General features: G+C 46.5%; 5 protein-coding genes, 1 long non-coding RNA gene and 1 other non-coding gene across 17 annotated transcripts; 4 read left to right on the top strand and 3 right to left on the bottom strand.

The window, feature by feature from the left end:
- The first annotated feature begins 6,972 nt into the window (after window positions 1–6,972).
- NINJ2 (ninjurin 2) lies at window positions 6,973–8,696 on the top strand. 2 transcript variants are annotated; one of them, XM_057557648.1, is made up of 3 exons: window positions 6,973–7,189; window positions 7,723–7,903; window positions 8,382–8,696. In XM_057557648.1, the coding sequence occupies exons 1-2, from the start codon at window positions 7,036–7,038 to the stop codon at window positions 7,887–7,889; spliced, it is 321 nt and encodes a 106-aa protein (XP_057413631.1). In that variant the 5' UTR covers window positions 6,973–7,035; the 3' UTR covers window positions 7,890–7,903; window positions 8,382–8,696. The 2 variants fall into 2 exon arrangements, with proteins under 2 accessions (XP_057413631.1, XP_007170312.1); XM_007170250.3 differs by having other exon boundaries at window positions 6,992–7,189; window positions 7,723–7,907.
- A 1,159-nt stretch (window positions 8,697–9,855) lies between these two features.
- Window positions 9,856–101,272, bottom strand: B4GALNT3 (beta-1,4-N-acetyl-galactosaminyltransferase 3). Of its 3 annotated transcripts, none has more exons than XM_057557645.1 (20): window positions 100,963–101,272; window positions 32,851–32,954; window positions 31,828–31,905; window positions 25,068–25,163; window positions 24,576–24,666; window positions 24,105–24,205; window positions 23,609–23,676; window positions 22,481–22,559; window positions 22,296–22,362; window positions 20,610–20,753; window positions 19,659–19,768; window positions 18,867–18,967; window positions 18,582–18,643; window positions 17,219–18,020; window positions 15,953–16,272; window positions 15,080–15,233; window positions 14,790–14,862; window positions 14,274–14,427; window positions 13,607–13,733; window positions 9,856–11,906 (listed from the first exon to the last, which is right to left on the bottom strand). In XM_057557645.1, the coding sequence occupies exons 1-20, from the start codon at window positions 101,129–101,131 to the stop codon at window positions 11,798–11,800; spliced, it is 3,009 nt and encodes a 1,002-aa protein (XP_057413628.1). In that variant the 5' UTR covers window positions 101,132–101,272; the 3' UTR covers window positions 9,856–11,797. The 3 variants fall into 3 exon arrangements, with proteins under 3 accessions (XP_057413628.1, XP_057413629.1, XP_057413630.1); XM_057557646.1 differs by having other exon boundaries at window positions 17,219–18,017; XM_057557647.1 differs by lacking the exon at window positions 9,856–11,906 and adding an exon at window positions 13,141–13,341.
- Window positions 101,273–114,307: 13,035 nt separating this feature from the next.
- CCDC77 (coiled-coil domain containing 77) lies at window positions 114,308–143,032 on the bottom strand. Of its 2 annotated transcripts, XM_007170249.2 has the most exons (12): window positions 142,974–143,032; window positions 139,562–139,614; window positions 137,703–137,946; window positions 134,543–134,685; window positions 127,204–127,300; window positions 126,227–126,299; window positions 124,271–124,362; window positions 123,186–123,334; window positions 119,609–119,825; window positions 118,241–118,366; window positions 117,990–118,142; window positions 114,308–117,103 (listed from the first exon to the last, which is right to left on the bottom strand). In XM_007170249.2, the coding sequence occupies exons 2-12, from the start codon at window positions 139,597–139,599 to the stop codon at window positions 116,957–116,959; spliced, it is 1,479 nt and encodes a 492-aa protein (XP_007170311.2). In that variant the 5' UTR covers window positions 139,600–139,614; window positions 142,974–143,032; the 3' UTR covers window positions 114,308–116,956. The 2 variants fall into 2 exon arrangements, with proteins under 2 accessions (XP_007170311.2, XP_057413104.1); XM_057557121.1 differs by lacking the exon at window positions 139,562–139,614 and having other exon boundaries at window positions 142,974–143,014.
- Window positions 143,033–149,134: 6,102 nt separating this feature from the next.
- On the top strand, window positions 149,135–237,180 carry KDM5A (lysine demethylase 5A). 2 transcript variants are annotated; one of them, XM_007170244.3, is made up of 28 exons: window positions 149,135–149,700; window positions 152,182–152,259; window positions 153,362–153,484; window positions 162,087–162,257; window positions 164,223–164,357; window positions 170,660–170,765; window positions 171,930–172,021; window positions 172,630–172,788; window positions 174,226–174,345; window positions 175,049–175,207; window positions 180,449–180,630; window positions 182,084–182,246; window positions 183,342–183,461; window positions 186,563–186,757; window positions 193,142–193,323; window positions 193,709–193,833; window positions 194,281–194,431; window positions 195,741–195,855; window positions 197,774–198,129; window positions 201,713–201,851; window positions 204,493–204,672; window positions 206,231–206,392; window positions 208,061–208,612; window positions 208,982–209,125; window positions 215,867–216,026; window positions 216,906–217,126; window positions 219,002–219,412; window positions 227,279–237,180. In XM_007170244.3, the coding sequence occupies exons 1-28, from the start codon at window positions 149,536–149,538 to the stop codon at window positions 227,483–227,485; spliced, it is 5,073 nt and encodes a 1,690-aa protein (XP_007170306.2). In that variant the 5' UTR covers window positions 149,135–149,535; the 3' UTR covers window positions 227,486–237,180. The 2 variants fall into 2 exon arrangements, with proteins under 2 accessions (XP_007170306.2, XP_028019327.2); XM_028163526.2 differs by lacking the exon at window positions 227,279–237,180 and adding an exon at window positions 219,529–222,507.
- Window positions 192,258–192,330, top strand: TRNAE-CUC (transfer RNA glutamic acid (anticodon CUC)). Its single transcript has one exon. It is a non-coding gene; the product is annotated as a tRNA-Glu (tRNA).
- A 14,400-nt stretch (window positions 237,181–251,580) lies between the features above and the next one.
- LOC103010430 (sodium- and chloride-dependent GABA transporter 2) lies at window positions 251,581–284,685 on the top strand. Of its 6 annotated transcripts, none has more exons than XM_057557214.1 (16): window positions 251,581–251,651; window positions 254,149–254,355; window positions 264,198–264,332; window positions 267,232–267,372; window positions 270,918–271,002; window positions 271,581–271,713; window positions 272,562–272,696; window positions 278,632–278,735; window positions 280,076–280,143; window positions 281,243–281,355; window positions 281,648–281,785; window positions 281,939–282,115; window positions 282,475–282,577; window positions 283,058–283,158; window positions 283,979–284,149; window positions 284,451–284,685. In XM_057557214.1, the coding sequence occupies exons 2-16, from the start codon at window positions 254,154–254,156 to the stop codon at window positions 284,556–284,558; spliced, it is 1,914 nt and encodes a 637-aa protein (XP_057413197.1). In that variant the 5' UTR covers window positions 251,581–251,651; window positions 254,149–254,153; the 3' UTR covers window positions 284,559–284,685. The 6 variants fall into 6 exon arrangements, with proteins under 6 accessions (XP_057413197.1, XP_057413196.1, XP_057413195.1 ...); XM_057557213.1 differs by lacking the exon at window positions 280,076–280,143 and adding an exon at window positions 279,557–279,681 and having other exon boundaries at window positions 284,006–284,149; XM_057557212.1 differs by lacking the exon at window positions 280,076–280,143 and adding an exon at window positions 279,557–279,681.
- On the bottom strand, window positions 268,726–271,688 carry LOC103010245 (uncharacterized). The gene is made up of 3 exons (XR_449998.2): window positions 271,401–271,688; window positions 269,764–269,950; window positions 268,726–269,216 (listed from the first exon to the last, which is right to left on the bottom strand). It is a non-coding gene; the product is annotated as an uncharacterized LOC103010245 (long non-coding RNA).
- Window positions 284,686–285,639: the final 954 nt, after the last annotated feature.

The following is a 285,639-nucleotide window of genomic DNA, read 5'->3' as shown; positions in this document are numbered from 1 at the left end:
CAAAGCGCCGGATGGATCTGGAAGCCCCAGAGCAATGTGCTAATTCGGAAAGAACTCGTTTTCCAATTCTATGGAAGTTTCTATGTGGCAAATCCACAATTAACTTTGGACCCTGACCCAGACGGCTGACAAGGTGACCTCTCGCAGGGGAGGTGGAAAATGCTGCCTAAGAAAAAGGAAGCAGGCCCCACGGGGTTCCTATCACAGCCCCCGCGCCTCCCCGCCCCTGCCTGCCCACTCTGCTCCCGCGTGTCCACAGCCCCCTTTTGTCAGACAGAAAGCCTGTCACCTCTGGACTCACAGGGGGATCAAAATCCCTGGGGCCCCTGGCCAGGCCGGGCTGCCCCAGGGCCCACGCAGTGTCGTGGGCCCCCTGGAGGATGAGGAGGCGCTGCACACCTTCCCAGGGTGGCCTCGGCAGGGCCTGAGCCCTGAGCGCCGGCTGCAACCGCGTGCACCTGGGGCAGGGCTGGCGCCTCGCGAGACTGCGCCCAGGGCTCAGAGGACATTTCTGGGCCAGTTTGGTGTTATGACGGGAACAGCACGCAGACACACCACCCGCGGTGTATCAGAGCCTGTTGACGTTTAAGGGACCCACTGCTCTTGGCACAGGAACACTGCAGGCTGAGTGCCTCAGGGGTCCGGGCCTTGGCAGGCTTTGGCCTGAAGACCAGCGGCAGCAGCCGGCCTGAGTCACTGGTTCCCTGAGGCAGGATACCCGGGGAAATGGGCTATCCCTGGACCAGGGGCACAGATTCACTGTCCAAACAGCACGCCCCTCACCCAGCGGTCCTTGGGCCTAAAATCCCACCCTCAGAGATCCATTCTTTGGTCTTTTTCAAAAAAACTCTTTGAAGTAACTCTTTCACATAAAATATTCAATGCTGTGATCGTTTACTGTGCATTTAATGTGGGCAAATCACTGAGCCTGGCGCTGTGGAGACCCAGGAATATGGAAGATGGATTCCCCACAGGAAAGCAGGTGGCCGGAGGGGCCACCTGGAGGGCTCCGAACACAGCCCAGGGTCTAGACGGGAGGGCCGGCCTCCCAAGGGGCACGGGGAAGAAAGGCCTTTAGCCCTGGAGGGAGCAGGGGCAGGTGGAAGGCCGGGGTGTGTTCAGGGAACAGTCAGTCATGTGGTGCGGCCCAGTAAGGAGGCGGAGCCCTTGGCCCCTCCAGGGAGGGCTGCGGAGCGGGACACCGGCTGGAGACGCAGGTGGAAGCCGGCCGGGGGGGCTCTGCACAGCAGAGACCTTGGGGACCCAGTGTAGGGGGGCTTGTCTGAGAATTTCCCTCCCTGAGAGATGGGCCTGGAGCAGCTTGAAGGGGAGCATCCCCCAGGTGGGCGAGGAGACAGGTTCCCGGATGGGTAGAGAAGGGTTTCAAAGACCAGGGGTGCTGCTGAGAAGACAAACCTTCGGAATGTGGGCCGGGTCGGGCTGAGTCAGCACCCAGGACTTAAATGCCTCCAGGCCCACAGGTGGGAGTGTGGTCCTGAGTAGGAGAGCTTTCTCTCTCACCTCATCCTTGTTCTAAGGCTGCACAGCTTTCAAAGCACATTCACCCACATTACCTCACTGATCTTTTTAACGGCACTTTGGGCTAAACAGGGCATATTATTCCCATTTCACACATGGAGAAGCTAAGGCCTAGGTGAGGTGAAGTTATAAATTCTGCTTTATATAAACCATTGGCCTTTTGGGGTGCATATTCGTTTCTGTTTTATTTATTTATTTATTTATTATTTATTTGTAGATAGTTCAAACATTTACATGAGTCAAAATTCAAAATGTCCGGATGAAAGTTTCTCTGTCAACCCTATTCTTCCAGCTGCCAGGATCACCTCTTACCAGTTTGAACTCAAGCCTTTTGACTATGGGTGTAGGGCCCTTTCTGCCGCAGTGGGGCAGGGGCCCAGGACACAGGCCCCCTGTAGATTCAGGAAAGCCCAACATAAGTGCCACCCCAGGAGGGGTGTTATACCTCCTCTGAGCAAGTGTCCATTTGGTCTTCTTTCATCTGAGGCCACATAAGTCTATCTTTAGAGCCTAAACTCCTTGGAGGCAGGGAGTCTATCTTCAACTTCTGGGAGGTCACAGAGTAGGGGTTCAAGTTAGAGGCTCTGGCATATAGAGAACTGGGATAAAGACTGTGCTGTGGGACAAGTTACTTAGGCTCTCTGAGCCTCTGTTTTTTCAACTACGATAAGGATGCCCTCATCAACTTCGCAGGGCTGTGTGGGGACTGGATAAGATGACTTATGTCCCGTGTTTAGCCGTGTGTCAGGCGCAAAGTCTGTAATCTGTAAGTGGGAACTGCCATCATTCCCAGTGTTCTGCGGCCCGCGTGTGTCTGCAGTATGACAGACCTGGGCACCCTCTCACACTTAATCCTGACAGAGAATTGGGGATCTCAGGCACCTCATCAAAGGCAAATCGGCACAGTAGGTCACTCAAATTCATGTATCTGAACCAATCGCTCGCTCTTCCTGGGCTGGGATCTGCCCTTCCCTTTTGTGAAACCAGTCCTCCAAAGGCCGGCTCTTCACTGTCTCCTTTCAGGTGGCTTTTCTGAGTAGTCGGGCATTTTGACAGAGGGGACGACAGCCCACGGCTCCTCTGGGCCTATTTTGTCTAATGCCCTGAGTTTGAGCTGATACACGGGGAAGCTGCCATATGGCTTTTCTCAGGGCTGACAGGAATGACTCACTGGAGGGTCACCCCTGCCCTGGAGCTGCCGAGGGCAAGTGAGTCATGGCCTCTGCCTCTCGGAAGCCATGTCCTCGGCCCCTGAGACTCCAGGCAGAAGAGGGGGCTTCCCCGCTCCTAGATCACTCTGGGTTGGAAGGGAGCCAAGAAATCATTTATCCCACCTCCCTCATCTCGCAGATAAGAAAGGGAACCTGGTGATGAGAACAGGCACACAGCCAGCTTGTTGCAGGAGCAGGATTTGTACCTGCCATGACCTCTGTGGTTCCCTCTGGGCTGCTGTAGATCCCCACCTCTGGGCCTTCCAACCACAGCGCCCTCACTCCCGCCTCGGGCTCCAGGTCCTAAACACTCTGAGCAGTGGATCCCGTGGCTTTTTGGTAGGACAGTTACTTACCCCTTTGGAAGAACATCCCTGGAATCTTGTTTCCAAGAAAGGGCAGAATGATCTGTTGGAGCTGGTGTTCCCATGGACCTTAGGGTCAATAAACAATATAAAATTGTGTTTATTTTTCTGTTAAAAGAGGCATTCCTTTCCTATCCAACTCAAGTTTTGTCAAGAAACAAAAATATAGGCCAGCAAGGATTAAGGGATAAATAATTGTCTGGCAGAACAATGGAGCAATCCATGACTTCAAGGGATGGAATCCACACCAGCCTTGGGAGCTGGGACTTGGCAAGCAAGCCAGAGCCAGAGCCCGGGAACAGGGAAGTCTGAGCGGGATGGAGGGCAGGGCGAGGAAAAGGGAGGGAAACGGCTGTGCTGGGGCAAGGCCAGGCGGGGGGAGGACTCGGGGGACCCGGGGAGGGGTCTGTGGTGTCATCTCACCCCAGCTCCAAACCCAGGTCCTCTTGCCGCCCAGAACCCCGGAGCCCGGACTTCCTATCAGCAGGGCCCTGCCTAGGCGCTCAGCTGCCGCGGGTGGGCAGGTTGAGGGGCACGCGCATCTCCAGCAGGGGCTCGTCTCAGGCTTAGCGCTGTCCTGGAGGAACAGTGCAGGGCGGGGGTGGGGGCCTGAGACAGACACAGAGGGTCAGGGGTCACGGCAAGACGCACTTCAGACGGGAAGAGTCCGAGGCTCGGAGTTCTCTTTGCTTTGGGGAGGCGCCCGCTCACTCGGCCTCCAGAAAGGGATCTCCCCGGTTTGTGGATGTGGAAACTGAGGCCCAAAGTGGGAGGCCCAGAGTCGGGGGTCCCGGCCGCCAGCCCCCGGCTCGCGCCCGGAGGAGCCAGACGACGACAGGGGCCAGGGGAGGCCCGCGCCCACCGCGCCCGCGCGCTCCGCAGACCCCCGGGCGCAAGGGGCGGACCCCGTGGAGCCGCCGGTAGTCCCGGGTGGGAAGGGGCCGGGCCGGGCCGGGCGGGGAGGGCGCGGGCGGAGGAACTGAAGTGACTCAGGCCGGTGCTCAGGCCGGGCCTTTGTTCCCGGGACGCCGGCCTTAAAGGGCCAGCGCCCGAGGCAGGAGCGCGCCCGGCGGCCTCCCCCCGCCCCCGCCCCCGCCCCCGCCCCCACTCCTCCTGGGGTCGCTCCTGGGCTCCGGGCTGTCGGCAGAAAGGGGGGCGACCTGCAGGATTCAGGGGTTCATCCAATCGAATCCTCAGGCCATAAAGGAGGGCCCTCAGGTCATTTTAATCATCCCTCTGCCTCAGGGCAGGGCTGCACCTAAAGTGGCTCAGAGGGATTAAGAAAACCCTTTTCCTGCTTTTTAAAGATACTACCACGGGGCGATCCCTTTCTAGGCAGCGTCTCCCAGGGTCTCCCAGCCATCTGTCGTCTAACCAAGTCCCCACCCTGCAAGGTGACCCACCCACGCAGTCCCCAATATCAGGACTGGATCATTTGAACCCTCATTTGACACGCTTGGTGGGTTTTAGGCCGGCCTGTGCAGACCTGTGAACAGGCTCCCGTCCCGGGCCTCCACGGGGTCCAGGTTTCACACCAGTCCTGTCCTGTCAGTGGATCCCTCGCCACTCCACCCCGCAACGCCGCGCAGCTGGTACCAAAGTTGCTCCTCCGGACCCTGAGCGCCACCACGTGGACACGGGAGAACGGTGCCCTGGGGGACTTAGAGGGGCCCCTGAGAGCTTCCCGCCACCACTCTCAGTTATAAAGTAGCCCCAACTGGCACAAATCAAAATAAAAGCAGGCCCTAAATTAAAGAGGAGAGGATGAGGCCTGCCCCCTCCTGTGCTCCTGGGAACCCACATCCTCTGTGAAGCGATGGCCCTGAGATCACTTAACAACCAAAGCCCATCAGGTCTATTAAAACCTAGGAACAGCCGTCTTTGCTGAGGCTCTGGAAGACCTGATGCCCACCCCTGCTACCCCTGCCTGCACGCACTATCTGCTTGATGCTCAAAAACAAAACAAAACAAAACGAAACACCACTAGAGGTTGGGATTTATGGTTTTGCCCACTGTTCATATGCAACTTTTCGGAGAAGGGGTTCTCTCCCTGAAGCTTTCTTAGTAATTTCACAGTTTATCAGGTCTTGGACTTAGAGCCAGGTTTGGAAGGAGGAGAAAGTGCAAAGCTCGTCGCTATGGGCAAACTGGAGGGTAGTGGGGGGAACGGGGGCAAAGAAGTCCCAGCTCACAGCTGTGCCTGGCAGAGGCCTCTGCATCGTGGAGAGAGCCGGGGGCTGCCCCATGGACTCTCTCTCTTTGTGAGGGCATTTTATACCCAGAACAAACATTTACCAGGTAAGGTAGGACCACAGGTTGTAGCCTCAGGGCCGACAGGGACTGTGTGGGCTTTGTGGGGTATTGGCCTTGGGATCCGTGGCCCTAACCAACCAGTCCAGCCATCTCCAGACAAGCCCAGCATCCAAAAGGGGCAACCAGAACCCTCTGAGACCTGCCCCATCCAATCACCTGTGCACCCGCCCGCTCAACAGACATCCCATCCAGGCTGTAACATCTCCGAGACCTCCTTTCCTCTCCTTTCTCACCCCCATTCTGCTTCATTTCCTTGACAGCCTGACCCTAAATCAAGACCATAACCTTTCAATGGGTCTCCCTGTCTCTGGGCCCTCATGAGCCGATGCATCCCAAGCGCCATACTAAATGAATCTCCCTAAAACCTACCCAGGTTCTCTTGAGTGACTGCAGGGTTGCCTGCACCATCCAGTGTGAATTTCTTTTTTTTTTTTTTTTTAATTTTATTGCATTTTTATTTATTAATTAATTTATTTATTTTTAAATTTTTTTATATTTATTTTTGGCTGTGTTGGGTCTTCGTTTCTGTGCGAGGGCTTTCTCTAGTTGCGGCAAGTGGGGGCCACTCTTCATCGCGGTGCGCGGGCCTCTCACTGTCACGGCCTCTCTCGTTGCGGAGCATAGGCTCCAGACGCGCAGGCTCAGTAGTTGTGGCGCACGGGCCTAGTTGCTCCGCGGCATGTGGGATCTTCCCAGACCAGGGCTCGAACCCGTGTCCCCTGCATTGGCAGGCAGATTCTCAACCACGGCGCCACCAGGGAAGCCCCAGTGTGAATTTCTTGGTCCAGCGCAGAGGCCCACACCACAGGCACTGCGTTGTGACTCTCTTTTAGAGTGAGCGACTTCTCCAGAAGAAGAGCTTCGTTTTAATATTTCAAAATCAAATCAAATGTAAATTATGCTTCAATAAATTCTCACCAAAAAGTAATACAAAAACAAACGAAGAGCTTTTGGCCAGTATGTTTTGCTGTGTGCGTGCGTGTGGGCACATAGACGTGTGCCCGAGCAGGGCTGCGACTCCAGGGCTCCCCGCGAGGGCCGAGTGGGACCCACAGGCAGCTCCTGTTCCACTTGTGAAGCTCTGCACCCCGCCTCGGGGCCGCATCGTTCTGGAAGAAGAGGTGCCTTCTCCTTCTCCAGCCAGGCCTCAGAGCTGAGACGCTTTCCTCTCCGAGGAAAAGAGCCGCCCAAGGCCAGGCCTGGCCCAGGTAAAATGGTGAATAAAATGAGGACTGCTCGTTTACAAGCAGCCCAGGCTCCTCCTCCCTTTCGAGGTGTGAAGGTGTGAGGCAGAGTGACCCTCCATGAAATAGAAATTACAACACAGCATCATTTCCAAGTTTAAATGCACGTAAGGGTTTTCTAGTCCACCTCTTTATTCTTTCAGACCACAGCACCGAGAAGGGGGTTACCTGCCCTTGTTTCCCACCTGGTGAGGGGAGACCTTTAAAACCCCACTCCTCTTCCCAGCCTCTCAACCACTTTCCTTGCGGAGCCTCCCAGGTAAGCCTGTGTTTTGTCCCCTACAGCCTGGGAACGCCAGCCCCAGGAGGAGCCCGCCCATCAACCTGAACCACTATGCCACCAAGAAGAGTGTGGCAGAGAGCATGCTGGACGTGGCCCTCTTTGTGTCTAACGCCACGCAGCTAAAAGTGGTGCTGGAGCAGGGGCCGTCCTCTCTTCACTACACCACCCTCGTCACCCTCATCAGCATTTCTCTGCTCCTGCAGGTGGTCATTGGAATCCTCCTCATGGTCATTGGTGAGGAGCCCAGGCCTGGAGTTGGCCTCGGGGTGGGGGGGGTGCCCCCCCGGTGGGAAGAAAAGCCCCAAGTGCCTCCCTGTCACACCCTGCATTTGCACGGGCCACCTTCTCAGCCATAACCTGCTGTAAGCCCTGTGCACCTTCAACTGCCCAAGTAACAACCACACAGTGCGGACAGGCACCCTGTCCCACCTCCTGGTATCCCATCTAGTGGCCACTCCATAATACCTGCTGAATGACTATGCTCACTAACTCATAGCAGCGTTCCTTTGAGCCTCTTGTGGGAGCGTGCATCCCTACTCTTAGAAGACCCAGTATAACTTCCCAAATCCCAGCTCTATTGAGTACCACATGGATACCCCACACTGGTCAGTGGGGGAGAAAGCATCTCAGCACAATGGCTGCCACCTCCCTTGATCTCTGAGGGACCAGACTTTCTCTGGACTCTAGCGGCTGTGGTGGGGGAAGCTCCAGGCTGTGGCCACCGCCCCCCACCCAGACCCTTACCTGCCACTCCCCCTTCTCCACAGCTCGACTGAACCTCAACGAGGTAGAAAAGCAGTGGCGACTAAACCAGCTCAACAATGCAGCCACCATCTTGGTCTTCATCACCGTCATCATCAACGTCTTCATCACGGCCTTCGGGGCACATAAGACTGGGTTCCTGGCTGCCAGGACCTCAAGGACCCCTCTCTGAACACAGCCTAGAAGGCAGGTGAGGGAGGATGGGAGGTCCCCAGGTGGCCCTTCTCACCTCTGGGGGTTTGGGCTGAGAGAGAGCCTTGCCAAGCAAAAGGGGAAGAATATAGACCTGGGGCAGGGACGGGCTCTTGGAGAAGAGCTTGGCTTGGGACTCACCAAGGTCCCCTTGTGCTCTCTCTTCTTAGGCTGGGCTTCTCTCCAGCCTGGGCTGGGTGGAGGCTGTGGTTAGTGGGGGGAAGAGGGAGATGTGGGTTTTCTCCTTGGCACTGTCCAGGAGCCCGTACAGCTCCAATCGTGGTCCACGGGCCAGCAGCGCCAACAAAAGCACTGGGAACTGGCCGGCAGCGCAGAGCCTCAAGCCCCGCTTCAGATTCAGATCTGAACCCGCACCTGCGTCCTGAGAAGGCTGCCAGGGCAATCGTGGGACACTTAAGCCTGAGGCACTGGTCTGACCTGCCCTCCTCACCATCCCTCTGCTTCCCTGCAGGTTCTGGGCCGGCCACTGCTTCCTCCTCTCTCCCCCGCTGATCTGCCAGGCTGGTGGGCACAGTCCGCAGCCCCTGGGAGAGCTCCTGGAAGGGCAACATAGATGCCCTTGCTTCCTACCCTCGGCCCCGGAACAAAGATGGGCCCTTTTACCAGCTTAAGTGAACTCATCTCGGTCTGGTGCCCTGAGCTCGGACTCGGGTACCACCCACCTTCCTCCTGGCAGCATCTCCTGTACCTCAGGCATGCCTACCAAAGGCTGGGCCTGCCCAGCTTAAGGACTCTGGTTCTGACCCCACCCCATTCCTCCGCTCTGCTCCAGGCCTGTTTTCCCTTTCTGTGGGATGGAATGATTTCTCTCTATAAAGGTTTCTGCAAATCCACTGTGAGTCAGTCTTTATGTCTTCAGCTGGGGAGGCTCGAGCACCCGGGCTGCTCTCTCCATCTGTGTCCTAGAAACGGCTCAAAGGAGCAACCCCAAGCCTGGAGGGAGAAGAGGCTTTTAAGTCATTCCCTCTCCTCCGGGTCCTGCTGAGTCAAACTTCCTGGCCCGAGTGCCTTGGGCTAATTACCAACTGCTGCATCAGTGGCAGACGAGTCATTTCTGGATTGGTGTGTGTACACATGATGCTTTTTGAGACCCTACTATAGGCTGCCCCAGCTTTCACAGCAGCACCTCCTCTTGGGCATGAGTTTAAGGAATAAAAACTAATTTTGATCTCTGCCTAGACCAAATATGACTAGGACAGTACCTTTGTACCTGTAAAGCAGCAACAGGGCACCCCCAGCTCAAACAGAAATGACTTTAGATTGTCTGCTCTCTTATTTTATTTTTATTTATTTATTTTAACATTTTATTTATTTATTTGGCTGCGTCGGGTCTTAGTTGCGGCACGCAGGATCTTCGTTGCGGTGCGCGGGCTTCTCTAGTTGCGGCGTGCGGGCTGCTCTCTAGTTGTGGCACGCGGGCTCCAGAGCCCGTGGGCTCAGTAGTTGCAGCACGCGGGCTTAGTTGCCCCGTGGCATGTGGGATCTTAGTTCCCTGACCAGGGATCGAACCCGCGTCCCCTGCGTTGCAAGGTGGATTCTTAACCACTGGACCACCCAGGAAGTCCCTATCTGCCCTGTTACAATAAGCCACACCTCAGTTTCTCTCCACTGTTTATCCAACCATCCTGTGTCCACCATCCTTTCTCAACTGAAACCACCAACCTCCACGAATCTACTGCTCAGAAAATGCTCCTCAGGCAGGAACCAGGTGCGCCCCTTCGAGTAAACCACAGCCCAGGGAGGGCTGACCCCCGCCCCCCAGGCGGTGAAGGGTGGAGGGTGGTGTGGAGGGCCCCTGGCACGTCCGTCAGAGGCCTGACAGCTGCAGGACGGCGACGCGAACCCTGGGCCCACCCCTCTCCCACCCTGATGGGCAAGAGGAAAACACAAGAGCGTTTTGTTTTCTGAGAAGATGCTGTATTCAATGCTTTCCCTCCCCCCACCCTACACATTTCCCTACAGAGTAGGGGCTGTGCCAGGCCCTCTCCATTAAGGCAGGCGGTGTGGAGGTAACAAACATCAAACACAAGGCACTGGCTGGGGCAGAGGGGGTGATGCATCAGGCAGGGGAGGCTGGGTGGGCTCCTGTCATCAGGAGGGGTGAAGCGGGAGGGCTGTCTGGGTAGATTCGGGCCTTGCAGGGCGATGCCCAGGGATGAGAGTGGCCCCAGAAAGAAACGTGGCACCCCAGCCAGCCAACTGCAGCTCTCACCTACTCCCTACAGCCCTTTCCCAAGGCACGGAGCCTGAGCAAGGACCATAAAAAGCCACAGCCTCAGGGCAGATATGGCCTCCGTAAACCACAATCTATGAATTGAAAAGTCTGTGTCCTTCCTGATTTCTTAAGAGGGAGGCAGGGATTCTCTTCAACCTCCAGAAGGTTGGCTCCACTCTCCCATATGCCAAGTTCATGCTCTTGGTGAATGCAGGGCCCACCAAGTAGACCCTGCAGCTCCACGTACTGTGACTTGGACTCTGCCACAGCACCGAGCCTGGGCCCAGCTGAGTGGCCCCCTGGGCCCAGCTGCACCTCCCCCTACGCCCTTCCTCACAGACACTGGGCTTCGAGATGCAGTGTCCGATGCACCGTTGGTGAATCAGAGTAGCGGCAGAGGCAGCAGCAGTAGAAAAATCCCCAGCCACGAAGGCGTCTGGGATCATTAGTGCAAGATACGTGCGTGATCGTAGGTGACAGAGAGGGTGCCCCAGACTACGAAGGTCAAGGGCTGTGTTCCCTGAAACGGCTTCACTTTTCATCCTCCGGCCCTGCTCCCTTCCATGTGAGGAAGTAGTTCAGAGCGACGCCCTCGCCTCCCCAGACCTTCCCCCACACCGTCCCTGTTCCCTAGTTCAGAGTGTCTTCCTCCTGTCTTCCCCACCGGGCTGGCCTGGGGCCCTCTCTGCAGGAGGGAGCTGGGCTGTGAGCACTCAAGCTTCCCACTTCCCTGCTCATCCCTTCCCGCTGGATCCCATCCCTCCTCTCATCCTCTCCCGGCTCTGCTTCACATGGTCCCCAAGGCCCAGCTCACAGGCCGCTGGGACAGAAAGGGGCTTCTCGTCCCTGCCTTCCCCACCTTGCCCATGATACACGGCCTATTCACCCAACACCAGGGAGCCAGGAGCCCCCTGTCCATCGGTTCCCCGGCTCCCAGCCCCCCGTGGCACCGGGAAGAGGAGGCCAGTCTGGAGTTAGTGCCACCTGGAGGGTAAGGTTAATGCCCTAATCGGTGGCCAGCTGTCGGGTGGCCACCTGGGAGAGATATGCGTGTCCTGGAGCCGCGTGCCTGCGGGAGAGCTGAGAACGGCTCCACGTGAGGCCGGCTCCTGGGTTACAAATCAGCTGTTGGTCAAGGACCGAGGGACGCACCTGTGGGTCTGAGGTATGCGGGGCCCCCCCTAAATGCACGACTCTGCCCCCTCACAGTCAGTGCTGGATCTGGACAGTTACAGTTTTGGTTTTCTGTTAAAAAAATAAAAACCCCAATAAAATACGTCCAATAGGAGAGCTTCCCAGTCCACGGCCACTGCCCCCTGAGGAGCCCGGGGTGGACGCTGGAAGGCACCTCCCGGTCAGGGTGGTGTCGCCCAGGCAGGGCTTTCCTTCCTCAAGCCAGTTCCGCCGCCCTTCCCGGGAGCTGTCCCGTCTCCTTCCCATCTCCTGGCCCCGGACGCCCAGAGGTGGGGAGAGGCCTTGGCCTCCTCCCATGGAGGACGGCTGCCGGCGCAGGGGGTGTCGGCTCGGAGGCCCCTCGGGCCCAGCGCGGCCCCTGCTCCCCTCCCTCTCCCCCTCCGGCAGCAAGCGGGCACTGGCCAGGCCACCGCGGTGCAGGGGCCGGAAGCGGTGGGTCCAGCGGGCCACCCCCGGGGTTATGGCGTCTTCATCTGGCGGCGGTTCCACATGCCTCGCTTGGAATGGAAGTGATGGAAGAAATTCCGGAGGGAGAGACGCTCCACTTCCAGGCCTGCTTGGAGGATCCTGGGTGGGAAGGGATGGGATGAGTGACAGATGCACAGAGGCGGGGGTGGGGAGGGGGGCCCCCGAGGAGCCTTCCTTCCACGTCTCCGCCAGGCCCTGTCCCTGTCACCCTCTGGCTACTCCCCACGGGGCAGGGGAGCGGGTGGGGCGTGCAAAGAGAGCCAAAGGGCCTGGGCTGGAAGCCTAGCTCCGGACCTATGAGGCACGGCATCTTTCAGAGCCTCTACCTCTAGAAAGGATAACGATGGGCTGGGTACGGCGAGGGTGAGGTGAGGACCAGTGATGATGGAGGCGGGGGTCGGGGGTGGAGTGTGGAGGACACAGAGAAGACCTCTCCCATCCCTCCCCGCCCCCTTTCCACATGCATGGCCTGTCGGGAGGCCTGTGCTTCCAGCGGGTGGAAATAACTGGCATTTGGAGCCATTTCTCTCTCCTCGGGCTTCAGAGGAGGCAGGCAGGTCCAGAACTGGTCGAGGTCTGCCTCTTCGCAGCGGTGGAGGGAACACCAGCCCAGGCTTCTGTCCACCTTGGGGTCTGACTGACAGAGCTTTACGGGAGCTGCGTTATCTAATACAAGCTCCCTCACCCTCCCTCCTTTGCACCTTAAATTCCCTCAGTATTGTCACCTTCCCTCCTGCCTGCTCTCTAGGGAAAAAACAAGCAGACCGGGTTGTTAAGCCTCCAACAGTCATAGCTGTGAGATTTGGGGCAAGTTGTTAACTTCTCCTCAAGGCTCAGTTTTCTCATCTGGAGAACGGAGACAATCACACCTACCTCACAGAGGTCTGGGGAGGAATAAAGGAGGTGATGGATATAAATCACCTGCCAAGTACAGGTGCCCAGTGACTGGTGGGTGAGGAAGTGCCCTGTCTCTCAGGAAGAAGAGCGTCTCTTCCCTGTCAAGGTCTCCTCTCCCCTGGAGCCCCTGACCTTGCCTGTCCGCCTCCTCTGGGCACTGTTCCAGCAATTACACCCTTTCTCTCTTGGATTTTTCCCCTCTCCCTCCTTTGCCCCCCACCCTCCCCTCCCCCCACCCCCCGCCTTAAGCTCAAATCCCAAGGGATCATCCGCCTTCCCTCCCCTTTTCTTGGCAATAAATTCTGGAAGGAGGAATCTCAGACTAAGCCTCCACTTCCTCACCACCCACATGCTCTGAAATCCCCTCACCCTGGGGTCCCACCAGCCTGCTCTCTGCTGCCACCCCTCTTCCCACCCACTCCCTGCCGCGGCTGGTCCTGCCTCTTCTTTACATACCACAGACCCTGTCCTCCTCCCCCCAACTCCCTTCTACCAGGGACCCAGAACCTCCTGGATACCTGCTGCCCTTTAATGGTCCACACTGGCTCTTTTCCTGACCCTCTGCCGGGTCTCTTATCCACCGCCACAAGCTCAGCCTCCTCCCCAGCCGTGTTCTCCCGAGTGGGCAGGTGGGAGCCTTGCCGAGAACAGTACCATTCGCATCCACACAGCTCGGAGTGTGTGTTCTTCCCCCTGACAGTCTGCCAGGCACCCACCACACCCACCCTGTGACACAGGCAAAGGCAGCATTCCCGCCAATAGATCCAGCCTCAGCGAGGGAAGGAATGTGACCCCCAAGAGGCGGTGCTGGGCCCGGGGGCCGGGGGGGGGGGGGATCTAGCCCTGCCCCCGTCCCCGGGCCCCTCCCCCAGGCCTCTCAGGTGCCCTGGCTCCCCGCTCACCTGTCCAACAGCTCCCAGTCCTCCCCACCCCAGCGGTCTCGGAACTCCTTGGTGTTCATGCCCCCGATCCTGTCCAGGTCTGACTTGTAGATGCCGAGCAGCCCAAATCCATTCACCTCCCAGTAGCCTGTGGACAGACAAGCCCCAGATGAGCTGAACCAGAGCCAGGAGGACAGAGAAGGCTGAGGCTGAAAACTCTCATCTGAACGAGCCCCTTGCCTATTTGGGGGGGAAGCCCCCCAAGCTAAGGTTCCGGGTCCAGGGAAGGCAGCAGTCCTACCAGGGAGGGACCAAGGGCCGGCGACAGCCCTACAGGAGGCTCTGCCGGCAGCAGCCCCCGAGGGCACAGCCTCGCGCTGCTCCCTCTCCAGGTGGGGAATCTTCCTCCCATCTCTGTATCCTCACACAGCGCACCGTCTGGCACATAGTAAGTGCTTAATAAAGGTCTGATGAACAAAAGAAGGGGAAGATGAGGCGGGAAATGTTCATCGCTGCTGCGTCAGCTCAGCCCTGGGGGCACTTCTCTGTGGTCTGTCCAGCGGAGCAGAGGAGCGGGAGGGGAGGGCGGGGGAGGGGTGCTGCCATTGTAGAGATGACTGTTTCCAGCTCTGGGTTAAGAAGCAAGGCAGAGGCCTCGCCTACCCTCCCCAGCCCAGGACAGGCTCACCCTCGGGCCACTGGGGGGTGGCGCCGCAGTGCAGCCTCATGACCATGGGCGCGAAGGCCATCTTGCCCTGCACGCAGTGCTTCCGGATGGCATCGATGATTCCAGCTGGGAAGTGGATGTGGAGGTCACAGAGGAAGATGATACTGTGCGGGTCCTGCGGACAGAGGTGGGAGGGTCAGCAGCCCCTACAGACCACGGCGAGGAGCCCAGGCCACTCTCTAGGACAACCCTCAGGCTCTTTCCCATTTCAGTGACTGACAAACTTGCGTGAAGCAAACTGTTGGATGGGTTTCCACGGTACTGGGCATCAGGGCACAGTTCTCACCGTCAGAGAGGGAATCCCGACTCCTCCCTGACCTTTCACGGACTCCGAGGACCCCGCACAAATGCTCCCACCCCGGTACCAGCCCTGCGGCGCAGCAGAGAGGACCCCGTGTCCTCGTCCCTTCCTCCCCGAGGAGCTGGCCGTCTGTGCGTCTCTTCAGCAGCCTTAGTCACGTCTCTCAGGCCGCTTACCTTCACCAGGTCCACGCCAGCCTGAAGCCCGGCTGAGCGTTCGAAGTTCCCACCTAGCTTCAGGTACTGGTAGCTGCGGGGAGAACAGAGAGGGGCTGAGCCTCAGGGCCCGGCTGTGGCAGTCCCAGGTGGAAGCTGGCAGGCGGAGAAGAGGTGACGCGTGCTCCTGGGATGGGACTACAGGCAGGCGGGTGCGTCCTCTGGGGAAAGCTAGAGGCTGGGAGTCAGGGAAGCTGGCGGGACCTCAGGAAGAGCTGGCTCAGGCTGTGCCCGGCCGAGAACACCCTCACCTGGGCAGCCTGGACCTTCTCAGGGCCACCTCGACGTCCATGTCCTCGCTGCTGTAGTCGGTGATGATGATGTTGAAGTGCGGGTCGCCGGTGACACCGAACAGGGTCTCCATGTCTCTGATGAACTGCTGCACCCAGCGCGCCTGGTTCTTTACTGCCCGGTGGGGCAGGTGGGGCGGGCAGGGAGAAAGAAGCAGAGGTAATGCAAAAGAGGGCACCTCCACTCCCGGTTCCTGCGTGCTCAGGAGTCCCATCAGACTTTTGTTGAGGGTAATGCGGCTACGGGAAAGGTCAGCAGAGCAGCGGGGGACGGAGGGCAGAGGGAGAGCTCACCGTTACAGGGGCCTCTACACTCCCCTCCCCGCACAGCCTCCCAGGGAGGGCTCTGCGGGAAGGCCTGGGGCTGGGGCTTGTTATCAGCTTGTCATGGTTACCCCTCCTGGGCTCTCACACTCAAACCCTCTAGCTGTCCATCTTACGGTCATCCTTCACGTTCTGTCCAACCCTACGGTTACACTCCTGGGACGGGCTCCCCTCTCTTGTTATAGAAGCCAGCCAGCCCGCTCTCCCTGTCTCACTGCCCCAGGCCAGCTGTAAAGCCCAGGACAGCAGCCCCGACTGATTTTCACATCCAACCCTGAATGCTGGTTCAGTAAGAAGAGACACTGGCCTATGAGTCAGCGCCCTTCCCAGCTCCAGCCCTGACTGCCCACATGACCTCAGACTAGTTACTTTTCTCCTGTGAGCCCCAGTTTCCCAAAGTGGCCTCTCCCGCAAGTTCTTGTGAAATCACATCGGGGAGCAGAGAACGGGTGCTCGTGATCACGTGAGGCCCCTGCTCCGTGGACAGCGCCCAGGCAGCAGGAGGCTCACCCGGCACAATGAAGTGGACCACGGCGTGGTGGTTCCAGGAGAAGCCCTGGGGCCAGCACAGCTTGGGCTCCGGGGCCCGGGCACTCAGGACATGTCTCTGGCGGTTGTGTGGACTCCACACCAGGCCTTGCAGGTTCCGGGCCTCGGCCTCTTCCCCACCAGCGGCATCGACGCCCTGCCTGCCACGCGTGGACACGAACTCCGAGAGCCGCACCAGGTGCTGGCCTCGTTCCAGCAGCTCAAGCTCCAGCAGGTAGCGGCCCCCACGGAGATGGTCCTGACGCTTCTCCACGTTCACGATGCGCCGCAGCTGGTACCTCCTGGCGGAAAGGGTGCGGGGCTTGGGTCACTCTTCCCGCACGTGGGAGCAAGGCCAGTCGTCAGGAGACCTCGGTCTTTGCCCAGCTTTGCTGTTGGCTAACATGCTCGCACGATGCTTACCCGCTCCAGTGAGCACTGCTGCCATCTTTAAAAACGCACCTATTGGGCTTCCCTGGTGGTGCAGTGGTTAAGAATCCACCTGCCAGTGCAGGGGACACGGGTTCAAGCCCTGGTCTGGGAGGATCCCACATGCCGCGGAACAACCAAGCCCGTGGGCCACAACTACTAAGCCCGTGAGCCACAACTACTGAGCCTGTGAGCCACAACTACTGAAGTCCGCACGCCTAGAGCCCGTGCTCCACAACAAGAGAAGCCACCGCAATGAGTAGCCCACGCACCGCAACGAAGAGTAGCCCCCGCTCGCCGCAACTAGAGAAAGCCCACGCAACAACAAAGACCTAATGCAGCCAAAAATAAAATTAATTAATTAAAAAAATAAATAAATTGAAAAAAAATAAAAGCGATGAAAATGTTCTGGAATCACACGGCAGTGGTGGCTGCACAGCATCCTGAACACACTTAAAAACCGCTGACCTGTACATGGTGAACTGAATGGTACGTGCCTTTCATCTCAATCAGAAGAATGATGGTGGGTTGAATGAATGAATGAAAGAACAAAGCACTCATCCATGCCTTCTGCCCCCGCCCTTCTAGCCCACATCTAGGTCTCAAGGTGTCTTTTTAGCCCCCGTTTTGCCTGTCCCATCTCTTTACCAGCTCCCTCCCTGACAGCCTTCCCAGTGTTCAACCCGTGTCCTGGGCCAGGCCCCAGGGACCTCAGACCTTGCCTGATGGTGGGACCGAGACCCGAAAGGCACTCATCCTCCCAGGCGCCTGCGGCCAGGGCCACCCCCCTGCCCAGCCCACGAGAGCCCTTTACCTTACCCACGGCTGCGCTGGTTAAGCTTCTTCAAGAAGACCCGCGTGACCTCGAGCGCCTCCTGCTCGGGAAGCAGCAGGTTGCCAGACGTGTTACAGCTCAGGTCAATCCAGTCGGTCCGCAGGGCTTGCAAGTCGAGGTTGCCGGCACTGAAGGTCTGGTCCCAGTTCACCACCGGGTCGAACATGGACAGGTATTCCAACACCTCACTCACATCCTCCTCCTCCTCTTCCTCCCCCTCGTCCTCTCCCTCCGCTCGTCCCTCCTGGCCGGCGGCTGCTGCCAGCACCTCCTCCTCCTCCTTAGGCCAGCCCCTCCTGGGGTCCAGAGGCTCAGTCCTGTCACCCCTTCTCTGCTTTGCAATGTACGACTCAACTTGATTCAGCCACTGGGACTGCCCCAGTGTCTTCCCGGGGCTGCCACCCGTGGGTCTGGGCCTCTTCACTGGAGGCGGGTGCCCTGCTTGGTGTCCCGGGGACCACTTGTCAGGATGCCGTGGGACCTGGTGGGACTCGGGGTTGGGCTTCCTGGCCTTCTTCTCTGCTGGCCGGGCCGGGATGGCGCTGGTCCTCGCTGGGAAGGAGGCTGTGGAGTTCTGCGTGGGAGAGGGCACCACCAGGCCCTCCTGGGGCCGAGCCAGAAGTCTCCGCAGGCTTCGGAGGCGGCGGTTGGTGGCGTCCTGCCCGGGGGCCGTCGGGGGCCCTTGCTTCCCCTCTGGTGTCCTGGTGTTCTGGCCATCAGGGGCACGGGTGTCCTCTGCCGCTTCTCTGTACTGGGATTCTTCTAGAAGGCCTTCCTCAGAACCTGCTGTCAACAACAACCATCCCTCGCATGGGGTTTCAACCTCTCCCCAACAAGATCCACAAGACGGCTGAGGACCGGTGGGTGAGCCAGTGGGGGTCCCTGGCGGGGCCTGCACTGGGCCCGGGATGAGTTACTCAACCTCAGCTAAAGCCAGGGTCTCCATCTTCCATAGGGTTGTTGTCAAGAGTGAGTGACACGAAGGACAGAAAGCACTAGCCGGGGCCTGGCACATGCAGGGACCCAGCAGATAGCCCCACTTAGTCCCCAGTACTGCAAGGAGAGAGGCCACAGGAAGACGGTGCTTCTGCAGAGCAGAGCTTCCCTAATGATGGGCCGGGGTAGCGAGGCCCTCGGGCAGTTCAGGTAGCGTCCCCCAGGGCCCTACGTCCTCTACACGCGCCTTGGAAAGGAAGAGGGGGAGAAGGGCTCCTCCCCCCACCCTTGGGGCTGGGGGGAAGGGCTGTGGGGTTTGCATTCTAAGCTCCTGCGGGGAGAAGGGGTGGCTGGCACAGTCCGGACTGTCACCCTCCGGCCTGGCCTGGAAGCTCGGCTGTCGCTCTGTACCTGGCTGCTCTGGCCCCTGCTTCGGAGGCTGGTCAATCTTGATGTAGTCCTGAAAGTTGAGCCTGCAGGAGTGAGGGAGGCTGGCATGGGCACCCTGCAGGCCATGGCGGGGGTGGGAGGGGCGGCCTGAGGTCACGCCCAGCCGGTGGTGCAGGGGGGAGGTTGCGTGTGTGCACATGTGCTTGTGTGAAGCACCCAGGAAGCGCCAAGGCTTCTTGGTGGGGGGTCTCCGTGGCCCTTCTGGTCCAGGCAGCTCTCCCGGCTCCTGCCCCATCAGCGTCTCACCTGTCCTGGTAGTAGGAGTTTTCCTGGTAGAAGCACTTATTGTGGGTCTCCATGTGGCTCAGGCGGGTGTAGTCATTGGGGTAAACGAAGGACAGGTGAACCTGGAGGTGGAGAGCAGGGCTGCTGTGGACGCAGTATCTGGATTCCACCCTTGACGTGCCCTCCTCTGGGCTCTGGACGACGTGCCCGAGTCAAGCTCCCCGTGTGCACGTCCCCGTCTCCTGCCCTGGCTCGTTCTCCGCAGCTGCAGCCGAGGCCACCCGCCCCCGCCCCCACCCCTCCTGCGGCCTTTCCCTCTCCCGCCACCTCCCACAGTCCCGAGACAACCCCTGTTACTCCCTGCGCTGTCTTTTGCCCCCTTTCAACATAGCTCGAGGCCTCGGCCACCAAAAGCCTTCTCAGCCCTGCCCCACAGCTGCCCCCAGCCTCTCCCGCGGTCACCTCTGGACCCGGGGGCGCAGCGGGGTCCTGCCCCTGGGGCTTCCGTGCGGGCTAGGGGTTCTCTAAAGCGGAGCTTCACCTCCCCAGCGCCTTGTCTATAAGTTTAATAAATACCGCCACCCTCGGGGCGGAGGGTGGGAGGCCTCAGCCAGCCCACCCCGCACGGCTCCGGGCTCCGCAGGGCAGCCCATCCGGGCCAGGCACGGCGAAATGCCGGTTCTCTGGGCCCCGGGAGGCATCCCGCCCGCTGGCGTGTGGTGTGGGGAGGAGGAGGGGCCAGCCTCTGCAGTCCCGGCCACGGGCAGCGAGCCCCCTCCCACGCCTGTCCCCGCCGCCCGGCCCGAGACTTACAAACCGGAGTCCCTGGTAGCGCTGCAGACGAAGCCCGTCCACCAGGTAGCTGGGCTTGTAGGGACAGTCGGGCAGGACGCGGCGGAGCTGGGACTTGGGGATCAGGGGCACTGGGGCAGAAGGAGGCGGGGTGAGGTTGGGTGAGGGAGCCTGAAACAGGCCGGCTCACAGCCACAAAGCCTACCGGCTGCGGGGCGAGGGCTGGATCTGCGGCCCCGAGCCCACACATTTCTGTATTCACTCGTGGCAGCGTCCAGCCCAGCGGCTGAGGCCACCAAGCGGAGGCTGCCACCACTCTTGAGGGTGGGAGTGGATTCCAGGGGCAGCTGGAGGCAGACAGCTCGCACGCGGCGCCTGATTCGAGGCACAGGACAGTGCTGGGATCGCTGTACAGGGCCGGGATCGCTGTACAGGGCCGGGATCGCTGTACAGGGCTGGGATCGCTGTACAGGGCCAGTCTCAAAACAGGTTTAGAAACTCCCAGTGAGGCCACGAAGCCTCCCCCTAGTGAAGTGCCGGTAACTGAGTTCCCTTCCGGTTGCCATGGCGGGGTGGGGGGACAGGGCTGGAAGGGGACACTTTGTCCTCTTTTAAAATGTAAACACTCCGGACAGCTTAAGACTCCTACACCTTAGTGGGGACGTACTTCTCTCACTGGACAGCAAGAGCTAGAATCCAATAAGAAACCGATACATGTGATTGCAGAGAGCACACCTGGGTTCTGGCTCTATTTCTTGTCCCGTAATGTTTGCTCTGTAATGATTTGTACAATTGCAAAGTTGTACACCTATATTTTCGTACCTTTCTGTATGCATGGTACATTTCATACAAGTAAAAGAAAAGAGTCTCTGATTTGGGGATATTGCACTAGCACAGAAGCCTCCTCCCCGACATCCGTGGACCTGGCAGCGCGTCCCCTGGCGGGAGGTCAAGTCCGCGGTGAGGTCGTACCTCGATAGAGGGTGTCCCGAGGGTCGGGCCGCAGCATGTCGGCCGGGGGCTGCTCATCGCTGGGAAGAGGGTCTGGGGAGCCTGCGTGGCTGGCCGCCGTCTGCGGGATGTGGCCCACCTCATCCATCCTCAGGAAGGTCTCATCTGGGCCCAGGCAGGAAAGAACAGAGGGCAGCTGTGACTCCCAGAGAAAGTCAGCCCAGAAGCCAGGCCCCTGCCTCCTGGAGGGGCCAGGAAGGGGCCGACTCAAGGCTTCCGTATCCCCAGGCTGGTACAGTATGGGATGCGCTCAGTCCCGCTTCCCCCCAGCCCTGCCTCCACAACTTGTGGTCTGGACCCCTTGGACCCCCTCCACCAGCCCCAGGGCCAGCACACACCACAGTTTTGTGTGAGCTGGAAAAAGTCACCTCTTCCTCAAAATGTTTTAACTGCTATCTGCTGGAAATTCATCATTAGAAGTCTGTTTATTTAACAAACACGTGAAGGGCACTTACTAAATAATAAGCCAGGCGCTGATCCAAGCATCTTACAAATATCAACCCATTTAATCCTCAGAGCTGCTGTGGCTTATGTACTATTATCATCATTCCTACTTTACAGACAAGGAACTTGGGCAAAGGGAAGCAAAGTCATGTGCCTGAGATCACACAAAGCTGAGTGAACCCAGGCTGTGTGTCTCAGCCTCTCCAGCAGACAAGCCCACGCCCACCAAGCAGGGAGCCCCTAGGCTTCCAGCACCGGCTCCTCACCTCCCTCTGGGGGCCTGGTGTTCAAGACTACTTGTCCCCTATCTGACCAGCCCCGGGGGCTGGCTGCTTGTCTTTGCTCTCTGCCTCCTGAGATCATCTGCCTTGGCCCCAGATAAGAGCTCGGTTACCTCTGGCCCATCTCACTGGTTTCTTTTCTGAATTTGCCTCGGGCTTCCTTTTTCTTGGTTCACACTCAATCTATGGATTCCAATCTCCCTCCTTCTTCTGGCACCAACTGGCCCTTCTGCCCTGACCTCCTGCTTCGGTCACCGGCAGCCTCCCCCGACCCCTCTTGCCCCTTCCTCACTGCCGCCCTCTCCTGTGAACCAGACCTTCCGTTCCGCCCTCCATCCTGCCCTCCGCGCATACACTCTTCCCACCGTCTCCCGGTCTCCTCCAGACCCACCTTCCCTTCCTCGCCAGGGCTTCTGCTCTGCCCATTCCTCCTATACCTGGGCCCACACGGCCCACCTGCCGGTGGCGACTTCTCAGTGGGGCCTCCAGGCAGGGGGAAATCATAAGCAACAAGTATGCTCGGGGAGTCCACTGACTGCAGCCTGAGAGAGGTGAGAACGCTTTCTCTCCTCTGGCCACGGCCGTGCGAGAACCATGGCGGCTCATCTGCAAAACAGGGACTGGCCTCCCTCAGAGGCTTTTCATCTGGAGTGAGCGTCTTGGTCTCTGGATGACCTTGAAATCATACAGACGACACTGTGTGGAGGCGGACGGGCGTTTTTCTGGGGCGAGGGCTCGGAGAGGTTCCGGAAGGTGCTCACAGGTCACGGACCCCCCGGGAGCTAAGGATCTCTGACCGTAGCGCCCCTTCAGGCTCTTCTCCTTGGTCCGGACCCTCCACACCTCGTTCCAAGCACCCCTCCCGCCCCCCCCCAAGCCAGCCCCACTTTGGCCTGTCCCCAGGCTGGAGCAGGACACTCACTTGTGAAGAGGGACAGGGAAGCAGAGTCAATGATGCTGAACTTGGCCCCGGGGTCATTCCGTCGCCACTGGGAGAGGAGAGAGGGTGGACGTGGCAGGTTGGAGGTGGCTGATTTGGAACAGGGCTCAAGGGCCTGGGCAGAGGGGCGGCCAGGCACAGAGGCAGAGGGGACCTCGGGGGCTCACCGCGACTTCCACGTGGTCGGTGCCCTGGTCGTTCTGCTTGTGTAGCACCTCGAAGTAGTACCTGCGGGCAGCTGACAGGCTGGCAGGAGAGGGCAGGGAACAGCGGGCTGTCTCCCAGGCCCCCACGCCGCCTGAGCCCGCTCCCAGCGCCGTACACGCCCCATCCCTCCCTCCCTGCTCCTGGTCTCAGGGACCTGCTGGCGAGCGTCTGGGTCAGAACCCCCATCACCACTTACTGACAGGGCGGCCTCAGTCTTCCCTCCCGTGAGATGGGATAACAGCACTAACCTCCCAGGATACTCAGCTCTCTGTTAACCCTCAGAGAGCTGTTCCTATGTGGAGGCACGGTGTTAAGTGCTTTATACACATGAACTCACGTAATCCCTGTCTGCAGATAAGAACCCTGAGGCGCAGAAAATTTGGGTAATTTGCCCAAAGTCCCCAGGTAATAAGGGGCGCAGTTGGGGTTTGGACCCAGGCAGTCTGGCTTCAGAGCCCTCATCCTCGGCTGCTGTGCCGAGTCACACGGGAAGTGGTGACCTCGGGGGCTGGCACAGCCAGTGCTCTGTGCAAGCCGTACTGCCTCACTACCACCAACACCAGCACTGGCACCTTCAAGCCAACACGTGTTCTCGCCAGTGTGTGCGGGCCACCAGGTGGCGCTCTGGGGCTGGGATAGTTCCCATCCCAGCCACTCCAGGCCTTCCCTCCAGCCTGCCCAGGGGCCCCCCGCCATTCGGAACTTTCTGCAGCTCAGAAAGAGCAGCGGCGGTCCAGCTGTGGACCCTGCAGGGATGGAGAAAACGGGCAAGCAAGGGCGGGGAGAAAGGAGACCCATTCTGTTTTCCAGTCCTGCATGCTACTGAACAGCTGTGTGACCCTCATTAAGTCACAGCCCTCTCTGGGCCTCAGTTCCTCATCTGTAAAGTGAGGAAGGATGGGCCAGATGGTCTCTAATCAAAGACTTGGTTTACCTGAACGCACATGGCCCTGGCTCGCTGAACCTCTGTGATGGGGCGGCGGTGGGGGGGGTAGCTCCCCCCGGGCCCGGGCCCCGGCCCTAAGCTAGCCTCTCGGCACCTGACGGAGGCTGGGGTTTCTGCCGCTGTCACCACGCTCCATACTCACCTCACTGGCTTGGACATTTGACTCTGAAATTTCCCGAACTCTCCAGGGGCAGTCCACTCTTTTCCAGTCTGGAGGTGTGAGGAGCAAGGGGAGAGAAGGGCAGACGCAAAGGCAAAGTATGGAGGGTGGGAGATGGTGAGTGAGGAGACACAGGCAGAAGGAGAGAGGAGGAAAGTGGGAGGTGGGAGGGGACGCGGGACCACTTGGGAAGTAACTCCCCTTCCTCGCACGCCCCTCCCCCAGCAGCCGGCGCCCACCGCGTGAATCCTCAGCATCAGGACCAGAGCACCCAGGACAGGTGTGGCCCAGTCCTGAGTCTTCCCGGGGTCTGTTCCCGGCCACACCCAGTCCATCCCTCTGTAAGATGGGAGGCAACAGGGGAGAACGCTGCTTCTCATGCCTCTTCCCTGGCTGTCACACCAGAGTGTCCTGATGGAGGCAGGTGACCTGGCTCCTGGGGGCGGTGGGAGGGCCCATGGGGCCGTGGGGACCCTACCTTGCCGACGCTGGCCAGCAGCTGCAGGCCTGAGACCTGGTCGTCACGGCTCAGCCAGAATTCTGCGTTATCGTCGGCAGCGATGGCAAACTGGATCTCCCCTGGGCATGGGGGCAGTTTCCAGGTGAGAGCAGGACGGGCCTCCACATAGCGGGCGCTCATGTCTCAGGCTAAATTCTCTTTGGGGGCTTGCTGCTGGGCTCCCCTCTTTGTAAAGTGGGGGTCTCTACACCCTGGGAGACCCCGTGGAGATGGAGACTTACAGGGAGGGGCAAGCTAGTTCCAGACCCTTCAAATCAGGGCGTGAAGTGGCCGCCTGGGGGCCTGCGTGAGGCCTCACCACGTCCAAACTCCCCCCCTCCCCCGAGGGTGGGCTAACAGGGTCCAGCTGACCCAGGGCAGGCAATGTGCTCCGGGCACCCTGAGAACTCGGGCAGGAAGGGGAGGAGCGGGATCCGGGCCTGGCCTCACCGTCGGTGAAGGGGTGCAGGTAGCCAAAGATGCGGAGGCCATAGTTGGTCCACTTGGGGGACACGGCCAGCTTCCTCAGGGTTGTGCGGACCTGTGCCAGGAAACCAGAGGGAAATCATCACCCAGAAGAGGGAAGAGGGAAATGAAGAGGCTGGCCTGCTCAGGGCTGGTGGGAGGATGAGGAGGGAGTGAGGCAGGCGGGACTCGGGAGGCAGGCAAGCCTCCCGCTCCCACTTGCTTCTTTATCCAGGTGACCGGGAACAGTGCACAGCCCCACAACTGCATGTGGAGGCCTCCCAGGTAAACTATATTGCCAAGGAATCCCTAGGAAGGGAACAAGGGAGACACTGTGGGCGTTAGAAGAGGGTCCACGGGATAAAGGAAAGGAAAAGAACCAGAAAAAAAGCAAGGGAAGATGAGGAACACAGAAGCCAGGTGCAGGGGTGAGAGCCAGGAGCGGGGCAGGAGGGGAGCGGGGGCGGAGGCACTCACGTGCGGGTACAGGGGGAAGTGGAGATCCCTCCGCAGCTGCCGCACGGAGCTGCCGCACCAGTCTTCAAACACGTGCAGGTTGACGCGGCCCCGGAACTGCACGGGGCAGGGACAGCGTGTGAGCGTGAGATGGGGCCGGCCTGCAGCCCCGGCCCGAGCGCTCCTCCCGGTTGAAGGTCCTGGTCCACGCCAGGCCCGTTCCCATCCTCGGCACCCACGGCTGCCTGGGGAACCTCATCCCCGTGGCCTGGCCCTGAGGCCTGGGGCTGTCTTTCTGTCCTTGCACGTGTCCACACGCCCACATGCATGTACACGCACATACACACACTCCCGGCTCTTTCCATGCAGGAAGTGGGCTGGTCTGCATCCCCCAGGCAGGGGGAGTAACAGCCAGGACAGAATGGCAGGAGGGAGGCGCCAGGCTGGGGTTTCAGCCGGACCCGCTCTCCCTCCCCTACCGCCTCGTAAGAGGACGCCCGCACAGCTGTCTGGGTGAAACCTAATCCACCCGTGGTCTTCGTGCTACTGGCTGCCCTCGTGGGGAAGCAGCTGGCAAAGCTGCAAGAGGTCTGGGGGCCCCATCGGCAGAAGGGCTCTGATGGCTCTCCTGGGAGCTCAAAGCCTCATGCTGCCCAGGCCTCTGCCGGGATGCCCACCAGGTGCCTGGGCCTTTGGGGAAGCCCTGGGAAGGCAGGAGCAAGGAGGTACCTGCCTCCCCTCCTCGGCTGTGGGGCCGGTGGGCACGGGACTGAGATTGGAGGCCTGGAGCACAGGGCCCCCTTTGGAGGGGAGGGGAGAGCAAGGGCAGCAGCCGGGACCCTGAGTGGGTGGAAGGGTGGGGAGTTGGAGAAGGGAGGGGGTGGGGATAGGGTCCCAAATTATCCTGACAAAGGGCTTCAGATCACCCCATCTCAGCCCTTCCCCACTCCCCGCACCCCTCCCCAGCTTAATCTCCAGGTTGCGGGAGGTGGGCCCCAATCAGGCCACACAAATGGGCCCTGCCCTTCCCGCCGTCAGATATCAAAATCCGAGCCACCCTTAAGGAAGACAGAGGAGGAAGGGACACCCAGACTGGAAGCCCAGATAGAAGGGCTTCAGCAAGAGACCCGCAGGGAGGGATGACGGGGGAGAGAAGGGGCCGGGGAGAGCCCCCTGACAGGACCGTCCCCTCCCCAAGCAGAGAGCCCGTCACCCCGTGCCCTCAGCAACTTGGCTCTTCCCGGGACCGCGGGTAGCAGCCGTAGCTCCCCAGGATATGAGTGGGGGGCTGGGACGGGTGGGAGAGAGAATGTGGGCTGGGTAGGTGGGGGGCAGGCTAGGGCTTCTTGGAACGAAAGAATGGGGACATTGTGCTACTTCTGGGGAAATTCCTAAGTCCCGTTTACAAGACTCAGCTGTCTCCTCCAGGCCGCCTCCTCCATGCCCCTCCCGGGAGACTCTGAGTCCACAGCAAACTGGGGGGGCATGCCCCCAGAAGTCTGCTGTGCTCAGCCAGGAGGCCAGAGGCTACAAGGGCTTGGGCAGGGAAGGAGGAAGGAGCTGGGCTAGCCCCCCCACCTGCCCCTCAGGGCCCTGCTTATATAGCAGCGGAGCCTGAGATGCTGCGGGAAACCCAGGCAGGGGGAGGACTATTCACATCCCCGGGGGCTAGGCCCTGACTCAGCACAGAGCCACCCCTCCAGCCATGCTCCACCTGCCCTCAGGCTGTGGGAGGGGATGGACACCATCCCCAAGGGACCAGTGGGCACCTTCTTCCTCCCCAGGCCCTGACTGGTGACCCCCCCCCAGGGCTTGTGTCCCTCCAAGCTTTGGAGACTTTGTGTCGGGCAGGGACGTGGGACTCCTGCTTGTCGGCACTGCCCTCTGTCCCCTCTCTCCACTGTCCAGCAGAGCTAAGGCCCAGGGAAGAGCACTGGTTACTCCCATGCCCAGAACACGTCCATGGCCAAAGACGGATTGGAAACCTCCGCCTACAAGCAGTGGAGAAAATACCTGTTGAACCCTCTCATTTTATTTTATTTTATTTTTTATTTCTTTCTGTTTTTTGGCCACGCCACACGGCATGCGGGATCTTAGTTCCCTGACCAGGGATCGAACCCGCGCCCCCTGCAGTGGAAGCTCGGAGTCCTAACCACTGGACCACCAGAGAAGTCCCCTGAACCCTCTCATTTTAGAGGTGAGAATATTGAGGCTCAGAGAGGTAAACTGAGCCCCTGAGGACACACAGCAATGAACCCTCTGGAAGTGGGAGGGCTTCTGGGGGTGCGGATGCAGCCTGGTGGGTCCTCACCCACCACGTCCACTGCCCTCCACCCACCACAGGGTCTCTGCCAGGCCTCGCTGGGCTCACAGAGCCTCCCACCCGGATGGAGGCATCTCCCACCACTGACTCCTCCCACTGCCTGTAGAACTGTCTTTCTAAAGACAGATCTGATCACCCACTCTGCCGCTTCACACCTCCTAGGGTTCCCAGAGGCTTCTGGACAAAACCTCACCCTGCCTTCCCAGCCTCACCTCACCCAACTCCCGGTCATACCTACACCCCAGCGCACACACGTCTCTGTGCCTTTGCAGATGCTGTTTCCTGCTTGGAAGGCCCTTTCCTTTCTTCCCCACCCGGCAAACTCCAGCTCACCCTTCAAGGTTCTTTTCAAATCTCTCTCCCTAGGCTTCTGCAACTTCCCCAGGCAGAGTTCCAGCTCCCTCCTGTGGGTTCCCTGCACATCTTAATGATCTGAGTGAACAAATGCTTGGAGAAGCTAAGTCTGGAACCATATGTTCCTTCATTTATTCTATAAGCACCAAGTGCCTGCTTTGTACCAGTGATGATGCAAAGATGAAAAGGGGTCCTCAGAGGAGAGAGACATGCAGACAAACGAGCCACCTGTGCCCGGGCTACTGCAGAGGCTGAGATGCAGAGGGCACGAAGGCGGGGCGGCCAGGTCCACCTCCAGGAGGGGTGAGCAGCCCAGCACACCTGGCTGGACCACGTGACTTCCACCCAGCAGGACAATGAGGTCACCAGTTCCTACACACCGGACTCCTGTTCAGAGTTTCTAGCACCCGAGCTACTATTTTTTCTTTTTTCATAAATTTATTTACTTATTTATTTTTGGCTGTGTTGGGTCTTCATTGCTGCACACGGGCTTTCTCTAGTCGCGGTAAGCGGGGGCTGCTCATTGTGGTGGCTTCTCGTGTTGTGGAGCACGGGCTCTAGGCGCCACGGGCTTCAGTAGTTGTGGCACGTGGGCTCAGTAGTTGTGGCTTGCGGGCCCTAGAGCGCAGGCTCAGTAGTTGTGGCTCACGGGCCCAGTTGCTCCGCGGCATGTGGGATCTTCCCAGATCAGGGCTCGAACACGTGTCCCCTGCATTGGCAGGCAGATTCTCAACCACTGCGTCACCAGGGAAGCCCACCCGAGCTACTCGATTCCTGTTCACACCTGCCCCTTGAGTGAGCTCCCACTTGGAAACCAGGGGGTCCCGGCTCCAAGAGGATAAGAGGTGGCTCTAGATTTGGAGGACAGGGCCCGAGGCCCATCTGGTGAAATTCTGATGGAGGGAATTATCCCCATTGGAACAGATGGTTTGTAATTGAACTGTGGTGTCACTTGCGTCTCCCCACGGTGACGTGTATGATGGTGGTGGTTCAGGGCCCTGAATAAAGGGCAGCCTGATCTGCACCGAAACCCGTACACAAACGCTCACGGCAGATTTATTCCCAAGAGCCGAAAGCAGAAACAACCCAAATACCCATCTATTGAGGATAATAAAATGTGGTCCATCCACACAGTGGAAGATTATTCAGCAAAAAAGTGAACAAAGTTCTGATATACATGCTGCCACATGGATGGGCCTCGAAAACTTAATGCCAAGTGAGAGAAGCCAGACACAAAAGGCCACACAGAGTACGATTCCCTTTATATGAAGTGTCCAGAACAGGCAGGTCTAGAGAGACAGAGTAGATTGGTGCTTGCTGGGGGCTGGGGGCTAGGGGGTAGTGAAGGGGTGATGGCTAACAGGTGAGGGGTTTCCTTAGTGGTGAGGAAAATGTTCTAAATTGAAAGTGATGGATGCACAACTCTATGAATATACTAAAAGCTACTGAATTGTACACATTAAATGGGTGAATTATATGGTATATGAACTATATCTCAATAAAACTGTTTGAGAAAAAAGCAGGGGGAGTCTGAGAAGGGGAATCAGGGTCCCAGCCCTCCTCTCAGGAGAGAGACGCCACCTCACCAAGCCCGCATGACGTCACCCACAGACTCTGACTTGCTTTGATCTGATTCTGCATTCCCCGAATTTCTTTCTTATAATTATGTTGGTTTTCTGGGGGGAGCGCCCTGAGCAGCAGACAGTGTCTGGTCAGTGGACCGTATACTGACTGGTAAGTGAATAAACTGGCATTGAGGTTTGTTAATTAGTGGGGTTTGCTAGTCAGTGTCTTATGATCTGGGCTGACAGGGACAAGTTTTTGAGAGCGGTTACCCCATGAAGCCCAGCCCACCAGCCGTCCACTCCCGGTCTGATAGGCAGTGGACTGACTAAGCCTGCTTTGCTTGAGAGCGACTGCTGGCCTTGGAGACCCTGAGCTGTCGGCCAAGGGCTGGGGCGGGGAGACGGTCAGGGGAGAGACCACGGTCAGCCTTCCCGTGTTCTGTCCCTGCTCACCCGCAGGGCAGGGCTGCAGTAGCTACGCCACCTTGGGGGAGTGACTGAGTCAACCCCTCTGGAGCCATCGCCAGGAAAGGGGCAACAACAGTGCAACCTGACAGCCCTGACAGCTAGTAGATGTTCAGTAAGTGACATGTGCCCTTCACCTGAGCACTTCCTGCTGAAACCGTGTGTCAAAAGGCAGGAGACAGGTAAGGAGAGGGGAACCGAGGTCCCCACGACGGGCTGGAGGAGGGGGCACCACCGCAGCTGGGAGACGGCATATGCTAGTTATTTAAACATGCACGGCCTAATTATCCTTGCTGGTAAGATAAGGAGACTGGATCAGTGATTCCCTGAAGATCCATGAAGATTGAATGAGGATTTTATACGCCACTTTTTTTTTTTTCTTTTGGCCATGCCGCGTGGCTTGTGGAATCTTAGTTCCCCGACCAGGGATTGAACCCCGGGCCTCGGCAGTGAGGGCCCAGAGTCCTAACCACTGGACCGCCAGGGAATTCCCTATAAGCCACTTTTAATAATAAAAGGACAAAGTCAGTGGAAATCAGGCATTTACCACCAAAAGGCTAAACACACTTACTAAAAGATCAACTATTTCTTTAAAAAGTCAATCCTATTTTAATCACTATTTACTATTTGTCACTGCTTTCATGGAGATATATACGTATATATCTCCATCCTTGATTGGCGAAAAAAGGTAAGAAAACTAATGATTAATAAATGCAGAATATTATGTAGTTATAATCTTTCAAAATAATTGGTTCATTAAGAAAAATGATCCAGGGACTTCCCTGGCGGTCCAGTGGTTAGGACTCCGCGTTTCCACGGCAGGGGGCACGGGTTTGATTCCTGGGGAACTAAGATCCCGAGAGCAGAGGCCAAAAATAAATAAATAAATAATCCAACTGTCCTCAAAGGACAGAAGGTTGGATCGCTGGACCAATGGTTTGCACAATGCCATCTCCAGGTGGGGCGGGGCAGGGCCTAATTACCTGATGATATCACCTGGTACAGGTGTGCCGGTGTTGTAATCCATCCTCTCTCAGGGTTTAAACAGAGGCAATTTCATGGTGTAGGTAACCTACCATCATATTTTGTATGACACCGCATCCTTCACGCCCGCCCCACGGCAAATGGGTGGAGTGGAAATAAAATCACCCAGGCGGAAGAGGTCAACCTGTGACAGGTGTGGACGAGATGACGGGCTGGCTGACAGCACCCAGCCAAGAAAGGCTTGGACGAGTTGTACGATACAAAACCTAAATTTGAAATGTTCACCCCCAAAGCACCACGCTGCTCTGGAGTCTCCACACAAGCTTTTACTCAAGGTGATCTTGCTCATGTGATTAACCTCCTGAGCCTCTGCTTCTTCACCGAAAGAAAAAGAATCTGTCAAATCCTATGTACACAAAAGGTATGATGATGCTTATGACAACTTTCATTCACACCTTTAACTGCTTCCTATAAAAAGTTTTCTAAAGCGGAGTTTCCTCGTATATGTCCCTTAGAACACTGGTTTCATAGAATATTAATGGTTCATGGGAAACGGTAGTTCAGGAGGCAAATAAGTTTGGTACGTGCTGAGCTAAACCAAGTCAACGGATGACCGCAGAACTCAGAGCCTTTCATGTGCTAATGTGTATTTCCAGGGAGTGGATGTCTATAGATCTGAAACCGTATTTAACAGTGGATTCCCTTCTGCCTGGAATATCTTATGAGACTTAATGGTCCATAAAAGACAGTTTGGGAAGCTGAATTTTATAACTGGGGATTAACATGGACATGAAAGTCCTGTAGCTTTCTTGAGCTTTGCTTTTCTCACCCATAAAATGAGGATATTGTATTATCCTATAGGGTCATAAAGCTGACAGGAGATTATGCACAAAGCCTGGCACCCAGTAGGCCCAGGCTCTGCAAATGTTAGAGCTTCTCTAAAGGAAGAAAATTCAATGAGCCTGGAACCCTTTAATTTTTTTCTTCAAATTAGATGAAAATTTTCAATAACAACCACTAGAAGAAAATTTTCTGTAGCCTCTGGAATTACCTATAAACACTGTTTTTTAACCCTCTCCAAGAGCCTCACCTCTGACAGCCAGGGGACCGGCTTATTCCACTTCAGGTAGCTGCTGTCCCCCCGGCCACCTCTCGCGGAGTCTTGGTCCTGGCCGAGCAGAGGAGAATGAACTTGGTGGGAATATTAGGGTGACAACAGGATTGGGGTCCCTTGAAAGTGCCTGTGGAAGCAGAGGGTCAGGAGACCCAGCCCTGCTGTCGGAGGCTTATCAACTTACGGACACTCCCCTTTCTGGCTCACACTATATCCCTCAGGAATATATCTCCAATGTATGCCCCTGAGGTGCTTCTCCTTTCCTGACTTTTCTCAGTCTTCCCATATGGAAAAATTTTTTCTAATTAGACCAGGCTCTCCTGAGGGCAGGAACCTTGCCTCCCTCTTCTGTGACTCATCTGTCCTAACAAGTGGGAGCCCCCTTGGGGGAGACACCCCAACTCCTCCCTACCCTGCAGGTCCATGGGTTCAGTTTGGCTCTGGTCCGGCCTTGGAGATCCATGTCTGTTCTACGCTCAGAGGCTCAACCTTAGGGCTCCAGGCTGAACTGGACCTCAAGTTCCCTAATCCCCACCCAGAGCAGCTTCTAGGGACCATCAGCCCAAGAAACACCACAGGGAAAATGCTCCATTACAAACCTGCCCCCCAGCTATTTGCAGGGAGGGGCCGTCTCTACCACATCATCTCTGACTCCTAGCAGCAAGCACCTGGGACTGTCACTAAAGTACCAGCCCAGTCCTCATTCCGGCAAGAGGCGAGAGGTGCTGGTCCGGCTCAGGCTGCTGATGGAGGCCACATGCCTGGACGGCTCAGACTTGGGCATCTTGAACTATGTGACAAGGCTTTGGGGAAGGCAGGATGGACGTCTCTACCCACGAAGCTGGGAGAGCCCGTGAGGCCAGCCTGCCATCCAGGGACTCCTGCTCTGCCCTGCCCTAACACAGGACGTGAGGACGCCCTGAAGGCTCTGCGGGCAGGGGAAGCCGAGGACCCACGTTAACGCACCAGCAGGGAGGACGGGCCGACCCTGCCACGTACCTTGAGGCCCAGCCTCTGGGGACGGTAGAACTGGAGATTTGGATCCACAGCCGGAATGTTCCTGCTGGCCAGAGCCTTGGCCAGTTCTCTCCAGCTGCCATACCCTGAGGAAGGGAAAGAAGAAGAGAGGAACAAGGTCAGCACGACCTGAAGCCCTCATAAATCTGCGAGATTCAGGGCATAACAACAGAGGTAATCGTGTACCTTCTGTGGCTCCTGAGCCCTCGTCACGGGGTGGGTATGAAGTGGGGTGGAGTGGAGGGGGACAGTCACAACCTCGGCCAAGGTCAACACGGCAGAGAGCGAGGGCATGAGCTCATCTCTTGTTAGGACTCGCTGTCCTTCCTAATTCAGAGGAGGAACCAGGCCAGGTGAACCCGGAGCTTTGTCCTGCCATGTGACCACCACAGGCTGCCTGTCGAGGCCAATATCGCCCAAAAGCCACTGGGTGCATGGCGGCCGAGCTGAGCTTTCCCCTCACAACCTCCCTGCCTCCGAGCCAGGGAGCCGGCGGGGTATCTGACGGGGGGCCCTCCCCCTGCCCACCGTTAGTCGCTGGGCTGCTGGATGGACCCAGAGCTGGGGGCGCCAGGAGACCGTGGGTCAGGACTTGGCGTTTGCCTGTCAGAATTATAAACAGCTGGAGATATGAGATTTGAGGTCCAGCTCCTCCTAGATGCATCTAGAGGCTGTGTGTGACGGCTGACATCTGTGCCCTGAGGCCCTGGAGCCGGTCAGCTTTCACACACCTGGGAAGGTAACAGCCAAATCACGGTGAGAATGAGGGAGATGCGCGTGCATTCACGGCCACGCAAAAGGGCAAGGAGCCGCCGAGGGTTCGGGGGGGAGAATCAGAGCTCAGTGGTCAGCACCGCTGTCCACTGGGGGCCGGGGCTGCCCACAGGTCAGGGGGACGCTCGGGCAGGATGGAGACTTTGTGGAACCATAAGGCAGAATCACAGGCCACCAAGAGCTGGGAGGGGCCTTCAAGACCACCTAGTCTTCATTTCAGGTGAGGAAATGGAAGCCCAGCTATCTGGAGTCACTTAGCAAACACAGCTGACCCCCTTGTCCACAGGGGATACACTCAAGACCCCCAGTGGATGCCTGAAAACACACATAGCACCGAACCCCATATATACGATGTTTTTTCCTATACATACTTATGATTAAGTTTAATTTACAAATTAGGCACCGTGAGAGATTAATAATGTTAACTGAAAATCAAATAGAACAGTTGTAACAATATATTGTAATAAAAGTTATGTGAATGAGTCTCTCTCAAAATATTTTATTGTACACATTGAATGCCTCTGCCATCTTAATGGAGCACTTATCATTCACTGTGGCTGTAGCTTTTGCAGTTTGAGGTGTGACAGCAAAACCACCGAAAACTTCTTTTCCCTTCTTCACAATTTCACAAAGAAAAGACTCGCTCGTGCCGTAGATCTTAGCAACCTTAGCCTACGGTTTTTTTTCTTTCTTTAAGTTTCACCTTTTCACTTAAAAGAAGCACCTTATGGCTTTCCTTTGGCAAATGCGAATTTCCAGCATCACTGCCGTTGCACCGTGGGGACAGTATTGAGTAAAATAAGGGTCACTTGAACACAAGCACTGCGATGCCAGGACAGTCCATCTGGTAACCGAGACAGCTACTAAATGACGAACGGTGGGAGGGGCTGGAGAAAGGGGGTGACTCACTTCCTGGGCAAGATGGAGCAGGACAGCGTGAGATTTCATCATGCCGATCAGAACGGTACCCACTTGAAAGCTTATGAATTGTTTACTTCTAGAATTTCCCATTTAGTATTTTCAGACCCTGGTTGACCTTGGGTAACAGGAACCACTGAAAGCAAAATCACGGATCAGGTGGGACCACTGTAGTGACAAAGCTAAGGCTAGAACCCAAGAGTTCAGATGGAACCCACTGGGCTGCAAAAGCGCAGAAAGCTCTCCAACAGCTTCATCGAGATGCTCCCAGGACACTGCCGTGGGCGCTGCCCGGGAGTTAGACGGGCACCACCGGCTACCGTGAGCCAAGAGATGCCTGGAAGCAGAAGCATCCTAGGAGCCCCAGGCGGGCACCAGTAGAGGCACAGCCAGCCAACCAGACACAGAGGAAAGAGCACAGCCCACAGATACGGGCCACAGAAGGTGGACATCAGCACTTTGCCGCAGTGTGTGTGTGTGAATACCTCCAGGAAGGGGGGTGGAATGTGGGGCGCGGCGGGGGAGCTTTTCTTACCCAGTTACATGCTGGGTGCTCCACAGGGTTTACTCAGCACCTCGCAGGCGTGATCCCATCTGGGCCAGGTCTGATTACCCCCACTTCACAGATGGGGAAAGAGAAGCCCAGGGCTGAAGGTCACAGAGTCCGCTGTCTCGAAGCCGGCATCGGAACAGAGAGCCTCTCTGCCTCACCAGCCAGCGTTTCCTCTTCCCGCCTACATTTTCTCCTGTGGATGCTGTTTGGTGTGGACTTGGAGGAGACCCGGGGTCAGAGGTGTCCGCTGGGGATCTGTGCCCCTGGGTTTCTGCGCAGACATTGACCGTCCACTCATGTTATGTTTATCGGGACTTCCGCAGGTTTATCCTGCTGCCATCAAGGTCTCTGCTGTTTCCATGGCTGGCCAGCTGGCAGGCAGAAACAGGTCAGACTAGTTCGACACAGAGAGATGTTCTGGGGAAGCAGGATCCCTGAGCCAGTGCGGTGACGTGAGGGTGAGGGAGGGAGGGAGGGAGACAGAAAGAGAAAGAATGTCCCCAGACCCAGCCCTACCTTCCTGCCTGGTGTTCCTGCGCTAAGCTGGCTAAGACACTGCTAACAAAGGAGTCCCATCCCTGCCCAGGCCCCGGGGGCTGTGGATTAGTAGCTGGAGGCTCGGGGGCCTGGGGGACAAGTGAGTCGCACTGTGGGAGGGGAGGGGAGGCGCTGCCTTGCTTCTGCCTCAGAACGACTGGGTCACCTCTTCCTTGACTTTGCTCTGTGGCTGAAAACGACCTACTTGTAGACAAGGCTGTGAGGATATAACCCTAAAAATGCAATTTGCCGCATCCGAGGGAGTTCCGGCGTGTCTCCCAGGCATGTTCTTTCCCACACACTAGTTTTCAGTGCCAGCCAAATTCTTTGACTCCTGGAAGGTGAGACAAGTCACCCCAAGGTCAGTGGACTCTCCCCATGGTCTTCACCATTCCAGGTGAGACAAGTCACCCCAAGGTCAGTGGACTCTCCCCATGGTCTTCACCATGCCGTGTCCTCGCATTTACTGGGAAGTGACAAGGAACACTCTCTCCTGGACCAAACTTTGGAAGGGCTCCTCTGAGCACTCTTTTCGACTAGGCCGTGGTCCTTGGGCCCTGTCCTTGGCCTGCCCAGCCCAGCTTTTAGGAAGAATCCTGTTAACTCTGTTTACCCTCCACCCTTGATACCTGAACCCAATCAGGTAGCCAGGATGCTGCTAGGCCAGGTTAGCAAGAACCCCCCCACCCTGATGTCTCCTCCTGCTAATTCTCCATCCACTGACCCCTCACGCTACTTGTGGGCTGTAAATCCCTGGCTGCCTTTGGAACTGAGCTCAGCTCTATACCTCAGTCTCCTTCCCACACTGTGATAGTACTGAATTAAACCTGTCCATCACCTTTAACTTGTGCCTGGCTCTATTTCTCTTTAAAAGAGGGTAACAGGTGGCTCTCCCAGTAAACAAGGACAAATCCACAGAAGGGAGGGGAGGTCAGTGGTTAAACCTAACCGGGCCCTGCCCAGGTCACAGGTTCGTCTAGATGGCTTTGAAATTACTTGGAGCAAGACAGTCAACAGCCCAGCCTTTAGCGATTCAAGGAGCAGGAAACGCCCTTGGCAGACCTCACAGTGTGGAAAAGACAAGAAGGCTTGGAGTCAGGAAGCTCTCCGTGGATGGCCACCATTATAAACGGTAACTGCTTGAGCAAGTAACTGAACCTCTCTGGTCTTCTGTCTCTGGCTGGTGGAGATAAGACCCCTGCCCCTGCCGTGAGGATTAAATACTGTGCGTGTCAGACACAACTAGCACCCCGTCCCCCATCAATGTCTGAGTTCAGGGTTTTGGACTTGGGCGTCAGAAGATGTGAGTCCCAGGGCCTCGAGAGTTTTATAAAAACCGGAAACGGCCAGTCGCCACCTCTCTCCTCTGTGCAGAGAAGCAAGAGGGCCATGGGCAGCAGCGACTCAGTGGTGGGGGAAACAGACAGCACTTCCTCTCTGCTGCCCGGCTGTTCTCTGCACCCCTCCCATCACCCACCTATCCCCCAACCCCGTTAATATTCACTGAGTGCACAGCAGGCGTCAGGCACGGTGTGGAGCTTTTCCGCTGTGTTAACCCTGCCAGAGGTACCCTGGCCCCGCTTAGCCCCCTGGGGGAACCAGGAGCTAAAGAATGTGCTGATTTAACTCTTGACACTTGTCACCTGCCCTCGGGTAAGTGAACTCCTGCTCCTGGACAGAGCACCAGCTGCCAGGGCCCCTTTCTCCTGCAACAGGTGTCACATTTGTGCCAGGAGACAGACGCCCCGATCTCAGGTGACAGATAAAGCACCACTATGGGCCTCACATTCTGCCCTCACAAAGCTGGGCTATCAAATTCACCATCAGCCGGAACTCTGCCAACATCTCTCCTCTGTGCAATGTGGACTCTTCAAAGGCCTGGAGAGCATCTCTTTGGCTCTTCAGTGAAAATACAGCATAAGCACAGCCCTTGGTGCTTTTTTTTTTTTTCAGATGATACTTTTTTAAAATATTTATTTATTTTATTTTTGGCTGCGTTGGGTCTTCATTGCTGTGCGGGCTTTTCTCTAGTTGCGGCGAGCGAGGGCTACTCTTTGTTGCAGTGCACGGGCTTCTCATTGCTGTGGCTTCTCTTGTTGTGGAGCACAGGCTCTAGGCACATGGGCTTCAGTAGTTGTGGCATGCGGGCTCAGTAGTTGTGGCATGTGGGCTCAGTAGTTGTGGCTCGCAGGCTCTAGAGCGCAGACTCAGTAGTTGTGTCGCGTGGGCTCAGCAGCTGTGGCTCGTGGGCTCTAGAGTGCAGGCTCAGTAGTTGTGGTGCATAGGCTTAGTTGCTCCGCAGCATGTGGGATCTTCCCAGAGCAGGGCTCGAACCCGTGTCCCCTGCATTGGCAGGTGGACTCTTAACCACTGCGCCACCAGGGAAGTCCCCCTTGGTGCTTTTTTTTTAAAAAAAACTCTCACCTACATTATTTCCCTGCATCCTCACCAACTCCCTGGGAACTGTTGTCATCTTCTTTAGAGATGAGGAAACAGAGAAGTGAAGTCACACAGTGAATAAGATAATCCACGCTAAGGACTTAGTGCTTGGAACACAACAAGCAATTAACACACTGCAGCTCATCAGTTTACGATCGGTCACAGCATTGCAGATGTGAAACTGGCATTAGTTTCTCCTGATCGCTGGTCTGATTCTCTCGCTGATGTGTCACGTGGTCCACAGGGACATTCACACAAGGGGGAAAGGCAGCCCCTGGCTGCTCAGACAGGTTTTGGATAGATTGTGAAGTTGCAGCTGAGGGACTGGACATGGGGAGAGGAATCAAGAATGATTCAGGATTTCTGCCCTGGCCGTTGGAAGGCTGGAGTTGCGCTTACTGAGATGGGGAGGACGGGTGTCAGAGGAGAGGCAGGGCTGAGAGGAATGCCCAAGAGAGAAGTGGAAGCATGGCGGGGAGGGGGTGCAATGAACGTGGTGTTTCTGAAGCTCCATCTCCAGCTCGGGCAGGGCTCTGCTGGAAAGGGCTCCCACCTGCCCTAAGATGCACTTTGCAAGAGGGGAAGGCCTGCACCCTCAAGGGCTGTAGGAAGGTGGGGTTCAAGGACAAGCCAGGAGGGCTGGTCCCACAGGCTCCATAGGTGTAAAGGACTCAAAGATCTGGGGTGAATGCAGACGATTTGCTAAGAAGCTCAGCGTCTGTAGAGAGAAAAGGTGGTGAACCCCAGAGGAGCTGAGCAGAGACAGAGCCCTTGCCCCACTAGAGAACAGCAGCTTGTCCAGGGAACAGGAGGTCATGACACCCGGGCACGGCTCCACAAAGGCCAGGAACCAGCACGGAGTCCTGGGATGAAAAAGCAAGGCTCTGACCTTGGAGTGCACCCGAGGGCCAGTCATGTGGGCTCCGCAGAGCAAAGCTGCCGTGGCTAGACGCCAGCAGGGCCTGGACGCCACCAGAAACCCGAGGTGGCACAGTCAGGGATGAAGCCAGGAACTGTCACCTGGGAGAGAGTCCCTAAGGCAAACCACAATCTCTGACAGCAAAGACACGGCCTTTCTTTTCCAGCCGTGACACCCCAGAGAATGTGATGCAAGAGGAACTATTATTAATGTAACCTTAACATTTACGTGTCGGGCATATACCTATATTTATAGTAAATGAAATATAGATGATTTTATTTAGTACAACAACCCTATAGGAAAATAAGGCTTAGAGGATAAAAATCTCACTGAAAGTCCCAGAGATAGTAAGTGACAGAAGATTTGAACCCTGTGTCCTGAATTCCACGCCTCTCTACGGAACAGACTTGAGAACCTGGTCCAGCTCTGCCACCTCCTCATCAACTGGCGTCAGGCACACCTTAGTCACCGGCCCATCCCTCCCCAATTACCTCCTACTCACCCGCCCATACCCCACCCCGACACCCCACTGACTAGCTCCCCACTCCCTCTAACGCCAATAACACCAATAACACCTCCCCATATAAGCCAAATAAGAGCAAGAGGGTGCATGGAGACCCAAACACCCCCAATCAGCTGGAACACTGGGCAGAAAGCACCTGCAAGTGGGCCTGCTGCCCTCGCCCCAGTCTCGGAGCCTCTTCTTTCTCAACACGAGGGTGAACCACGCAGCCACGGGTCTGGAGCAGGGTGGGCCCCAAGGAGGGTCCTAAGTGTGGGTCCAGCTCCATCTCACGCTCCCTCGTAGCACAGGTACAGGGCGGAGGGTATGCAGGGTGGGAGACCGGTGGGGTCCCGAGGTCTCCCCAGCCACTCTTCGATTTGATGAGCAGAAATACGGAAAGGGCCCCGATGAGCCTCTCCCCTAGCCTCTCTCCTAGGCTCAGAGCAAAATAGCCAGCCACCCCCAGCTCCCTGCCGAGCCCACCCTGAGCTGCCATGGGGCTGGGGCCCCAGCAGGGCAGGCCGGGGCTCGCCAGCAAGACGCAAGGGGCCGTGCCCACCGCCCTGCCGGCTGCCAACCGAGGGGGCCCAAAGGGGGGCGTCGGAGCTGTGCCAGAGACGTGCTTGTGCACTTCAGCCCCGCTGCTTGTGTCCTGCTCACCTGGACATCCAGATCTGAGCATGAGACTTGAAGGGGGTGGGTGAGGCCTGCGCCCAGCCCCGCTCTGTAACTTCCCACCCCCCGAGCCGTGGATCGACCCGCAGAGGCCCCCGAAGGTCTGGCCAGGCCCCAAGGCACCTCCAGGATATCGTCATCATCACCATCATCGTGACAAAGAACAAAACAAACCCCACAACCTTTCAGGCCCCATGTACTCATCCGGGTCATGACAGGACAGTCAGAGCCACAAACACAGTTCCGTCCATGGGGAATTTTGACGAAGACCCCGGATGAAATGGGATGGTTTCAGGAAGATCTAGAGGTAACAGGGTCCAGGATTTCTAAAATTGGTCCATGCCCACTGAAGAGGTGCTTTAATCCTCGGGTGGACCTGGGCAAGGACCCCATGGGTCAGACTCTCTTGTCCAGTCATCCCGCTGCACTGGGACACAGACAAGCTTCTGAACGTGGAGGAGCAGTGGGGCGATCCTCTCCCCTCCTGGAGTCTTTCAAAGAGGAAGTTCAGTGGCGGTCAAGGGTAAGCAATGGCAGGCTGGGAAGAGTGAATGCATGAATCAATGAACCAACCAATCCCCAGGCACTTATTGAGCGCCTGCTGTATACTCAGAGCTCTGCTAACTGCTGCAATGGGGAGAAAGGTACAAAAGGAGACATTCAGCTCCATCCACTCCTGGCACACCTGGGGTGGGCATCGTGGTGAATGAAGGGATCCACGTGACTGTGGCCTCGTGCATGTGCTCTGGACCCACGCCGCGCCCCATGCAGGGCACGCACAAGCCATTCCTGCTTTAGGCAACAGACAGCCGCACCTCAGGCCGCTGAGCTCACCAGATGCTGATGGTGTGATGCTGTGATGATTTTCCAGACTTGCAGGAACCTCAAAGTGCTCTTCAAACATTTTCTGGGACCAGAGAACTGGTCTCCAAGATCCCAGAGTTCCAGAGAAGCAACACAGAGAGAAGAAAACCCTGGTTCCGGAAGACGGCCCTGGAGTCATCCCAGCAGAAGGGTCACCAGGACCCACCGGAAGACCTGGCGCAGCCCACAGAAGCTCGGGGGTTTGCAGCCACGGCGGACAATGGCCCAGCAGCCAGTCACAGCCCATGCTCTGGCTCCCGCTCCTTTCCAGGCGGAAGGACGGAGAAGTGGAGGCCCGAGATCCCAGAACTCTCCTTCCCGACTGGATGGAGGTGGGAGGGGTACTTTCCATAGTTAAAGTTCTCGAAGGACTGTCAGGGACAGAAGGTGTCATAGGAAGAAAGAGAGGGAACCAGAAGGCAAAACTGAACGCTGGAAAAAAGACTGGGGGAGGGGGGAGTGGAGATTCCACTGGGAATGTGCCTTTAAAAAAGAAGAGAGAGGGACTTCCCTGGTTGCGCAGTGGTTAAGAATCCACCTGCCAATGCAGGGGACACGGATTCGAGCCCTGGTCCAGGAAGATCCCACATGCCACAGGACAACTAAGCCCATGAGCCACAACTACTGAGCCCGCGAGCTGCAACTACTGAGACTGTGCGCCTAGAGCCCGTGCTCCGCAGCAAAAGAGGCCACCACAATGAGAAGCCCACGCACCGCAACGAAGAGTGGACCCCGCTCGGTGCAACTAGAGAAAAGCCCGGGTGCAGCAACAAAGACCCAACACAGCCAAAAATAAATAAATAAAATTATATTTAAAAATTTAAAAAATAAAAAAGAAGAGAGCGTCACCCAGCCAACTAACGAGAGACACGGGAGGGGAGAAGTGGGAAACATGAGACAGCAAAGTTAACTACGAAGACCGTGGGGAGACCACAGTGAAATGCCAGAGGGGACCGGGAAGGGTAGCAGCACTGCTTACAAATCCCCCATCCACCCATTAACCCGCCCCACCCAGCAGCAGCCTGGTACCCTGTGCACGTAACAGGGTGACCGTCACAGCTAACACATGTGCACTTGCCCAGGCCTGTGTGTGCTAAGCACCGGACAGGCACTGTCTCGTTTAATCTTCATACAATCCTTTCAGGATGGTGTTAATATTCTTCCTATTTTACAGGTGAGCAAACTGAGGCCCTGGGCAGTTCGGAGAGTACAATCTGCTCAAGACCTCAGAACCCTTAGAAAACAGAGCTGGCATTCTCAAACCCAGGGCACCTGACTGATTTCTCGCCAGGGAAGTCCCATCATCTGACTCTTTTAAAACAAAAAAATATTTCTTAACAGGTATCTAATACAGACCCTTTTGTTTGTTGAGTGAGGAAACAATGGAATCCAAAGGAAGCAGGAAGAGAGAGGCACCCCGAGGCCAAGAGAGTTTTCTAGGGCCACACAGGGACTAGGTTTGGAACCTAGAGCCACCAACCTCCAGGCCTCTCTCCCCTGATGTCTCCGCTGAGAACAATGTACTCTTTCAAGCTGAACCCTTCTCTCTTCTCCATCAGCCTTGAGAACAAGGAAGATGAAGGATCTGATCTGAAGGCTGCCAGCCTCTAGCTGGTGAGGTCTGACGGAGCTGACGTGCCAAAGCCAAGCTGAGGTTGTCGTAACCTGTCCCGGGGAAGGAGGGCCAAGCGTGAGACCGGGAGGCATGCCCGGTAGTAGCTCTGGTCTCCAGCCGAGGACCTGGGCGCTGCGTTCCTCCAGAATATCACACTAGCAGAAGCTCAAAGGCGAGACCACACCTAGGATGGAGGCCGGCGTCCTGTGTTAGCCCCCAGCCCTGAGTCAGCAGCATCCCACCACGACCCCTCCATCCAATGCCTTCATGTCCAAGCTCTCTCTTATATTTTCATCCCAATCCTAGAGTCATGTCCATTTTTTTTTTTTTTAAGATTTAATGATTGATTGATTGATTGATTGCTATGTTGGGTCTTCGTTTCTGTGCGAGGGCTTTCTCTAGTTGAGGCAAGCGGGGGCCACTCTTCATCGCGGTGCGCGGGCCTCTCACTATCGCGGCCTCTCTTGTTGCGGAGCACAGGCTCCAGGCGCGCAGGCGCAGTAGTTGTGGCTCACGGGCCTAGTTGCTCCGCGGCATGTGGGATCTTCCCAGACCAGGGCTTGAACCCGTGTCCCCTGCATTAGCAGGCAGATTCTCAACCACTGCGCCACCAGGGAAGCCCGAGTCATGTCCATTTTGCTGATGGGGATACAGAGACCCACAGATAAGTGAACAGACTTGTCTACCGTCAAAGGGGAGTCAGGGTTAAGACCGTGCTCACTCGTGGCTGCTGGGTTCAGTGGGCTACAGGGAGCCTTGGCTGGGGAAGGATCCTGCTGAACTCAGTCTAGGAGAGGGTTGAGCGTTAGCACCGTGCTGGCAGGAACTAGGTCTCGTCATTATATTCACACTGTGTAAATCAGCTGGAATTGGAACCACCATTCTACTTCCTGTCTCTATGAATCTGACCACTAGACACCTCAGATAAGTAGAATCATGCAATATTTGGCCTTTGGGTCTGGCTTCTTTCACTTAATGTTTTCAAGGTTCATCCGTGTGGTAGCATGTGTCAGAATTTCCTTCCTTTTCCAGCCGAACCATATCCCGTCATATGGATGGACCACATTGTGTTTCTCCGTTCATCTGTCGATGGACACTTGGGTTGTTTCTACCTTTGGCTACTGTGAATAACACTGCTGTGAACATGGGTGGGCAAGTGTCTGTTCGAATCCCTGCATTCTCTTTTTCTGGGAAGGTGCTCTCTTTTAAACTGCTAAAAACTTTGTCCATTCTTCCAGAGGTAGGCCAAGGGGGGCCAGGCTGCTGCGCTCTCATGGCAGAGACAAGGTGGGAAACCTCGTGTCCGCCTGAGGATGCAGGAAGTCTGTGGACCGTGGGTGGGAGCAGGGTGGAGCCTCCCAGCCAACAAGTTAAGAGGGAGAGCAGAACTTCCGAGGGTGCCCACGGCGGGGCCCTCCGCATGGACAGCAACATCCTAGCCCACTAGCCTCTGTGGAAATGAGCAGTTTCAACACATCCCAGCTTCTGAGAGAGGCTAAGTTACCTGGGCCCCTAGAACTCCAGCCCAGTGCCAACACGGGTCCACAAACTGGGGGCTACCCATCCTCAAGGAGACAGGTACAGGAGCTTAGAGTAAACGTTGGGAACCTGTGGATGCAAGCTGACATTTCTGTTAACACCAACATAGGACAGTGCAGTGTGGACCACTTTGGATGTCTCGAACTCCCACAGTGAGTCGTGAGGGCTGCAAGCTGCTTACTGGTAACGCGTAGTGAGACCACACCTGTGACAGGGTGGGAGCCAAAATCAAGAAGTAGAAAAACTGGCCCTTCGCTCAAGATAGTTTGTTCAGTTAGCATCAGGGGCCTGCCTGCCTGTCTCCCTTTCTTTCCCTCTCCTCCTTCCTAATTTGGACGAAAGGCAATTTGGGGAAAGACTACAGCGTGGCTCACAGAATCAGCCAGAAGCACATAACCAGGCTCCAGCAAGGCCAAGGACCAGGGCAGTGATGGAGACCTCACCAGACGGCCAATGATGCTCCAAGTATCTGTGTGTCTCTACTCAGAATACAGATTCCCAGGAAAGAGTCCGAGTGGCCTCAGCTTGGGCTGGGTGTCCCTCTGGTGGTGAAGGGGGGCGTGCAGTGGGCAGTGGGGTTGAGACCCCTGCAGCTCCTCTAGAAGAGCAGGTGGAGGGAGGGAGACTGCTCCCTCCCTCCATGTGAAAATCATGGGGATTTTCTGAATCTTCCATGCGAAAATAGCTGAACTCAATAATTGACCATTATTCCTAAAACAAAAGTGGGACTTGTCTGAGAGTCCTATTTTTTAAGCAGGGGCACATAAAATGCAGATATAGCTGAAAGTATGAAAGACACAGACACACAGAGTTGGTTCTATAATACTTAAAAGACTTTACAGAATAGGGGGAAGATGGGAGAGTTGATTATCTAGAATATCCTCAGGAAAAGTAAATTCCAGACTCACACAGACACACAATGTTCAAAACACAGTTCTTGGGAAGAGAGGTAAAACCATCATCTGTCAGAGCCTTTGAAAGTAACACTTCATCAATTCATTTTAACCTTGGTTAAAAAAAAAAAAAATGGGGGCTTCCCTGGTGGCGCAGTGGTTGAGAATCTGCCTGCCAATGCAGGGGACACGGGTTCGAGCCCTGGTCTGGGAAAATCCCACATGCCGCGGAGCAACTAGACCCGTGAGCCACAATCACTGAGCCTGCGCGTCTGGAGCCTGTGCTCCGCAACAAGAGAGGCCGCGATAGTGAGAGGCCCGCACACCGCGATGAAGAGTGGCCCCCGCTTGCTGCAACTAGAGAAAGCCCTTGCACAGAAACGAAGACCCAACACAGCCAAAAATAAATTAATTAATTAATTAATTAAAAAAAAAAGAGTTCATGGTTAAAGCAGGAGATATTTAAAGAAATAATTATAAAAAAAAAATGTAAGCACTGCAGTCGAGGGGAGCTTAGTAATCATCACTGCAGCCCCCTACATTCTACATAAAGAAAACTGATGGCGTGAAGACCGAGGTCACTGTCTGAGGTCACAAAGCAAGTGAGAGGCAGAACCGGCACTGGAACCCAGGTCTCCTCTCTTCCAGATCAGGATCTTCCGTCCAGACCGCAGGACTAAGCTGGTTGTCCCCTGTGATGAGCCTGGCGCGTGATGTACAGCAGGCTCGGGGGCGGTGACAGGACTTTGTGGTCTCTGATCCTGAGACTGAGTGTGGCCCCTGCTGAGGAAAGGGCCATGGTCTAAAGCAGCCTGCAGAACACGTTTCTCCGGGTATCTGAGAGCTTGCTCGTTCGGGTCCAGACCAGTTCTCCATGTAGAAGCTGTGAGTGTATAGAGGCAGCCCTCAGAGCCCTTCAGAGGCAGAGCCGTGCCACGTGCACCTCCGACCCCTTCAGCCACAGCTTTAAGTATGAAGATGCTCGGTTTCCTTTGCGACGAGATGGTGGAGGAGAAGGACTCCACCGAGCTCACCTCCTCTCACGAAAACACCAAAATCACAACTAGCTGCTGAACAACCATCGGCAAAACAGACTGGAACCTACCAAAAAAGATGTTCTATATCCGAAAACAAAGAAGCCACAATGACATGGCAGGAGGGGCACTTTCACAATATAATCAAATCCCATACCCGCCGGGTGGGAGACCCACAAACTGGAAACTTCCGTTTAAAATACTCAACTCCATTAAAGCAATATCTGCATTTAAAATAAGCTTGGTATGGGACTTCCCTGGTGGTGCAGTGGGTAAGACTCTGCGCTCCCAATGCAGGGGGGCCCAGGTTCGATTCCTGGTCAGGGAACTAGATCCCGCATGCCGCAACTAAGAGTTCGCATGCCACAACTAAGGAGCCCGCGTGCCACAACAAAGAGTCCACATGCCTCAACTAAGGAGCCCGCATGCTGCAACAAAGATCCCTCATGCCACAACTAAGACCCAGTGCAGCCAAATAAATAAATAAATATTTTAAAAATTTTAAAATAAATAAGATAAAATAAGCTTGGTATATTATAATGCATAACACTCAAATGTTTACTCAAGCTTACTTCTGTATGGAATGTTTTCCAGTACAGTAAGCCCCCTACATACGAACGAGATCCATTCCGAGAGCACGTTCCTAAGTCCAACAGAGTTAGCCTAGGTACCCAATTAACACAATCAGCTATATAGTACTGTACTGTGATAGGTTTATAACACTCTTCACACAAGTAATACATAAAAAACAAACACAGAAAATAAAGAAAACATTTTTAATCTTACGGTACAGTACCTTGAAAAGTACAGTAGCACCAGTACAACAGCTGGCACACAGGGGCTGGCATCGAGTGAACAGGCAGGAAGAGTTACTGACGGAAGGAGGGGGAGGAGGTGGGAGGTGGTAGAGCTGAAGGGTCGTCAGCAATAGGAGACGGAGGAAGCTGCAATTTCACTCACGCCTGACACTGATGGCACAGGTTCTGGGCTGGAAATAAAGATACTGTACTACCGTACTCTATACACTACTGTACAGTAAAGTACACAAAAGCACAACCACTTGTAGGGGATGCACACACGTGACAATGTACGCCAGACACGTGAACGAACTTACGTGATTGGACATGCGAACGCATGTTTGCATCTTTGACAGTTCACAACTTGAAGGTGCGTATGTAGGGGACTTACTGTATGTGATCTAAAAAGTGGCTATAGTAAAGTTCAAAAGAAAGCTACTTTAAGGAACAAATCCAACTGTACCAGATACGCTTGCAAATAAACTTATGGCATTAAAAAAATGAAGATGTTCAACGAACGACTAATGATTTCATTGAAATAACTTTCATTGTTTTTACCACAGTTTGTCCTCTAAGCACCTTTATTAAAAAATATTTAATCCACGTATACAGAAATATCCACAAGCACATTAAATACTCCTTTGCCAGGTTATCTATCAACATTCTACATGGAAGGAAAAAAATACCCTTTTCTCTGGGTTAATGACCACTTTTTAAAATAAACAAACAAAGGTAAGTATAGTTGAGAATAGGGAGGAATTTAGACTTGGTGGGAAAGGAGCCAGGCAGGAGCAGCGATGGTCAGCTTGGTTGATGTGATGTCTGTTTTCTACCTTCACAAATAAGACTCTGCTCATTGGACTACAGCGTAGTTGTTAAAATATCTACGTTAGTGCCAATGCTACTGAGCTAAATACCATAAGAGAGTCTCTACCAGGCTATTCTTAGCTTCACAAATGCAATGAGGACTTCCCTGGCAGCCCAATAGTTAGGACTCTGTGCTTCCACTGCAGGGGGCACAGGTTCGATCCCTGATCGGGCAACTAAGATCCCACATACCGTGCGGCACAGCCAAAAAAAAAACCACAAACACGCACACAAATGCAATGAAACATTGCCCTCTAGGATGGCTGATTAAACTATTAGTATATGGTCTTTATATTCCAAACAGTCAAACACCAGCTCTAGGTCTATAGAGAAAAGGGCAATAAATAGGAGAGTGAAAATTTGATGAAGTCAACTGGTTATTTGATGTGTCAGTGACCACATTTTCTGAACCCAAAGTCCGGCTATGTGGTCTGACCAAGGCAATAGCATGTCTGCAACAGTTCATCTTTCCTGGAAACCCAGGCCAAACAGTCACATTGTTTATTTGACACTAAATTATCGGTTTCACAGATCGCCATTGTCTTAGCCTCACCAAATTTGCTAAACTCACTGGTGAAATGACCAGACAGGACTGATCTATACAACTCGATCTAGCCTATCTATAGCTGGGTTAACAGGAATCTGGCCAAAGATGCACAAATAGCTCGAGAGGATAAAGTTCATTCCAAGACCCTGTACCCCACGCTGTGCCCTCGCACCGCCCCCCCCGCCCCTCACCATTTCCCCAGCACTCTCCTCCCCCTGAGGCACAGGCCATGCTGGACAGAGGGACAGCCGGCCCAAACCATACAAGAGGGGGCAGCACAGAATCACTGCGAGGCCAGGTATGTTTTGAAATTCCCCCACATCAAGGACACGTGGAGGGGTAGAAAGCCAACGATGTCTAAGTGGCTCCCCCGGCAAATCAAAAAAAAAGACTTTCAGGGTAAACGTCCCCAGAATGGCCACGAGCACTACGGAAGGTGAGGTGAGCCTCCACTCTACCCGCTTTTTGCTGAGGATACTGAGCTAAGAAGCATGGTCACCCAACCCGAATCCGTGTGCCCGATGCGTCTTAAAGAACCTCAGCGAACCAACAAATCAAGGTCCAGCAGGAACCAAAGAGGAACTCAAGGACTCGTGCCCGAAATCGGACAGACGGACGGCGCTGATCCTTCCCAAAATAGGAGAAAGTGAAAGAGAGAGCTTTGGAGAAGGAGCCAGGCCCACAAGCACGCTCCAAAGACGCAGAGGCGGGGCTCACGACCACCGAGCCACGCGCTGCGATCAACCTTTTGAGATCGCAACCTTTTGGTCCGAGCAACTCTCGTTTTACCTGTGTGATACCTAAATGGTTTCTGGGGTACTTGTGAAGACAAGTGAGGCACTGAGAACTTAGATTATTTTTTGGCCTCCTGAGCATAAACTTTGATATTTAATGACCCGTGATAGCGGTCGGTATCCTAGTAATCCAGAAGACCCTTGGGGATCTATTAACTGTTTAGCATTCCCAGGTCTTAGGGGAATATGTTTTCCGTCTTTCAAAGAGCCTGTTGTAGGCAATTTGAAGAGTAAGATGCAAATATTCCCCAGAGTGGGCAGAGCACTGCGCTAGGTTTCCCCAGAGCTTACCAGCACACAAAAACAGATGCAGGCTTTGCACAAAGAAGGCACAGTCTCTTATTTATTTTGAAGTGGCTTCTTGGATCAGCTTCTTAGAGTTGCGAGGGCTGCACTAAATGGTTCATAGTGGGAAGGAAGCTCAAAAAAAAAGAGACCTGTGGAATTAAAGCAGAAGCTGCAGGCAGTCAATTAGCTGGATTTATTGAGCATCTAGTACGTACATGTAGCCGCTCTGCCCGGCTCTGCGTGAAGAGCCAGTTTGGGAGCCAGGAAGATCTGGAATCGAGCCCCAGCCCTGTCACTTCCAGCGGTGTGAGCTTTGGCAAGTTCCTTAACCTCTCAGGGCCTCAGCTGAGTCAGCTCGCCACCACCACTCCCCCTTTCCCTTAGGAAGATTAATTAGGTCCTTGAATGAATTAAACCAACATTTGCTCCCTGCAGACGGGGTAACAGGCAGCTGCCTCAGCATCACGGTACCAGCTGCTATTTACCGATTGTTTACCCCGTCCAGCATTATTCAGTCATTAATTTCCAACATACACTAACTCTGTAAGGTAAACATTTCTCTCCCCATTCTCCCAGTAATAAAACTGAGGTTTAAAGAGTCTACATGGGACTTCCCTGGTGGCGCAGTGGTTAAGAATCTGCCTGCCAATGCAGGGGACACGGGTTCGAGCCCTGGTCCGGGAAGATCTCACGTGCCGTGAGCAACTAAGCCCGTGTGCCACAACTACTGAGCCTGTGCTCTAGAGCCCGCGAGCCACAACTACTGAGCCCATGTGCCACAACTACTGAAGCCCACGCGCCTAGAGCCCGTGCTCCGCAACAAGAGAAGCCACTGCAGTGAGAAGCCCACACACCGCAACGAAGAGTAGCTCCTGCTCGCCACAACTAGAGAAAGCCCGTGCGCAGCAATGAAGACCCAACACAGCCAAAAATAATAAACAAATAAAATAAATAAATAAATAAAAATAAAACTTTATAAAGAGTCTACATGATTTACTCAAGATCCCATAAGTGGCCAAACTGGGATTCAAACTAGACCCGTCTGGCTCCAAAGTTCACAGTCTTCCCACCGCTGCCGGGTCGACCCTCCCAGCAGCCCGGCGACGCCGGTGCTCTGGAGCCGTGGCCGGGGGGAAACGGAGGCAAAGGACCGAGCCCAGGTGGGAAGGAGGAGCCTCAGCCAGCGCTGCTAACGCACAGGGGGCTCCGCTTCCACACACAGGTCTGAGGCCTCCTGTGCTTCCACGACACAAGTCTGCTTCACACACGCAGGGCGCAGCGAGGCCCCTGGAGTTCAGAAGGGAGGATCCTGGTGGTCCGGGAAGACCTCGTGGTGAAGGAGGTCCAGGGCAGGTGCTCTGGGAAGCGGGTGGAGTTGCTGGGCCTGGGAATGGAAGTAAGTCACCGCCCTTAAGGAGTCATGGTTTTTACAGGGCGACCTAGGTTGTTTCCAATCTCCGAGCCCCACCCAGGCACCCACCTTGGTTCCCCACGTGAAACACAGAAGTCTTTACCAAGATGAAAGTAAAAGATGAACACCACCCTCCCCCAGTGTCAGAGCGCAGAGGTTCACCAGGAGAAAGCGATGACCCCTGCAAGCCCCACTTCCCTCCCTCCGGGCCACCGCTCAGTTCTCTTGCTAATAATGCCCCTCATTACGCCCACCTTCACAGCTGGATAACCCACCCTGGGGCTCAGTCTGGACTATCCTCTTTCCTGTCTATGCCCCCACTCTCTGGTCCTTGGGAATCCCGTCTGCACGTGGATGACTTCCCTAGCTGCCCCCTGCCCGCCCCCGGAAATCCACGTCTGTATCTCTGATTTACGAACCCACTCCCCCGCCTGGAGATCTGGGAGGCATCTCAGACTCAACAGGCCTGAAACCAAACTCTTGATTTTTCTTGCCAAACGTGCTTGCTCCCCATCCTCCCCATTTTAGTAACGGCAGCTCCAGCCTTCCAACTGCCCGGGTCAGAAATCTTTGAATCATTCTTGATTCCTCTCCCCACATACAATCCATCAGCAGGTCCAGTCATCTGTGCCTTCAAAAGCTACCCAAAGTCTCACTTCTTCCGACACCTCTACTTCCCCCACCTCGTCCCGGCCACCATCTCTCGTCTGGTCCCTGTGCCTCCACCCTCACCCCCTACAGTTCAGCAGCCAGAGTGACCCCACCAAAATGTAGGCCACGTCAACCTCCTGCTCAAACGCTCCAGTTCCTTCCCAGCTCACTCCGAATACAATCCAAGGTCCTTTGGATCCTATGAGTGAGGCTTACTGGGGGCAGACCCAGGTTATACTGTTTGTCTTGGCAGTCTTATTATCAGCACCCACTTGCACTATCAAAAGTGTCCCACAGAATGTAAACTGGTGCAGCCACTATGGAGAACGGTATGGAGGTTCCTCAAAAAACTAAAAATAGAGCTGCCATATGATCCTGCAATCCTACTCTTGGGCATATATCCAGACAAAACTATAATTCGAAAAGATACACACACCCCAATGTTCACAGCAGCACTATTTACAGTAGTCAAGACATGGAAACAACCTAAGTGCCCATCGACAGAGGGATGGATAAAGAAGATGTGGTACATATATACAATGGAATATGACTCAGCCATAAAAAAGAATGAAATAATGCCATTTGCAGCAACATGGATGGACCTAGAGATGATCACACTAAGTGAAGTAAGTCAGAGACAAATATCATACAATATCACTTATATGTGGAATCTAAAATATGACCCAAATGAACTTATCTATGAAACAGAAACAGACTCACAGACATAGAGAGCAGACTTGTGGTTGCCAAGGGGGAGGGGGGTGGGGGAGGGCTGGACTGGGAGTCTGGGATTGGCAGATGCAAACGATTATATAGAGAATGGATAAACAACAAGGTCTTACTGTAGAGCCCAGGGAACTGTATTCAGTATCCCGGGATAAACCATCATGGAAAAGAATATGAAAAAGAATGTATATGTATGTATAACTGAATCACCTTGCTGTACAGCAGAAATTAACACAACATTGTAAATCAACTCTACTTCAATAAAATAAATTTTTTTAAAAAGTGTCCCACAGACGATAGGGTCACTCGACTGAAGATGCCTCTCGTGTTAAATCTCTGCCCCGATCTCCTCTCCCGTCCCCTTATCACCGTTCCGCTCCAGCTGTCCTGGTTTCCTTGCTGTTCCTCCCATCACCAGGCATGCAGTACCTCAGGGTCTTCGCACCCCCAGACATGGACACGGCTGTTTCTCTCTTCCCTGGTCATCCCATCTACAACAGTTCTCTCTGCCCCCAGTTACCACCCTCTCTTACCCTGCGTTATTTTTCTTTGTGTTTTTTTTTGGCCGTGCCACGCGGCTGGCAGGATCTTAGTTCCCCGACCAGGGATCGAACCCGCAACCCCTAGAGTGGAAGTGCGGAGCCTTTACCACTGGACCGTCAGGGAAGTCCCCGTTACTTTTCTTAATAGCACTTATTACCACTTGACATGTTATGCGTGTGTGTGTATAAAATCTATCTTCTCCCCATACCTATTTTGCTTATTATGCCTAGCACATAGTAGGCACTTGTTGAGGAAATGATGTCACTGTTAAGAGTATCCATCCAGCTCCACACAATGGTTAAAAGGAAGAGCTGCAGAGTCAGATGCCATGGTATCTAGCTACATGATCTCAGTCTCTAAAGCCTTGGTTTCCTTCTCTAAAGCAATGATATTAGTAGGATTTACACCTTACGGGGTTACTGGTTATAAGGATCAAATGAGAGTGGCATATAGTAAGTGCTCCATAATACTGGAGATAATAATAGAAAAAACAAGGGTTAAAACATTTAGCATTTAATATGTGCCAGGCAGTGTACTAAACATTTTATAAATATTATCTCATTTAATTCTCATAGAAACCCTTTGAGGTAGGTACTGCCATTATCTCCATTTTACAGATGAGGAAACTGAAATTCAAAGAGGTTAAGTAACTTTCCCAAAACCACACAGCTTGTAAGTGGCAGAGCCGGGATTTGATCCCAAGGTCTCTGGTTCCAGCATCTGTTCTTACCCACTCTTCTGCTTTGATTACAAACTCTTCCTATGTGTGGTTCCTTTTGTTTTCTAAAAATTCCAAGTGTTCACCACAACCGGTGAACTACAGAGAGACACAGTTGGCCCTTGAACCACATGGGTTTGAGGTGTGTGGGTCCACTTAGATTAGATTTTTGTCCATAGTAAATACAGTACTAGTACTACTGTAATAATAATAATAATAGTTCAACAGTATTACATGATCTGCAGTTTGCTGAATCTGTGGACATGGAGCTGCAGATACAGAGGAACCACAGAGATGGAGGAACCGCTGATACAGAGGATTGACTATAAGTAATACTCAGATTTTCGACTGTATGGGGAGTCATCACCGTAAGCCCTACCTCGTTCAAGGGTCAATTGCATATTATTTTTAAGTATCTCTGCTCCTTCTCTCTCTCCTCACCACAACTAATGGTAACAGTCAGGCCAACTTCCATACCTTTGCACTTGTTTACACACTAACAGAATTCTTAACTTTTTTTGTTTTAAAAGATATATTCATATTACACATATATTACTCTGGAACTTGCTTTCCTCACTCACATTGTGGACATTTCTCTAGGTTAAAACATAATCCATTTTTTAAAAATAGCTGCAATAACATTTCATGGTATGGCTATAGCACAAGTTAGCAGACTGTTTTCCTATTGACAGACATTCACTTGTTTCCAAACGATGCTTCCAGCTTGTGTGGCTGCTACGATTTCTGCAATCAAGTTTCAAAGTGAGACGTCGAGGTACAATATTTTTTTTTTTTTAAAGGATTTTCTTATTTATTTATTTATTTATTTTATTTATTTATTTATTTTTGGCTGTGTTGGGTCTTCGGTTCGTGCGAGGGCTTTCTCCAGTTGCGGCAAGCGGGGGCCACTCTTCATCGCGGTGCGGGGACCGCTCTTCATCGCGGTGCGCGGGCCTTTCTCTATCGCGGCCCCTCTCGTCGCGGGGCACAGGCTCCAGACGCGCAGGCTCAGCAATTGTGGCTCACGGGCCCAGCTGCTCCGTGGCATGTGGGATCTTCCCAGACCAGGGCTCGAACCCGTGTCCCCTGCATTAGCAGGCAGATTCTCAACCACTGCGCCACCAGGGAAGCCCACAATATATTTTTTAAATTTTAGTAATTGACATATTACTTTTCAAAATGGTTTGAAAACAATCCATGTTGTCACCAGCGTGATTTAAAAGCGTCTGTTTCCAGGCAACTTCATCAGCACCACATGTTCGTCTTTAAAATTTTTGCCAATCTGATGGAAGTATGTGTTTTTTAAAACACAGATGGACTTATACTATACATATTATCCTGCAACTTGCCTTTTTTTTTCCCTCAACGATAGTAGCATGGACATCTTTTCAATTGTTGTAAACATTGCTGTTTATCTCATACAATTCACCTCTGTGTCCTGGAGCACATTTCTTTCCCACCTGGGACAGCTGATCTATGAGCAAAGACGCTGACCTACTTTAATTGGCAAGAGAAGGTAGAAATTATATTAAAACAAGTACAGAATCACTTCACACCCAGTGGGATAGTGGTCATCAAAAAGACAGAAAAGAACAAGTGCTGGTGAGGAGGTGGAAGAAATGGAAACCCTCATATACTGCTGGGGAGAATGCAAAACGGGGTGGCCACTTCGGAAGACAGTCTGGCAGTTCCTCAAAAGGTTAAACGGAGATACCATGATTCTACTCCTTGGTGTACACCCAGGAGAAACAAAAACATCACAGCACTATTGATAATAGCTGAAAAGTGGAAACCACCCAAATGTCCATCAGTGATGAACGACTAACAAAATGCAGTAGTGTATCCACACTATGGAATTATTATTCAGCCATAAAAAGACATGAAATGCTGATCCAGGCTACAAAACGGATGAGCCTCGAATGATGCCAAGTAAAAGCCAGCAAAAAGGGCCACGTATTGTACGATCCCATTCACGTGAAAGTCCACAAGAGGCCAATCCATAGAGACAGAAGGTAGATGAGAGATCGCCAGTGCTCTGGGCGAAGGGAATAGGGAGTGACTACTGTGCAGTACTGGGTTTCTTTTGAAAATGATGAAAATTTTCTGGAATTAGATAGTGGTGAGGGTTGCACAACCTCGTGAATATACTGAAACCACTGAATTGTATACTTTAGTGAGCAAATACACCCACACGGCCTCTACTTCTCTTTCCACCAAACACCTGAGGCTCCCCAGTCCCCACGCCTTCCCGAGCACCTCCACCTCCAGTTCAGTGATCCTCATCCCTAGAGAGCTGGCAACAGGTTTCTTTTCAAAGCTGCCCGGTAGGGTTTGTCGATAGCACTGCACCCCCCACCCTGTTCAGACCCAACCCCCTCTACTTTGTACCCAGATCGTTTATTTATTAAACCAATTAGATTAAATGACTCACGCTGCACCCTTGGGCAGGAGGCGGGTAAACAGCTCACAAGAGTCTGACTTGTACTGGAAAGGGCCTGCTTCCCTTTCAGCCCAGACTCTCTTTACCAGGCCCCCCCCCATCCCCCCAGCAAAGCGTTTCTCAGGTGGCAGGAGGATGCCTGAGATGGGGGAGCGGTTTGCTGCCCCTGCCCACTGTGCTTTCTCACCCCCTAGGATGCCCACACAGATCCCTCAAAGAGCTGACAAAAAGAGCCTTATCTCTACTGCTTGCAAAACCAGCAGGCCACCAACCAGCTCAGTATCCGGGCAAATGCGCATAGAATTCCTGGTTCTCCCAAAACCTGTCCTTGTGCAAAACGGCCAGGAGGGTATCTAGCACCCTTTGCTGCCACCCCTTAGCCCCACACAGGGCACCTCGCTGCCCCATCTTCGGGTGCTCCATCCCTGTCAAGATGTGCTTGGCTTGGGTGCCGTGGAGAGGCCCTGCAGCGTACTGGCTGAAGCAGGCGGAGCTCCTCACTCATCTTACCTAAAAACAAGGGCCAGGGTCTGGATTATTTCTCCAGGCTCTGAGACCCGTGACTGTTCAGTTCCATGAACACTGACTGAGTTCACCGGGTCCTGGAGGGGACAACTGTCACAAGGTCTCCATCCCCGGGGAAGACAGCGGGGGATGGGAGGGCTGACTCCCAAGGACACACTCTCAGGACAGTGCAGGGGCTCCCTGGGAGTGTGGACAAGAGGGCCCCGGGTCCCCTTTGCTCCCTGCTTCCACACCCCACCCCGCACACGGTGGAGGCCGCAGTTAGAACCACCCTGATCTGCTCTCAGCATCTCCTTCCAAGCACTACCTCGGAGGCATCCCCCCCGTGACAGCTTGGAGCCCGGGAGGGAGGTGTGACTTGAGTCAAATCCTGTCCTGGAGTGGAACCACATCCTCTCCTGCCAACCCCCCCATCCAGGAACTTCCGCCTTTGTATATTTATAAGACTCTCTTAAAATAGGTCCCAGCAAACAGGAGCAGAGACCTGATTTGGGTTGATGAAAGCAGCATTTGGGAGGGTAAAGACTCCTGGGAGCAAAGCTGCTATTTTTCCTCCTATTCCGCATCTGGGTTCCAGCACCATCCAAATCCCCCAGGAGGGCTCCCCTCCCCCATTCAGTGCTGCCTCCCAGGCTTCTCCTACCCTGGGAACCTCCCGTCTCCTGTCCTCTCCGTGCAGAGTTTCTTAAAACACAGCGGTCCCCGGCCACCCTCTAATGCTCATTTATTGTTAAGCAGTTGCATTTTGCAAAGTACTTCTAGGCTGTCAGCCTTTTGCTCAACAAGCCCATCCACCCACCTAAATGGGGTCTGAGTTTTAGAAGGAGGGGACGCAAGGATCAAGGGAAGGTCAGTAGGTACAGATGTCTGTCCTCGGTCCCCGTCGGCCTCAGGACAACTTGTCCATCATCTGTGAGGGGCTGGAAAGCAGGTGGTGATGAGAAAGGCAGCGTCCTGGGAGCGTGTTGCCCTCAGACACCGGCTGGGGCCTGGCAGAGACTCCCGGTCGGGTGAGAAAAACCAGTACGGTCTCCACCTTTCCCAGTGGAGCCTGGCACCTCTGCCTGGCGTCGGTTACACACTGTCTGGTCAGCCTCCCTGGGCTGCAAGGGAGGAAAGGACGTCAGCCCCCCTGTTCCTTTCTGAGAAAGGACTTATTCTATTTTTCAGTGTGGGAAGCCTGCTGGGGGCTTTGTGGAAGGAGACAGAGGGTTGTCTCTTTCTTCCCTTACTCTGGTTTGTCTAAGTCCCAAGGCGGAGAAGGTCAGGCCTAAAAGGAGTCTGTTCGTAATCCCTGGCCGGGGGAAGAAGGGCCCTGGAGCTCTGCAATAGGGGCCTGTGTAAAGGAGAGGTCAGAGGTCAGAGGAAAAAGGCCAGGGCTGAGGCAGTGGACATGGGGCTTGGGATGGTGGGGAGGGTTTAAGGCAGGTGAGACGCTATGGTGTTCCAAGGGACAACTACAGAGAACAAATCTGGATTAAAGAGGTGAAATATAAAAATAAGATGCTGGGCTTCCCTGATGGCGCAGTGCTTAAGAATCCACCTGCCAATGCAGGGGACGTAGGTTCGAGCCCTGGTCCGGGAAGATCCCACATGTCACGGAGCAACTAAGCTCATGCGCCACAACTACTGAGCCTGTGCTCTAGAGCCCGCAAGCCACAACTACTGAGCCCATGCGCCACAACTACTGATCCCGCGTGCCTAGAGCCCATGCTCTGCAACAAGAGAAGCCACCACAATGAGAAGCCTGCACACTGCAACGAAGACCCAATGCAGCCAAAAATAAAAATAAATAAATGAAATAAAATAAAATAAAAGATAGCTTTTAAGTAGAAGGAAAGAGATGGAAATAAAAATAGAGGAGAGTCAAAATTGGAAACCTGTGCTATATTCCACTGTCCTGTGATAGGAAGGGCACTGGGGCAGGGGTCAGGAGGCCAGGGTTTTGTCCTTGTTCTCTCACTAGCTTTGGGAACTCTCTGACCCTCGGTTTTCTTCCCTATCAAATGATGACATTTAAGGATATTCCAAATGTCACCTTCTGTGATTTGATGATAAACACACATAAATGAAAACTGCATGTTGCTGGCAGATCCATCATGGGTCCTCTTTAAATATTAAAGACCCCCCCCCAATACATTTAAAATATTTCAGTCCCTAAAAAAAAATTCTGAACTGTACAGAATTTTTCAGGGACAAGTCTACAGGTACACTGTACCTATGCAGTTTTAGAGGTTAAAAAAATGAGAGAGAAATTGGGTTACAGTCTGATTTATAAGAAGAGTGTTGGCTGATGCTTAACTGCCTCAAATCTATGCAAATGAAAGAAGACAAAAAAGATGGGTGGAGTTGCAAATGGCAGTCCTCCCGCTTGTCCCCAAACTAGGGCTCTTCATGGGAGAGGGCTGGAAATCCTTGGCGGGCTCCGCAGAGCTTTGTTTCCAGCTCCCCACGCACCGCCCCCAACTCCTATCAACTCCGGATGCCCAGGAGATTTGAGAGGCAGACTTATTCAGAGCCCTATCTCCCTGCAGATAGCAATCCTGGGCCTGGTTAACGTGAAACGAGGGTCTTCACTCGACAATGGAGTGTGGCGGGGAGGCAGTATCACATCCAGTGGGAACATTCCGAAAATGGGACGAGAAAGCGTGAGAAAGGCCAGAAATCGCAAAAGCGCAACCCAAGGATGGGGGCAAGTTTCTCCCCTTGGCAAATTTCAGCAAGAGCCAGTTCTTAATCGATTTGGGGTTTATCCAAAGAAACTCTCCAATCCAAAAAGGATGGGGGTGGGGAGACAGTGTAGATGTGCCTTCCTTTCCCTGGCTGGGCTCTCAGGGTTGGAAAGGACACTGGTACCACTGCCAGTTCCTGGGGGGGGGGGGGGGGCAGTCAGCACGGTGGTCACCCATCCCTGTCTTTACCCTTTCACTTGATGTTAATTTATTCCAGGAAGAGAGTCAAAGCCGAGGTACCAGATAACTAGCTAATTCACCGCTTACACAGTGTAGAAGTCTGCTAAACCCTGTGGTGAATACAAAGGGAAAAGATGAGTCTTTTACAAAAGCACCAACAGATATAAATTAATATAGTGCAAACTAGTAAGTATTAAGCTGATGGTTAACTGGCTCAAATCTTAAACTAGTACGTATTGAACTATATTAATTAACATAGTACAAACTGATTAGTGGGCATGGAATAATGGAGTGATTAGAACTGCATGGAGATAACCTCGGAAGTGGTAAATCTGTGCAAGCCCAGCCTAGGCCCTCCTGCCACGACCGTGGCAGCCCTGGCACTCAGGGCAGATAGAACTTTGGATCTAGAAATCAGACCTAGATTTCATCCTGGTTCTGCCACTCAGCCATGCTGCCACTCTTCAGTGGTGGGCCATTTTCTGTTTTAGCTTGTGTCAAAGAATAACAACCCCTGCCCTTTCCAGAATGCTACAAGAATCAATAAAAAAAAAAAAAAAGCAAACAAAAAAACCATTGTATATATAATTAGTGCTCTGAAGTCCACTGAACGAAAAAGCACCAAGATCAATTCAAACAAGTTCTGTTTGTTAGTTTCCAATATGAAATAAAAGAGATTTCAAAGGCAAACCGAATGTAACAGTGGTCTTTGTTATGAGGTCTACACTTCCTTCTGGCCTGAGCTTGTCAGCATGCATGATAATTCGATCAATGACCCACTGCCTGGCACAAAAAGGGAGACAGACCAGCGTGGCTGGACACCAGTTCTGCCCACAGTGTCACTCACTTCACCCTTATCTCAACAGGGCACCCAGACCCCTCTCTCTCTCCCCTCCCATGATTTTATAACTGTGACTGGACAACCCCTTTAATCCCCTCCTTCTCCCTATAAAACTCACCGCCTTCTGGTAGCTTTAGGATTTCAGATATTACAGTCCCAAGGCCCATCTTCCGTCTGTACTCCTGGTTTTCCTCAGCTCCTTTCCTTCCCAACTCATCCCTTCCTCTCTAATTGCCTTTCTTCAGCTTTCCTTCTTTCCCTGGAGTAGCACAGGAGACCGGCCCCTGATTTCTGAGTTAGGGGTTCCAAAGGAAGGAGGGAGAGGTATGAGGACAGTGCTGTGGGCAGTGAAGACACGGTTTTATCCTGTTATCTTTGGCTGATGGGCAGCAGGTTAATTTTTTTTTTTTAAGATTTTTTGGTGTGGACCATTTTTAAAGTCTTTATTGAATTTGTTACAATATTACTTCTGTTTTATATTTTGGTTTTCTGGCCACGAGGCATGTGGGATCTTAGCTCCCCAACCTGGGATCAAACCGCACCCCCTGCATTGGAAGGTGAAGTCTTAACCACTGGACCACCAGCAAAGTCCCAGCAGCAGGTTAATCTTACTGTACCTTCTCTCTATAACCAACTCTGCATATTAGCAGTGGGAGGGGGTTGGTTGATACTAAAATCTCGGGGTCAAAGGGCTTCTTGCTCAGCTTTAGGCTGTGTGGCACTTGATAATACAAGGCAGGCTTAGCTGTCACCTTGGCCAAGCATCCTAGGCTACAAAGAAATGGGCCACATTTAACATTCCTTGATCCGTGGCCCAGAGGGGGGCTGGCAGAGCCCCCAGGCAAAGTGTCAGAGAAAGGGACCCGACTCAGCAGTGGGCCATGGAGTCATACAGACCTGTGTTTGACTCCTGGCTTTGCCATTTAGTTGGTAAACATCTTTGGACAAATTCTGACCCTCCCTGAGCTGTGGTCTTTTCAGCTGAAAACTGGAGCTCACGAGCTCCAAGAGAATGGAACTGAAAGAAAACCTCACGTGGAATCGCTGAGCTGGGCAGTGTGTTTTGAGTTGAGGACCACCACCCATCAGTGGTCCATGAAATCAACTTAGTGGGACACAAACAGTATCTTTAAAAAAAAAAATGAAAGGAAAGCATCACAGTCACCCCCCGAGCTGAAGGAAGTATTGTGTTGTTAAATTGTTCCAGTTACATCTATAACGGTAAGTGTGTGTTTGCACTGGCAATGCAAAGTGCACTTTTTTGTGGATCATGGTAAAAAAGTTTGAGTCCCTGACCCAGAAGGACCAGCTAAGATCTGGGGAAGAGTTAGCAGGTGATGTCACACACGTCCCCTACATGGAATACCCTGTCTGAATCTATAAACATTGGCCTGACATTCGTTCATTCTTCTCAAACAACCCGGCCCCATCACCACACATGCTCCCCTGCGCTCCCTTGCCCTCCCCCAACACTGGGCCTTTGGCTCAGCCTCAGCATCTGTATTCCGACCCACTGTCTGGGGCTTGCCTACACCTCCCCAGTCCAACCATAAGCTCCCCAAGGGCAGCTGGCAGCTTCATATCCCTTTCTCAATAGCTGGCAGCAGAGGCCCTGCACGGGGTGGGGAGAGGGGCATTCAGCAGCAGGGGAGCAGGTCCAGGTTTGTGAAGGGAGAAGGACAACTGGGTCCCTTCAGAATTCAATTCAACAGGATTCTTACTGAAGGCTCATGCCGTGCCAGGCACCGTGCTGGTACCATCACTAGCATCGTATTTAACTTGAAAAGAACGTGAATTATTATTCCAGTTTTAAGGGTGAAGAAATTGAGGTTCACCCAACAAGGAAGCAGCAGAGATTTGAATGCTAGTCCAATTTTCTTATTATTCACGCATTCGTTCATTCATTTATTCTTTCAAAGGATATCTAACAAATGCCGACCATACGCTAGGCATTGTGCCCAGCACTGAAGACACAGATAAAGATGAACAGTCCCTGACCTCAAATAAGAGCTAACAGACACTTAAATATGTGAATTTGGTAAATGCTTAGAGAAGGGGAAGGGCAGAGCGGGCTGGATTTGAGACATGTTCCATGATTATACGGGAGAGGTGGGAGGACTAGTGATTTTTATATTTTACTTAAATTCAAGTCTACAATGTTGGATTTTTTTCTTTCTTCTTTTTTTTTCTTTTTAAACAACGGGCATGCATTATTTGTATAATTTTAACAAAAGGACACAGGTGGTCAGCGGCGTCGGATGCTGCCGGGGCTGGCGGGATGAGGCCTGGAGAAGTGGGGTCTGCCGGACCCCGCGTGGGGGGGACCTGCCCGGATAATCAGGGCTTGTCTGCGTGGTAGACGGTGAAAAAGGGGGGGCAGGGCTGCTGGGGGTGGTGGGGGAGGACAGAAGCCGACTTCGGACAATCTTTCATCTGACAAGCCCCAAGTTCCTTAAAGACATGAATTCAGGGCTCCACACAGCAAGGAGGGTTAGCAGCGATCAGAAATCTGAGACACAGACAGGAGAAACGCTTTGTGCAAGAGCCGCGGAGGATTTGACCCCCGATGGCAGCGATGTTGGGGGCTCCCGGGAAAGGTGGGCTTGTGGGGCGGGGGGGGGGGGCCGTGTGAGCTGCAGGGGGGCGTGTGAGCTGCTGGGGGGCCGTGTGAGCTGCAGGGGGGCGTGTGAGCTGCTGGGGGGCATGTGAGCTGCTGGGGGGCATGTGAACTGCAGGGGGGCAGGGGGGGCATGTGAGCTGCAGGGGGGGCGTGTGAGCTGCAGGCACAGCCCTGGTGGAGGGGGGAGGTACAGCTGGGACGTGGGATCATGGGGTGCGGCCCTGGGTAGGTGGAGGACAGGGGTGCAGGAGAGAGAAGAGGTGGGCCAGGCCGCGGCACCCAGATCTCAACCTGGGCAACGCCAGGAATAGCGGGTGCAAACCCTAAACGGCCTCGGCCTCCCGCTTGCCTCTGTTGAGCCACTGCACCTGCCCAAGAGTTGCTACTTGGGAACTTTTTTAAACAGAAAGGAAAGATGTCACCTGTCCTGAAAGGATGGGAAGAGCTGCCACACTGTCCGCTTCGGTGCTGAGCACCTCCCCACCTCTTCCCCACCTTCCCAGACTTCAACGTCTCCTTCCCTGGCCTGTCGTGTCGTGGCCTCTCTTCCTGAGGCTTTTCTGTCCCTTCCTCTCCCTCCTCCCACTGGTCTCTCCTCCCTCCTCTGACCTCTCTGCACCTGTGTCTCCACCCCACGTCCCCTGTACCACCTTCCACGTCCTGATGGTCCTGATCATTGGGACTAACTCGACACTGGGAGCAGACCCAGCAAGGCTGTGACGATGGCTTCCGTCGGAGGAGGCCCAGCCCCGGGCAGGCGAAGGGCCCCGGCAACAGCTGCTGTAGGCAGAGCCCCGCCAAGAGCTCAGGGGTGCTGGGGCCGCTGTCGACAGGTGGCCTGCACAGGCGGCCAACTGGGCCCATGCCCTAAGGGAGGTGACGGCGAAACCACCCATAAACAAGTTCATCTGCCTGGACCGGATCTCCCCTCCCGGAAGGACACCCAATCCTCACCTTGCGTGTCTGGTTTATCCTGAAGCCCAAGAGGCTCGGGCCCCTTCTCCCCTTGGCCTTTGCTCTCAGCCTTAGGGGAGGCCTAGGCCCCTCCCGGGGGGTGGGACAAGATGTGTGACAGAGGCAGCAACACGGGGTGGGGGGCCGGGGAGGCCCCACCCCAGCCGGCTGAGACGTTCCTTCTGGTTCACATCTGCCCGCTGGCCAGTCCTCACACCCCACCCGGCGTGCGTCTGCACCCACACAGGGCCTGCTTCCTTGACTTAAGTCACCTGCTTGGACCTTAACTTGTTGATACCCCACACCCGAGCTAAACGTACAAAGGTCAGAATGACCACAGCCAGGTAGGCGACTCCCATGATGCCACCCCCAACCAGCTCAAGCTTCCTGAAGGGGGAAACCAGTCCCTAGAAGCCTCCCCAGGCCTCTAAAAGAGGTCTGTCCGCAGATTTTACATTGTTGGGCTCTCTGGGCTCTGACCCAGATCACCCCCACCAGATTTTCCATCTTCCGGCCACACCAAAGCTCCAATGCCAGGTCCCTAGATTCGCCAACTTGCCATTTAATTGGATTTCCCAATTCCACTGTCGAAGAGATACCATCATTGAGATTCTTTTCAGGGCAGGCCGATGCCCCCTTGGCTGTCCAGCTCCTGGAAGGAGCCTTTTTAAGGATGGACTTGGGAACATCCAGGAAGACAAAGTTATAAATGTTGCCTCATCAACACAAACTCTTCGACTCTGGTGTTCTGGGTATTCTTTCCCTCAGTTTGTTGTTGTAATCAGGAAATTTTCTTCTCTTATAGGTACCAACCCAGCCATACCTGCCTCTCCCCCCTACTCCGACCTATGATCCCACACATGCGGGAATCCTCGCCTCCTGAGAGCTTATCAAAAACCAACAACATGGGTGTGGATCCAGAAAGAGAAAAAGAAAAAAAACCCCCAAACCAAGGAATGGATCAAGAACCAACTAAAATCAGGAAGTCAGTGTTAGATGGGCCCACAGATGCAGCTATTAAAATTCATCGTGGGTCTGAGAGCATCCCTCCAGCGCATAGTACAGGGCACTGGTTTGAAGCATCCAAAGCCAGCAGAGTGTGGCCTTGTAGTGACCTGCAGTCTTTAGTGTCCAGTTTTGGGTGGCAAGTGGACTTGGGTGGAAACGGGGGTGTGGGAGCTGGGATGGCGAGGCAGCATCTCGTTCGTTCAAAACCACCTCTCAGCATAAGAGGCATAAAGGTCAACCTCACGATACTCATCAGAAGCAGAATCAATCGGGAAGAGGGAGAAACAATCTCTCTTCGGGTCAACTGCAGGGCACTGCTAAGGTATCAATGAGCCCAGGAGCAAACACACAGGACTTGGCAAGTGGCCAGGGCGGGGGAGGGGCATAAGGCTAGAGGAGTAGAAGCAGGTCTGTTTATTGTTTAGTCACTGCTCTGGAAATCTGGGATGGGCGTCCAAGTTGGGGGGGTGGTGGTGCAGGGGAGGGCAGGGACTAAGAAACCCAGTGGGCATTGTACCCAGGAGGGGTCTTAAGGATCTCAGTGACTGCAAACAGGCTAGGAGGTGCTTCGGGCAGGAAATCCAAACACCCTGGAGGATGGCTGTCCTACTGCACAAGAGAGGAGCAACAAGGAGATGGCAAGCTGGCCTCACCAAGGACAGGATGTCTACATCCTGGCGTGGAGACGAGGTGAAGGTGGAAGGATGGAGACGGGGAGGCCAAGCATGGCGCAAAGTGCTCAGAGAGAATGAACAAAGGCCGTTCCTCAGGAAGAAGAGTTACCATGTGACCCAGCAATTCCACTCCTAGGTGTACGCCCAGAAGACTTGAAAACAGGTGTCAAAACAAATATTTGTGCACCAGTGTTTAGCACTATTCACAATAGCCAAAGGTGGAAGCAACCCAAATGTCCATCAACGGATGAATGGATACACAAAATGTGGTCTGTTCTGCAAAATGGAATATTATTCAGCCAGAGAAAGGAACAAAGTACTAATAACCCGCTACAGTACAGTATAGATGAATCTTAAAACTGTTATGCTAAGTGAAGGAAGCCAGTCATAAAAGGTCACATACTCTATGAATTCGTTTATACAAAGTATCCAGAATAGGTAAATCCATAGAGACAGAAAGCAGATTAGAGGTTGGCAGGGTTGGGGCTAAGAGGAATGGAGAGTGACTGCCTGAAGGGTACGGAATCTCCTTTGGGGGTGATGAAAACATCTTGGAACAGGGCAGAGGTGATGGTCGCACAACACTGCGGATGTACTAAATGCCACTGAACTGTACATTTTAAAAGGTCAGTGTTGGGCTTCCCTGGTGGCGCAGTGGTTAAGAATCCGCCTGCCAATGCAGGGGACACGGGTTCGATCCCTGGTCCAGGAAGATCCCACATGCCGCGGAGCAACTGGGCCCGTGTGCCACAGCTGCTGAGCCTGCGCTCTAGAGCCTGCAAGCCACAACTGCTGAAGCTCGCACGCCTGGAGCCCATGCTACGCAACAAGAGAAGCCACCGCAATGAGAAGCCCGTGTACCGCAGCGAAGAGTAACCCCTGCTTGCTGCAACTAGAGAAAGCCCACGCGCAGCAACAAAGACCCAACTCAGCCAAAAATAAATTTAAAAAAAAAAAAAAAAAGGTCAGTGTAACATGTATTTCCCTTCAATTGGAAAAAAAAAAAAGAAAGGACTTCCCTGCTGGTCCAGTGGTACAGAATCCATTTTCCAATGCAGGGGACGCGGGTTTGATCCCTGGTTGGGGAACTGGGATCCCACGTGCCACAGGGCAACTAAGCCCACGCAGCACAACTACTGAGTTCGTGTGCCTCAACTAGAGAGCCCGCGTGCTGCAAACTACAGAGGCCATGCGCCCTGGAGCCTGCACACCACAACTGGAGAGAGAAAACCCGCACGCCACAACTAAAGAGAAGCCCACGTACCACAACAAAGAGCCCACGTGCCACAACGAAAGATCCCGCACGCCTCAAGGAAGACCCTGCGTGCCGAAACTAAGACCCCGATGCAGCCAAAAAAATAAAAGAAGAAGAAGAAGAAGAATGAATATAGTCAGTAAGGGACAAGGCTGAGAGACGCCAAAAGAGAAAACAGGAACTAGAGGTGGGCAAGGGACTGAGTTACCATCACTTGCTCTCTGGCTCCACTGCTCTCAGCCTTGTCTCTGCCATAATCCTTGACAGGTGACATGGCATGGTACATCCTTGGGCATAGCTGGGGCTCTTCGCAGCTCTCAAGGAGCTAACGAATTTCAACCTTTTCTCCACGCCTCAAGAAAGCGTATTGGAATACAAGTGAGGGAAGAGGACGCGAAAGCGCTTTTATTTTATAGATACATATATGAACACAAACTATATACTACCAGTAAAGTATAACAATGTATACATACTTTTAAAATATAAATCATCCATGAGCATTGATATTCTTGTAATTCTGCTCTTCGTAACCGCCTGGCCCCTGCTTCCATCATTTCATGGGGATACAATTTGGGAGATTAGGATTGACATAAATACACTACCATGTGTAAAATAGACAGCTAGGGGAACCTGCCGTATAGCACAGGGAGCTCAGCTTGGTGCTCTGTGATGACCTAGATGGGTGGGATGGTGGGGGGTGGGAGGGAGGTCCAAGGGGGAGGGGATATGTGTATACATGCAGCTGATTCACTTCATTGTACAGCAGAAACTAACACAACATTGTAGACCAATTTTACTCCAATAAAAAAAAATAAAGAAAAAAGAAAGCTACCTAAGGGCAAGACGTAACCCTGCACTGCTCCAGCATAGTCAGGACTACCGTTAACCTATCTGGTACCTTGGTGCCCTTCCTCTCGGCACGCAACTTGGTAAGTGGAGCTTATGCTAGATATTGTCCCCGCACACTCCCCAGAAGGGGAGCATCTGTGCAGTATACAACCTGCACAACTGTACACACAAGCCCTGAGCACAGGCTGGAAATATAATGGATACCTCCTAAGTGCTGAAAATAGGAAGCAAACTTAGACATCATCACATCTCACCTATGGCCTATTTGAGGTCTAGGCGACCCTTCAGTTTCTTATTTCAGATGGTGCATTTGGGGAAGGGTGCACTGGTCAACTGAGTGAAGGCTTACAATGAAAGTCAAAGTGACAAACGGGAAAGAGAAAGTCCCAAGAATTTCAGAGGAAATGAGGACTCTCAAAGAGGGCAACTGGAAAGCCTCCCCCAGTTAAACTAAGCCAAAAGCATTTGAGAAGAGCAGTATATTGAGGTAGCTGGGAGCATGGATTCTGAAGTCAGATAGACCTGGATTGAAATCCTGACTCTGTTACAGTTGGCCTGTGCTAAACTTTCTGAGCCTCGGTTTACTTATCTGTAAAAGAAAAATAATACTTACTTTGAAAGGGGGTTTTTAAGATTTAAATGAGGGGAGGGGCAAGATGGGGGTAGGAGATTAAGAGGTACAAACTAGTATGTATAAAATAAATAAGTTACAAGGGTGTATAGTACAACACAGGGAATATAGCTAATATTTTATAATAACTATAAATGGAGTATAACCTTTAAAAATTGTGAATCACTAGGTTGTACACCTGAAGCATATAATATTGTACATTAACCATACCTCAATTTTTGAAAAAGGCCTTAGACATCAAGAGACAAAAGACTGAACAGTGGAAAAAAAAAAATTTAAATGAGCTATTGCACAGAAAGTGCTCCACAAATACCGGTTATTACTAATCCTCCAGCACCTGTTTATGCCAGAGTCTGAAGCTAACAAACTGTAGGTCTCCCTTTACACCCCCAGATTTCCTAACTCCTAACCAAAGGAGCCAGGTGGGGACTCTCACAGTATTTCCCAAAATAACACGTGACATCTGATCCTAAATCCTGTAAATGCTCTGGCTAATGACTCTCGGTTACCAAGGAAAAGACACCCCAGGGAATTTCCCGGCGGTCCAGTGGTTAGGACTCCACGCTTCCACTGCAGGGGGCACGGGTTTGATCCCTGGTCGGGGAACTAAGATCCTGCATCATCAGACAGGCAGCCTGCCTCCCACTCTCCCATCGCTGCCCTTGGGGCCCTGTGTGCTCCAGCTTTGGTGCTCGTGCCACTTGCTCATCGCCACGGCTGGTGACCAGGGGCCGATCGGTGGGTCTTCCTTCATCCCTGTCCTAACGCCTCAGCTTCCAGTACTCCTCACGGGTCTCTGAGACAAGGAAAGCCATATCCCTCTGGAAATTCTCCCAAGCCATACAAGTTACACCTGCATGTTAAGCTGGTCCCTTCCAATCCTGCAGGGCTGCTACAGAATGGGGAGGAGGGAGAAGAAACTCAGAGCCCAAGGACTCACCTGCTGGCCTCCTGGCTCCTAAATTCAGGGTAGGGCTAAGTGAGCAGAGTTCAGCTTAAGTAAAGGGCCACTGGCTTTCCCTGCTGGTGGCGTGGATAAGAACTTGCCTGCCAGTGCAGGGGACATGCCAAATGTTATAAGGATGTACACCAACTGTAATGCTTATACCTTAGTAGTGAGAGTATAAAATGATAGATACTATGAAAACAGTTTAGCAGTTTCTTACAAAAATTAAACATATACCTACCCTATGACCCAGAAATTCTACTTATATACCCAAAAGAAATAAAAGTATATGTCTACACAAAGTCTTGCATAAGAAAGTTTATAGTAGTTTTATTTACAATAGCCCAAACTGGAAAGAACCCAAATCCCCATCAAGAGAAGAATGGATAGGGGCTTCCCTGGTGGCACAGTGGTTAAGAATCTGCCTGCCAATGCAGGGGACACGGGTTCGAGCCCTGGTCTGGGAGGATCCCACATGCCACGGAGCAACTAGGCCCGTGAGCCACAACTACTGAGCCTGCGCGTCTGGAGCCTGTGCTCCGCAAAGGGAGAGGCCGCGACACTGAGAGGCCCGCGCACCGCGATGAGGAGTGGCCCCCGCTCACCGTAACTGGAGAAAGCCCTCACACAGAAAGGAAGACCCAACACAGCCAAAAATAAAATATAATAAATTAAAAAAAAAAGAAGAATGGATAAACAAATTGTGGTTTAGCCAAAATTAGGAATACTACTCATCAATTAAAAAAAAAACAAAAAACTGCTGCAAACAACGACATGGACAAATCTCAAAACCACTTCTAGTGAAAGTACCAGACACGAGCCCATTACTGCACAATTCCATTCACACACAGATCTTCCTCGACTTATGACGGGGTCATGTCCCAATAAACCCATCATAAGTTGAAAACATCATAAATCGAAAATGCATTTAATACACCTAACCTACCAACCATCACAGCTTAACCCCGCCTACCTTAAACATGCTCAGAACACATATCAGCTTACAGTCGGTCAAAATCACCTCACACAAAGCCTATTTTATAATAAAGTGTTGAATATCTCATGTAATTTATTGGGTACTGTACTGAAAGTGAAAAACAGAACAGCTGTCTGGGTGCTACAGGATGGTTCTAAGTGTATCAGTCGTTCACCCTTCATGACTGCAGAGCTGCCTAGGAGCTGTGCTGCTGCTGCCCAGCATCTCGAGACAGGATCAGATCACGTATTACTACTGCTGCAAAAGATCAAAATTCAAAATGCAAAGTACAGTTTTGGGGTTTTTTTGGCCATGCCCCGAGGCTTGCGGAATCTTAGTTCCCCAACCTGGGCCCCTGGTAGTGAGAGCGTGGTGTCCTAACCACTGGACGGCCAGGGAATTCCTCAAAGTACAGTTTCTACTGAATGCCTATTGCATTTGTACCATCATAAAGTCGAAAAATCATTAAGTCAAACCATCATAATTCAGGGAACATCTGAATGAAGTTCAAGAACAGGCAAAGCGAATCTATTAGAGAAATCAGAACAGTGGTTGCCCAGGAGGAGCTGATTGAAGAGGGGCTTTATCCCCTGCCCTAAAACTCCTCCGCACTCCACTGACTCATGTCTCCCCTATGCCCTAACCCCAGACAGTCGCTGATCTTTTTACTGTCTCCACAATTTCACCTTTTCCAGGACGTCAAATAGTTGGAATCATGCAGCATGTGGCCTTTTCAGACTGGCTTCTTTCATTTAATAATCCACATTTAAGGTTTCTCCATGTCTTCATGGCTTTGACAGCTCAATCCTTCTTAGTGCACTGCCTGGATGTACCAGTTTATTGAACCATTCACTTCCTGAAGGACATTTTTTTTTAACATCTTTATTGGAGTATAATTGCTTTACAATGGTGTGTTAGTTTCTGCTGTATAACAAAGTGAATCAGCTATACATAAACATACATCCCCATATCCCCTCCCTCTTGCGTCTCCCTCCCACCCACCCTATCTCACCCCTCTAGGTGGTCACACTAGCTATCTATTTTACATTTGGTAGTGTATATGTGTCCACGCCACTCTTTCCCTTCGTCCCAGCTTACCCTTCCCCCTCCCCGTGTCCTCAAGTCCATTCTCTACGTCTGCGTCTTTATTCCTGTGAAGGACATCTTGGTTGCTTCCAAGTTTTGGTAATTATGATTACAGCTGTTATAACATCTGTGTGCAGGTTTTGGTGTGCACACAACCCTTTGGGTAAATACCAAGGAGCATGATTGCTGGAGTAGATGGTAAGAGTATGTTTAGTTTTGTAAGAAACAGCCAAACTGTCTTCCAAGTGGCTGTACCGTTTTGCATTCCCACCAGCAATGAATGAGAGTTTCCGTTGCTCCACATCCTCACCAGCATTTGGTGTTCTCAGTGTTTTTGATTTTGGCCATTCTTACAGGTGTGTAGTGATATCTCACTGTTGTTTTAACTTGCAATTCCCTAATATCATATGATGTTCAACATTTGCTTACTTGTCATCTGGATATCTTCTTTGATGAGGTATCTTTTTGGGTCTTTTGCCCATTTTTAAAAATCAGGCTATTCTTTTTCTTATTGTTGACTTTAAGAGTTCTTTGTATATTTTGGATAACAGTCCAGTATCACATGTGTCTTTTGCAAATATTTCTCCCAGTCTGTTGCTTGTGTTCCCATTCTACTGACACTGATTTTTGCAGAGTAGAAGATTTTAACTGCAATGAAGTCCAGTTTACCAATTATTTCTTTCATGGATTGTGCCTTTGGTGTTGTATCTGAAGTCCTTGTTATACCTAACATGAGATGGTTTTCTCCTGTTAACTTCCAGGAGTTTTATAGTTTTGTGTTTTAGACCTTGTAATCCATTTTGAGCTGATTTTTGTGAAATGTGTTTGAGCTGATTTTTGTGAAATGTGCAAGGTCCGCCCTAGATTCATTTTTTCGCATGTGGACGTCCAGTTGTTCCAGCACCATTCATTGAAAAGACTATCTTTGCTCCATTTTACTGCCTTTGCTCCTTTGTCAAAGATCAGTTGACTAAATGTGGGTCTGTTTCTGGGCTCTCTATTCCATTCTGTTGACCTACTTGGCTTTTCTTTTTTTTTGGTCAATACCACATTGCCTTGATTACTACTGTAGAGTTATAGTAAGTCTTGAAGTTGAGTGGTATCAGTCCTCCAATTTTGTTCCTCTCCTTCAACAGTGAGTTGGTTATTATGGGTCTTTTGCCTCACCATATAAACTTTATTTTTATTTTTTATTTTTTTTTATTAAGGTATGTACATTGCTCTTTTATTTATTTATTTTTATTTATGGCTGTGTTGGGTCTTCGTTTCTGTGCGAGGGCTTTCTCTATTTGCGGCAAGTGGGGGCCACTCTTCATCGCGGTGCACGGGCCTCTCACTATCGCGGCCTCTCCGGTTGCGGAGCACAGGCTCCAGATGCACAGGCTCAGTAATTGTGGCTCACGGGCCCAGTTGCTCCGCGGCATGTGGGATCTTCCCAGACCAGGGCTCGAACCCGTGTGCCCTGCATTGGCAGGCGGAGTCTCAACCACTGCGCCACCAGGGAAGCCCCCATATAAACTTTAGATCAGACTGTCAATATCCATAAAATAACTTGCTGAGTTTTTGGCTGGGAGTGCATTGAATCTATATATCAAGTTGGGAAGAACTGACATCTTGACAATATTAAGTCTTCCTATCTATGAACTTAGAATAGCTTTCCATTTATTTAATTCTTCTTTGATATCTTTCATAAGAGGTTTATAGTTTTCCTCATAACTTTTGTACATATTTTATTAGACACCTAAGTATTTCATGGGGGGGTGGTTCTAATGTAAGTGATAATGTGTTTTTAATTTCAAATTCCTTGTTCATTACTGGCGTGTGGGAAAGAAACTAACTTTTGCATACTAATCTTGTATCCTGCAACCTTGCTACACTTGCTTATTAGTTCCAGGAATTTGGGGGGGGGGGTTTGGAGGGTTTTTTGTTGATTCTTTCAGATTTTCTGCATAGATGATATCATCTGTGAACAAAGGAGGTTTTTTTTTTTAATTTTATTTATTTATTTATTTATTTATTTATGGCTGCGTTGGGTCTTCGTTTCTGTGCGAGGGCTTTCTCTAGTTGCGGCAAGTGGGGGCCACTCTTCATCACGGTGTGCGGGCCTCTCACTATCACGGCCTCTCTTGTTGCGGAGCGCAGGCTCCAGACGCTCAGGCTCAGTAATTGTGGCTCACAGGCCTAGTTGCTCCACGGCATGTGGGATCTTCCCAGACCAGGGCTCGAACCCCTGTCCCCTGCATTGGCAGGTGGATTCTCAACCACTGCGCCACCAGGGAAGCCCGGTGGTTTTGTTTCTTCCTTCCCAATCTGTGTACTTTTATTTCCTTTTCTTGTCTTATTGCATTATCTAGGACTTCCAGTATAATGAAAAACAGTGGTAAGAGGGGACATTCTTGCCTTGTTTCTAAACTTGACAAAAGCTTTGAGCTTCTTACCATTAAGTACAATATTAGCTGCAAGTGTTTTTGTAGATGTTCTTTGTCAAGTTGAGGAAGTTCACCTCTATTCCTAGTTTGCTGAGACTTTTTATCATGAATAGATGTTGGATTTTGTCAAATGTTTTTTCTGTATGTATCCATATGATCATGTGATTTTTCTTCTTTAGCCTGTTGATATGATGGATAACATTAATTGATTTTTGAATACTGAACCAGCCTTGCATACCTGGGATAAATTCCACTTGACTATGGTGTATAATTATTTTTATACATTGTGGATTCAGTTTGCTAATATTTTTTAAGACGTTTATTTTATTTATTTATTTTTAAATAAATTAATTTAATTTATTTATTATTTTAGTCTGTGCGTGGCCCTTCTCTAGTTGCAGCGAGCAGGGGCTACTCTTCGTTGAGGTGTGCGGGCTTCTCACTGCAGTGGCTTCTCTTGTTGCGGAGCACAGTCTCTAGGCGCACAGGCTTCCACAGCTGTGGTGTGCAGGCTTCAGTAGTTGTGGCTCACGGGCTCTAGAGCGCAGGCTCAGTAGTTGTGGCGCACGGGCTTAGTTGCTCCGCGGCATGTGGGATCTTCCCGGACCAGGGCTCAAACCCGTGTCCCCTGCATTGGCAGGTGGATTCTTAACCACTGCACCACCAGGGAAGCCCCAAGTTGCTAATATTTTGTTGAGGATTTTTGCAGCTATGTTCATGAGAGAAAATGGTCTGCAGTTTTCTTTTCTTGTAATTTTCTCCCCCTGGTTTTAGTATTAGGGTAATGCTGTCCTCATAGAATGAACTGTAAGTTAAGTTGACCCTTGAACACCACTAGTTTGAGTTTTGTGGATCCACTTATACACGGATATTTTTCAATAGTAAACACTACAGTACCACATAATCTGTGGTTGGTTGAATCCATGGATGCAGAGGAACCATAAATACTAAGGGCCAACTATAAATTATACGCCAACTAACCCCTGCATTGTTCAAGGGTCAACTGTATTCCCTCTGCTTTTATCCTCTGAAAGAGACTGTTGAGAACTGGTATACTTTCTTCATTAAATGTTTAGTAGAATTCACCAGTAAGCCCACTAGAGTTTTGTGCTTTCTGTTTTGGAAGGTTATTAATCATTTATTGAATTTGTTTAATAGATATACACCTATTCAGATTGTCCATTTCTTCCTATGTAAGTTTTAGCAGACTGGATCTCTCAAAGAATTGGTCTAGTTCACCTAGGTTATTAAATTTGTAGGCAGAGGGCTGTTCATAATATTCCTTTATCATCTTCTTAGTGTCCATGGATCTACAGTGATGTCCCCTCTTTCATTTCTGATACTAGTAATTTGTGTCTTCTCTCTTTTTTTCTTAGCTTGGCTACAGGCTTATCAACTTTATTGATCTTTCCAAAGAACCACCAGCTCTTGGTTTTATAGATTATCTCTACTGATTTCCTATTTTCAATTTCACTTATAGTTCTGATCTAATCTTTAAAATTTCTTTCCTTGCTTACTTTGGAGTTAATTTGCTCTTCTTTTTCTAGCATTCTAGGGTGGAAGCTTATTGATTTTAGATCTTTCTTCTTTTCTAATATATACATTAAAACAATGCTATAAATTTCCCTCTAAGCACTGCTTTCACTGTATCCCACAAATTTTAATAAGCGGTATTTTCTCTTTCATTTAGTTCAAAATATTTTTGAAATTTCTTCTTTGACTCATTATTTAGAAGTATGTTGTTTAATCTCCAAGTATTTGAAGTTTTCCAGCAATCTTTTTGTTATTTCTAGTTTAATTCCATTGCAGTCCAAAAGCAGACACTGTATGATTTCTACTCTTTTAAATTTGTTAAAGTGTGCTTTATGGCCCAGAAAGTGATCTTGGTGAATATTCAGTGTGAGCTTAAGAAGAATGTGTAATATCGTGTTGTTGGGTAAAGCAGTCTATAAAAGTCAATTATACCCAGTCAATTGATGATGCTGTTGAGTTAACTATGTCCTTATGGATCAGTCCACTTCTGATAGAGGGGTATTACAGTCTCCAACTATCTTAGTGGATTCATCTATTTCTCCTTGCAATTCCATCATTTTTTGCCTCACATATTCTGATGCTTTGCTATTAGTCACATACACATTAAGGATTGTTATGTCTTCCTGTTGTATTAGTACCTAATGCCCCTCTTTATCCCTGATAACTTTCTTTGCTCTGAAATCTGCTCTGTCTGAAATATAGCTATTCCTGCTTTCTTTTGATTAATGTTAGCATGGTATATCTTTCTCCATTCTTTTACTTTTAATCTATATGTATCTTTATACTTAAAGTTGGTTTCCTGTAGACAATGTAGGTTGCATCTTATTTTTGGATCCATGTGACAATCTGTCTTTTAACTGGTGTGTTTAGACCCACTGATGTTTAAAGCATACATATAAGCATACATAATCAAATACATTGTTGCTATTATTATTTTGAACAACTGTTATTTGTGAAACATAAAAGTTTTTTTTATTTTACTTTCATGTATTCATTCTCCAAAGCTCTTCCTTTCTTTATATAGATGAGTTTCTCACCTATATAGTTTTCCTTCCCTCTGAAGAACTTCTTTTAACATTTCTTGCAAAGCAGGTGTACTGGCAATAAATTCCTCCAATTTTTGTTTGTCTGAGAAAGTATTTCTCTTTCACTTGTGAAGGATAATTTCACAGGGTACAGAGTTCTAGGTTGGTGTTTTTTTCTCTCAACACTTTAGATACTTCACTGCACTCTCTTCTTGCTTGCATGGTTTCTGAGATGTCAGATGTAATTCTTATCTTTGCTCCTCTATAAGTGAGGCGTTCCACCCACCCCCCAACTTCTTTCAGGATGTTTTTCTTTATCTTTGATATTCTGAAGTTTGAATATGATTGGGGAGAGGGGATTTATCCTGCTTGGTATTCTCTGAGCTTCCTGCATCTGTAGTTTGATGTTTGACATTAATTTGGGGAAATTCTCAGTCATTATTGCTTCAAATATTTCTTCTGTTCCTTTCTCTCTTTCTTCTCCTCTGGTATTCCCATTACACACGTTACGCACTTTGTATTGATAGTCGTCCTGCTGTTCTTGGATAGTCCATCCTGTTCTGTTTTGTTTTGTTTTGCTCAGTCTTTTTTCTCTTTCCTTTTCAGTTTTGGAAGTTTCTATCATCACATGCTCAAGCTCAGAGATTCTTTCCTTGGCATGTCCAGTCTACTCATGAGCCCATCAAAGGCATCCTTCATCTCTGTTACAGCGGTTTTGATCTCCAGCATTTCCTTTTCATTCTTTCTTAGAATTTTGATCTTTCTCCTTACATCATCCATCTGCTTTTGCATGGTCTACTTTCCCCATTAAAGCTCTTAGCATATTAATCATAGATTTTTTAATTCCTGGTCTAATACAGGATGGCTAGAATGGCCTGGAGTTGGGTATTTCCCTTCCCCCAGGTAAGTCAGGCTCTGGTAAAATACCTTCTCCTTAGGGCAGACCTTGTTAAGAAGAACAGAGTGCTCTGGCACATTTCAAAGTGGTCCTTTCCCCTTTCCCTGTCGGAAGCGTATGGGTATTTTCCTCCAGTGTTCACTGTAGGTGAACGAGGACCTGGTAGAGCTCCAGGAAGTAAAAACACAGAAGTGTAACCTCCCACCCCCATGACTGGGCACCCCTGAAGTTTTGGGGGTTTTTTAATTTCTTTTATTGAGATTTAATTGACATAAAGTGTACAACATGTTGATTTCATACATTTATATGTTGCAATATGATTACCACCTTAGTGTTTGCTAACAGCTCTATCACGTCACATATTTGTGGTGGGAACAATTATGATCAAGTCTCTTAGCAACTTGGAAGTTTATAATTCAGTATTGTTGACCATAATCACTATGCTATGCGATAGCTCTCCCCCCTGAAGTTTTCAACTCTCAGACTTGTCCACACTGAGCCTCCAGCAATTTGTCAGTTACAGCTTAGGTTTTCCTACCCTGGCACTGGTTCCTATGGAGGTTTCTGCTCCACTATGTTTTGTTTTTAAATTAACTATATTTGAGTATAATTTATATACAATAAAATGTATCCATTTTAAGTAAACAGTTGCATGAGTGCTGACAAACATATATGCCTGTATAACCTCCACCCCTTTGTCTGGATTATTCAGCTTCCTCGATGGTCTAGCATGCAGCTGGGGCTGAGAACCACTGCTCTGTCATTCTCTGTGGCCAGCCAAGGGCTTGGGACTCCCAACTCTGAGGTTATTCACTTATTTCTGGGTCTTGGTTTCTTCACATGTCTTGCTCCTGGATGGAACCTCTGTGAGCACCACCCACCACAAGAGTACCTATTTGCTGATTCCTAATATTATAGAATCAGGCTCAAAGGGGACACAAAATTTACTTAAATGGTCACCTCAGCTATCTCTCACGTATCTGTTGAGCCTGTAGCCATTCCCCATAGCTGGCTCCTCCCTCCGCATCTCTCGATTTTAGCCACCCTTGGACTGTAAGGACCTCTTTTCTCTCCCTGCCCATCTTGCCTGGGGAATGCAGCCACCTCTGCTCCCATCAGGGCGTGAGGAAGAGCCTGGCCTGGCCCTCTGTCTTCATCGTCCCTCACCTCCATTTCTCTAAGTTCTCCGCATCATTTAAGTCCCAGTTCAAATCCCACCTCCACCACAAAGCCTTCCTCCCCCAGCTAGATTTTCTCTCTCTTACCTGTACCAGGCACTTGAGCACATAATCATGCTCCAGGTTCCCTTAGCACTCACCTTGCACTAGTTATTTCAAACAATCAAATTCCATTAAACAAATATGGAATCAGCTGAGGGCCTTCTTTGAAGAAGGCATAATGCTAGGTTCTGGGCAATACCAGAACTAAGACCCAAAACAGACATGGTTCCTGCCCTCACATGACCGACTCTAAACAAAAGTAATAAGCTTTACCCAAGGTGAGGGAGTTTCTGGGCGCTGGGGAGAACAAATCAAGGGGATGTACTATTTCTGATGTACACATCTGTCTGTGCAAGAACACCATAGCTCCTGCAATACCAACAGGGTGGGGTTCACACTTCTCTGTACTTGCTGCAGCTCTCACACACCGAATTATCAAATGTTCATTGGCTGGACCTGAACTCACAGAACAGGTACTGTTGGACAGGTATGGGGTCATTACAGGGGGTAATTTAGCATCCTCCAACACCAAGCTTTTTTTTTTTTTTCATGTTCTCCTCTTTCCTTTCCTGCTCACCGTCTTTCCTTCCCTGTTCCTTGTCCCATTTCCAGGCTTCCCTGGCCTAATCCTGGACCAGCCTGGGGCCCAGGGGCATCCTGGTCATTGCTCAGCTGTGTACTCCCTTCCTCTTCATCACCCTTTATTTCTTAGCTCATCCCATGCAGAGAGAAACCGCAGCCCTAAACTAAGGTGGTCTACCTTGGCTACTCGTTAGAATCACCTGGAAAGCTGATGCTTAGCCCTCACCCACCCCTCAACCTAACTGATTGACTTGAGGTGAGGTCTTGGTAAGGATAGTCCTTCAAGTTCCCCAGGTGATTCAAATGTGCAGCCAGATTGAGAACCACTGGGACAGACTAAGGATTTCAAAGCCTTCCCCTTCTCAGCTGAGGGGGATGGTGCCTCCCCAGAGATAACCACAGAACTTGGCGTGGGCCAACAGAACAGTATCGCTCACGCTGGGGGTGGGCTAAGGACAGGGCTTTGTATCTCTAGCATCTCAGCTCTGGAATGGATGTCAATGGTAAAGTTGAAGCCAGCTCCCCTGGAGAAGGCAGGGAGAAGAGAGTTTTATTAACAGAGGAATGCTGAGAGCAAGAAGGCAGACTGCCTGGTGCTCTCGGTGGGGCGGAGGGAAGATCAGAGGAGGTGCGGCCTGAGAAGTAGCTGGCACAGCATTATTTCTCAATAAGTGTCAGCTTTCACACTGATACAGTGCTTTTATATTCAAATTATTTGCACAGGAAAGAACACCAAGTAAAATGAGTTCCATTTATCAGATTGGGAAGTAGAAGTTTAGAGAGATTAAGTAACCTTCCTGCCTTTGCATCCTCCACCCGACCCCATAGGCCAACTGACTGTGAAATCAATCCATGTAATGTCTAGGATGTCCGCACTCAAACGTGTCTGCAAAGATGACTCGTGGGGCTTCCCTGGTGGCGTAGTGGTTAAGAATCCGCCTGCCAATGCAGGGGACACGGGTTCGAGCCCTGGTCCAGGAAGATCCCACATGCCGCGGAGCAACTAAGCCCGTGCACCACAACTACTGAGCCTGCGCTCTACAGCCCGCGAGCCACAACTACTGAGCCTGCGCTCTAGAGCCCGCGAGCCACAACTACTGAGCCCACGTGCCACAACTACTGAAGCCCGCGCGCCTAGAGCGCGTGCTCCGCAACAAGAGAAGCCACTGCAATGAGAAGCCCGCGCACCGCAACCAAGAGTAGCCCCTGCTCACGGCAACTAGAGAAAGCCCGCGCGCAGCAGCGAAGACCCAACTCAGCCAAAAATAAATAAATAAATAAATTTATCAAAAAAAAAAAAAAAAAAAGAATAACACCTGTGTGCCCATCAGTCTGACTAAGAAGTAGACATAATCAATTCCTTTGAAGCCCCTTGTGCCTCTGTCCAATCTCATTCCCATCTCTCTCCCCCAAAATAACCACCTTCCTGAACTGTTTCCTTGATCTTTTTTTTGAAGGTCAAAATCTTTAATTTTTGCCAATATGATGGTGGGAAAAACGGTATCTTTTTGTTGTTGTTGTTTTTTCCTTGATTTTCTTTTCACCAAAAACAGATTGAGTCCCAGCAACTATTTTTCATCTTTGTATCCCCAGAATATTGAACTTTACAGTATTCAATAAATATTGGATAAATGAAGAAATGTCCTAGCAGAACTAGAACCAGAACTGTTTTTTTTTAATTCTCATCTGCTTAACCTTGGGCAAGCTTCTCTAGTCCTCAGTCTCCTCATCTGTAAAAGGTGAGGACAGGTTCCATGCTCCCTGGGTCCCCTTCCAGCACAAGTCTACAATTAACCCAGGAGCTGTCTCCTGGGGCTGGGACTTGGCATGCTGGAGAATGATGTCACAGCCTCCAACAGGTGTGTCCTGACCCACTTGTGGGCTTCACGTAGGTGACACAGGTGCCAGTACCAACCCCTTGAGTTCCCGGGGCAGCAGAACCCTAGGGCTGGCTGTTTCCAACCACAAATATGCTTATCTCTTTACCTCCATATGTGATGCAAATATCTTCTTCCGTCATTTTTGATGTGTGCCAAGAGGAAAAAGGTTGAGAAAAACGATATTAGACTTAGCTTGGTGGTGAGCGGGAGGCTGGATTTAGCCCATAAACCCAGGACAGTCTGGGGATTCTCTCTCTTCTCCATGTTGCCCCAGCTGCCCCACGATGGAGGTGCCCTATCAGTAGTTTCCGGGGTATAGAGCCACCTAGAAAGAGACGGAGGACTGAAATATCTTAATGCAAGAAGGGGAAAGGAAGACTTGGAGAAAGCGGTGGCTTCAAGGTCCCACCCCCTGTGCAGAGGAACCCTTGTCCCCCCAGGCCATCCCTGCAGCTGGGACAGAGGCAGGAATGTGTTCCCGAGAGCAGACCTGGAGGGCCGGGCCCCGGGCTCCCGGCGGGCAGCCCAGCCCCGCTGCCAGGCGGCCACAGCTGTTGGCAGGGAGTCCCCAGGTCTAAAATTAGCCTCCTGCTCTCCACCCAGGCAGCTCCACGCTCCCTCTGCCAGATGGGCCCTGCGGTGAGGTAATGGGCGCCTGGGAGCCTCAGGACAGCAAGGGGGCAGGGACCACAGCACAGAGCGAGCCCCGCTCCCCCAGCAGGGTCAGCCTCGGGCGGGGGACCGGGAACAGGAGCAGCAGGGGCATGTGTGTGTGGCAGCTCAGCTTCTCCTCCGCGTCTGCACCTCTGGGTACACCCTGTCCTGTTCTGAGCTCGAGGCCCAGCAAGGAAAGCAACACACACTCTCCTGAGAGCTTAAATGTGCCAGGGCCTCAATCGGCCACCACGGCCTTGTGGGGTCAGGATCATCATTCCCATCACACAGAGACCATGGGGACGGCTCGCCGAGTCAGCTGACCTGAGCCGGGGACCCTGGGAGGGAGGAGAATCCAGAAGTGCCCGCCCCCTTCTTTGGGAGGGGCATCTCCTCCGGGAGGGGCACCTTTTGAGGCAGAGCCCGAGCCCGTGGCTCCCTGACCCCCACCTCCAAGCCCCCCGGCTTCTGACGGTCTGGTCAGGAAGCCTGTGGCTGGAGCTGCGAAAATAAGAGGCCAATCCCGGGCAGCAGGCCTGCCTCTGAGGGCTGAGCACACAGAGGGCTGCCCAGGGGCAGGGAGGGACGGCGGGGAGGCTCGGGGCGGGGGGTGGGGGGGCTGCTCAGAAATGCAGAGGAGTAAGAGGGCTACAAGGAAGACGACCGTGGTCACCAGGGGCTGTGAAATGCCTGCAAGGTCACTGAGCCTCTCCAGCCAAAGGCTTCCGAGACCATCGCCCCGAAGACCATTACCCAGGGCTCATCCAGCCTCACCCCTCCCTCACCGACCCCACCTGGGGAGCCTATCCTCCTACTCCCAGGTGAGTGGGAGAGAATGCGGGAGGGGAAGGTGGGGGATGGCCACTGTCTCGCCAGTAAGAGCTGGACCCAGTGCCCACCTCCCACTTCTGCCTGCCTGGGAAGGCAGGGTCACACGGCTAGGAAGGGAGTAGAGACGGGCTCTGAATCCGGCACCTTCTCACTTCCAATCTTCCTCCAGCCACCTCCAGCTCAGAATCCTCAGTGCTGATGCAAACACCGCTTCCTCTGGGAACAAGGTCAGAGCCAGAGAGCACCTCAAGGACCAAGGAGCGGAGCCTGCTCCATTTGCAAATAAGGAAACTGAGGCCCACAGGGCAGAACTGACTTGCTCAAAGTCACAGAGCCAGTTCAGATCAGAACCAAGACTGGAACCCGGGTCCCCTGACTCCAGCCCAGGGTCCTTTCCCCTAACACTGCGCTGAAAAGAAAGCCCAGATGCTCTGGTTCTGTAACATGGCTTCTCCTCTCCCCCTTCTGCTAGGACAGGCCTCAGTCGATCATCCAGCTCACCAGTGACCTCCTGCTGCTTGGCCAAGCACGCCAGGCCTCCCTTCGGGACCTCTCACCCGCACCTGACACCACTGCTCGTCTCTTCCTTAGCAGCACAACTCCTCCTCCACGTTTCCTTCACGGCTCATTCTGTCTCCCTCACTGGCCGGCTGTGGACAGCCAAAGGCCCCCGGAGGTGCAGCCCCTTCTGCTGAAGACCAGATTCCACATCCCACTCCCCCATTCCACCTCTGACAGCCCAGGGAACATCCATCAGCTGGTGGAGGGGAGGGCTCTGGGCAGGACAGGACAGTGACACCCTTGAGGCACAGCCGTGAACCCAAAGGCCCTGAGCAGGAGCTGAGCTGCCCAGGGGAGAGTCTGGACCACAGACTACAGCCCGCTGAGCTCCTGAGCCGTCCGCATCTCTCTCCTCTTCTGAGAGTCGCAACCCTCCAGTGGGTCTCACGGGTCTGTCTATGCCGGCACCTCTTGCCTGCCCTCTCTAATAAAGGAGCAGCCCTATCTGCTGTCTTCCCCGTGAATTCCAGGGTTCAGCACGCAAATGGTCCCCCACCCATAGGCTTTGGCCGAGGACACCCTCCCAGACAGGTGGAAATGACTAATCTTCCTTCAGGAAAAGGGGCAGCAGCAGCCTCTAATCCCAAAGTATGCCTGCAGCCTGACTGGCTCCAAGTTCCCGGGAAGAAGGTTCCACGTGAAACAAGGGCCACTGTTCTCCCCAGGCGTCCCTGCGTCCCTCACGTGACTGGTTCATGAAAGCCCTGCCAGCTGGGGAAAGTGCTCACCGCCCTGGGAGTTTCCAAACCTTCTCAGAGACATAAAGGAGCAGAAAAGTATAGAAAAACAACTCCTTCTTGAGAATTTTTTTTTCTTGGTTTTAGAAGAAACAACATTGGGTTTTTTTTCTGCCTTTCAGGCTTCCCGACATCTAAATATACCAAGCGTAATCATTTATTGTACAAACCAAGTTATGTACAATGTATGTTTATCTTGCTAAACTAAGAGAAAACTACTTTGGATCTGTAAGGGGTGCCAAAAATATTTCATAGTTGTTTCCCTAAAAATATTACAGTATATTTTCATTTCCCAGAAATCAAACCCCCCCTAATTTTTATATCAACAAGTACCTTGGGCAGTTTATGCCCATTTCTTTTTCTCAAAGTGGTAAATATCAACTTCCAATTTAATAGCTCCTGCTTCTGTAAATGTTTCCCTGCAACAGACAGGTGGTATTTCCTAAGTAATATAATTAAAGCTTCACTATTGTAGAATGTTACTTATGCAAATATTTTTCCAATTTTCATGCATCAGAGCAAAGTTGAATTCTTATTCAACATGCTAAATCAAGCTTTAATATTATTTTTTCCACCTCCTCTCTGAACTCTTCCAAACACGTTCTGAACCCACTTATTGCTGTCTACCTGCAATTTTTCTTCAATTTGTCATCCATTTCATCTTTTACCCCCAAAAAGAATTGCCAGTTACAGACTTCCATAATCCTAATACTAGGATTATGAAAACATCAGCCCTCATCCACTTGTATCCTTCTACAGAGAAGAAAGAAGATAACATTTTTCAAAATTTGTTACATATTTTCCTACCAAAGGGTTTCATGATTCACGTGCTCCTGGATTCTTCTGATTTAAAATCAACTTTGTCAGGCTTCCCTGGTGGCCCAGTAGTTAAGAATCTGCCTGCCAATGCAGGGGACACAGGTTCGGGCCCTGGTCCGGGAAGATCCCACATGCCGCGGAGCAGCTAAGCCTGTGCACCACAACTACTGAGCCTGCGCTCTAGAGTCCGCGAGCCACAACTACTGAGCCCAGGTGCCGCAACTACTGAAGCCTGCGCGCCTAGAGCCCGTGCTCTGCAACAAGAGAAGCCACCACAATGAGAAGCCCACGCACCACAACAAAGAGTAGCCCCCGCTCGCCACAACTAGAGAAAGCCCACGTGCAGCAACAAAGACCCAACGCAGCCAAAATAAATTAAATAAATAAATAAATTTATTTTTTAAAAAAATCAACTTTGTCGCAGTGAACATTGTGGTACATGTCTCTTTTTGAATTATGGCTTTCTCAGGGTATGTGCCTAGTAGTGGGATTGCTGGGTCGTATGGTAGTTCTATTTTTAGTTGTGTAAGGAACCTCCATACTGTTTTCCATAGTGGTTGTAAGCAATTATACTCCAATAAAGATCTATTAAATAAATAAATAAATAAATAAGAAAATAAAATCAACTTTGTCTATTCCTATTCCCCATCCCTCCTCAACTCAGGGAGGTAAGATAGGAAATCATAACTCCACGTGCTTTTTTTTTTTTTTTTTTAAGGTCTATGCTTCTTTAGCAGAATGGGCTCTGTTTTGAGGATGGGATGGTGCAAGGGACAAAGGGACCTGCTGGATGAGGACTGTCACGTCTTGGCTGCCCTTTGCAATATGAGAATTCAACGTCAACAAGAACTTCCTTGCAGGTGACCTTCAGCCATCAGTGCACTATCAATGCAGAGTGTCGCTGGAGAAATTTCAGAGAACCCACAGATCAGCCCAACAGCAGCTGAGTTGGACACATGATCCACCCCCAGCTAAATGGCAATAACTTCAGCTAGGTAACTGGCAAGATAAATAGATCTGAGAACCAGTCATATGCATACTTAGTACACATCAGGGAAAAAGGACCACATGAAACTCAGACATTAAAAGGAAGCTTCTCAGCAAACAAAAAGGGATGGTGAGAGCACTGCATGGGCACTGGGAGTTCTGGGCCCAGCACTGCTTCCTGGGCAAGTGCTGAAAACACTCTCGGCCTTAAATCCTTCACTGGTAAAATCAGAAGGCTGGGCAAACATTGCACTTCAAGAGGCAACTCCAGTCAACTTGTAATGACAGCCTGGTGAGCTGTGTTGAGAAAAATTCTGAGTCTGCAACTGGGCTCAGGAAGAGAATTTCATGTTCTACTGGAGATGCCTGCCACTGACCCGGAATAAGAAATGCAGGTATTTTCCATCTCAGAATTTTAAAATCTCTGTGCTCCATCCCTATCCTCGGATTCTTTATGATATGTGAGAGAAAGCACCCAAAAACCAATCAAAAGAGAGACAAAGGGGCTTTACAAGCTGCTTAAGTGATAATAATAATAGCTAACATTTATTAAACAGTATGTACCAGGAACCGTTCTAAGTACTTTATATGTGTTACTTCACTTAATTGTCATGATAAAACCCAGTGAGGTAGGTACTACTATTAATATTTCCATTTTATAGATAAGGAACCAGGACACATTGATGCTCAGTCACCTGCTCACAGATTTAAACTCAGGTAGTCTGACTTCAGAGACGTGCTCAGTCATACGCTAGGAAGGAAGGGAGGGAGGGAGGGAAGGAAGGAAGGGAGGGAGAGAAGAGAGGGAGGGAGGGAGAAAGGGAAGAGTAAAGACACCGGCAGGCGGCATGGAGGACACCACAGCAACCTCAGAAGTTAAGGCAGGAGGGCTGGCAGTGTCCACACAGGGGAAATGCAGGCCCAATGAAGCCTGTGCAGGCTGAATTCTAAGCTAACCACCTGCCCCATCCCAGGACTCCATCAGTGCTCGTTGTGTGTGTGTGGGGGGGGGGGGCGGTGAACCAAACTGCCATGACCGGACACTTGGGAGCCACCTTTGGCTTCTCTGACAACCTAAGCTGGAGTTCACAAGACCAAACCAGCCGGAGGAGGCATCAAAGAAAATATCAGCTGTGAGTTTCAGATAGTTCAACAGACGTTCCAGAAAGGGTGAGGTCAGCTGGCACAGAAACAACGAGGAAGGCTTCAGGAAAGGGATGAGGCTGACAGGACGGGCAGGGGCATGAACGGCAGGCAGAAGGATATCGTGAGCCTGCAGAGCAGCAGTGAAGAGTTCGAGGAAGACCAGCCCGAGGGACAGGAGACCCCAGCTCCGGTTCCCCATGGTGAGAAGCGACCGTGACGCTACTGCTCTCCGGACAGTCACTCCCGGAGTTTATACACGCTCTTCTGCATCTCCTAGCAGCCGGACTGCTTCCTGGCTCTTTGTCCCCCTCTCCACCACCGCAACTAGAGTAGAGGGATTTAATTGGGAGGATGTCCCCAAGTCAACCAAACTCTGAGAATTTACCATGTGCAGGTATCGGGCAAGGCACTCAGGCAGAGTTCTCAACTAGGGATCCACGGAGGGTTGTCAGGGGCCTGTGCACCTCCCCAGAATATTATGCAAAATATGAGGGGGGAGGCAAATTTCTGGGGAGAGGGTCGCCAGTTTCCTCATCAGATTCTTACAACTGTACACAAGCCACAAAAGGTTAAAAATCTCTGCACCAGGGAGACCAAGGGGAAAGTGCCCAGGTCCGGCACTCAAGAGATGCAATCTCGTGGGGGAAGACAAACAGAAGTAACTCAGGCAAGGCAGCCTCTGATAAGTACCCTAACGGAGTACAAAAAAGCAGAGTGAGGGAGGGGGGCAGAGGTTCATTCCAACGGGGATGCCCATAGGATGTGCTCCCCACACCCCAGTTTTGGAATCCAAGTTTGCAATAAAGGAAAAACAGACATTACAGTTAAGTCCCCTACATATGAACCCTCAAGTTGCGAAATTTCAAAGATACAAACGTGCAGTCCATCAACGTCTGGCATGAGTGAAATTGCAGCTTGCCCTCCATCTCCTATTGCTGACGATCCTTCAGCTCTACCATCTTCCACCTCCTCTCCCTCCTCCAGTCAGTAACTCTTCCTGCCTGTTCACTCGATGCCAGCCCCCGTGTGCCAGCTGTTGTGCTGGACTACTGTATCTTTCAAGGGAATGTACTGTAAGATTAAAAATGTTTTAATTTTGGGGTTTATTTGTTTTTATGTATTAGTTGTGTGAAAAGTACTATAAACCTATCACAGTACAGCACTATATAGCCAATTGTGTTAGTTGGGTACCTAGGCTAACTTTGTTGGATTTACGAACAAATCGGACTTACGGAACTCGTTCGTTTGTAGAGGACTTACTGTATTACTTCTCCCCAAGCCTAGACAGAGCCCCTGGCCAGCGCCCCTGGCTCAGGTACTCCCAGCAGCAAAGCCAGAGTCTGAGGCCAACCCTATCCCACCAGAAGGAGGGGGAAGGAGGACACTCTTCCAGGACTATGGGACGTGGCAGGAAGATACTCTTCCTGAAAACGAGTGCTGACCCTGGTCCACCCGTCCCCCCTCTGCCAGCTCCCATCCTCTGAATTCCTGGGGTGCTTGTGGCACTGACCCTCAGGAGCCCCCCACTCTCCCGGCCTCAATTCTCCCACCCTCCGTCCAAACACTTTGTGCCATCACCTGTTTCATTCTCTCCCAAGACCTCACCGCCATCTGAAATTCTCATCTCTTTGTTGAAGCGTTCATTACCTGTCTTGTCCTCATGAAATGTAAGCTCCATGACAGCAAAGCCCTGAAATGTCTGGTTCCCTTCTCCATCCCTAATACCTACAACACTGCCTAGCACGTACGCACACTCACTACATATTTGGTGAATGAGTGAGTGTCTGTCTCCTGTCCCTTTGTATGTATTCTCTTGAAGGACCAGCATGGCATCCAGGTCCCAGAGGAAAGTGTAAGAAGAAACAGAGGCACTTTCTTCCCCAGAGACCACTTCTGAGCTACTGGGTGTGCAAGGCGGCCCTTAATTTAAATGATCACGGCAGAGCGTAGCCAGAGGACCAGGTGTGAAACCCAGAACTTTAGTATCCTATCACCTTCTGCACCAACAATACTGCCAAAGTGTCACGTGTTTCTTTGACAGGTCTCAGCTTTCCTGTCACCCTCCTCAGCTAGGCACTCATCGTCCACACCTTAGGTCACTGCAGTGACCACCTAGGTGGCCTCTGTTGCCAAACCATCCTACGAACCTCCAGCAGCTTCATCTGCCAATAATCACTGTTCCTAGGACATAAAAGGTGTCCATGGACTTCCCTGCTGGTCCAGTGGTAAAGAATCTGCCTTCCAGTGCAGGGGATGTGGGCTCGATCCCTGGTCGGGGAACTAAGATCCCACATGCCGCAGAGCCACTAAGCCCACCTGCCACAACTACTGAGCTCGCGCGCCTCACGAGAGAGCCCGCGTGCCGCAAACTACAGAGCCCACACTCTCTGGAGCCCGTGCGCCACAAGAGAGAAGCCCAGGTGCTGCAACGAAGACCCCGCGAGCTGCAACTAAAGACCCGACACAGCCAAAAAATAATAATAAATTTTAAAATAAATAAAGAAAGAACTGCTTTAAAAAAAAAGAAAAAAGAAAAAAAGGTGTCCAGTAAGTGTCTGAAGAATTAAAGCATGAATCCGTGGATGAAAATAAGAAACACTGCCTTCATCATATCAAATCCCTGCTTTCAAAAATCTGTGTTGCAATACAACAAACTAGTGAATGTAACAAAAAAGAAATAGACTCCCAGATAAAGAGAACAACCTAGTGGCTACCTGTTGGGAGAGGGAAGGGGGGAGGGGCAATAAAGGGGTAGGAAGTTAACAGATACAAACTACTATGTATAATATAAATCAGCTACAATGATATATAGTACAACATGGGGAATACAGTCAATATTTTATAATAACTATGAATGGAGTATAGCCTTTAAGAATTGTAAATCACAGCAGACTCACAGACTTCGAGAACAGACTTAAGGTACCGGGGGGAAAAGGTGGGGCGGAGGGATAGTTAGGAAGTTTGGGATTGACATGTACACACGGCTATATTTAAAATGGATAACCAACAGGGACCTACTGTATAGCACAGGGAACTCTGCTCAATATTCTGTAGCAACCTAACTGGGGAAAGAACTGGAAAAAGAACAGATACATGTATATGTATAACTGAATCACTGTTGTACACCTGAAACTAATACAACATTGTTAAATCAACTATACTCCAATATGAAATAAAAAGTTTAAAAAATTGTGAATCATTATATTGTACACCTGTAACTTATATAATATTGTACATCAACTGTACTTCAATTAAAAAAAAGAAATTAAAAAAATTCTATATTGCTCTCTACCAAGTCCAAACGCCCAGCACCCTGGCACTGAAGACTCTGCAATCACGTCACAAACAACCACCCTTCCAGTTTCATCTCCTTCACACTGTGGGAGCCTCTGCCCTCAGGATCTGAGTTCCCTAAACTTTTAGTTAGCTTATGCTAGACACCCCCTCCAATGGAAATAGCCACCTTTGCTTAGACACACACACACACACACACACACACACACACACCAATAACAACAGACTCTTGGAGCTGGAGGAGGTCTTAAAAATTCAAGCCATAATATGTATATGTATAGCTGATTCATTTTATTATAAAGCAGAAACTAACACACCATTGTAAAGCAATTACACTCCAATAAAGATGTTAAAAAAATAAATAAAAAATAAAAAATAAAAATAAAAAACTTCAAGCCAGAGCTTTTCCTTTGGGGAAATACAGCAGAACACTAAGAAATGCTGCATAAAATTTGACAAACTTCTTATTTACATAGCTAAGGGCTCCATAAAGTAAGGGCAATCTCCAGGGGCCAAAAAATGAAGATGTGAACATTGGTGCAGCTCTAGATAACATACTAGGCAAAATTAATTTTAGAGTATTAAAAACAGAACAATTTTTAAGAAGGAACCAAATCTGAAGTAGAACCAAGTAAAACTTACAGATATGAAAAATACAGTCTTTGAATCAAAAGAAAAAATGGGGTAGATGCCTCTGTCTCAATGTCCCTCCCTAATTTTCTACCCCTTCTTTGTGCCTATGCAGCTTGCCTGCCTTCTGTTGCTGGAAGTTGTTCACCTGAGATGTGCTCTCAGCCTCTCCCTTTTCCCAGCCCTCTGCTCAGCTGAAATAAAGAAGAACCAGGAACTGAGAATTCACCCCGACACTCTGTGCCTGGCTCCTGGGGAAGCCTCCCAAGTCCTCACCGCACCCCCCCTGCCCCGAATCTTTGGCTAAGAAGTGGTGGTGAGAGGTCCAGAGATCAGCTGGCGGGCGAGGGGGCTGTGCATGTGCACAGGCCTGCACACATCCATTTGGACCCTGGTTGGCAGGAAGGGTGGAAAGGAGAGGATCAGGGGATTTGTAAGAAGATCTCAGCAGAGAGGCCTTTAATCTTTGAAGCAACTGCTTGAATGGAGGCCACATTGTCAGGGATGACCTTGGAGGCCAAATAGCCAGAAGCTCTGGGATAACTGCCACCCCTCCGCCAGGCAACTGAGTCTTGAAAGACCGGAGCCCAAAGTCCAAATATGGACTGGCCCCTTGGCCCCTTTGTGACACGGTAGTGGCTCCAAACCAGACCCGGAAACAAGCATCCCATTGAATGGAAGCCTGCGAAACTGAAGCCCTCAAAAGAAACAGGACCTGTGCAAGCACCCTCGACAAGTCAGCTTCAGAGCTTGGATTAAAACAGAGATAAAGCCCAGTGTTCCTGCCTCTGAGTCCCGGAAGTCCTCCGAGCACACTCAGGGACACGCAGTAGAGCGACAGGCTACGTTGCCCAACTGCTGAACTTTGGTGCCCTGGCCCGTCGCCAAATGGCTCTCATTCTCCACAAAACCCTTGACTTCTAACCCACCCCTCCCCATCAGTGCAGATCTGTGTCTGGGGTGCAGACAGAAAGACGGAGGATGGAAAAGAGACTGGTGGCAGAATGTGCGTGTGGTGGCAGGTGCGGGAGTGGATGGCCTGGAGACGGCGGAGGGACCGGGCACAGCTGTGTCATGGGCCAAGAAGCTGGAGAGACAGTGGCAAGAGGGCCGGCTGAGGAATACATCTCCATACTCCTGCCTGCCAGCCTTTTTCCTACCAGATTGTAAACTCTGAAGGGGAAGAGATGGGAGCCAACTCTCTCCTCGCTCCCGACATGTGCTAGGCTTATGTTCAGTCTAACTGGGCACTTCACATGTGCAAGGCTGGCTAAATCTTATCGAACAAATCATAAGAAAAGCTCCACAGGGAGGTCATATAACCCCATTACCCAGATGAAGCATCCGAGGCTTGAAAAGGAATAAGTACTTTATACAAAGTCCTGCAGCTGGTGAGAAATAAAGCTTGGATTTGAACCCTGCCCTGTCTTTAAATTCCATAAGTTTTTCCAGGAGTCATCAATGCTTTTTATCCCAATCAGTCCCTCACAAAAAAGTAAATGCTCCATAAACATTTTACTTAAGTTTTAAACTAAATCACCTCTGCAGCCATTCAAGATTTGCAAAATAAAAAAGAATTGAAAACTACACATTACTCAATTTCCTGGGCATTTATATAGGCGTACCTTGCTTTACTGCACTTCGCAGATATTGGATTTTTTTTTTTTTAATTCAAACAGAAAGTCACAAAAATTATAATTATCCTCATCACATGGTTCACTCAGTCCCATGTGATTAATTTTTTTTTCATCTTGATCTTTTGTTAGCACTTTTATGAATTCATCAGTTTTCCATTAGAGTTCTGAAAATGCTTATTCATTCAGTTCAGCAGTATAGTCAGTTACCAGAAACCTGTGCTTGTCAGAGACTTTTCCATGAATTCCTTGAAGGTGAAACCCTTTTATAGGAACATATTTGCAAAAGCATCAGAGTACACCCAGAACTGTCTATAAATGACAAAAGACTTAAAAATGACCATGGCTAAAGATTTGATGAAAGTTCATAATAATGCAATTGACAAGGAAATTTAATTATTTCTGATACACATTTTAAAATAATAACTAGAATTATGACTTATTATACCAGAACATGTAAGATTTTTAGGAATTTCCTGTAATGTCTGAAACATTTATATTAACATATTTCCATACAAATAACCCAAAGAAAGTTTAGTATTAGTTTCTCTTTTAATTTTTTAATTTAATTTTATTTATTTTTTTATACAGCAGGTTCTTCTTAGTCATCAATTTTATACACATCAGTGTATACATGTCAATCCTAATCGCCCAATTCAGATACTGGGTTTTCTACAAACTGAAGGTTTGTGGCAACCCTGCGTTGAGTGTCAAGCAAGTCTATCGGCACCATTTTTCCAACAGCCTTTGCTCAGTTCGTGTCTCTGTGTCACATTTTGGTAATTCCCACAGTATTTCAAATTTTTTCATTATTATTCTCTTTGTTATGGTGATCTGTGATCCGTGATCGCTGATGTTACTTACTTTTTTTAATGATGTTGCTATTACAAAAAGATTATGACGCACTGAAGGCTCAGATGATGGTTAGCATTTTTTTAACCAATAAATTATTTTTTCCCCGAATTCGACCAATAAAGTATTTTTGAATGAAGGTATGTAGATTTTTTTTTTAGACATAATGCTACTGCACACTCAACTGACTACAGTATAGTGTAAACATAACTGTTATATGCACTGGGAAACCAAAACATTTGTGTGACCCTCTTGCAATATTCACTTTATTGTGGAGGTCTGGAACTGAACCCACAGTATCTCCCAGGTCTGCCTCTATAAAATCCATGGTTTGTCTGGAATATCGTTTCCCTATTCCCACCCCCACCTTTCCTTCTCCTTTTCCCACCTTGGGCCCTCTTCCCAGGTCTTGGTTCCATAAAGCGCAATTCCACCTGCAATGGCTTATGGGATCTTAGTTCCCCGACCAGGGATCGAACCTGGGCCCTGGCAGTGAAAGCGCCGAGTCCTAACCAGGGAATTCCCCAAAAACACAGTTTAAAAGAAGAGAAGAAACGGGTAGGAGGCAGATAACACCTCTTCCCCTGGCCTGTTTTCTCATCTGTTAGTAAAGGGGCTGGACGGCTGATGTTTGTGACCTTCTGCATCCAGAAGCCACAGCTCTTCACGCTCCTGGTGCCCCCACAGGCCTGGGGAGGTTAGAAGCCCAAAGGACAAACTTGAGGTTCCTGGTCTTCCTGGCCAGTCCCCTCGGTTGTTTTATTAGTATTGTAAGGGGTGCCCCAAGCTTTATTAAATTCTCCTTACATTCACGTCATTGTTTCCAATGACAGTGGCTCAGGCCCCAGCATGTCAGTAAATTCCAAGCTTTTGATGTCCGCGTCACACATAAGGAGGTGAGAATTTATTTTTGAATGTCATTCAATTTTTCAATCCCTAAATAAACTAAAAACAAAAAAATCAGGAAAATAATAATTCATGTTTTGGGGGGTTTTTAATCTAGAATTCTTTCCAGAATCCAGCATCTGGTTATCACAGCTATTATACTTTATTTTTTCTTTTCAAGAATCTCTAGATCAGAGTAGTGGATTACAGGTGACTGTCAGTTTCTTCTTCATACTTTTATATATACCATAGCACTTTTATTGATTTCTTTATGCCTTGATTTGGTCCAGAAAAAGTTAAAGCGGCAAGTACCACAGAATATAAGATGACATAAACTAATAGTAGTTGTGGGAAAAAAAGAAAAAGATAGAGGAATAAAATTGGTACCAAAGTGGAAATCATAAAATCTTTTACACTTTTTTCCAAATGAACCAAAAAATGAATTCTAAAGCTTTCTAGTAACCAACACAAATGGAGAAACCTGAGTGGTTATATAATTTACATGGCCAATAAAAATGAAAACAAACGGATTGCTCAAGAGAGCAGAGCTAGTTCTAATATCAAGATCAGAAGAAATGTTCTCATCACAAGAAAAAAAATTGTAATTATGTGTGATGATGGATGTTAACTAAACTTATTGTGGTGATCATTTTGCAGTGTATACATATATCACATCATTATGTTGTACACTTTAATATGTCAATTATATCTCTAAAACTGGAAAAAACAAAAAAAGACCAGAAGAAACATTTCTGGAAGGTTCTCAAACACAGGATAAGCAATGACTTTCAATCCCATCCTTGGAGAATTTCACAGGGCTATATCTCATAGCACTTAGGTCCTGGGTCTTGCCCCTCCTTAAGTTATTGGATCAGTTGTACTAGGTGCCTAACGCACAAAAAGGTAATTTTATAGGGGTTAATGTGGTCCAGATACACAGCCATTATCTGGCATAATGAACATGTGTTGTTTCATAATCATAAATAAATATTATTTTAAAATAAATCACATACTGTGTGATTCCATTTCCATAAAGTATAAAAATAGACTGTATTAATCTATGTTTATGGTAGTGACAGAAATCGCTGGTACCATTCTGTTTCTTCATCGGGGTGTTCGTTACAAGGGTATGCTCAGTTTGTGGGGATTCATCAAGCTGTACCCTTACATGTGCACTTTTCTGTACATATAACATACTCCCATGGGAATTCCTGGTGGTCCAGTGGTTAGGATTCTGGGCTTTCAATGCCAGGGGCCCAGGTTCGATCCCTAGTCAGGGAAGTAAGATCCCACAAGCCACGTGGGGCGGCCAAAAAAAAAAAACCAAACCAAACAAGAAAACCCAACAAACAAAAAAAGGTACTTCCATGAAAAGTAAAACAAAACAAAACAAAAAAAACAGGGACCACATGGACAATTTGTATGCTTATTTTCTAAAAGAGTTGGTCAATGGTATAAAAATTTTAAAGTTTAGCATAAGAAGTAAATTACATACTAAAATGTCACAGAGATTAAAAAAAATATTCATTTTTGCTCATCTCATGGATACTTCTAACACTGAAAGCAGTGCTTGTTGGAACCTAAGAGTCTGTAAAAATTTAATCTATCCGTCATGCTTTGCTCAAATGTATAACATATTCAGCCCAGTACCCTTTATATATACCCCATCCAAACTACTCTCACCCCTTCCAGTAGTACTTTTTATATCAGGTAACATAGAAATCTATTAATTGTGGATCACAAGGTCAAAGGAGGGTTGTCTGAAAGCTCAGAACGTATGCTTGGCCTAGCTGAGACTTCATCATCCTCAGATAGAAGGAAGGTGCTCGTGGAAATTAAAAGGATAGGATCTGAGAGCGGTGGAACCCGGTAGAGAAGCAGACAGTCAGCGGCCAACTCCAAGAACAGCCTCCAGGCCCCCTTCCAAAGCAAACTCTGCTCTGGCGGCTGCTCTGCTCTGCTCCATAAAGCCCAGGCCAGGCTCCGGGGCCTGGAAAACTACTGCAGTGCGCCACCAGCCACTCCTAAAGCCAGCACAGAAGTGGCTGCTTCAAAGGCCTCGTGCTGCAAAGCAGTCAGAACCGTGCGGGGCATCTGGACACCTCCCAGGACAGGGGCGGCCGGCAGCCCAATCACTACCGAGCAGGAGATCGGGGCCTCAGCCCACACGAGGGTCCCTGGATGACAGCAGGATAGCAGGGCTGGCTGTGCTGCTGGGATTCTGCGGCCACGTCAGAAAGGACTAGAGAGACCAGGAAAGGAGAGGCCAAGGCTGGGCGAGGGCCCCTGTCCTCACACCCTGTGGTCCTGGTGCAGACGGCGCTGGTCCAAAGGAAACACACTTTTAATAGGAAAAGCATTGATGGCTTAATTCTTATCCTTTGCATTTGTGTTTAAAGGCTATTGCTGTTTATATGTATTATGGTACGAGGAACAAGAATTCCTAGGTTCTGTTCTTGGATCCATCACTGATAAGCAAAGTTATCTGCCAGTGGAAAATATCAGGTGCTTGGAAATTCAGAGCTTACCATCCATAACCAGGAGGTATTTGAGTGCCTAGTATTTGCCCTGAATTGAATACTGACTTGAAGTTCCATGCAGCAGCAGCCGGGTGGCCAGAGTGGCAGCATAAAGAGAGGTAAGTAGGACAGAGGAGAAGGAGCCAGAGGCTCCATGGGAAAGAGGGGCAGCCCAGCCAGGGCGACATGCGACAGGGTCCCGGGCCCAAGGGGCCCACGAAGCAGCTGTGCTTCCCTCCACACTTGCCTCTGCTCTGAGGCTCAGCTCTAAGCCACAGCCTTCCCGCTCTGCCCACACATCTGTCTCATCTGTTTTTCCCTCTCTCCTGGCCTGCGTCTCAGATTACTGTTCTGCCCTGAGTTACCTCTGTCACTGGAGGGTTTGTCTCCCTTCCAAATCAGAATGTCTGTGGTGACCCTGGGAGCCGCAGGGCCCGCCTGACATCTGTGGCTGTGCCAACTCAGCCCACTCAGAGTCACTCAGGAATCGCAGGGGCCAGCCGGACAGATGTGTTATAGGTTTCACACTTGGAAACACCTTGGCGTTTAGCAGGTACACTGGACACTTAAATGGGAACATTGCAGACCCAGCCTTGTGAGATGTGGAAAGAGGCTGGTGTGCACCACCACTCGGCCCTGGCTCTGTGCCCAGCTGTGATCGCTTGGTTCCAGCACCAAGTTGGTCTCAGCAGCAGGTCAATTATAGAGCAAAGAACCTAGAAACCATTTTAGTCCAGACCTCTGCCCTCAGGCAGGACGTAGCTAATCCAGTCTGAACAAATGGGTATAACTCGTTACAAGCTGCCAGGACGGGGTCTTTAACTTCCAATAATAGTCTGTGCCCGGGGTTGCTTTCAGCCAGTATATACCAGTACACCTGTGCCAGTTCTCAAAATACTGGAACACTTATGAACGTGTTGGTATATAGTGACTGCCCCAGGCCCTCTGAATGTCCCACTAGAGCCCTGACCTGTCCTCAGGAGAACTCCATGACCCAGCAGCTAAAGACTAATGCCAGCCACAGCAAGGAACCTTCCACCCCATCCCAGCACCACCATCCATACCAAAGTACAGTATGGTTAAACAGTTTTTCTACTTCCCTACCCATTCTACAACACTACCTTATTCTAAAACTTCCGACTGCTTTCTCTTATCTACTGAATAAATGCCACCCTTTAAGGTTGTTATTCCAAGTCTTTCATACTATGCACCATCCCCTATCCTCCTTCACACCCTCTGTTTCACCAAACCCAGATGCTCAACATTTCCAAACACTAACTTTTCCTTGACTATTGGTCTTGGCTTCTGCTGCTCTCTCTGCCTGGAATAGCTTTCTCTTTCTGCGTCCGCTAAAGTCTTACCAACTCCTCAAGATCTCCTGAAATGTCACCACTTCCATGAAATATTAGTTGAAAGAGCTGTGTCCCACTTCCAGAAGTGTCACAGCAACGTGCAGGTTCTACCTCTGTAAAACTGAACGGTTGTCTCCTATTACGATTATTCTCATATACGCACCTGAACTCCCCTCCTAGAGGGAAAGCTGTGAGAGGCAGAAACCGTAACAGAATCATCACCACATCTAAGTGACCGAGCACAATGCCCTGCTCGAGCTATGTGCTAAACAAATATTTGTTTAAATGAGTGAGTAGGAAGCCCGCGCGCCTAGAGCCCGTGCTCCGCAGCAAGAGAAGCCACCACAATGAGAAGCCCGCGCACCGCAACTAGAGAAAGCCCGCACGCAGCAACAAAGACCCAACGCAGCCAAAAATAAATAAATGAATAAATTTATAATAAATAATAATAAATAAATAAATAAGTGCGTGAGTGAGTAAACAGCTCTCATTCTTTTGTCCAAGGGACCCATTCTTCTATCCGTGAACAGTTTCGGTGGCTTCTCCCTGAAGTTACTCCAAACGTGGTTGTATCTTTTTCTACAGATGGAGCCCAAATTGCATATCACCCGTCTCAAACTACGGGGTTATTCCATAAGAAGCAGGAAGCACGCTCCCTGTCATTACTTGACCACCCTGGAGTTTGTAACTACCAGCTCTCCATACACTTCTCCCAGCACCAGATCAGGGCGGCAGTCACACAGGGACAGGCAAATGAAAGGTTCTTGGTAACGGAGGCTGGCCTTACAGATGACAGGAAGGCTGGTGGTGGAGTGAGCTGGCAGGGGCTGCTAGAGAGAGGCAGGGTGGCTTGCTGGGAAGCAGAGCCAAGCTGGGGCTCTGGTTGCTGCTGTATGCCAGGGTGTTTGGGAGGGAAGGCTAGCAACCCTCTTCTTACCGCTCTGCTTTCTAATCCCTCCTTCCCCACTCTCCCTCCAGAGGAATGGCTGGGACTAAGACCTATAAGACAAGACAGGACTTTGATGCATGATGTCTGAGCTTCTTAAAAACAAAGGATGGGGGACCAGGAGCCAGAAAGCACAGCCACTGTCTAAATCTCATTCCAAAAGGAAATCAAGGAAAGAGTAGAATACGATGGGACAGCCCGGCATGACAAGCCACCCTGACAGCAGGTGGGCTTCAGGGTTCTAGGAAGCTGAGAAGAGGATACGAGGGATCCATCAGTGCCCAGGCTTGGACCCCCGTTAAAAACAACAGTTAGGGAAACGGAAAGTCAATTCTGGACTAGGAAGCTGAGAACATTCTTCTGGAGAAGGGTCAGTTTGGAAAAGGAAACAAAGAATAAGGAAACCCAGTCAGAAAGTGAAGATTCATCTAGAAGGGAAAAGAAACTGACCCAGGAATTGATGGCTAAGGATGAGACAGCCAACAGGAGACAGAGGTTGGGAGCCAGGTGTGAGATGATAAACTGCTTCCGGTCTCTGAGGAGAAAGCTCACTTGGGGTAAAGGAAAAGTATGTGTTGGGGGGTGAGGGAGGCGGATGGGAGGCCATTCATTTCAGGGTCACAAAGCAACTGCTTTGCTCTCTGGGTTTGTTTTTTTTTTTTGGTCATGCCGCAGCATGCGGGATCTTAGTTCCCTGACCACGAATGGAACCCGTGCCCCCTGCAGTGGAAACGTGGGGTCCTAACCACTGGACCGCCAGGGAAGTCCCTCCTCTCTGGTTTTAATCTGTGCAGAGGAGTCCACTGGCTACCAGGTTAACAAGATGGTGGCCAAGGAGGAGAGAAGGGAGATCCCTCCCAGGGCCTCCCATCCACCCACACTCCACCTGGGCTCATCCACGTGGGACCCTCTGAGTGGCCATGGTATGGAAGAGTAGATACACTCTGTCTTTCAGAGGAGCGAGCAAGGCTTGGGCAGCTGAGGGAAGGCAGATTGGTCTTCAGAAGGAAGAACTCTCCTACTTGAGACCTGTGGACCTGACTTGGGAAGACCCTTCCTCGTGGTGTGCTGGGCTCCCTGACCCTGGAAATGCTCAGGCGGGGAGATCACACAATCGTAGTGTCCACATTGAAAGGGACCAACTCCCTCCTTCTACCTGAGAAGCTGCCATCTGCGCCTGGATTTCCCAACTAGTTAGCGTCAGAACCAGGAATGGAAGCCCAGTCTCCTAACACACAGCCAGAAATATTTCAGCAGCCACAGAGTGAGAGGTTCTGCCATAAATACCCATCTCTGTCCTGAACCAGCTCAACTACTGACCCTAGTAATTCCCTGTCTTTGGCCACAAGAGGAGGCAAAGCACCACACCCAGCCCCGGGCAGAACAGCTGACACAAGAACTTAGAGCATCTTCTCACCAGAGTTTCATCAGTCGTCCCTTAGGTTTCCTGAAAGGGGGAATGTTTATAATTCCATACGTTGTCTGGAATTATAAGCCTCCACCCTTCAGGCTTGGGAAGGGCACCTAGTAGTTCTGGGAGTTTCTCTTTTTTCCAACCATTGCAGCGACCTTTTACACAGTGCCTGACACTTGGGAGGTTTTACTTCACTCCGTCAGTAGTAAACTGAAAATCACCTCGGACAGGCATGCCTGTTGAAGTAAAAAGAGAAAGAGAGGATCCCCTCCGTTTTCCTAGGAGGAAACTGAGGCACAGAAAACTTAAGTGGCTCTGGCTCCGTGGAAAAAGAGAAGCAGGAATCTACCCACTGCCCGGTCCACTGAGCTGCCCTGAGCAGGGTCGGGGGGTTCAGCTCATTCCGCAGGGTTCCCGAGGGGGGCTGCAGACAACCCGGTGGGGGGCGGGGGTGGCCAGGACCAGGAGAGGGGACCGCTCAAGGGAGGTGGGAGACTTGGAGGAAGAGGAAGGGGCTGGGAGGGGAGTGGCCTGTGGGAAGAGGGGGAGGCGAGTGGCTCACGGCGGTATCGTTAAAATAAAGGACCCCCCCACCCCGAAAACGCCGCAGGGGAGCAAACGGAGCGACCCACGGAGAAGGCGGGTAGCAAAGTTTGGGCCGCGCAGACCGGAGCGAGCGGCCTGGTGGAGGCGGCCGAGGGCGCCCCAGACACGGACCTCAGCCCGCGTGGACGCGTTTCTCTGGCACCGGGTCTGCGAGCCCAGCGCGGCCATGGGTGGCCCCGAGGCTCCCCCGGCTTCCCTCCCGCGGGGCGCCCGGCACCTGGACACCCAGCGAGGTGGTGACCGGGTCTGAGATGGGGGGCGGGTCCCCCCGACGCGGGAGCCGCCGGCCCTGCCCCCTCCCTGCTGCGCGCCTGCCGCGGCCCCGGCGCTACTCACTCCGGTTCAGGGGGTTCCCGCCGACCTGGGCCGACGCCGTCAGTTCCAGATAAAGAGTCCAGAGCCCCACGGACACCACGGCGAGCAGCAGCAGCAGCCGGAAGCGCCTCCGCAGCAGCTTGACCGGGCGCAGGAGCAGCAGCAGCCGCGCGGCCCGGGGGCCCCCCATGGCGCTGCGCCCCCGGCCCGGCCCCAGCGTCTCTCAGCGCCGCGCCCCGGCCGCCCGCCCCGGCCGCCCCGCCGCGGGGCGCCGGCTCATGCTCCTCCTGAGGCCCCGCCGGCTCCTGCCCACACCCGGACGCGTGCTCGCTGCCGGCCGCCCCGCCACTCCTCACTCGCCGCTCGCTCTCGGGCTGCCCACGAGGAGGCTACCCAGGTGCGCCGCCCCGCCCCGCGCCGCGCCCCGCCCCCTCCCGCGCCGACCGCGCCGCCCGCGCCGCCCGCGCCGCCCGCGCCTCCGCCCGCCGCCCACCTGCCCCGCCCCCGGCCCGGCCCCGCCCCCGCGGCACAGGTGGGCCCCGCCCCCGAGCGGGGCCGGGAAGGCGACGGCCGCTCGGGCCTCGCTGGTCACTCCCCGGCGCCTCCGCCAGCCGGGGGTGCGTGGGGCAGGTATGATCTGCACTCTGCTCCCCGAGCACGAGTGAGGTCGAAGCTTTGTAGACGCGGGGCGCGGGGCGGGGATAGTGTTGGGGAGGCTGCGGCTTGGGGCGTTTCGTGGCCCGCAGCGACCCTACTCCTGCCTTAGAGTAGACATCGGAGCTGGGGAGCCGTGGCGCCTCAATTCAGCCGCGGTCTCCTCTCCCAACCACATCTCCAAGAGACCCTGGGAAAGTTATACGGCCCCCAGGGTGAACCCAAGTAGTTGCTCCCAGACGAGGATGACAGAGCCTGGGGGGAGAATGGATGTTGGAGGGTTCTGAGGAAAAATTACAAATCAGAAAAGAAACCAACAAAACGACAACAACAAAAACACAAACTCACTCCTAGAGTTAAAAAAGTTCATCAAGATATTCTGAATTCCAGTTCTCTGCCTTCAGGCAGGTAAAACATTATTATCTGATTTAAATGAGAGAATTAAGGTCCAGAGGAGCAGAGTGGACTGCCTAAGGTCGTTCATGGGGGAACACTGCAGTTTTCTTTTTTGCTTTTTCTCCTGGAGACAATGCTCAGGAGACTATGGAGAAAGCAGGGGGTCAAAAGCATTCCTGGACATTTTAAAGCCAAATGAACAACATGCAAATACTGTTGAAACACAGCCGTTCACATAACTGAGTGGTTTCCCCTTCCCTCTGCTACCACTGTAGCTGGATGTCCAACCATCCCATAGGCCCTACTGGACTCTTGGAACTTTTCTAATTAGCCCCCCAACTCCAGGCTCCCCACCTGCCACCCCCCCATCTTCTCCACTACCACCAGATCGTCTTTGTAAAATCCTCTACGCATCCATACACCTGCTCGAAAATGTGCTTACTGATTAAGGTGCAAACTGTAAATCTGGCATTCAAGGCCTTCCGAAACCTTTTCCAACTTTACATGGCCATGTGAAAGCTGCTCCAGCTAAAATGAGTTTATTCACCACCTCCAACACATTTTCCTTTCCAGTTGGTCCAGTTGGTCAGGTCTGACCCCTCCTCCAAGGTCCATTTCAGGTCCATGAAGCTTTCTTGGACCCGCCCAGTGCTGAGCAACCCCATCCTCCTTGGAGCTTTAGCACAACTGGCAGCCTGATGTGTACCCACCCACTGGTAGGTGCACACTCACTTTGAGTTTGAGTATAGTCTCCCAACTTCCCTGTAAGGCTTCAAAAGTGAGAACTGAAAAACAAATATCGTATATTAATGCATATATGTGGAATGTAGAGAAATGGCATAAATGATCTTATTTGCAAAGCAGAAATAGAGACAGACGTAGAGAACAAACAAACAAACGTATGGATACCAAGGGGGACGTCGGGCGGGGGGGTGGGGGATGAATTGGGAGATTGGGATTGACCTATATACACTATTGATACTATGTATAAAATAGATAACTAATGAGAACTGACTGTATAGCACAGGAAGCTCTACTCAATGCTCTGTGGTGACCTAAATGGGAAGGAAATCCAAAAAAAGAGGGGATATACGTGTACGAATAGGTGATTCACTTTGTTGTACAGTAGAAACTAACACAACATTATAAAGCAACTCTACTCCAATAAAAATTAATTAAAAAAAAAAGGGGGAGAACTGTGCATCCTCAGGATGCAGCACAGCGTCTGTTTGTCACTTGGTACCCTTTGAGGAGGGAGGTAGCCCCAGGATGGAATATCCCCCAGAATTCTCAGTGTAGTTCTTCAGCAAAAGGTGAATCTGAAGGACAATTCTCTACTAATAGCCCCAGGGAAATGACTCTGTGAAGGTCCAAACCACAGCTGTGTGCACTTCCCACCCCTTCTTTCTCTCCAAAAGACCAAGACAGGAGCGGCCAGAGGGTACAAGCTTGGCCAAGGCAGGTGGGAGGTGACCAGGGCCCCTGCACGTGGAGTCTCTCTCTCTCATTGGGGGCAACCACCCTGGATGTTAGGCTGAATCACTTTCAGGACTTTGTATGAAAATTGGTGGCAGCCCCATGATTCTCTCCTTAAAGACTGTCCCTCTGGGGAGAAGTATGCAACCACTTCAATCGACCAGACCCTTGAAGTGTTTATTATGTGGGAACTGGGAGAGATATAAAACATGGAGCACGCCATCTAGTCGAGGAAAAAGATATTCCACTAAAAAAGAAAAGTGACACTTTAAAGGTAGAGTTTCTGGTCCAAATAGTGAATTCCAAAGAAATTCAGAAAAGGAAAGAGATCAGTCTGCACCTCTCAGTTCTGTGCCCTCCTTTTCTCACTCCTCCTCTGTTCTTATACCTTGAACAGATGGTTACTTTCCTGCTTATGGTGAGAGGGCACAGGGGTGGGGAAGGGTGAGGAGGCCAGGAGACTCCTGGGACTCTCCCTCCCTCTTCTGTTCTCTTTCCTGCTGTGGTTGCCTCACATCAGACCCTGATTTCAGACCACTTGCTCCGAATCCCTTTTCGACTCCCAGTGACATCCCAGCAGGGAAGGATCTGGACTTTGAGACCCAAATTCCTTTCTCAGTCAGTTGAGCTTGCTGTCATCCTCCCTCAGATCCAGAGGTATTTGTGGTGACAATTTTTGGTGGCATAATATTGCCACCGAGGTCTGCTCATCGTCGTGTCAATTTAACTGGATGCTCACTGGTTCTTCTGATGATTTTCTCCATCCTTTCACTCTCCCACTTCAGCCCTGGCACCTGCCCTGAATGGCCCAGGGCCATATCACACAAACTGTACCTGAAAGGAGAAAATAAGTTCCAGCATGTCACCTGTAGTATTGATGGGACAGACTCTGTCTTTGGCTTGGCAAGGATGTCAGAGTCCAGCCAAACCACAAAGGTTCTTCTCCCAAATTACAGAGGCTTTCTAAGAGAAGTCAACCTAAGCTTTCTAAAATGGGCCGAGGCTAGCACAGGGAGCAGAAAATTCTGATTTGTAAAAGGGAGGGGTGTCCAGTGACCTGTAGGTATGTTAGCAGCACTCTTGTATCCAGAGCAGTTCTTACTCTAGACTATAGGGATGTCAGAATATACTAAATTCCGTAACCCCAGCGCTACCCTTCCCCTTTCCTAAAACCTGATGTATACGTTATAAGGCAGCACCTTTGCGGAATTCCCTGGTAGTCCAGTGGTTAGGACTCTGCGCTCTCACTGCGGAGGGCCTGGGTTCGATCCCTGGTCGAGGAACTAAGATCCCACAAGCCATGTGGCGTGGCCAAAAGAATAATAATGATTGTAATGCAGCACCTTTGAGCTTACAGCACGTGTGTTTTATTTCTCACCATCACAGGAGACTAACAGGGGAGATATTCTCCATTTTACAGACAGACTTCACAAGTAAGCTTCGGTTTCTTGAAGGTGACCTGCACCAAGTTCACATGACCAGTAAGTGGTGATGGAATCAGGACTGAAACCAGATCTTATGCCTCTGGCGCTCTTCCCATTGCACCCAGAGAGTCCTCCCTCTCCCGCCCCACCCTCCATATTGCTTTCTACCCACACAGACCCTCACCCTCCTCTTCTCTTTTCCTACGGGAGCTTCCCTGCTATTCAAATGTATTTCATGGAGATACCTTGGTTGGAAATTCCAATGATAAATCAGTGAGGAACTCTGGGTCATCAGTAAGCCAGTGTCTTCGACTGAGACACAGAGGCCTGAGATCCTTTGAGAGAAATCCTGAGAAAGAAATGAACAGTGCTGAAGTGATCCCCAAGGGCCACAGTCAACTCATGTAACTCATCCATACCCAAAGCTGTAGGTTTCTCTGATTCCATTTTACACGTAGGAAATGGGCTCAGAGACGATAAATAACTTACTCAAGGCTATGTAGGTAACCCTGTCTCACATGGGACTCAAACTCAGGCTTGCGAAGTTCAGACCTGGTACTTTCTTGGTTTCTCCCTTTGCACATATTGCTACCCTGGAGAAATATATTCACCCTGGAAACTGTGAGCTCCCTCTCAGCACGTCCGTAACCCGCTCGGCCACATCATCATTCTTCTCGTCCTCTCCTCCCCACCCTCATCCATGCTGCCTGGGCGGCTCTTTACTAAAGATGTCTTTTTTTCCTGTCCCTTTCTTCCACGAGTCCATCTTTCACAAATCTTTCTGCAGAGTTTGCTACTGCAGAGGTCAACCCCAGGAAAAGGTGGAGACCCTCACTGAATGCTTCTTATTGGCTACTTCTCCTGATTTCCAATGCAGTTGAGCCCTTCTGTCTGGCTGATAGAAAGAATTGTATGAGCCCGGGCCAAGCCCCTAGCCTTAGCTCCACCATCTGTGGTCCTAAATCATTTTGCATACTGGACTGGGAAACAGATGAATATTTACCATCCCTGTAGAAGGATCTGTGCAAGACTACATCACAGAGAGTCAAGGGAACCAGAGGAAGAGGGCAGAGATGTTGTGCTGAAGGGTCAGAACAAAGCTCATTGGCTGGGAAAGATCCCAGGCAGTTCACATACTGAGAGCGTATAACTTCATCTCCCTCCCAAGCAAATGAGTCCTGAATGCAGTCCTCAAACTCGAGGCGTGACCCAGACCAGAACCATACGCTTTGAAGCTTTTTTGGCATCTATGGCTGGGTCTGGCTTCCCTTTCCAGCCTTCACTGTGATTGCCTCCAAACCAGTACAAGCTCTCTTCCAGCATTCTGCCCCCAGGGAAGAGGATTCCCCCAGCAAGTCAACAGACAATTATCCAAGTTGAAAAACTAGCTTTGACTTGTGCAGTTTTCACCTGAGTAATACCAATTATTTCCCTCCACTCAGGTTTGCTTGGTTGCTGGGAAACCTACAAGGAGAAAGGGTGAACAGTAATCTTGGTTGCTCATTCGTTGGTGCTGAAACAGAAGCTAAATCAGCTCTCCCTGAAGCTCCGCCTCCTGTCTCTCTGACACTAAACGCAGTGGAAAGATATTCTCTCACCTTCTCTGGGAAGATGGTCTCTCCTGTCTGCATCTTCCAGCCTGCTACTGCAGATACTGGCGAGGAGCTTTGCACTGAAGCTGAGGATGACGACCCGTGGTTCTGAGTAAACGTATGATGTCCAGAAGCTGTGTGACTTAACCGTGGCGCCAGACCCACGGTCCACAGCGCCCGTACCTCTGAGTGAAGTCTTGGGGTTTCCTTCTTTTCTCCCAAGGACACATCCCACAGACCGGGTCCCCACGAGTACGGACACACAGGTGTCCACACACTCCCCTTTGGGGGCTGCACAGATGGCAGCTTTCTCTCACGCCTTAGCTCTCTGGCATCACCTCCTGCAGCGCTGAGGGTGTTCTCTCGGCATTTGCTGAATAAGCTGTAGGTCTCCAGGCCTCTGAGCGAAGCTGGATTTCCTGCCTCTATTCTTTGATCCTGGAAAAAGAAACTCTTTCATGTACGTCTCCCACTCCTGACTTCACAGCTTCTCCTGTCCCCAACAGGGCTTGTTGATGACCACATCTGTCCTACATTCTATAGTCTGTACTGCTTCTGAAGCATCCAGCCCAGAAGTCATTCCATAAACACTTTGTACTCACAGAACATGTTCTTACTCCCTGCTTATAGGCGGTTCCGCCTCTTTTAAAGCCCATTCATGTAAGGACGCCTTCCTCTAATAAAGCAGAAACAGGAGCAGGGATGTCCCTTCGCTTGCCTCAAATACCACTGAATCCACTCCTCTGCCGGGGGCGCTGCAGGCAGCCCAGGCAAGGGATCGCCAGGGCAGTGTCAACCTACCTAATGGCTTTGCTGGGGAAGAACGATGATCCCAAAGCCCGGGACATGTGCCGAGTGCCACGAAACAACTCAAGTGCTCAAGCCCCAGACAGACTTTCTGAAAACCTTCTTTGTCTGAGTTCATAGGTCCAGGCTATGAACCCTGGTGCGAGAACCCCGGTCACGCCACTTAGCGTTCAATCACTGCGGCATCTCAGCGGCCCGACTCGGGTTCCAGACAGTGATGCTGGGCACCGAGGGAGCTGAGCTGTTGGTTTCAAGTTTCTCAGCTGTGTTATCTAAGGACCGGCTGCTTGGGATTTGATCAGGGCTGCTTTGGGAGAGAGGCAGATGCTGTCTTTTCCCCAGAACAGACTACTCTTTGAGCTGGGCCGCCACCCGGACTGGGGATGGAAAAAAGAAAACACAAATCCCCACTGTATGTGGTTCTCCGGAATTTAGCTTGGCCCTGGAGAGGGAAAGTTAAGATCAACATCGCTCTCCTCTCTGGGCCCTCTGCAGGCAGCAAACCCCGTTAACTGAGGCTTGTGGGGACTGGGAAGGGTTGGGGTGGGGACAAGGGCAAGGTCCGACCCTCTCAGCAGGGGCCGAGGCTCCCGTCTCCTTCCAGGTCGGTACTAAAGTGCTGAGGGCAGGAGACTGATCTCCAGTCCGTTCAGGAGGACCGCCTAGCATAGAGCCTTCTCCCCTGGCCAAGCTCCGGAGAAAGGAGGCCAGCCTCGTCTCAGGACTTGGAGCGAGACAGTCAGTGCAACGAGTCAGGGGATGCGGTTCGGGCTCTGTTTTCCTGGCCCCTCATGTTCTCCCCGCATTCACCACGTGTAGGTGGTGGTGACGGAGGGCCATTGGGAAGGGTGTTCGGCGTAAGGACCCGTCTTTTGGAGAACACGACCCGCTGAGTTCTTCCTAAGCTTTCAGAGCTGTTGAAGAATTCTTCTGCCTTGACAAAGATTCTGCTCTTCAGCCAGGCCTCTTACCTCTTACCGTCCAAAGAGGGCTGTCAGTGCAGGTCACTGAGAGACGTGTGTGGAAAATCTTTTATTCTGTCGTCCCAGGTCTTTCTAGGGGACATGGCACTCTCTGTTTTCCTTCAGAGAATTTAGAAGGTGACCTCAGAGACAACCAATCCGTCTCTGAATTATTTTTCTCATCTTGGTCAGCTGTCCTTTGCTATCCATTTTCCAACCCCAGTGTGATCTTGGCTTTCTAGGTGGAATATTTTTCTTCCAGGTGTGATTTCCCTTAAATTCCATACTGTTCTCAAGGGCAATTACCCCTGCTTTCAGAGACCTCCAGAAGAAACCCCACATCCTCACCATTAGTAGTTGGAGTTGTGGAAAAGCATGAGCTCACACGGCGGGGAGGGGCTGTGAAGAGAGCCCGTCTGAACCCTGGGAACCAACACGGATGGGATGCACGGAAGAGGGGTCAGAGGTGAGGAGGGGGCCAGCCCAGCAGACACGGGAGTCCGACGAGAACAGGGCTCGATGGGGCAGAGGGCGGGGGCAGGGCAGGTGGGGAGAGGGCGACACATCTCAAATGCCAGCACTTGGGAGGTGAGGCTGGGGACCAGCTTTGACCACAAGGAGATAGGGAGGGATGAATTTGAGAGGGGTCGGGTCAGACTGAGCCGAGGTGACATTCAGAATCCCAAAGATATTAGAGCGGATTTAAGCAGAGAACATATAGAGAAAGAAAAGTTTTATAAGGTTGTTTTTTGGGGGGATGGTGTTCGTTGGTTTGACATGAAGTGAGAAAGAGAACAGAGCTATCTGAACACAGAGAGCAGAGCTATTTTCTGCAGGAGCTTATCAGGTGCTGGCTGGGCCTGGGGAGTGACACAAGAAAAGCAGGGCTGTGGTGGGCAGTTGCTCTAAGTAAAAGAATCCTGGACAGACCAGTTCAATCTTGATGTACCACCGAGCTTGAGGCCAAAGGAAATCTTACAACAATCTGCATGACAGCACTACTACAGTAGGCTCATCCAGGTTTTAGATCCCTCTATTTAATATTTATTTTTTTAATTAATTTTTATCGGAGTATAGTCGATTTACAATGTTCTGTTAGTTTCTGCTGTACAGCAAAGTGAATCAGTTATACATATACATATATCCACTCTTTTTTAGATTATTTTCCCATATAGGTCATTTAATATTTAATGATCACTGCTCAAATGTCAAGCTGAGGTGGCCAATTAAGAGACTCTGGAACTGTCAACAGAGCAATATCAAAATTGTGCTCATTTAAAATTAGCCTGGACGTTGCTAGACAATAAGGTGCTTAGTGGATCTGAGACGATTGGGTGCCAGAAGGAGAAGAAAATGTCACAAAACCAGCACAAGGCCCAACATTGTGATCCAATCTGGAGTTACTGAGATGCAAAACCTGCAGACTAACCACGTCCACGTGGAATGGGGGGAGACTGGATCCCGTGCATGGGATCACTCTGTTCTTTCTTACCACCATGTGCGAATCTACAATTATCTAAAATGGATAGATAGGTAGGTAGGTAGAGGTAAGCTGACATATCAAGCATATTATTTTATAATAAATATTTGTCTAAAATTAAAAAAAATATATTTAGTATGCCAACTTGAAATGTCTCTATAACCCAAATTCCAATGTAAATTGGGTGTATTTCTCAACCTCATATTCCTTGCCATTGGCTGGTCTGTTCCTGTGTCAATACAACACAGTTGATTTTTTTTAAAATGTATTTATTTTATTTACTTATTTCTGGCCGCGTTGGGTCTTCATTGCTGCGCGCGGGCTTTCTCTAGTTGCGGCGAGAGGGGGCTACTCTTCGCTGCGGTGCTGGGGCTTCTCATTGCGCTGACATCTCTTGTTGCAGAGCATGGGCTCAAGGCACGCGGGCTTCAGTAGTTGTGGCTCACGGGCTCTAGAGCGCAGGCTCACTAGTTGTGGCGCATGGGCTTCTATACACAGTGACGTGGGTGTACTGTGTTGTCACCTTAGGAGGTAAGTAATTCTCCAGAAGTCCAGGCTGTATCCACACCAGCGTTTTGTAGGGCTAACTTGAAACCAGGCTATTAGCCAGTGCAGGAGCGGGAGACTTCACAGCTCAGAACCATCAAGCAATGTTTTCATAGCGAGACTTAAAAAAACCCTTTCCAAACACTTTCTTTGCTGAGCCTCTCCTTTCGCTTGGCAACCAAGCTTCCCTCCAGCTCCACCTTTTGTTCTGCTGCTCTGCCAATTCCTTTTTTTAAAAAAATATTTATTTATTTATTTGGTTGTGTCGTGTCTTAGCTGTGGCAGGCAGGCTCCTTAGTTGCGGCTCCAGGGCTCCTTATTTGTGGCATGCAAACTCTTAGTTGTGGCATGCATGTGGGATCTAGTTCCCTGACCAGGGATCGAACCCAGGCCCCTTGCATTGGGAGCACAGAGTCTAATCCACTGTGCCACCAGGGAAGTCCCTCTTTTTTTTTTTTTTTTTTTTTTTTGAGTAGCCAGGTCCAAACACTTTATTTTTTACTTATTATTTTTTAAAATATTTGGCTATGCCACATGGCTTGCAGGATCTTAGTTCCCCGACCAGGGATTGAATCCAGGCCTCCACAGTGAAAGTGCAGAGTCCTAACCACTGGACCACCAGGGAATTGCCTGGTCTGCCTATTCCGATCATTCTGGGGCTCTGTGCCCTTATACTGGGGAAGCTGGGAGGGCGCGTGAAGCTGACTGGCTTGCTACAGTCGGAGGCGTTTTTCCATTGGCAGTCAACTCAGCTCCGTGTCCTTCGCCAAGACCTACTCTTAACAATTCTACCACCTGCCCCTCATCACTCTTTCCTGTCTTGCCACTCTTCTCAAGCTCCAGTCACATCAATGCCTCATCTCACTTTCGGTGGATGGCTTTGATTTTATTTTCTATATGAAAAACGAGGCAGCCACCCTTCCACAGTTACCTGCTTCTCTGCTCTGATTGGCCTCCATCAGCACTCGCTCTCACCTTCCTGCAGCTTCTTCCTTCGCAAACACCCCCTCATCCCTCTGTCCTCAGTACCGTCCTCTGGCTTTTTCCTTTCAGTCTATAAATGTGATCACGTCTTCCCCAACCTGAAACCAAGGAAAACTGCTTTCCTTGGTCTTATCATCTCTAAAGCTACTTCCCATCTTCCTCCTTGTCTCACTCCTCAGCCTAATAGGGACCCACTTCCGTCTCCACTTCACTGGAATTGCTTTAAATTCACCTGCTACTAAATCACCAAATCCCATATCGCAATTCTAATTTAGCTTATTTTTCTGCAGCGTTTGACAGTGCTGCCAGCCTCTCACTTCTTGAAGTTCTCGTTCCCCTAGGTTTCCAGAACACTGTTTTCTCGTTATTCAGACCGTTCCTTTCTTACCAGCCATCTCTCTGACCATTAAGGTTTCCCCCTCACCTACATCCATAGTTTGGATCCACGATTTCAATTATCTTCTTTATGCTAATAAGTCTCCATCTCTATCTTTAATCCTAACTTCTCTTCAGACCTCCATATCCCTATTCTCAAATTTACTGGAAACCCACTGCTAAATCTCAGTTAATGGTGTCACTGTACACGTGGTTCCCCGAGCCAGAAACTCTGGAGTTAGAGAACTATCCTTAACTCTTTCCTGACACTCACATCCATCACAAAGAAATGATGTCCTTTCTACTCCTGAATGTTCCTCAGATCTGTCCCCTCCTCTCTATTCCTGATGTCTCCCTCTAGCTCAGGCCCTGAATTTCTCTTCTGGATCAGGGCTGTAGCCATCTCCTTTCTTCTGTTCTCATGTACCGTGAGTGGTGACAGCATAGTCTGCTATGTTGCAAACATTACAGGGAATCTTGGTAGCCAACCTAGTGTGGTGTGGGTGGAGACGCAGTAGGAATCATAAGACTGGACCAAAAATAACATAGCCAGAGGCGATTTTATGTTGTGAAAAATCACATAAATTTCATGGATAAAAAAGTGATTTATTCCTAAGCAACTCCTGTAAAGAGAAATTTTAAAAAGCAAAGCAGATGACACCAGTGGCTCTTTTCTGAAGATCTAAAGACCATCCTTGGGACTTCCCTGGTGGCGCAGTGGATAAGACTCCACGCTCCCAGTGCTGGGGGCCCGGGTTCGATCCCTGGTCAGGGAATTAGATCCCACATGCATGCCGCAACTAAGAGTTTGCATGCCTCAACTAAGGAGCCCTGGAACCACAACTAAGGAGACTGCCTGCCGAATCTAAGGAGCCCACGTGCTACAACTAAGGAGCTGGCGGCTGCAATTAAGACCCGGCACAACCAAATAAATAAATAATAAATATTTTTTTTAAAAAAAGAGACCATCCTTTGCTTGGTTCCTGCAGATACTGCAATAAGCCCTGGTATTAAGTGATTGTGCCTTACCCTGATTCACAGTACAAAGATTTCCCAAGAAATAAACATTTCATAGATTTATTATTGCATCATGCTTACTCTCACCCCCAATTTTTAAGAAAGTGAGTTTGCATTTCAGATTCTTTCTTCATGCATGAATTGATATCACTATGCTTCTTTTTAAATTTATTTTTATTTATTATCTTTAAAAACAAAACTTTTTTTGGCCCTACCATGCAGCATGAAGGATCTTAGTTCCCCAATCAGGGATGGAACCCATGCCCCCTGCAGTGGAAGGGCGGATTCTTAACCACTAGACTGCCAGGATGCTTCTGATTTTGGTTATTGGGTCTTTTTTTCCATTTTTAAGCAAAACCAAATGTTTTCAATTATTGCAAAGGTCTTGAAATACGTAACAGATTTACATTATTCTAAGTGAAATCTCATACCATTTCTTATGCCCCATATTCTAGGACTCTGTCTCCTGTATCCTACTTCCCCAAACTTTCTGTTCTCCCTGCCTTTGCACATGTTCTTTTTCCACCTGAAATGCCCAGTCCTCTGACTCCAAAATCACCTGTAAGTTCAGCTCAAACATTACCTCATTTAAGTCACCTTTTCTGCTTTCTGTCCTCTGCACCCACAGCGCTCATCTTCCCACCAACCTTTGGAGCACAAACACTGTTTTTGTGTTCTCTATAAACTTAAGATCCAGCACAATTTCTAGGATGTACAAAGCACATAAAAATAAAATGCTGAATGGAGGAATGAATGGTATTAAATACATCTTGGAATCTGAATGACAATGGTGGGAAATTGATAGGAAGTCAGTTGAAGCCAAAATATAGAAAATAGTTAACTGAATTGAGTGCCCACTGTATGCTAGGCACACAACTAAGCCATTTCATAGACTTAAAAACATTGATAAAACAACCCACATAAAATTCACCCTTTTTTTTTTTTTTGGCTGCACCACGCAGCATGCGGAATCTTAGTCCCCCAATCAGGGATTGAACCTGTGCCCTCCTGCAGTGGAAGCGTAGAATACTAACCACTGGACCGCCAGGGAAGTCCAAAATTCACCCTCTTAAAGTATGCAATTTAGTGGCTTTTAATATATCCACAGATTTGCAAACCATCACCTGAAAGAAACCCTGTACCCATTAGCAGTCACTACTCATTCCTCCCTCTCCTTGGGAACAAACTACTTTCGTTTTCTATGGATTTGCCTGTTGTGATGTTTCACTTATATGGATCATTAAACATGTGGCCTTTCATATGTGGCTTCTTTCACGGAGCACCATGTTTTCCAGGCTTACCCACAATACAGCACGGGTCAGGACTTTACTCCTTTCTAGGGCTGAACGATATTCAATTGTCGGGATGAATGACATTTTGTTTACCTGTTCACCAGTGGATGGACCTTTGGGTTGTTTCCACTTTTTAGCTACTATGAATAATGCTGCTTTGAACATCTTTGTACAATTTTTGTGGATGTGTATTTTCATTTATCTTGGGTGCACACCTAAGGAGTCAAAGTGAAGGATCACATGGTAACTCTGTGTTTGACTTTTTTTAATTGAAGTATAGTTGATTTACAATGTTGTGTTAGTTTCAGGGTGTACAGCACAGTGATTCAGTTATACATACATATATATGTAACAATATGTATATACTCTTTTTCAGATTCTTTTCCCTTATAGGTTATCACAAGATATTGAGTATAGCTCCCTGTGCTATACAGGTCCTTGTTGGTTACCTATTTTATTTTTTTAAAATTTGTTTATTATTTCTGGCTGCGTTGGGTCTGTTGCTGCATGCGGGCTTTCTCTAGTTGCGGCGAGCGGGGGCTACTCTTCATTGTGGTGCGCAGGCTTCTCGTCATGGCTTTTCTTGTTGTGGAGCACAGGCTCTAGGCGCATGGGCTTCAGTAGTTGTAGCTCACAGGCTTGCGAGTAGTTGTGGCTGGCGGGCTGTAGAGCGCAGACTCAGTAGCTGTGGCACATGGGCTCAGTAGTTGTGGCGCATGGGCTCAGTAGTTGTGGCTTGCAGGCTCTAGAGCACAGGCTCAGTAGTTGTGGCGCATGGGTTTAGTTGCTCTGCGGCATGTGGGATCTTCCCGGACTAGGGCTCGAACCTGTGTCCCCTGCATTGGCAGGCGGATTCTTAACCACTGCGCCACCAGGGAAGTCCCGGTTATCTATTTTATCTATAGTAGTGTGTATATGTTAATCCCAAACTCCTAATTTATCCCTCCTCACCCTTTTCCGTTTGGTGCGTGTTTAACTTTTGGTAACTGCTAGACTGCATTCCAAAGTGGCAGCACCATTTACAATCCCACCAGCAATACATGAGGCTTCCAGTTTCTCCACACCCTTGCTGGCACTATCTTGTTTATTCTAGCCATCCTGGTTGGTGTAAAGCGGTGTCTACTGATTCCACTTTTTTAGTAACTAATGTTGAGCATCTTTTCATGTGCTTATTGTCCGTTTGTATATTTTCTTGGAGAAATGCCTATTTGGATCCCTGGGCCACTTTCTGTGTTGTTTTTTATTGCTGAGTTGTAAGAATTCTTTACATACTCCCGCTACTAGATTTTCTCTTTCTTAATCCTCACAATCACCCTGCTTAAGCAGGTAGCTTGATCTCCATTGTTTAGGTAGAGACTAGAGCCTGGAATTCTGGTGAGAGGCTGGACGGAACCTACATCTGTGAGTCTCCAAAGCCTGTGCTCTTCCTACTACTCTTTACTGCCTCTTGGTGATGGAGTAGCTTTAACTGACAATGAGGTTTAGAGAGCGGCTACACTAGTGTGTGGTTAATATGAACACCGATGAACGTCGCTGGAATTGAGGCCAGGGTGCTAGAAACCTTATTGACTCACTGCTGAACCCAGTGGGGGTAGGCCTAAATCGCATATGAAATAAAATCTCTAAGATTCCTTCTTATTCTGAAATCCTGTGATTTGATAAGCCTTTTTGTTTTGCCCAGCATCAAAACAGCAACAGTCATGGATAGCTAAGGCCTTAAGTGTTATTAGGACAAAAGGAAGCACCGCCCACTGACATACATCCCTCTGAAGCCCTGGTCCCTCTGGGAATTTGTCTCAGTTTATTAGCGAAAGGCACTTGATCTGCTATCATAGGCTTTGGGGGAAAAAAAAAAAGCAGTATCTCCTACTGACAGTTTAATCACCACTTTTCCTTAACACAAGTATGAAACCCTGAGTTCTTTCCTTTGTCGTGGGTAACAGAATGATGCTATACTAAGCCAAGACCAACTGAATTCCCAGAGGCTGTCCAGGTACATTCACAACGACTTTGCCCCAAGTGCACAGCTATTTGCCGAGAAAAAGGACAGAGATGGAAAAAATGGATACGGTTTTAGCGTCGTCATCTTATACTATCTTTGCTACCTCCAAAACGAGACGATTTCAAGGGATGCATTTAGGAGAACTTTAATACTTGTACAGCACTGTAGAAACCATGGACTAGGTAAGTAAACTGAGTCATCAATAAAGTATAAACGTGGTTTTAACAAGAAATTATAGAAAACTCAATAGAATATTTTCAATTATATACTTTATTGAAAAATAGTTTACTTAAAATATATACATTGTTTTTAAAAAACCATAGTACTGGTAAAATACTGAAATTTTCATACAAGGATCATTGAAGTTTCACTCATGCTTACTAAAGTGGCACCTTTCCTTTCCTAAACAAACATTTTGCTTAAGAGTAGGGCCTCTGGTGCCCTCTGGTGAAACTTCCTGAGATTGGGTGTCCAGAAAGGAACTCAGGCCCTACAGCTCAGGGCTGACAGAACTGCGGCCTATTCTCATTTGACGGGCTGTGATTTGCAGCCTTTGCCCACTGCCCAGAAGAAAGGCAAACTGAGACCGGAGTCTTTATCTCCTGGGGTAGGCGCTCCTCCCACTAACACTCAGCCAAGCTCACAGCAAAAATGCTTTCTTTTCTGTCACTGTCTTCTTAAAAAAAACAAAAACAAAAAAACCCCTGTCATTATAAATGGGAGAAATAATGTGGGAAAGTCTGTAAGTAATTCAGATTATAATCCAGACCAAATCACACCCCCAGCCCCACCCCACCAAAAAAAAAACACACAGAAAAGGTTAACAGGACAGCAAAAATCATAAAGCTTAGGATGCAAAAAAAGCTGATCTTCACCTTGCCTTTATAACAATGGGTACCACTACTCTAGACAACTCTGTGCCTACGGTTTCTGGGAGAAGGTGACCTTTTCCTCACATTTCAGGAAGCAGACCTACTCCAGACGTGTGCCAATCCTAAAAAGTAAACATCAGCAGAGTCTAAGTTCATTCTCCAGGCTGAATACTTTGGACTTGAGGTTCTTCAGTTCTCCCTGTATCTTATGTGCCCGTCTGTTGCTATCACGAACCTCACACAGGATGGCAAGATCCTGGTTTGCCCGGGTGTTAAGTGTTGCCTAGAGATTTGAAAAGAAGAAGAAGAAATGATTACGGCAGATGCCAGAGGAGAGAAACCAGTCGTAAAGACCACGCTCTGTTGGCTCCTTTTTATGAGTCTTTTAGTACACAGGATAGCTTCGATCCTTAGTTTAGTGACTAGCTAAAAGAAGGAAAATATGGAGTAGAACTAAGGCACAAAAGGCATGAGACGCTTTGCTTTCCCACACAATAGTAAAGGAGCCTTGAGATAGAGGTCAATCAGCAATTAACAATGAGTAAAAAGAAGAGACCAATATAAACATTATTAGTAAATTTGCCAAACAATGCAAGAAAGCACCTCTTCTTTCCTGTCATTAATCTGCTTGTCACACAGTGATCATTCAAGGTGTGTGGATGACGGGTTAAGCCTCTCTAAGGAGGCACTGAGGGCAACTCGGATTCTACACAAAGCCAGGTCTGACAGGAAAAATTGCTTTTTAACTCAGTTACTCACTTTCCCCATTTGTAAAACAGACACAGTTCTTTTTTTCCTTTCGGCCACGCTGTGCAGCTCGTGGATCTTAGTTCCCCGACCAGGTACTGAGCCCCGGCCCTGGCAGTGAAAGCGCCAAGCACAGATCACTGGACCGCCAAGGAGTTCCCCACAGACACAGTTCTTTTAATCTACTTCTTGAATTGGGCGGGATGAACATTTCCGTTGAGTTTAGCTTACGTGGAAGTGTGATGATGCCATCATTCAATTACTTCAGTCTATTCTGTCCTCCCTCCGGCATGCACTGTTTAAACTGATTTTTGTGAGAGTGAAAGGGTGGGGATGCGGCCCAGCTTTCCTCCGAGGGGCCCTCGTGCCCGTCTGCTCACCTGCACTTCTTTTCTCCCTCTTGGTAATTCAGGATCAATTACCTTATAGAGCATCTGCTCCAAGTCTTTCAGTTTTTGCTTGAGAGCCTTAATATCTGTCTTAAAGCCTTCTACTTCCAAGACACGTCGGTTCTCCAAGGCCTCGTAGCGTTTCGTCATGACCTGTAGACGCCTCCCCATCTTGTTGGTGCGGTCCTAAACACAGGGGCACAGGAGGGCATTCGTGGAGCTGCGGGAGCATGCCCGCGCCAGCTGCACCACCCACCCCGTCGCAAGTGCAGAGAACTTCACACCTTAAAGATCTCTCTCCTCACTCCCTCCTCCTCACGAATCTGGGCAAGTTCCTCTTCTAGGGAAATGCACTGCTCTTGGTACATGCTGGACAGCTTTTTCTCTTGTACTATCTTTTCCTTCAGGGACTGTAGGTCAAAAGGAAAAAGAAATTAATACTCTGTTCTGGAGTTCAGACAACTCATATAGCACTTAGGTAAAGAAAGGAAAGAAAGGATTTCTAGAAGTACAAAATGAGTTAAGCAACAAGGCTCCAGGCAAGGAACTCTGGAGAATGTCTGAAAACCTATTTCTAGAGGATTCTCTTAGCTTTCTTCCTGAAGTGTACACAGTAGAAATTCTTTAAAATAAAACAAATATTTTTGGCTCTGGGAAGAGTCAGATAATGGAGTTCAGAACTGTACCAAGTAAGACATTACAACATACGTTTTGGGACACATTTCTGAAGTTCTTCTTTAAAAAGGAAGAAACATCAACAACACTTAAAATACACATGTTCCATTGAGCAGCCAGAATGATTTTGAAAAAACCCAAATCAGAAGTCACTTCCTTGCACACAATCCTTCAAAGACACAGAGAAGCTGAGAGCTGCGTCTCCTCAGCAGGACCGGGAAGACCCCACGTGAGGGCCGCCCACCCCCAACCTCCGTGCTCCTTCCTCCACACCCACGACGACCTCCTCCCTCACACCGGCTCTTCCCTCTGCCTGATGCTCTTCCCCGAGGTCTGTTTGGCAAGCTCAGTCCCGTTTTTCAGGTCCCAGCAAAAACGCCAGACTTAAGACGGTGTCCCTGTGCTTCTCTACAAAAGTACACCTCCAACAACAATATATAATCTTCATACAACCCTTTTATTCCTTAGTACCACTCCTTAATTTTTTTTTTAATTTAAATTTTTTTGGGTTTTTTTTGGCCGCGCTACGTGGCTTGCGTGATCTCAGTTCCCCAACCAGGGACTGAACCGGGGCCACGGCAGGGAGAGCCCAGAATCCTAACCACTGGCTGCCAGGGAACTCCCAGGACCACTTTTTTATAACCCGTCATTTTCTTGGTTATTTCTTAATGTCGCTGTTCTTTCTCACCCATCAGAATGTAACAGCTTGTTTACTGCCCCAGAGCCTAGCTGAGAGTAGGACTGCGACAAGTATTTGTTGAATGAATTTATCGATCAAGCCATACTTTAACTTTCTGAATCTGCAGACACTGTAATGATGAGCTACTCTCTGACACCTGTTTCTTGAGGTTTTGCTGCTACAACAGCTTCCCGGACTGAATGGATCTTATTTGACAATTATTAGGTTCTGTGAAATTCTCTGAGTTCTTTCAACAATTCCAGAAAAAAAAAATTCTGTAAAAGATAGAGGAAACTACCTTAATGTATTGATTTTGGTTGTAATGACTCTCATGAACTGGCCAGACTTTTCCAGTTTTATCTTCTTTCTTCTTACACTGCACCCTGTATTGCTTAATCTTTGACATCAAATGATCCTTTTCGAGCATCCAGGACTTCTCCTTATTTTGGTTTTCAAATTTGAGTTGCAAAAAGTCTTTGGTGCTCTCATAGAGCAGTTCCTTGGTGTGATGGAGACTGGGAAAGAATGTACAAATGTGGACATGAAGATGCTTCTACAGCACATGTGACACAGTTATTCCAAACACAGCAAAGACACAGGTCCTTTAAAGATGGTACAATAGGTAAATTCTGTAAAATATTATTAGCAGTTTTAAAAACATGCTTCATCTGTTCACTGGCGATCTTACATATTTTATTGGACAAAGTATAATGCATCTACACTGGTTCACAGACTGGTCATTACAGATATTCTCCCGAGCGCTGATTTCAGGTTATATAATTAGAAGGACTGTAGAAATATTTACACACAGCCTAAGTATGGACTTTTCCCAGGCACCAGACTTCACAATAAAGAACTAAACCATGGTGTTCTGAATGCAGGTTAACACGAGTTCTAAAATGTCAAAACAGCTTTGCTTTCTTCTGTGCTGTGCTCCACACGTAAGCTGCCCAACATCAAATCCTGGCCTTTTTTTGAGATCAACTTCCTCTGTGGAGGCACCTCAACAACTTCAGCCCACGTGGTCGGTCCATTCTCTGAAATCCCCCATCGCTTTAAATCTACGTCCCTGTGCTGTAATTTGACACTTGCTTGACCTTATTTATCATTTATTTTTGCCCCAATACCGCTAGATCATCAAGGACAGTACCAACTACGGGATACACACAGGTACTAAATAGATTCCTGCTGACTGAGATTTAGGAAAAGGCAAATGATGTTTCCATCTTCAAAAAAGAATATCCCTAAGAGTTAGAACTCATTAGTTTAATATCAACAGCTAGAAAAATACTGTATCAAATGATCAAACTGCTTGCAAAGGGTATTAAATACCGTGAGGCAACCACTGCAGTTTTCCACTGAACAAATATTGTCAGATCCACTTAGTTCTTTTCATGAGTAACACAGTACAGAGATAAGGGGAAAATGATAACATAATGCCAGAAAGGTAACTGTCACCAGAGGAATATATATATTATATACAGAAAATACACATATATATACTTATTTAGGTACGTGCACACGTGTATAAAGAGGGAGAAATTGATTCAGTTACCACAAGGACTGCTCTTGCTTTCAACAAGTTATTTTATTCTATCTTATGTTATGGTCTCAGTTACAAACTGGGAAAGCATGATCTTGTTAGCGTACAAATGGTTTGAAAGTGACACCTAAAGGGCAGCCATTAACAGCCTTGGATTTCATGCCATTCAATACTCTCAGGATGATGATCTAATGGAAGGAGCTGATTGTGTGCTCAGATACGCAGATGACGCTAAACTAGGATGGTTATTAATAATCTGGAAGACAGATATAAAATTACAATTTACTGTGACAATTTAAAAATATTGTTCCCTTAAAAACAATTAAAACCCAACAAAAAGTGGAGCTGCTATGCTTAAGCACAAAATACGAAAAATAAAAGTGGAGAAGTACCAGCCAAACACAAACGTGACGCTACGTTAAAAGAAGCAGAGCCTGCCGAGGGCTGAGAGGCATCTTCCACCTGCACTGATCAGACAGCTCAACTTGAATATCACCTCCCATTTTAGTGACCACACTTTAAAATGGAGGAAGAGACATTAAAAAAGTCTGAGAAGACCAAAAAAAAAAACACAACAGGACGAAGAATGCAACGTGAAAAAATATTTTAAAATGTAGGAAGTTTAGTGCAGAAAAGAGAAGGTAAGCTAAAGATCAGCAAGTGTTCAAGAATTACTTGTTATGCATACAGGGCAGGGCAGAGGCTACAGCAAGACCCTGGGAACACAGACACAGTTACAACAGAAGGTGGAAAAGCCCCCGCGCAGTCATGCTGGTCATCACGGGAAATGGGGGAGGAGACGTGTACCTCTGCTTGGGAAAGGCGTCAGAGAAGGGGTGACACTGCATAGCGAGGGGCCTGCTACACCGCACGTGCTCTGTGAACAACAGTGCTACTAGTCTGACTGAAGAACGAGGTGAACTACAGCCGCAGAGGAGCAGAGACTGAGGGATGAGGCTCCCAAGGGCTGAGGCAGCAGGACTCCATCAGCAGATACACGCAGTGAGCCAGCCTGCAGAGCACAGGGGGACCAGTGCCAGGAAGCGCAGTCAGTTACTGCAACTATTTAAACAAGAACACAGCCTGGGCCAAGGTGGTAAGAAAAACAGGGCAGAGAACGGACTGGACAGGCTTCCCAGGCTCACACCTGACAGGGTCTGGAATTAGGGAACAGGAGAGCCAGGAGTCGAAGATCATCCTGAGGTTCCAAGCTTGGGAAACTAGGTGGATGTGACAGCATTAAACTAAATGGGGGGCTTCCCTGGTGGCTCAGTGGTTAAGAATCCACCTGCCAATGCAAGGGACATGGGTTCCATCCCTGGCCCAGGAAGATCCCACATGCCGCGGAGCAACTAAGCCCGTGCACCACAACTACTGAGCCCATGTGCCACAACTACTGAAGCCTGCGCACCTAGAGGCCCGCGTGCCTAGAGCCCGTGCTCCGCAATGAGAGAAGCCACCGCAATGAGAAGCCTGTGCACTGCAATGAAGAGTAGCCCCCGCTAGCCACAACTAGAGAAAACCCGTGTGCAGCAATGAAGACCCAACGCAGCCAAAAATAAAATAAATAAAATAAAATAAATTACACACACAAAAAAAAGAAATGGGAAAAGAATGAAGTAGCAGGTTTGAGGTGGGGGAGGGGTGCTCGTTGGGAAAGAGAAAGTTGAGTTTCAATCACAGTAAATTTGAGGTGTTCAAACATACTCACCTGAAGATGCCTTTACAGCCCAGCTCTGGCCACTGGAAGCGGACAGAAGGCTGAGGAGGGTTAGACAGGAGGGAAAGACAGGTTCCGCAGGAACCAAGGGAGACTAATTTCAAAGAGGGGGCGATCAGAGGGGCCAAACACACAGAAAGACACTCATTACAGCTGGGACTGTGCAGAGGTAACTGGTCACAGAAATTAAGAAATCAGTGATGACGTCAGAGAGGGCACACTTAGTAAAATGGGGGGACGAAAGCAGACTGCAGAAACGGGGGGGACAGGCAGGCAGGTCTGGGGCCAAACAGCAGGTTCAGATAGTTTCCATTTTCTTGTGCAGGTATGTTATACTGAGTCAGGTAACACATCAGTGGAGAAAAGGACATTTCTTGACAATAAGATCAAGCTAAAACCCGCAAATGGGTTGAGGGGTGTGTGTGGAATCCCCTCAGCCCTTCCGGAAAAGCATCAGCATCAGCGCACCCAGTAGCCTGGAGAGAGGCGGGCGTCTGACAAGACACGTCCTCAGCGCCAGGACCCTGTGCTGCGAATGGACAGGACTGCCACCTTCTAAACCAGCTGGCAAACACCTTCAACCCATCGGGTGCGGCCTTCTTGAACACTCACTTTCTGGTGAGCTCTGCGACTCTCTCCCGATCCCTCTGCTGATGGGCTTGCACTTCCTCCATGCAGATCCGCCTCTCCTCCACGAGCCCCGCCACCTGCTCCTGTGAGAGCCTGCTCCGCTCCTCCAGCTGGGCCTGCAGCGCTTCCACCTGGACGGGCCAAAGGGGCGAGGTGTCCACTCCTGCCCTGCCCCTACTCACTTCTCACCTCTAAGTGAGGCTTTCTCCAGAAAAACTTAAAAACAAAAACCCCACAGACAAAAGCACAGCAGCACAACAAATAGGAGAACAATCTCAGCTGGACTCCTCTTCGCTGTCTTACAAGCTTAGGCTACACAAGAAGAGACTCCGTCCACACCAAGCAGAACACCTACATCACACCAGGAAAGCTGGAAAAGCCAGTCTCCCCTACCTGGGACTCTCACCTTCTCACCATCTCCCTTTCTGGACTTCTAGGACCGTCTCCCTTTTAAGACTTCCTAGTTGCACAGAGAGAGAATGACTCGTTTCCTCATTGTTAAATTTAAAAAGTAGAGCAGAATGAGTATAATGTAATTTCCTTCTCTAAGTCTGGCTGTCACAACCCCAAATGGAGCTACTGGCCAAAGGTAGAAACAGTCATTTAAATCAATACGCCCCCTGATAAGGACAGGAACTTGAGTGCAACTAGATGAAAAATCATGGTTGCAAGTGACATACAGAGACCAGGTGGTTAGAGGATGACTTGCTACTTTCCTAGACTTTAAAACACATGCACCAGACAAATGGACTCATCCCCGCAGGTCAATGTATCGGGACAGACAACAGCAGTTCTGTGTGTCCCAGGGCCAGCTGCAGAGGGAGTTCTGACCGTGATGGCTTTGTTGGGAGGGCTCGGCCTATGAGCTGAACGAACTGCAGGTTCAGAAAAGCACTGCTAGAGTGGTGGAATACAGAGTAACGGTTGTAACACAGAACCCTGGGAAATTAGGAACAACCTCAGCCTTCCAATCACATGGCGTCTGGATGGACCACGTGGGCAAGGAGGCACTCGGCATATGCGGCGCCCGAGCCAGGCTGGTGGACAGAAATGGTTGTGGTCTGTACCTGCAGGATGAGGGTCTGCACGTCCCTCTGGTGCAGCTGGGCACTCTCCTCCTTCTGTCTCACTGCTGGTTTTCTCCTGCTGCCTTTAGAATCTAAAATAGAACATAAAAGTGAGGGGAGACCTTTACTTAGCTTTTCTTTCTGCTATTCAAGCATCAACATTACCTTTGCAGAGGAGTTTGGTTTCCTTTATCTGTAAGGGGAGGAAAGGAAGAAAAAGGACAAGGTACAATAACTATAGTGCTAAATTGTTCAAAGAGGAATCTCTTAAGGGAACTCTGCTAGGATGTCATCCGGATAGTAATATTCATCTTTCTGAAGAATACACTACTCAATTTTCCTTAGGAGTTGTCTATTTTCTTTGTAAAATCTTATTTAATTAGAAAGGGTAATGAATAAAAATACTAAATCCAAACATTTTAGTTATAATGTATAACCCAATTTTCAATGGACAAGATGATTTTAAAAATAAGCAACACTAAAATTGCACTAAACATAATTTAATTCTTTAGATAATTCAAGAAGCTTATTTAGGGACTTCCCTGGTGGTCCAGTGGGTAAGACTCCGCACTCCCAATGCAGGGGGACTGGGTTCAATCCCTGGTCGGGGAACTAGATCACACGTGCATGCCGCAACTAAGAAGCCTGCATGCCACAACTAAAGATCCTGCATACCGCAACTAAACATGCCACAGCGAAGATCCTGCATGCCGCAAAGGAGATCCAGCACAGCCAAAATAAATAAACATTAAAAAAAAAAAAGCTTATTTATTTTTTTCTTTTTTTAAATTGAGGTATAGTTAATTTACAACATTAGTTTCAGGTGTACAACACAGTGATTCAAAATTTTTATAGATTATACTCCATTTATAGTTATTATAAAGTATTGGCTATATTCCCTGTGCTGTACAATATAGTCTTGTAGCTTATTTATTTTATACATAGTGGTTTGTACCTGTTAATCCCCTACCCCTATTTCACCTCTCCTCCCTTCCCTCTCCCCACTGGTAGCCACTAGTTTGTCCTCTGTATCTGTGAGTCGGTTTCTGTTTTGTTATTCTCACTAGTTTGCTTTATTTTTTAGATTCCACATATAAGTGATAACATATGATATTTGTCTTTCTCTGTCTGACTTATTTCACTTAGCATGATGCCCTCTAAATCCATCCTTGTTGCTGAAAATGTCAAGACTTCATTCCTTTTTATGGCTGAGTAGTATTCCATTGTGTGTGTGTGTATGTATATGTATGTATGTGTGTGTATATATATATATATATATATATATATATATATATACACACACCACATGTTCTTTATCCATTCATCTATTGACGAACACTTGGGTTGCTTCCATATCTTGGCCATTATAAATAATACTGCTGTGAACATTGGGATGCACATATATTTTCAAATTCAAGTTTTCATTTTCTTTGTAAGAGAGTAGATCTTAAAACCTCCCATCACAAGAAAAAAAAAAACTTGTAACCACATGCGTAGTGATGCATGTTAGCTAGACTTACTGTGGTGAACATTTTGTAATATATACAAATATCAAATTACTTTGTTGTGCACTTGAAACTAATGTTATATGTCAATTATACCTCAACTAAAAAAAAAGAAAAAGGAAGAAAATTGGGATTTCCATTAAAAAAAGAGAGAGAAGGATAAGGAGACTGAGGCTTAGAGAGGCTAATTAATAGTCTGTGATTCCAGAAGTTGTCCAAATCTGTTTTATGACTTATCACCATAAGCATGTTAATTATATATTTTTTATTCTACTTCATTAAAACATCATGGAAAGGTTTAAAAAAAAAGGCAGCTCAGTAAGACCTTAGACCACCAGAGGCATCATTACGAACATACATTATCACTGTATAGTATGAAAAAGTTTCTAATTATTTGTACTGTGCTTTTTAATTCTGCATCAATGAGAATTTCTAATAATGTGGTTGGTACCTGCTCTGAAAGCTGAAGATTCATTCTGTTCACATACTTCTACAGCCTGGATAGTCTTTTGGAGAATGCTGACCTGAAGAATCAAAAAAAAGAGAAAAAAAAGGTACAGAAATAGCCTTCTTATAAATGCAGTATTTCACTTTTTAGCTTTAGTTCTGCAGATTAAGCATTATTCGTAAATTAAATTGGTCAAAATTGATACAATCATATGAGGATGTCATGCATATGAGAGACCAAAGTGGATAAAGTAACAAATTGGATAAAACCCAGTGTTTTGAATATAAATTGGATAAAACCAGTGTTGGTGATATAAATGAAAAAAATAAAACTTCCGGGTTATTTGGCAATATCGGCCAAAAAAAAAAAAAAGCAGCCTTTGACAGGTCCTTTAGGAAAGTAACAGAAACACAGAAGTATGCATATATAGATATGTATAAAAATGCTCATTGAAGAACTGCTTACAGAAGTGAAAAAATGGAAATCTCAAATACACAAATATTTCTATATGAATGGAAAAAGAGCTTTATCTCTGGGGTACAGAATTATGGGAGACTGCCACTTTTATATTAGATTCCTGAAATATGTGTGTTGTTTTAACAAAGACCATGCATTAATTTTGTAATCAGTATAAACAACGATTTAAAAAGAAACTAGTATTGAAACTTGTTCCCACACTAAGTCTGCTCCTGCTGTTCTCTCTAATCTCATCCAAAACATCTTCTCCTCTGAGCTTTAGGTTTCCAAATGGTGAAACGGGGTAAACAATGTTACTTCCAAGGTTTTTGAAAAAAAAGAAAAAAAATCACAAAGCTCTTTGTAATTAGAGAAAATGCTTTGAAAACTTAGGTAAATGTGAGACTACCATAGCTAATTCTCCTTCTAGCTTCTTTAACAAGTACCAAAATTGTTCTGATTATGGACCCCAGCTTGTATTTTGTAAAAGCCATGCCCACCCTGCTATACAAAGGATTACTTACTTTGTTGGGAGGCTCCTTATAAAAATAGGTCACTTCTCCAATGTCTGTTCCCACAAGAGCCAAGAGATTCTGAATCTTTTTCTTGTCTTCTAGCTCCCTGCAATTCTCATAGAGAATAAGCAAACAGTGTCCAGAGTAAGTAAATTTTTGTTTAAAGGCTCTCCCTTCTGACTTTTTTTTTTTTTTTTTTTTTTGGTGGTGCCACTTGGCATGCGGGATCTTTAGTTCTCCGACCAGAGATCGAACCCATGCTCCCTGCAATGGAAGCGCGGAGTCTTAACCACTGGACTGCCAGGGAAGTCCCTCATTTACTTTTAAAGCAATGATAACCTCAGATTAAAATTAAATAGGATTAACCCTCCTACACTGTTGGTAGGAATGTAAATTGGTGCAGCCACTATGGAGATCAGTATGGAGGTTCCTTAAAAAACTAAAAATAGAATTACCATATGATCCAGCAATCCCACTCCTGGGCATATATCCGGAAAAGATGAAAACTATCTAATTTGAAAAGATACATGCACTCCAGTGTTCACAGCAGCACTATTTACGGAATATAATAGCCAAGATGAGGAAGCAACCTAAGTGTCCATCAACAGATGAATGGATAAAGAAGATGTGGTACATATACATACATACACACACACATATATACACAATGGAATATTACTCAGCCATAAAAAAGAATGAAATAATGCCATTTGCAGCAACATGGATGGACCTAGAGATTATCATACTAAGTGAAGTGAGTCAGACAGAGAAAGACAAATATCATACGATATCACTTATATGTGGAATCTAAAAAAATTATACAAATGAACTTATTTACAAAACAGAAATAGACTCATAGATATAGAAAACAAACTTACAGTTTACAAAACAGAAATAGACTCATAGACATAGAAAACAAACTTACAATTACCAAAGGGGAAGCAGTGGAGGGATAAATTAGGAGTTTGGGATTAACAGATACACACCACTATATATAAAATAGATAACCAACAAGGACCTACTGTATAGCACAGGGAACTCTACTCAGTATTCTGTAATAACTTCTAAAAGAATCTGAAAAATAGATGTATATGTATACATACATACATACATATATACATATGTATAACTGAACCACTTTTCTGTACACCTGAAACACTGTCAATGAACTATACATCAATTAAAAAAAAAGTCAGGGCTTCCCTGGTGGCGCAGTGGTTAAGAATCCGCCTGCCAATGCAGGGGACACGGGTTCAAGCCCTGGTCCGCGAAGATCCCACATGCCGCGGAGCAACTAAGCCCGTGCGCCACAACTACTGAGCCTGCAAGCCACAACTACTGAGCCCGCGAGCCTAGAGCCCGTGCTCCACAACTACTGAGCCTGTGCTCTAGAGCTTGCAAGTCACAACTACTGAGCTCGCGAGCCTAGAGCCCATTCTCTGCAACAAGAGAAGCCACTGCAATGAGAAGCCCGCGCACCACAACGAAGAGTAGCCCCCGCTCGCCGCAACTAGAGAAAAGCCCACAAGCAGCAACGAAGACCCAATGCAGCCAAAAATAAATTAAAAAAAAAAAAGGTCAACAGAGAGGAGTCAGCATCTGCAACAGGCTCCAAAAAATTAATTAACTAAATTAAATTAAATAGGATTTATCTAGACCTTACCTCTAAATTTTTTTTTAATTTTATTTTTTTATACAGCAGGTTCTTATTAGTTATCTATTTTATACATATTAGTGTATATATGTCAATCCCATGGCAGTGACTGAGGCCTGCTGTAACTGAATCACAGTTCAACTTCTGCCCACTCAGATGTCCCTTACTCTCTCACAGGTGGTTTATTCCTGAGAGCACTCCCCAACACACCTCCTGCAAGCAAATCTCCATTGCAGAGTTTGTTTTCAAGGGAACCCAACCAAAGACAGTTGATACCAGAAATGGACCAAGGAAGCAAATTTTAAAATGACATTTCAGAGCCTGTAATATGATGTGTTACAGAACACAGTGTTCTTAGGAGCAAGACAGATGAGTGGTCAACAGGGTATAGCTTAAACAATTAAATAAAATTAAAGATTGGGGGGGGGGGCTTCCCTGGCTGTCCAGTGGTTAGGACTCCACACTTCCACTGCAGGGGGCATGGGTTCCATCCTTGGTTGGGGAACTAAGATCCCACGTGCCGTGCGGCACAGCCAAAAAAGAAAAAAAAAAAATGGGGGGGAGCTGGGGGCTGCATATTCTATACAAACTCACAATCTCTGACCCATTTTCCATACCTCTGCTAGTTTTAAGACCCAGAGACTGTTACCTAAAGGAGAAGCTGGATCTCCCAGGAAGTAAGACCTGGTGATACCACAGCGAGTGTACATTGTAATGATTCCCTCATTACCTCCAAGGGCCTATGCCATTTATTCAAGTAATTGTACGCTGTGGGAAAGGAAATACCCAGACATTTCAAGGATTGCTGGATACAGAGTCTGAGCTGACTCTGACACCTGGTGACGTGAGCATTATCTAGGGCATTTGGGAACCATGCAATAAATGGAATTTTGGTCCAGGTCCAGCTCAAGCTCAAAGTGGGTCCACTGGATCCAGACCCAGTCAGTGGTCATTTCCCCCATCTCCAAATGTATAATTGGAATGGACATAATTGGTAGCTGGCAAAGCCTCCAAATTGCTTTCTTGGTTTCTGTGCTAAAGCAAGTGGCAGCCTCTGGAACTGCCCCACCCCACCCCAGCCACGATGGCGAATAAAGACCTAAAGGATGCAGGGGTGGAGGTCCCCATCAAATCGCCATCAATTCACAAGTATGACTCATGCAAAACCACACAGTAACAGTGGACTACCACCAAGTAGGTCCAATTCCGGTGACTGTGGCAGATGTAGCAGTATTTTTGCTAGAGCAAATTAACTTGGTTTTAGGTACACAGCATGTGGCTACTGATTAAGCAAATGTATTCCTTCCCACCCGTACCAGGACCAGAGCAGTTCTCATTCACGTGAGGTGAACAACAGTATACTTTTACAGGCTTTCCTAGGACCTTGCTAACTCTTCTGCTCTCTATCAAATTTGTCCAAAAGGACCTGGATCTGGCCATTCCACACATCATATCAGTTCACTACTGAGATATCATATTAAATCAGACTGGACAGACAAGAAGTGGCGAGTCTGTTAGAACCTTACATGAGCTCCAAAGGGTCAAAGGTAAACCCTACGAAGCACATCAGTGAAGTTTTAGGAGTCTGATCTAGGCTTGCCAGGATACTGGCAAGGACAAATTCCTGCATCTCACACCTACCACCACCAAGAAGGAAGCATAATGCAGGAAGAACTCCTCAGTTTCTGGAGACAACTTATCCATACTTTGGAACATTACTCTGACCCATAAATCAGGTGATGTGGAAGGTGAGCTTTCAGTATGGCCCAGAGTTGAAAGGAAGTTCTGCATTAGGTCAAGGCTGAAACTATTAAGGAGATTAAATCAGTAATCAAAAACCTCCCAACAAAGAAAAACCCTCGACCTGATGGCTTCAGTGGTGAATTCAACTAAACATTTAAAGAAGGACTAACACCAACCATTCTCAAACTTTTCCAAAAACTGAAGAAAAGGCGACACTTCCTAATACCTCCTATGAAGCCAGCAGTGCCCTGATGCCAAAGCCAGACAAACATTACAGGACTACTACAGACCAATTTCCCTTATGAACACTGATATAAAAATCCTCAACAAAATATTAGCAAACTGGTATTCAGCAGCATATTAAAAGGATTATACACCATGAGTAAGTGGAATTCATTCCTGGAATGCAAGCAAGCATGGTTCAACATATGAAAATCGATCAAAGTAATACAGCACATTAACAGAATGAAGGAAGAAAACATACGATCATCATCTGATGCAGAAAATGCATCTGACAACATTCAACACCCTTTTGTGACAAAAACATTCAACAAATTAGGGATGGAAGGAAACAACCTCTGCACGATAAAAAGCCACATATGAGGGCTTCCCTGGTGGCGCAGTGGTTAAGAATCTGCCTGCCAATGCAGGGGACACGGGTTCGAGCCCTGGTCTGGGAAGATCCCACATGCCGCGGAGCAACTAGGCCCGCGAGCCACAGCTACTGAGCCTGCGCGTCTGGAGCCTGTGCTCCCAACAAGAGAGGCCGCGATAGTGAGAGAGGCCCGCGCACCGCGATGAAGAGTGGCCCATGAAGAGTGGCCCCCGCTTGACGCAACTAGAGAAAGCCCTCGCACAGAAACGAAGACCCAACACAGCCAAAATAAATAAATAAATAAATTTAAAAAAAAAAAAAAAAAAAAAAAAGCCACATATGAAAAGCCCACAGCTAACATCATACTCAATGGTGAAAGACTGAAAATTCTCTTCTAAGACCAAGAACAAGACAAGGATGCCCATTTTACAACTTCTATTTAACAAAGTATTGGAAGTCCTAGCCAGAGCAAGTAGAGAAGAAAAAGAAAGAAAAGACACCCAAATTGGAAAGCAAGAAATAAAATTACCGTTGTTCACAGGCGACACGATTTTATACATAAAAAACTCTAAAGGTTCCATAAAAAACAAACAAGCAAAAAAACTCTTGGAACTAGTAAGTGAATTCAGCAAAGGAGCATAACACAAATTCAACATGCATTTCTACACACTGTCAACAATCCGAAAAGGAAATTAAGAAAAGAATTTGATGTACAGTAGCATCAAAAAGAATAAAACATGCAGGAATTAACCAAGGAAGGGAAAGACTTACACACTGAAAACACTGCTGAAAGAAATGAAAGAATAAGCAAATGGGAAGACATTCTGTGTCCATGGATTGGAAGATGTAACATTAAGATGTCAATATTACTCAGAGCAATCTATAGATTCAGTGCAATTCCTATAAAAATCCCAACATTTTTTACAGAAATAGAAAAATCTACCCTAAAATTCATATGGAACCTCAGGGGACTCCAAATAGTCAAAATAATCTTGAAAAAGAACAAAGTTGGAGGGCTCACACTGCTTGATTTCAAAACTTTAGTACAAAACTACAGTAATCAAAACAGTGCGGTACTCCAAACGACAACAAAGGGAATTCCCTGGCAGTCCAGTGGTTACTACTTCGCACTTCCACTGCAGGGGGCACAGGTTCGATCCCTGGTCAGGGAACTAAGATCGTGCATGCCATGCAACGTGGCCAAAACAAAACAAAACACACACATATACACACACAAAACAGTGCGGTACTGGCATAATGATGGACAAATAGACCAACAAAATACAATAGAGAGCCCAGAAATAAGTCCTGCATAGATGGTCAAATGATTTTCAACTTTCAATGGGGAAAAAGTCTTTTCAACAAACGGTCTTGGGAAAACTAGGTATCCACGTGCAAAAGAATGAAGTTGGACCCTTACCTAATACATATACCAAAATTAACTCAAAATGGATCAAAAATCTAAATATAAGATCGAAAACTATAAAACTCTTAGAAAAAAACAGTGATATTGGATTTGGCAATGGTTTCTTGGATTTGACACCAAAAGCAGAAGCAATAAAAGGAAAAATACACAAATTGGACCTTATGAAAATTAAAAACTTTAGTGCATCAAAGAACACTATCAAAAGCGTAAACTGGCAACTCTCAGAATGGGAGAGAACACTTGCAAATCACTTATCTGATAAGGGATTAATATCCGGAATACACAGAGAACTCTTAAAACTAAATAACAGCAAAAAACAACTCGATTCAAAAATGGGCAAAGGACTGAAACAGACATTTCTCTAAAGGAAATATACAAATGACCAATAAGCAATGGAAAAAATGCTCATCATCAGTAATCATTAGGGCAATGCAAATCAAAATAACAATGAGATACTACTTGACATCCATAAGGATGGCTTATTAAAAAATGGAAAACAGGGACTTCCCTGGTGGCGCAGTGGTTAAGAATCCGCCTGCCAATGTAGGGGACACGGGTTCAAGCCTTAGTCCGGGAAGATTCCCACATGCCATGGAGCAACTAAGCCTGTGCGCCACAACTATTGAGCCTGTGCTCTAGAGCCCGCAAGCCACAACTACTGAGCCCGCGTGCCACAACTACTGAAGCCCGTGTGCCTAGAGCCTGTGCTCCACAACAAGAGAAGCCACTGCAGTGAGAAGCCTGCGCACCACAGCAAAGAGTAGCCCCCGCTCACCGCAACTGGAGAAAGGCTGCGTGCAGCAGCGAAGACCCAACACAGCCAAAAATAAATAAATAAATAAATTTATGTTTAAAAAAATGGAAAACAAGTGCTGGCGTGCTTTAGAAGAAATTGGAACCCTTGTACACTGCTGGTGGGAATGTAAAGTGGTGCAGCCACTGTGGAAAACAGTACGCTGGTTCCTCAAAACAATTAAACACAGAATTAGCATTTGATCCAACAATTTCACTCCTGGATAGATACACAAAAGAACTGAAAGCAGGAACTAGAATGGGTATTTGTACACCCATGTCCAGAGCAGTGTTATTCACAACAGCTAGAAGGTTGAAGCAACTCAAATGTCCATCAACACATGAATGGATAAACAAAATGTGGTGTATACATACAATGGAATATCATTTGGCCTTAAAAAGGAATGAAATTCTGACACATATGTTGTACAATGCGGATGAACCTTGAAAAGATTATGCTAAGTGAAATAAGCCAGACCCAAAAGGACAAATACCGTATGATTCCACTTACATGAGGCCTAGAATAGTCAAATACATAGAGACAGAAAATAGAACAGTGGTTACTAGGGGCTGGGGGAGGGGAGATGGGGAGTTAGGGTTCAGTGTATGGGATGATGAAAAAGTCCTGGAGGTGGATGGTGGTATGGCTGCACGATGACGTGAATGTACTTACTGATATTGAACTCTACACTTAAAAATGATTAAAATGGTAAATTTTAGGTTAAGTATATTTTACCACAATAAAAAAAAAAAGTGCACTGTAGTGGATGCCATGGAACAGGACCAGGATGCCCATATCCCGGGAGCTGCCCTTGGCTGAAGGGGGCTGCCTCTCCCGAGCTTATCCCCCCTTCCCTGGTGGCAGCCTGCGTGCAATGACGGACCACTCCCTGTGGGGCTGGCTAAGGCCTCTGTTACCTCGGGGGACTCTCTATCACAGTTCAAATTCTCCCTCAACCCAAATCCGCTCATAGCTGTTCTTCCCAAGAGCCTCCCTGCTAACCATCGTGCAGGCAAATCTCCATCTCAGAGCCTGTCCCCTGGGAATGCAACCTAAGAGAAGGACCACAGAGAAATGTATCTTGTTGAGTTTGATTTAGAAATATACCCCCAACATTTCCCGTCTCCCACTTGGTACCTGATTCTCAGTCGGTCGTTTTCTGAGTAGAGGCGTAAGACATGCTCCCGCTCCTGGAAGAGGCAGACCTGCACGTCGCTTAGAGCTTTCCGCAGCTCAGCAATCTCTTCCTCCCTCTGTTGCAAATCCCGTTCAAGTTTATGCTGGGGAAAAAGGTAGTTGAAAAGATACTGGGCTTCATAGGAGTATCTCTCGTTGGATGTGGCGGAGTCAGTTCATGTAGAAATATTACAAAGTGGATGGTTTCAGCAATACAGGATCCAAATGACAACAACAGGCTGTGTACAGACAAGTTTAAAACTACAAAGTGAGTGTGACGCTTGCATTCAACATCAGAGCTCTCACGGTTCCTTTTACAGACGACAGAACCCAGGACGCCACATGATCCACCTGTTTTAGTCACACTTTTTTTTAATGCTTTCTATGTAAGAAGCATTGCTCTGAAATTCTGGAAAACAAAGATGAAAAGGTATGATTCCTGCCTACAGAGCTGAGGAACTGTGTGGGGAGACAGACATGCCAACAATTAAAATGCAAGAATTATTTAATGGAGAAGCACGCACTGTAAAATGGCCGAGGCGGAAGGTATGGCAGGAGAAGAATCTCTGGAGCCTGCTGGGGAAGCCGGAGTCCACCACCAGAAAGCTGAAGCCTGGAAGGAAGACCGTTAGAGACAAGCAGAAGGCAGCGCTCTCGGGAAGAGTGTGGTAAACCAGCATGAACCAGCAAAGAGCCGGAAATGCTTGGCTGACCACGAGGACCTCAGCATTACTGGAGTGGAAAGTGAGAGGCGGACGGGGCGGTGTGACACTGGAGGCTGGGACCGTGGAAGACGCTCAGGTGAGATGAAACTGGAGTTTGAAGAGTGCAGCAGCAATAGTGATGAGGTGGCTGAAAGGGACTGAGCGACATTCAGGACGCAGAATCAATGGGTCTTAGCGAATGACTGAATGGAGGGCTGGGCAGAACTGCAGGCAATGACACCAGTCACGAAGCCACAGAATAAAGAAAAGTTAAGAGACAGGGGTGGATGGAGGGAAATGGCAGTGGTCTGTGCACACGCACGGGCAGGGAGAGGAAAAGGAGGTTCGTTCAGATACAGACACACCACCCTGGAGCTCAGGAGGAGAACGAGTCAGCACTAGTTACCTGGATGTCACAGTCCCATAGGCAGGACTACAATGCATGGATAAAACGAGATCATTTACGGTGGAATAAGGAAGAACTTCGGAAGACTAAGGAAGGAGAGCTGTTAACGGACACTGAGAACCGGTCAGAGAGGGGGGACAGACACTGGGAAAGAAAAATGACACCGGAATCAAGACGGGAGCAGAGTTTTGGGAAAGGAGCCGTCGACAGTGACAAACACTGCAAAGGGCACAGAGCGATGAGGTCATTTTGGCAACAGGTCCTGGAGCCCACAGGTGGAGCAGCGAGGACAGGACCCAACCGCAGTCAAGGAGTCGCCGAGTGGGTGATGAAGTCAAACTATTCCGGAAGCGTGGCTGGGAAAGAAGGTGTCTCCCCGCTGAGAGAGTAGTTGGGGGTGCAGCTAGAGGTGTGCCTTTCTCTTTTGTTGGGAAAGACTTGAATCTGTCCATATACTGAGGAGGAAAAGCCAATGTCAGGCAAGAGGTTAAAAACAGAACACAAAGGGGAGTTCCCTGATGGCCTAATACTTAAGATTTGGGGCTTTCACTGCCATGGCCCGGGTTCAATTCCTGGTCGGGGAACTGAGATCCTGAAAGCCATGCAGCATGGCCAAAAAATAAATTAAAAAAAAAACAGAACACAAAGAGGCGAGGTAGCAAAGCAGGGTTTCTTAGGAAGGAAAGGGGGGTGGGGAACAGAGAAAGGGCTGGATCGGTTCAGCTCACTGTGGCCCCTGGATCAGTAAGGAGGAGGAGATGGATACGGATGCAGGTGACTGTGTGTGGATGGGCAGGAAGCTGGTGTTCCCTCTGTGAACTGGGAAGCAAGGTTGCCTGAGGAGGGAGGGGGCCTGCGGGCCGGAGGAGAGCAGTGAAGGTAGGGCACAGGCGTGCAGGGACGGGGAGCCGACCACTGATGGGTAAGAAAACTGCTGCGTGGTGACTGAGGACACAGATGATTTGTTTACCATGAATTTATCCTGTAATGACCTGTGACCTTTCTAGGACAGTGGTTCTCAACGGGGGTGGTTTTGCCTATGCCCCCAGGAGAAATCCGGCAATGTCTGGGGGCATGTTTGACTGTCACAACTTAGGGGTGGGGTGGGCTACCGGTGTCCAGCGAGTAGAGGCCCGGGATGCCGCTACACATCCTGCACGCACAGGACAGTCCTCACAACAAAGAACCATCAGCCCTCACGTCGGTAAGGCCAAGGCTGAGAAGCCCTGCTCCAGGACACAGGTGGTCGAGGATGGGGTTAAGCCACAGGGAGGGCTTCTGCCGGGCAAGGGGCGCAGATGAGCAGGGCCGCGTGCAGGCAGCACAACGACTAGACTACTGGAGAGAAGCCCCTGGGCTTCGGGTTAGAAGCGGCACATGGTGGCCAGAAGCGGCCCTGCTGCCCTGAGCACACTGAGAAGCCAGGAGCTGTGCAGGCGACACTGAAGCAAAGTCAGGCGTGAGGGAGAGAGAACCAGAGGTGCACGAGAGGCTGAGACAAAGAGTGAAGACTTTAGAGATGGAGCACTTTAGGGCATCGTGATCCAACGGGGCACCCAGGGGGTGGGCAGCTCGGCTGGGGTGGAGGGGATCAAAAGAGGATGTTGAGGGCTTCCCTGGTGGCGCAGTGGTTAAGAATCCGCCTGCCAATGCAGGGGACACGGGTTCGAGCCCTGGACTGGGAAGATCCCACATGCCGCGGAGCAACTAAGCCCGTGCGCCACAACTACTGAGCCTGTGCTCTAGAGCCCGTGAGCCAGAACTACTGAGCCCGCGAGGCACAACTACTGAAGCCCGCAAGCCTAGAGCCCGTGCTCTGCAACAAGAGAAGCCACCGCGATGAGAAGCCCACGCACCGCAACGAAGACCCAACGCAGCCGAAAATAAATAAAAAAAAAAAAAAAAAGAGGATGTTGACACGTGTACTGTGACACCAGCTGGCACTCGTAGGTCTTCTCGGCAACGGACGGGCTCGCTCAGAGCGCGCGAGGGTGCACCGGCTCCTCCTCACCTGCCCTTCGCAGGCCTCTCTGTACAGCTCCAGCTTCTTCAACAGGCCCTCGTTTTCTGCCTCACACTCAGACATCTTCTTCTGATAATATTCTAGAAGCTCCTGAGAAGGGAAGAGGACGGCCAGACGATCTTCCACTGAAGGCAAGGGAGTTGACTGCACGGAATCGGAGAAAGATACCCCCTTCCACCTGGTGGGGCCACTGAAGCCACCGGCAGCCTCATGCTTGGGGAGAGCCGTCAGCCTGCATGAGATTAGGAAGGACACGTTCATAAACTGTCTGAACATTTATGAGATGTTACAATTTCTTAAATTAAAAATCAGGTTTATGTCCTTCAAGTGCTTATAATTAAGGTGCTCACAAACCTTGAAAGTTTGATGTTACAGGTTCGTGAATAATCTTATGAACTGCTTTCCAGGTATTAAAGGTTTAAGGCTGGATTCAAAATACAAGTTAGAGAGTAAAAAAAATCATTAAAAAAAAAAAGGAATATCAACTAAATAAGACCAGATAGTGACAGTCAGAAAATTTGATACTGTAAGACATACAGCAATAGGAACACTTATATGCTGTTGATGGAGTGTAATTTGGTGAAACTACAGACAGTAGATTGGCACAATCTAGTAAAATTGCAATTTCTCTTGTCTGCAGAGACATACAAGGTAACACACACAAAAATGTTCATAATAACATTATTTGTGATAACAAAAACAGTAAAGCTTCCAATGTCTGTTTGATAGGATAGTGGATAAACTATGGTATATTCATACAATGGAATATTCTCAAAGTTATAGAAACTATGAATTACAGATACATGTATGAATATGAATGAATTATCCAAACAATTTTAAATGCAAAAATGTATGTAGATGCATATACAGACGATATTGCCATTTAAGATTAGAACATGCATAATGGAGTAGTTTATTTTTAGGGGTAGATACATAAGTGGGAAAATTATTAAGGAAGGGCGTGATAAAGATTCAGGATTAGAAAACAGAGCCTAGTCAGTAAGCACACGACCAGTCACACCCTAGTCTCTAGCATCAGAGACTTGAATTACATGACCAAGACCAGCCAAGATCAAAGGCTAATCAAAGGCTGGACCAGAGGGTTTTTTTGTTTGTTTGCTTTTAGCAAACAAGAGACTTAAGCTGAAAACAATGAAAGTTAGAAAACAAATGATACAGAAGTGGAGAAATCCTCATGTGAGAATTAATCCACTTGGGCTAACTGCCTGCAATTTATTATACAACAACAAAATAGACCACAGAGTAGAGAAATTTTATACCAGAAGCCCAGAGTTGTAGTTAATGAAGGTTATGGGCAGCACTTTTAATAAGTGAGCACGTATAGGAAAGACATTAAAATCCACTTTCAGCTAGCATGAAGAACAAATATTTTCTCAATCATTAAAAGCTCACAACAGAAATATTACTGTACTTAGTTTCATGTTTTGAAAAGGTGTTGCCTTATAACTCTGGGATATAGGTTAATAGCTAAACTAAGAGCTATTTCTGAGATTCTGCAAACGAGAGTGTGGCAACGAGGATGAGGATGAGGCGTCATGCAGGTTGACACAGAGGCAGAGTCCAAAGTCCCCTGTGTTTGTCTACTGGTTGTTTCCTCTGTAATCCAAGGGTCCACTGGCACCGTATGAGGCCCACATAAAATGCCTGTATTCTTGTGTTAACATTTACTATGTCCTAGTTTTTAATCTAAATTCCACATAATTAGAGAAATGAGGTCTAATGTAGTCCAAATCCAAAACTCTTCTAGTTCCTAAGCCAATGTGTACTAAGGTGACAGAAGTCTGGATTCTTTATTTCAACAACTCAAAAATAAGCAAATGTCTTACTTTCTGCAGACAGGGGATTGCGTCGGGGTAAAGTTCATGCTGTCCTTTCCCACCTGTCAAATACACAAAAACTCAGAATGAGGGGTCAGGAACAGAAAAAAAGTACAGGACGTACAGACAGGTCCCTCCCCACCAGCATCAGATGTGCTTCCGACAGCATCAGAATGTGATGTTTTATTTTTTTTTAATTATTTATTTATTATTATTTATTTATTATTTATTTTTGGCTGTGTTGGGTCTTCGTTTCTGTGTGAGGGCTTTCTCTAGTTGTGGTGAGCGGGGGCCAGTCTTCATCGCGATGCGTGGGCCTCTCACTATCGCGGCCTCTCTTGTTGCGGAGCACAGGCTCCAGACACGCAGGCTCAGTAGTTGTGGCTCACGGGCCTAGTTGCTCCGTGGCATGTGGGATCTTCCCAGACCAGGGCTCGAACCCGTGTCCCCTGCATTGGCAGGCAGATTCTCAACCACTGCGCCACCAGGGAAGCCCTATTTTTTATTTTTATTTTTTGTTTATTTATTTATTTATTTTTTGCCTCACTGTTGGGCATGTGGGATCTTAGTTCCCCGACCAGGGATCAAACCCATGCCCCCTGCATTGGAAGGTGGAGTCTTAGCCACTGGACCACCAGGGGACACCCCAGAATGTGATGTTTTAGAATGTAGTATCCTTTAAAGTAGTTCCAAATCCTGAAATTCTATGAAGGCATTCTTCCTTATTATTATTTTCAAATAAAATCAGAATGGCATTTAATATTTCGATGGACAAGCACACAAAAGAACAGCCTTAGTATGAAGGTTTACTGCAACAAATTTACATGCAAAACAAATTTACAATCCTTTTGCTGAAATTATAGGAGCGGGAGATGCAGAAAAGTTTCTAATAACCAAGAGAAATTAAGTGGATATTAAGGTAGAGGACCCATCATGCTAAGTTTAAGATAAATACAAAGCCATTGATATTATCTTTACTTGGTGTGCTGTGTCTATTGCTTCCCATCCTCCTCCATTCACCAAGTCACTCCTGGATTTGTGTGCCTGACAGTGTTAACCTCCCTTTTAAAATATTGCTTTGTCGTTGAGAGCTCTGAAATCAGACAGACTTGGTTTTGAGTCAAGGTTCTGTCCCCTATTAGCTGTGTGACCTCAGGCAAGTTTTTACTTAACCTCTCTAAACTTCAGTTACTTATTAGAAAATGTGGATAATAATAGCATTATGTCATAGGTTGGTGTAAGGATTAAATGAACAAAAGGGCTGAGTATGTGTCCAACACATTTAAGCAATCAATAAATGCAGATGACTGCCGTTTTCACTGAAAATTTTACTCCCTTGGTTCAAAAGGTTCTGCCTTCAGGGACTTCCCTGGTGGTCCAGTGGTTAAGACTCCACGCTCCCAATGCAGGGGGCCTGGTTCCATCCCTTGTCAGGGAACTAGATCCCATATGCATGCCGCAACTAAGACCCGGCGGAGCCAAATAAATTAAAAAAAAAAAAAAAAAAAAAAAAAAAGGCTTTGTCTTCAACTTTCTTTACTACTTCCTCTATCCATTTCTTCAGGAACATCATTATTCCCATTGCTTTTATGATTACTTCTATCATCTAAAACACTACCTGGCAAAGAGTAACTAACAAGTACTTGTTTAATGAATAAATGACATCTCTTTCCGTCTCCTGACTTGAATTTCCAATTATGTTACAGACATTTTCACCTATATGTCCCACTGGAGCTTGAAATGTTTAACTTAAAAAAAATTAAAAAAAAAATCCCAGACTGAAGCAGCTCACTCCTGGGTCATGAACCCAAAGATTTGGTCAAAATTGACCAATGAAACTCCTTAATATTTAAAAAAAAAAAAAAATCATTCAAGTCACATATTTTTTAGCACCTCAAAGCTAACACTTCCCAAACCAAATACAGCATCTTTGTCATCCAAACATATTCCTTCCTTCATATTTTAGTTAATAATTCAGCATCTTCCAAACCACCTAGACTTGAAATTTTATTTTTTTTAATTTTTATTTTATTTTTATTATAGTTGCTTTACAATATTGTGTTAGTTTCTACTGTACAGCAAAGTAAATCAGCTCTACGTATACATATATCCCCTCTTTTTTGGATTTCTCTTCCCATTTAGGTCACCACAGAGCACTGAGTAGAGTTCCCTGTGCTCTACAGTAGGTTCTCGTTAGATATCTTTTTACATAATATCAATAGTGTATATATGTCAATCCCAATCTCCCAATTCATCCCACCCTCGCTTTCCCCCTTGGTATCCATACTCTACGTTGGACTTGAAAATTTAAATTCATCATTTCATTACTCCTTCTCTTGACCCTTTCATCCAACCGTATGAAAATCCTGTATATTCGGACAATGGCCATGTTAACTCAGGATCTCCACATCTTCTTACCCACCCTACTACAATGGTTTAACTGTTTTACCACCCCACCCCTCTCCTGGACCATCTTCTAAAAAGTCGTAACATTCATCCATGGCTCCTCATAGTCTAATGCACTAAATCAAACTCTGCCTAAATGTCATGGCTTTTTAAATGTAAGGACCAAACCTGCCTTTCCTACCTTACTTCCCTCCACTCCCCTAACGTGCCCTTGGTTTCCAGATAACCTTGCCTCCATTCCTTTGTTCATGAGCCTCCCTCCAGCTGGACCATACTTCCCTCCACTCTCATAATTTCACTTAATGAAATCCCATTTCCGCACGAAAACTCAAATACTACCTCCTCCATCTCTTCTCTGCGTCTCTCCATCCAAAAATGAACTAACTGCAAAAGAATCGCATTTGTAATTGTCTAAAAGTGAACACAGTAGAGTTCTTTGTGGCTACCACCTCTCCCACGATGGTGTACGTTCCCTGTAGGTGGGAACATGGTTCTGTCTCCCGAAAGAACGATGCCCTTGTTTACAGACAAACTACTGAGTTTCAGCCAGCTTCTATCCATCCCTGTGATACCCCTGTTTAGGTATATATATTTACAGCTTGTCTATTTACAATTAACATCTGCTTAGCACTTCAACATTTATTATTTTCTTTACTCCACAACTCTGTTCAGTATTTTTATTACCCCTCAACTTTACAAGTGAGGAAAGGGAGGCTGAGACCGGCGGGGGGTGAGGGAATTCCAGGGGCCCACATTCCGTACTCTTTTCTCCATTTCTCCCCGTCTTGATCCCAGGTGACCACAGCCCCTCATCGCCCAGCGCCCCCCCCACCCCACCCCACCCCACCCCCGCCCTCCGGCAGATGCTAACGGTTCGCTCCGGCCTCCCGACGCGCCCTCTCAGACTCACACCCCTCCCCTTCGGACTCCTCCCGCAGTTACTTCCCCCCACCCCGCCTTTTCCTCCCCAGACCCCTTCCCTGACCCCTCTCCCGGAACCCGGAACTCTACTCACGCCGCCTAGAGCCGCAGACGCCGAGAGCCCAACTGAAAAACAAGTCAAACCAGGGGGCGTCGCGGCGCCACGGAACGTGCAAGAGCCCGTCCAATCGCCCACTGGTTTACAAAGCCCTCTGGATTGCGCACCAATAGAAAAGCTGTTCACACAGAGGCCCGCCCCATTCCCGCCCTCCCTCGCTCGCCTTGCCCCGCAGAGGTCGCCGGGAAATGTAGTTTTCCTTCTGCACACAGCTCTGGATGGAAGAGGTGGTACGGCCGCAACCGAGCGCTTCCCAGTACCGGTGGTGTTGATGTTTGGGGTCCGACGCCCTAGTTCTGGCGCACTTTAGGGCTCCCAGTTTAGGCTTTCTCAACTACTTTGTTTTTATGAAAGATGGTGCATAAATGCTGTGCATAATCACAGGATTATTATGAGTTGGAATTTACGAGTTTATCTCAAGGAGGTGAAGAGTCTAAGACCACTCCTTCAATGACCTGATGGCCTAGAGCCAAGAGAGGACCTGTGGATCAATTTCTACAGTCAGAGGAGTATGTATATAAATGTTATTTTTATCAGGTAGCAGACACGTCCTCCTTTTCCTGAGAGGCGTGAGAAACTGTCTTTAATCATATGTTAGTTCAAAAGCTAATTGTCTCATCTTTGCAGAAGAGTTGGGTGTAGGGGGAAAGGCACTTTAATCTCAGAGCTGCAGCTACTGAGACAGGCTGGGAGGTGGGACCCTTTACTGCAATGCTTGCACCTGGACAAACGTCTCCGCCAGCAACAGAATACAAAGAAACTATGAGAGACTAAAAATAACTGAATGCCTGCACAGTTGGGGCAAAACAGGAACAGTAAGATACAACAAGGCCAAAACCCACCTGCCACGATCCCTGCACACAGCACCACCAGGGGGGTGGGCAGACCCCCTAAGCCACCCCCTCCGGCCCGGGATTGAGCGAGGGCACCTGTTACTTGTTTTCACTCCCTCCCTGCTGCAGAATGAGTCCCAGTAAAGCCTTGCCTTAATTCCTTGTCTGGCCTCTTACCAATTTCTATTGATTGAAGAATCCAAGGACCCTGGTTGGTAACACTACTGGTACAGAAAAGCTGGGACTCTTCACTGGTCTGGGACCTAAGGAAGTCTAAAAGGAACTTGCCATCTTCTAAATCTGCTTTTATTCCCCTTTTGTGATTTTCTGTTAGTTACATCAAGATTTTCCCAGACACCTTGGCTCAGTATTTTTGTCTCTCTTTTGGCACCTGCATTTTTTTAAAAAGCAAATCATGGTGATCTTACCTTCCTACTAGTTCTCAAATTTATATCTTACTATTTGTTTCCACTCTGTGTCTCATTACCTTTAACTTGGATTACTTCAATAGGTTTCTAACTGGTGTTTTTGCCTCAGGTTTTTTTTTCCTTCTCCAATCCATTCTATAAAAGGTGCTTTTTCTTTTTTTTTTTTTTTAAAGCACACTTCTGGATAGGTCATACTGTTACTGACCTGGGTTCTTGGACTCTTTAATCATTAGAAATTGATGAGGCCAGAAGAGAAATTCAGGCAAGGCTTTATTGGAGCTCATGCTGCAGCAGGAAGGAGTGAAAACAAGTAAACAGGTGTCTTTGCTGGCTCCCGGATTGGGGGGTGGTGAGATGGTCCCTCAAATGGGGTGAGGGTGGGGGCGGATTGGTGGGTCGGGCCAGAGGGGTGGCTTAGGTGGTCTGCCCACACCTCTGGTGGTGCTGTGTGCAGGGATCGTGGCAGGTGGGTTTTGGCCTTGTTGTATCTTATTGTTTATAATATGCCCCGACCACACATGCACGCAGTTATTTTTAGTTCCTTATAGTTTCTTTGTGCTCTGCTGCTGGAGGAGAAGATGTTTGTTCAGCTGCAAGCACTGCAGTAAAGGGTCCTGGGTCCCAGGTCTCAGCCTGTCTCAATACTCCTGCTCATAACTTCTGGTGACTCCCCACAGAGTAGAGAATGAAATCCAGATAGTAATAGGGCACTCAAATACTGCCACAATCTGACCACACTTTCTCTGTTATAATAAATAACTAGTTATTTCCTGAATGTAGCATGCACTTTCCAGCTTTGGCTCACACTCTTCTATCTGGATTGACCCTTTCCATGAATCTTCATAAATTTCTACCAAGGCCAATGCAAATACCATCTCCTTAATTGGATGTTATTCCTTCCATTTGATATTCATGTAGCAAGCTGTCATATATTTTATAGCATAGTTTCTATTCAGATGTCATCAATCTTGAGTCCTTCTCTGACCGCCCTATCCCCCCATAAACACCCTCCACACCCTCCCTTCTTTACTTTTTAAAAGACCTCATCACTGCCTAGAAAAGTATATATTTGCTAGTGCTTATGATTTTGTCTCTCCTCACCGCTAGAATCTAAGTTCTGTGAGGAGACACTTTGTCTTCTTGTTGTTGTTACTCGTTGCCCATATATCCAGCACGTAGAAGATTGCCTGGCATCTAGCTAAATTCATCAGTGACGATGTGCCTCGCCTTACAGCAGCCCTTTGTCTGCTCAGTGGAAAAGGATAGGTGATTAGGAATCCATTCACGGTCATACAAATTAAATCATAATCAAGTAACTAATACTAATATCTTGGGTAAAGCATAAGCTGTGGACACTTTGAGGGAAGGTAGCCATAGACTAAATATGAGTGTTTAAATATGAATGATTTGAAAGTAGTTGTTGATACCTTAATTAAGGGAGGACAATAAGAAGTGATAATTTGCAAGTAGTTTCTGTCGACTTCAATTTAGGTACAAATATTTTCATTGATTGTCTTGAAGAAGAGATAAAATAAAACTATCAATTACATATGAAGAATATGTCAAGATTTAAATTTTTTTCAAAAATTGTGGAATTTTAAGGCAATGGTGAAGCCAATAATAAGTTCAGTTAGTACAGCATAGTATTCCAGGAGAAGAAAGAGAAGGCCAATATAGAGGAGCTTTGGTTAAAAAAATACATTTATATCAGAGTTGTTGTTGTTTTTCTGGCCACGCCACATGGCGTGTGGGATCTTAGTTTCCCAACCAGGGGTCGAACCCGTGCCCCCTGCAGTGGAAGTGCAGAGTCTTAAGCACTGGACAGCCAGGGAAGTCCCCAGAGTTTTTAACATAGTGATCTTTCATTTAAACATTAAGATACAGAAAAGGAAGTTATAAAGGAAGGGATTAATTCAATATTGCACAGCAGCAGTTCATAAGAATTTGGATATCGCTTGTGTCAGGCGGATTCTTAACCACTGCGCCACCAGGGAAGTCCCTCTTTCCTCTTTTTAAAGTAGATCTTTTCCAGTCCTTTCTCCTTTATTATGTTAATTCAAATTATAGGATAAACCAGCAGTTCTCAAAGTGTGGTCTACAGACTCCTGTTTGTCCCCAAACCCCTTTGGTCCCTGAGATACTTTCTGAAGGTCTTGCAGTCAAAAGTATTTTCATACTAATACTAAGATGCTATTTTCCTTTTTCACCAATGATATTTGCCCCAATGGTGCAAATGCAATGGTGGGTGAAATTGCTGGTCCTGTAGCACACACACATCACAGTGGCACCAACACACTGTAGAAGTGGTCTTCATAACATGCACTCACGGTATAAAAAAATCCAGTTTTACTTAAGAATACCAGATGAAGCAGTAAAAATGATTCATTTTAATAAACCTTGACTCTTTAATACATGTCTTTTTAAATAGTCTGTGATGAAATGGGGTACACATGGTGTACTTCTGCACACAGAAGTGGGAGTGTTTGCTCAAGGGAAAACACTTACAAGCTAAACTAGCCATTTTTTTCATGGAACACCAGAAGGCCTAATAGACAAACTATAGTTATTCAGATCTAGGTTTTTGACAGACATTTTCTTGAAGATGAACAATGTGAGCCCATCTCTTCAGTGGAAACAATGGACGGTATTTGTTGATAATAAATATTTGAGCTTTTCAAGTGAAAATTGTAATTTTGGAAAACTTGTTTCTGTCAGTATGAGTCTGACAGCTTCCCAATTTTCTGATAAGATCAATGGTAATATTTTTGTGATTTAAAAAATAATATATGATATGCATCAACATTTGGAAGATCTGTATAACTCAGTGAACCAACATTTTTGAAATGATCAATGCATGATGTTACAAAATCATGACTGGGTAAAAAATCCATTCAAGGACAAATGTTGACTACCATTTTAATATAACAGAGTACAAAAAGTTCATTGATAAAATTTTAGATTCCACATTGCTAGCCTCAAAGAAATTACAATGATTTGAAAAAGCTAAAATTTTAAAAAATACTTGTCCCTTTTCCATTCACATCTGTGTGGTGTTGGATTTTCTTCACATATTTTAACCCAAACAACATATCACAACAGATTGAGGGCAGAAATAGATATGAGAATCTAGCTGGATGCCACTAAGCTAAATATTTTTTAAAATTTTCAAAAACTGTAAACCAGTGCCACTCTTTTCACTAAATTTCTTTTGGAAAATATTGTTATTACTCATCAAATATATTTATGTTAACGTGTGTGATGTGTTAACTTGGAGGGTTTTTTGGATGAGATTAACATCTAATCAATGAACTTTTAAGTACAGCAGATTGCCCTCCATAATGTGGGTGGGCCTCATCCTATCAGTTGAAGGCTTGACTAGAACGAAAAGCCAGCCTCCCCAAGCAAGATGGAATTCTCCTGCAAACTGCCTTCAAACTTCATCTGATAAAGAATGAGTAGGAATTTAGCCAGAAAACGGATATAGGAAACTGTGGGGGTGGGGAAACATTATCTGTGAAGCTCAGAGGTGAGAAAGCATGGTGCATTGAAGTCACCACAAAAGTTTCTGTATACTATATGGAGAAGCATAAGAGAGGAAGCTTGGGGGTAAGACAGCAAACAGTAAAGGAATTTGAAGTTGCCAAGTTTGGTTTTTTTGGTTTTGGTTTTTGGTTTGTTTTTGGCTGTGCCACGCGGCTTGCAGGGATCTTAGTTCCCCGACCAGGGATCAAACCCATGCCCCCTGCACTGGGAGCACGGAGTCTTAACCACTGGACCGCCAGGGAAGTCCCTGGAGTTGAGTTTGGAGATGAAAAGTGACGAGGTGAATTCTGGACTTTAGACCAAGCAACCTGATAAATAAGTGGAAAGAGATTTGACAGGAGGCAAGAACTGAGCTGTTATGACAGTCCAGGGGAGAGAGAACTTAAATTAGGATCGTGATAATTTGGATGGAGACATGGGTGGATTTAAGGTTTTTAGGTGATAGAATCTCCAGACTTGACACAGGGTTGTATGTGGGTAGCGAGAGAACAAAAGTTAAGGATTATTTCTGGATTTCTGGATCAGGCAACTGAATAGATGGATGAAGTCATTCGTGGAAACTGGAAACACTGAAAAAACATTGGGGAACTATGAGTTCAAGGCACGTTGAGTTTACCAAAGTGGAGTTGCAGTAGGTAGCTAGATGTACTGGCTTGTAACTCAAGAGAGGAGTCCAGGCTGCAAGTACAGATTCGGCAGTCATTAGCCATAGCTGGCAATTTAGGTCCTGGGGGAAGCTGAGATCAAGCCCTGGGAAGTAAGTCTTCCTTCCAATAGATAATACAAGAACTACCGTTTCACGGTTTCTTCTTTAGTACTTCCTGCGTCATTCTCAGCAACTTGGAGGAAGCGGCTATGCCCGCCGGCACAGAGATGATCGACAAGCAGGGCCAGAACAGCTGCAGTAGCTGTTACAGAAAACTGAGAAAGGCTTTAACGGTTGGAACAGCAAGGTCAACAGCCGTTGCTTCTCTGAGGACGAAATCAATTCCCGGATGGTGGCGAAGGCCGGCCCGCGGGGAGATTCGGGCGGGTGGGCTGGACCCGAACTTGTTGCTATGGAGATGGGGCGGATTAAAGTGGCCGAACGAGATTATTCGAAAGGGACACTAACAGTGAAAGGACTAAAAAAAGAGAGATGCCGGAAAAAGTAGTTATCTGGAAACAGACAGACACGGAGGTTGAAACAGGCAGCCCTGCGAGGTCCGGTTGCTTGTGTTCCGGTCCATTTGTACACAAAGAGGCACCGGGCTCCGCTCGCCGGAAGTAGAACCTCTGCCCCCGGCGCATTACGCATCCTCCGCGCCGGAAGAGCGCTCCGCTCGGTCCGGCCGCTTCCCCCACCGCCCAGTAGGAGGGGCGGCGGGGCCGCCGGGCTGTGCCGCCGGGAGTCGTCGGCAGCGCGGAACTTGGGCGCACGAGGAGCCACGGCGCGACCTGCGTTGCCGGGAGAGGGAGGGGGAAGGAAGGTCGCGCAGTGGGGCGACACGTCGCTGCGGACGGATCCTGTTTCTGGTGGCGGAGGGATTTGGTCGCACGCTGACTTCCGGTGAGCCCCGACCCGAGAGGAAAAGCCCCGAAGGAAACAATAACAAACGCCGGAGGAAGCGGTTTTGGGGTGCGTGTGTCGAGCGGGTCTCGCCCGAGAAGATGAGCTTCGGCCCTTGTCAGGGGACGTGAGCGCGATCGCCGGGCCCCAGCCAGCCCTTCTCCCCGTGGGCCCCCGGTGCCACCATGGCGGCCGTGGGGCCGGGGGGCTACGCGGCGGAGTTCGTGCCGCCTCCGGAGTGCCCGGTCTTTGAGCCCAGCTGGGAGGAGTTCACAGACCCCCTCAGCTTCATCGGCCGCATCCGGCCCCTGGCGGAGAAAACCGGCATCTGTAAAATCCGACCGCCCAAGGTACTGGAGTCTGATCGGCTTAGCTCGACTTCCCGGTCCGCTGCCCTTTCGCGTTCGCTCGTCCTGGTCTCTCGACGCCTGGACTTTAAGTTTCTGCGTGTTTCCGCTTTGGTTTCTTTGGGGTCTTATGTAGGCATGTTTGGACGCGAGAGAGTCGTGTCTCGGGGGCCTATCCGCCAAGAGCCTGGGAACTGATACTTTTCTTCCTCTCTTGGGTTGTGGGCAAGGGTAACAAAGGCTTTCGGCCTTTCGTTGGCCGTAAGGTGACTGAAGTATCGTGACGCGACAGCCCTACCCTCGCGTATAATCCTCGTTACACCGTGATAGGAAAAACTGCCGTTCCGTCGGCTCTTGCTTTATCCTAGCCCTGCTGACGCTTGATTTATTAAGTATCTGCAGGCCTCATCTCAGGGCTAAGGTTTCTTAAATGGTAATCTGAGCTCTAGTTGTCCTTTGGGGTGGTATCACCAAACAAGCACCCCAGACTGATTACTGCTGCAGTGAAAAAAAGTCTTCCCGGGGGAGGAGAAGGAAAAAGCAGCAATTACTTTAAACATTTCGAGGTTTAGAAAAGATTTGTCAATAATGGAGGTGGAAGAAAACGTTGAAATCTTAAAAACGTAAGAATCGCAGTTGTTGCACATAACTGGGTTTCCCTCTAGGTTAGTTACGATCCTCAGTCTTCAAGGTGAGGAAAGCTGATACTACTCTTTGTTTTGCGAGGATTAGTGCCCCAAGAGGTTGAGGATTTGCTCAAGGTCAAAAGGTTTTTCTCTCTACCCGTTAGGTCCAGTGCTTTCCAAATGATGTTCCTGGACCACCTGCACTAGGGTCGACCGGATGCTTGTTAAAATGCAGATCCCTAGGCCTCATTCCCAGACTGGAATCAGTTTCGGGATATGGAAGTTCTAGAAACTGCTTTTCTAGCAAGTACTCTCTTGATTCTTAATGAACATTAAAGTTTGTGAACCATGTCTTAGTGCTCCTTAAAGGGATATGCTTTATGTTTTGTCTACTGGTAATAAAATAAAATACAGTCCTTTTGCACCTTGTTGCATTTTAAAAAGCTTCTGCTCTCACCACAAACTGCCACAGAAGTGTGCAAACTACCACAGTGAATAAAAAGAGCTTAGATGGAGGGAGGAGGAGCAGCTAAGGTGGCATTTACAGACTTTTTCATTTCATATTCTTTGAAGCCTTAGTAGGTAAATAAGGTCATTTTACAGATGAGACAAGTCTGGATAAATTAAATAACTTATCAGATGTGTGATCTTGGGCAATGGCAAAGTAGATTTTGAATCTAGATCAATCTATTTGTTTCTAAAACTCAGGCAGTCTACTTCCCTTATGCTCAATGAATTTGATTAAGATTATAGACTATCACTTGCAAGCAAAGGATTAACAAATAATTGCTCTCATGAGTGGTGGTACGTGTATTGGCATCCTCCCCGAAGTTCACTTAACTCTTATGAAAAATTTATTTTCACTTAATTCTTTTTCTATCAAGATTACCTGATATTGACAAAACCTTAAGCACTGAGGCTTTTCCTAAACCATATTTTCATTTATTCTATTGCCTTAATGAATTAGAAATTTTATTCAAGGTTCCTTTTAGTTAAAAAAAAAAATATATATATGTATAGCTTTTTGTTACTTACAGAAGGTTGAAATAATATACCTTCTCTTTGTGTCACAATATTATTATTGAGAATAAATGTTGTTTACAAGCAGAATTTAATTTCAATATTCGTGGATTTCTTTAGTTTCCAAGGTAAGATAAAAATTTTTTTACTACTTTTCACATTTTTAAATAGATTACTGTTTAGGCTAAATCAAACTATGGTCTCTGGAACTCTACTTGAAATGTGCTGTCTCATTTCAGTTATACCACATCTCCAATCTGGAAATTGTCCTTGTTCTGTGGGTTTGCTAATTTCTTAAAAATTTTAATATTAAAAAAAAAATTTGGGTGCCCAGAAGCTGGGCTTTGAACAAAACATTTATATAACATAGACTTTAAAGTGCTGTGTCACATTCCACATGAATGAAAAAACACATTGTCCAATTACATAAGTACTTTTAAAACATCAACTTTTGGTCTTTAATTTTACCCTTTTTTGTTTCTTTCAAATTCTATTTTTATTTTGATAAACTTGGATGTTTACTAGATGCTGTATTGAGATGAGCTTATTGCATTCCACTTGAGTAATTGGGGAAAGCATAATTGTCAGATATAAATAATGGGACTGTGAGATCTGAGGAGAAAATTGATAAAATAAGCTTAGTGTTAGAATGTTAGAGATAAGTAATAATAAATTATTTTATCTAAAAAATATTATTCTTTAAGTGTCTAACTAAAGAAGACTTGTAAGTTGATCTGTTGTCATCATGATTTGTGGCAACTCACCCCTTAAATTAAGGGAATGAATAGTGCATTCCTTGCTTATTAACCAATATGGTGAAGAAATTTTTTCTATTTAGGATTGGCAGCCTCCATTTGCATGTGAAGTAAAAAGCTTCCGTTTTACTCCCAGAGTCCAGCGTCTGAATGAACTTGAGGTGAGTGTTGTTACATCACCGTTTCTGTCTCCGGATCTATTCTTTATATCAGGACTCCAGGTAGAGAACTTTAAGAAGCTCATGTACCAGGGCTCAAAATTAATGTTAATTGGGACTGAATGGAAGGAAGTTTGCGATTATTACAGTTTTTTCTGCTTAACTGGGATTGTGGGACACTATCTCTAGCCATGTTTTTCATGGTGGAAATATCCAGTGTTTAGCTTTAGAGAACTGGAATTCTTAAATTCTACTTTCTTCAGTGCTAATTATTCTAATACATTTTTCTTTTGTTAATGTTGGAAGATTCTGTATCTTGTAGTCTTTGGAAAATAGTTTTTAAAATTCTTCTATTAAAATCCTTCTATTAAAAAAACGTAGTTTTCAAAGGTGTTTTTTGTATGTTTGTTTGGTTTTTTGCTCTAACAGAACTTTTCTAGGACTCTTAATCTGATTTATTAAGATTTCCCTTTAAACGTTTTGAATGTCTCTTAAATTTCTAAGTTGAAATCTGTTTAGATAGTTGTTCTTCCTGTTTCTGAGATTTTCAGAAGATTCTTCAGTGTGGTAAAAAACTTCCAGAGTACAAAAGAGAAATCTTAGACAGGGCTTAATGTGTCATGCTGAGTTAGTTTTTTTTCCTTGATGCTCCTAAAACATTTATTTTTTGAGATTTTAATACCTTTTTTTTTCCCTTTAGTCTCTTATAAGATACTTGATGGAGGATTTTAATATCAGTGAGGTGGAGGGTTGGTGTACTTGAAGTATGCATATTATCTCTAGATGAAATGACAGGTTTAGAATGCTTAGAAACAGAATAATTCGATTTACTAAATTTTCTGATTAGCTTAAAGTTAACTTTTACAAAAAATTGCTTTGGTTGATAATATGAGAACTTTTGACATATATTAGAGTAACTTTTTTGTCTTAGTAAAGTTTAATAGAAGTATTTTGCTTCTTTTTTATTGACTTATAAAGTTGGACTAAGCAGTAACGAGAAGTCTGAATTTCTTTAAAGAAATGAGTACCTTTGTTAAGTAAAACTCATTTACTTTCACCCATAACTTAATTCCTATCTCTTATTTTTATATTTTAATAATCTTAGGCAATGACCAGAGTGAGATTGGACTTCTTGGATCAACTAGCAAAATTTTGGGAACTTCAGGGGTCTACCCTCAAGATCCCTGTGGTGGAGAGAAAAATTCTGGATCTCTATGCTTTGAGCAAGGTGAGGCTTGTACTTTGTTAAGAAATTGAACAGGGGCTAGTGAATTTATGAAATTAGGAATTTCAGATATACTTGATGGAAAACATCGCTTCCTATGTAGGATTTGTTTGACAATGAAATGCAAGCATGAGTAAATGGAACTGATAGATTTCCAAGTTATTTTTAAAATCTATTTTATAGTTTGTTATGAGATTAATATTTAATAACTACTCAGATTAGTAGGTTCTGTTTACACAGTATGCAAAAGAAATGACACAAACCTCCTAATATTATTTTGTATGAAATGTACAATGTCCTATATTGAGCTTGTCAGCTTTTTTTCTGCTTCTTAATTGAAAATTTGGTATATTAAAGAGATTAACGTCACTCAGCATTCTCATGTGTGGTACATACCAGTTGTATTAATACCTGTAAGTACTGTTAGTGGTTAACTGAGGGCAGCATTATCCAGTAGGATGAATATTAACTTTGTAATGTTACGTTCCCTAATGTGAAAAAAACTAACTGCCCTGTAACAGGGTTTGTAACGATTACCTTGACAACATATTTTGCTAATACAATAAGAAAAATCTATGACTGCTCTGACTTGTGAATGAAGATAGCTTGATTATCTGAGGAATTTTGCAAAACAGTTTTTTTTAATGTATTTATTTATGTATGTATTTATTTATTTATGGCTGCGTTGGGTCTTCGTTGCTGTGTGTGGGCTTTCTCTAGTTGTGGCGAGTGGGGGCTACTCTTCGTTGCGGTGCACGGGCTTCTCATTGCGGTGGCTTCTCTTGTTGCGGAGCACGGGCTCTAGACACGCGGGCTTCAGTAGTTGTAGCTTGCAGGCTCAGTAGTTGTGGCTTGTGGGCTCTAGAGCGCTGGCTTCAGTAGTTGTGGCACGCAGGCTCAGTAGTTGTGGCGCACGGGCTCTAGAGCGCAGGCTCAGTAGTTGTGGCACACGGGCTTAGTTGCTCCACGGCATGTGGGATCTTCCCGGACCAGGGCTCGAACCCGTGTCCCTTGCGTTGGCAGGCAGATTCTTAACCACTGTGCTACCAGGGATGTCCCAAAACAACTTATTTTTGTGGCCTTTCATATGCTATGATTGATAAGCTGTTTTGAAGTAAAAATTTATTCTCACTTTAGGAAGCTTCCACTTTCAAAGAAAAAAAAGCTAGAATAATTATGTTTAAATTATTTTTTATGATACATTTAAAAATTAATGTCAGGTCAGAATTCTCTAGAATTTTTCTTTTATGTAGTACTAAGCATTTTGGAAAGTATAGTCTTACTCTAAAATAGCAGCGCTAGGCTTATTTTATCAGTAAGGTAATGATATCAGTAATTAAGGACTGTGTGAAAATCATCTCATGCAGTTGTATAAAAAAACTATGATACCAACCGGCAAATTATTGTGAATTTGAGGGATAGGTTTTTGTCTTGTAGGAAACCATTAGGATAAAAAATTTGTTTTGAGAATTCTCTTTTTTGACATTTCTATTCAGTGAAAACTTACCTACCAACTTTTTTTTTTTTTTTTTTTTTGGCTGCCTTGGGTCTTCATTGCTGCGTGCGGACTTTCTCTAGTTGCAGCTAGCGGGGGCTACTCTTCATTGTGGTGCGTGGGCTCCTCATTGCGGTGGCTTCTCTTGTGGAGCACGGGCTCTAGGCGCGTGGGCTTCAGTAGTTGTGGCTCGCGGGCTCTAGAGCGCAGGGTCAGTAGTTGTGGCACGTGGGATCTTCCTGGACCAGGGCTCCAACCTGTGTTCCGTGCATTGGCAGGCAGATTCTTAACCACTGCGCCACCAGGGAAGCCCTACTAACTTTTTTTTTTTTTTTAATTTTATTTATTTATTTATTTATGGCTGTGTTGGGTCTTCGTTTCTGTGCGAGGGCTTTCTCTAGTTGCGGGGAGCGGGGGCCACTCTTCATCGCGGTGCACGGGCCTCTCACTATCGTGGCCTCTCGTTGCAGAGCACAGGCTCCAGACGCGCAGGCTCAGCAATTGTGGCTCACGGGCCTAGTCGCTCCGCGGCATGTGGGATCTTCCCAGACCAGGGCTCGAACCCGTGTCCCCTGCTTTGGCAGGCAGATTCTCAACCACTGCGCCACCAGAGAAGCCCCCCTACTAACTTTTACTATGTGATGCTGCTTAAGGTTCTGAATATGTTTGGTTTGATTTATGCAGCTTAAATAAAATACAAAAACGTTTTCAAAAATTATTTAATTAATTAATATCAATAGTGTTGTGGTAACCTTCAACCAAAACTCATGCCATGTACCTTAGTTTTATAATACCGTAGGGAATTTCATAGCATAAATATATAAGCAGACAGTCTATTAGATTGAAGCTGTTGCTGTATCATTAATTTCCCAATTAAGAGGTAAACATTAGGCTATACTGATGGTAGATTGCATTCTTGGTTTTACAGAGTTACAGCATTTCAAAATTAGGAAGAGGCTTTAGAAGTAACCTAATCTGAATACCTAGTTGTTTATAACTCTGTGTAACATTTGCCATCTGGACTGTTTAACTCCATTTTGAGAAACCCAATTCCTTTTTGTGCAGCGGGGGACTACTGCTTATAAAGTATATATTGATTAGCAAATACATTGTGATTAGAGGTTAAGTTTGATTGTCCTGGGGTTTATTGGAGGCTCGTCTTTAAGTGCCCATGGACATCTCTTTCCCCTAACCTTGAGAATGCTTATAAGTCTGAGATTTAAAGCTGAAAGGCAGACATTTTGATTTGTAGTTATTTTGTTTATACTTTATAATACTTTTGTTCCCTAAATGTCATAGTGAGATTGCTGCTTCTCACCGCATGAACTCTTTTCTTTACCTTGAGGCTTGAAGTAGAGTGGGATGCACGAGTCTTAAATGTCCAGCTGGGTAGATCTTTCTGTATGTGTACACTTGTGTAAGCACCACCGAGCGTTTACAGCACTCTCGTGGGCTCCTTCCTCTCCCTCCCAGTCAGTACTTCTCCCCAAAGGTGACTGCTGTTTTGCCCTCCATCACTGGTGAATGGCTTAGGGACATTTTACTTTCTAGCCAGAGGCTCAGGCTGAGAACTGCACAAAATACTGAGAGTTCTGATATTTTTAGGTTGTTAGGTATGCCCTTTACTTTGAAAAAACATTATTTTTGGCTCACAGCTGATGAGCATCTCTTGAATTTTTTTTTTTTTTTATGTTTTTCCTTTATAGCTACTTTATTTATTTATTTATTTATTTTTGGCTGTGTTGGGTCTTTGGTTCGTGCGAGGGCTTCCTCCAGTTGCGGCAAGCGGGGGCCGCTCTTCATCGCGGTGCGCGGGCCTTTCACTATCACGGCCCCTCCCATTGCGGGGCACAGGCTCCAGACGCGCAGGCTCAGCAGCTGTGGCTCACGGGCCCAGCCGCTCCGTGGCATGTGGGATCTTCCCAGACCAGGGCTCGAACCCGTGTCCCCTGCATTAGCAGGCAGATTCTCAACCACTGCGCCACCAGGGAAGCCCTTGAATTTGTTATTTTAGACGTGATTTTGACACACTTTGATTTCCACTACTTTTTAACGGGAAGCAGATTTTCAATCTCCTGAGTCATTAAATTATCAATGTGATTGTTTCTTGTTTTGATTGAGTCACTTTGTCTTTCTCCCTGGTTATTATTTTTGATAGTAAAAAGTGTTACTTGGAATGTCTAATTTAGTGGAATTCTGCATTAGCAATTACTGTTTATAATCAGTGCAGCAAGGAACATTTATTCTAGCCATTTTTAAAAGAAATTTTTGTCAAAGTAATACATTAAAAAATAATAATAATAAAGCTTAAAATAAAAACCAGCATTCTCCCTTCTTCATCTCTCCACTCCCTTTACTACTCCTTAGAGCTAATCACTTTCAGTTCTTTTAGCTGTTTGATTTTGATCTCCATATTTCCAAAAACATGCTCATTATGCTATTTCTTCATTCTTAAGTGTTAAATATCATATACGTACTGATTGCCTACTATTAGAGATTGGCAATGGATATAAAAATTAAATTCTTATGTACTTCAGGTCCCCTATTCCCTTATAGTGTAGTTAGGTCAATTTTTTATTAATCAGAAATTATTGCTGTGACCATGTAAATACAAATTTATTTGTACCTGTGCCTAATGGTGTGCTATGATTATGTCTCATGTTAATAGTGTGCTATAATTATGTTACCAGTTTTTATTTTCATTGGAGTTAATAGTCCCCTTGCCTTTTTTCATTTTGTAAGTTTTCTTTGTGACTATTAAAAATTTATTTTCAGATTTTCCAGAAGTATAAGTCTCTCAGTATGCTTTCACCCATCAGAAAATCTGCCAGTTTCATTTCCTTCTTGGAGCCCTTCCTCTGGAGTTCTCTTTCCTGCTCCAGTCCAGACTAGTTTTTTTTTTTTTAAGGTCAGCTCTCAGCTTAGAACTTCTTTCACTATTATCATTCTGGGAATTCCCTTTGTCTTTCTCCTTGTTTTAAGTCTTCCTATTATTTGGTTTATTCCTATTTTAGTAAAACATTTCTTTTGCTAGTTTGAGGAGCAAGAAGGTAAATGGAATGTAAATTTTTTGCTTGTCTAAAAGTGTTCTACTCTTAAACTTTATTGGTAGTTTGGTGGGTTTAGAAGTCTAGATTGCAAATCATTTTACTTCAGAATTGTATTTTGAAAGCTTTACTTCATAGTCTTCTAGCTTCCAGTGTTGCTGTTGAGAAGAATGATGCTATATTAATTCTTGTGACTTTTTCTTGAAGACACAGGGTCTAATCTTTATTCCCAGTGTTTTGAGATTTCACAGTGGATATGCGCTGGTATGTGTTAATTTTCATTGAATATGTTTATTGCACTTGATGACCTTTTTAATCTGAAGTCACCTCTTTGAGTTCTTGTAACTTCTCTTGTGTTACTTCTTTGACAGTTTCTTCCACTTACCTTTTCTCTCTTTTTGAACTCTTACTGGTTGGATGTGAGACTGTTCGACCGACCCTCTACTTTACTTACCTGTTTCTTTCTTAGGTTGGAGTCCCTTCTTTTCAAACTCTCCTGAGAGTAAATCTCCGGTCTTCTGCTGTGGTTGGAGAGGGATGGTTGCCTGGCGTGCTGACTGGGGGAGGTCTGATTGCCTTTATACAGGTTTTCAGTCCGCACTGTTCTTTTTAAATTTAATTTTAAAGGTACTGCTGCTTCCATTTCTTAAGCCTTTCTAGGTTCTATGTTGCGAAAGCTTCTCTTTAGCTTTCTTCTGTTGCAAGTGCTTGGGGCTTTTTTGTCTGTTTTTTGTTTTTGCTTGCTAGATTATCATTCCTACATCTGCTTTTCTCTTGGTCTTTTTGTCCTCTTGGGAGTATGCCTTCTTGTCCCTTCCTTTTTAGTGGAGCTTTGAGAGGGAGCTTTTAAGTAGAAGACTGCTGCTGTTTTTTGTCTGTTAAAATTGTCTCTTGCTAACTGGACTTAGTATTTCATTGGACTGAAATTTTGGCCTTGAGTGGCATTACTCTTTTGTTAGGTTTTAATTAAGGGGTTGCCTTCATTGTGTTCGGTTTAAGTGCGTGCCGTGTCTCTCTTTATAGGGCATGGGTCATGTGATGTTTGTCTAATGACAGTGGTGTGATATATTGCATGGCAAGTGTTTGGAATAAATGGTTTATATTTTGAAATTATGCATGGTAATCCTTGAATCTCTCCGCTGAAGAAAAGCAAGTATTAAGGTTTTGTGTGTTTTTATAGTATTAGGCCCGATTAGATTGTTATAGAGTATTTAAACATGAAGCCAAAGTCATGGCTTTGATTTCTTTGTTAGTTTTGTCTTACTCTTGGCCATCCCCGATTGTGGTGCTGTCATTGTCACAGCTGTGTGCCAGAAATGGTCAGAGCTGGGTGGGAAGCATGAGTGGACGCGTGCAGCTATATCATTACTGACGGAAGCAGATCATTATGTAATGGTGGTAATTGTGTTGGGAAATACAGATTACTGAGAGGGCTTCTGTTTCCTCTCTTAGACTTTTACTGCTTCTCCCCACTTGCTTCAGCCACAGTGGTTTCCTTATTGTTCCTCAGCATGCTAGGCAGGCTTGTCACGTGGGCCTTTACTCTGGCTGTTCCCTGCCCTGTCTATCTGCTTGGGTAACTCCTTCACCTCCTTCAAGTCTTTGCTCAAGTTTCAACTTTATAAGGAGGCTTTTTGTGACTGTTTGATGCTTCAACTTACCCTCATTCTCCTACTTGGGAGGCTTTTAAATTACTCTTTTAAATTTTTTTCACAGCATTTGTCACTTCAAAATTGACATGTTATGTTTAGTCTTCCACTAGGATGTAAGCTCCAACAGGGCAAAGATCTTTATTTTATTCATAGCTGTATTTCCAGCACCTAGAACAGTAGCTGACAGAGTAGAAACCCTGGGAAGCTATGAATGAAAGGCATTCTCACTCATCCATTTGCTTCCAGACAGCCCTCTATCCAAACCACCCTTAATGTGTCTTCCTCTACACTACAAAATTTGAAAAATAAATTTTTTTCTCTACATAATTTTTCCCTGGTTGACTCTCATTAACAGAGGGAGCTTCTTTGAGGATGTAATAAGAAAAGCTAAAGAACTGAAGATGGGTTCCACTCTTGTGCACATGAACTTCTGTGTTTCTACCAAGCTTTCAAATACTTCACTAGAGGAGAATTTTGCTTTGGCTATAGTTTCATCTTTGTTATAATAAAATCCTAAGCACAAAAGTAGAAAATGTGTCCTTTACTTATTTATAGCATGTATATTCTCCTCCCCACCCCCAACTTGCCCCCCACACAGACATTTATAATACAGCCACCGTTGACACAGGGCCTGCTGTGTCCCAGTGCCATCCATTCATCCATTCATTCATTCATTTTGGCTGTGCTGGGTCTTAGTTGCCGCACACGGGATCTTCGTTGCTGCATGCGGAATCTTTGTTGCGGCATGCATGTGGGATCTAGTTCCCCGACCAGGAATCGAACCGGGGCCCCCTGCGTTGGGAGCGTGGAGTCTTACCCACTGGACCACCAGGGAAGTCCCTGTCCTGGTGCTTTTCATGTTTTATTTCATTTGTCTTTACAGCAACCTCATAATAAAGAATAGATACTGTTATTATTATTCTTTTAATAATGGTGAGGAATCTGAGATGGAAATTATGTAACTTACCCAAGGTCATACAGCTATTGAGTTAGCAGAGCTGGGATTTGAACTCTGGTAATCTGGCTCTGGAGTCCATGCTCTTAGCCTTTAAAAAAAAATTGTGGTAAAACATACATAACTGTTTACTGCTTTTAAGTGTACAATCTTATGGCCTTAGGTATTTTCAAAGTGTTGTACAACCATCACCACTACCCATTTCCAGAACTTTCCCCTCCCTGTAGCACCTGGTAAAACCTTTATCATACTTTCTACGAATTTGCTTATGCTAGGTTATCTCATTTAAATGGGATCATACAATATTCATCTTTTTGTGTTTGTGTTATTTCACTTAGCATAATGTTTTCAGGGTTCATCCATGTCGTCACATGTATCAGTTTCATTCCTTTTTAAGGCTGAATAATATTCCACGTATGCCTTTACCACATTTTTTTTATGCGTTCATCTCTTGATGGATATTTGGGTTGTTTCTACCTTTTGGCTATTGTGAATAATGCTCCTGTGAACACTGGTATGCAGGTACTGTTTAAATCCTTGCTTTCAGTTCTTTTGGCTATCTCCCTAGAGGTGGAATTGCTGGGTCATATGGTAATTTTGTTTAATTTTTCTCTTAACTTTTTGATATAGTAGAGTACAGTAGTGTACACTCAAAGAGGAAGATTTTTTTGAATTCAAATAACTTCATCACAGTCTTTATTCTATCATCAGTGAAACTGAAAACTGCCTATATTTTAGAGTGTGAGAGATGTACATATCAGCTTCTGGAAGATGGGGGCCTTGGTACATGTCTGTTCTATACTGTGGCTGGTTTGATGTGAGCATTCAGCAAAAATTGGCCAATTTATCCCATGACTTCCTACCTTAATACATTCTGTGCTATGTTCTAGTACATCTCCGGAATTTATTTTTCCCCATCATTTCTTTATAATCTTCCGTGTAAAACTTTTCTCTTTTTGAAAAATTATAGCCTCTTTTTCAAAATATCCTTTGAATCCACTGTTTGTTTGACATTTTTGTTAAATTCTATAAGTTAGTTGCTATATTTTCTAGTATCAGGATTTACATTCATTTTGTATTATATAATAACATTCACATGTCTATACTTGGTCTGTTTTTAATTTTTATATTTTGAATTTCATGTGGATATAGAGTACATATATGTGTTTAATTTTCTCAAGGTGCATAATGTGCAAAGCATAAATTCATTAAATATTTTTGAATGCTTGGTTCATTGAAGGTAGGCACAGTGACCAGTAATAGAGTTTAAAACTTCCAAAAATTATTGTCTCTTTTCCATACTTTAAATGTTGGTGAGCTTCAATTTTGTCACATATTTCTTGAAAGGAAATTTAAAGTCTAGGCCCAGAATAATTTTTCCTTTTAGCAGACAAGATGTAGAGTCAGAATACATGAATCTACCTCTTCCCCTAAATAATTTTTACTTTCTTTTCAGATTGTTGCCAGCAAAGGTGGTTTTGAAATGGTCACCAAAGAGAAGAAATGGTCTAAAGTGGGTAGCCGCTTGGGATATCTGCCAGGAAAAGGAACTGGGTCTCTTTTGAAGTCACATTATGAAAGAATTCTCTACCCATATGAGCTTTTCCAGTCTGGTGTCAGCCTGATGGTGAGATGCATCACTTTTCTTAGGAGTGGATAAATCCACTCTGCCATATATAAACTTTAGATTGTTTACTATAAAAAGTTAGCAGTTGGCTCTGATGTCACCAGGTACTGAAATTTTGGGGGAGCAAGGTGTAGTTTAAAAATCACAGCTATTTTTGGTGGTTTACAAGATAAAGGCTAATGGGAATGAAGAAAGTTTTCTTATTAAAATGTGTAAGCTTATGCAAGACAACGCTTTTAAAAAAATGCCTCCACTTGGTTTCATGTATTTTTTTTTTAAACTGCTTTATTGAGGTATAATTTACATGCTACAGAATTCACCCATTGTAGGTACACAGTCAATAAGCTTTAGTAAATTATACATTTATGCAACTGTCGTCACCATCCAGTTTTAGAACACTTCCATCAGCCCCCAAAATTCCTTTGTGTTTGTTTATAGCTGGTTCTTGCTTCTACCCTCAAACCTGGACAACTCCTGATCTGCTTTCTGGCTCTATAGTTTTGCCTTTTCTAGAAATTTCACATACATGGGATCATACAGTATGATTTTGTGTATGGCTTTTTTCACTTAGCCTAATGTTTTTAAGGTTCATCTATGTTTTAGTATTCGTACTTCATCCCTCTTTATGGCTGAATAATATTCTGTTGTATGGATATACCACATTTGTTTATTCATTTATCACTTATGGACATTTGGATTGTTTCCAGTTTATGGCTGTTATGAATAATGCTATGAATATTCATGTGCTAGTCTTTGTGTGGACATACGTTTTCATTTCTCTTGGGTAGATACCTAGGAGTGGAATTTCTGGGTTATACGGTAAGTTTATGTTTAACTTTTTAAGAAACTGCCAAATTGTATTCCAAAGTGGCTGAACCATTTTACATTCCCGCCAGTAAGGTAGAGGCTTCCACTTTCTCCACATCTTTGCCAACACTTGGTATTGTCAGTTTTTTTGCTTACAGCCATTCTAGTGGGTGTGTAGTGGTATCTCATTGTGGTTTTAATTTTATTTCCCTAATGACTAATGGTGTTGTGCATCTTTTCATGTGTATATTAGCCACTTGTATATCTTCCTTGATGAACTGTCTGCTCAAATCTTTTTTTAATTGGGTTGTCAGTCATTTTATACTTGTTTTAAGATTTTGCTAAATAGTCTGGATATAAGTCCTTTATCAGATGTATGATTTTATAAATATTTTCCTTTAGTTTGTGGTTTGTCTTTTCATTTTTATAATGGTGTCTATTTGAAGAGTAATCTATTGATTTTCTCCCCCTTTTATGGATTGTGCTTCTGTTATCATATCTAAGAAAATCTTTTCTTCACCCAAGGCCAAGGTGTTTGTTTTTTTATAGTTTTAGCTTTTATGTTTAGGTCTGTGACCCATTTTGAGTTGTTTTTTTGTGTGTAGTCTGAGGTAAAGGTATAAGTTCATTTTGGGGGTAGCGGGGAGGGGGTATAGGAATATCCAATTGTTCCAGCACCATTTGTTTAAAAGACTACCCTTCTCCCATTTACTTTACCAAGGTGATTTACTTTGGCACCTTTGTTGAGAATCAGTTGACTATAAATATGTGGGTTTATTTCTAGTCTATTTTGTTCTTTGTTTGATCTGTGTGTTTTACCCTAACACCAGTACTATGCTGTCTTGAGTACCATAGCTTTAGAGTAAGTTTAGATATCTGGTAGTGTAAGTCCTCCCGCTTGGTTCTTTTTTCAAAATTTCCAAACAATTTGCATTTCCACATAAATTTTGGGATCCACTTCTCAATTTCTACAACAAAAGCCTGCTAGGATTTTGATAGGGATTGTCTTGAATCTATAGATCAGTTTGGTGGGAGAATTGTCATCTGGTTTCATGTAGTTTTAGGGATTTTTTTAGAAATTTATTATTTTTCTCTTTATTCTTAAATCTGATTTCTTATAAGTGAATCTGCCCTCTTCCTGTGCTCTCAATTCTTTAGGGTGTACAAATGCCTAATTTAGATCTTAAGGAAAAAGTGGAGCCTGAGGTTCTTGGCACTGATGTCCAAACTCCCCCAGAGCCGGGCACAAGAGTGAACATTCTGCCGAAGAGAACAAGGCGTGTCAAGTCTCAGGTATCAGTTTCCATGGGCCGCTTTTGACAGGCGTTTCTAGAGCGTTGACTGTGCAGAACACTTACTTGGCTCTGAGAGGTCTTTTCACACGCTGTTGTTCTTTAAAACTCGGAGACGTGTTTCCATTTACCTTTGAGATGAATGAGGAAGGGATTGTAAACTTCAGTCTGATTTGATTTAGAGAGTTCTTTGTTAATTTTGAACAGCTTTGACAGGGGTGGCGGTTCAGAGAGTGACTCTAGATACTGTAGGGCCAATTTCATAGACATGCTGATGAATTCTAGTATATTTTATTTTCATGGTTAGTATAAGTGAGAAGAGTAGGAAAGAGTGGTTTTGTCTTTACTCATCATCCCTTTAAAAACCAGTGGATAAGTTTCTTAGTCTCCGAACCATTCCAGTGTAATTTCTATAGTGTTCTTGTGACCTGGAATAATTTAAAAGCCTAATGAATACATCAGAAGAACAATGCCCTAATTTCTTTTTGTCTGCCCCTCTTCCCCTCCACCTTTTTCCTATTCCCATTTCTTTGTGGTCCTTGAAGTTGTGTTTCTAAAGGTTTTTGATAAAGACAGTCTGCAGGCTGGGGAGAGTGAGGTGCCCTTAGGACTCTTGAGATAAGGCCCATTTAAATTAACAAGTGGGTGAACTGGAATAGCAGCTTAACTGGGTCCTAAACACATTTAAGGATGGAAGTGGTTCACGTGGAAAGTGGGTTCACTATTAACAAGAGATACTGGATCTGGGGTTGTGAGGAGTCCTGTCACTGTAGAGGCAGGCTAATGGTACTTCATCTTGCTTTTCTGTAGCTCAGGGGATATGTCTCTTTCATGCCATGTCTACTTTCCTTGTTCCTTGTTTCCTTGTTTATGCTTGCTAAATAACCTCCTGATTAATCATTTAGCTTCTTAGGTACTCTGATAGCAGAAAGGTAGATGTCTTGAATGGGGCATGTGAATTTAATGGAAATTTTTACAAAGTGATAGCTCTATTTTGTTTTTAAAAATTTTTTAATTTATTGATTTTTTTTTGACTGCACTGGGTCTTCATTGCTGCGCGTGGGCTTTCTCTAGTTGCGGCAAGCGGGGGCTACTCTTTGTTGCGGTGCGCGGGCTTCTCATTGTGGTGGCTTCTGTTGTTGCGGAGCACGGGCTCTAGGCACGTGGGCTTAAGTAGTTGCAGCACTTGGGCTCAGTAGTTGCAGCACCCGGGCCCTAGAGCACACGGGCTTCAGTAGTTGCGGCACGTAGGCTTCAGTAGTTGCAGCGTGCGGGCTCTGGGGTGTGCAGGTTTCAGTAGTTGTGGCTTGCGGGCTCTAGAGTGCAGGCTCAGTAGTGGTGGCACACTGGTTTAGTTGCTCCGTGGCATATGGGATCTTCCTGGACCAGGGATCGAACCCGTGTCCCCTGCATTGGCAGGCGGATTCTTAACCACTGCGCCACCAGGGGAGTCCCAATAGCTCTATTTTAAATTAGTAAACTCTGGTTTAGTCGTTAAGTGATTTTTATTACCATGGTTGATCTCAGAAGTTCTGATCGTCTTTGGGTATATAGTGAAGATTCTGTCTTAAGACCTGAAATACTTGAAGACTAGTCTCTTTGACATGGTGACTCAACTTTGAAGAGTTGCCCCAAGGGGGCCCATTTAATCAGTTGCCAGCTTGTGGTGAAATCTCTTGATGTTCCTTCTGAAACCATGAAAAAAAAGTCCTGCTTATTTCTGATTGCCTTTCATCAGATTATATAATGATTGCCATTCATTATGTAAGAATAGGGACTACACAGAATGCTTTTACCCATTGCAGTAATTGTTGCTATAGTCAGATTGGTTGATATTAGATAGAAACTAGAACCATTTGAGGATTTGCAATTAAGAATTTCTTCAACTTGCAGTTTGTCCTTAATTAATATTGCCAGCCTGCCTCATTCCTAGTCTTCTATTTCAGAAAGACAGTAAAGGCTTTCTGGTAGAACTTCAACCTCTTGCCCCATACATGAAACTATCTGGTGTTCATTCTTTTTTTTTTTTAATTATTTTTTAAAATAATTTTTATTTATTTATTTATTAATTATTTTTGACTGTGTTGTGTCTTCGTTTCTGTGCGAGGGCTTTCTCTAGTTGGGGCGAGCGGGGTCCACTCTTCATCACGGTGCGCAGGCCTCTCACTGTCGCGGCCTCTCTTGTTGGAGAGCACAGGCTCCAGACACGCAGGCTCAGTAGTTGTGGCTCACGGGTCTAGCTGCTCCGCAGCATGTGGGATCTTCCCAGACCAGGGCTCGAACCCGTGTCCCCTGCATTGGCGGGCAGATTCTCAACCACTGTGCCACCAGGGAAGCCTGGTGTTCATTCTTAATCTCTACCTATCTCTGTGGGCAGTGTGCGCCTTTTTCTCCAAGGGTAATCCTTCCACTCCCATCCTTTCCGGCTTTAAAAACAGAAGCCTTCTTCCTAGATAGTTCCTTACTCCTTGCCTCTCTTCATGAAGAAGTTTCCTGAAAAATCATCTATATTTTCTCAGTTTCCTCAGTATCTGTTTAGTTTTTAAACCCTGTAATCTGACTTTGAGCTAAATAATTTCATTGAAACTACACTATTCAAGTTACCACTGAGTTAATAATTGTCAGATGCTGAGGCCCCTTTTTCATTTCTTAACCTACCTCATCTCTGATCATGTTTGCATTTCTTGAAGTTTGATTTTTCTTTGGCTTCTGTGACACCTCTCTTCTCGTTTCCCTCGTGGCTCTCTGACCACTCCTCAGTAATCTTTGTTATCTCTTCTCTCTGCCCTTCGTGTAGTGCTCTCAGTCTTTCTTATCTTCACTCTCCCCAGCTGTCTCCTCCACCCTGTGATTTCAGTTACTACCTATCTCTCAGGACTCCTAAATAAGTCATGACATCCGTGCTTCTTCCCTGTTCACCAAGGGTCTTGAGTGTATGTGTGTATATGTATGCCTTGGTGGCCACACACAGCTAAACTCAGATGTCACAAACATTATCACCTTTTCTAAATCTGTTTTTTTTTTAAATATTTTCTAGCTTGGTGATAGTGACAAGCACAGCCATCGATTAGTCTCCCAAACAAGAAATGGAAGTTAAGAAAGTTATCCTACTTCCCTTTCCTATCTCTGTCACATCACTTGATATACTCTGCTTTAATTGTTTTTTCATCTGTGACCTCACTAGAATGAGTTCCTTGAAAGCTGAGATTGCAGTTTGTTTATATCAAGAATGACCAAACTCTTAACACTTACACATTAGAATGCCAGTATGTCCCATTTTTGGTGACACTGAGTTTGAGCCAGCATTTCTTCGTTATAATGTACTATTCTCCTTGTAATAAAAGTAATCAGAGTAAACTATAAGACTGGGAATAACTTGTTTTCCATTAACTTTCCATTATTTTTCAATAACACTATTTCCATTATTCCATTAACTTGTTTAACCCAATAGTTTTTTTTTTTTGTTTTTTTTAAAAAATTATTTATTTGTTTATTTTTGGCTGTGTTGGGTCTTCATTTCTGTGCGAGGGCTTTCTCCAGTTGCGGCAAGCGGGGGCCACTCTTCATTGCGGTGCGTGGGCCTCTCACTATCGTGGCCTCTCTTGTTGCGGAGCACAAGCTCCAGACGCGCAGGCTCAGTAGTTGTGGCTCACGGGCCTAGTTGCTCCACGGCATGTGGGATCTTCCCAGACCAGGGCTTGAACCCGTGTCCCCTGCATTAGCAGGCAGATTCTCAACCGCTGCGCCACCAGGGAAGCCCAACCCAATAGTTTTAACATTCATTGATAGTCCTTGCCTCAGTTAATTATGTTGGTGGTTGCAAACTAGGTGATTTTCGGGTTCTGTCATTTCTTCTACATTTATTAGTTAGCATTTTTGTTTAAAAAACTCTTCTCCCGTGCTTGATTATTTTTCATACAGTAAAATGTGTATATCTTAAGTGTACAGTTTGATGAATTTTGATGAATGTATATACCTGTGGAACCAACCTTGAGTGACCCTCCTTTTTAGTCTCACTGTAGAGCATGACTGTTTTTTGATAAATGTCTTATAACCTATTACTACTTTTTATTCCTTTTTGATACTCGAATTGTTCCAAATTTGGCTAACAGGAGCCCCTTCAAGAGGTTCATATGTTCTTTGACAAGTCTCCATCAGTTGTTTTTTTTTTAAAAAATAAATTAATTAATTAATTTATTTTTGGCTGTGTTGGGTCTTCATTGCTGTGTGCAGGCTTTCTCTAGTTGTGGCGAGCAGGGGCCACTCTTCATCGCAGTGCACGGGCTTCTCACTGCCATGGCCTCTCCCATTGCGGAGCACAGGCTCTAGACGTGCAGGCTCAGTAGTTGTGGCTCACGGGCCTAGTTGCTCCGCGGCATGTGGGATCTTCCCAGACCAGGGCTCGAACCCATGTCCCCTGCATTGGCAGGCAGATTCCCAACCACTGCGCCACTAGGGAAGCCCTCTCCATCAGTTTTTGAGCACTTTCTAGCACGAAGAATCCCGTTGTCTTCTTGCCGTGACTTAGACTTGGAATCAGCCATTTTTCCAAGGAATCCTGGTTCATTTTAGTGGGAAATGGTATTTAGAAGCCAAGATTTGAGCACAAGGTGTGCTTGTTCCTACTGGGATACCATTGCTTGTAGCCCCTTCTGGTGGTCAGGGCTGGGAACTCAATTTTTAAAAATTGTGACTTTATATTTTCAGCTTATACTGATAATTCTAGTCCTAATCCAGCATCACAGAGTTCTTTTAGTTTATGCTGTAATTGTTTTCTTAGCATTTTGAGTTGCGAACTTAATTCATTTATTCCTGCTCTTTTGCTTTGATTGCTGTGTTTAAGACTACAGAATTTCCTGTGATTGCTTCTTTCCTTTGTTCCAGAGAATCTGATATATGGTATATGTGATATATGTATATATAGAGAAAAAATTCCAGGTGGAAGGGCCTTTTGGTTTTTGATGTAATTTCTAGCTGTATTCCAGTAAGATCAGAGAATGTTGTTATATTATTTCCACTTCTGGGGACTTTATCGTCTGTCTGAAAAGGTGGTCGTAAGGATTAATTGATGAGAATACTTTGACATGGCACATACTGTGTACTCACTATGTTAGCGTTTATTACTACGTACTTTGCTTTACCAGTGGTAGAGACTGTGTAGTGTTAATGTTTTTCACTGGACTGACTGTAGGTTAATATAACCAAGTCAGCCTACCAAAGTTTAAAGATAAATTTTGAAATGCCATTTTGGTTGGTTTGGTTCTTATGTGCTCTTTTAATAGTCCAGGCTGCCTGTGTCTGTCTGCTGTTAGGTTGCCATAGACTTATAAAGTAGTCTGTATTTTATCCTGGTTTATTTTTATTCTTATCGACTAAGTATATTTTAAGTAAATGTTGGTTATTACCCTGCATTCAGAGATTATCTAAATTCAGGATGTAACACTGGTGTCTGTCATGATGCTCTAATCCTCAAGTACTAGAATGCCAAATGACAGTAGCTTAAACATTGACAACACAGTTTTCACATGCGGACACATTTTCCACATTAGATTTTCAGAGATAAGTAGTTCTAGGATTCGTATAGCAACTTCACATTGTCATCAAGGGCCAGGCTCTTTCCATCTTCCTGCCTGGCCTTCTTCAGTGTCTGGGTGATATATATATATCTCCTCTTAATTGCATTGTGGCTGCTGTAGAGTCCAGCGCTGTGCTTCCATCAGACTGAGTCTTATAGCAGTGGGGAAGGAAGTTGGGTCAAAAGGACTTCTCTTTGAGATGCTTTCTCTTTTATTAGAAGATGAAAATCTTTACCAGAGGTTTCCAGTAGACCTTCCTTATGTCTCGCTGGCTAGAACACGATAGCATTCCCACCCTTAGCTAGGTGATCGCCAACAAAGAGAAATGGCATTGGCATGATTGACTTAGAACAATCATTATTCATCTCCTAGGATGGGCATAATTGCCCTAATCAAAGATGGGTGTCCATTAGCAAGTTAGAAGTGGGCATTTCTATCGAGTTATTACCACTGTTACACCACTAATTACCAGTAGTGTCTGTCTCTGGACAGAACCTAATTGACAACTATGCTTTTATGAAAGGTAGATTTTCTTTTGTGGAAAGGAATCTGGGTGTTGCAGAGTGCTTTGGTGACTGTTCAGGAATGAGGCAGCAAGTGGATTTAGAGAGAAAAATTAAAATAAAATTTTCCTTCATTTTGAATTGGATCTTGAGACTTTTCTTGGGTAAGAAAATAAATTTATGAATCACAATAATTAGACTAATGTGAGTTTATTTTTTTTTAGTCAGAATCTGGAGAAGTGAATAGAAACACGGAACTGAAGAAACTTCGGATTTTTGGGGCTGGGCCTAAGGTTGTGGGCTTGGCAATGGGAGTAAAAGATAAAGAAGGTAAATCTGTTATTTGGTCACGAAAAGAAATAAGGTACAATATGGTTATAACTAGATTCACATGATATTCGATTGTAGTCTGCCTTGGGATTTTCTTAGGCAACATAGTTCCTAGACAGATCACCTTTTTAGTGGCAGATAATCTTAAGGTGTGAGGAGCCATATTATGTTGAATTTTTATATTTTGGAAGAGAGAAAGTTCCTCCTCCATGTCTAACACATGACACAGAAATTGTAGTTTCTAAAGGCTAGTTTATAAGAGAATCACGAAATTAATGGTTCTCACCTGGTGATCTGAAGCTTATTATTTTTAAATTTAAAGAGAAATAGAGGATTTCTCTGACCTTTAGTATCAAAATATACTGGAGAGAGCTAATGATTTAGATTCTAACCATAATTTTCATATTTTTCTTTAATCGCCTTTGTATATTATGACACTTCATTTAAGTAACCTGTTTGAAGAATGCCTAGTACTCTCAGCTTAGCATGTTAGAAACTTTTGTCAGTAACATTGCTAATGCAGAGATCAAGTTTCACAGTTCTATGTGCATGTCAGTTTTAAAGCTCAATTTAACGAAGATTGTGTTGGATATGTTTTTACTGTATAAGAATTTAATGAATTGCTATAATCACAAGTCATATTGATTACTGTGCATTTTATGATATGACTAAGTCTTTATTCAGATTGTGATTGAGCTCTGGAAAATCAGGTAATATTCTTCCATCACTCTCAAAACATTCAGTGTGATAGGACTTAACGAGATACATTATAATGTTTACTATTGCTCTTTTAAAAGATTAAGTACTTTATCTTTTTTATGTTTGTAATTGTTTTAGCTGGCAGTGATCTCAAAGCTAGTCCCAGATTAGTCCCTGATAAGTACTACATATGGGCAGTGTAGAATTAGTAGTTAAGCTCTCTGGAGCTTGATTGCCTGGACTAGAATCCCAAGTCTGCCACTGACTGGCTGTGTGATTTTGGTCAAGTTATCTAGCTTCTCTGTGCTTCAGATTCTTTATCTTCAGTGGGGGATAATAGTTTATCTACCTCATAGTGTTGTGAGATTTTAACTAATTTAAATAATCTAAAATAGTGTCTGGTCCATGGTAAGCTCTCAACATTAGTTTTTACTATTATTATTATATAACTATTTTTATTTCAAGATGAGGTCTCCCGAAGACGAAAAGTTACCAACAGGTCAGACGCATTTAACATGCAAATGAGACAACGGAAAGGAACTCTCTCTGTTAACTTTGTAAGTGTTCTGAGATGTGTCAGGAGGGAAAGGATTTATTTTTATTTTAGTTTTGCACTTTTTACCTTGCCATATCTTAGTATGTCATCTAGTTAGTTCATTTAGTTGTAAGACTTGATGGTGCATCTGAACTTGCAGCTTTGGTTTATATAATACTAACTTTGCTTTGTCCCATATACACAGACTGTTCCCTGAGTCTTATACCTTGTAAGTGAGTGAGTGAGAGGATGAAGTGAATCTGTAATTCCTTAGCTGTATTAATGCTCGGTATTCAGTCCTCTACCAATAAAGAGTATTTGTGTATAGGAAGGGTGATGTGGTATATTTTATTTATATAAATTGACTTTCAAGTACCCTAGATTTGTAGTCTTCCTTTATTCTAATACCTTGATATGCTTTTATTAATTTGCTTGTAGAAGCTCTGAGGAAATTTAGGAAGTTTTATACAAAGCTATTTAAATACAGTTATTTAAAATAAATATTAAGGATTTAAGTTATGTTTACTTTTTAGTGTACATTATTTTGTTTCAATTAAGGTGTTCCTGGTAAAAATTTAATATTACTTATTACAGAAAATAAACTTTTATTTTATTTTGTTTTTTGAACAGGTTGATCTCTACGTTTGTATGTTTTGTGGTCGGGGAAATAATGAAGATAAATTGCTGTTGTGTGATGGATGTGATGACAGCTATCATACATTTTGTTTAATTCCCCCACTACCTGATGTGCCCAAAGGAGACTGGAGGTGTCCTAAGTGTGTCGCTGAGGTATGAGCCTAACCTGACCTTTTTAAATTAAGAACAGTAACACACACGTACGCATGTACGGTGAACACATCCCGTGAAGCTTCTTCTCCTCTCTCTGTGTTCTTCAGTGTTTGAAATCTCCAGGATTTTTAAAGAGTGATAGTGACTGGAAATGTAACAATTCTACTGTGGCAGTTTGTTTTTTAAAGGGTCTTTTTCTGACTGTTGGTTAGATAATTCTGTTTATTGCTGCAGACTTTGCTCAGAATATTCATATTCCTGGAAAACAATAAAAATGAAGAAAGTCTGTAGGTTATTTGTTTTTTCTTTTTTTTTTTTTTTTAAAAAGTAAAAATCAGACATGAAGCTCTAGAACTTAGGATTTATGCATCCAGTTTTCATGCTACCAGATAAATTGGTGGTATCTATTAACTTGTTTAAATTTTCACTTGATTGTACTAAGTTATTATTGAAAGATTATAATGATGTCATTATCATGAAATGCCTGGTCTGTTTACTTATTTTAACAAAATATGATAGGACGTTGAAGGGAAAGAGATGGCTGGGTATATCTAGATGTAGTCAAAGATGGATATTTATGGCCTTTGAATTATTTATTTATTTATGGCTGTGTTGGGTCTTCGTTGCTGTGCGCGGGCTTTTCTCTAGTTGCGGCGAGCGGGGGCTACTCTTCATTGTGGTGTGCAGGCTTTTCATTGCGGTGGCTTCTCGTTGTGGAGCATGGGCTCTAGGCGCACGAGCTTCAGTAGTTGTGGCTCGCAGACTCAGCAGTTGTGGCTCGTGGGCTCAAGAGCGCAGGCTCAATAGTTGTGGCGCACAGGCTTAGTTGCTCTGTGGCATGTGGGATCTTCCCGGACCAGGGATCGAACCCATGTCCCCTGCATTGGCAGGCAGATTCTTAACCACTTGTGCCACCAGGGAAGTCCCTTGAATTGTTTTTTATTTATTATTCTCAAGGTTAGATGATTCAGTTCTACTCGAAGTCAGTATTTGTGTTAAGAAATTGGTCATGGTCGTTGATAGTATGAAAAAAAATCATTTTTCTAGTTAAATATCCTAGCAACCCCGTGAATATCCCTTTGTCCTTTACCTTTCCTCCCTCCATGAACATTTATTTTTTCCACTGAGGATGATAGACATCCCTGGGCTTGATTCCAGGTTGGTAGTCCTCCAGGTGTTTGTCTTGGTGCCAGAGCTTAATGCCAACTCCAAAGCCTAAAGCTGTCTCATTGCCACCTTCCTACTGGAAGGTGTGAAAATGCAGTTGAAGTTTAAGAACATTACTTCCTGATTCCACATTAATACTTGTTTTGCGGTCTAGAGTTGACTGGATTTGCTTCACCTAGGGAAATGATCAAAGAAGGTAGTACCTGAGGGCCTTAATACGTCCTTCAGTTCAGTTTCAGTAAGTTAATTTTAGATATTTTTTCTTCCCAGGAATGTAATAAACCTAGAGAAGCCTTTGGATTTGAACAAGCTGTACGAGAGTATACACTTCAGAGCTTTGGAGAGATGGCAGATAATTTTAAGTCTGACTATTTCAATATGCCAGTTCATGTGAGTATCTATCTTTTAGGTCACTTTGGGGAAGTATGAAAGATTTTTCTGATTCCAAAGCTTTTGTGTTGCTTTTAAAAAACTTTCATTATTTTGTAGAAAACAGGGACAGCATAAAGAAGATGATAGAACACCAGATCTGAAGATTAGGGGCCTGGGATCTGTTTTTGTTTCTTTTACCCTCTGTCGTGGCAGTGTGCACTGTAGAGAAACTGACTTCTATCTTCCACTGTTTTTTAGTGCTCTGTGAGCACTGTCCTTTACAGACAAGCACGGAGGATGTGGCAGGTGCTGCTTTGGTTTAGTTATTTGTAGCATGAGGTTTGCTTCTTTTCCTGGGGGATCTTGGACTTTAAAAAAATCCCTGTCGAAATAATTTGCCAAAGCTGTTAAAATTCAGCCTTGATTTTTGTATTTCCTTTTCCTTCCTTATGTCCTGGGTCATCTTTATCCTTCTTAGTTGGAAAGCAGCTTCCAGAAGAAGGCAGTTCAAATTCATTATGTTTTTCTGAACATCTAAGTTGTCTTTAGCTTTTTCCCATCGTCAGTCAGAAAAGCTAGGACTGCAGTCTTTTCAGCTCTGGGAATTGAGAAGGTTTTCTGTTTTTTCATGGGCTTTTGTTCACTTGACCTGTGTATTATGTCATAGTGGGTTATGGTTATAGAGAGTTGGTAATCTGTAATCTTTGTTTTCCCTGTGTAGATGGTTCCCACAGAACTAGTGGAGAAGGAATTCTGGCGGCTGGTGAGCAGCATTGAAGAAGATGTTATCGTAGAGTATGGAGCTGACATCTCCTCAAAAGACTTTGGAAGTGGATTTCCTGTAAAGGATGGTCGGAGAAAGATGCTACCAGAAGAAGAGGTGCAGAGCACATAGTAGTATCCAGATTTCTTACCCCGAAGCTGATTCAGCCTTTACGTAGTAGAAAACTGCCTTTCTTTAATCTTAAGGGACCACGTTCATTTAAAATATTAAATATGTAGAATTTGGACAGTAAAAATAGTCTTCAGTTTTGAAAACAATAAATTCAACGTACCTTTAAATATTATTTAACTTTGCATTTTAAAACCAGTGAAATTGGTTTAAAACTTTAACTTTAGTTAAAAGATTTTGCCTGGATCTTTCTGTTTGGAAATCTAGCAAGTGACTTAAGATTTTTTTTTAAAAATTACATTTTACTGGTAGGTCCACAATTAATTTTCCTTTAACACCTGGGCAGGTAGGTTTTCAAATATGCGTTTAAACTGTAACAGATAATGAAGTACTGTCACCTAGGAGATGACCTCTGTGTGTAAACCTGAATTAAGATGATCATTTATTTCTTTTTCTCTTTACTTTGGTCCTTGTCACCTTTTCTTTCCCTTTATAATTGGCAGTAATTGAGAGTTTTATCTCCTATTAAAAGAGTTAACATATGGTAAAAGAAAAAAAGTTACATAGTGGAGAAGGATATACAATTAAAAATATGGCCACTCTAGGTCTCTTAGGGTTACCGTTGGCATGGCATATCTTTTCCATTCTTTTACTTTGAAGCTCTTTGTATTTTGGAATCTGGTGTGTGTCTCTTATAGGCAGCATATGATTGAATCTTGCTTTTTTTAAAATCTAGTCTGAAGGTTGACTTTATTTATTTATGTATGTGTGTATGTATGTATGTATGTAGCTAGCTAGCTGCGTTGGGTCTTCGTTGCGGTGTGCGGGCTTCTCATTGCGGTGCCTTCTCTTGTGTTGCAGAGTATGGGCTCTAGGCGCGTGGGCTTCAGTAGTTGCAGCACTTGGGCTCAGTAGTTGCGGCTCGAGGGCTCTACGGCACAGGCCTAGTAGTTGTGGCACGTGGGCTTAGTTGCTCTGCGGCATGTGGAATCCTGGACCTGGGCTCGAACCCGTGTCCCCTGCACTGGCAGGAGGATTCTTAACCACTGTGCCACCAGGGAATTCCTATACAGATATGTTTTATAGGAACAGTTCAGTGTTGAAATGTGTACATGTTCAATGCCACTGAATTAACCCTGCTTTGTAGAAGTATAAAGAAATGCATCAACCTTAGTTTCTTCATACCCTTCCATTGGCAAATGGTAGGCAATTACCTAATTATTGGGAAGAGGCTTTGTTTTACAGCTTTTAACTTTTTCTGAATTTCATTTTGGTTTTGAATTTTTTTTTTCCTTTTTTTTTAAAGAAATTCACGTTCTTTTATTTATTTATGACTGAGTTGAGTCTTCGTTTCTGTGCGAGGGCTTTCTCTAGTTGTGGCAAGTGGGGACCACTCTTCATCGCGGTGCGCGGGCTTCTCACTATCGCGGCCTCTCTTGTTGCGGAGCACAGGCTCCAGACGCGCAGGCTCAGTAATTGTGGCTCACGGGCCCAGTTGCTCCGTGGCATGTGGGATCTTCCCAGACCAGTGCTCGAACCCGTGTCCCCTGCATTGGCAGGCAGATTCTCAACCACTGCGCCACCAGGGAAGCCCTTGGTTTTGAATTTTTAAGTTGCTCTTGAACAGATATTTATGTCCTCTAATCTTAAGAGATAAGGTCACAGAGTTTTTAAAGATTACTTTAAATGTGGTTAAATGTCAACCCTAAGTAACTAATATTAATAATATAGATATTAATCCTTCTAAATGTTTGAATTCTGTATGAATATTCATCTGTTTTTGCTTTTGCTCCATTCACCTTCATATAAGAATGTGGAGAAATTTGGGCTTTAAAGACATCAGCATAGGGTGAAGAGACAGGGATACAGCTCTTTTTTCTAGTCTGGGTCATCGATTTGCTATTTATTTCATAAGCAATAACGTTTTACTCAGGATTCTGTTTTTATGTTGTAAGATGGAGTGAGAGAACCCATTTATACAAAAGGATTTTAAGGACTAATTAGACAATGTATGTAAAAATCTCTATATTTTTTATACTTATATTTTATGTCAGTTTGTTATTCTGGAAGTTACTCTTAGAAAAGTAGATACCTACCATCTTGTCACCAGGAATTGTGCATTTATGTTGAACTTCTGTATGAGTTAGCTTCTTGGTATCTGATAGCATGCTTCTCTGGTATCATAGTTTAGTGGAAAAGTTCTGAAGTTAATACATTTGTCTTATAAATGCAAGTGCTCTACAAACAGGGCTTCTGAGGAATAAAAATAGGCATAGAACTTGAAACCTTGGAAACATTTTTTTCGTCTTATCCTCTCTCTGTCTTAAATCACTGAATAAATCCTGTTAATTTATTTTTCATTATTTTCTATGGGATTGGCCTCTTCTCAATCCCACTACCACCATCCTTGTCTCCATCCTATCATGTCAGGTTGGGATAATTGCCGTGGTCTTACATAATGATCACTTGTGTTGAGGGTTCCCCAGACCTTCTCAGGTTCGCTGAGAACTCATGACTGTGACTTATTACAGTGAAAGGATACAAAGTAAAATCAGCAAAGGGAAAACAAGATGTGTGGTCAAAGTCTGGAGGTAGCCAGTTGGAAGCATACAAGAGTCCTCTCTCCCTGGAGTCACACAGGATGCACTTAGGTACTCCAGCATCAGACTGACACCACATGTGAAGCATCGCCCACCAGGGAGGCTCATTAGAGACCCAGAGCTCAGGGTTCTTACAAGCGGCTGGTGGTGACATAGGCACCCTCTGCCTAACACGTAGCAAAATTCCAGACCCCCAGAAGGAGTTCGGGCGTGCATAAACCACACTGTACAGCACTGCGAGCCACCCTGTGTCAGTGTCACGAACTGTTTACCATGCAGCTTTCCAGATGCCAGCCAGGGGCCGAACTTGAAGCGGGCCTTTTTTTAATTTTTATAAATTTATTTATTTTATTTATTTTTTATTTTTGGCTGTGTTAGGTCTTCGTTGCTGCACGTGGGCTTTTCTCTGGTTGCAGCGAGCGGGGGCTACTCTTCATTGTGGTGTGCAGGCTTCTCATTGTGGTGGCTTTGCTTGTTGGGATCACGGGCTCTAGGTGCGCGGGCTTCAGTAGTTGTGGTGCACGGGCTTCAGTAGTTGTGGTGCACGGGCTTCAGTAGTTGTGGTGCACGGGCTTAGTTGTTCCGCGGCATGTGGGATCTTCCTGAACCAGGGCTCGAACCCGTGTCTCCTGCATTGGCAGGCGGATTCTTAACCACTGTGCCACTAGGGAAGCCCCAAAGCGGGCCTTTTGAAGGGTAGCTGTCTTAGGCTTGCTCTCTTAAAGTAGCTTTTCTGAACACTGCTACTCTGCAGTCTCTCTCGTACATTGCTTTCAATTAAAATTTTAAGAGTGGTGGGTCTTGGGGAGTTCATTATGCAGTTCTGTCTATTTTTGTTTGAAATTTTCCATAATCAAAAATTTTAAGATAAATATTTAAGATGTTTATCATATTGTTTCACTTTTCAAAATCTGTTTTATTTCCCTTTTGAATATAGGATAACATCCAAGCTTCTTAGTCTGAAATTTAAGGTTAAAGATCCAGTCTTCTTTTCTGGTCTTATTTTCTGCTTTTCTGAGTATGACCATTCCACTCTGCCTCTTTACCAGCGAGACCAGTATATTCTGTCTCTTGTCATTTACCTTCAAATCTTACCTAGTCTTCCAAGATGAACCCAGGTTTTTCCTTTTCCACCAAGTTTTCTTATTGATCCAGACTCATGTTGATGACTATTTTATTATCCTCTGAAGAACTATATAATTTACTAATTTATCTGTGTTTGGAGTTGAATATATATTGTCTCATTTTGGAACTTTTTGTATGTAGGCCTGGTCTCTTCACCTAGACTCAATATTTTTTCAGCCAACTAAAAAATATATTGAGTAGTATTTTTGAAAGCTGCTTTTTTTTTTTTTAAAGCCTATTGAGGGTAGGAATCATATCTCTTTATTATTCCTTATTGGGATTCCTAGTTAAACCTTTGATGGAATTTCTTCTATCCTCTGTAACTCTTAGTTACACTTTTATAATTTCCTTATCTCTGTGCTGCATTATGGATGATATCCTCAGATCAGTCTTCTGGTTCACAGATTCTCCCTTCAGCTTTGTCACTGGCTATTTAACCTCTTACTTTGAGGGTTTTATTTTTAACTCTGTATTATCGAAACTTTCAAATGTATAAAACTAAACATAGTAATGAACTTCCCTCCCTCCCTACCTGGCATCCAGGTTCAACAGTTATCAGCCTTCTAATAGAAGGCGGTTGGATTCTCTTACCTGTTTTTGCATTCAGTCTGTTGCAATATCACATCACATATCCTCTGGAAAACTCACACTACACTTCTGCAAGAATGAGAGTGAAAAAGGCAGATAACATCTTAGAATTATTATGAACGTAGTTTGACTTTGCAGATCCCCTGAAATAGGCTTGGGTTCCTTAGACCCCACTTTGAGGACTGCTCTGCACAAGGATAATAGCACTTTAAGTCTGTACCGCATACCGCTTCAGAGGTGGGTGTTTGAAACTCATGTCTGGAGCTTATGTCCAGTTAGAAACCTCTGTGAAAACTCAGACAACAGCTTTCCGTTTTCATTCTGGCTGTGCTTTCTTTCTTTGTTTTTGGAAACAGCGAATTCTTTTTTCTCTTGAGTCCATCTATGAAGAAAAATTGTTTTTGGTGCTGTAAATAGATGTGTTTGTAGTGGGAGTTGGGGGTGCTTTCTGCACCATCTTGGTCTTCAGTGTTGCCACAGATTTAGGATTCTGTATCTTATTATGTTTTGTCTTCACAGTATCTGGCACCGTTCTGTAAATATAGTGGTAAACATTTTGGGAAGTTACGTTACCGGGGATAAAACAGAAATATAATAGCGACCTATTAAAATGAGTCTTACAGTATTTTACTGGTAAGCTATGGGGGCGGGTGGGGAGTAATAAAAAGCCTTATATGCTTCAGAGTAAACCAGAGATATCTGAAATAATTAAAGGGAAATATAAATAACACTTAGGAGATAGGATTAAATATTTAGGAATATGAGTTACATGTAGAGAGCAAAGAGCATAGATTCTATGGACTAGATTATTGTAATTATTATAAAATTTTTACTTTTGTTTTTGAAGACTCCCTTGAGGTTTCTGTTGGGCACTTGTCATTTCTGATCCCTTACTTACATTTTTTTCCTTTTGTAGGAATACGCGCTTTCTGGTTGGAACCTGAATAACATGCCTGTCCTAGAGCAGTCTGTCCTTGCACATATCAGCGTGGACATCTCTGGCATGAAGGTGCCCTGGCTTTACGTGGGAATGTGCTTCTCCTCCTTCTGCTGGCACATCGAGGATCACTGGAGCTATTCCATCAACTACTTGCACTGGTATGCGCAGTCTTCGTGAACGGCACACGTACTCAGTGACCTTTCTAAAGGTGTGACAGCGTTAGACGACGTGTTAGGGGGAGCTTACGTTAAAGTATTTTATACCCCAGAGTTGGATAATGTGCTGTGTAGAGGTCTCAGGGTAGAACATGTCAGACACTTTCCCTCTTCAAGTATGTGCATGCAGCAGAGCCTCGAGTTTCAGACCCAACGATACTTACATTTAGCGTACGTGAAAATTTCTTTGGTGTAACTTTTGAAATGCAAGGCAGGATATTTAAAGTTTATATAATTAAGATCTGACTAACCTTCAGTATTTAAGGTTGAAATTTGAAAAATTTCAAATTGAAATTTTTGATTTTTTTTTTCCTTTTTAATAACGTTTGCTCTAAAAATGCGTGTGTTACATGTGTATTCATTAAATTTTTTCGCTGGTTTTTTTGTGTCGCACCCACAGCTTTTATTTACTTATCCAGTCCCTTGTCCAGTATTCTGATCTTAACCAAATGATGTATTTCTCTCCATTTGAAAGATACTGCTCAGATCACACTATGCATTGGAAAACTCTAATGATTTTCTTTCTCTGCTTCATCGCTGTGCTGTGTAATATGATAGCTTCTAGCCACATGTGGCTATTTAAATTAGTTAAGATTAAGTAAAATTAAAGTTTACTTCCTCAGTTGCACTAACCGCATTTTAAGTGCTTTATCGTCACTTGTGACTAGTGGCTCCTGTATTGCCCAGCATAGATACAGAACATTTTCAGTCATCTCAGTAAGTTTCTATAGAGATAGCACGATGAATTGTATGAGGGCTAAGAAATTCAGCTATTCTGTAGATAGCATGACTAATTAAATCCAGTTCCTTAAAAGTTCAACTTAGTATTATAAATAAAACTCTAGTCCACTAAAGTCTAGTGTATTAATGATGCCAAGTGTTTGGTCTTAAGATTCATAGACAGAACTATATTCAGGGTTTCAACAATTTCTCGCCTTGGCTTACTTCCTTGGATAGTAAAATTGAACTCAGTGAAGTTATGTAAAAGTACTCTAAAGGGCATTGACTTTTACTTTGATCATTGTGGGGATAATTGGAATGTCCAGTGGACCTGTGGATCAGGCAGTGTGTCAGTATCCTTTGGAACAATGCTTGCTTTTCATATAGCATCTTTCCTATTTGAAGATGCTGTTTACTGATCTACCTTAAAGAGTTTATACACTTTGAATCACTTTTCTGTAGTGATAAGTACGTACCTACCTATCCATATACTCTTGCCTTACCCCCTATTATGAATAATAGCACAGATTTTTGAGATGGTCGCTAGGATTCAGGGCATATAATCTATGGCCATGGAGCAAGACCAAGTTAATGCTAATTTAGTGGATTTGAATCGGAGACCCTGGCCTCATTGGCACCGTGCTCTACCTAGATAAACAGTTATTTCTTTTGCTAGGGGGGAGCCAAAGACATGGTACGGTGTGCCATCTCATGCGGCAGAACAACTGGAGGAGGTGATGAGGGAGCTGGCCCCTGAGTTATTTGAATCCCAGCCTGATCTCCTACATCAGTTAGTCACCATCATGAACCCCAATGTGCTAATGGAGCATGGTGTGCCTGTGAGTCTTTTTGCATCTCCCTTCAGTCTTTTAAACTTAAAGTTATGTACGCTTTTGATTAGAGTCACAGTATATGCTTGTTTTGTAATGGGGAATAAAAGATCACATCATCTTCGAGCCAAATTAGAAGTTCTACTCTGAAGGGAATAACGTTTATTTGATTAAGAATGGGGTGTTGTAAAGTATGAATCACATTTACCTTATGTATAGCAACCTATCAGAATAGCCATGTTTTCAGTATATCCTGGTTTTAATAAAAATCTCATATTCTTTATTATCCCCATTTAACCAAAGTATAAGTATTTTAAGTGGTAGTTCTAATAACTAACGCTTATCCTTGTGGAGATCATATTCCCATATTTCGTATAAAGATTTCATAGCCTCTTTCACATGAGATAATGAAGTAAAAATATACAATGAATACCTTTTCTGCTTTTAAACTTTTAGGTTTGAAAATGATTATTAAATTTAAGCTACGAACACCTGATAAAGTATAAATTTAATGTTTGCTACATGTAGTCAAGTAGTCATCATAACCTTATTGAGAAAGTAGATCGAGTGATAGTAATGTTACTTTGTCTTTAAAGAGTAAATTTAGGCAGAATCTGGGACTTTTCAGAAGACATAGTATTATCATAAAACAAAGAGATTCAGGAAAACTGATTTGGGGGGGGTCTCTCCATATGACATTATGAGCTAATCAGTTAGTTTCCAGAAAAAATTATCCAAAAGTAGGATGAAATTCCATCCTTTCCCACTGTTTACAACACAAGAATGAAAGGAATAAAAGAAAAATTCTCTTAACTGTAAAAACTTTATTAGGTTAGGAAACTAGTAGCTCATGAGAGTAGCGTTTTCTCCTTGAAAATTTCTATAGGCTGTGAACTCTTGTCATGAATTACTATAATTTATCAGTGACTATTTTAAGAAGGTGAAACTCTGACTGCTTCTTCAACCCTGATACTGGTCTGTGTAGGTTAATGCTTTATTGTTTTCAGGTTTGAAAAATGCTTCCGAAACTGACATAAAATGTCTCCCTTTTTTGTTGTTTTTCTTCTGTTTTGTTTTTGTACCCTGTTCCCAATTTGCATTTAGGTGTATAGGACCAATCAGTGTGCTGGCGAGTTTGTTGTGACGTTTCCTCGGGCCTATCACTCTGGATTTAATCAAGGCTACAACTTCGCTGAGGCTGTGAACTTCTGTACTGCTGACTGGGTCTGTTCGATAGCAAGTAGCTGTTGTGTCTACTAACAGCCCCAGAAAATGCATCTTAATTGCTGTGCTTGCTTAGCTGGGGAGGGAGGGCCCATGGATATTTCAGTGGAGACTCGAATGTCTGTTGCCGTTTACGGAGTTCCAGGTAGTTTTTATTTGGAAGATATTATAGTTCATTACTTCTCATTTGCTATTTTCTCATTTTATTTGAATTTTAAATGGGCAGTTGATGTTTTCTGAATCTTTTTCTGAGAATGTAATTCCTCTAGTCTTTGCTTTCTCTGAGCGCTTTTGGATTTTAGAAAGGTGACCACATCTTTTCAAGAATTAATTATACCACGTTTACAAATATCTAGCTCTGATTTTTACCTTAAAATATCCAGTTCTGATTTTTATCTTAAAATATTCCTTTATTTTTTTCCTTCTGATAGATAATTAGGTGATTTTATTCTTCCTGCTATTTTATGTTTTCTATATTCTTTTTAAAAAATTTTATTTTAAAGGGTAGCTATAATATTGAGATCTCTGTGGGCTGCACTTTTGTGTAAATGGTATTGCCATTGATTGCTATTTTGCTTTTAAATGAGGTAGATATCAAAAAGTAATTAGTTATTTTTACGTCATGTCGGTGGGGAAAAGACTGCAAACCTATCATACGCTCTTTGACTCTATTTTTCTTTTAGTGAGGCTGTTTTTTTGTCACCTCTCCTAACATTTGGGGGGATGTTTTTTTAGTAATACTGGATCTTATATTTTCTGTGGGCACCTTAATTTGTTAAATTTCATGATTAACCATATTGTTTCCTTGGCTAATGAATGAAATTGTATAATGAACAATCTTATATGACCTAGTAATTCTAAACTTCTTACTTGTTAGAAAGCAACAGGAGCAGGACTGAGGTTAGGGCTTTGCCTTGGACTTGAACTCTATTTTAAAACCTCAGCTAACATGTATTATGTGTTTATGATTTACTTGTTCCTTGGCTAGGTAGGTGTAGGGTGGGAAATGGAGGTGATTCAGAGATGAGTTAGAGATGATTTCTGCCTTTAATGTGATCACTATTATTGACGTTTGATCTTGGACAGCACTTTTTTTTTTTTTTTGGCTGTGCCACGTGGCATGTGGGATCTTAGTGCCCCAACCAGGAATCGAACCCGCAGCCCCTGCCGTGGAAGCGTGGAGTCTTAACCAGTGGACCGCCAGGGAAGTCCCTTGGGCAGCACTTTTTGTTTTTTTGTTTTTTGGGGGTTTTTTTGGCTCTGTTGGGTCTTCGTTGCCACACGCAGGCTTTCTCTAGTTGTGGGGAGTGGGGGCTACTCTTGGTTGCAGTGCGCAGGCTTCTTTTTTTTTGTTTTTTGTTTGTTTGTTTGTTTTTTGGGTTTTTTTTGGCTGTGCTGCACAGCATGTGGGATCTTCATTCCCCGACCAGGGGTCGAACCTGCGCCTCCCGTATTGAAGGCGGATTCTTAACCACTGGGCCACCAGGGAAGTCCCGCGCAGGCTTCTTGTTGCGGAGCATGGGCTCTAGGTGCACACGCTCAGTAGTCGTGGCTTGCGGGCTCTAGAGCACAGGCTCAATAGTTGTGGTGCATGGGCTTAGTTGCTCCGCGGCATGTGGGATCTTCCCGGACGAGGGCTCGAACCCGTGTCCCTTGCCTTGGCAGGTGGATTCTTAACCACTTCGTCACCAGGGAAGTCCCGGGACAGCACTTTTAATTTCACTGGTCCTAATTTTTTTTTTTTTACCTACTATGTAAAGATGCTAAGGTTCACTTAACCCCAAACAAGTGAGATGATATTTGTGAAATCCCTTGATACTCTTTAGGAGAAGGGTGTGATATAAGTGAAAAGTAAAAGTAGCTTTATATCTAGAATGAAGTGATGGTACTGATTTTTATAAGCCACAATGGACAATCAGTTCTATTTTATGTGGCTTCCTTGTATATTGTATCAATAATAATTAAAAACTGCAAATCCTACAGTTTTGTTTTTCTTCTTGCTCTTGTTTTAAGTATTTGAGAAATGTTTAAAGAGTAAATTTCTGAGAATTAAGAAATGAAATAATTGTATATTGTTATTAGACAAGATAGTCGCCAATCATAAGCTCAGTATATATATTTTCTTGGGAACAATTGTTTCTTTGGAAGAGTACGGAAATAATGCTTGATTCAGAGATGGTCTTGTACTCTGGAACTCTGATTCCTGTGATTCCCTTCTGCCTTTCTCAGAATGGAGGCGAGCTCTAAAAGGTGTTCTTAAAGGTCCACTTTCTTATTTTTTCTCTTTTATATTACGGTTTTCAAATACAAACCAAAACTTCAGACACCCAGGTTTTTCCACTTGAGGGAAGGAAAGAAGCTGGAGAGAGAGAGTTTGTGTAGCATAGCTAGTATCAATTTGTTTTAAAGCTTGATAGATTTTCAGAAGTTATCTTAAAAAGTGTAGCTGTTGATTTATGAGAAGTGATCATTTAGTGATTTATCTCACTTAGGAAAATTAAAGTATATAATCTCATGGTTTCACTTTGAATTCTCTTTAGGCCAGACTGGTAGTTTTAAAAATAATCTCTAGATGCTAAAATCTAAATTGTCTTTTGCTTTGGTCCTTATAAAAAATAAAGTTAGTCCATGTGAACTGCTTAAGTAGTGCTTTTTTCCCCTCCCTCCCTCCCTCCCTTGTATTGATAGTAGCATCTGTTGTTTGTTCTGTGGAAACATCAGTGCTGAATATGTCCAATTACCCCTTGATAGCCTGAACAATTTTTTTCTTTTTCCTATAAGAGCAGTCTCATACTAGACTGGTCTAAAAGAGTTTGCTGCCTCATTTATATATCAAGGAACTCATACTTCTTGAGGTACATAATGAGTAGAAAATCAGCTTAGGCCGGAAGCTCAACATCTCAAGTTATGGGAATTTCCTGTGGGAAGGCCTTTGAAGTTCTTGCTGGGGGGTAAAGGTTTAATACTTACAGTTACCTTTTATGTTCAAATGGACGTTGTTATTCTCTGTTCTTTATAATAAAAGAGAGGATCTGGGGGGTAAGTAGTGGTTCTGTTCTGGAATGTGTTATAAGCAAGTAATTTGAGAATCTTGTTTTCAGTTGCCCATTGGCCGTCAGTGTGTCAGTCATTACCGTCGGCTGAGGCGCCATTGTGTCTTCTCGCACGAGGAACTAATTTTCAAGATGGCAGCAGATCCGGAATGCTTGGACGTGGGGCTTGCCGCCATGGTGTGCAAGGAGTTGACTCTCCTGACTGAAGAGGAGACACGGTTAAGGGAGTCTGTTATGCAGATGGTGAGTTTGCTGAGCACGTTTCCTGTAGTTGATACTGCTCACGGGATATACCAAAATTTAAACCTGTGGAAAGAATCCATTTTCATCTTTGATCCCTCTAGAAGTTGAACGCAAAAATTACTGGTTTGGAGAAGATTTCACACTTCTGTACTTGCCGTTTTGGTTTCTTTAAGGTGAAAAAGTTTTAGGAATCTTGATGTCATCATCTCTAGAGTTTTAAAAATGCAGTCCTATCAGGTAGAATTTCTTAGGTATGTATGTATTTTTTAAAATCTCCTACATATAGTATTACTTCTTTAAGCAAGAAAATTCAAATTCTTTTTGTCTCTCTCAGCTTTGTAATTGAATAAAAATTATGTTTCTGGTGATTGCAGACTGTCAGAGTTAAATCAATCTGTGTTTCCCTACATTCTAAGTTTTTAATGAATGTAAGAAGGGCTGAATAACCCAGTGTTGGGATTTTGAATGCTTAGAATAAACTAAACATTGATCATACTGAAATGGATAGTAAATGAGAAAAATCTCTGTCTTCAGCCACATCTAGGCCCATTTTCCCTAACCCTCCCTGCATAGGTGGCCTCACTGGCTTTGTACCATGCTTCCTCCTGCTCTCGTACAGTCTACTTTCTTTCTTTTTTTTTTTTTTTTTAATAAATTTATTTATTTATTTTTGGCTGCGTTGGCTCTTCGTTGCTGCGCGTGGGCTTTCTCTAGCTGCAGTGAGTGGTGGCTACTCTTCCTTGTGGTGCATGGGCTTCTCATTGCGGTGGCTTCTCTTGTTGCAGAGCACGGGCTCTAGGCGCTTGGGCTCAGTAGTTGTGGTTCACGGGCTCTAGAGCGCAGGCTCAGTAGTTGTGGTGCACGGGCTTAGTTGCTCCGTGGCATGTGGGATCTTCCTGGACCAGGGCTTGAACCCGTGTCCCCTGCATTGGCAGATGGATTCTTCACCACTGCACCACCAGGGAAGCCCTAGATCTGAAGAGTCTTAAGAGAATGAAAATAGGTTTAAGCTAAGGAAGAATACAGTGGACTAGCAATTTGGATCTGAAAAGTAAAGCTGATCCAATTTAACTACTCTTCTTATTGGCACAAATGGGGGAAAAAAATCTATAAACCAAAATATAAAACTATACATTTTAGAAATGATATAAATACTATTATTACAAAATATTTAATGCTGGTTATTTTTAAGAATTTAAGTTAACTTAGAAATGAGAATATTTGCTAAATGGTTAGATTTCTTTTTCTATTTACTTGAATTACCTGTGAAAGAAACAAGAAAGTAAGATACAAATGCATCTTCTTAAAACATTTTTTTTACATTTTGGGGATATGTTAATGTATGCCTGATAGTTACTATTCTCACTTTATACCTGTATTCTTAAAGCTTTGTTTTGATTATGTTTATTTATTTATTTATAATAACTTATTTATTTATTTTTGTCTGCATTGGGTCTTCGTTGCTGTGCGTGGGCTTTCTCTAGTTGCGGTGAGCGGGGGCCGCTCTTCGTTGCGGTGCGAGGGCTTCTTACTGTCGTGGCCTCTCTTGTTGTGGAGCACGGACTCCAGGCACACAAGCTTCAGTAGTTGTGGCACGCGGGCTCAGTAGTTGTGGCACGCGGGCTCAGTAGTTGTGGCTCACGGGCTCAGTAGTTGTGGCTCGCGGGCTCTAGAGCGCAGGCTCTGTAGTTGTGGCGCACAGGCCTAGTTGCTCCGTGGCATGTGGAATCCTCCTGGGCCAGGGCTCAAACCCGTGTCCCCTGTACTGGCAGGCAGATTCTTAACCACTGTGCCACCAGGAAAGCCCTGATCATGTTTTTTTTATTAACCTTTGTATTTTATTATTTTTTTTAACAAGACTTTATTTTTTTAGAGTGTTTTAAGTTCACAGCAAAGTGAGAGAAGGTCCAGAGAGTTCCCATTTATCCCCTGCCCCACCCATGCACAGCCTCCTGTGTTACCAGTATCCCCCACCAGAGTGGGACGTTTTTTATAATTGATGAACCTACATTGATGCATCATAATCACCCCAAATCCATAGTTTATATTATGGTTCACTCTTAGTGTTGTGTATTTTATGGCTTTGGATGAATATATAATGACATGTATCCATCATTAAAGTATCATACAGAGTATTTTAACTTCCCTGTTTATCTTCTCTGCCCCCCAAACCCCTGGCAAACACTGATCTTTTCACTATCTATAGTTTTGCCTTTTCCAGAATGTCATATAGTTGAAATCATACAGTATGTTGCCTTTTCTGAATGCCTTCTTACACTTAGTAATATGTGTTTAAGGTTCTTCTGTGTCTTTTCATGGCTCAGTACCTCATTTCTTTTTGGCACTGAATAATAATTCGTTGTCTGGGTGGTTTATTTAACCATTCACCTACTGAAGGACATCGATTGCGTCCACGTTTTGGTAATATGAATAAAGCTGCTGTAAACATCTGTGTGCAGGTTATTCTGTGGATGCAATCTTTCAACTGTTTGTGGGCTCTCTGTTCTGTTCCATTGATATATTTGTCTATTTTTTCATTAATACCACCACATTGTCTCGGTTACTACTGTAGTTTTTATATAGTAAGTCTTGAAGTTGAGTAGGGTCAGTCCTCCAACTTTGTTCTTCTTCTTCAATGTTGAGTTGGATATTATGGGTCTTTTGCCTTTCTATATAAATTTTAGAATTACTTTGTCAATATCCATAAAATAACTTGTTGGAATTTTGATTGGGATTGCATTGACTCTACAGATTTAAGTTGGGAATAAGTGACATCTTGACAGTATTGAGTTTCTCTTTCTGTGAACGTGGAATATCTCTCCATTTACTTAGTTCTTTGATTTCATTCATTAGTTTTATAGTTTTCTTCCTTGTACATATTTTGTTTGATACCTTAGTACAGTTGACCCTTGAACAATGTGGGGGTTAGGGGTGGCAACCCTCCACTAAATTGAAAATCCACATAGAATTTATAGTCAGGGCCTTCCCTGGTGGCGCAGTGGTTAAGAATCTGCCTGCCAATGCGGGGACATGGGTTTGAGCCCTGGTCTGGGAAGATCCCACATGCCGTGGAGCAACTAAGCTTGTGCACCACAACTACTGAAGCCCGCACACCCTAGAGCCTGCAAGCACAACTATTGAGACCATGAGCCACAACTACTGAAGCCTGCGCACTCTAGGGCCCGCATGCTGCAACTACTGAGCCCACGTGCTGCAGCTACTGAAGCCTGTGTGCCTAGAGCCTATGCTCCACAACAAGAGAAGCCACCGCAATGAGAAGCCCATGCACTGCTACAGAGTGGCCCCCGCTTGCCACAACTAGAGAGAAATCCCACGCGTAGCAACGAAGACCCAGTGCAGCCAAAAGATAAATAAATAAAATAAAATTACTTAAAAAAAATTTATAGTCAGCCCTCTGTATACGCTGTTCTTTTGCACACACGGTTCTGCATCTGTAGATTTAGCCAACCACAGACTGTAGAGTACTGTAGTATTTACTATTGAAAAAAAATCCAAATGTAAGTGGATCCACAGAGTTCAAACCTGTGTTGTTCAAGGTTCAACTGTATTTCATTTTTAGGGGTGCTAATGTAAATGGCATTATGTTTTTAATTTCACATTCCACTTGTTCATTGCTGGTATATAGGAAAGAAATTGACTTTTGTATATTAACCTTTATCCTGTAACCTAGCTATAATTGTTTATTTTAAGAGTGTTTTTGTTGACTCTTTCAGATTTTCTACATAGATGATTTTGTCATCTGTGAACAAAGATGGTTTTGTTTCTTCCCAATCTGTATACCTTTTATTTCCTTTTCTTGTCTTATTGCTTAGCTAAGACTTCCAGAACGATGTTAAAAAGGAGTGGTGGGAGAGGACGTCCTTGCCTTGTACCTGATGTTAGTGGGAAAGTTTCTCATTAAGTATAATTTTAACTATAGGTTTTTTTTAATAGATACTCTTTATCAAGTTGAAGAAGTTGCACTCTATTTCTAGTTCATTGAGAGTTTTTACCAGCTATAGGAGTTGGGTTTTGTTAAATGTTTTTTCTGCATTTATTGATGTGATCAAGTGATTTTTCATCTTAAGCCTATCGATAGGATTACTTTAATTGATTTTTGAATGTTGAACCAGCATTGCATACCTGGGATGAATCCCACTTGATTGTGGTGTATATACAGTGTTGGATTCAATTTGCATACATTTTATTGAGGATTTTTGCATCTGTGTTCACGAGAGATATTGGCCTGTATTTTTCTTTACTTGTGATGTTTTTGTCTGGTTTTGGTATTAAGGTAATGCTGGCCTCAGAATGAGTTAAGAAATATTCCCTCTTCTACCATCCTCTGAAAGAGATTATAGAGAATTGGTATAATTTCTTCCATAAATCTTTGGTAGAATTCACCAGTGAACCTGTCTGGGTCCAGTGCTTTCTGTTTTTGGAGGTTATTAAGTATTGTTTGAATTTCTTTCTAGATACAGACCTATTCGGGTTGTCTATTTCTTCTTGTGTAGGTTTTGACAGCTTGTATCTTTCAAGGAATTGGTGGGCATAGAGTTGTTCCTAGTATTCCTTTATTTATCCTTTTAATGTCCATGGCATCTGTAGTGATGTTCTCTTTTATTAGTTAGCCTGGCTAGAGGCTTATCAATTTTATTGAATTTTTCAAAGAACCAAGATAAAATGAATGGAATTCTTTACTGTAAAACTTCTCTGGTTCGTTAATATGCTGGTATTTGTTAATCTCTAAGTTGGAAGGGATATAATACACAGCATTTACCTTCCCCCAGATTTACTTCTTTATTTACTGGTGTGTAAGTACCTTGCTCAAGTAAGTAGAAACTGTAAACGGAACCCCCTTGTCTTTTAAATGGAAGTCTTTTTGTAAAATGCACTTCAAGTGCCTTTACTTTCTTTTTTTTTTTTTTTTTTTTTTTTTTTTTTTTATTAAATTTATTTATTTATTTATTTAGTTATGGCTGTGTTGGGTTTTCGTTTCTGTGCGAGGGCTTTCTCTAGTTGCGGCAAGCGGGGGCCACTCTTCATCGCGGTGCGCGGGCCTCTCACTGCCGCGGCCTCTCCTGTTGCGGAGCACAGGCTCCAGACGCGCAGACTCAGCAGTTGTGGCTCACGGGCCTAGTTGCTCCGCGGCATGTGGGATCCTCCCAGACCAGGGCGCGAACCCGCGTCCCCTGCATCGGCAGGCAGACTCCCAACCACTGCGCCACCGGGGAAGCCCCGCCTTTACTTTCTTAAAGTGGCATGCTGAACTTGATAAGCTTTCTTTTTTTTTTTCAACTTTGATATTTTTTTATTGACATATAGTTGATTTACAGTGTTGTTAATTTCTGCTATACGGCAGAGTGATTGAGTTTTACAGATATATATTCTTTTTTCCATTATGGTTTATCATAGGATATTGAATATAGTTCTTTGTTCTATACAGTAAGACCTTGTTGTTTATCCATTCTGTATATAAAAGATTAACTTTCTTGGGAATTCCCTGGTGGTCCAGTGGTAGGACTTCGCACTCTCACTGCTGAGGGCCCAGGGTTCAATCCCTGGTCGGGGAACTGAGAACCTGCAAGCTGCAGCAGGGCGGCCAAAAATAAATAAAAAATAGAATAAAATCTGTTAAAAAAGATTAGCTTTCTTTTTGATGCCTTTTTGAAGTAGATTATATTTAGATTTGCATAGTTTAATGTTACATTTCTTTATCCTTGCATATATTTGATCAGTGTTATTTTTAGATGATCGATTACTAATATTTCTGGTTCAAGGGTATATTGTCCCTGGGGACAGTAATTTTTATTTTCGACTTATCTTTTTCTTATTTTATATAGGAAACAAAACCACATAAGACAAACAGAACTCGTGAATTATTATGTAGTAAACTCTGTTGTCATCACAGTATGGTCAGGAAATAGAACTTTTATCAGCTAGCCAATGTTTTGTAATAACTGTAAATGGCGTGTAACCTTTAAAAATTGTATATACAAAAAGGCTTTTAGGGCAAAATATATTAGAAAATAATACTAGTAAATAAAAAAGTATTGGCTTACTGTGCAAAAAAAACCTCTGTCAGCCATCTTGAAAGTACCTCCCAATTACAGGTTCCTTTCCTTCCCTCAAAAAATGACTTTTAACATTTGTAGTAATCATTTCCTGCATTTAAAAATGTTTCCTCAGTCACATGTGCATTCTTAGACACCAAGGTTTAGTTTTGCTCATAAAAAAATGGTGGTGTTTTTAGAAAGCATTTTGATGACGTGCCATCGCACCCCCACGTTTATGTTGTCGGAGGAGAAAAACACGTGGTAACCGCGCTCTCTGACGCTTGGAAGACTGGAGAGGCTTGAGGTAGTGACATCAGTTGTATTGCAGGGTGTCCTGGTGTCGCAAGAAGAAGTGTTTGAACTTGTTCCCGACGACGAGCGACAGTGTGCAGCATGCAGAACCACCTGTTTTCTCTCTGCTCTCACGTGCGCCTGTAATCCTGAGCGGCTCGTGTGTCTCTACCATCCAACTGATCTGTGCCCCTGCCCCATGCAGAAAAAATGTCTCAGGTATCCAGAAGTTTCTTGTAAAACTTCTGTTACCGTCGTTTAAAATTAATGTCAGTACTGTCCTTTGTAAAGCCCTTCCCTGTGTTTGGACTGGTAACCTCTTGTCTGTTTGCCTCCTTGCTTGAGGACCAGCCCATTAAAGTTGGCCCTAAACTTGGCACCTAAAGTTAGTTGTTTTATCAAGTTGATTTCACATGTTCCTTGTCTCTCCCTGAATTAAAACTCGGTGGGCGTCTTAGATTTTCTCTTTATGTATATACCAAAACCCCGTTCCCCTGGCCATTTTACTTTCCTTAAGCGGATTGTATGTAAATTTTAATTTATTTTCAAGTTGTTGGTTTTTGGAAGTTTTTATTTTCTTGTGTGGTGTTTTTTTTTTTTTTAGATATCGCTACCCATTAGAGGACCTCCCTTCTCTGCTGTATGGTGTGAAAGTCAGGGCACAGTCCTATGACACTTGGGTCAGTCGTGTTACAGAAGCATTATCTGCCAACTTCAACCACAAGAAAGGTTAAGTTTCTTCCTTTTTTAAGCATACACTGAAATGGTTGTCACTTTGAAAGAGGCGTTGTTTTGTTTTATGTGTTTTTCCTCCAGGAAGGAAAAACCCTAGGCTTCATACGAGATTAGAGACTAATGGGTTGGTTCACTACAGAATTAATTTCCTGTTTGAGAATCTTGTTTTAAGTGAAAAAGTTGATGTAAAATGGGACAAATAGCTAACTTGCAGTAGATGTATCATATATTTTGGGGAACCCCATTGTTACCAGTGGACTAACATTAAAGGCTTATTGAGAAAGAGAAATTGTCTATAAGGATTAGAAACGAGCACCTGGTCATAAGCTTTTATTGTATTGGTGAGATTTTCACAGCTGTGGTGTGTTTCTGCTAATTGGTTGGTGAATGGTTTTTAATTTTCTGTGGTCATAGTATATGGCTTTTTATTTATTTTTACAGATTTGATTGAATTACGAGTAATGCTGGAAGATGCTGAGGATAGGAAATATCCAGAAAATGATCTCTTTCGAAAACTCAGGGATGCTGTAAAAGAAGCTGAGACCTGTGCTTCTGTGGCTCAGCTGCTTCTGAGCAAAAAGCAGAAGCACAGGTAAGACTAAGAAGAGCTGAGTTCTCCGGTGGTTTTCTGTTTTGTTTTGTTTTGACCAGAATAAAGGCAAAGTCTTAACTGGCCTGTGAGGCCCTGCCCTGTCTTTTGCGGCCGTGTTCTCCCTCCCCCAGTAATGCCCTAACCTTGTTTCCTACTGGCCTCCCTTCTTTCTTGCTCCACCCTGAACCCTCTCCCTCTGTTCTTCGTATACACAGGTGTCTTCCTGCTTAGGGCTTTCGCGCTTGCTCTTGGCTCTGCTTGGAGTTCTCTTCCCCTGATACCCAGGTGGCTTATTCCCTCACCTCTTTCAAGTCTTTTTCAGACGTTGCATTCTTGGAGAGGCCTTCTCTGATAACCTCTGTAAAATTGCAGCCTTTTTATTCTTCTTTCCTGCTTTGTTTTTCTCCTGTCCCTGTCACCTCCTGATAGATGAATTTACTTATATATTATCTCCTTCTTCCTTTCCCAACCCCACTAGAAGGTATGCTAGGATAGAATGTTGGGGATTTTCATCCTTTTTCTTATTGCTGTGCTTTGAAGCATGCCTGGCACAGCGTAGGTGTGTACTAAGCATTTGTAAATAAACGATACTACAGGCTGAAGGCAGGTGGCAGCAACGAGTAACCTGGGTGCTGGGGAGGCTGCTGTTACGGAGCTGGAAGTATGTGCCCTTAATTTCATGTAATTCACGTGTGTTTTAATTCCCTGTGGTATTGTTTCTTAGTAATTCCAGCACGTCTCTTGTATCTGAATGCCTTTTTCTATAGCAGTTCACATTGGGTCTCTAATTGCTTTATACGTTTTTTTATATTCTATTTTATCAGAGAACTTTTCTTAGCAACATTGATCAGTGACTCTTCACCTGTCATTGGGTCACTGACCCCCTTGGAGGATCTGGCGAAAGCTTAGAGACCCTTTTCTTAGAAAAATGCACATACTGACATAGTTTTGAATCAGTTTCTGAGGGTTTATAGTCTCCTAAGCCAGGTTTTAAAGGTCTTTGTTCTACGTCTTAAGTTTCTTGAGGTAGAAGATTTAGTTTTATCAGTGAACTTAACATTTTACTGTGAGGAATTTATTAAATGTTTGAAATGTTTAATACTTGTGAGATTGGAGGAACTGTAACTTTGAGTCATTACCCGAAGAGCTAAACACTTAATTTGGAAGTGATCACCATTGCAGTGAAATCCCTCAAACACTAGTATTCTGGGATTTCTTGGGTTAGAATTCTAAAGAGACTAGAAGCCCCTTTGATATGGGAATGACTGTGAATTTTTCTTACTTACGTCTCAATATTATTTCACATCAGGCAGAGCCCAGATAGTGGGAGGACTCGGACCAAACTGACAGTGGAAGAGTTGAAGGCCTTTGTCCAACAGCTTTTTAGTCTTCCATGTGTCATCAGCCAAGCTCGACAAGTAAAGGTGGAGTATCACATTCTTTTTTGGGTAATATCCTTTGTAGTATGGGCTCCTGTTTTGGGTAAAGAGAATAGTGTGTCTAGATTCGTTTTTTTGTTCTTTTGTTTCTTTTCTCAAATAAGTGCTGCTATTTAAGGTTTTTTAGTAGGCAATAAGAATCTCTTGGCTTCATTCTTAGTCCTTGATTCCCCCTTTAAAATTCTGGAACTAAGGCTAGTTTAGAATATTTTTTTCTATATTAATTTTAAGCCAGAACCTCCATTTAACATAGATGTAATTGAAATGTAAAAAATTAGTTAAAGGAATCTGAATGTATCAGTGATTACTAGTTCATGAACTTTTAAAAATGCAGAACTCTGAAATTACCAGGGCCCTCATGGTTTAATGAATATGTAAAATCTCAAAAGTATCAAATACCTGAATCTGCATAGTTAGTAATCTTTTGATAGTTTGTGGTGTGTTTTTGTGATTTGGCGATGGCTGTGTATCTAAAATGGTTTTTACAAAGATTATCAACCGTGAAGTCCAGTATCAGTTGTGTTGTTTTAACCCCATGTCATAAGAGTGTTTTGCTAGTTGACCATGCTTTCCTTCCTGAGAGACTTTCTTTTCTAGACATCTGACACCATACTCTCTGGTTTTCTTAGGTTCACAATTCACAGTTCCTTCTCTTTAGGGAAGCTGTTTGATTTCTCTTTGGCTTGGCTTCTAAGTTTGGAGTATATTGGGAGTCTTGGCCCTTTCTTTAATATCTTCTCTGATGACGTTAAATATCACCTATGTCCAGCTGATTCCCAGCTCTGACTGCCTTTCTTCTTTTCTGCAGACTCGTACATCCAGTTGCATACTCTGCATTTGCCTTTGGCAGACTAAAAGACATCTTAAAAGCCTTCTAATGAATCAAAATTCTTGATTCCTTTGTTTCCCTTATGCACCACATTCCGTCTCTAAACAGGTGTTCCTATTGTATTATTTCCAAAACGTCTCCCAGAGTGAACTGCGAGTCATCACCTCCACTGCTTCAGTTAGGCTCTGAACCGCTGGAATCTGCCGCTTAGGTTACTGCAACAACTTCTTAACTGGTTTCTGTTCTTCTGCTCTTGTCCCCGACAGTTTATTTTTTATTCAGTAGCAAGAGTAATTATGTAATAAAATAGGAATAAAATCATACCACTTCCATGTGGTTAAAATCCTCCCAGTGGTTCCCCAAAGCCATTTAAATGAAATCCAAACTCATTGTAATTAATCTACAAGGCACTATGTAATCTGACCTCTGCTTATTCCTTAACTACTTTCTCCTGCTTCCACTTTGCTCCCCATCAGCCACTTAGGAGCAAGACACAAGCTCGTTCCTCTTTAAAAGCTTTTGCAGTGATCATTTGCCCTGCCTGAACTGCTCTCTTCCGGGTCTCCATGCGGTTCCCTCCTCTACCTCCTCATTTTAGTTTTGGTTCATCTGTCTTTTGTGACCGTCATTGCAAAGTAATATGCCCCTCCGCCCCAATCCCCTCTAATCACTGTTATATTACATTGTATTGTATTGCCCTATTTGATTTTCATAGCACTTAAAACTAACCGAAACATTTTATTCATGTCTTCACTGTCTGGCCACTTATATTAAAATATGTGTTCCTTGAAGACAAGGACTTTGTATTTTTGTTTAATGGTGTATGCCTAGAATAGTGCCTGTAACTAAGTCAGCAGTCATTAAATATTTTTTGAGTGAATTAATCATATTTAAAAGTAGGAGTATGTAATTACAGAGAAACATATTTTTGCCTTTATCATATCTGTTTGGTGCTATGATGCTGAGATTATTAGATAGTCTAGAATTTGGTAGTTTGCCTGAACTGTATGTATTCCATACTCATTTTGTATCTTTTAAGTTTGTTTTTTATTTTTTTTCTTTTGATCTTTTCAGAATCTACTGGATGACGTGGAAGAGTTTCATGAACGTGCTCAGGAGGCCATGATGGATGAAACCCCAGATTCTTCCAAACTGCAGATGTTGATAGATATGGGCTCTGGTCTCTACGTGGAGCTACCTGAATTAGCCCGACTAAAGCAAGAGCTACAGCAGGCTCGATGGTTGGATGAAGTACGACTGACCCTGTCAGATCCACAACAGGTCACTTTGGATGTCATGAAGAAATTGATAGACTCTGGGGTGGGGTTGGCACCCCACCATGCCGTGGAGAAAGCAATGGCTGAGCTTCAGGAGCTCCTTACGGTCTCTGAGCGATGGGAAGAAAAGGCTAAGGTCTGCCTACAGGCAAGGTGAACACATATGTTGGTGACTGTCACGTCTTTAATAACTAGGTTAGAGAGTGGAAAGGGAGGAGGAACATGAGGGTCTTAATTAAATGTTTTGTGCCTTCCCTGGCTGGTCACTAAGTTACCAGATTGGGCTGCATACAGACAGTTTCAAGTATTGTGTGCACACTGTGCAGAGTACTTGTTTTAATAAGAGCCCTTCCATTACTGATACTCTGGTTAGGAGCTAAGAAATACAAAGCTGTGTTGCAGTATGTTGTTAACTGAGAGGTCCAGAAAAATGCTAGAAGGATTCAGAGGAGGAGAGATCATTGTTAGCCTGGGTGGTCAGAAGAGACGCTTGAGAGAAAGGTAAGAACTTACATAGAGCCTTGAAGAATGAGTGGGATTGAAGTGGAAGGGGATGTAAGAGAAATACCCTAAGCTAAGCTTAAGGAATGTGTAGGATGTGCTCAGGTGACAAAAGTGAAGTGGTCTTTACATGAGTGGGGGATTCATGCAGGGAAGTAGAGGGAGGTGAGAATCAGGCAGGAGAGTGTGAGGTGTTAGCATTGGCACCCACTGGACTTGTGAGATTGAAGTAAAGCGTCCATCAGTTTGACTGTAATGCTCTTTATGAAAGTATTTCTTCAGCACCTAAGATTAGTATGTATGTAATTTCCTTTGTGAGGATGAGGAAACTGGGACGCTTACAGAGATCACATAGTTGTCAAATAACAGCACAAATTTAAAGCCTTTTCCACGTCATTCCAAAGTCTCCATGTACTTAATTACTTTGCCAGGCACTTATTTTGGATGCCTTTGATAGGCTTTCCCTTAGATGATTTAATCAACACAGTTCTGTTCAGCCAAGAAAAGGCTCCATGTGTGCTGGATATTTTGCTCTCCAGATGCCACTGAGAATACATAATAAAGTTTGTAGCTTTTCCTATCTGAAACATTCAAATTATGTCTTCAGATTCATGATAGTTCTAGGAGGTGGGAGCATATTAAACGGGAAAAGTTAAATAACTTTGGAATGCAGACTATGATTTGCTGTACCTGATACAACTGACAGCAGTCTACTGAGTGAAATTTTATTGGTAGTAATACTTGAAAATTTTCTTTTTCCCATTTTCCTACATTTAACCAGTTTTAGTGATTTTTGCCTCCAGAATGCCTTTTGAATCTCTCTTCTTCACCTCCACTGTCACTGACCTAGTTACAGAACTGTTACGTTTTCCCTTGATCTTTGCAATTCAGTGAGTATTTATGGAGTACCTACTACACTCCAGGTGCTGTTTCTAAGTGCTGTGGAGGCCATAGGGAAAAGACACACAAGGTCCCTGCTCTGAAATAGAGCCGACGTAGTGGGGAGAGACAGGTGAATAAGTGAATGAGTGAGCAAATTTCAGATAGTGTCGTGAAGAGAATGAAGTTGGTAAAGAGAGGACTGATGGGGTTGGTGGGGATAGTGGGAAGGTGAATCCTCCCTTTTCTAGCTCCTGTTGAGTTGTCTTTCTGAAACGCATACTTTGTATTCTTCATCTCTTAGCATTGGTTCACTGCTCACCATTCCTTTCTGGATATCTTCCTCCTTTGTCTCTGACCATCTCTCTCTGCCTCGTTCAGAATGGCTTTCCTCAAGATTCTGGCCGAGACCACTTCTCACTCTTTACACCTCCTTGGAAATTTCATCTAATTTCTTGTCTCCATTTAGCATCTTTATACTGATTAACTCCAAATTCTCATCTGTAACATAGATTTTTTTTTATAGATATCATCTGCCTGTTAGATAATTCCACAGGATGTCCCATCAGTACCTCAAATTCCCCATATTCAGAATTACCCTTGTTAACTCCTTCCCGTGTTCTTTCCCTTTGTTCCTGTTTTCTTTGACTTATACCCTCTTTCACTCATTGGAACAAGCCAGAACTTTGGAAATTAACTTTGACCCCACCCTTCTATTTCTTTGCCGTCAGACTCAGTTAACTACCAAGTCATGCTGATTACACTTGCTCAGTGTTTTCACTTTCACTCTTTTTCCCTGGACTGTTGTTGCAGGTGGCTTGGGTCACAGCACCAGGTTCCGTCTGTGACCTCACCCCTCTGTAAGCCATCGTCCGCACTGAAACTAGTATTTTCCTAAAATACAGGTGTGACTGTTGGACTCCCTTGCTTAAAGCCCTTCACTGTTTCCCATTCCCCTTGGGGTGAAGTTCACATTTCCTTAACCTGACTTATAAGGCCATCTGCAATCTAGCCCTTTGCTTAAATATCTACCCTCACCCCTTGCCATCCTCCCTCTTGCATTCTGTGTTCTAAACATAGTGCTTCCTACCCCCAGTTCTGTCTTGTCTCTGAACCTTTGCACGTGTTTATTTTATTCCCCTGTGGAACACTCTTGCCCTCTGCCCACCCCCTGTGGTGCACCTCCACCACCCGTACCCAGTGTCTGGTCCCAGCTTTCCTGACTAGTTCCTATTCAGAAAGGGTAAGCAAGCTTAGAGGTCACTTCTGGGAATTCTTCCGTCACTGCCAAGTCAATTAAGTCCCCCTACTGTATATTCTGATAGCATCTTTACTTTCCTTTAGCATTGCACTTACAGTGTATCGTAACTTTTTATTAATAATCACCTCCCCCCAGATGAAAAAGTTTCTGAGGCAAGGACCCTGTCACTCTTGTGCATTCATCATCTCTAGGACCTAGCACAATGCCCAGCACATAGCAGGATTCATGGATGGTCAAACTGTTTCCACGCTCAATAGCTTCCTGTTGCTCACATAGCAAAATTCGTGACTCTCAAGAGTTTTCAATCCGCGTCTTTCTTTCCTGCCAAGTTCCCCTGCTTCTTGCTTTTACTCCTGCCCCACCTCCCATTCTCACCATCGCCCATCTTAAACTTATTTTTAACTTATTTTTAAATTTTTTTCCATGTCTTTGTTGATTATATTCCTGTTGTTTTTCCTTTACCCTTCACTTGACCAAATTATACTTCTTCTTTAAGGCCTAATTCAAAACCCTTCTCAACTCTCCCAGACAGAATTAATTACTGCTTCCGGTGGTAGTGAACCTATAGTAATTTGTTCTTAGTTCCCAGTACAAGTATCATTCTTACCTTGTATTTTGATGAGTTGAGGATAAGGTCTATGTCTTATTCATCTTTGTGTAACAAGGTGTTAATGAAAGTAGTTGAATTAAATGTACTTGGTCAATGTTAATGGATTTCTAGACTACTGCTTTCTACATAGCTGTTTAATATGCATCTGACAATTTCAGATATTGTGGAGAACTAAAGTAGAAGTAATTTAGTGAAAAAAAGAGCATGGGATCTGAGATTCATTCTGAGTCAGTGTTTCATGTGTGCCATTTACTACTTTAAATGACTTTGGGGAAAATAATTGATCTACTTTGACTTAAACTTTTCTTGTCTGTAAAATAGAAATAGAGGTAATACCTGTTTTGCCTCCCTTATAGGATTATGGTAAGAATTAAGTGAAGTCATGTGTATGAAAGTTCATTACACATTCTAAAATGTTATTTAAGTGTTGGTAGTAGTAGTTTGACTTTTCCTCATGCATCCACCCTATTTCTGTGTTTTTTAAGACCACGGCACAGTGTGGCAAGTTTAGAAAGCATCGTGAATGAAGCTAAGAACATTCCAGCCTTTCTACCCAATGTGTTGTCCCTGAAAGAAGCCTTACAAAAGGCTCGAGAATGGACAACTAAAGTGGAAGCTATTCAGGTAAAGAGCCTTTTGAATTGTCCTACCATTCAGGTAATGCTGTCTCATAGATGAATCCTTTAAGCCTTTAATTCTTTAGAATAGAGTAACTGTACTAAAATAATTATGTACTTAAAATTCACTTGTTTTTCCATCTGATTTTTATTTCAAAATATATATTACCTGTTTAAACTTTACTTGTTTCTGTTGACTCCCTGCTATGAAAGATGACAGAATTAGCCATTTAGTTAATGCTTAGCAGTAGGAGTTTATTTCCTGCTGTGTTCTTTGACTTTTTTGCCATGTACACCAATTACTTTTTTTTTAAATTGAAGTATAGTTAATTTACAGTGTTGTGCTAGTTTCAAGTGTACAGCAAAGTGATTCACTTACACATACATTTGTATTCTTTCTCAGATTCTTTTCCATTATAGGTTAGTACAAGATATTGAGTATAGTTCCCGGTGCTATACAGTAGGTCCTTGTTGTTTACTTATTTTATATATAGTAGTGTGTATATGTTAATCCCAAACTCCTAATTTATTCCCCCCACCCCACCCTGCTGTCCCCCAACTACTTTTAAAATAAGTGGCGGAAAAAGAAAATGAAATCAACATTTACTGAACCCCACAATACTCTTGGTACTATTCTGGTTGTTTGGGAGCAGAAATGTAAGGGAAGGGTGTAAAGACAGAACCCTGGACCTCAAAATTGCATATTCTAGTTGGCAAGACATATATCATACATCTGTAGTTCAAAACAATGAGTTAAGTGTTAGATAGAGATGAAAGTGTGCTTGAATACGTAATTTTTCTTCTGAATTACAAAACCGTTAAGCAGCATTTACCGTATTGAGTATGTAAATACTGTTTATTGTAGAACTACACTGAAAGAAAAAGGAAGCCAATTCTCCCCCTAAACTGCTGCCCTTAGAAAGAGTATTCTAAGTGTCAAGTTCTAATGACTTCTCTTTTACTTTCTTTTCAGTTGACTTTTTCTGAGACCTGCTTAACTGCTACTCTTTCTGTTCTGTTTTTTAAAATTACCTCTTTTCATCAGGACAGCTCCTCTGTTTGTTTCATCTTCGGCCTATTTCAGGCAGTTGGTTGTTCTCAGATGACTGGTAATCCTTAGTTGGCTGCTTGTGATTGAAGGACCAAGCCTGCAAGTAGAGGTAGCTGTCGTGGTTTTCCTGTGTGATTATAGAGGACTGTTCCTCACCAAGCTCTTCCGTTCAGTGGGAGGACTGGCTTGTCAGCTCTAAGAGAGTGGACAGCTTCTGCTGCCCTTTAGGGTACATCACTTGGGAGAGGCTGTCTATGTCTGGGCTTAGCCAGAAGGTATTCTATAGTCAGATGGCTGTAGTTGGGCACAAAAGGGGGTAGTAGTAAATATGATATTTCTTGAGCCTATCTGTATCTGAGCTTTCTTTTCTCTTTCAATTATTCTCTTCTCTGTCTATTCTTATCCTAGTACCATAGTGATTTAATGATACCATTATAATATCTCTTATGGCTAGAACCTTCTCGTTATTCTTTTTAAAAATTGGACTTAAGTTTCTGGTCTTTCTGTTTCATTGTAACTTCTAAAATGGATATATAGGCAAATATGTCAGTTAATACGTGGGAAGTAACTATTGGAATGTCAGTTTAGCACGAAACACTATGCCTTTCCTTCATAGCTTCTGAATAGTGATGAATGTTACAGGGATATACACAGTTTCTTACAGGAAAGGTTATGTGTTCTGTCTGCTGGGGGATTGATGCACTCTGAGGTGTCACGCTGAATTATTGTCTACAGGCTGCCAACCTACTACTTCTGATATTCTTGCCAAGTCCCTGGAATGGATTACTCGTTGACCCTCACTTCCTGTAATGATTCAATTATTTAGTAAATTTAAAGCAGTATAAATTCGAAAAACAATAATTACTTCATTACGTGGAAATATTGAAACATTGTGACTTAGAAGGAAAATATCCATTCTTGTTTGTGTTTGTAGGACATAAAATGGAGGTGGTTATCAGAACTAAAATACTGCTCTGTAGTAGTTGGAAAAATTGTGAAAGACTTTGAAACAGGCAGAAGAGATTACTGATGTCCTTTCTGTAGAACGGTGGATGTTGTTTGGCGAACCATCCAGGATTATTTGATTCTAGGAGTGTATGCCTTAGACTTTCTTTGACCAAGCTATTTTACAACTCTCTCAGTTGTTTAAAAATGATAGTAATGTGAATGAATTAGTCTGTAGAAAAGCAATTAAATTTGTAAGGAACAAATGATTTTCCACACTGTAGAAAAGATGATTCCATTGACCGGTATGATATTAAATACCTGTTTCCATCTACTAGCAAATTCCTTTCCTCATTCCTAATTGCATTTATATATGTTTGTTTTTAGATTGTCCTTTGAACTAGTTTTTACATCTTACTGGGTCCCTTGTTAATTAATAAAACAAAAATCTTTGACAATGTGAATTTACGCAAACTTTTTTTAAAGGACGTTGGAAGGCTCTGTTAATTCAAGAGATACTGATACAGTTAGGTTCAAAGAATAATATTTAATGAAAAAATTAACGCTAAAGTCTTTGTGAGGTCTACCAACAATATATTGCCAGACTTCCTAAGAGATTGCAAATTGTGTAAGGATGCCCTTTGTTCTCCAGAGTGGCAGCAATTATGCTTACTTGGAGCAGCTGGAAAGCTTATCTGCTAAAGGCCGCCCTCTCCCTGTGCGTCTTGATGCGTTGCCCCAGGTGGAGTCACAAGTGGCGGCAGCACGGGCCTGGAGAGAACGGACTGGGAGGACCTTTCTTAAGAAGAATTCCAGCCACACGTTGCTCCAGGTGAGGGGCGGTTTACTTTATGTGCGTGCACTTCAGCACCCTCATCAGAAGTTGCTGATTTAATACCTGACGTGAGGGTTGTTTTCAGTTTATCTGGTCATGGTTACACAGGTGATTCCTTTTTGGCTAATATCAGATGTTGACCAGTAATCTGGAGCCTTGGGCAGACTTGTTTCCACTTCATCTAATACTATGTCTAGAAAAAGAAGTCAGCCTGATCTTAATCTCTGCTGTTATAATGGACTCTGTCACTGAAAGATCTTATTTCTCAGAGGCACAAATTAAAAAAAAAATCTTTTTTAATTGAAGTATAGTTGATTTACAATGTTGTGTTAGTTTCTGGTGTATAGCAAAGTGATTCAGTTATACATATATATTCTAAATTTATTGATTGATTGATGGCTGCATTGGGTCTTCGTTGCTGCGTGCGGGGTTTTCTCTAGTTGCGGCGAGCGGGGACTACTCTTCACTGTGGTGTGCTGGCTTCTCATTGCGGTGGCTTCTCTTGTTGCGGAGCACAGGCTCTAGGCACGCAGACTTCAGTAGTTGTGGCTCACGGGCTCAGTAGTTGTGGCTCGTGGGCTCTAGAGTGCAGGCTCAGTAGTTGTGGCGCACGGGCTTAGTTGCTCTGCGGCATGTGGGATCTTCCCAGACCAGGAATGAAACCTGTGTCCCCTGCATTGGCAGGCAGATTCTTAACCACTGCGCCACCAGGGAAGTCCCACAAGTATATATTCTTTTTCAGATTCTTTTCCATTATAGGTTATTACAAGATGCTGAATATATAGTTCCCTGTGCTTTACAGTAGGACCTTGTTGTTTATCTATTTTATATATAGGTAGTAGTATCTGTTAATCCCGAGCTCCTAATTTATCCCTCCCCCCAACTTTTCCCTTTGGTAACCATAGGTTTGTTTTCTATGTTTGTGAGTCTGTGTCTGTCTTGTAAATAAGTTCATTTGTATCATTTTTTTAGATTCCACATAGACGTGATATCATAATATTTGTTTTTCTCTGTCTTTCTTCACTTAGTATGATAATCTCTAGGTCCATCCGTGTTGCAGCAAATGGCATTATTTCATTCTTTTTTATGGCTGAGTAATATTCCACTGTATATATGTACCACATCTTCTTCACCCATTCCTGTTGATGGACACTTAGGTTGCTTCCATGTCTTGGCTATTGTGAATAGCGAGAAAAACAAATTTCAATACTCATTACCCTTTTCATGTTGAACAGTTGAACACAGTAGTTAAGAGCATTACTTACTTACTTTGGAGTAAGATATTTTCATGTTTGAGGACTGGCTTCCTAGTGCTTAACCCTGTGTCTGTGGGCAAGCTGTTGCCTTTCTGAACTGGTTTCCCTCGTTTGTACAGTGCCGATAATACCACCTACTTCAGAGGCTTGTTGGGAGTTTTGAATTAGATAATGCATATGAAGTTCATAAGAATGTGTCTAGGACATGTGAGTGGTCAGTAAATGGTTCATTTTATTATTTTCAGTTTTGAGATTTTTTTTTTTAAACCAGAGCTCCATATTTGGTTTTATTTTTGTAGGTGCTTAGTCCCCGAACTGACATCGGTATTTATGGGAGTGGAAAAAATAGAAGGAAAAAAGTAAAAGAACTAATAGAAAAAGAAAAAGAAAAGGATCTGGACCTTGAACCTCTGAGTGATCTGGAGGAGGGATTGGAGGAAACCAGAGATACAGCCACAGTGGTAAGAAATTATGTCGTGCATCTTGAATTTGCTTGGTGAATACAGAATTCTGTGAAGATATTAGCAGAATCACTGTTTTTCATGTTCTTAACTATTTTTATTTTTGTGTACTTTATCTTTGGCTTTATGGTTATACATATTTCACATCTTTTTTAATATTTGGAATCAAAGTGTATAAAAAGTTTACTGTTCTCTCTCCCTAACATTGTCTTTTCCATCTCTCTTCTTTATTGTTATTTTAATAGTCATCTAATATTCCATCGGATTATCCATAATTTGCTGAACACTTTTCTGATATTGACCATTTTTGTTGTTGCTAGGTGTTCGCTGTTACGGATAATAGCAAAGTGAACTTCTTTGTATAGCCTTTTCCTTTTTTCAAATCATTTTCCTACACTTGACTCTTAGGAATGGGATTACTGGGCTAAAATTTCAGAGCATTTGGTACTTAGTGCTATTGTGCTTTTCAAAGGACTTATACCAGCTGACTGACAGCAGCTGCTATTTGCAGTGTCTACCTCTTTTAGTAGCATTCAGTAGTATAGTGAGTGTGCAATAAGATGTTTGTAGCTAATTAAAATTATGGGTTTTATTGGAGAGTAGGAGGAATATGTTACAATTACAAGGAGACTGAGGAAGTAGAAAATAAAATGAGTTTGGGCAATATGTAGTAGTAGTGAATCGCATATACTAAGTGACTTCATATGGCTCTTTCTGCCTACAAATGATCCTGTTTTGAGGCCTATGGAAATAATTTCTTGTTAGAGAGCCTGCCTAATAAGTTAGTCTTGCCAGAAAAATAGCACTGGAAATTATTTCAGAATTGCTTCAAAGCTACCAGAGTTTAAAAAGAAAATGCCTTGACAATATTCATAATAATTAAATTTTGTTTTTATATACTTTTTTGAAATGAGTTACATAAAACCTTGTTATAATTAGTCATCAGGCTTTGTTATTCTTCTTCTACATAAGTTGGAAAGTCCCAGAAAGAAATAAAAATTGATTTGTATCTAACTTTCCCCCAGAGAATGAATTACAAGGGGATGAGGAGTCAGTATTGATTGAATGTTTATCTTGTGCCAGGCACCAAGTTAGGCACTTCCATATGTTATTTAATCCTTAAAACAGCAAAAAGAGGTTAGTAGTAGTCTCATTTTTCGGAAAACTGAGATTCAGAAAACTTGTAACCTGGATCAGGAGTCTATTAAGTGCAAGAGCCAGGCCTCATACCAAGGCTGCTTGATTTCAAGGCATACCATCTTTCTACTGCACCCTATAGAAGAATTAAAAAGTACTCTACTGATGTGAATTGTGAATACTTGTGAATTTTGCAGATGAGGAATGTTTGCACAGAAACTGTCATGCTGCCCCAAATTTTAAGAAATTATTGATTTTTTTTTTAAAAAAGGACAATGCTTTGGACTTCCCTGGCGGTCCAGTGGTTAAGACTCTGTGTATCCAGTGCAGGGGGACGGGTTCGATCCCTGGTCGGGGAACTAAGATCCGACATGCTGTGCGGTGTGGCCAAAAAAAAAAAAAAAAAAAAAAATAGACAGTACTCTGTCCCCGTGAGGATACAACATGGAGGTGATCCCTTAGCCTTGAAGATTTGGTACTTTTGGAGTATTTTGCAGTGACTCCCTTCAATTAAATGTTTGTTGTACACAGGTGGCAGTTTTCAAAGAACGGGAGCAAAAAGAGATTGAAGCCATGCATTCCCTCAGAGCGGCCAACCTAGCAAAGATGACAATGGTAGACCGCATAGAAGAAGTAAAATTTTGCATTTGCCGCAAGACAGCGAGTGGGTTTATGCTCCAGTGTGAGCTCTGCAAAGACTGGTTTCATAACAGCTGTGTTCCTCTTCCTAAGTCAAGTTCCCAGAAGAAAGGGTCTAGCTGGCAGGCTAAAGAAGTAAAATTCCTTTGCCCTCTCTGTATGCGGTCTCGAAGACCGAGGCTAGAGACTATTCTGTCCCTCCTGGTATCCCTTCAGAAGTTGCCTGTACGGCTGCCTGAAGGAGAGGCTCTTCAGTGTCTGACAGAACGTGCAATGAGTTGGCAGGACAGGGCCCGGCAAGCCCTGGCCACAGGTGAGCTGTCCTCTGCCCTGGCCAAGCTCTCTGTGTTGAGCCAGCGGATGGTGGAGCAGGCAGCTCGGGAGAAAACTGAAAAGATCATCAGCGCAGAGCTCCAAAAAGCCGCTGCCAATCCAGACTTACAGGCAAGTTTAGAATTTCCTTTTTTTTCCTGTTTCATGGGATAATATTTGTCATCAAATCTATCTTACCAGTAGATTAGGAAAATAACAGTAAGTTGCCATCAACTGTATTACGCATAATTTCCTCTTTGCATGTACACCCATAGGATTTTCTTTGGGTATATACGTAAGGTTGTTTCAGTGAAGTATTACCTGGAAATATCATTCGGGTGGACCTTAGCGTTATAATCAAACAATTTGATCTGTACTAAGTGTTGAATTCTGTTAGCCAGTTTGCAAGTTTGTTACGTTGTGGTGGTCTTAAGCATACATTAATTACTCATGTTTTTTTAGTGTGTCTCTCTGCTCACCTTGGGATTGCTTGTGGTTTAGGGACACTTACCTAGTTTCCAGCAGTCCGCCTTTAACCGGGTGGCGAGCAGCGTATCTTCTTCCCCTCGGCAAACGGTGGACTATGATGATGAAGAGACAGACTCCGACGCGGACATTCGGGAGGCGTACGGCTACGACACGAAGGTAATCACAGGGACAGGCTGCGTGCCTGCGTACTCGATCGCTGAGTTTGTTAAAAAAGCTGTTCAACGCTGGTGTCTGAAGCCTGAAAGTGGAAGAGAAAGCTAGTCATCTATCTATCCTGAGTTTATGGTGATAGCAGTTTTTCAGTGCTCCGAAAAAAATATAGATTGATGAAACTCAATTTTTTTTTTAAAGGATGGAATTTAAAAAAATCTGTATTTATTTTCCTCACCTTGTAACCCCCTGCGGCTTAGAGGGACTAGAAAAATTATACATTTAAGTTATTGAAAACTTCCGTGGCTGATTTCATTGTTTTTTCCTTTGGGTTGTTAAAGTCTCTGTAGTTTTAAGAATCCCATTCTAGCTTTGCTTCGAGTCTTTTTCTCTGATCTCCTATCTGAATGGTGCTAGACAGCATGTCATATTCAGGGATGGGTTATACTTGGGCCCATGGTTCGAATTTGTGGAGTTACAGTCACAGTTAGAACAAAGTATTTGCCCTCAATATGATTGTTTTGATAATGACACCACACTGGGATGAAGGGAAGGTTTTGGCAAGGTTTTGTGTTGGATCCTTTTGGCCTTTTATTGTTGTTTTGTGTCAGGCCCAAGACCTTTGTCTTTTGTCTAGTAATAACATCATGATCTAGGCAGACACTCTGCCAGCCTACAGTTAATCTCTTGATCTGTTTTGTATTATTCTTTGTTGAGCTAATGTTTAGCATCTATGCCTGTAACCGGGGAGTTCGTACTCTGATGTATGAAAATACTAGGGTGCATTCTTTTCCCAGTCTGTTCACTGTCTTTTCCTTTGTCTTTTCAGCATACTAGGTAAGCTCATTCTTAGAGCATGAATACCATCAGCATTAGAACTCCTGGGATATAAAGTTAAACCATCCATCATAGATGCTTGTAAATTACCCGCTGGAAAATGTTTTTCTCAAGATAAAAATGGATCAAGGGGATGCTTTAATGAGGGAATTTTTAAAAATTACATGAATTAAAGACTTGAGAAAAGTTGAAATTTGAATTAGCATTTAAAATAAGGTTCTAAGTGACGTCCCTGGTGGCGCAGTGGTTAAGAATCCACCTGCCAGTGCAGGGGATACGGGTTCGAGCCCTGGTCCGGGAAGATCCTACATGCTGCGGAGCAACTAAGCCCGTGTGCCACAACTACTGAGCCTGTGCTCTAGAGCCCGTGAGCCACAACTACTGAGCCCACGTGCCACAACTGCTGAAGCCTGCATGCTCCAGGGCCTGTGCTCTGCAACAAAGAGAAGCCACTGCAATGAGAAGCCTGCGCACGGCAAGAAAGAGTAGCCCCCGCTCGCAGCAACTAGAGAAAGCCCGCGTGCAGCAACGAAGACCCAACGCAGCCAAAAATAAAATTAATTAATTAATAAATTGAAAAAATAATAATAAGGTTCCTAAGCACCTTGTTATCCTTGTGGTTAATGACCATCTTTATTTATAAAGTTGGTAGAATGACCAGGAGCAGCTGAAAGGGAATGCTGCCCACTCCACACATAAGTTAGCCAGCACTAGAACTGCCTGTTTGCCGTGGCTTAGAGGCCCTCAGTACCTGGTTGGTTATCTTTCTAGCACATTAGGTATCAACCAGTACTCTAGAAATGCTAAACAGGATGGACTCTGCTTGGAGGCAGATTGGTAACCTAGGAAAACAAAACATCACAAGTATTACATGATGTCAGGGCTTAGGGATCAAAGCAGTGGTTGATACTATTGTATGGAGTAGTCCTTTGTTTGCAAAATATATATGGGGGTCTTAGCTTACAGTCTGAGGAGAGGGTGTTGGCAGGGTAGAAAAATAAGATTATGGATTTTATAATGTTAGCAGTGTATTTGACAGCTTAGGACAGTGGAAGAATGGTGGCAAGACATGGTAATTCAAGGTCAAATTTACCTTGACGGCGGTGTCTTTGCACTAAAAAAATTATACTCTTGAGGATTTTTCTATAGCGTAAGCACCGATTGTGTAATGAAAATCTTACTTGCCAGTTTATTTGCAGTTGGCTTGGTGACTTTTCCCTTTATATGATCGCCCCTGCTTGTGACCATGAAATCATCCTTAAAATAGTTCAAATTTAATATCTTTGCTAGGATGAAGAGCCCCTGCTGGTTTAGGAAGAAGAGTAAGTAATTATAAAGAAAAATAAAATCAGTCATTTGATCTTAGTTATCATAGCATTGAAATGTTTAAAACAGTTTGTGCTTTGCATTGTTTGATTACTTCATTTTGCATGTGATACCCTGTGATCACTAAAATAATCTGAACCAGCAATTCAAGAAACTCGTTAGTTAGGAAAATATATATTTAATGAAACAAAGTCTGTCACAGACGTTTTGTGATTGTGTCTGGGATAACCTTTCAGATATTCATATGATTATTTCCTTTTAAGGCATAGTGTTTACCTTTACTGGAACTGTCTATCCATATTACAGTTTATATTTTTCAAATTCATACATGTGTAGAATTACACACCAGAAAGGAGGGTATAAAATAGTAGTAGGTATTATCTCCCAGGAAGTTCTTTTTTTATCCCGGTAATTGCTGAATTTACAGAAAGGCAAGTTAAGCAGTTGGATTCTTTCATTTTTTTTTCCTCTCTATGCTTGTTAATACTTGGGTGGCTTGAGCTTTGGTGGAAATACAGTAAGTCCCCTATATACGAACCTTCAAGTTGCAAACTTTGAAAGATGTGAACATGCATTTGCATATCCAGTCACCTAAGTTTGTTCACGTGTGTGGCATACATTGTCACGTGTGTGACAGCTAAGCCCGCGCATGGGCTTAGTTGCTCTGCGGCATGTGGGATCTACAAGTGGTTGTGCTTTTGTGTACTTTACTGTATAGTACTGTATAGAGTACAGTAGTACAGTATCTTTATTTCAAGCCCGGGATGTCCAGAAGCAAGCATAAAAGCTGGTACTACTGTACTTCTCAAGGTACTGTATTTTAAAAAGGTACTGTAGGGGACTTCCCTGGTGGCGCAGTGGTTAAGAATCCGCCTGCCAATGCAGGGGACACGGGTTCGAGCCCTGTTCCGGGAAGATCCCACATGCCGCGGAGCAACTAAGCCCGTGTGCCACAACTACTGAGCCCGTGCACCACAACTGCTGAAGCCCACGTGCCTAGAGCCCGTGCTCCGCAACAAGAGAAGCCACCGCAGTGAGAAGCACAGGCACCGCAACAAAGGGTGGCCCCCGCTCGCTGCAACTGGAGAGGGCCCATGCGCAGCAAAGAAGACCCAACGCAGCCAAAAATAAATAAATAAAATATATAAAATTTAAAAAAATAAATAAATAAAAAATAAAAAGGTACTGTAAGATTAAAAATTTTTGTGTGTTTTGTATGTATTTGTGTGAAAAGTGTTATAAACCTATTACAGTACAGTACTATGTAGCCGATTGTGTTAGTTGGGTACCTAGGCTAACTTTGTTGGACTTAACGAACAAATTGGACTTAGGAAGGTGCTCTCGGAACAGAACTCGTTTGTATGTAGGGGACTTACTATAGAGTAGATTTTGTCTGCGACTTTAGTCCTGCTAATATCAGATAAGGTGCAGTGACAGATCTGTGTGTGAAACACATTTCTCACTGAGAAGCCATTCCTCCTTTCTTGCATATTTGCCATTAGTGGGACTGAACTGTAATTTTCCTTCTTAGGAAGAGTAATTTGTTTAAGCTTGCTGTTATCAGTTGTTTTACCTTCAGCCTATCTGTGTCTTTATACTTAAAATGTATCTTTTGTAGACAGCACATGTGGTAGGGTTCTTTTTGGTGTGTCATTCTGCATATATATGCGTTTGTAAAATATATAGTTAAATCTTCGTTTTTAGGCAGTATTACAATCTCTGTCTTTTAATTGGGGGTGTTCATTTACATTTAATGTAATTGTTGACGTGGTTGAATTTAAGTTGACCATCTTTATTTTTCATTTTTTTCTGTTCTTGTTTCTCTGTTGCTTTTTCCTGCCTTCTTTCGGGTTAATTGACAATTTTTTTTTTTTTTTTTTTTTGGGCTGTGTTTGGTCTTCGTTGCTGCGCGCGGGCTTTCTCTAGTTGGGGTGAGTGGGGGCTGCTCTTCGTTGTGGTGCACGGGCTTCTCATTGCGGTGGTTTCTCTTTGTTGCGGAGCACAGGCTCTAGGCGCAAAGGCTTCAGTAGTTGTGGCATGCGGGCTAGTAGTTGTGGCTCATGGGCTCTGTAGTTGTGGTGCACGGGCTTAGCTGCTCCACAGTATGTGGGATCTTCCCGGAACAGGGCTTGAACTTGTGTCCCCTGCATTGGCAGGCGGATTCTTAACCACTGCACCACCAGGGAAGTCCCGACAATTTTTTTAAGGTTTCATTTTATTTCCTTTATTGGCTTCTTACCTATACCCCTTTTTATTTTTTTCAGTGATTGCTCTGGGGCTAACAGTGCCTCTTTAACTTACCAAAGTCAATGAGTACTTCTTCATATTTCATACTTCACCCTGGGGAAGTAATTTTTTTTTTTAATTTATTTTTACCTATTTTTACTTTCCATCATTATTTTCTATGTATCTATCTATCTATTTATTTATTTATGGCTGCGTTGGGTCTTCATTGCTGCATGCGGGCTTTCTCTAGTTGCGGCGAGCGGGGGCTACTCTTCGTTGCGGTGCATGGGCTTCTCATTGTGGTGGCTTCTCTTTGTTGCGGAGCACGGGCTCTAGGCGTGCGGGTTTCAGTAGTTGTGGCACGGGCTCTAGAGTGCAGGCTGAGTACTTGTGGCGCATGGGCTTAGTTGCTCCGTGGCATGTGGGATCTTCCTGGACCAGGGCTCAAACCCGTGTCCCCTGCATTGGCAAGCGGATTCTTAACCACTGTGCCACCAGGGAAGTCCTCAAACATTATTTTCTGATCACTTTCCTTCCTAGTTTGGAAGCTTAACAGAAAGTTTCCTGCATGAGTTACGATGAAATGAGTAGAGTCAAGGTTAGAAAAAAAACGTTGCAGTCAGTGAGATGACGCATCTGGGGACTGCAGTAGGCGAGTACTAAAGTACTCTCCTATCTGTTGCCTTTTAAGACTTAAGTTCTTCAATAGGAAATAAGACTTACATGAACTGCGCTGTTCCTAAATTCTCAGTGAGTGACACTGTCTTCCAGAATCTTCTTATGAAACCTTGTAAGTATCCTGTTTAATTAAGGATAGGCTCGTGATAACAATAGACCTTCCTCTCATGCACCCTGCAAAGAAAATCAGGTGTTGCATGAGTCATTGAGCTGTTGTCTCTCGTCTCCTAAGCTACTCATTTATACTCTGCTTGGTGATGGTAGGTCTGGGACTCTACACCAGGGCTTGGTAAACTTTTTCTGTAAAGTAATATATGTACATATTAGCATACATTATATGTAGTGATATTCTATAGATACATAACGTAAAGTAAATATTTTGGGCTTTGCAAGCTGTATTTGGTCTCTGTTATACCTTCTCCTTTTTTTTTTTTTTTTTTTTAAATAACAACTCTTTAAAAATGTAATAACTAGTCTTAGCTCACACTCCAAACAAAAAAATAGGCAGCCAACTGGGTTTGGCCCGCAGGCTGTAGTTTGCCAACCCCAGTTCTACACATTTATCCTTTGCCTGCTGCCCTCCCCCTCCCCCGCCAACAAAGGGCATTAGAGAAAATTAAAAGGCCTGCACAGTGAGAAGGGAGTTGATCCTTCCCCTGTTTTATTCTCCATTCCTGTCATCATTGAAGTACAATTGTTTTTCGGTTTTTGGGGGGCTTTGTTTGATTTTTGTTTTTTTACCCTGGCAGTGGCAACTGGTTCCAATTTCTAGTTGATGTTTTTTTCACACTCCAGAAGCCAGCCACATCGTGTTCTATTAGAGATAGCAGAACCAGCACTTCCTCCTCAGAGGTCCGGGTCCCAACTCTGCAGGCCCCTTCTCTGAGCTTCTTGGTTCTAATAACCCCACTTCTTTTCTCTGTTACCTCAACCCTTAGAGATGGCAACTCTTTTCTTGCAGTTATCTTAGTGTTACTTTGGTGTTTGTGTTTTGCCTTTTCAAGACTTTAATGTACATTTAATGAGTTCACTTTATTAAATTCTCCTTGTTGAACTTCTTGTGATTTCTGTCTCCCTGATTGCACTGTGACCGTTGAAGCTGTACTTGTGGGTTATTCTCCCCTAACTACAGGGGAGGATCATCTGAGCCCTAATTAGACTTGTCAGAATTGTATAGCTCAAATACTGTCAGGCTCTTTATTATATTAAGAGCAGTTGGTAAGCATCTAGGTTTGAAAACCTTTCGAGAGGATTAAATAATTTGTGTCCTTAAGATGTCACATCTAAACCTTTATTCCCCTCCTAAGTCCATTTTATTTTTTCTTAAAGGGTCAAAGTTCCTTAACTTGTGGCTACAGGAGTTTTTATGAGTTGTAGACTGTAGAAAGTTGATTACATAATCGTAATTTTCTTGTATGTTTATTATCTCTGAGGATTACTTTTGAGCTTTACTCTTTCCCTTTTGGCTTGAAACTGTGGTGATTTCTGTTTTTTTCCCCAATGGACATTTTCTGTCTTACTAAATACCATATATTTAATTTTAAGATCTTTTATTTATTTATTTTTTTAATAATATATATTGTGTTATATTAGAAACTTTAACCTGAAAGCCTGTATTTAGATTCTTGTCACGGGATAAGTTGTTTCTAATTCTCCATACCTGCTTCGTTTCTTCTACAGGACACAGCCAGTGTGAAGTCCTCCAGCAGTCTGGAGCCCAGCCTTTTTTGTGATGAAGAGATTCCCATCAAGTCCGAGGAGGTGGTCACGCACATGTGGACGGCGCCCTCCTTCTGTGCTGAGCATGCTTATTCGTCTGCTTCTAAGAGCTGTTCTCAAGGTATTATGGCCCTTGGTAGCGGTATGGAGAAGAGAAGCCTGAAACCATACTGAATCTCTCTTTCAGTACAAATCCTGGCAGTGAAATGCGATAGAACCTGAAAAAATGCAACTTTGGAAAAGCCAGTCTCTGTTAGCATTTTTCTGTCATTAGGTCATAACCTGAAAATTTCCATAGAATTATTGAATCCTAATTAGAAGGACTTCAGAGGCCATCTGGTCCCATTCTAGTCCCATTTTATTTTTATCAAATCCCTGATAGGTAGTTATTTATCCTCTATTTGTTTATTACCGGTTGTTGAGGAACTTGCTGCTTTTTAAGAATATTCATTCTGGTTTTGGAAAGCTTTGTTAGTTTTTCATCCCTTGGTAAATAATTTCTCTATTATGTTCACTTTCTTTGTCCCTAGTGAAAATAAGTCAGACTGCTTTAGGTCACACCTCTGGAAAAAGGAAAGTATTTCTCTCTTCACAGTAAAATTCAGGATTTTATGGAACAGCATATTATTGCTGTTTGTTAAGCAGGTATTATTCATATGGGGCAGTTATATGCTTAATCTTTTGGTATTCTCTGAAACGGAGAGAGCATGGGGTAGGAGATTCTCTCCCATTCCCCTTCCCCTCCAGTCACAAGGTAAAGAATCAATAAGGAACCTGTTTTTTTACTCTAAACCAGTTTTTTAGAGTGGTCATTAGAATTCTAGGTCCTTCTGTTCTGTATTTTAAAACATTTTATTTTCACTTTCATACTGATGCAGTGAACTCAAACTTCGAAATTAAGTGCTGGAGGAGGAGGAACCATTCCTCTAAATATTTACTTTCAAAACGTTACATTTTTTCAATAGTTTTCATTTTTTCTGTCTTATGTTTTTGGGGAAAGGTTCTAGCACCCCTAGGAAGCAACCTCGGAAGAGCCCTCTGGTGCCCCGCAGTTTGGAGCCTCCGGTGCTAGAGTTATCGCCTGGAGCTAAAGCCCAGCTGGAAGAACTTATGATGGTTGGAGATCTCCTGGAGGTGTCTCTGGATGAGACTCAACACATATGGCGGATTTTGCAGGCCACACACCCACCCTCTGAAGACAGATTCCTGCATATCATGGAGGTATGGATTTGAAGCTTACTTACAGTGTTTTTAAAACCAGTTAGAATGTCCAAGTTCCTTGGAGGTACCACAGATTGCTGCAAGGGGTGGCTGGGTGGGTAGTACTCTGATTGTCCTACTTTCTCATTAGCCCAAAGTAGTTCTGCTTTGTGGTTTTCTTTATTGAGGTTCTATGTAATACTCAGTTTTTTAAAAGGCCATTTCTGCCGAAAAGAAAGGGAGGTACTGTAATTCACAAGATGAGAACAACTTCCTTAGCCCAGACTCACACTGGTGAAAGGCCCAAAAGTTAGGCAGGGGACAATATAGTGGTTGAAAACAGGAAGCAAGGGAATGGTTAAATAGAAGTGGAGTGGGTGGGAGGGGAAGTCCACATACACTTATACAATTTACACACTTTTATACAATTATAAATCACACAGTTTCTAATTTATACAGTTTATACATGTTGTTCTATCCACGATCTCATTCATCCTCACCATAATCCTGAGGGGGAGGGGGAAAGGATAGACATGGCGAGTATTTAGCTCATTCTACCTGTGAAGAAAGTAAGGGTCAGAGACGTAGAAACTTGCCTGAGGTCACATGTGGAGTAAAAACAGAGACCTGGCTTCTCTCTCTGGCATTAGATGCCATTATCCTTTTTATTATTCTTTTCCATGACTGTTTCCATGAGGCGGAAGGTACACTGCCAGCAGCAGTTGACACGGCTATGCCTGGTGCACTGTGGTTTGTCTCTGGTTTGGAAGTCAGATTGAGGGCGCCTAACTTAGATAGTATTTTCCAGTCGCAGAGCATTTTCTTCACATCCGTTATCTCATCTGATCTTTATTTTACATATAAGGAAACACAAAGTGTTGAGAAGTTAAATATCTTATTCAAGATGTGATAGACTTAAGACACTTGTGACCCAGTGTTCTTTACGAATCTGCAGATTCTGAGGTTCCTGTCAAAGATATTCCAGTATCAAATCTGTGGGAAAATAAATTCTCAAGTGTTTATTTCTTAAGTAATTATCAAGCTTACGTTTTTCAGTATTTTTCTACCTTACCCCTTGTTCTTTCTGTTACTAGACACACTTTTACTATTAAAATCTTTAACGTTTACTACCTTGGCATATAAATAGCAACAATATTAGACAGTTGAAAAAAAAAGGCAAGTGTTTTTGCTTCGTGACAGCAACTGTTTTCTTGTGAAAGTCACTACATACCCTTTGTAATGAGATCATGGATAAAACCTTGTGTTTTGCTGACAGTTTTGATAACTTCTTAACCACCAAGGATTTATTGAGTTAATAAAGAACTTTAGTACTGGTAAGTGGAGACCCAAAGAGTTATTACATAATTATTTAGTATACATTTAGCTTTCTAGGTATGTTTTCATCTCAGTTACGTAGAGGTGCTACAGCCTAAATTAATATATGCAGACACTTTTTTTTGCCTTTTTTTCCCTCTGATAAGCTAAAAATAAGTCAGATATTTTATTTAGGGCTTGCCATTATTTTCTACTGTTATCTTCTTTGAATATTATATTTGCCTTCTTAAAATATCTTCAGAATATTTATTGTGGTATAATGTACACAACATAAAATTTATCATTTCAACTGTTTTTAAGTATACAATTCAGTTGTTTTAATTACATTTATAATATTATACAACTATTACCACTATCCATTTCCAGAACTTTAAAATTATTCGTAACAGAAACTCTATACCCATTAAATAATAAATCCCATTTCCCTCCCCCCAGCCCCGGTAACTCATATTCTACTTCCTGTCTCTATGAAATTGCCTATTCCTGATACCTCATGTAAGAGAATAAAACAATTTTTAAATGTCTTGCTTTAAAATTGTTTCTATTTTTATACTTTTGAAGGATGACAGCATGGAAGAGAAACCATTAAAAATAAAAGGAAGGGACTCTTCAGAGAAGAAACGGAAACGGAAGCTAGAAAAAGTAGAACAGCTTTTTGGTGAAGGAAAGCAGAAGTCCAAGGAGCTAAAGAAAATGGATAAACCTAAAAAGAAGAAATTAAAATTAAGTGCAGAAAAATCAAAGGAGCTGAACAAACTGGCCAAGAAACTAGCAAAAGAAGAAGAGAGGAAGAAAAAGAAGGAGAAGGCTGCTGCAGCCAAAGTTGAACTTGTGAAGGAGAGCTCGGAGAAGAAGAGAGAGAAGAAGGTGCTGGACATCCCCTCCAAGTATGACTGGTCAGGAGCGGAGGAGTCTGACGACGAGAACGCTGTGTGTGCCGCGCAGAACTGCCAGAGGCCCTGCAAGGACAAGGTGAGTCTAGCTGCGCCCGCCAAGTGTGCGCGGGGACGTGGAGCAGCGGCCGGGCACACCGGGGTTTGAGGTAATCATGGTCTGTTTGGTCTTGTGACGTCACATGTTTAATTCAGTTTCTAGAAACATCTTCAGTTATGCGGCTCTTAGTGGAAGAAATGTTGTGTTTTAGAAATCGTATACGTGGTGATCGTCCCGACCGAGCGGAGAGAAGCCGTGTGGTACCAGGAGCAGTGCGTCTCGGGTGTGGGCACAGCAGGGCTCCGAGCAGTCGTGTCCCTTCCCTGCAGGGTGCCTCGGGGGACTAGACATCTTGTCAGTTAGCCACAGTGGCCCGAAAAGTCCTGGGCCGGTATCCTAAGAGCTGTGGCAAATTGCATTGAGTTCAGTTCTGAAGACCTAAAACTAGGGGGGTTAAATCTTCCCTTTTGGTCTGTGTCTTATCCACACCCAGCCCTATGTATACTCTCCTAAATAGAATATGATTGTTTTCACATCTCTTGCAAAAAATAAAGACCTTTAAAGGTATTATTTTTAAAATGTCAGCCCTCAATTTTAAATATTAGCAAGGATAGGATGGTCTTTCTTAAGGTAATGATTGATGTTATAAACTTCTGAGAAAGACGGATGGACTTTATGAAAAATCCTCGTTCATTAAATGGCTGAAGGTATCTATTGTAGTGTTCCCATCAAGATTATTAGTAAATTCATGGTTTTAATTTTATTATCTCCTTACACCACTTGATGTTTAGAATTTTAATAGCTCCTCAATTTGAATATATAAACAATAAACACAGCTGCATCACTATTCCCTTACTTTCCTCCTCAGTTAAATACTTGTTAGAGCTTGAAGAGGTCACCTTGTCCAGCCTCTTCATTTCACAAATGATGAAGCCAGGACTGAGTGAAGATAAATGATGTGACCAAAGTCACAGAGCTCATTAGTGGCAAAACCAAAAGTAGAACCCTGGCTCCCAGACCAGGTGCTCTCCGCTAATATCCCCACCCCTCCGGTAACTGAGATGCAAGTACAAAAACACAGTGCAAAACTAAATGACACATATTTAAATTATACTTACTAAAGGTTTTCTACTCACTTTTGGAAAATGAATAGATAGTAAAATATATATCCCATAGTCCAGCTTTCCGAGGACCACAGCTGTAAATATTTTAGTGTGTTTCCTTCCAATTCTTTTTCTGTATAGTTTGTTTTATATCATGTCATACTGTCTATTCACTTTTGTATCTGCTTTATTAGTTTTGTAAGTATTTTTCTATATTATAAATATTTTGGTAGATACATTATATGTGTATTATTATTATTATTATTATTTTTTGCGTGTATTATTTTTATCTTTCATTTGAATTTATTCTCATCTGAATGTGTTTATTAAAGAGGCTGATGACAGGTTAGCTCTTTCTCTTTGGGTCTGAAGTATTAGCAGCTTAGTGTTGGCAGGACCTTCTCCCTTTTCTTCCTCCTTTAACTAATTGTATGACAGCTGGAGGACTGGCAACAGGCTATGTTTCTTTTTCAAGCTTTCCTATCGTCCTTCCTACAGTGTTTATATCCATCATGAACCTTTCTGTTTTTTTTTCTCCTTTTCACTTAATAACCTCTCCCCTCTCCTCTGTTCAGCATTTAAAATACAGTTCAGTTCATCTACTATCCCTGTTCTTTTCCTGTAGCATATAAACACTACAGGCAGTTTTTTTCTCATCTGCCATAAAATTGTTAACACATGTCCTGCTTCCTCTCAGGGTGGTCAAGGAGTAAGGTGAGATCATCTATATGAAAGCACTAGTTAACCAAAAATGCAACTTAAGTGTTAAGATGTGATCATTATTTTTAGATGAACCCTGAGATTTGCTCCTAACATTATAGGTATTTTAAAAAAGAAATCTAGAAAGGGGAATCCCCTGGAAGTCCAGTGGTTAGGACTCCACAGCGCTTCCACTGCAGGGGCCCTGCCTTCAATCCCTGGTTGGGGAACTAAGATCCTGCATGCCACATGGCGTGGCCAAGAAAAAAAAAATCTGGAAAGTTATCTACATTTTGATGGAGCAAAAGTAGATTTAGCTGAATATTTAGAGAAAATGTCTATTGTTTAAAACATACAAAGATTTGTACACATTAATTTGTTAAGATTAGTACAAAAATTGTCAGAACACATACACAGGTGAGCAAGTGTGCCTTAACCTGTCAATAGCTACATGAAAGAAACTTATGAATGATGTATTTCTGTAATGTGTTTAATTTTAAACAAATTATTTCAGATTATAAACATTTTGTCCGTCATTTCTGTTTTGCAATTTTTATGGTTCTCCAAGGCTGTTTCTGACACTAGTTTTACTAAATGGAAGGTGTGTTTCTTTAGAAACTTGGTAAAGAATTTTACAGCTTTCTCAATTTGAAGTATAGTGTTTCTCTAAGGAAAACAAATTAATGCATGGTACGCATCTTCAGAACAAAAGGATGACAAGAAAAGAATGTTTTTTAAGGAAGTCTGTGTTCTTTAAATATCATGTAGCAAAAAACCCACACAACTTCTTGGGTTCATTTATATTTAGGTAAATGTATTCTAACTAGTAATTACTATTATTTTTACCTAAAAATGTGCAGATTGAGAAAACTTTGAAGGATTACTTAAATGTACCTAGCTTCAATTTCAAGATGTTTTAGAAAGAAAAAAGAAAAATATTATCAGAAAATGTAAAAGGTTTAAAAAAAACCAAAACTGTCTCTTCCATCATTATCAAATTCAAGTTGAAATTAATTTTAAAAGTAATAATGAAGAACTATTTTCAAAAAATTAGTTTTAAGGTTCAGAATCTTTTTCTCCGTGAACTTTGCCACTTTCATTCGATCTTATTGGTACCAAGAGTAAAACGAGTTAACTTGAAGGAGCAAATTCTTTCAAGCTAATATTTAAGTAACATGTTTTCTGCATTAAAATAAATATTTAATCTTACTTATGAAAATAGATTTTTTTCCCTTTACTTTTTTTTAACCTTCTTACTATGGGCTTTTTCCTTACCCATTACTACCTCCCTAAGAAGTTCGGCATGATAAATAAAGAGAAACTATGTTTATAAACTTCTGTCTCTCACTTTTACTATTTGTTAGCCACTCTGATTTTTTTTTTAATAAATAAATTTATTTATTTATTTATTTTTGGCTGCATTGGGTCTTCGTTTGCTGCGCACGGGATTTCTCTAGTTGTGGCGAGTGGGGGCTGCTCTTCGTTGCGGTGCACGGGCTTCTCATTGCGGTGGCTTCTTGTTGCGGAGCGCGGGCTCTAGGCACGCAGGCTTCAGTAGTTGTGGCACGTGGGCTCAGTAGTTGTGGCTTGCGGGCTCTAGGTGCACAGGCTTTAGTAGTTGTGGCGCACGGGCTCAGTAGTTGTAGCTCACGGGCTCTAGAGCGCAGGCTCAGTAGTTGTGGTGCATGGGCTTAGTTGCTCCGCGGCATGTGGGATCTTCCCGGACCAGGGCTTGAACCCGTGTCCCTTGCATTGGAAGGTGGATCCTTAACCACTGCACCACCAGGGAAGTTCCAGCCACTCTGATTTTAAAAGATTTTTGTGGAGAGTTGTCTCAGCAAAAGTATTGCATTATCAGTGGCTTTATCATTCATATCTCCTTGTAGCATAGGTAATCAAAGGTTGGATTACCTAAATGAGGGAGTCACACACACCGAGACACACAGACACAGACACACGCAGAGACACACACAAACTGGTGATGTTATGATAGGGTAACCAACTGTCCCAACTTGCCTGCGACTTTCCTGGTTTTAGCACCGCAATTCCTGTGTTTTGGGAAACCTGTTAATCTTGGGCAGACTGGGGGAGGGTTGGTTACTTATTGTTAAGATCACCAAAAAAAACATACACGGGGATTGTGAACATATGTCATACTTGATTAAATTGTTTTAATTTTGAAATCCGGCTTTTGCAAGAAACTTCGGTGCAAAAGAGATTGAATGCCAAAATAAAAAGAGCCCAGGTGGGTAACTAAGCTGAGACTGTCACTAAATCACGAGGCTTTCTTTTTTCCCAGTGCAGTAATATGCGCTAAGAAATGAACAAAATATAATGTGCCAAATATTTTTTCTTAAGTGTAAATATGAAATCATATAGCAAAACATGAAATGCCAAACTAACATTATATTTCTCATTTAAGCACACATTTCCCTCAATCCAAACCCAGTACGCTATTTTTACTATAGTTAAATGTCTTATCAGTTACTATCTGAACAGCTCATTGCTGTGAAGTTTTTCAGTAATTACTTTTTTTTGATTTGATAAGTGTATCTCCCAGAAATACTGAAAGGGGAAATGACTATTAGAACTTACTATGCAGTTAGCCAAATTCTTTGTTCTTGAGTGTTCAGGCTACTGCATAGTCTGCAGATTCAGTTGACATTCCAGACAGAAGTAGAACTGGATTTTGATTGTAAGTAGATGAACATGATAGGAAGATATTTGTAAAGAGAGCTATTTTTTTTTAAATAATTTATTTATTTATTCATTTTTGGCTGCGTTGGATCTTCGTTGCTGCGTGTGGGCTTTCTCTAGTTGTGGCAAGCGGAGGCTGCTCTTCGTTGCGGTGCGTGGGCTTCTCATTGCAGTGGCTTCTCATGTTATGGAGCACGGGCTCTAGGCGCGCAGGCTTCAGTAGTTGCGGCTCGCGGGCTCTAGAGCGCAGGCCCAGTAGTTGTGGCGCACGGGCTTAGTTTCTCCGCGGCATGTGGGATCTTCCTGGACCAGGGCTTGAACCCGTGTCCCCTGCATTGGCAAGCGGATTCTTAACCACTGCGCCACCAGGGAAGTCCAAGAGGGCTATTTTTTCCCTACTAGATTATTAGGGTAAATTGTTGTGTAACATGTAGGCTGGGATAGCATCTCAAGAAAAGTTATATACTTTTTTGGGATGGTGGGAGAGCTGGGCTTAGGAATGGACCTCTAGCCAAAATCACAAAAGGAAATGTTGTCTTCCTTATTTGAAAGACCGCAATGGATGTGATTTTGGGAGACCGGAAGCCAGGGCGTGTAGTGCACAATTAGATTCTAAAAGACATGGGGCCGCTTTTCTCGGCAGCAAATAGTGGTGAATTGGTTACACTCTTACCCGGTGGGGCTGGACTGGGTTAGATAACTGGAGGCAGGAGTAGTTACCTGTTGACTCAGGGATGTCATAACCAGGGTGGCACCTCCAGGCTGGGCGGCCCAGAGAAGCACAGCTCTCCCAGTTCTGCTGACCAGCTCCAAACAGCCGGACAGTTGGGCTGAGCTCACCCCCGTCAGATTAGCACTTTATAAATCTTCACCGGCTGGTAGCGTCTGTATTTTTGAGTCATTGTCTCCCTTTTCTGTCTCCAGGACAGTTTGCCACAGCAGGGACATTTAGATCAGTTGTTTTCTTCACTGCACAGACTTCAGAAGCTAAATATCACACAAACAATTGCAGAACAAAACCAAAATTTATGTTAGGAAGTAATGAAGTCACTCCGAACTTACAGAAAGCGGGATCACATAGTGCCAATGATGGTCAAATTTAGAATATTTAAGAATTACCTGGGGCTTCCCTGGTGGCGCAGTGGTTGAGAATCTGCCTGCCAATGCAGGGGACACGGGTTCGAGCCCTGGTCTGGGAGGATCCCACATGCCGCGGAGCAACTGGGCCCGTGAGCCACAACTACTGAGCCTGTGCGTCTGGAGCCTGTGCTCCGCAACAAGAGAGGCCGCGATTATGAGAGGCCCGCGCACCGCGATGAAGAGTGGCCCCCGCTTGCCGCGACTAGAGAAAGCCCTCGCACAGGAACAAAGACCCAACACAGCCATAAATAAATAAATAAATAAATTAATTAATTAATTAAAAAAAATAATAATAGCTAATTCTCATGTACTGCTCATTATTAAAAAAAAAAAAAAAAAAAAAGAATTACCTGGGGGGCTTCCCTGGTGGCACAGTGGTTGAGAATCTGCCTGCCAACGCAGGGGACACGGGTTCGAGCCCTGATCTGGGAAGATCCCACATGCCGCGGAGAAACTAAGCCCGTGACCCACAATTACTGAGCCTGCCCGTCTGGAGCCGGTGCTCCGCAACAAGAGAGGCCGCGATAGTGAGAGGCCGGTGCACTGCGATGAAGAGTGGCCCCCGCTCACCGCAACTAGAGAAAGCCCTCGCACAGAAACGAAGACCCAACACAGCCTAAATAAATAAATAAATAAATAAATAAATAAATAAATAAATAAATAAATAGCGTTCCCTTAAAAAAAGAAAAAAGAATTACCTGGGAGCTGGTCACAGTGCAGGATCCTGGTTTGTCCCCCAAGATATTCTGAGTCTGTAGGTTTGGGACGGGTCTCAGCTACACTTTTAACAGACGCAACAGGTGATTCTGATGCAAGTAGTGCCGCAGGCAGTTACTTGAAGGTGCAGAATGTTTTGTGGAAAGTAGGATAGTGAGTAGAGCCAGGAGACTGTGATCTTAAAAAGTGCCTTCAGTGTCCCAGGCTGTGGACCAGGTGTCTTGCCAAACATTATTTTACTTGATCCTCTAAATAATCCTGTGAGCAAGATTTGATCTCCATTTTACAGATGGAGAAATGGAGCCTTAGGGAGATTAAATGACTTGCCTCAAATTTTACACCAGAACTCTAGGAACAGTGAAAGCAAAAAGATTATTTTGACAAATGATTTCTCCCACCCTTTACTAAAAACCTCGAAATTACTAACAGGAGTATCACACTTTTGATAAGTTTTATAGTATATGGACACTGATTTTGAAAACTACTCACTCTTCCTGAGACTCATTTCCCTAGCCCAAACCTCCTGCCTCTGTTCTTTCTCATAAGCTATACTGAAGTACTTAATTGATCACTTCATACGCCATACTTTGCCCTGTTTTCTGGCAAAGCTCATTGTTGTAAGTGACTTCGACGTTGCTAGTGAAGTTATCAACTTTTGTACTGGGGAGAGAAGGGCAAGTAGCTCTTTTATATTAAAGGTTCTAATCCGCCATGGCATAGCTGTAAAAACTACCCCAATCAGCTGCCAAACAGGAAAGCCCCAAATCACCGCACTGTTAACTATATGCCCCAGGCTTAAAGTCACCAAACAATAGTCCTTTGCTAGCCTCCTATAATCACAATGTTCTCTGAAGGGTCAGAGCTTGCCTGGCATCTGCCACTGACCTATCAGTTACCCAGACTTTAATTTTAAACCTCAGAGTGACCTATTGACCTGTGTCTTTGACTGTTTTAATTGGTTAATTTGTAAGATTTGACCTCTGATATTTGCTAACTTTTTATAGGGAGTTGTATTTGTAACGGAAGAAGAGAAGAATAAAAAATATTAGTTTAAAAAGTGGCCTATGTGACTGCTTTTCTAAAAAGGTATTTAATGCTCTTAGTACTTTGGCTTATCTCTTTGAAATAAAGCTAATACACAGGATTGCCTTCACATTGTTGTACTCTTCTTTTCTTGATTGATAATTGCATTGTCTTAGAGCCTAGAAATTGTTAATATTAGCTAAAACTACTTGGCTGCTCTATTAGAAGTTCCTTTTTTGTCAAATTTTCTCAAACATGTTTCTGCCTCACAAGGAGCCCCAGGTATTTATGAGGTAATGGAGTACCTAAGAGGCCTAATTTTGTGGACATATTATGGAAAAAATAATTTGGGGGTATTAACTTCCCAGCTTCTTTCTTTAAAAAATAACCCCATAAGAAGTCATTGTCTGTCTCTGGGCATCCCAATTATTTGCTTTCATTTAAGCCAAGAAAGCTTTTTGGTTTGCTTGTATTCCAGGCTTAATGTGTATGTAACCTAAACATTCCCTGATCTTGTCTCCAACAGGTAGACTGGGTGCAGTGTGATGGTGGCTGTGATGAGTGGTTTCACCAAGTTTGTGTGGGTGTATCTCCAGAAATGGCTGAAAATGAAGATTACATCTGTACAAACTGTGCAAAGAAGCAGGGGCCGGATAGCCCAGGTCCAGCACCACCTCCTTCTTTCATAATGAGCTACAAACTACCAGTGGAGGATCTTAAAGAGACCAGTTAGCAGATGCTGGGTTAGTTTGGGACATGGGGGAAAACGGACCACACAGAGACCTTAGTCAGTAGAGTGGTTTAGATCCACTCAGAATGTTGCTTCCAAAGACGAATGGCCTTCTGAGCAAGTCCTCCCAGCCGACTTCCTCTTTGCATGGACGTGGGATCTGCGTTCCCTGTCAGCACTTCTGGGCCGAGGGTGTCTGCTTTGGTCCAGCAGCCAGTGTTTCATTTCGTGTCTCCTCTGAGATTGCTTGTCCCATTAAGGCCAGACATTTGAGCTCTAGGGTGGCTGGCTGGCATTAGTGCATTGGTGTGCTGGCAGGGCATGTAGGATGCAGCTTCTGGCCCGTTGGAACTAGTTAGAGGTTTGCAGCCGACACCACCCAGAGGTGCTGATCACTTGGATCTCCTTAGTTAGGCCAGTGGGAGAGGAGTAGAGGAGCAGTTTCCTTCCGCTCTGCCCTGGCATTTGACGCCCTACACATCCAGCTAGGAGAGGGCCAGGGCTGAAGTTAGTCCTGTTAGAGGCCATGGGTAGTGGCACAGCCTGTAGACCTCAGCTCCATGTGCTTGTTTGTACCAAGAAGAAAACCCCAGTTGAGAGGCAGATCACCTCACCTTCCTAAGGAGGAGGATGGCATCTAGTTCAGAAGTCTGACTGGATAGGATTCTGGGAAGAAGAGACTTGATTTCAAGGCAAGGAGCCTTTTTTTGGCTTTGAGAAGTCTTGCTGTCTTGGGTCTACATTTTAAAGAAGAGCAGGTACGTGGATCCAGGCTTCTGCGGTAGCAAAGAAGACAAGTCAGAATGTTTGACTGAGCCACAGCGGTGCCTGCTTTTCGGGGAACCCTCCATTCACAAGCGCACCAGGTGCCGCCAGGCTTCAGGCGTGGCCCCGAGCAAGACCAGCAAATAACAGCTCTTGCCTTGCAGCCCGGCCCCCACTGGCTGTGGTTTCCAGGACTGGCCGTTTCTGACTGTGGCCCACGGCAGATGCTGTCGCACAGCACGTGGCTTCATCAGAAGACGTGGGCTTAGAGTACCTCTGGGTGACAAAGTTGTTTTAGTAAATCCATTTTTAAAAACAAAGAAAAAAGGACTTGTTTTTACTTTTTTCTAAATGTCTCTGACTACTGACTGTTCTATAAATAGATTATTTTTCCTTTTTTGATATACATATATGAATATATAAATATATATATATATATAAATATATATATATATATTTACCGTTACCAGCAGCTTATGACAGTTTCAGCATCAAAAATCCATTTGGGGGCTTGCTTTCTCGTCTTGCTTTTTAATAAAGGAATCCCATTCCTTCCTTGTAGTACAAGGAGTTAGCACTTCCTTCTCCATCCTAGCCCGACCAGATCTTCCATGTTGGTTTTGTTCAAATAGGTAATTATATTTCGTTTGTGTGTTGGGACTTGTCCCCTTCTGTGGGGAAACCTGGTCATACTGTATCTGTGATGGTAGTTCTGTTTTGTACGTGAAAGTTTGGAACTACGGTGCTGTGTTCTCCCTCCTGTTGTGTTCTGTGTCTTTGTGAAGGTGTTAGGTAAGCTGTATGGAAACTCTTATTAGAAGGGGACTAATTTTTTTTTTTTTTAGGACAAAAAAACCCCAAAACCCACCAAACAAACTAAAAATGGTGTTTTGTCTTCACTATCCTGTGTCCCTTTATTTTAGTTTAAAGATCTGTGGTTTGACTTAAATTCATCAGTTTTCCTTTTAAAAGGGGGGAGCAGGGTGGGCCCAGAGAGCAGCTTTTAGTCTTGTCTTCCCTTTTTGCCCCGATCTCTTTTAAAGAAATGTCTTCTAGTAACTAGAAGTGAAATGTACTGTCCAGTCACAGTTTGCGTGGGTATGAGATTTAACTCAAAAGGCATCTTACTAAAAAAAGCAAAACCTTTCCTATAAAATCCAGTTTCTGGAAATGCTTTCTCTATGGTTCTACTACCTATTTTTTAGTCACTTCTCCCTTAATATCATATAACATTTTGAGTGTCTTGGCCTGTTAAGAGGTTCATAAGTGTTGGTGTGCATGGGTCTTAAAATCTCATCTCAAGTGTGTGTATGATTTAAGATTTCAATGGAAATTACAAGGTAACTAAGTAACCAGTTTCATAAGTTATCATTTTGCCAGTCTCTCAATACATAAAGATATTACTACTTAGTTAAGAATTTCATCTGGTTGATATTATAGAAGAAAGCACAATGTTTTTTGCCTTTCGGTCTTCTCTGTAAAAGTCTTCGCAAGTGCTTGTGGGTTAAAAATTGAATGCAGTCTTAAGTGATGGCTGCCCAGAATACACTTAAAAATACCTTGTTTTTCCTTCGTTCCTCGGCTATCAGTGGAGGGGCATGAGGTGCTGAGAAAGACAGCTGAGGTGCTCTGCCGCTTGGAGTGTGCTGGATGGATAGAGGGCTGTTGAGGGAACAATTTATGTTCATAATAGGTATTTGCCTGCATATTTGACTGAGAGAAACGCAAGGCAGTCTCCAACCATGAATAGCTCCCTGTTTATCTTCGGACATTTTGTAACTCAAATATATCATTTAATTGATACTGTGGGATTTTCTGTATTTATTTTAAAGTCACAGAGGATTTGGTCTGACTTTTGACCATTTAGACCAAAGGTTGAGAACAGATGAGAGACAGTTAAAAAAAAAGAAAGAGAAAAGAAAAATATATAGATATGTGTAATTTTGTAATGAGTGAACTAAGATTCATCTGTTAAAGAAATGATGATGTTTTTTTCACTTAGAGGAAATTACTTATTTTACAACTTAACTCCATTCTGCGGTATTGTAACCTTTCATATTAAAACTTGATTTAAAATGTTTCTTTACCCTTCCTATCTCCTCAGAGTCGCAATTCTTCACCACTCGTTCTTTAACTTATTCGTTAATTCTTTCAAAGGTATTTCTCACTACGTTCATTATAAACCATTTTGGCAAAGGTTATAGAAAGGAAGATGAAAACTGGTAGGTCAAGAGTAGGTCCTTAGAACCACGCAAGTGCAATGACAGCTGTCTCGTGGTCCTTCGCTGCCTGTAGTGACCCCGCAGAGATGTGTGGAGATGCGGGGCCAGGCTCCTTCCCGAGCTGCTGCCTCCCAGCTCTTCCTGACTCACACGTGGGCATCATGGTACAACAGCTACTGCACATCACGCTTCAGATAATTGAAACGGCAGATGTGAAACCTGGGTCGCCGGCGATGTACTTGAATAATCAGAACCCCAGCGAGGGCCGACCTGTGAGATGAGAACGATTTCACCTGTGCTTCACTTCTCTACTTTTGTCTTCGACACGTGTCCAAGAAATGTCAGCTTGTTTGTTTCTCTTAATTTTTAGATTCTGATGCAATTCAGTGGATGTAAGAGAAACTCCCTACTTGGCAATATTTTAATTCTACAGTACATTTGTGCAAATATCAGCCAGTGCTTAAAGTAGGAGGGTGAAAGGGAAAACTGAGAAAGCCCTCCTTTCAAAGGGAGGGATTATCCACCTTTTAAGGAGAAAGTGGCAATTTGAAGTGGGATTTGAAAATTGTGGGAAAATTAAGCAAAGTCCCACACATAACCAGGTTCAGTAAAGGTTTACATATGAACTAGCTTCATATGTGTGTAAAAAGTTGCTTTTGCAGTACGTCCTTAAGTATAAATTTTTAAAAGTAGGCAATTGGTTTGCCTTTTACCTTTTGAAATCCCACCTTTTTTGTTGTTTTTAATTAAGGCATATCATTACTTTGGATGTGCCCTGGCATTTAGTATTTACAGCGTGAGAAGGAAAGAATGGACATTAATATATTTTGGAATCCTAGTCTTCTCTTGGTCTGGATCCTATCCAGTCACCACTATGCAACGAATGACGTGCACTGGGAAAGGATGTGACGGGTTTTTAAAGATGTGTCCTGCTTATTCTTACTTTTGCAATACTCCAAGGTGTCCAAACAGGAATGTCTTTTGTAAGCCTCAAGGCCTATTGATTATTCTCTTACGTGTTTATTTACCTGTTAGTGAGACATTTAAATATAATATGGACTCTAATTTACCAGGGATTTTGGTGGTGCCTTATGAAAAGTATAACTTGATTTCTTGTATTTTTGAGCATGTTTTGCATTTCTTTTGTTTTCTGAAAGAATGTTAGGTATGGTTATTTGCATTACATCTAAAAAATTAAAAAAATTGTGTGTGTGCTCAGGTCCCCCCTACCCTGTCATTCACATTGGTGGCAACTCTAAGTGGTAACCAAGTAAAGGTAGATTTTGGTAATTGATCTGAGAGCCACTTTTAACCTGTTGCAGAACAGTTTCTAATGTGCATTTGCTCTCTATAAAATAAAGAACTGGCCTCAAATAACTTCACCAGTGGTGTAATTAGCCTGCTAAATTGCTGAGAATAGTGTTTTCAGAAAGCGTGAAGTAGAAGTGATTCCTGCAGATTTCACCTTTCTCTGTTTTCAGCAAGAGTCCAGCGTCTGAATGAAAATGTTCAGACATTTTTCCCCACCGTTGATTTCTTAAGCGGTTTATCCCTTTGTAGCGAACCAGTAATAAAAGCAGGAAAGATGAAGAAATACTTCCTTTTTCCTTTGGCCTCCTAGTACTTAAAACTAGCTCAAACTGCACCTTACACTTCAGAGAAGTAAATGGCCCTTTTTTCTCATTGCCAAGGTTATCAGGTCATGCAAGCGTGAGGGACAGATCATTGCTGAAAATGTTAAGGTTCTGCCTGCAGTGAAATTGGCCTCAAACATGAAGTGTTTGATTGTGTATGTATGTGTTAGGGAGGAGAATTAGTGGGAAGAAGGAGGAAGAAAAACCTGGTTATCTCAACTTGGAAAAGAATTTTCTTGCCAACAACAACAAAAAAACCATGAAATTTCGTAAGATTGACAAATTCTTTTCTTTTTAAAAGTTGTGTGGAATCCACCCAGTTTAGATCACGTATTTCTTGGGGCCTTGGCATTGTGGTTGATACCAGTACATTGAAGATCCAGAATCTCTTCATGGGAAGCTTAGCCTTGCATTGGGAAGTCTCAGATAACACAACGAACAAACAATACAGAAGAACACGCTCAAGGACTGTATGCTGTGACCAAACAGTGGAATTTGGAATTTCTTGACTCTTCTCACGTATTTGCTCTTTAAAGTGTGTTTCTGCCCTGCTTTTAGTAGGCAGAAAGATGATTTAATGTTTCCATGTGACAAAGTCCCATGAAATTTCTTCACTAGACAAGGATTTTCTCTAAGCTCGTCTGTGGAGCCAGGATGTATCTTTGTTAATGCAAAATAAAGATGGCCCAAGCAGCCTTAAAGATGGTTTGGTGGCCCCAGCTGGTGAACCTCGCAGTAAGGAACTCCGGTGAGTTGCCAGGGACGTAGGGGTGAGCTCAGAATCTAATGTAGTTTCAAAAACAACACCCCCTCAAAACAAAAACTTCAAAAGCCCAGGTGAGAACTTCAGGGTTACATAAGAAAGAATGCTGGATTTAGGAATGAACTGATCCGGGTGTTAGCTCTTTGTATGACCTTCTGTTGCTTACTTCCCTTTTTGGAATCTGTTTCCTACCATGTGTGGGTTCTTGTGGATACAAAGACATTTAAGTTACAGCCCCTCTCCTTGAAGGAGGGTAAGACAGACGTTTCTAAGGATGTTTCTTACAAAAACTTTGATGGAATTGAGAAGGGAGGATAGTAGAGAGGTTTTGGACATGAAATCCAAATTCCCATTCCGTACTCCTGAGGAGGGAACACGCAGGCTCTGCTGAATATTCTGTTGTTAGAAAATTTAAGTCTCAGTCACTAACGTTCATGTTAGAGCACACCCATAGTCTCCATTTGGGTCTGAATTTTGCGGAGTTCATCATGCACTTTGACGTGTGCCCCAAGACCAGCATCTTGCTGTGCTATTCAGAAAGACGAGTGTATCAGACACATTCCGACAGACCTAACCGTGCCCCTCCCTCCTCCTGAGTTGGTAGCTACTTGGCCTCAGTGAGAAATTCTGCCTCCGGCCAAAGCATCGGCCCCTGCCCTCCTCATTCTGGGCCGCTTTCTGCTGAGACCAGTAGGCCACCCGGGCCCTGGTGGCTTTAGTCTCCTGACTGAACCCTGCCATCCTTTCTACTTGGCACTAAGCTTCGTGATTGGTTGTTTCTCCATCACTCTGACCCTGCGGGACCTCATCCCCGGTCGGTTCCGCCATCCGATGTCGTCGCTGCTAAATACTGCCGAGTACACGCCCTTGATGGGTAGCTCTACAAACTGACTCAAGGAGGCCGGCTCTCAGAGCAGGGCAGCAGCCCTGAAGGTCCAGCAACCCCTTCCATTCTTAAAGACACTTCAGACCTTGGTCTCTTGTCCAGTCCCCATCCCACCACCTCTCTTCCCTCAGCAGAGGCCTCCCCTGTAACACGGAGGAAACTGAAGCCAGCAGGAGGGCTCAGCATCCACATCTGTCTCAGAACAGGTGTCTGTCCTCTGGCCAACACAGACCGTAGGCAAACGGGCGAGCCGGTGAATCCCATCCCACCTCACCTCCTCAGAGACCTCGCACCCTCCCTCAGCACATACGCTCAGGTCTCTCCCTCTGACGTGCTCCTGGACCCTGTCTCCCTCTCCTGCCCTCTTGGTCCTTCCTTTGTAGCCAAGCCCCGTTCGTCCCCCCACCTCACTTTCAGATCCCTCAATCTACGGTAATCTGGACCCTCCTCTCCACGTTCCACTGAGGCTGCTCTCACGGAGGCCACAACTGACCACATGTTGCCAAGTCCAGTGGGCACTGCACTTCGTATATGACACCTGACGCTTGTCCACTCCCTCTGGGAGACTCCTCCATTGGCTTCTCGGCCACTACTTTTTCCTAATTTTTCTTCTCTGCAGCTGCTCGTTAGTCTTCTTTTCTGTTTACCCTTCGAACGGTGTCATCAGAGGCTCTTCCTGTATCTCCTCCTCGGGTGCCCTCATCCCCCGCCCCCGCCAGCTAACACTTTAATTCGGCTGTTTCCCAAATCAAAATCACCTGCCCAGGCTGGCTTGCTTTGCTCTTTAATCAACTGGTAAACACTTCCACTTGTATTCGTTTTAATCACTCCAAACTCTTTGTGTCAAAACCTAAACGTATTACCATCTTCTCACCCCCAAACCAGTTCCTCTCTATACCCTAACCGAAAGCACAGCTAGGTGCCCAAGCCAAAATTCTGCGAGCCATCCTGAATCCTTGCTGACCGCTTGCTTCCCCTGAGCAATGAGATGGTCACTAAATCCTTTAGATTCACTCCCATCTTCATCTCCGTCTCCTCCGTTCCTGTTGTGATGCGTCACTTAAGTTCTCACCACTCTCACCTGTTTTTTCGGACTAGTCTTTAGTCTGGTCGATCTCTAGTTCATCTTCCAAATTTCTACAGAATAAACCGTCTAAACAGCCGATATGTTCACTGCGTTGTTCTACGGAATCTGCTCATGTTTATCTTTCTACAGGCGTCTGCTTCCACACACTCTCAGCCACTGTACTTCCGACACGTGGATTTTCATTTCCTAAACACGCCAGGCTTCTGTCTCATTTTTGAGGGTCGGGCTTAAGTGCCGCCTCTTCAGAGGCCCCTCTTCTCTCACAACAGCGTGTTCTGCTCCCTCATGGGACTTTGCAGCATGAGGCATGATTGTTTACAAATTCCGTGAGAGCAGGGGCTTTGCTCCCTTTGTCTCCATACCCAGCACCTAGAACGGTACCCTGTGTACAATAAACATCCAATAACTAACTTGAGTGGCTGCTGGTCTGTGCCTGTGTTCCTCGCTGTACATTCACTCTCACTCACCCTGTACATTGCTCTGTGCCTTCGTACTTTCTCTTTCTTCGAAGTTCAGCACACCCCAAACCTCTGCTGGGAAGTCTTTTCACATCACTCCTCTCCTCCCGATCTGATTTAGATGTCCTTTCATGGAGCTCTGATAACACTTAGATTTACAGCTTCTCAAAGTGTGGTCCCCAGATCCGTAGCATCAGCATCACCTGGGACTTTGTTAGAAATGCACATTCTTGGATCTTACCCCAGACCTTCAGAGTCAGAAACTCCAGGGGCGGGGCCGACAACCTGGGATTGAACAAGCCCTCCAGGTGATTGCAGTGCCTGCTGGCATTGGAGAACCACTCAGTCACTGCATTGGTATTTCCAGGATTAGCACAATGCCTAGAACAAGACTATTGTAAAGATCTTCCTTGCAGAGAACTGAAATCCATCTTCCTGTGGCCTTCTGCGGCAATCCTGCCTGTTTCTTTTGAGAATCTGAAAACCAGTTCAACTGCCCTTGTTTGGTAGCCTTTCAGTGTTTAAGGATAGCCATTATTTCTACTTCCCGACCTTCATCCTCAATCTTCCCGTTTAATATTAATTCTTTCTCATGTGCTGTGACTTTGAGTGCCTACAAATTCAAACTCATTGGATTGATCTGAACAGACTCCAACGTACTTCATACCCACCTTAAGCATATATATTCAGAGCATCCTTTTAGCTTTCAAGCTACAGTTCTAAAAGTGGAACCATATGCCTGTATAGTCACCCCAACAAGGTGGCATTCACGATGACCATGACAAGCTTCCGTTGTAGAGTTGGGGATGGACAGTGGAAACCAAAGGTGGTCCAAAGCTCTGTATATGCTCCATTTCAAAGAACCTGGCCGTGGTCACCTGCAAGTAATTTTGTAAAGTGGTTTCATATCACTGAATTGGTGGTTCTCAGCTGTGGCGGCACATTTGAATCGTCTGGAGAACTTTTAAAAACCATTCCTGCCACTCTCGCCCCAGACCAATTGAATCACAGTATCTCAGAGTGGAGCCCAAGCAAGAGTATTTTTTGGAACAGCTTTATTGAGGTATAGTACCATGAAACTGTTTTATGTACAAGTCAGGGATTTTCAGTAAATTTACAGAATTGTGCAACCATCACTCCAGTCTAACTTTACAATGTTTCCAACACCCCAAAAAGAAACTTCATGCCCATTCATGTCACTCCCTGTTTCCACTCCCCAACCCCAGGCAGCCACGAATCTACTTACGTTTCTATAGATTTACCTTTTCTAGACCCAAGCATTAGGATTTTAAAAAAAGCTTCCAGGTGATTTTTAAAATGCAGCCAGGTTTGAGCATCGCAGCGCTAAATGCATGATAAGGAATCTGGTTTTTTCAGAACTGTGTGTAAGGAGGGTATTTCACACATTTTCACATTTTTTGTCTCCCTCTTAGCCGGCACATGTAACCATTACTAGTATAAGATCATTAACTTGATAATGGGAGTTGATGGGCCATTCTATTATTTTCCCTTTATACCTTGTAGTATCAAATTCAAAATTGCCTCCCATGCTCTCCCCAGGCTGTTTAAAAACATCTCTAGTCTGCTTTTTCCACTTTGGTTCATGAATTAACAGTGACGGAAGTTCTCTTAGAGCATTCTCCCTGAGATGATGTCTCCAAAGATGATTGCAAAGTATCTGTGTCGATCCCATGCATAAAGTTACTTTCCTTTAAGAATCCTTCACATTGGTGTCTCTTTATCAGCTGTTTTGCTGTCTGACTAACTTCTCTGCCAAATATAGATTTTTTTTCTTTGTAAATATGCTAATATTTCTAAAAATTTGGGGGGAAATATATTTCTTGTTTTTTAAATAAACAGTACATGCACATTTGTTTCAAAAATATTTTTAAAAAAGTAAATGAAAAGTCATCCTCTACCCAAAAATGACCACATTAAGATTTACGCAAAGTTACTTTCAGACAGCTCCCTGTGTATATTTAGGTATGCGTATCTACAGATATGTACACCTTTACATGAATGTACCGCCTTGTAACTTGCTTCCTTAATGTCGGCATTTGTATATGACAATAAATATAGATTTGTATTGTTTTTAATGGCTGTATAGTTTTGCATTCAATGGAATCTTAATGATTTTTAAGCGTTATGTATATTGAGGACATTATTTGACTTGTGTTGCAAAATTTTGACCACCTTATTAGTCTTTTAACCTTATTTATATTTTTTCTTTATAGACATTATTAAATCTCATGCTGTAAACTTAACCTCTTTAATTTTATAAGTCCTGATTTTCCTGACATGCTTAGAACGACTTTCTCTCTTCTACAAGATAATAAAAATACCTCCACGATTTTGCTTAGTACTTTTATAGTTTTATTGTCTACGCTAAATTTTTGTTCCATCTTGAATTAATTGATGTGAGGAATGACAAATTTCTTTAGATTATTCCTCTCTTGGCTACGTTTCTCAGGTGTCTACAGCGTCTGCATTCACTCTTCAAAGTATTTGAGCATCTACCTAGCATGTCTCTGCGTGTATAAATGTGGTCATCCCCAAACTTCTACCTGTTGTGTGTGTGTGTGTGTGTGTGTGTGTGTGTGTGTGTGTTTACACTCAACGTACCCACTGCGTTGGCTCTCTGTTGCTGTGTAACAATATTACCACAAACGTCTCAGCATAAAACAGCACAGTTATTACCGCACAATTTCTGTGGGTCGGGAGTCAGGGCTGGGCTCTGACCTCTGCTGCGGGGTCTCCTGGGCTGTCGTCAAGATGCTGTTGGATGTTGGCTGGGGAGGGATCGCTTCCAAGCCCACGTGGTTGTTGTCACATTTAGCTCCTTGTGGGCTGTCGGACTGAGGGCCTCCCGTGTCCCATCGGCCGCATCCTCGGCTCCTGGGCTCATGTGCTTCCCCAACGGGGCCACTTGTTTCTTCAAAGCCAGCAAGGCAGGGGGTGACCAGCAAGATAGACGTCACAATCGTGTATAACACAGTCACATACACGCAATCACATACGGCCTGTCACCTGTGCCACATTCTCCTGGTTCGAAGTCACAGGCCCTGCCCACACTTCAGGGGAGGACGTCACAGAAGCCGTGAACCCCAGGAGGCAGGGGTCCCCAGGGTCTGTCTGCCTACCTCACACCGTCCCTGTGAGCCAGACGCTGCATCAGATTCGCACTGCAGTGCCCGAGAAAGGAAGCTCAACAAAACTCACTCTATTCACGTTAGACTGAAAAGGGAAAGTCTGATGGATTTGTTTCTCTCATGTTCATGAGAAGAAAAGCAGTAACTTTTTTCACTTGGGCTAAATGTTTATAAGACCACCGCAATTTGGGATAATTATAACTGCTCTTTGGCATTCAGTAGAACAAACATTTTCTCTTCTTAGAGAAACAGAAACCTCCAAATCTCATCAAGTCTATTTCTAGTGTTCTGAGTTCCCTGACCTTACTGGTAGTTCTCTTCTGAACACATTCCAAATTGTTCATATCCCTTTTAATGTCTATGCAAAGCGTTCTTTTAATCCTTAAGTCACAATTCTGGATGAAGGAATCAGATTTCCTTGAATATTTTAATTCATAAGACTCACAGTATGCGTAATTAAGAGGCTTTGCAAATTTGTTTCCTCTCTGTACGTTTTTCTTTTTTCTTCTGTAGCCTCATGCTTTTGGAGGCTGTCAGCAAAAATTGTTCTCTTTTCCATTCCTGAGCTCCATTCACAGATATGGAAATGGGAGGATTCCCTCAACACGGAAATGACTCTTTTCTTATCTTTCCCATTCATCCTGAGAGTTCTATTTTTTAGTTCCTAGGGATGGGTAAGGCAGCTTAGGAAATTGATTTCTTGGTATGTGGTAAGAAAGGATAAGGCGAGAGAGGAGACTGGAAGCAGAATTCAGAGTTTGAAAGTATCTCATCCCAGGTTTGTAAACTAATAAGTAATAATTCCTTTCCAAGGTAATAAGACTGTCATCTCTGCTACTGACAGGCAATTCCTGTACATTCACTTGACTATGGCAACTTTACCCCTCAGCAGAGTGTGGGTCAGTGCTAGCTGCGTGTGTTTGCTTTGCATTTCTTCTTTTTTTTTAAATTTAATATTATTTATGTATTTGGCTGTGCTGGGTCTTAGCTGCCGCACGTGGGATCTTTGTTGACACGTGTGAGATCTTCATTGAGGCATGCGGGATCTTTTAGTTGCGGCATGCGGGACCTTAGTTGTGGCATGCGGGATCTAGTTCCCTGACCAGGGATCGAACCCTGCATCCCCTGCATTGGAAGGCAGATCCTTAACCACTGGACCACCAGGGAAGTCCCCTACTGCTCTAGGTTCTATGGATATCTATCTATCTATCTATCTATCTATCTATCTATCTACCTGTCTATCTAGATCTAGATAGATCTACTAAATCATGTCTTAGTATTATATAGTCTTAAGATTTCCAGGAATCCTAATATCAGTTTTTCCATGCTTCTGCTGCCAGTAGGATAGGATTGGGTTAGCCAAAAAGTTTGTTTGGGTTTTCCATAAGATGGTACAGAAAAACCCAAAGGAACTCTGTGGCCAACCCAGTATCTAAATTATTCCTAAAAGATGGGTAATCTTTGCATGAAAAATGTGTCTGGGAAATATTATGTGTGAATAGCTAAGTTCTCTCTTTCTCTTTCTAAGATTTTTCTGATTTATGAGATGGCTGCCATTGGGCAGGGGTATCGAGGCTATGGAGACAGTGAGTGGACGGGTGGGGGGAGAAGCAGGTGGTGTTCTAAGTTCACACAAAATCCCCAGTTTCCAAGGTACTTCTTTTCTAAGCTGTATTTTTCCAAAGTTGTATCTGCACTCTCTCTGGTTTGCAGAGAGGGGAGGAAAGAAGGAAAATTTGTTTTAATCTAAAGAAGAGGGATCTGATAACTAAGGTCTAGATGAAGGGAACCCTAGATAAAAAGTAGTGTTAGACTATTTTGATGGGGTTGGGGGGGGGGGACTTCCCTGGTGGCGCAGTGGTTAAGAATCCACCTGCCAATGCAGGGGACACGGGTTTGAGCCCTGGTCCGGGAAGATCCCACATGCCGCAGAGGAACTAAGCCCGTGCACCACAACTACTGAGCCTGTGCTCCAGAGCTCGCGAGCCACAACTGCTGAGCCCGCGTGCTGCAACTACTGAAGCCCGCTCACCTAGAGCCCATGCTCTGCAACAAGTGAAGCCACCGCAATGAGAAGTCCATGCACCACAGTGAAGAGTGGCCCCCGCTCGCCAACTAGAGAAAGCCTGCGCGCAGCAACGAAGACCCAACACGGCCAAAAACAAGAACATTTTGATGGGGTTAGAGAAGAAGGTGGAATGAAATGTGAAAAATTCTGGGCCCATCTAACAGAAATTGAGGTATAGAATGCTTTCTCTTTTCTCCTCTTTTTTCAAGTCATTCCTTTCCAAGTGACCAACAGGCACTGCCTTGATGGTTACTAAAAGCAGCTGAGGCTCAATCCCCATCAGCCGCAGGCTCTGTCCAAGGAGCAGACTGTGAGAACAAGGCGGCAGGAGGGGCAGAGCCGAGTCCTTAGCCCGGCTCTGGGGCAGAATAAGGGGGATGTGAAAACCAGAGTGGAGAGCCCACAGGGTGAAACTCCCTCCAGCAGGCCTGCCCCAGGGAGACAGGAGGGAAACCCACAGCTGTCATGGGAGAAGAATCCCATGGGTACCAAGAAAGGGTGGGAAAAGAATGGGTAGTGAATGACCCGCGTTCAAATGGTACAAGGGGAATTCGCACTCTGTTGCTTTGTTAAAGTACCAGCATCGTTCACAGAGCAGAAAGCCAGCACGATTCCTCTTGAATTCATGTTTTAAAAATGCCCTCAGACTGAAATTACTACACAAGATGGTGTTTTTGTGAACTCGGGAAGCTGCGTGCAGGGCTGGATCTAGGTTTTCTAGGACCTGAAGTTTAGTCACTTGTGGAGGCCCTCCTTATGCAAAATGGTGCATAATTAAGAATTCAAAATTAGCCACGGGATTGGAAGGCACCCTATGCAAGGGAGGGGCCGTGAAGCTCCAGCTTTATTAACTTTACTAACTTTCATTAACGGTATATCTGCCTCTGCTGTGTGAAGCAGGAGGACCTGCGGGAGACCTGAGCTCAAATCCTAACTGTGTATCTTAGTAGGTTTGGAATCTTGGGCAATTTGGTTCTCCTTTCAGAAGCTCGGTTTCTTACCTATAAATCAGGGATGATGCCAGTCTTCTTGGGTTGTCAATAAAGACTAAGGAAAAAGTATGCTGAAGTGCCCAGCACAGGGCTATCACTGCAATATGGATGGCTTTCTATGGTGCTGCGTTTCGGTGAGTATAGCTGTTGATGAAGGGGTGAACACTAATTACTGTAGTCATTATCTACAGCGCTAATTCTTGGAGACTGAGAAAAATATCTTCAGTTCATTTAAATGTTTCAAGTGTCTGCTGAATGGCCTGAGTGCTCTGAGACTTTTCTGTGTTCGGGAGGGGGCAGTGTACTGTCTTAAAGAAGCTCATTCTAGTGGCGCTAGGTCTGGACTTTACTCCCTGCTCCTCAGAACTGGGACAGCGTTAACTCTTGGAATGACTGGAGTTGCTGGGAGACAGACTTTGGGCAGGTCAGGGAGATGTGGAAAGAGCAGACTGTCTCCTTTTTCTTTTTCTTTTTAAAGTAATTGGCAACTTACAATGGACTTTCTTTTTTTCTTCTTTAATTAATTAATTTATTTTTGGCTGTGTTGCGTCTTCGTTTCTGTACGAGGGCTTCCTCTAGTTGCGGCGAGCGGGGGCCACTCTTCATCGCGGTGCGCGGGCCTCTCACTATCGTGGCCTCTCTTGTTGCGGAGCACAGGCTCCAGACGCACAGGCTCAGTAGTTGTGGCTCACGGGCCCAGTTGCTCCGCGGCATGTGGGATCTTCCCAGACCAGGGCTCGAACCCCTGTCCCCTGCATTGGCAGGCAGATTCTCAACCACTGTGCCACCAGGGAAGCCCTCCTTTTTCTATCACAGCCTGAGATCAGCTGTGGAAGATTCAGAGCTGAAGGGAAACCAAGAGGTGACCCAGTCTCGCTCTCTTATTCCACGTGTGAAAAACGGGGGGCCTGAGGGGTGGAATGGATGGCCCAGGGTCGTCAGATCCAGGACTGAATGGTGGCTTCTGCCTCTAGGATATCCACTGTTTTCATCACACCGAAATGTGCTCTTGCCTCATTTTCCATTTATGCCCTTTCTTTCTGCCTTTCCCCCCACACTGGTCGCCTTGCAGAGCTCACTGCCCTGTTGCAATAGTCACTTCTTCAGGCTTCTGCCTGGTAGTCCGCTGGTGTGTACAGAGGGTTCCTCAATTGCTGAAATCGTCATCGCTGGAAACCAAGAACTGAGTCAGCAACTCAGAGCCACCGCTGGAGCGAACGCAGCCCAGCGCGTCAGCAGGACACGGCTTGGGGGAGTCAGGAGGACGTCTTGTATGCTGCAGCCTGACGGGGATGTTTAGCACCTGGAGAGCGTCCAGAGAAGAGAGAAGGGAACAGTGGGTGGGGTAAGAAATAAGGCCTCTTAGGAAAGATGAAAGGGTTTGTGATTATTTATCTTGGAGAGGAAAAAGCTGAGAGTGGGTTTCAAAAGGAGTTTGAAATATAAGACCAGCTGTAGTACATCTTCCCTGAGGACAGAATGAGAAATAAGGGAACAGCAGCCGGAGGATTTAGGCTACAGAGATTTCCGACTTTAGTTCCAACTCCACGCCCAGTGGAGTCATCCAAGGAGCCTTAGAAAACCTCAGTGTCCAAGCTACACCTCAGGCTCCGGCTCCCAAGCTTTAGGGCTGGGAGCCAGGCATCAGTCACTTTTTCATGTTTCCCCGGTGATTACAGCGGGCGGCCACGGCTGCGAACATAGGCTAAGGGGGAAGGTAAAACTCCGAATTGCTAAGGATCATGTGATTTGGGAGGGGGACATGGAGTAGGGTGTGTGATCTGACCTTCCTCCTTGCAAATGACGTCAGCGGATAATAGACTCTTAGCTCTGTGGGTGTTTAGGACAGAGTCTCAGAGCCAGGTTTCGACGTGGGAGCTTCTTCAGATGCAGTAGCTCCAACCCTGGTTGTGCATTAACAGCACCTCGTGGGGCTCGGAAAGTACGAGAGATCCGGAAGCCCAGCCTAGAGATACTGGCTCAAAAGCTCTTAGGCCGGGCCCAGGCTATAAATTATGCAGAAGTTATGGACAATATGTACATGTAACCAGCTAGCTAGACATCTGTGAATAGGTAGTTACACTCAGCTCTCTATAAATTACACAGCTCTGCAGTGATTTTGCTGCAGTCCGTGCTGGGAATCACTTTCCAGGGAAGGATCACGTGCTCCTGGGTTAGCTGCCCCTCCCCTCGGCAGGCGCTCTGTGAAAGGCACTGCACGTGTGACAGCATGAGCTGCATGATGCCTGGGGAGAAGTGCATGCTCACCCCCGCCTCCCCCTTCCTCAGCTTTCACATGCGTATCCCACCCCAGGGTGGGAGCCTGACACGGATCAATCAGCAGGTGTGTCCAGCACCGTGGTGTTCCTTGGAATAGAGAAAACTAAGCTTTTTCCCTTAAGGAGTTCACAAACTCCCGCAATGGAACCAGTTAGAGAACAGCACAGGAAGGACTAAGGGCTGAATTAAATGCACAGAAGGTTGGCTGAGAGGGAGGGCAGCTGAGAGCTGCGTGGAGGGTGTGGGGTGTGAGCTGGGTCTTGAAGCGCCAGGAGGGGGTTGGAGGAGGGAGGCCCGTGAGACAGGAGCAAACGGGGTACATCGAGGAAAAGAGTTTTACTAGAGGGGGAACTGGGGTGGGTGGGACCAGATTACCACGTGCGTGGCCATCACGCATGCATGACGTAAGGACCCCTAACAAAGCAGGCGACCCCTGGAGCAGGTGGGATGCTGGTGAAAAGGAGCGTCAGCAACGCCAAGGAGGCTGTCCTGTTACCGTCCTTCCCTCCTAGTTGATACAAGGCCACTAAAACCAGGCTCCGCCAGACCACTCATCAGTGCTCTGCCATTTCTGATTCCGAAAAGTTTACATTTTAATCTCGTGGAAGAATCAAGAGGAAAATGACCCAATGATGTCCATCTACTCTAAAAAAAAATTTTTTTAATGGAGGGTGTAGCAGTGTTACCGATCAGCGTTCTTGGCCTTCCCCAGTCAATAGAAATTGACCAGAGACCAGACAAGAAATTCAGGCAAGGCTTTACTGGGGCTCCTGCTGCAGCAGGGAGAGTGAGAACAAACAACACGTTCCCTTGCTCACTCCCTGGGGGGTATAGGCGGGAGGCGAGCTGGTTCCTTATATGGGGTGAGGGTAGGGGTGTGTCCAGGGGTCGGGCTGGAGAGGTGGCTTTGGTGTTTTGCCCACCTCTTTCTGGTGTTGAGTGCAGGGGGCATGCCCAGTACCTTGCTTTTGCTCCCAGCCCTTCAGAAGTGGCAGTTGGGTTTTTTTGGTCTTTTTGTATCATGTTGTCCATAATTTTTTTTTTAAATTAAATTTAAAGTTGTTATTTCTCATTGTTTTGAATGTTGTTTCTTTTTTTTTTTTTTTTTTAATTATTTTGGAATCTAGTCTTTGTTTTCAGATTCCTGGGGGATATTTTTCTTTTTTTTTTTTTTCTTTTTATTTATTTATTTATTTATGGCTGCATTGGGTCTTCGTTTCTGCGCGAGGGCTTTCTCTTGTTGTGGCAAGTGGGGGCCACTCTTCATCGTGATGTGTGGGCCTCTCACTATCGTGGCCTCTCTTGTTGTGGAGCACAGGCTCCAGACGCGCAGGCTCAGTAATTGTGGCTCACGGGCCCAGCTGCTCTGCGGCATGTGGGATCTTCCCAGACCAGGGCTCGAACCCGTGTCCCCTGCATTGGCAGGCAGATTCTCAACCACTGCGCCACCAGGGAAGCCCTGTCCATAATTTGCCCGGGCTCTGCAGGCATGCAGGTATTTTTATTCCCTCATAATTTCTTTGTATTCTGTTGCTGGAGGAGACGTCTGTCCAGGTGCAAGCACTGCAGCAGAGGGTCCCAGGTGCCAGGTCCCAGCCTGTCTCAGCAGCAGGCAATAACAAGAGTGAAGAAGGATGACACTGGGCTTAGTCTGAAGGGTGGAGGATACAGGAAGAGGGAAGAGAAGGCCTGTGGCCAAGGCCTTGAGCAGAAACGTGGGACCCCCCTCCCCCGAGTCACCACTCCCACCCGCTCAGCTCAGCCCTCTGAGTGCATATGGCCGCTGTGGCTGAGGGAAGAAAAGGGGCCCCTGACAGCTGGAGACGGGTCGGGCCCTGCCAGCCAGGCCTTGGTGCTGCCAGAAGCCGGGCCTGGTTCCACGTCAGCACCAGACAAGGCCACGTGGTCGTGGTGGATCAAGAGAAAAAGAAGCCCGGTCAGTGATCAAAGATGGAACAAAGGCGGAAACGTGAACACGGTCCAAACCCCCACAACGAGCCGGCACCCCATGCTGGCTCACGTGGGTGACTACTGCTTCCTTACCGATTCCAGTTTTTAAATTCACTTCATTCCTCCTGCTTTTTGGACAAGATTCATTAAGAAATCCAATCATAAAACATCCCTGCTTCCAGGGACTTCCCTGGCGGTCCGGTGGTAAAGAATCCGTGTTCCAATGCAGGGGCCGTGGGTTCGATCCCTGTTTGGGGAGCTAAGATCCCACATGCCGCGCGGTGCGGCCAGAAAAACAAACAAAAAAAATCCTTGCTTCCAAATAGCATCCAAATCCAGAGCAATGCTCTGCTCCCTGATCCCTTCTCACAATCACCTGACACCCTGATCTCACAATAGACCCTTCCTTGACAGCCCCTCATGGACACACGTGGTGGGCGTTCTCCCTTCCGCCGTGACTAGTAAACCACAGGTGTGTTCCTGGTGGGCCTCGGCTGGAGGTTGCTGACACCGCACGTTTGAAGGGGCCCTGTGGTTTTTTTTGTTCGGGGAAACCAGGACGGAGAGAGGTCTGTAGTCATGGTCCCCTTTGCGTCCCCTCTCTGAGAACAGAGTCAGCAGCAGGGAGAGATGAGAGACACCCCTCAGCTAAGTGATCAAGCATCAACATACGTCTTGCCCATCACAAACTCCTGCAGTGGTGTTTCAAAATGTTTAGGATAAAAGACCCCCAACTACTGATGTTTTCAAGCATGAATCTTAACATGCTGTCACCTGGCCCTAATCCCTCACCAGAGCTCTGGGCTTGTAGACTCCATTTACCCTGATCAGCCACAAGCTTCCTGCCGGGATTAGTGACCTAACTGTTGCAAACTCTCCTCTCTCTGTGCTCTGAGAATCAGGCAAGAAATCAGGGGAACAGGATCAGAAGAAACTGGATACAACTGGAAAAGAACTACAATTAATTTTCTGGAGTTAAAGAGAAAAGGTATGATTTCCTTCCCTCGATAGGAGGGCGGAGTGGTGGGGGAAGATTGCAGAACACATTGGGATTGGAATGAGTCTTCTCATTAGATTTTAAGAATATTCTTCAGATCTGATGAAATTTTCAGTGAAAACAACATTTTTCTTGTCATTTCATTATTCACTTCTTTCCTAAGAGAGTATGTTTAATCCCAGGGGCCAGCAATGGGCCAAACAAACACACTGCCGGAGCTGTTCTTGTTAACCTTTATTCTTGTCTTTCTGCCCCTAGAGTTAAAGTGCAGCGTGGAGCATGGTAGGTAGAAATATTGGACTTCAGAATCCTACGAGCCTGAGCGCAAATTCTGGCTCTACCATCTTCTAGTTGCGTGACCCTCAGCAAGTCATTTAATTCTCTCTAAGCCTATGTTTTCTCATCTTTAAGATGGCCGTAGTGGCAATCCCTGTTTCACGGGCTTATTCTGAGGATAAGATGAGATGGTCCGTGGATACGTAGCACTGAGCACAGTGCCTGGCACCTTGGTAGCGCTCAGTAGACATTAGTCATGGTGACGATTGATGTTATTAATGTTCTGTGTCATAAGTTTTATTTATGACTTGGGCTTATAGACTTTAGGCTAATTGTCCTATCTGGAATCAAACACAGCACAAGAGAACACATCACAGTGACAGCCATGGTTCCCGAGTGTGACATCAAAGCTTTTCACAGCAGAGGCAAGTACTTGGCACGACAGCAGTCAGGACCGCAACATCTTTTTTAAAAAGTTTTCTTTTAAATTAATTTTGGACTTACAGAAACGTTGCAAGACTAGTACAGAGAGTTTCCATATACCCTTCACCCATCTTCCCCTCATGTTAACAAATCACGTAACTGTTGCGTCGTTTGTCAGGATATTACCACCGGTAGAGTACGATTAAACTAAACTTAAGACCTCTTTACGTCGACATCCCTCTCTGTTCTGGCATCCCATTCAGGACTCCACCCAGGACCCACGCTGCACTCAGTTGTAATTTCCCCTTAGTCCCCTGTCCTGAAGAGTTAGTGGTCAGCTATTTGGCCCAATGTCCCTCACTTTGGGTTTGTCTTATGTTTTCTCAGGAGTGAAGTACATTTTTGTCAAGAATACCACAGAACCGTTGTGTCCTTCTTAGTAATTGTCTCACACGTTTCAGGCTGTGGATATTGATGTCTTGTTACCTCGGTCACTCGGCTCAGGTGGCTTCTGCCATCTCTACTGGCTTCTGCTTTCTCTACTGTGAAGTTCCTATCTTTCCTTGTAGTTAATAAATATCTTGGGGGAAATACTTTGGAACTGTGTAAACTCTGTCCCTCTCAAACTTTTACCCACTGATTTTGGCATTCATTGGTGGATCTTGTCTACAACAGTTATCACGGTGATATTTGTCTAGTGCTGATTTTCAATTTCTCTCTTCTGCATTTATTAGTTGGAATTCCACTGTACGGAAGGGCTGGCCTTCCTCCCCCATTTATTTATTTAATGGATTATTTATTTATGTTAGTATGAACTCGTGAATGTATTTTATTCTTTGGGGTTATAATTCAGGACCATCGTCATTCACTTTTTTGCTCAAATTGTTCCAGTTTTAGCAAACCATGATTTGTTGTTTAGTTTATTCCGCTTGCTCCTTTCTTCCCTTTTGGTGTGATCTTTGAAAAGAGATTAAAAAGGTCAACAGGGATCGAAAAGGTCCCTCACCCCTGTGCTTAAACGAAACTATGCCCATTAATTTACAGATCTCCCGAGGAGAGGACCGCCCCCGCCGGCCACTTCCTTGGCCAACCCATTCCAGTGTTGAAACCAATGCTGCTCGGAAATATCCTTTCTGAAACGAATCATGCTCCTTTTAAAATTTATTTGCTCTTGTTGCACTCCTAGGAGAGACCCAAAAAATTGTTGGGAGACTAGATCATGGCATGTTGGCATTTAAAAAACTCAATTTGATAAAAATTTGATAGAAACCAAGGCCTCCTAGCCTGCTTCTCCCGGGCCTGCCTTGCTTCGTAGATACTGCTCTGGGAGGAGACTCCAGTCAGCGTCACTAACGATCTCAAGTGCGTCTTGAAACTTAGCAGCCTCTTGACAAGGGAGCCTTGAGCATTGATTCTAGCACTGTTTCCAGTTCCCGGACCCTGCACCCAGGAGACCCAAAGATGCTAGTGGCCCGAGGGGGGCAAGGCTTGTCCTGCCGGACGTGTGCTCAACCCCAGACAGAGTTGTGAGGAATGGTCGTGAGCACTCATCTCTCAGGGTTCTCACACTTCTTTAAACTTAGTCAGCCTAGGCAGGGCAAAAGACCTACCGCATCGCTCCTGCTTTATAGAGAAAAAGAAATTGGAGAGGAATACAGCTTTGGAGAGGAACGAAGTAGCAATCAACATGGTAACATGGCAGCAGTTATGAAAAAATAATAGGATCAACAAGGAAAACCAGACATTGCCTAAGACAAGAGCAGCAACTCAGAACCGACTCAGACTGGTCCCGCTGTTCCTGGACGCTGGGATCCCAGAGGCTCCCCCGCGTCAGGACACAGGAGGGCTGTGAAGCATCGCCAACAGCTGCGCGGCGTCCGGCTTCTCAGAAGACCTCGGTAAACCTCTTCCGGTAACTTACCGGAAGTTATCCGGTAACTTTAGATTACAAATGCCGGGTCATTAGTAAGTACGGCTCGCTGATAAGTAAGGATGGAAGTTAATTGCTTTTGAAGATGGGCTTTTTTGCATGAGTTTGCAGCCCCTCTCGGGGCACCCTTGTTGTCTATTGCTTTACACACTTAAATTAGACGGATGGATGGTGGAGGGGAGAGGGAAGGGGCGGCAGAAACGTTAAGAATAATCATCGCCACGAGGCTCCTTGGGTGCTTTCAGGACGTACTTCTGCGCCCTAGATGGGGGATGGGGGATGAGAGGGATAGAAACTGCCGTAGAATCTCTGATTTACCCTCCTTACTGGCACGTCTGTACCATCCCCCTCAGTCACCCCTCATACCCCCTGACTCATTCCTTCTGTCTGGCAGGAGCCGGCTTTGCTCAGGGGTCTCTCAGTCCCGTCCCCTTCAGGAAACTTCCTTGCTCACCGCGAATACTTTCTTAAGGGTAAATCAGGGCTTGCTGTGTGTTAGGCCCTTTACATACACTCAGATCTCCCGAAACCTCCCACAACTTTGCAAGGTAAGGAATATTCTCCTCTTTCTTTTTTTTTTTTTTTAATTTTTATTTTTTATTGAAGTATAGTTGATTTACAGTGTTTCAGGTGTACAGCAAAGCAATTTGGCTATACATATACATATGTACCTATTCTTTTTCAGATTCTTTTCCATTATAGGTTATTACAAGACACTGAGGGACTTCTCTGGTGGTGCAGCGGTTAAGACTCCGTGCTCCCAATGCAGGGGTCCTGGGTTCGATCCCTGGTCAGGGAAGTAGATCCCGCATGCATGCCGCAACTAAGAGTTCGCATGCCATAACTAAGGAGCCCATGTGCCGCAACTAAGGAGCCCTCTGCTGCAACTAAGACCCGGTGCAACCAAATTAATTAATTAATTAATTAATTATTTTTAAAAAAGAACACTTTAAAAAAAAAAGATATTGAGTATAGTTCCCTGTGCTATACAGTAGGTCCTTGTTGGTTATCTATTTTATATATAGTAGTGTATATCTGTTAATCCCAAACTCCTAATTTATCCCTCCCTCTCCCCTTTCCCCTTTGGTAACTGTAAGTTTGTTCTCTATGTCTGTGGTCTGTTTCTGTTTTGTAGGTAAGTTCATTTGTATCATATTTTAGATTTAGGATATAAGTGATATCCTATGGTAGTTGTCTTTCTCTGTCTGACTTACTTCACTTAGTATGATCACCTCCAGGTCCATTCGCTTCTCCTCTTTCTATAGGTGAGAAAATAGGACTCTTGGAAGTTGGACACCTTGCTCGGCCTCAGCAAGGGAAGGGACAGGAGCAGGACCCAGACCCTGGACCACGTGGCCTTGGAGCCCGAGCAGCCTCCACACGCACTCTGCGCGTCCGCCCTGGTGGGGCTGGGGCTACGCTGACCCCACCCTCCGCTGTCCTCTTCCCCATCCGTCAGCTCTTGTGCCATGACGGGGGTAGGACTTTGCTTTGCTGTGAACCTTGGCTCTTCCTTTTCTGTGTTGGTAGAGACAGTTATTTAAAAAATCAATTCTAGCACATTATTTAAAAATTCAAACAATGCTAAAGCTTAAAAAGCAGAAGTGAAAAAGGTCTCTTTACTTCCTCTCCTGACCCCGACCCTACTCTCCAAATGTAGCTACTAATAACCGTTCGGTGAGTATTTCTTCAGACTTTTCTATATGCAGATAAGTGCAAGCGCGCTTGTGCACGAGCGTGCACGTGTGTGTGTGTGTGTGTGTGTGTTTGGGAAGTTTTTCTAACTGTCCAGAGTTCTGTAATCTACATATCTTTATTCTAAATCACTGTCTATTCCAAATCCTAAGCTGCAAAAGGGTAAGATGAATATGTGTTTAAATTAACCTACACAGCACCTGACCAAAGAAACGCCTACTCTTGATGGGTTCATAGGGGCACTTGCATTGGAGAGAGGGGTGGAAGGCAGGACCCCTCGACAGACACCCGAGGTCATCAAGGAGGAGAGCGCACTGCCCACCAGCTCACACGCGCTGGCATGACCTGCGGGTGTGCACGGAATCACTCGTGTGTGTGTGTGTGTGTGTGTGTGAGAGAGTGTGTGTGAGTGCCTGTGCGGAGCGGAGGGGAGGGGAGGGGAGCAGGGGAGGAGGGCGGAATGTGGGCGGGGCCAAGTTTAGAATTACAAGTGCCGGAGGAGTGGGAACCACACTTTAAATAGCCAGCACCTCCCTTTCCCCCTGGATAGCTCTTCTCCCCTCTGACAGGACCTCTGGTAGCAACTACACTAAGGTTGGTGCTATTTTCTTCTCTTTTTCTCCTGCTTCTGGGTCTCAGACTGTAGGTGGGTAGGATTCATGGGACCTACAATCAAAGGGTTTTTGGATCCTCTCCTAGAAAATATGACATTTATGTGTGATATGCAAAGACTTTATGCTATTTTCTTGACTTTCTGAAACTTCAGTGGCTGCTGATTTAAGGGCCAATGTGATTTGCAGGAAGAGAACCCCAGATGGAGAGGAAAGACATTTGGGTTTACTTCTAAGAAAATCAAGGCTCTCTTTTCTGAGACAAGATTGAAAGTTGAAAGAACATAAAACTTTTGACAGGATTAAAAGAAAATAAATATTTGAGTGCCTGTTATACTATGAAGTCTCTCTCTCTCTCTCTCTCTCTCTCTCTCTCTCTATATATATATATATATATATATATCTCCTCATTTAATCTTCATGGCTAAGTGTATCCCGTCACCCTCGCTTTTACAGACGAACAAACTGAGGCTCAGAGTAATTAATTCACTTCCTTGAAGTCGTGTGGTCTCTGGTGCAGAGCTATGATTTGAACGCAGGCTTGTCCTTCAATTGCATGATGCTGCCTGTGAGGACGGGTACCCAGCGCGGCTAAGGGACCCAGGGGGTCCCTAGGGGTCTGTTCTTCTAGGGTCTGGCGGGATGGAGAAGTGAGGGAGATGGTGCTTTATCATTGGAAGACATCCATCAGCCCCAGAACCTGCACAAGACATGAGGAGACCTTCTCAAAAGGACTGGGGAAGCTTCTGAGGGCCAGCTGCTTGGGTTTCTCCTTCTTAACCCACAGTCTTTGAAGCCTATTCATTTATCAAATACACAATATGTTCCTGACCTCCCTCTGACTTTCTGGATCCCTCGGGGAAGCCCCGCTGGGAAGGCAGAGACACAGGAGAATCTGTGGCCAGGTGGGGGTCCTGCGAGAAAGTGGTGTTCACACGACCTTTTCTTGGGGAGTAGAAAGCAGTGCGTGTACCCGCTTCTCCAGAGAAGGGGCCGCCGGATACAGTCGGGGATGCTTACACTAGACCCACCAGCCAGTGTGACTGAGGGAGGTAAGTGAACAAGCAAGGCAGCGTGGGCTCAGGTCCCGGCTGTGCCACACGGCTGCAGCCTCTCTGAACTGCAGCTTCCTGCTTATAAAGCAGAGGGAATACTGCTCACATCTCAGAGCTGTGTGGATTGAACGAAATAACCGTATGTAAAGCACTTAGTCTACAGTAGTTGTTCACTGAACGTGGGCCACATCCAATCTCATCCTCAATCCCAGTATGAGTCTAGGAAAGGGCCAGGAAGGGTGTAGCACTACGGCTCTGTATTCATTTTATGTTGTCTTCTCTACTTAATAGAGTCGTGCACTGGCCACCACCAAAAAAGAAAAAGAGCCCAGAGTTTGGGACTTCCCTGGTAGTCCAGTGGTTAAGACTCTGTGCTCCCAGTCGGGGACGGGGGCACGGGTTCGATCCCTGGTCGTGGAACTGAGATCCCTCATACCGTATGGTGCGGCCAAAAAAACAAAAAAGGAGCCCGTAGTTCATCTCTGTCTTACGTTGCTCTCAGAAGGCGATGGAGGGAAGGTCAGCTCATCTTACTCAGAGTGCTTGGTCCAGCTCAACCACTCTCACCCCCTTGCAGGGATCTAAAAACACTGGCATTTATTCTCCTATTACAAAATAAAACATGTTCTTCGATGATAATGTAGAAAATATAGATAAGGAAAACATGCCTATAGCCCATCCACTGGTGGATATCCTAATCTTCGTGCATACGAATGCTTTATAAGGTATTTTCCCAGCATAATCATGTCATGTGTGCTATTTCATAACTTTTCACTTCACACATTGTGACTTTTCATTTCACTACACTTTCTTCTGCAACACAATTTTTCATGATTATATAGTAGTCCATTGTACATGCCATAATTTATTAACATAGTTACCATTTTTGAACATTTATATACTTTTCAATTTTTGGCTGTTATAAACAATGAAATTCCTCAGTGCTGAATCTTTACCAACCATCACAATTATTTCTTTAGGGTAAATTCCCAAAAGGGAAATTGGTGACTTTGAGGATACATTCAACTCCTATCCTTGTGCCTGTCCCAGTACATGGAATGGAGAAACTGAGGCACATGCTAATGCAGATGAAGCTGGTTGTAGGCTGGAAGGGGGAACTCCAACAACCTGGGGCACATGAACACCCCATGTCCACAAGCCCCACCCAAGGAACCTTCTAGGGGAGCAGTGTCTGTGGCTCAGGGTCAGCACTTTCTTCCTGACACATGAAAGGAATATATACTCTCAGCAGCTCTTACCCAGCCTTTACCAGCAAGAGAGGCTAAGGAGGAGGTGGATCTGCGGACCAGAGTAGGATGAATCTCTTCCAGGGCTCTATTCTCTCCGGAATTTCCTGGCGAAGGAAGGGAGCAGCTTTCCTTCCAGGCTTCCCAGCAGTAACGGAGCGCCCTGCTTGTCTTCCAGGTGGAATGGATAGCAGGGTCTTGAGCACAACCAGTAATGGAGAGACAAAACCAATGGGCCCAGGCATGGAAAAGGCGGAGGAGGCTGGCGCCCTGCAGCGGGACCAGTGGAGCAACAAGATGGAGTTCGTGCTGTCCGTGGCCGGCGAGATCATCGGGCTGGGCAACGTCTGGAGGTTTCCCTACCTCTGCTACAAAAACGGGGGAGGTGAGACCCACTGCGTCACCCGCCCCCTCCCCCCAAGGCTGTCTCCATCTCATGCACTTACTGCCCTCTGGGGAGTCCCATGGACGCAGAGGACACTGGAGTTGGAAAGACCCTTAGAAGCTGCCCAGGGCACTGCAGGAGAGACACCTAGACAGAGGGGCGACTTCCTGGGGGGTCCCTATTGTGGCTTCAGAGAAACATGGGTATAGGCTGGGAACCAGACGGATGGAAGTTTGGATTCTGCCTCTGCTACTTACTCCCTGTAATCTCAGGCAAGCCTTACCTTAGGAGCTCAGGCAAATGCTGTAAACGGAGATAGTTCTACCTGCCCTTCAAGGCTGTTGTAACGCCTAGAGGTCACATGTGCAAAGGGCCTAATGAACGGTAACTGTGCCGAAGAGGATGTCGGCACCCAACTGTCCCATGAGGTCTCGAGACTCCGTAGCCATGGCTTCCTGTCCTCCCCCTGCTCTGTGACATGTGTCCCCCCATGTGTCACCTTTGATACCAGTGGCTCTTCCTTTAAGATTTTCCCACTGAAACGTGTGGGGAGGGGAGCATGAACTCTCTTTCCTGGCTCTTTCCTGCCTCTCATTCTCCTCCATCCCAGGCCCTGCAGCCACTCCGCTGCCCCAATAGCTGGTCACTTTCCCACCAGGGACTCTCCTTCAGGCACTCCTGGGCCTCTGGGGAGCCCCAGAGGGGTTTCCCAGGTGCTGAAGTGCGCTGGCCGAGCAGTGGGTTTGGAAGGTCCCCTCGTTGGTGGGTACAGCTTAGCGGGGCTGGGCTCCCCGGGCTGGTTTTGAGGGGAGGCTGCAGCCTGCGCTAGAGGAGGGGAAATGCCAAGGTGGGTCACGGGGACAGGCCGAGGGGGTGGGAGTTCTGTGGGCCACGAGGCCTGGCGGGAACCCTAATGCCACACCTGCCCCTTTGTGGGGTGTAGGAGCCTCCGTGTGTGAGCCCAGTCTCAGTGGCTTTGGGGAGAGAACGCCCACGATGCAGGGTGGAAGCGGGAGCATGGGAAGGGGGCGAGCACACAGGTGCTCTGAGCCCACAGTCTTACTCTCAGGATTGTGGCAACCGGGGATTGGCCCTGGGGTTGGAGGTTAACTTGTATTTTTCCAGAGGGGTGGGAATGGGCTGATGTGTTCCCTCTCCACAAGACTCTCTGGCCGGCAGCCTGAAGCCGCAGGACTTTGCTCGGCTGGCATTGCGAGGGAAGGAGGGAGGTCCCGACCCAGCCCTGGACCCTCTGCCGGCTTGTTCAGACATTTAGGCCTGAGGGTGGAGGGATGGGGCTTGTCCAGGGAGGAGGAGGAGTCTGGGGGCTAAGCCTGGCTTGGGGCTCTGTGTCTGGAACCCGGTGACCAGCTTAGCTCCTCACGTGGCAGGAAGATCAGGAGGTGAGCCGCTTTCCCCAAGCCTCTCTGGAATTGGGTGAGGTTGGCTGGGGAATTAGCAGGAGTGGCACGAAGAGGGGGGAGAGGGGTCCCAGGCCTGGTGCCAACCACTGGGCCGCGGAGGGGAAGGAGCGGGGAGCAGGGCCTGGGCAGGGCATACGGGGTCATCCTGTCGAGGGGAGGCCTACGTCTGAGCTCCACCTTGGGGCTCTGTGTAGGTTTGTGCAGCCCGGGGAGGTGTGGTCGTGTCTCGGGGGAAAGGCAGGCTGGGAGCAAGAGTTCCTCACGTGGGTGCTTGAGGGGGAGCAGAGGCAGGAGGGTGGCCACCTCGTGCCCGGGAAGAGCCTGCCCTCCAGCACGCCGGTCCCCACGAGCCGTTTCGGGGCTCATGGAACGGTCCGCGGAATCCTTAGGCCACCACCCCGGTCTCTTCCCCGATAGGGCACAAGGCCTCAGGCTTCCTCTTCTCTTTCCCTGATGGACAACAGCAGCTGGAGGAAGTGCTCGGAGGGGCTCTGGGGCTGAGGCCGATGCCCGGGTTTGCTCTGAAGGGCATGAGTCACCCAGGGCCACCGGGTGGACACGCGGGAGGCGCCCCTGCCAGCGTGAAGGGGACAAACCCGGGACCCGTGTGGCCTGTAGAGGGACCCAGACAGGCCCGCTTTTCCGGGTTTTGGTGTTCCCAGAGGCTCAACCTTTCTGTCCCCTTTACCCCCGTGTCCCCCCACCGCCCCAGAGCACGGGTCCCACCCTTCATCTCGTCACCTCCTCATCTCTTTGTCAAGAGGGGGCGGAGGCCTCCTTATGACAGGACCCTTCGCTGCTGACACGGGGAAGGGGGATGGGGAGGACGGAGACCGTCTAGGTTGGTTTGACCCCATCCTCCTGCTTTAGTGATTTTATTTAAACCCGTGGTTCTCAGATTGGGGCTGGGACTCCTGGGGGTGAGAGGGAAGTTCTGAGCAGGTTCTGCAGGAGGATGCTGGGGTCACGGGGTGAACCACGCAGGGTCGTGTGTGTTATCAGCCTGCTTTTTCTGGGCCCTTTCTTGAACTTCATAGCTGTAAATAGCCGCTTTTGTGCTTGGCTAGGGGGGATAAACTTGGGACTTTATTATCATTAATGTTTGTTTGGTGGGGAAGTCTGGGAGGAAAACGTCCCCAAAGCGTAATTTCAGTTCCAAACTAAAAATATAAGTGATATCTTCTTCGGTTCCTTCCAGCGTTAACGTTTGGTAGATCCTAATAGAAGTGAGTCCCAGAGCAGGGAAAGGGCTGAGGCAAGCATATGATAGAGGAGCAGGGAAACGGTGAAACACTGTAGTCGAAAACCAGAGATGCTGAGAAAGTGGTACCAAGAAGCCTGTCTAAAATCAGCATCCATCAGGAGACGGGTGCAGGGGGTGCCTGCCTCAGCCACCTCCTAGGTAAGCGCCCTCCCTGCCGTCCAGGCCTTGTGGCCAGTCCACCCCAGCACCTGTCCGCCCCCCTCCCCATGGCTTTCTACAGTCAGGCCAACCAAGCCCGGACTGTGTCACCCAACGACAGCGACTTACTGTGGACCCACCACCTGCCAGGAATTATTCTGTGTTGTTGTGATCATCTATAAACAGAACAGACCCCTTCCCTGTCCTTGTGGGGCTTACATTCTGGCTGGGGAGAGACAGACAATAAACAATTAACACAGTAAACAAGAAAATTACATAGCATGTCAGAAGTCCCCGAGTGCTACAGGAGGGGGGCTGGGGGCGACCACACGGAGAACATTAGAGTGAAGTCTTGCCAGGGAGTGAGAGCCGGCCACGTGGATATTAGGGGGAAAGTGCTCCAGGCAGAGGAAACAGAGGTTTTAATGGCCCTAAAGCAGGAGGTTGGCTGGCGTCTTTGGGGAGCCGCAGGAGGGGAATCACTTTGGGGGGGCAGATCACCCAGGGCTTGTCAGCCACTGTGAGACTCTGGCTTTCCCTCCAGTGATGGGGAGTCGGGGCAGGGGTTTGAGCAGAGGGGCCGATCTTACACTTGCACGTAGTCTGTCTGGCTGCTGTGTTGAGAACTGATTGCAGGGGACTAAGGGCAGAAGCAGACTGGTTACAAGGCTAAGAATCTTGGAATCTCCTTGACGTCCTTCTTTCTCATATAACTGTTGGCTCTACCCAAATACCCAGGTCCTGGCTGCTTCAGAACCTGGGGCTTCAGCCAGAAGCTCTCCAGCTCCCTGGACCCCAGCTACCGGCAAACTGAGTTCCCCAACACCCAGGCTGCCTGGGGCTGGAGACCCTGTGTGAGGCTACAGCAGAATGTACCACAGCTGGACCTCTCAAAGCCGGGATCTTAGAGGGAAGGGCCATAGCCAAGTAAAGCCCACCTCTGGATGTCAGGGAGAGAGAGCATGGGGACGCCAATGTCAAGGGCGTTAGATGGCCCCCCGTTTGCCTTGAGGATGTCCATAGATATACTAAAGAACGAAGAGAAACAAGGAGCGTTTTTCTTCATGTAAGAGTCACGGTTATTTTATGAGTACGTGACAGTTGGTCACCACTTTTAGTTAATGAAGCATATGCCAAGTACTGGTCCAGTAGTGTTGATTACAGCATGTAATATTCATGCATGTTCACTGCTGTGTTGCTCATGTGGCATATCGTCAGTTTGTCTTAAAAAAATGTCACCTGGAGCATTACAGGTGACGCCACAGAATGTGTTCCTATTGAGAAGGGTGTCCAGCAGAATGATTCCTTTCCAGGATGGGCATGTGGTCTCTCCCATCCCATGGGGAAGAATGCCAGGACATTTTAGAATTTGGGGGCTTCCCTGGTGGCGCAGTGGTTGAGAATCTGCCTGCTAATGCAGGGGACACGGGTTCGAGCCCTGGTCTGGGAAGATCCCACATGCCACGGAGCAGCTGGGCCCGTGAGCCACAATTGCTGAGCCTGCGCGTCTGGAGCCTGTGCCCCGCGACGGGAGGGGCCGCGATAGAGAAAGGCCCGCGCACTGCGATGAAGAGCGGTCCCCGCACCGTGATGAAGAGTGGCCCCCGCTTGCCGCAACTGGAGAAAGCCCTCGCACGAACCGAAGACCCAACACAGCCAAAAAAAAAAAATAAATAAATAAAATAAATAAATAAGAAAAATCCTTTAAAAAAAAAAAAAAAAAAAAAGAATTTGGGCAAGGAGACTGAACGGGAGGTTTGGGGGAGCAGATAACTGGCTCCATCCTCCGTCTCCAGGACTGGCTCCGTCTTTGAGGGGTGGTGACTGGGGCTTGGGTGGGGAACGAGGCGGTGCCCCAGGACTCCCTGGTGGGCACCTGGGTCCCTCCTGGGCTCTGTCTCTTCCCTAACTCCCTCCCCGGTTTGGGGCCAGTGACTCAGCCTGGCGGGTGTGGACCTTGTCCCCTCTGGCCAGCTGCCCAGGCGCTCAAGGAGGCAGAGGGGGAGGGGCGCAGACTGACCACCGGACCCAGTGCGGTTAAACATTGGCTTGGTTCACTGGGGAAGAGCTGGTGGCAGAAAGATGGGGAGGAGGGGCTTGAGCCAGGCTGAAAACTCTCCCCCCTGCCCCCCCCCCCACCCCGTCTTCTCTCTCTCTCTCTCTCTGCGATGTTTCCAACTTCCAGCTGGACTGTTTATATCAGCTACTGGGTTCTCTCTTCCCTAATTTCCCCTTCCTGCCCAACAAGCCTTGGACTGATTTATCTACTCATGTGCCTGAATTGTTTGCCCTTGTGGTCACCAAGCGTTTCCTTCAGCGCCTGAATTACGGATGCATGGGCTACAAGCCAGAGGCAAAGAACTGGAGGAGCCCGTTCCCCACTAGCTTTTGTTTTAGCAATTTTATGACCGTGTAATCGGCTTACAACAACTTGCACACATTTGAAGTGTACAGTTTGATGAGTTTCGACATAGGTACACACCCTCGAAACCATCACCACTATCAAGATAATAAATGTATCCATCACTCCCCCAAATTTCCTCCTGCCCTTTCTCCCACCCCTGACCCCTGCTACCCCATCCCAATGCAACCAAAAACCTGTTTTGTTTTTTAAAAATATAACTATTTTCCAGCTTTATTGACATATTATGGATAGTAAGTTTAAGGTGTAGAACATGATGATTTAATACATGTATATATTGCAAAATGATTACCACAATAAGGTTAGTTAACACCTTCATTCCTTCATATAATTACCTTTTTTCTTTTTGGTGGTGGTAACACTTAAGACCTACTCTCTTAAGAACTTTCAACCATATAAGACAGGATAGTTCACTGTAGCCACCAAGCTGTATGTTACATCCCCAGAAATTGTTTATCTTATAACGAAGTTTGTACCCTTTGACCAACATCGCATTTCTCACACCCCCAGCCTCTGGTAACCACCATTCTACTCTCTGCCTCTATGAATTCCACACGTAAGAGAGCACATGCAGTATGTACTTTCTCTGTCTGACTTATTTCACTTAGCATGATACCCTCGAGGTCCATCCATGTGGTTGCAAAACGCAGAATTTCCTTCTTTTTTTATGGCTGGATAATATTCCATTGCACATATAGCATTTTCTTTATCCATGCATCTGTTGAGGGACACTTAGGTCGTTTCCAGGCCTAGTTTTCCAGGTTGTTTCCAAACTATACAGCAGTTTGCATTTCTTATAATTTTCTATAAATGGAATCAGGCAGTATATACTTTACTTGGCTTCTTTCACTCAGCATAATTACTTTGAGATTCACCCATCTTTTTCATGTCTCAGTAGTTCCTTTCTTGTTATTGCTGGGTAGTATTCCATTATATGGATATACTACAATTTATCTCTTCTCCTGTTGATGGACATTTGGGTTGTTTCCAGGTTTTAGCTATTACAGATGAAACTGCTAAGAACTTTTGTGTACAAATCTTTGTATAAACATATGCTTTCATCTCCTTTGAGTGAACACTTAAGTGTGGAATGGCGGGATTATATGATAGGTGCACTTTTAACTTTTTAAGAAACTGCCAAACACTTTTCTAACATGGTTGTACCATTTTTACATTCCTGCCAGCAGCGTATCAGAGTGCCAGCTTTTCCACAACTTTACCAATACTTGGTCTGTCTTTTTAATTTTAACTTTTCTAATTGGTGTGCAACATTACCTCATTGTCACTTAAATTTATGTTGACTAATGATGTTGAACATCTTTTCATATGCTTATTTGCAGCCCACATATCTTTTTTGGTGAAAACCTGTTCAAATCTTTTGACCATTAAAAAAAATAGGTCGTTTGTTTTCTTACTATTGAATTTTGAGACTTCTTTATATATTCTGGATACAAGTCCTTTATCAGATATGCATTTTGCAATTTTTTTCTCATTCTGTCTTATATTTTCCCTTTGCTTAACAATGTCTTTTGAAGAGCAGAAGTTTCAAATTCTGATGAAGTGCAGTCTATGAATTTATTCTTTTATGACTCATGTTTTTGATGTCACATGAAAGAAATCTTTGCTTAACCCAAGGTCTCATATATTTTCTTCTAGAAGTTTTATAGTTTTAGGTTTTACATTTAGGTCTACGATCCATTTTGGGTTAATTTTTGTATAAAAGGAAGGTATGGATTGAAATTCATTTTTTGTGTGTATGTATATCTACTTGTTCTAGCATCATTATTAAAAAGACTATCCTTTCTCCAATGAATTGCCTTTACACCTTTGTCAAAAATCAATTGTCCAAATGTGCATGGCCCTGTTGCTGGACTCTATTCTGTTCTATCGATCTATTTGTTTATTTTGACACCAAAACCACACTGTTTTTATTACTGTATCTTTATAATAATATGAAAATAAGGTAGAGGTAAGCCTAAAACTTAGTTCTTCTTTTTCAAAGTTGTTTGGCTATTTTAGGTTCTTTGCATTTTCATACGAACTTTAGAATCCGTTTTGTTTGTCGGTTTTTACAAAAAAGTCTGCTGGGATTTTGATTGGGATTACAGTGAATCTATTGATTAATTTGGGAAGAACTGACATCTTAATAATATTGAGTCTTCTGACCCATGAACATGGTATGCCTCACCATTTATTTAGGTCTTCTTTAATTCCTCTCAGCAATGTTTTGCAGTTATGAGTGTACATATCTTTTACATCTTTTGTCAAATTTATTCCTAAATAATTCATCTCTTTGATGCTGTTATAATGGTATTATTTGTTAAATTGTAATTTATGATTGCTTGCTGCTAGTAGAAGAAATGCAATTGATTTTTTTTTAACAATTTTTTTTAAAATTAATTAATTTATTTTTGGCTGTGTTGGGTCTTCGTTTCTGTGCAAGGGCTTTCTCTAGTTGCAGCAAGCGGGGGCCACCCTTCATCGCCGTGTGCGGGCCTCTCACTATCACGGCCTCTCTTGTTGGGAGCACAGGCTCCAGATGCGCAGGGTCAGTAGTTGTGGCTCACGGGCCTAGTTGCTCTGCGGCATGTGGGATCTTCCCAGACCAGGGCTCAAACCCATGTCCCCTGCATTGGCAGGCAGATTCTCAACCACTGCACCACCAGGGAAGCCCCCGAAATGCACTTGATTTTTTATGCTGATCTTATATCTTGTAACCTCATTAAACTAACTTATTTATTCTAGCAGCTCTTTGGTACATTCCAAAGGATTTTCTTTCTTTTCCTTTTAAATACACTTTATTGAGGTATGACTAATGTACAAAAAGCTGTACACATTTAATGTATACAACTTGATGAGTTTGGAGGTAAACATAGACTTGTGAAACCATCACCACAATCAATGTCATAAACATATCCATCACGTCCAAAAGTTTCCTTCTGTCCTCTTTTTTTCATTTTAATTTTTTTGTGTGATAAGAACACAACATAAGATTTACCTTCTTAGCACAATTTTAAGAAAACAATTCAATATTGTTCACTATGGGCACTATGGTTACAGTGGATCTCTAGGATTCATTCATTTTGCGAAACTGAAACTTTATACCCTTTGACCAACATCACCATGTTTCCCCCTTCCTCAGACCCTGGTAATCACCATTCTACTTTCTGATTCTATGAGTTTGACTATTTTAAATTCCAACAGATTTTCTACATAGGCGATCATGTCATTTGCAAGTAAAGCAGTTTTATTTCTCCTTTTCTAATCTGAATAAATTTTAATTCCTTTTATTGCCTTCTTGCCTTGACTAGAATCAATACTGATGGAACCAATGTTGAATAGAAGTGGTAAGAAATAGTAAGACTGGACACCCTTGTCTTGCTCTCGATCTTAGGGGTTAAGCAGTCTTTCACCATTAAGTATGATGTTATCTGTAGGTATTTTGTAGATGCCCTTTATTCCCTTCTATTCATCATTTGCTGAGATTTTTTTTTTTTTAATCAGAAATGGCTGTTAGATTTGGTCAAATACTTTTCTGCATTTATTGAAATGATTATATGGTTTTTCTTTTTAAATTTATTAATATGATACACTGATTTTTTTTGAATGTTAAAACAACTTTGTATTCCAGGGATAAACTCCACTATATTACTTTTTTATATATTGTTGGATATATATTGTTGGATACCTAAAATTTTGTTTAGAATTTTGCATCTATGTTCATGAAAGTTTGATCTATAGTTTTCTTTTCTTGTCTTTGTCTACTTTTGTTATCAGAGTAATGCTAGCTTCATAGAATGAGTTGGAAAGAATTGCTTCTAAATTTTCTGCAAGAGTTTGTATAGAATTCGTGTCATTTCTTCCTTAAGTCTTTGGAATGTTCCCAGCCCTGCTTGAGCACCACCAGGCTCTACCTTCTTGAGGGATTCTTTCCTCTCCTTGGGTAGTGTCCTCACACACATGTGCTGACCAGCACTCAAGCTCATAGGGGACCCTCTGCAGACACTTGGGTCTCTCTGTGCATGTCTCTCCCCCTGGGACTCTATCCTGTGAACTCCCCTGCCCAGTTGCCAGCAGATAGAGGTCTATGGTGGAGCAAATACCAGCATTTCTGGCATCAGTAGACTTGTCTCAGGCAATGACTGTGAAAACAGAAGCAGCAAGGATTACTAAGGGAAATCTGATTTCAGTCTGCTAAAAGCCCCTCTCTAACACTGAGAGCAATCATTTCCTTGACAAAAATGATAGACTGTAGGCTGTGGGAATGCTCCTGGATATCTGTGATTCAATGAGCTTCTTCTATGGCCACAAGCTATGTGTGATTTAGGCAGCAACTGAAGTTGATGGGGAGCAAACCTTGGAAGGTATAGATGGAAACTTCAGAGTGAAGAAAGTGACTGGCTAGGTCCTAAGTAACTTGGTGACACTTGACCTCTGCCGTGGTTCCAGACATCTAGACAGATGTCCCTGCCGTTCTGCACGGTCCCCATCCCCGGGATTCTGACTGGAAGCGTGGGGTGGTAATGGGGGGAGATGACCGTGGGCCACGAGGAGTCTAGTGCCACTTACTGGACAGCCTGTTTCCCACCCGCAGGTGCCTTTTTCATCCCCTACCTCATCTTCCTCTTTACCTGTGGCATTCCTGTCTTTCTCCTGGAGACAGCACTGGGCCAGTACACCAGCCAGGGGGGCATCACAGCCTGGAGGAAGATCTGCCCCATCTTTGAGGGTGAGTAGCTCTGTGCTGGACTCCAGAGTCTCTGCACTAGGTTATAAACTTTGTTTGGAATAACTGCGTGGTTTATCAGCAGTGCTGATGCAGATAAGACTCTGTGTCTTTATGTCAAACCTTCCACCGTTGGCCCCAGACTGAATTACTGCCAGGGAATTCCCTAAAAAGAGAATTTTAATGAGAAAAAAATTTCATTAATAATTCTACCATCTTTGGAGTTCTCGGTCCACTGGTTAGGACTCTGCGCTTTCGCTTGCCAGGGGCCCAGGTTCAATTCCTGGTCAAGGAACTAAGATCCCACAAGCTGCGTGGCATGGCCAAATAAATAAATAAATAGATAACATTTTTACATAGCGCAGGGAGATCAGCTCGGTGCTTTGTGACCACCTAGAGAGGTGGGATAGGGAGGGTGGGAGGGAGACGCAAGAGGGAGGAGATATGGGGATATATGTATATGTATAGCTGATTCAATTTGTTATCAAGCAGAAACTAATATACCATTGTAAAGCAATTATACTCCAATAAAGATGTTAAAAAAATTTTTTTTAATTCTACCATCTTGACACAATAGCTATTTAAAACTTAAGATGTTTTATTTCAATATTTCTCTCTCTATAGGATTTTCTTTAAGATTCCATTTTTGAAACAATTATATGTTCACAGAAAGTTGCAAAAGTAGCCCAGAGAGGTCACGTGTACATTTCACCCAGTGACATTTTCATTTTCCTCAATGGTAAAAATCTTACATAGAACAATATCAAAACCTGGAAATGGACATTGGTACAATCCACAGACCTAATTCAGATTTCACCAGTTTCCATGCACTTGCTTGTGTGTGTGTGTGTGCGTATAATTCTGTGTAATTCTATCACTTGTGTTGATTCGTGCAAACACCACCACTGTTCCATGACCACAGAGATCTCCATCCTGTTGCCCCTTCATAGTCACACTTACCCTTCCCCTCCCCATCCCTAACCTCTGACAGCCACTAACTTGTTCTCTATGTCTGTAATTTTGTCATTTGGGGAATGTTATATAAATGGAATCATACAGTATGTGACCTTTTGAGACTGGCTTTTTCACTCAGCATGATGCCCTTGAGATGCACCCAGATTGCTCTTGTATCAATAGTTCATTCCTTTTTATTACTGAGCAGTATTCCATGGTGTGGATGGATGTCCTATGGTTTATTTAACCATTCACCCACTGAAGAACATTTGGGTTGTTTCCAGTTTGGAGAGATTTACTTCATTATTTCTTTCTCTATATATAAAGTTTACATATCTATTAATATGAAATATACACAGTTTCTGTTTCTGTCGTTTTTGTGGTTTTTTTGGCCATGCCATGTGGCAAGTGGGATCTTAGTTCCCCGACCAGGGATTGAAACCTCCCCAGCACTGGGAGTGTGGAGTCTTAATCACTGGACAACCAGGGAAGTCCCTCTGTTTTTTAGTTAGTGTTATTTTCCATTTTTTACACAACAATCATGTGATTGCATAAACTTCCATCAAAGGGATATATCATAATTTACTTAACAATTCTCTGTTCTGGGCTTTTTGCTTATTTTCAATCACTGATAAACTGATATTCTGCTATCATGTATCTTTGTAGAGGTAGCCTTTACCCCCCTTTTTTGGAGTTATTTCTTTGGGATAAATTCCCAGGATTAGAATCACTGGATCAAATGGACAACCAAGTTGATGTCTCTTGACCTGGCTTATTAAGTTGTTCTATGGAAGTGTTATGCTGACGTACACATCACCGGACTTGAGTAAGCGTCTTTCCTCCGTATCTTTAACAGCTCTGAGTTATATCCCTGGTTCCCAAACTTGTCTGCACACTGGAATCACCCCAGGACCTTCCAAACATCCTGAGGCCTATACCCCACCCCCAGAGATTGTTATTAAATCGGTCTGGGGTCTGGTCTGGGCTTTGGAATTTTTAAGATATTCCCAGGTAATTCTACTACTATGTGGACAAGTTTGGAAATCACTGAGTTATATCATTTGTAAACATGTTCACTAGTGTTGCAGATGCAGAATGGAGCTCATCCTTTTTCATTTTATACACCTACGATTATGAGGGAGGGTGGGTGTGTTCTGAGGATGTTCATTCACTGTGTGCGTGTGCTCCTCTGTGGACTGACTCTTCCTGCTTTTAACGCACGTTTTTTTTTTAGTTTTATTTTTTGGCTGCGTTGGGTCTCCGTTGCTGCGTGTGGGCTTTCTCTAGTTGCGGCGAGTGGGGGCTACCCTTTGTTGCGGTGCACGGGCTTCTCATTGCAGTGGTTTCTCTTGTTGCAGAGCACGGGCTCTAGGTGCGTGGCCTTCAGTAGTTGTGGTTCGCGGGCTCAGTCATCGTTCGCAGGCTCTAGAGCGCAGGCTCAGTAGTTGTGGCTCGCGGGCTCTAGAGCGCAGGCTCAGTAGTTGTGGCGCATGGGCTTAGCTGCTCCGCAGCATGTGGGATCTTCCCAGACCAGGGCTCGCACCCGTGTCCCCTGCGTTGGCAGGTGGATTCTTAACCACTGCGCCACCAGGGAAGTCCCTTAACGCGTGTTTTTACATTTCAGAAATATATCAGACGAATTCCAGGGAACATTAGCTGTTGGAATCTCGGAGTTAGCCTTATACATTTGTAAGATAGCTTAGAATCAGTGAGCTTGCAGCATACAGACGAGAGTGCCCAGGCAGCGGGGCAGGGCAGCAGGAGATGGGAGGAAGCCCGGCCTGGCCTGGGAGGGTTGCACGACGGAAGGGGGCGGCGAGCCAGGAGCCCAGACCCCACACCCCGTGTCTCAGGACACTCCCAGGGGGGCACAGACCCTCTCCTGAGCAGGGGTGGGCGGAGCCAGAAACCTGCCCAGTGTCCCCAGCCCCGTCTGCCTCCGCCCCAGGTATCGGCTATGCCTCCCAGACCATTGTCATCCTCCTCAACATCTACTACATCATCGTCCTGGCCTGGGCCCTCTTCTACCTCTTCAGCAGCTTCACCACCGACCTGCCCTGGGGGAGCTGCCGCCACGACTGGAACACAGGTGAGGTCACCTCCACCTGCTCTGCTGCGGTGACCAGGAGAGGGATTGTCCCCATATCCTGGTCCCCAGGCCCCATCTTTCCCTTGGGACATGCTAGAAATCTGCCAAGGAGGTCACGGAGGTCTTATGTCAAAGATAAGAGCGAGAGTCCACCAGCATCACAGGAAAAATATCACAGACATTTTCAAAAAAATTCATGTGTTCAATCAATGTATTATGAAGATAGAACTGACTTCTTTTTGTGCCGTTTAGCCCTTTATGGATTTTGATTTGAAATATGGTTAGTTTGATATATGTATATATTGTTTTCTCATTTATTTGTTCTTCATGTCTTCTTTCTGATACTATTTTAGGTCTTTCCAACTCCCAAGTCATCTGGATTTAACCAGGGATAAGCTGTTTTGTATGGCATCAATATAATTTACCATAGCAATTAATTTTCTCCCGTGATTTTCTTTTAAGACAAGAGCCTCTATGGCAATAGAACCACTAAGTCTAATGAATTGAAAGTAAATGTTAAATTAAAAATAAAAATTAAAAATCTCTAGGGTAGTGCTGTCCAAAAGGACTACCTGCAGTGATGAAATGTCCTTTGTACTCTCTGATACGGTAGCCACTGGATACACGTGGCTATCGAGTACTTGAAACATGGCTAGTGCGTGTGAGGACCTGAATTTTAAAGTTTTTAGTTAATTTAAATTAATTTAATATAAATAGCCATACGTGGCTGGTCACTGCCCTACTGGACCACGCAGGGGGACACTGTCCTGCTCCCAATGTCCAAACACCTCTCATGCCTGTCAGTGAGGTCCTACCTGTGCCATGATGAATGTTTTCTTGTTCAGATAAGTTACTCAGTTCTGAGCTAGAGTGTGAATCTTTTACTCACTTGCCAGGGAAGTGGTTTTGCATGCTTATCCTGGTGTTCAAGGCCCCCTCGCCCTCATATTTTATGCTGTCTCTCCAGGCTTTCATTCCCTTGTCACCACTTTGTCCCACTGCTTGTCAAGTGAAAAGTCAAATCTTGGAGGTACCGCCCCTGACACCCCAAGATCTGCTAGGTTCTTCTCAAGTGTGTCTGCTAGTGCCTACCCTGGCCCCGGCCCTTGACTGTGGCACTCACCCCACTTTTCTTCTGTTTGTTGCGAGATCTCGAGGGCAAGAATGGTGTCTTCATCTCTACACCTTTTGCACTTAGCATCATGAGCTCTCAAAAAATATTCATGGAATGAATCAAGTTTTTAAAATCTGTTTTATTCTAATATTTTCTTTATTATGTGTTTTTTCTTCCTTCCCCCTTCTTTCCTTCCTCCCTTCCTTCCTTCTTCCCTCCCTCCCTCCCTCCCTTCTCTCTCTTTCTTTCTTCTCTGTGCACTAAAATCCGCCCTGACAACCAGCTTCTCAGATGGGGATTTTATCCGGATCTCAGTGCAGTTCCTTTTGTAGAAAGTTTCTGCCTTTCTGGTGCCCAGGGGCTTGGCCTCAGGCCATCATCAGGCCTGTGTGCTTCTGGTTGGCTTGGCAGGGGGAGCACCTCTGAGGCAAATTCAATACCCAGGGCTTTGGCTCCATGACATTTTGGGCATTTCTCCTGGTGAGTCTGGAGTCCTCGGAGCCTAGTGTCTTGAATAGTACAGGACATCCCATCCTGTCTGGAAGAAACAGCCCTTTTGGGTGTGCTGAGGCTTCAAGGAAAGTGACTTGGTTTGGAGGAGAGAGGGCTCCGCTCATACCCCATGGTTCGGCAGATGTGTGTGGAGCCCCGGCTCTACCCCAGGCTCTGTTCCAAGTACCGGGGACATGCGAGGTGCAGAAACAGAGCTCCTACCCTCGTGGCTTTCATTCTAGCGGCAGAAGACAGACCAGAAACAAAATCAGTGCATCCCATGTGTCATGCTAGAGGCACTGATGTGCAGAAAACTAAACGGGGAGGAGAGACTGGGAATCTTAGGGTTGGGGTGTAATTTTAAATAGGGTGCTCGGGGAAGGCATCTCTAAGAAGGTGACGCTGGGTCACGCTCTGAAGGAGGAGGGCGTGTGGAGGCAGACACTAGGTAGGAGAAGCACCAGTACAGAAGTGGGGTGGCATCCGGGGGGCAGCAGGGCAGGTGTGGCTGGAGCAGGTGGGCGGGGGGCGAGGCAGTAGGAGAGGGGTGGACGGAATGGGGCCTTGGAGGGGATGATGGGGTTTGGGCTTCTTTCTCTGAGTGTGATGGGAAACCCTGTGGAGGTTTCTGAACTGGGACAGGACATAGAGTCATGACATGACTGAAGTTTGAGCAAAGCCGCCCTGGCTGCTCTCTGGAGATTTGACTCTGGAGGCAAGAGCAGAAACTGGGCCCATCAGGGGGCCGGGAGCCGTGGTGACGTGCACCAGACTGGTGGTCATACCTGTGACGGGAAGGGTCAGATCCCAGATTTCTGAGAGTGGAACATGCACAATTTGCTGAGCTGGATCCCAGCCTTCACTCCATCACAGACAAGCGATGACGGGCCATTTCTAAGAAGATTAGCTTTCTCGTGTGTACAGTGGGGAAAACGCTCTCTGTCTTTATTGATATTTCCCAGGATTATTGTCCTAATAAAACATAAAGAAGAGTGTGAATACTCTTTGTGAAAAGTCCATAGTCGCAGACGGGCAATTAAGAGCCGCTATTTATGGAGTGCTGGGCAGTCTCCTTTTCATTTACTCCGCTTATCAGTCCTACACTGGGATCTTCTCATGTACATTTATTTATCTAAATTTATTTATTTATTTATTTTTGGCTACGCTGGGTCGTCGTTTCGGTGCTCGGGCTTCTCACTGCGGTGGCTTCTCTTGTTGCAGAGCACAGGCTCTAGGCGCATGGGCTCAGTAGTTGTGGCACACGGGCTCTAGAGCACAGGCTCAGTAGTTGTGGCACACGGGCTTAGTTGCTCCGTGGCATGTGGGATCTTCCCGGACCGGGGCTCACACCCACATCCCCTGCATTGGCAGGCGGATTCCCAATCACTGCGCCACCAGGGAAGTCCCCTCGTGTACATTTAGAGACCACGGAAGTGAGGCTTAGAAAGCCATACGGCGAATAACCAGAGGGTGGCAGGGATTCAAGCCAGAGTCTTCTGATCTGTACCTGTGCCCTTAGCCCTCAGCTATGTCGCTTCCCCGGAAGGCATCCTTATTGTTCCTCAAAGGTCGTTCCTCAAAGGCCACTCTCTACAGGACAGTGGCCCAGAAATACTCGTATGTTTGAAGCTGATGGCGTGCAAAGCATCTTTCCTGAGGCCGCCCGATGGTGCTTTAATGAGAATGTGCTACACCCACCCCACCCCCACCCCACCCCATCCCGGCTCCACCCCGGAGAAGTGGGAGAGGGTGCAGTGGCTTTGTTGAGGTTATTGTGTGTTTCGTTTTGTGTTTTATTATGAGGCTGTTTTGTTTAGGCACCTTCAGCCCAGATACCTTGCTTCCCAGTCTCCTGAAATTTCGCCCCACTCTCTGCTCACGTTACATACTGGCCGGTGACGTTTCTCTCGCCCCCCGCCCCGCCCTGGACCCCCGGCAGAGCATTGCGTGGAGTTCCAGAGGCCCAGCAGCTCCGTGAACGTGAGCTCCGAGAACGCCACCTCTCCCGTCATCGAGTTCTGGGAGTAAGTGCGGCCCCTTCGCCATCGCAGTGTGGGCGGCGTGTGCCACAGACGGGCACGGGGCTGGGGACCCCACGGGCTGCAGGGGACGAGTTTCTGCCTCCTCCTTTGGTGGCGCCGTCACCCGAGTGGCTTTTTCCTGCCGTGCCTGGATTTGTGGTTAGGGCAGGACTCTTCCCGGGGCTCTCCTCGCGCTGGGCCTGCGTCGCTCCCCCGATGTGGGTCCGCCCTCCCCTGCGGCTGCATGTGTGTTGCTTCTACTGCCCCGCCCCGAAATACTGGCATTCACCGAAGGCATGATTCCTCATATCAAAGCGTCCTAACCCTCCGGTTGAGAAAATATGTGTTCGCACCCCCTTCTCTGGGTTAAACTGGTCCTCAGCCTGCCAGAGCAAACCTACCTGGGAACCGTTTGTCTTCGCCTCCCTCTCTGTCTACTCCCATCTCTGGGCAAAGCAGGGCCTCACGGATCAGAGTGAAGGAGCCGACAAGCCTTCGAACCAGAGCGGGAGGCCCGGCTCCGCTGCCCAGACGAGCTGAGGCCGCGGCACAGGTGGAGCCGATCACCCTTCTCTCCCCAGGAGGCGGGTCCTGAAGATCTCGGACGGCATCCAGCACCTGGGGGCCCTGCGCTGGGAGCTGGCCCTGTGCCTCCTGCTCGCCTGGGTCATCTGCTACTTCTGCATCTGGAAGGGGGTCAAGTCCACGGGCAAGGTCTGTGTTCGAGGGCCCCAGGCCCCTCCCTTCCCTGGACCACCCTGCTCCCCCCGGGAGGCTCAGCCACCCAGGGGTTCCCCAAGTTGTACCTAGTTGGGGATGGGAGGGAATGACCCCACGAAGATTTCACGTGTCTCTCTTCCTTGATTCTGTGCCTTTCCTGGATTCAATGGTATGTCCTTCTGGTATTTGGGGAACTGGAATGGGGGAGAGAGAGAGAGGCAGGAGGGACACGTGGGGAGGAATCTGATCTTGGAATGCACCATGCGTGTGGGCACAGCGCAAACTGAACACGGTTCACGGCTCCCCGTTTCATACAGCTGTTCTTTGGGAAAGCAGTTCCGTTGTGACTATTAATCTCAACATGACTGTCCGCCGCCCCGAGACCCTGGGGAGACTCGTTGCCCTGGCGTGCATGAGGGCATCCCGAGTGCTCCTGGACTCCTGCCCTGGCGGCCTCTGACCAGGCTTCCTTCCTAAGCTGGCTGCCGGGTTGTGCTAAGCTTGTGAGCTCTGTGGGGACAGGGGTCACGTGTGACAGAGCTTTTTGTCCCTGATGACCCTTGCCACTGTTCTAAACTTCTTGTTGGGAGCATGCCTAAGTTCGCTCAGTCACTCAGCAGATATTTGCTGGGTGTGTGTCAGGGAGCCGGAGGGAGGGAGGGCGGGAGGGAGTGGCCGAGGCCTGCGGACGGAGCAGCTGCAGGGTGGGGGTGAGCGGGGGGGCGCAGAAGGCGAGCTGGTGACCTCTGCCGTGCGGCTGGCGGCTCCTCCCCCCGCCCCCCCCGTCCCCCCACTGCTGGGGCTGCCCCAGTTCCTTACCTCCTCCTCTGCCCCTCGGCCAGGTGGTGTACTTCACAGCCACCTTCCCTTACCTCATGCTGGTGGTCCTGTTGATTCGAGGGGTGACGCTGCCTGGGGCCGCCCAAGGAATTCAGTTTTACCTGTACCCAAACCTCACGCGTCTGTGGGACCCCCAGGTAAGACGCAAAGATGGGGCCGTGCCTGTGCTCTGCTGGGCATCTCTGCTCCTGGACAACCCCAGGCATCCACGCTGAGGGGGGCGTCTCCACACATCTCCCCCTCCTGGGTTCACAGCTGCCAGGGGACCCAGGGGCCCTGAGGCTCTCGTGGTGTTTTGTAGCGTTTCTGGGGGGCTGTAAACGCGTCCTAACAGCCTTTCCCCAGGCTCTCCCCTCCCACTACCTGCCATCCCCTCTGGGCGTCTCCTTTCCTGTGGAGCAGCCTCTCTCTCTCCTGACCCTCCGCAGGCCCCTCTGTCCCGCCCTCTGCCCACGAGGCCCGCTCCTGGCCACGGCCCCTAGCCCCTCCCAGGGCCAACTGGCTGGTGCTGAGTTTCCTGTGTGCTGTCCAGAGGCCCCCGGCCCTTCCCTCCCGGCCCTTCCTTCAGGGTCCACCCTCCGGGAGGGGGGGGTGTCTGCTGACCGAGGGTCTGGACGGCAGGGCCTGTACTGAGAAGCCTCTGCCGGGGTCTCGTCTTCTGTTTGGCAGCCGTTTTGAAGGCCGGCAAAGCCAGGAGGGGGCTGAGGGTGGAGAGGCCGTGGGTGAGCACAGCCCAGAGCCCCGCCCGGCCCGGCTGCGGCCTGTGCCCGCTTCCCTGGCAGAGGTCACCTCCCAGAGCCTCCTCCTGGGCTGGAAGGGCTGTGCCCCTGAAAGGGACGCCCAGCTCAGAGCGGACCAGAAATCGAACGGCTTTCCATACATTTTTATAGTAAGGCAGCGGCACTGTCGCTGCTGAGAGGTGAGAGGGGGCAACAGAGGAGGGGACAGCCCCCCAGCTCCCTCCGAGGCGGGGGCTGTCCCCACGAAGGCAGTGGCTCCCCTTGTACAGGATCTGGGGTGGCTCTTCTCAAGCCTCCCAGCGCCCCCGGACGAGTTACGAGCTCTTCCATCCTGAGTCCTGCGGCTGCCAGGGCTCCCAGAAGCAGCAGACCCCGCGAGCCCGGAAGCCTCCCCCGCCTCGGCCCGGGGTGTTTCCCCACGGCATCCGGTGGGATGTGAGCTCTCCCTCCCGCCCCCGTTTCTGAGACCGATAGGGACACAGGGGCGGGCACCTTGTTGCCGCGTGGACCCAAGGGCTGCCGTCGGGCCTTGGAGCCAAACTGTAGAACCGCAGCTGCTGAAGCGAGAAACCCCCCGACGTCATCTCTGCAAACTTCTCGCTGCACAGATGAGCAAACAGGGCCCAAGGTCACGTGGAAGGAACGGCAGGCCGGGGCCCAAAGTGCCGTGGTGGATCGCAGGCAGCAAGCAGGGGGTTGCGGGACAGCAGAGCCGGGCGAGGCCTCGGAGGCCGGGTGTGGGTTCGGCTTGGATCCCTCACGCAGGAGGGAGCCGCTGCGGTTCTGGAGTAGCGGTGTGAACCGGTGGCTGAGCCACAAGCCGCCTTCGCCTGGAGATCAGGCTGGGAGACAGGCAGGTAGAATGAAAGAAGAAAGGGAGAGAGGGTCCAGCGTCTCTGGAACTGACCTATGGCTTCTGTGATCGACACTCTGTTTGTCCTGACCAGCTATTTAGCTAACAACTGCTGAGCGCCCGCTATGGCCCTGGCATCGTTAAGAGGGTCACATGCATTATTTCAGCTAATACTCACCGCTGACCAATGAGGTATCCCCATCTTATAGACAGGAAATTAAGGCCTAGAGCGCTTAAAGAACTTTCCATCCGCACACCTGCACCTGGAATCCAGGTCGGCATGATGACAAGTCCCACAGGTTTTACGGTCTCTTGAAGGCAGAGTCCTGTCTGCTCGTCTTTGTTTTTCTCGCAGCTCATTCATTCAGCAAAGATTTATTGAGCATCTATTTTGTGCCAGGTATGTTCTAGGTGTAACGTTTGCTATGTAATAGCTGCCGGCAAATATGAAGAAGGTGGACCAGAGCGCCTTCAACTCTGAGAGTTAAAAGGCTGTAATTCTGTGTCTGGGTTACTGCAGGGAATAAGACCTCTTTCAGTCTTCTCTCCAGGACACCATCCTTCCAACCTGGGCAGCTGCAGGTTGTGCAGGCAGTGATGTCTTCAGAATCCTCTGAGCCCAGGGAGGGAGACGTTCCAAGAGCCAGGCTTGGTCCTGAGCTTCCGAGCAGACTTATTAACGGCTTGTCCTGGCCTCCTGCTGAAGCCCGCCTTTATGTCAGTGAGCAGAGCAGCCTCTGCAGGGCGGAATGCCCCCCGCCAGAGCCCTAATGGAAAGTAGTTGGCGCTCCCCAGGAAGTGTGACAATGCCAACCTGCATTTGCCTGGCACTTGAGAAAGTTGCAAAATTCCTGCAGCACAAAGACCAGAGTGCCTCTCTTGGCCAAGCTCTCGGTCTGGAATGGAAGCCAGGCAGAGACACTGCTGGGTTTATCTCATCGGCCAGGCTGCTGTGCGGTGGGGGATTGCTGCCTCTCCCGGCCCCCCCAGTGCCGTCTCTTTCCCACTGGGGAGCGGCCCCGGGAGACTCCGCTGGTGCAGCGTGTGCTGGGTCCTGGCGCTTTTTCTTTCCTTTACCCTGACCCTTTGTTCCATTGCACTTTGGTAGATCGATAAGGACAGGGGCTGGGGATAGGGTGTCCAGAGAGTCCCTGTTGAACACCTGAAATCTCTACCTTAAGCTCTCTAAGGAAGAGTTTATTTAGGGAAGGAGGTTGGAGCCATTGATTAGAACAAGTCTTTTTATTTTGATGTCGTGCCTTGAAACCTACGGGACCTTATTATTACTGGAAGGTGAGTTGCTTCTTTAAAATAACAGCAAGAAGAAATAGGCCAATAGCTGACACGTGTATTATGTGCTTACCGTCTGCCAGGCCCTCCCCTAAGTGCACAACACAGTTTAGTCCTCACACTAATCCCACGAGTTAGGTGTAGCCTCATTTTACAGATGAAGAAATTGGAGCTTAGAAAAGTTAAGAAATTTGCTCCAAACTACGAAACAAGCATGAGGGGGAGCTTGGGTTTCATCCCAAGTCGTCTTTTGGGGGTCTTCTGCCTTAATCACCATGATATACATTTCCCAAAGAATATGAATTATCTGGGAGTTTTAAGGGCTGATTTTTATTATTCTAGAATTAATCCTGAAGTGGGATAGGGAACTAATATTTCTTTATGTGTTAGGCATTTTACATACATTATTTTATTTTTATTTGTTATTTTACCCATTTTATTTCTTAATATACCCATTTGTTATTTTACTTGTTATTATACCCATTTTCCTGATGAGAAAAGTGAGGTTCAGAGAGGTTAAGTGATTTGCCTAAAATCACACAGCTAGTTATTAACAGAGTTAGGAACTGAACTCTGTTCAGTTTGACTCCAAAGCCCAGGCTTACATACGACTGCCTTCCTGAAAATAGAAAACGTAATAGTCCTTGGGGTTGAAAACATCTTTCCTGGATCTTCTAGAAATTCTCTCTTCCTCTGTCCCCCCTCCAAGACCTCTTTTTAGCCCACACTCCCTGAAGAGTTTTTCACTTGTATTGTCGTGCAGTGTTCTGCGCCAGCCAAACACACACTGGAGCTTTGTTCCCGAAACTAGGGCTCCTGGACGGGGCACGTGGCAGGTCGCCGGTGGTGGGAAGAGAATGGCTGCCCTGCTGTCCTCCGGCCCTTCCCGCGCCCCGCGGCTCTCCCGCCCCAGCAGGCTGGCCGGGAGCCGCTGCGCGGAGCCGGCTCACCCGCCTCCAGCCAGTCTGAGCCCCGCACTCTGAACTCTCAGGCCTCCTGCTGCCTTTTCCTCCGCTCTCCTCAACCTCTCTTCCCAACTCGGTCTTAGTCTCTCCCCCTCTGGGCGAGGTGACCTGCCAAGTCACAGTTTTTCTTGTTGCTTCTTCCCAAGCCCACGTCTGCAACACTTCCTAACCGTGGGATCTGCACGTGCACAGCCACGGAACATCTCCGAGGAAACAGAGTTTCCTGCGTGGACGGCGGGTCAGGCTGCAGCCTGGGCCCCGCCAGGCACGGGGAGTAGGCCTACGGGGCCGCGTCCTGGATCACCGGCCTGGAGAGGCCTCCCCGGCCCTCCATCCCAGCCTGGCGGGATCCTTCCTGTACGACCTTAGAACCTCTTGCCACACCAACCCGCGCTCGGGGCTGCGATAATGAACAAAAGGGGACAGTGACCTTCAGACCAGAGGCCACTGGGTCTTCCTGGGAGGACCCTCCTCACAGTGTCTGGAGCAGGTTTAGAAGAGGAAAGGGTTTGAGACGTTACAAAGGAGCGACCAGGCTCCCCGAGGCACGTCCTCGGCCCGGGGCGTCCACGGAGTTTTGTGGCCTGTCCTCAGCCTCTCTCCTTTCGTTCCTGCCCTTGCTTTCTCCAGCTTCCGAAATAAATTCCGGGACCCCCTCTCCTTTCCCCATGATAATTCTTCCTGAGGTTTAAAAAAGTTCCCCTTGGTGTTTTCGACCTTGCCTATTTCCTTGCTGGCCCTGGCTCCTCCCTTGGGGTCTTCCTCTGTGCTTCCTGACCCGGACACCCTGTCCCTGGTGGCAGCTCCTGCCTCCCTAATGCCCTGGGGATGGGGGTCCCCGTGGGCAGGAGGGGCAGAAGGTTAGAGACAGTCTCCCCCTGTTCTCACCCTCTTCCCCGCTCTGCCCGCATCCCTGCAGAAGTGGAAAGCGAGCAGGAGAGAGTGCCCGGGGTGGATGCCAGGTCTCAGGGGCTGGAAGGCAGGGGTTCCCCCATCTGACTGTTCATTAGGGTCGCCCAGGAAGCTTGGAAACAATACAGGTTTCCGGGTTCTCCTCTAGGCCTAGTTCAGGGTCTCACCTGGGGATGCTGGCTGACGAGTCTCTGTTCTGATGCTGTCAGCTGGCACGGGTTCCCTCGGACTCACCGCAATGCCGAGGAGAGTGGGCATTTGGGGGGCTGAGTGGTGAGAGAGGAGGGAGGTTAGGGGTGGTCAGGACGGTTAGGGATGTGGGGAGGGAGCAGGTAGGGGCTGAGGAGCCGTACACAGAAGCAGCTGAGGCTTTGGTGCCCGTGGGCCCTGAGAGCCCGATTTTAGTGGAAGGAGAGCAGGGGCCTGTTTGGGGGCTAACGAGGAGGGTGGACATGAGACAAGAAATGGGGACCCGAAAGTGTTAGGACACCAGCCTGGCGATGTCCGCGGCCACGGTTTGGTGCTCAGGTCCCCTGAAGGCAGGAGGTGCCCGGGGAGGGTCTTTGGCCCCAGGACCCCACCTCCTACAGGTCTGCAGCACCGCGAGTCCCTTTCGCCTTGATCTTCTTTCTCTTTGGGATGTTATTCTAGCTGTTAAATCTAAATCATAACATTCACAGGCTGGGCCAGCCAGCTGAGATAATAGCAAGAACAGCCATACCCTATGTTTAGCTGAGAGCCATCTTCCCCCCAGGGAGTACAAAGCCTTTACAGATGACTTCTGTTCATCCTCTTGACTCCTTGTGACCTGAGGCTCACTCTTCCTGTTTTGCAGAGGATGTTGAGGCGCGAGGGGCAAAGCTACATGCCCATGAAGGCACTGATGCAAAGGACCCACATCCCCGCAAAGCCTGTCCCTGGGATCCTTCCAGTCTCGGCACACTGCCAGGGGGGCCTGGGGTGGGAGAAAGTGGAGGTAGCGCCCTGGGCTTTGTTTCCATTACAGAAAAGACGGGCCAGGCCTCACTTGGTTCTAGAGCACCAGCGCATCGGCCACCATCGTGGGTCCTTTAGTCTTTCTCCAATGCCTGATGCCCCTGCCATCCCGGTGGCGCCTGAGGAACTCCGTCTAGGGGCCCGGGAAGTCGAGCGCATCAGAATAGTGTGGCCGCGGGGCTGCCTGCACGGGCTGAGGGCAGGGGTCTGCCATCCTCAACCTGTGCCTGGCTTGGCTGTGGGCCTGTGTGGTCCGTGGACCCCAGACAGCCCGGGCTCCCCTGAGGCACAGCTTTCTTGCCTTTTCCCCGCGCAGGTGTGGATGGACGCGGGCACCCAGATCTTCTTCTCCTTCGCCATCTGCCTGGGGTGCCTGACGGCCCTGGGCAGCTACAACAAGTACCACAACAACTGCTACAGGTGAGCGGGGCGCGGGGCCTGAGCGCCTAGCCCTCCAGGTGTGCTAGATCAGGGGAGATTTGGAGGGTGCACCAGCTCGTGGATTTCCCTACGCCCCACCTGCCTTCACGCCATTTTCCAACCCCCAGGGCTGCCAGGTGGTGAGAGGAGCCAGTGGCCGCATGGGCGAGGGATTGCTTCCCCCAGGACGGGATGGTGATGGGTGGCCGGGAAACCCCAGCAGGGCCCAGCCCGGGGCTAATGTAGAGGGCAGTGGGCACAGGTGTGCAAGCAAACCGGCTCGGGTGTGACGTCATACAGTAGAGCCCGGTCCTGCCTGCTCTGTACCTGCGCCCCGGCAAACACTGAATCCCCTCCCTGTGGTTCCCTCGGGCCCACCTGGTTCACATCAGAGAATTTAAGCTAATTTTAGTATTAGCTAAACAAAATCTCGTCGTGCGTTTCAAAATTGAATTTAGGTGAGTAAGGAGCATCTGTTGCTTGGGTTCTCCGCGCCCCTCTCCTCTCCATTAACGTGCCGGAATGGGCTGGGTCACAGGGGTAGTGTCCCAAGAGGGGCAGTGGCAGCATGATGGGAATGGGGAGCTGTGTGGCCATGGGTAATGTTTAGATTCTGTTACTTCCTTAGGGTCTCATTCTTGCAGGATGACCGTGGGTTTAGTCCAAGTCTGAGGCCATGGAGTTGGGGGGACAGAAGCAGCCCCTTGGGTTCCCTCTGCCCCTGCCAGGCGGGCGGCGTCCCCCGGGGTTCCTGCGTCCCGGCCTGAGGCGCTAGCTGCCCCTCTGACCCTCCTGTCCCCACCTCCCCGCCCCGCCCGCAGGGACTGCCTCGCCCTCTGCTTCCTCAACAGCGGCACCAGCTTCGTGGCCGGCTTTGCCATCTTCTCCATCCTGGGCTTCATGTCCCAGGAGCAGGGGGTGCCCATCTCTGAGGTGGCCGAGTCAGGTGGGTGGTGTTTTGGGGGGTGGGGGTGGGCCTAAGACAGGGGACTCTGTGAGCTTTGTTTGAACCTTCCCCAGCCGCCTGGATCTGCAGGCATTCCTATTGTCACCTACACTGTGGGTGACGTCTCAGTGGCTGCGTCCTGGGAAGACCTGGGATGGACTTAAACAGCAATTCCAGCTTCAAAAGGCGAACGGGTGTGCAGAGAACTTTGTCCTCCCCACCCCGGCCTCCAGCTCCTCACCCTGGAAGCAACCGATGTTACCAGGTTCACGGTTTTCCTTCCAGAAATAGTTTAGGCTTTTACGAGAAAAAGAATGCACACACATCTGTACATACACATTCAAACACGCGTCCGTATTACTGTTTCTGTTTCTTACACCTTGTAACAACCAAGTGATAACGTGCTGTGTACATTGTCCTGCATCCTGCCGTGTCTCGTTCCCTTTAAAGTGTGTCGCAGAGGTAAGTTGACTCCCGGCACACGGAGTTTCCTCCTTTAAGTGCCTGCCTTCCCACCACGCGGTGCTGCTCTCGCTTTTAAATAAAATCACGGACGGGTCCCCCATTGGGGTGAGCGGCCAGTGTTTGCCTTGCTCACCCCCTACGCCCGCGGACCACCCACGTGCACCTGTAACAAGATGATTTTGATCGTGGGGTTCACAAGCTCCCCCCGTCACACAGGGTGCCGAGCAACGGGAAACTGACATCGCTGGTGCTTATTAAGAATGATCGTGTTTCTCTTTTACGAAGCACCACTTTGTGCCAGGCTTGATGCCACGCGTTCGCTGGTGCGTGGGGCGGGTCCCAGCAGCGTGGGAGACGGGCGGAGGAGCTGACCACCGTCCCGGGTCCCTCGGTCATACCCTTCCTTTCAAAGGAAGCTTCCTATCGAGGACCCGGGCACTGGCATGTGACCTGTTCCTGCCGCGTGAGCCAGCTGAGGGCAACATTAATGTGTTTGAGAGGATGTGTGTCGTGGGTATTCTGAAACTCACGCCAGCTCACTTGCTGTAAGGTGACAGAAAAAGCTCGGGGCACAGAGGTGGCCAGCGGTGGCCCCAGACCCAATCTAGTCTTGGAGGTATTTTCTTTGGAACTTTACGGAAACCACACAGCACTTGCCTTAAGGGGGCACGATGGCTCCAGGTCTGTCAGGCCCCGCCACTCCCTCCTTTTACACTGGGGCAGCTTCACAAACGTCCGTGGCCTGCCTGGCCCCCAAGCTCTTTGTAAGTTTGAAACCTCTGGTTTGGGGGCAATCGATCTGGAGAGTGAGCCCTCAGGATTTGAGGTAGAACTTACAGAAACGCAGGTGATAGACCCCCTTCCTCTTTTCTTTGGAATATCCCTTAGAATACTCACCGCCTTTAGGTTCTGTTCCTGCCAGTGAGAAAACAGTGGGCGGTGCCTTGGAGACTGGGGACCGGGTCGAGGGTTGGGTGGCTTCTCCTGGGTGAGGACGGTGGAGGGGGTAGCTCTGGGGCTTCCGCTGTCCCGTGTCCCACACTGGGAAGCCCCCCTTGGGGTGGCACTGGGCTGTGTCCCTCTCTCCCTGCCGCAGGCCCTGGCCTGGCCTTCATCGCCTGCCCCCGGGCTGTTGTGATGCTGCCCTTCTCGCCCCTCTGGGCCTGCTGCTTCTTCTTCATGATCGTCCTGCTGGGACTGGATAGCCAGGTATCGAGAGGTGGCCATGCAGAGCCCGAGAGACGGCGGTGTGTGTGGGCTGGGGGCAGGGAGCAGCGGGCATGACCTTGAACTTGATGCCCTGAAGGCCCTTAAAACAGCTGGGGGCTGGGCGAGGGTCAGGCGTGGATGCCCTGCCAGGGAACGAAGGGAGCTTTGGAGGGTGGGTCAGCTCTGGGGCTGTCAGGAGGCTGGCAGGGCTGCCCCCGGGGCGAGGCGCTAGCTGGTTGATGGAGCTTCTCGTGAGGGCTCTTGCCCTCCAATTCTTCGCCCTCTCATCCAGTTTGTGTGCGTGGAAAGCCTGGTGACGGCGCTGGTGGACATGTACCCCAGTGTATTCCGCAAGAAGAACCGGAGGGAGGTCCTCATCCTGGGGGTGTCTGTCACCTCCTTCCTCGTCGGGCTGGTCATGCTCACAGAGGTGAGGGGCTGGGCGGCTTGCAGGTGGGGCCCGGCGAGGAGGAGGAGCCCAGGTGGGTGACTGCCACCTGGCAGGGGGAGCAGGCTGTTGTGGTTTCAGGTCACCGCCTTCTGGGCTTCGGGGCCCGGGGGCCCTGGTCCTTTCCCCCCCCAGGAAGCACTGACCACCTGGCTGTGGGCACGGCTGAGGGGTGCTTTGGCACCACAGAAGCTGAGAGGTATAGAAGTGTTGGGATGGGAAAAATCGCCTCTCCAGCAAGATCCCATGAGTTCCCAGGCAGCTGACCCACGTTCCAGGGACAGACTTCAAAGGCAGCAAGGGAGCCCTGGGGTGGGTGACATTCTGAGTGATGTCTCAAGGGAGAAGGAGGGAGATGGAGCTCGTCAGCTAGATGATACCCATGACGGCCCCTATCCTGACCCTCTGCCAAAAATGCACACTGTCCTGGACTTTTGGGTCAACCCCTGCATGTTCTCAGGGATGAGCTAACAATGGCTGTTTCATGCATCTTCCTTCCAAAAACAATAATCAAACATTATTATTGTCCCACGTCTGCCGAGTGCTTTACAGCTTTCAAAGTACACTCTCTTTTACTCTCTGTCTCCTGTAATCCTCCCCACCTCTGCTCTGTGCCCCAGGGGGGCCTGTTGCCTCTGGATAAAGCTCTGTCTCTCTCTCCTCCCGGCCAGGGCGGTATGTACGTTTTTCAGCTCTTTGACTACTACGCAGCCAGCGGCATGTGTCTCCTGTTCGTGGCCATCTTTGAGTCCCTCTGTGTGGCGTGGGCCTACGGTGAGTGACTCTTCCCGTGGTCCTGCCCAGGGCTCTCGGACAAAAGAGAGACCTCACTGCTCACACCCACCTTCTCCTCAGACTCCTCTCCCTCCTAACCTCAAAAATCTCAAGAATCCTACCTACATTGCTACCATTGGAAAAGCCCTCCAGAGGTGGCCTTGCCTACCCTCCTGGTGACGGCTGCTCCCAGACCACCCAGGTGGGCCCACGTCCCGTCCTACCCAGAGCTTTTCAGCCTTTGACAACCTTGATCATCAGAAAGTTCCTGCCTTTGCCTAAGCCAAGTTCTGCCCACTGCTGTTTATGCCAACGAATCCCATCCAGGAAAGAGTCTGCCCCCAGCAGGGATTTGAGAAGACAGCCACGATGTCTTTTACTGACTGGTCCTTGCCCTTCCTGGTTGGTGTGGTCCCCATCCTGATGCTTTGGATGCTAAAGGATGTCCTTTCTCCCCCTTCCTTCTCTTCTTCGTGGCAGGAGCTGGGCGCTTCTATGACAACATTGAAGACATGATTGGGTACAGGCCGTGGCCCCTTATCAAATACTGTTGGCTCTTCCTCACACCGGCTGTGTGCACAGTAAGATAACCTCCGGGAGGAAAGCCAGATGAAGGGGGAGAGATGGTAGAGCAGGAGGGTAGACGGGCCGTAGCCCTAGAAGGCACTTCTCCGTGGGGATTGAAAATCATTTAAAAGTTTCATTCATCCTCCTGTTGGGTTCTAGAAAATGCCAGCAGGATAGATTTTTCCTTTCCATTTCACAGAAGGATAAACTGAGGTCCAGGGCTGTCAGACTCAACCCCACAGTGTGAGTCTAATGTGGCAGGTGCATCGGGCTGCTGAGAACAATACTGATAAGCACCGAGATAACAACAGCAGTTCCAGAGCACTTACTTCCTGCTGGGTACCAAATGCTTTACACGTTTAACCCAGTCAATCCTCACAAGAACCCCAGGAAGTAAGAATTACCATTATATTCACTTTTCAGGTGAAACGGAAGCCCCAGAGGTTAAGCAGTTCACCCAAACTGGAAGGTGGCCAAGAGCTGGGGCTCAAGCCCAGGCAGCTTGGCTCCGGAGTCTGGGCCTGAGCCACTAAGCGCTGCTGCTCTGGCTTTACCTGTGTCAGTAGCACCCACTGTGCGCCAAGTATGATGAGGCCGGGGGGACCCAGGCATGACCCCCGCCCTCCAGGTGCTCACGGCCAGGCACAGAGCCATGTCCCAGTTGAGGATGCCCAGGGGCACGGGGACCCTGGAGGGACAGGATGGGTGCCCCGGAAGTACCTCCTGGGGGTGTGGATTTTGAGCAGATGTGGATGGAGTTCGGAGGCAGATTGGCCCAGCTGGTCGGGGGGACCCATGCTCCCCCAGCCGCGTCTCTTCTACTCTCACCCTCAGGCCACCTTCCTCTCCTCCCTGATCAAGTACACCCCACTGACCTACAACAAGAAGTACCTGTACCCGTGGTGGGGCGATGCCCTGGGCTGGCTCCTGGCTCTCTCCTCCATGATCTGCATTCCCGCCTGGAGCTGCTACAAACTCAGCACCCGCAAGGGCTCTTTCAGAGAGGTAGGGAGCTGGCGGGGAGGAAAGCAGTCAGAGGATGAGCCGGGGTCCCCTTGTTGGCAGGTGGCCGCCTGCCTGGGTAGAAGCTGGCACACGGGAGGGCCAGGGACCCTGGTGTGGGGTCAGAGGGACAGAGGGAGTGCTGAGCAGTCTCAGGAAGAGACAGGTGCCTCCAAGCACCGCTGTGGTTAGGGTGTTGGCACCTGGAGAGCAGGCTTGGCACCTCTGGGGAGGCAGCGATGAGGGACGCTAGCAGACTGGCCCCCTCTCCAGCTCATGACGGACCCCTCCACTCTGCTTGCAGAGAGTTCGCCAGCTCACGTGCCCAGCTGAGGACCTGCCCCAGTGGGCCCGAGCGGAACCCTCTGCCCCGGCTGTGCCCAGGACGTCGGAACTGGAGTCTCACTGCTAGGGGGCAGGCCCTGGGACAACGGGCCAGTGAGCCTGGCTGTGGGGACAGTTGCAGAGGGAAGGCACAGAAGCAGCCCTGCTGTGCTTCTCTGCCCCGCACCACCCGGGATAGACAAGATAAGAGGGGACATGCTGGAATCCACCTCTGAGCTGGGCATCTCCCACCCCCACTTCCCTGCTCCAAGGGTGGCTGGACAGGTGTGAAAGGCCAGGATCAAGAGCATCCCCTTTGAGAGGGGCCTTGGGAGGCTGGGTGAGGCTGCAGGCGGGGGCGGGGTGGGGAGAGCTCTGTTTGGCGCCCTTCATTCCATTAAACCCACGTTCTTCCCACCAGCTGCTAGCAGTTCCGCCTGGTTTCTGCCCCGCCCCACCCCCGCCTTGCTGCCTTGCCCACCTCCTCACTTTAAAGTGGGGCTTTAGGGGCTTCCCTGGTGGCGCAGTGGTTAAGAATCCGCCAGCCAAAGCAGGGGACACGGGTTCGAGCCCTGGTCCGGGAGGATCCCACATGCTGCAGAGCAACTAAGCCCGTGCACCACAACTACTGAGCCTGCGCGCCACAACTACTGAGCCTGTGCTCTAGAGCCCACAAGCCACAACTACTGAGCCCTCGTGCCACAACTACTGAAGCCCGCATGCCTAGAGCCCGTGCTCCGCAACAAGAGAAGCCACCGCAATGAGAAGCCTGCGCACCGCAGCAAAGAGTAGCCCCCGCTCGCCGCAACTAGAGAAAGCCCACACGCAGCAACGAAGACCCAACGCAGCCAAAAATAAATAAATCAGTTAATTAATTAAAAAAAAAAAAAAGAAAGGCGATGGAGGGGAGAAGGAGGAGGCACCTGAGCCCCCACTGGAGGAAGGAGGAGGAGAGCAGCTGGGCTTCTTCCTGCCCGATTTCCCCTGCCATTTCCTTGCCTGACCTCGCCTGTTCAAACTGTGTGCGCCCGCCAGGGGCTTGGTGCCAGGGGTACTAGCTGCCAGCAGGGACCGCGGGCGGAGCAGGGCACTACCCGGCTCGGCCAGCAGAGGGAGCCGCTGCCTCGGGACCACCACGCTGCTCTGCTCGTAGGATGGATAGATGCGGA

The sequence above is a fragment of the Balaenoptera acutorostrata genome, chromosome 11 (assembly GCF_949987535.1).
Source record: "Balaenoptera acutorostrata chromosome 11, mBalAcu1.1, whole genome shotgun sequence".
In the NCBI taxonomy this organism is placed as follows: domain Eukaryota; kingdom Metazoa; phylum Chordata; class Mammalia; order Artiodactyla; family Balaenopteridae; genus Balaenoptera; species Balaenoptera acutorostrata.
Note: the sequence above shows the minus strand (reverse complement) of the source record. Positions and strands in the feature narration are given on the sequence as shown.

Coding starts and splice junctions, on each gene's coding strand:
- B4GALNT3 (XM_057557645.1), bottom strand. CDS start 101,131: ATGGGGGGCCCCCGGGCCGCGCGGCTGCTGCTGCTCCTGCGCCCGGTC. Junction 16,273..17,218: donor CTTAACCAGCGCAGCCGTGG/GTAAGGTAAAGG, acceptor CCTTTCCGCCAG/GAGGTACCAGCTGCGGCGCA. Junction 11,907..13,606: donor GACTGGGAGCTGTTGGACAG/GTGAGCGGGGAG, acceptor CTTCCCACCCAG/GATCCTCCAAGCAGGCCTGG.
- KDM5A (XM_007170244.3), top strand. CDS start 149,536: ATGGCGGCCGTGGGGCCGGGGGGCTACGCGGCGGAGTTCGTGCCGCCT. Junction 170,766..171,929: donor GGGAGTAAAAGATAAAGAAG/GTAAATCTGTTA, acceptor TTTTATTTCAAG/ATGAGGTCTCCCGAAGACGA. Junction 195,856..197,773: donor GCCAAGCTCGACAAGTAAAG/GTGGAGTATCAC, acceptor TGATCTTTTCAG/AATCTACTGGATGACGTGGA.
- NINJ2 (XM_057557648.1), top strand. CDS start 7,036: ATGCTGGACGTGGCCCTCTTTGTGTCTAACGCCACGCAGCTAAAAGTG. Junction 7,190..7,722: donor AATCCTCCTCATGGTCATTG/GTGAGGAGCCCA, acceptor CCTTCTCCACAG/CTCGACTGAACCTCAACGAG.
- CCDC77 (XM_007170249.2), bottom strand. CDS start 139,599: ATGAACTTTACCCCGACGCAATCCCCTGTCTGCAGAAA. Junction 127,301..134,542: donor AACGACCGACTGAGAATCAG/GTACCAAGTGGG, acceptor TGAGAATTGCAG/GGAGCTAGAAGACAAGAAAA. Junction 123,335..124,270: donor TGCAGACCCTCATCCTGCAG/GTACAGACCACA, acceptor TGGCCCGTCCAG/GTGGAAGCGCTGCAGGCCCA.
- LOC103010430 (XM_057557212.1), top strand. CDS start 254,154: ATGGATAGCAGGGTCTTGAGCACAACCAGTAATGGAGAGACAAAACCA. Junction 282,116..282,474: donor GGCAGCAAGGGAGCCCTGGG/GTGGGTGACATT, acceptor CCTCCCGGCCAG/GGCGGTATGTACGTTTTTCA. Junction 284,150..284,450: donor GCAAGGGCTCTTTCAGAGAG/GTAGGGAGCTGG, acceptor CTCTGCTTGCAG/AGAGTTCGCCAGCTCACGTG.